The 288,358-nt window shown below is 38.7% G+C and overlaps 4 protein-coding genes, 1 long non-coding RNA gene and 2 other non-coding genes across 11 annotated transcripts; 5 read left to right on the forward strand and 2 right to left on the reverse strand.

The window, feature by feature from the left end:
• Window positions 1-8,324: 8,324 nt before the first annotated feature.
• LOC124163361 (L-threonine 3-dehydrogenase, mitochondrial-like) lies at window positions 8,325-26,120 on the forward strand. 2 transcript variants are annotated; one of them, XM_046540224.1, is made up of 7 exons: window positions 8,325-8,431; window positions 12,750-13,384; window positions 14,250-14,363; window positions 16,537-16,686; window positions 17,469-17,735; window positions 22,624-22,893; window positions 25,773-26,120. In XM_046540224.1, the coding sequence occupies exons 2-7, from the start codon at window positions 12,769-12,771 to the stop codon at window positions 25,901-25,903; spliced, it is 1,548 nt and encodes a 515-aa protein (XP_046396180.1). In that variant the 5' UTR covers window positions 8,325-8,431; window positions 12,750-12,768; the 3' UTR covers window positions 25,904-26,120. The 2 variants fall into 2 exon arrangements, with proteins under 2 accessions (XP_046396180.1, XP_046396181.1); XM_046540225.1 differs by lacking the exon at window positions 8,325-8,431 and adding an exon at window positions 9,442-9,605.
• Window positions 26,121-32,782: 6,662 nt separating this feature from the next.
• LOC124163596 (diphosphoinositol polyphosphate phosphohydrolase NUDT4B) lies at window positions 32,783-46,027 on the reverse strand. 2 transcript variants are annotated; one of them, XM_046540611.1, is made up of 4 exons: window positions 45,635-46,027; window positions 43,428-43,583; window positions 36,978-37,065; window positions 32,783-34,600 (listed from the first exon to the last, which is right to left on the reverse strand). In XM_046540611.1, the coding sequence occupies exons 1-4, from the start codon at window positions 45,731-45,733 to the stop codon at window positions 34,479-34,481; spliced, it is 465 nt and encodes a 154-aa protein (XP_046396567.1). In that variant the 5' UTR covers window positions 45,734-46,027; the 3' UTR covers window positions 32,783-34,478. The 2 variants fall into 2 exon arrangements, with proteins under 2 accessions (XP_046396567.1, XP_046396568.1); XM_046540612.1 differs by having other exon boundaries at window positions 36,978-37,062; window positions 45,635-46,023.
• Window positions 46,028-46,159: 132 nt separating this feature from the next.
• Window positions 46,160-66,815, forward strand: LOC124163595 (inositol hexakisphosphate kinase 1-like). Of its 3 annotated transcripts, none has more exons than XM_046540607.1 (7): window positions 46,160-46,336; window positions 46,771-46,928; window positions 47,157-47,410; window positions 48,282-48,538; window positions 54,145-54,320; window positions 63,138-63,716; window positions 65,197-66,815. In XM_046540607.1, the coding sequence occupies exons 2-7, from the start codon at window positions 46,896-46,898 to the stop codon at window positions 66,133-66,135; spliced, it is 2,238 nt and encodes a 745-aa protein (XP_046396563.1). In that variant the 5' UTR covers window positions 46,160-46,336; window positions 46,771-46,895; the 3' UTR covers window positions 66,136-66,815. The 3 variants fall into 3 exon arrangements, with proteins under 3 accessions (XP_046396563.1, XP_046396564.1, XP_046396565.1); XM_046540608.1 differs by having other exon boundaries at window positions 48,285-48,538; XM_046540609.1 differs by lacking the exon at window positions 46,771-46,928.
• On the reverse strand, window positions 65,524-215,909 carry LOC124163594 (coiled-coil and C2 domain-containing protein 2A). Its single transcript, XM_046540606.1, has 31 exons — window positions 215,484-215,909; window positions 215,295-215,380; window positions 214,221-214,373; window positions 212,839-213,784; window positions 209,615-209,719; window positions 208,676-208,780; window positions 118,014-118,197; window positions 115,759-116,205; window positions 114,724-114,862; window positions 113,129-113,264; window positions 111,535-111,874; window positions 105,628-107,153; window positions 103,122-103,477; window positions 102,294-102,560; window positions 100,375-100,647; window positions 99,712-99,886; window positions 96,572-96,823; window positions 95,199-95,479; window positions 93,628-93,842; window positions 92,901-93,129; window positions 91,680-91,941; window positions 89,715-89,921; window positions 88,354-88,546; window positions 87,535-87,644; window positions 86,490-86,711; window positions 85,418-85,594; window positions 84,341-84,523; window positions 84,030-84,244; window positions 81,221-81,359; window positions 79,370-79,591; window positions 65,524-65,610 (listed from the first exon to the last, which is right to left on the reverse strand). Exons 4-30 carry the CDS (start codon window positions 213,049-213,051, stop codon window positions 79,373-79,375), a joined length of 7,170 nt encoding a protein of 2,389 aa, XP_046396562.1. The 5' UTR covers window positions 213,052-213,784; window positions 214,221-214,373; window positions 215,295-215,380; window positions 215,484-215,909; the 3' UTR covers window positions 65,524-65,610; window positions 79,370-79,372.
• An 88-nt stretch (window positions 215,910-215,997) lies between these two features.
• LOC124164296 lies at window positions 215,998-234,981 on the forward strand. Its single transcript, XR_006866019.1, has 2 exons — window positions 215,998-216,141; window positions 234,183-234,981. It is a non-coding gene; the product is annotated as an uncharacterized LOC124164296 (long non-coding RNA).
• Window positions 220,745-220,816, forward strand: Trnae-cuc. Its single transcript has one exon. It is a non-coding gene; the product is annotated as a tRNA-Glu (tRNA).
• Window positions 234,982-266,520: 31,539 nt separating the features above from the next.
• Trnae-cuc lies at window positions 266,521-266,592 on the forward strand. Its single transcript has one exon. It is a non-coding gene; the product is annotated as a tRNA-Glu (tRNA).
• The last annotated feature ends 21,766 nt before the right edge of the window (window positions 266,593-288,358 follow it).

Consider the following 288,358-nt stretch of genomic DNA (forward strand, 5'->3'; position numbering starts at 1 on the left):
ACTCGTGAAAAAGGGCGGCCACTGTCGAGATTTTTTTTCCTTTTAAAATTACGAAAGAATGACTGAATGAAAAATATTTTGTTTTTTCATCGTAGCTGATTTTTCTACTTACATCCTCCAAATTCTTCTAACGATTTGCGATTTCTGATCTGTGACCGTATTCTGTATTTCGTCGGTACCGCACCGATCGGTTTCCTTTTCAAGCCCACCGACTGGACATCATTCCGTACCGACGACGGCTCTTTCAGCGATTCTGTACGGTAGTCGGTTTCAAACCAGTCGGTACGGTTCCAACTCCTTCCCAAACAGGGAAAAACCAAATATGTATATCCGAAGTTAGAAGTCATGTGACGTGTCACCACCAATGAAAGAAAGGTAGATACAAATGAAGACTTATTGGCACGCAGTTTTTTGTCGCTGTTTTAAATCTTTTTATTTGTGGAAATTATGACTTATTGCTAGATTAAGATAATCGATATTGGGTAACTTGTTAATAATGCTTATATAATGTGTGGTAGTAGTGCTCCGCCTAGAGAAGCGAAGGAAACAATATTAAAACATCGAAATATAGTTTGCATGTGATGGAGATTGCTGTTGCTGGGATGAATTTCTGAAATTATCTTTGAGATCGTATTTTATTTTTTTAAATATTGGTACCGGATTTGCTATTTATTCATGATTTGGTAATGTAGTTGTCATTAAGTAAGTTCCGTCTAAATGTTATCAACGGACGGTTATGCCATTGGCACCGTAGCAGACGAAAATCACATACCATGGGATGTGAACCTAGGATTCAAAATCAAATGTAAATGTTATATTAGAGGGACAAGTATGGAAATTGTTATTAAAATATGGATCTGGGAGTAATTAAAAGAAGTGTAATGACGAGGGAGTTAAGAAATCGTGATTGGGTGAAATATACGTAAGTCGCGCATTCCAAGTGAGATAACATTCCAGCAAACCTCATATTTATTTACAAATATCTTCTTTCATCGTCAAGGGAATCAACAGCTGGCGATAAAATGAAATAAAGTTGCCTATATCAAATGAGAGAAAGTGATAACATATTTGCAGCAAACTTCATATGTAATTATAAATATCTTTTTTTACGCCAAGAGAATCAACATCTGATTGTACAGTGAAATATAGTTGCCTGTTCGGAGTGAGAGATGTGATAACAATAAGGCAATCCACATATTTAAACAAACATATTTTATTTTTATGTCGAGAGAATCTCCAATGATGATTGATTGAAATATAGTTACCTATTCAGAGGGAGAGAAAGTCCTACCATGGTGAAAAACCTCATGTTTATAAACCAATATCTGATATATATGTCAAGTGATCAATAGTTGATGACACAGTTGAATATACTGGCCTATTCAAAGAATGAGGAATATATAATATTGCGGCAAACCTCATATAAACTCGTTGATGAGGGGAAAAACGTACAATGCGCACGGAGGAATTCATGAAACCCACTAGTCGGTGGCCGTACCGACACTTCTTCGTGTCGGTACGGCTACCGACGATCTCCCGTTTTCTTGTCGATACCGCACCGATTGGGTGCATACAAAATCGCACGACGAGTCGGTGTGACGTTCCACCCGACGAATCGGTGCCGCACCGATCGGTTTGGAGATGCAGAATACGGCCCTTGAGTGAACGACCCCATCCCAAACGATGACATGATTTTTAGGTAACTTTTGTAACTGTTGAAGAAAACATTGTTGAATTTTCAGAAACGGCATTTTTCGATGAAAATGTTATCGTATTGTATAAAAAGACTTGATGCTGAAAGCGCAATTATCGCCATCATTAATAGGACTTCAAATGTTCAATGCATCGAGCAGAAAAACTAGAAATTACGAGCTAAATCATTGCTAATGTGAGATTCCAATACCATTGATCCTGAATAAAGTCGCAATTAAACTCTAAATTTATCTTACTCAGAACAAAAAGGCAGAACTCGCACGATAGCGAGGTAGCCATGACTTTGATCACGCAATGTAATACGTTCGCCTTGAATGCGCGACAGGTTTAATCGTCTCAAGGTTAATTCTATCAGGGTCACAGCGAGACTTTGAAATGAGGCGCACGGGGAAAGCATCCATGGGATTACATCAGCCGCAAGTTCCGTACAACAGATAGTTCCCCAGCGCTGCTTAAAAGCCAATTGAACTAGGTAATCCAGGACAAATTCCTTACAAGGTCCACCCAACATCCATCTTCCCAACACAGTAATCAGGTCAAATCATATAAAATGATTCCATTTTTGCAAATCATTAGATTTCAAACGCCGCTTTTGCAAGACGCAACTTTTTTCAGATTCGAAAAAATTCCAACAGACTGTATAAGAATTAAATATAAATTGGTTGAAATGGGAAAAAGTGGAAATTTTGCAATCATAGAATAGGTACAATAACATTACTTTGTGCTATTCCACACTTTATTTTGAATAGCACGACCCGGGTTTCAGTATCTCATGCTACCATCAGGATTTCAACCAAAACTAAGTGGAAACATTGCAATGTCTAATTTTACTAATATTAAGGACTTCCACCACATCGCGCCTCACATCATACAAGATATATAATAATAAGAATGATTTGCTTTTGATTCCCTACCCGTTCCAGCCATTCGCTAGATAGCGAAAACCCTCTCTCATCAAAAGCCCTTGAGTTATAAAAACCGAAAGCTGGGCTAATATGCCGAGAAAATATCATTTGACTTGACCGGGATTCGAACGTCAGAATCGCGATAAAGTGAAAGCAATTTTTTTATTGCCAACGTTTTTCTTAAGAAGCCTGTCGAATGAAGAAAGAACTGGTACTTTCCCGGGGAACTAACTTGGTAAAGATTTCTCGGGTTCCCAGCTGGGAGAGTCAATCTAGCGTTTCGCGTTCCATGTAGATTAGTTTAGCCTCGGCATTAAGTATATTAGGAAACTACTCAAAGGCACCACAGTAACTAGAACGTAATGCCAAAGGTCTCGGGGTTGAATCTCGTCGAGGGCATGGATTTATTGTTTATCTACGGATCAATGTTCAAGGCCGAACGAAGCGATAAAGGGGTAAGTTTCTGAAATGGTGAAACGAAAATCAACGAGAGCGACTTCGAACACGTGCCTAATAACAAAATACGTTACGTTTTCCGCGAACAGAAATATTACGCAAAGTTAGACATGTAAGCTTCCCATTAGTTCGACATTTTATCATAAGTCCAAATCTTTACCTTTTTAATAGATTAAAAATCCTCAGCTGCAATTCAGATGGTCGCAAGTACTCAGGGAATTACAAAATCTCGGATTAATGTGGTGAAACAATGGGACCATGAAAACCGTAGTTCCAAAAATATTGAGAACTGTATTTCAAAAGTAAAATTCTCAAACCATTTATTTATTTTTATTTATTTAAGAAGTTGCTCACATACAGCATTTCTGCCAATTTATAGTGACGCAGTAACAAACATAAAATTTTAACATAAAAAATTTGAACAGGGAGCAGTGGCTTAAGATAGTAAAGAACAAAATAGAAGGCACGAGGAAAGGGAGGTGGAGAGGGAGGTTTATTTACTTGCTGAGGAATGGGACATGGCGAGTTTGATAAATGAGTTTAAGGGCAGAAAAAACGGGTCAATATTGTCTGGTATTGAATTGAGCAAGGAGCAAAGGCGGTGTTGGAGGGATCGCTTAACGAGGGATAGTCTAGGGATAGGCGTATGGAGTAAGGAATGTGTACGAGTGGGCCGGCAAGGCACTCTGAAATTAATGGATGAAAGCAAATCAGGACAATCAATGTGTGAATTTAGAATAGTGTGAATAAGTTTTAAGTCTGTTTTAATCCTTTGTTGGGAGAGATCAGTGATTAATAGGGAGGATAAGAGTGAGCTGGTGGACATGTCACGTAAGTGGGGAACTCTGCGTCTTACGATTCTGGCGAATGTTAAAATTCATTAATTAATGACCAAAGAGTAGTAAATGTCCATGATGAACACACAAATGGTAATTTCCACACTATTTAATTTGACCCTCAACGACCAAGCATGGTTTCAACACTTTGTGCCATCTTCAGGGAAATTCTTTCAGTTGAAAATGACACAAAGTGTTGAAATCATGGCCGGTCGTTGAGTGCTAAATTAAATAGTGTGGAAATAACCATTTGTGTTTTTACCATGGATATAGCAATATTCCACGAAATCAAGTCTGAAACGATTTTATAAGTAGTATATGTATTTTTCAATGAGCCCTGAATTTTCACAAATTCGAAAGGCCGAAATTATTTCATTCGTAATATCTGAAAACCAATTAAGATAAAAACGAGTTACTTTCAGTCGTATTTTTTAGGATGAAATGAGGGAGAAACGGAAGACTAGCAATCTTAGGAATGTAATACTATGAATAGGCTTATCGAATATCAAAGTATAGGCTTAACTTATTTAGTTAATTCGAAGAAGATATTTTCTCAGACGACGTGAATCATATCCTTTGTTTACCGTCGTACCATGGTAGACGTGATCATGAGAATAAAATAAAAGAAATAGACTGCAAAGCAGAAAGATTTAAAATGTCATTCTTCCCTCATACTATTAAGGATAGTAAGGTTGTCTCAATTAATAGGATTAATGGCGTCACTCGTTAGGATTACTCATTGCATGTTTTTTTCCATAGTTCTAACTTTTCATGTGTTTGCCATAGTAATTACTAACCAATGGCAACTTTTTTATGAATATGCATATATATTCTGCCAGTATGCGTAATATTTCTATTGACCGTGCGGTGTGCATGTGGCGATCATCCTGCATGCTGCATTTTGGTGATTGGTGCCCCCTGCCAAACACCCTAGAGGTGGCTCGTAGGGTATTATGTAGATGTAGAATATATACTGAAAGTAACAAGAACACTCCCAATATTAAATGAGATATGTATTATAAAAGCCAATCAAATAACTACAATATTGCAAAAATATCCCAGAAATATATCTACTAGTTAATACTTAGCGAGTGACGTAACCTTGTCAATATGAAAATTCAGCTCTCAGATACATGTCATCTTTCAATAAGCGTCCAATGACCATAAAAATTTACGATCCCTGGTGTCCAGAATAAAATAAAAATAATGACTTTATTCGTCGTTTTTCATTACACAAAAATCAAAATTCCCACCTCTAAATCAGTAACTGTGTAAGCACCGCTAAATCTGGCTTCATCACGTAGTCTAACACATAGTATATATGTATAGGTATCAAGGATTGCAGATTCCCCAAGATTCCAAAGTAGGAATCAGGTCAAAACATAGAGATAACGAACTTAACCTTCTTGGGTATTCTTCACCCTAGGTAATATACAGATTTGAGTGTGATTTTTAGCCCAGCTATTCGTGGAGAAAAAATTATTACAATCACCATACAAAGGAAACAGTTTTAATCTGTAAAATGTCTATGTTAAAGAAAGTGATATGCCCTACCGAATTACGGTTAGGAGATCCGGTGAGCATGCTGGACTCGCCGTTTTATTTAAGTATTCTACCGATTATGAGGTAGGCTTTCATTTAGCACCTAAGAAGTATTATGGCAGCCTCCCTTTCCTTCATGTACGTCCCTCTTAAATTCATAATAAGGCCTACTCCCTTTCATTCTACCCAAAATTCCTATTCTCTTCCTTCCTCTTCCTCGTTTACCCAACATTCTACCCTCTAGCACTGTTTTCAACATACCCTCCCCGCTCCGCATCTCATCTAAAGGCCGTTTTACACGGTACACGGAATTGCGCAGTCTGACGTACGTGTGAAGGCGCAATCAAAATTGCGTCGTGTAAAGCGGTGAATTGCTAGAACACATGCGAGAATGTGTGGATGCGAGACGGCAAAATAGCCCCTGTTCTAATTTCGTTCATGCATTCGCGCAATTCCACGCCATTTTAGAAATTAATGCAGCTCTAACCTGCGCAATTCCGTGTACCGTGTAAAACGGCCTTAAAAGTTGCCTCTCCTCACCCACCATGCCCAGCACTTCGTCGTTCTTCCTACTCTCCGTCCACTTCACCTTCTCCAATTTTTATCACATCCACATCTCGAACACCTCCAGTCTTCTCTCGTCCTCCTTCCTAAGTGTCCAAGTTTTCGCACCGTAAAGCGCTACACTCCAGATCAGACTCTTCACTAACCTTTTCTTTAAAGTCTTACACAGCGATCAGTGGCATAACTAGGAATATGCTTTGGGGGATGAGGGGGCCCGGGGTGTGGGCCCCAACCCCAGGCAACGGAGTTCCGGGAACATTTTGAAAAATGACATGCCTGGAGATACATTTGACATAATTTTGGCACTTAAAATTTAACTTAAAGCAGATGCAGTTATTATATGTCAAAATTAGACGATAGTTTTATATATTATTTTCGTCTCTCTGAGGCTTGGGGGGGATCTATCCCCCACATCTCCCCCCCCCCCATAGTTACCCCACTGATAACAATTCTTTCATAAGCTCCTCCTTTAAAATTGTTCCCCTCCCTGTTCATGAACGCTTCCTTTGGCAACTCTTCCTCATATCCCTACAGCTATATATGTTTTCCTCAATCGTGCAACCCAAGCATTGCTCGCCGTTCAAGCATTTAATAACCATACCGTTGAGAGAAATGAGAAATATAAATTTCTGTTCCGTTTTTAAGTTTTGTTATTCATTAACTGCTTACATTTTTGTAACCTTCAAAGTAAGTCAGGCGCGGATCCAGGATTTCTTTCTGGGGGGGGCACAAGCAAGGCCGTATCCAGGATTTTGCTCGGGGGGGGGGGGGCACAAGGATACCTCGTAAAATCAAAACGAACGCTATGATAATGGGACCGAATTAAAAAATCTTGCATATTTTATAAGGGTCTTGGGGGGGGGCACGTGACCCGTGTCGTCCCCCCCATAGATCCGCCTATGAAGTAAGTAATAAATAACGATCAGCGAAGGACTATTAATTCGTTCAAATTCATTTTCATTAACATTCTCAGCTAAGTGTTACATGGAATTTTGAGGGGAGCAGTAAGGAAAATACGGAGTAAAAAATGAATCTCTCAGAGAAATCTCATAAAAAATCGGTGAAATTATTCCGACTTATCTTGCAAAGAATTTTGGGGGGGTTATAAACAGCGAAATTCCTTGCTGTTACACATTTTGACTTGTCGAGAATATAGGCGAGAAAGCTTGGCCATATGTAATTAGCTGCATATTCACATATTCTGCAACAAATGTAGTGATAAATGTAATGGTATATTTATGGTTGCTATTTTACTCGCTGGAAAATCCACCGTGAATGTCGTTCACGGAATTACTTATCACCGTTTGCCACTATCATAGACATGCAGGATGTAATTAAGGCTTACAGTCAGAGTAAATAAAGCAAGCTGTCACTTCCGCCCCATATGACGCTAACGATCTTATCTTCTTCACATCGTAGAGACTTTCTGGTACCTGAAATATACGAATACAATGAAAATTACCACGAGTGAAATACCTCCGTGATGATGACCTCGGATAGTTTGGCTCATCAAACAATTGACAAGAGAGTTGGCGTAAGGCATCATTTCTGAGGACCTTATACACCAGCAAGCAACAAGTAGTCTAAACAAACACTCAATGCCCATCCTGTCATCATTCCAGCTATTTTTAGGTATTCACGTGCGACTGAGCTTCCGTGAACAGCCGGCAATCATGGATTAATTAGGTAAATAATAATAAAAACTAATTCAATTCGACGAACAAAAAGTGTATAACAGAGATAAATCAACTATCTTTTCGGAATCAAGTGGAATGATGTCCACCAGTGGCATTGCGAGGGCAGGATGTCCGGGGAGTCTGCACCCACCCCCCTCCGAAATATAGAAACAAAAATAACTTTCCTTCATAAAAGAAAACAAAGTATTGAAAAATCGCTAATTTACAAAACATTTCTTTGACAAATGAAGTTTTTATCGATTATGAAAAGTGTTAAAATTAGTTTTAAAACCCTCTACTCAATACCCTGTTTTTTTTTAATTCCCCTCCCCCCCTGTTTTTGGCCTGAACGAAATTCCTGGCTACCCCACTGATGTTCACTAATTTCACGATCCGCCAGAAACCACTGCCATTGGTTGCTATAGTACTAAGTAAATTTGACCCAAAAGTAACGATTCGGAAATTTTATGAACAAGCTAGCAGCAAAACTTAAAACATTGCACTTAACTATTTAAGTCACATCAAAAATGAATAAAAAAGAACTTGTAAACAATTAATTGCATTTAAATTCATTATCTTCTTTCTGATAGCACTGGTTGCACGTAAACAACGTTATGGCTTGATGATACCTTAGGAACCGACAATAATGTCCATAAATATTTTGTTCATCCGGATTTAAGAACTTAAAATTACCGTCAATAATCCATTCCACCAAGTAAGGGCATTTAGCGGATCAAAGGTACGTAGTAATTGCTTTATTCAATGAGATGAATTGGTATTTTTGGATTAATTACCACTGTCACATATTTAGGCAGCACTAATAATTCTAGACCTTAAATCAGCATGGATTTTATTAGCTAAAGGCCTGTTTATACGGCACATTAACCCGTGTTAAAGTATGGTGTAAACAGGCCATAAGTAACTTTAAGCATCATTGAATACTTTCATTCTTCATTCTAAGACCAAGGTAACTAAGAATAGACCCATCCGCTCATCCCTTTGGCTAATTTTTCATCAGCTCAGTTATTCATTGGATGATAACTATTACGCACACGACAGCAAGAAAGCCGGCGAAGAGACAATAGTGAAGTGAAGGGCCCTCTCGTGCTATTTAGGTGGGCCACGTGAGTCTCTAACCAACGCAGGATTTGCGGCGAGTTATTGGAACAAATCCCCACCGACAGACACTTTCATCAAGGCGGCCGAACCGGTTGACTCCCCGTGCATCGTGACGTAGTGACGCGAATAAAAAATTGAGCCCCTGAAATATAATGAGAGCAACGAAATGAGGCGCAGCACAGACGAGCCTCTAGCGAGCGCGAGTTCCCATTGGGCGAAGCTCAGAGGCGGGACCCGTAGTGGGGGAAACGCGACGTCACGACCACTCTCACATGGATCGATCGGCTGGCGGGAGGACCACAGGACTTCGTGGAAGGGGTATACTCGTGTAGGAGGGAGTTTGTGGAGCGAAGTACGAGGAAGCAGGAAGGGCTGGCACTGTGGCCAAGTGGCGCAATTGCAAGGTCGGTCTCCGGAGGGGAGAGTGGAGAAGTACATAACAATGTTGCACGATGAAGTTTAGGGGCGAAAGTTACACGGAGAGGACCTCATTGTATACTTGCATAGCCCGGTGAGCCGTGCCTGTTCTCTTAATTTTTTCGCCTCCCGAAAGGAGTGGGAAAAATGGACGTTAACGGGGGAAGGGTTGCGGTGGCTTAGGGTGTGGGGTAGTGAAGGGGTATCGGTAATCGGGATGGTGGGAGGCGGGGTAACTTCACTCCCCTCGCAGGCCAACGCTGCCGCCGTGCCGCTGTCATTCAGGTGAACCTCGCGTAAGGGGGAACATCCATCCGTGGCGCTATTTACAACTGTCGTGCTCACGTTCGGAACAGCGGATTATCACACTAATATTGGTGAGTTGCAGTGCTCCTGCACCCGTTTCTCCCTTTTTCCCCGAAAACACAGTGCTTTCATCCACACGGTTTTTTGGAAGTGAATCGATTCTTGTAAACCTCACGACTGGGATTCGTGCCAGGCCCCGAGTGACACCAGTGGTTCATATTTATCGTCGAAATCGACAGCGATGGCGTGCTTAGTGCATTGGTGAAGTCGGCTTAGAAAATAATATTTTTTCAGCCGAGGTAAAAACGAATATGTACCGACGTTAGCTGAGAGTGAATCTTAATACAAAGCCGGAGTAGAAGAGGACCTGTTGTTCCAGCAGAAATAATTTTATTAGTAAAAACGGATTACAGTTTATTTATGGCCAGTGCAACGCATTGAACTAATATGTAACGGACTAATGAGGATTTAGTTCGTGATACAGTGATGATATATTAGTATCGGTGGATTGTTTCTCGAGGCCGGATTTATTTATTGTCCAAGAAGTAGTAGAAAGGTGATGCGGTAGGACTGCGAGGATATATCTGCCTGGATTTTTCTCTTACTGCTAAGGAAAAATCTAACTAGAGCGAGAAATAGAGGAAGGACAGACAGAAAACTACTCCACGCAGGTTAGACAAACCTTGGCTTGAGAAGCTAGCTCGCTTGCCAATAAGTAAGTCTTAAATACCAAGAACTAATGGTGTGCACTAGTTATTTTCAATGCTACCAACGGTACGATGAATCAACAGAACTGTTGAATAATCCATTGTGAATGGCCTTCAGTGCCACAGGAACTGATTTTTGAAAGGCAGGCTAAAATTATGACGAATATTTTTCACCCTCGGAATATGTATTACGTCCAGAATGCCGCCTTGAAAGGAGGAGCATGAACACGGAGCAGACGGGCACAATTTGCTTATTCTTGGGTGGGGTCGCGACCAACTGTTCCTTCCCTGCCGTCAGGGTCACACTCTCCAGAGATCGTAGTCCGCCCGCACTCATCCATGGCCGGCCAGCCTTGAATCTAGAGCATTTCACTGATGGCAACGAGCCCGGGTTCGTTTTCCGACGAAGATGGACAGTCAGTGAAGGAAACTTTGAGGTAGTCAAAACTGAAGCAAAACGTCAATTTTTCCGGAAAGTTAAATTGGATGCTATGGTTCTGGTAACATGAATTAACATCACCTTATTCCGCGCATTACAGCATGTTTCTGTGGGTAACAAATATTAAGGTGCGCCAGTCCTTCACGAGTCGACGGCAGAGGAAGCCTTGAGATACTCGGTGCTTAACCAAAATATAAGTTTTTCAGGTAATTGGAATAATTGAGTAAATAGCGGTAACACGTTGATCGAGTCTCTGGCCGGTTTCTCGCGCTATCGCATTATTAGATCGGGTGTGATTTTGTGACCTGTATCCCAGCTCTTTAAACATCTTCGGATGGAATTTATGTGATATTCATTAAAGGAGTTTTCTCAAACTAGGGCTGAATTATGACGGTGGTTAAAGAATGGTCCGATAAAGCTCAGGACGAAAGGGACACGGTGGTTGCCGATATGCATTACTTATTTGGTTACAAACCCTGCGGGCATAAACATAAAAATAGGGCGATCTGTTATCACCGAAATTGGACCAACAGTCGGCCAATTTTTCCTACATCTGGGATGAAGGCTCATTAAGTCTGATGCAACCCCCATTTATTATATATAGTCCCCACCGAGCCCCTCCCTGAATCAGCGTCTGCTCGTAGTGTACGTGGACTTCAGTAGAACAGTAGCCGCTTTCATGTCTTACGGCTGTTCATGTTAGAAGAGCAGTCAACTACCATCACATTTTAAATTATGGGTTTGGGAAAAGCTTTTCCCTGGAACGAAATCTCAACGGATGGGAGAATTCATCTATAAAAAAACTCGATTCGCATCATTCCACTCGACTTGAAATATGAAGCACATCAGAACCAATACTTCCTTTCTGTATTGCCAGGCCTACCTTTTTCCGAGAGTTACCGTATTCGTTAAATTATTTTCTTTGAGTATAAATAACATAACATTCTTTCATGATATCAATTTAAACTAAGTGGCAGCTTCCCTAAATTTTTAAACAAATTTTATTTAAATATAACAAAAAGGATATAAGTATAAAACATGTAATTAAAATAAAGATATTTTTTTCAACTAAATTATTCAGAAAACTAACAAACTCCACATGCCCATTCCGAGACTTCCACTCACTAAACGTTCGTTTTTCTACCGCATTACTTCTGTGCTGAACTCACTCCCTCCACACATCGACCCCTTTGCACTTCCATTTAAATCCTTCATAAGCCTTTCCCTATCCTATCTGTCACCGAAGTAGTCTGTCACTGCAGTTTCTTGTTGTCCTTTTGTTTTTGTAAATGTAATTATTGTTTTCTACATGTTATATTGCGTCTTCGTCCTCTAATTTATGTATTATTGTTACCTGGCCACTATAAAATGGCATATGCTGTATGTGGTTATATGTATTTAAAATAAAATAAAAATAAAATAAAGTGCTGTATAATTTTCTTGAAATTTTGGTTTCATAACCTTTTCTGTGTTACAACTTGAACGACCTCGGCTTGCCTCCCTCCAGTTTTGATCCTGGATACGCCATAATTTTAGGGGGTTCTCTGCAGTGGACTATCTCCAAATGTGCCTCTTCTCCCCAGGAAAAAAATGTTGGCTTCAGCCTTTGCTCACGTAACCAGGAGATGTTAAAGGGCTTAACTCATTCGTCTTAAGTTGACACCACTCTTATTGTTGAGGTTTAACCTGCAGACGTACTTCTTTTGCCTCATGTCAGTTTGGTGTTACCGTTTTTTTCAGCCTTCCGCTTCTTCCCCTCGTGTGTGAGACCCTTTTTTCTAGTTCAGTCTGTCATGATCTGTCGATCCGTTAAGCCTTGTGGAAATATATTTAGTTTTCTTCTGCCGAAGTTGTACTTTATTTTATGTTAGCCTCAAAATGTAACTCAAGACCTCAACATTGTTGAACCCCCCGAAGTAGCCCTCCCTCCAAATGAACCTAAAGAGAAAAAGCTTTCCGGCTATGACCTTGGTGTTTTCTAGCGAAATTTAGTCAAGTTCCCATTCAATCTCCCTCACTTTTTAAAGTTGGCAACCATTATCCTGAAAAACGTGTTCTCATCTTTCCAGGGGCGAGCGGTGAGAAGTTATGACATCTACGTTCAACCGCCTGAGGCCGCTGGCAAAATGCGCGAGACACATGAAGCCATCGATCCTGAGGGAGACCTCGCGGGGGTTCGTCTCGCAGGCGGACAACGGCGGTGCACTGAGGACGTCGTGCCCGTCATCCTTCGCACCGGCACCCCCGATCCTCGCGTCCTCCAGGTGCGGATCGTCTAAGCCGCCCTGCCCGCCGCCGCCTTGCCCGCCCCCGCCGAGCCCCTCGTGCCCTCCTCCGTGCCCGCCGCCCTGCCCGCCGAGTCCGCCCAAGTGTCCACCGCCTCCGTGCCCGCCACCCTGTCCGCCGCCCAAGCCTAAATGCCCGCCACCACCATGCCCTCCGCCACCATGCCCTCCGCCGCCCAAGCCTAAATGCCCGCCACCACCATGCCCTCCGCCACCATGCCCTCCGCCACCATGCCCTCCGCCCAAGCCGAAATGTCCACCGCCCTGCCCGCCGCCCTGCCCGCCGCCCTGCCCGCCGCCATGCCCCCCGCCAAAGCCTCAGTGCCCGCCACCGAAGCCGCGATGCCCGCCACCCTGCCCGCCGCCTTGCCCGCCCAAGCAGTGCAAGACCGACGATAGCCCAAGAATCCTCATCACAGGTATGGTGCCTTCACGCGGGGCTCCATGAACGCATTTTTCACTGTTAAAGGGTGCGCTCCTTCGTCTGGAGTCTTTTTAGCTAGCAGTAGCAGGGTGTCTTGTGACCGGGAAAACCTGGAGAATCTGGAATTATGCGTGAATTTTAGTTCCAGGAATGTGCCTGAATTATTCATAAATTTTTGCTCCGATCTGGAATTTGTCTTTTATTTCAAATTCATTTCACATAAAATTTTGCCAGTTCAACACCCATTTTCTTCAGAGTATGACAAATGTCTTGAGGTGCCAAGTGAGACATTCAAAAATTAAGTGTAAAATTTCCTTAACCAAGAGTATGTATGTGTAAAAATATAATATTGTTTAAAAATATTGAAATAATGTTGGGTGTTTTAAAATTCTTATCTATTGCAGTAATCATGTAAGATTAACCCGGAATTTTGTAAAATTTCCCGGGTAAACCTGTGATTATGCACAAATTTTTCTTCTTTGATTGACTGGATACCTTGAGTAGATTTTTCTAATTGGATACCATTTTTGGTCGGATCTATACTTTTTACATATTTCTGTCTTTTACATTATAGGTTTCCAGTGATTTTAATAGCTTTTCAAAAAAATTCTGTATTGCACAAGAGGAAGAACCACAATTTCAAAACTGGCTTTTATTCAAATGTCATATTTTGGAAAGAGTAAACTTTGAGAAAAAAATTACATTAATGGATTTGCACTGTCACTCATCATTCTCTGAAAATAGTTTTCTGTTTTAACTTCTGGTTCCTATGTATAATTTATATTGGTAAGAACTATTTTTGAGCATACTTTACTAAAAATTTTGTGTTTTGATTGGAATTAATATTTGGTACATTACAGGCAGCCTCGGGCAATTAGGAGTGGAGTTAGCTCGGGTGTTACGAGAAAAGTACGGGAGAGATAATGTCATCATGTCTGATATTTTAAAACCAAGCCGGGAGGTGGCAGAAAGTGGTATGATTGACAACATTACTATGTTCTATCCTTGACAGCACTGAAAAGTCACTGAACTGTATTTTCAGGTACAGTTCTTAAATTATTACAAAATTAATTTCATAATGAAGCAGAATTTGCAATTAGATAAGAATCGGAAGACTGAACTTTCAATGCTAGCAACCTTTAAAAATATCCTTAACAAGAGCAAATTATGACACTATCCTTCTATGATCAAAGTTTTTCTAAATAATCAAGATTACAATGGTTGACCACCTTTTTTTGCGAGTGAAGCACCCTACACACTTACTAGTCTGTCTTGTATGCATTTCACCACATAAAAATGGCTTAGGAAAGATTGGTTTGAGATTTCACCAGCTAAAGTGATATAAATTACTTATTAAAAATATTCATAGTTTTACACCTCTTAGCACCATAAAGTTTTTGTTCCTTAGACGATAAAATTTTAGCACTGATGATTTTGATACCATTAATTTTAAGCTCGTGATTTTTTTTTCACTCAAATTTATTTTGCATTTCTGGAAAAATTTTGTGTTTTTGGCTCCAAACTTAAGTTTTCTTTCCTTTTAACACTAGAAATTTCAGTAGCAGACACAATACTTTAATCGAAACGTTTTCCCACCACTCAAGTTAAACTAGAGGTTGGGTTAAGTAATTAATGTTTCGACTCACATCTATCACACTGGGGTGATAGTTTTTACTTCTATTTCCACTAGCTGAACTTTAGTAACATAACAACTCCAAAAGAAATAATGCCTATATGTATTAATCCACAAATTGGTATCTTAAGTAACAGTTCTATCTCATGACGACATTGATAGCATCTTACCGCTTGAGTACATGTACAGTGATGGCAGGGGTTAGTTTTCGGTATATCATTTTGATAGTTGATGAGTTTAACGTTGTGATAATTCATTTAAAAAAAACAGGAAACTTTGCGATATCCTTCACTTATCACTCACTCACTATCTAAAAATTAAATAAAGATAAGAGAAAAAAAGTATTGAAAATGACATTTTGTTGGCTAAGTTCTAACAACATGTATGTATCTCGAAAATAGTAACTTTTCAGGAGAGCAATGTGATATTTATGTTTGATCTTTTACCCAAATTTGCAATAGTTACCAAATAAACTGGGACAGCATTCCTAAAAGTCTCGTAAGAGAACTGTGTAAAGGGTCTAATCAATAAGGTGTTTGGGGACAAAACTTGCGGTAAGCTCTCGGTTTCTTGTTTATGGTGACAAAGAGGATACAATTTTGCTTTGGGCTACAGTAACAAATTGTCCAAGGGTTTTAGGGTATGCATTAAATGAAATAATTCAGTGGAACGTCTATTATTTGCTACTGAAGGTGTTATTGACAGGATTGCTAAATTTTCATTAGACTGGCATGATGAAGAGAGGATTAAAACTTCATTTTTTTATTTTATGGGCCTACTTTGTCAGCCTGCAGTGTAAGGTATTAGGCCTCACTTATCTTTTATCTGATGTGGATATTTCAATACCTACAAACTGGCCAGTTCACTCTCCAAAAAAGAGAGGTTTTCTGAAGTGATAGACAATTATCCACTCTTAAAATTTTAAGGTGTCTGACCAGATTTTCTTTAATTTTGTAAATCAAGCACGATGCACGTAGCAGAGGACAAGATGCAAATGTAATTATAAAAGTAGTATTCTGTTGTTGAAAGTTTCACAAAGAAAGAGTGCCTACTCTAAATAATGCTAAGACATGAGCTCATTTCACTGTGCCTTCTGGAGAGAAATAGTGTGATGGGAAAATACAAATGTGAATATATACAACGCTGGATTAAATCTAAGCTTTTTGGGTTGAAAAACGAATGAGGAATTTACAAGCAAGAGCGTCATTACAGTAAAGGTGCTTTATCTGATCTAGAGCTTGTATGTTTCTAGGTCAGACAAATGAGAAAAAAATGTAAACAAGTCAATTGCCCAAATCTGCATTACCCATTAAAATTTTGTCTTTCTCACGGCCAAGGTATAAAAATATGTAAAACGATGCTTTTAGTATAATCTTTGCTAATGTAACTAAATGTACATCAAACCACACTTCTATAGATAATTTAGATAATTTATATAAATATATTTGTTAAGGTAACTAAATGTACATCAATCCACACTTCCATAGATAATGAAAATTATTTTTACTTTCCAGGACCATATGTATTTGCTGACGTTCTGGACTTTAGATGTTTGCAAGATGTAGTTGTAACAAACAGAATAGACTGGCTCATACACTTCAGTGCTCTTTTAAGTGCAATTGGTGAACAAAATGTGCCACTTGCTGTTCGAGTCAATATTGAAGGTAAGCACCTGTTTTATTGCTAGTGAAATAGGTAATCTGAATAAGATTGCAAATATCTTTAGCCTTTTACAGGGCTACCTGAAAATATATCTAATGCAACCACCATTTTGTTATTTAACTAAAATTATTGAATCAAAGTTAAGCTTCAAATATTACACTGAACCTTCACAAAGAATGCCAACAATGAATGTGTCTTCAAAGATAATTTTGAGAAACTTTTTGTTCATTAGCCAGAAGAAACTAAGAGTCATGGTCACAAAAATATGTGATTGCGTAAAATGATATAAAATCAGCAGATAAAATTTAATGGCATTTTTAAGAGGGGTAAACCCTGACATACCATAGCTTCTCATAATCAACTTCACTAAGACACTGTCACACGTTAATAGCCAATTTCTCATGGCACGATAGTTCTCAACAAAACTGGGTTTTAGAAGTTGCTATTGGAATAAATTTGGGAGAATAAATGGGAAATCAGAAAACAAATCACTTTGACATAAATAAGATGTACTAAAGCTGGCTAGCAGTTATGAATTTTTAAATAAAATATCATCCTTTCTTTACATTTCAGGCCATTGAGAATGAAAATATACATCACAAAAACTATTTTTTCAAATTGAAATAATAATAATACTGTAAACAGAAAGTTTAAAATCAAATACTTCATAGTGAAACCAATAGTGTATCCCCATAATGGCTTTAGCTGATAATATGCTACCAAGATTCGTGCATGATGTTTATCAAAATTATATTCATAGTATTATGGATAATTTAACTTCTAGGTCTACACAATGCAATGGAACTTGCTAAACAATATAAATTAAGGATAATGGTGCCAAGCACAATAGGAGCATTTGGTCCAGACTCACCAAGGGATGTTCCAACACCAAATTTCACCATTCAGCGCCCACGAACTATATACGGAGTTTCAAAGGTCCATGCGGAACTTCTGGGGGAATACTACTACCATAGATTTGGGCTGGACTTCAGGTGTGTGAGACTTCCAGGAATCATATCACCAGACCCACAAACTGGAGGTGGAACGACAGGTAAGTAATCCTATTGTATGAAGAAATAAGAAAGTCCAAACATATAGGTGCATATTCTTCCATAAATCAATCCAAGCAAACTAACTCAAGTACTAGAGAAGTCATCTTTTCTTATCTACCAGTCACTTTAATGGAGTCATCCAGGATATAGAAACTATAGTAAGAGAGAAGGGGAAACATGACTAGTGTTGCTAACAAAAAAATAGGGCTTTTCACAGCTGTCTATTTATCTGAGGAGGGAGGGCCAGCATTGTGCGAAAAATCCACAGAGGAAAAATCATTCGCCTTGACCGGGATTCGAACCCGGATCCCTCCATTTCCGGCCGAGTGCTTTAGCCAGTTAAGCTACCGAGGTGTCATTTTCCCCTGTGGAAATTTTTGGACTATACCGGACAAGGTGGTACAGGCTGCTGAGCATATTATGCAACTAGCAGTCCAAGTCATGCACACGGCACCACAGCCGGAGGGCAAAGCCCAGACTTTGAACACGAAGAGGTATTCGCTCTAGACTTGTTTAAGTATATCGGATGACTCCCGGTCAAGGCGAATGATTTTTCCTCTGTGGATTTTTCGCACAATTTGTGCATTGTGGGTGACTCCGTAAAAGTTATCACCGTGGCTAGTCCCGGCATACTTAAACGAGGGCCAACATTCCTACATGATAGTGTGCACTTTGCTATAGAGAGTGTATTTGTTGATGATATCTCATACTCATTTTTTTTTTCAATGATAGAATTTATTAGAAATCCTTTTGTTAGAAAGTTATAAATTCTACAGAAGTCACACACATACAAAATAAGCATAATAATGAATGAAGACAAATTAAAAATATACATCAAATAGCTACAGAATATTATAGCTCCATTTTCAAATTTTATGTTGATGATGAAATACATAATATGTGCATGAGGTGCGTAACATAAAAAACACCTATGCATGCACTTTTCATCAGGCAATCAATTGGTGCGACATCACAAATCCTCATCAACAGCAAAGTTATGTTTTTTTCTCACTTCTTAATTCGCATTTTATCCACTGTATTAATGTATATCATCACTTCCATAGCATGATTTACTCTACTGCAACACGATCAATGCAATGTATTATCCATAACTTTTCAACTGTATTCTCCTTGAAACTTGAATTTATTATTAGACTTCTCTCAAATATTCATTACTCATGTTATGATCGCTAAGAAATTTTCACTATAATGAGACTCAAAGCAACAAGGAACTACAAATCATAATTACAATCAAATTAATTTTACCAAATTTAAAAATGCCATTTTAAGGTCTGCTAAGAACCATAAAACCATGGATTCCCTCTCATGTAGGTTTTATATGGGTACAACTTGAAAAGTGCAAATTGTATCATAATAATACTGCATTGCCTTGAATATAGTCTATTTTTTTCCAAAATATCCATAAGAAAAGGGATGAGGCATTATGTATATTGGATTGCAGACAGCTTCTTATTGTCAACATTTGACCTATTTTGCCTACTCTGTGTTTTTCAAGCTTGGAGAGTAACTTTTCTAGGGTGATTTACAGTAATTAATAAAATTCTCAGCTTAGCTTGGGCAGTTCTTTGTGTTTGTCGGATATTAATACAAATGTTTTATCTTTATCTTTATTCATCCACGGCGAGGATTGGCCCTCGCGGATGCTGTATACAACACATTTATGAAAACATTCGATACAACAAAACATACAAAACATGTACCTTGGATTAAAACATTAGAAACACATACATTACAAAGATTACATTTAAAATAAAAGAGAAGAAAAGTCCAGCTCAAAATACTCATGAATTGAGTACAGTGGATAATTGCACAGCCACTTTTCCAGCACATTTTTCAGTCTAGTGATGCTCACTGATCTGGCTTTGCTGGGTAATTTATTAAATAATTTTACTCCCAAATTGTCAGACTGGTTGTTGGTCTTAAACAGCCTACAGTAATTAGTATTTAGGCTATTTTTAGCCCTAGTGTCATGAGAGTGGATGGTGGATCGAATGGGGTAGGTATCTAAGTTATCTTTAATGTGCATAATGCTGCGAAACACAAAGAGGCTGTAGATGGTGAGGATATGAAAGTTTTTAAAAATTGGCCTGCAGTGGTCACGGGGCCCAGCACCACTCAGAATCCTCACTGCTTTTTTTTGCAGTTTTAGAATTTCTTTGGTTTCATTTGCATGTCCCCAGAGTCGAACACCATAGGCAAGAATACTATGAAAAAAAGCAAAATAGGCTAATCTCATGTACTTTTCATTGATACAGGTTTTAAGTTTCCTCAATAAGTACAAAACCCTAGAGAGTTTTTTGCTGACTAGGAAAACATGTGAATTCCATGTCAATTTAGCGTCAATATTGAAGCCTAGAAGCCTGACAGGATCATTGTTTAGCTCAGTACTTTTAAGACAGCATGTAAGATGTTGTGTCTTACCATTGTTCAGAAAGAGATTATTGGCTGTAAACCAGAGTTGAGATTCTTCTATTGCCTTTTTTGTAAGAAGTCTGACTTGGCTAGGAGTATTGCATTTCTGCACCAGAGTGGTGTCATCTGCATATATCATGCAGTCCATAGAAAGATTGTAAGGTAGGTCATTGATTAGAATAAGGAACAAGAGAGGACCAAGGACGGACCCCTGAGGAACTCCATGTTTCACTGGAAGAAAATCAGATTGGTTTCAATTTACTTGTACCATCTGCTTTCGATCAGTGAGGTAAGAGGTCATGAATTTCAGCTCACTGTTATGAAAGCCGTAGTATTGGAGTTTTTGCAGGAGGGTAGCATGATTGACGCAGTCAAAGGCAGAGGTTAAATCACAAAGTGTGAGTGAGACACATTGCTTGTCTTCAAATGCCCTTGATAAATTTTTTACCACTGACTCAACTGCCAATTCAGTGGATTTCCCCGGGCGAAATCCAAACTGGGAAGGGGTGAAGAGATTGTGTTTCTCAAAGTGTACTAGAATTTGTGTATAGGCAATAGTTTCTATTATTTTAGCGATCACTGATATAATGGTGATGGGCCTATAGCTGTTGGGAAGAGTAGTGTCTCCTTTTTTGAAGACAGGTATGACCTTAGAATATTTTAAGGAGTCTGGGAAGTATCCAGTGGAAAAACAGGCATTAATAATAATAGATAGAGGATGAGCTATAATATGTATTATGGACTTAATCAGATCATTGGAAAGCCCATTGATGTCACGACTGGTGGAGTTTTTAAATTTTTTTACTACATTGAAAATATCCCTCGTACTAATCCATTGCCACTGAAATTTAGGAGGGGATATCAGGTGTTTATTGAGTAGTGCTAAGGCATCACACCTGTTATTTGTGATTTTTGATAATGTGGTGTCCACGGAATTGACAAAGTGATTGTTGAAGGTATCGGGATCAATTGTAATAGGAGATCTGTTTATAGAAGTGCCTTTTTCCCTATTGATCACATTCCAGGCAGCTTTGAATTTATTAGAGGCACTATTAATGAAATCCATGTTCGCATTTTGTTTCGCTTTTATTGCTGCGAAATGATACTCCTTATTCAATCTTTTATACACTTGTTTCAAATCCTCAGTGGGTAGTCGCTTGTACTCATGATAGGCATGTAGTACACTTTCCCTGCGTATTTGGACCTCGGGATTGTTTGAGTGGCCACGTGATTTAAAGAATTTTCGGACTGGGACAGCTTTTCTGGGAAAGGATTCATTAAAAAGGGAGATTAAGGTTTCAAAGAACAAAGAGAAATTTGAATGACTGTCGTTGTGAGAGAGTAAGCTAGTCCAATCCACACCACCAAGCAGGCCTTTAAAGACTTCAAGGCCGTGAATGGTGATTGGACTTATGTACCTAGTGCTGGATTCCCTAGGTGGACTATTGTTAATTGCAATCAACTGAAAGAGTATGGCCATATGGTCTGCAACAAGAGGATCGATGACAGTAAGGTTATATGCATGAACATTAAGAGTGGTTATCACATTATCAATACATGAATTGTTCCTCGTGGGTTCACTGTTTACACAATAGAGGTTGAAAGATCTCAGGAGATTAGACAGTTGCCTGCTACTCTTAGAGGAATATCTCATATCAATGTTTAAATCAGCACCAATTACAATGTTAGCATTAAACTGCATTAAATGACATAGTACCTTTTCAAGCTGTTCAAGAAACTTTTCAGGGTCGCCATTAGGTGACCGATATAGGGAGAGAACAATGAGATTGTATACACACAGAATAACAGCTGTGATTTCGAAGTGCAGTTCAATGCAGTACCTAGTAGTATCGATTACTTTAAATTGAAGGTTCTTTGATAAAAATATGCACACACCACCATGTATATGATGAGAGCGACAGAAAATTGAGGCAAGATTGAAACCGTCCACCTGATAAAGGCTACCTTCATCAACATGAAGCCAATGCTCACTGATACACAGAATATCACAATTTACTGACTTGAGAAATAGTTCTAATTTAATTATTTTATTTCGGAGACATTGTACATTCAGGACAGCAAGATTAATGAGTTCCTTACCAGAAGTATTATCCCATTGAGTCGTAAATTGAAGTTGTGTATTCCAAAATAGCACAAGGACATTCAGCAGAGCTTCAAAATGAACTGATTTTTCTGTACATCTTCAAAGATACTAAAGCTATCACTTTCATTTAAGCTTCTAATCTATAAAAAAAATTGAGTGCTCAAAATTCAGGGGGGAGATTCAATTTATCGAAATATGGTCTTCTAATACATACTGTATCTGAATAACTGAGAGTGAGTTAAGAAGAGGTCGGAATGGTACTGATTCTCTAAGCATAGTTCTCAAAATTATTTGCTGGAAAGAGCTAAATTTATTTTGGAGCTAAGCTAATATTATGATTTCATTTCCAGATTATGCAGTAGCAATATTCCATGAAGCTCTGAAAAACGGAAAATATGAATGCTATCTGAAACCTGACACCAGGATGCCAATGATGTACATTGACGACTGCATGAGAGTCTTTTTGGGAATAATGGAAGCCGAAAATTGTACACTTAAAGACATAAGGACATATAACGTTACAGCAATGTCTTTTACCCCTGAAGAACTGACAGAAGAACTCAAGAAGTATGTACCAGATTTTAAAGTGGACTACAAGCCAGATTCAAGGCAATTAATTGGTGAGTAATTATCACTAAACTACATATGTATAACTTCCAACCACAGACTTGGCTGATTCATACCAATGTTTGAGGTGAACGAGATGAGATACATACAACAAAAAGTCATAGAATCAACCCTTTCTAAACTTGTATGGAAAATTGTCGAACCACTTAATTTTCTATCTACATATTACCTGATAGCCAACTGCCAGTGGCGTACCCAGGGGGGGAGTCCATGGGGTCCGGACCCCCGCCCCCCCCTCAAATATAAAAATACAATTATTTTCCTTCAGAAAAGAAAACAAAATATTGAAAAATCATGAATTTAATAAATATTTCTTTAACAAATAAAGTTTTTTCGATTATGAAAGGTGTTAAAATTAGTTTAACACTCAAAGTTTGATAAAGACATCAAAGTCATTGCGACTGTCCACACCACAAATACTGGAAGCCAAGAACTGTTTGGTATTTCTAGGATTCAATTTAAGTAGGTTAGATATCACCGGAAAAAAAACTTTCGCTATGGAACAAACGGCAGACAAAAATTGTAAGAACTGGCAGAGAAACCAGAAAAGGCCACAGACCTTTACTAAAGAGGGCTGGGGAGCAGAGCGAGTCCTATCATAAAATTGTTGATAGCATGCTAAAAGACTTCAAAATTTGAGCACAAGCAATAATTCTTTTATTGGAACCAAATACTGTTTAAAATGGGTTCATACAGCAATTTTTAACCGTCAGTTGTGAAGAATGCAAGCAATAAACGCTTACATTTTTATCTCTCTCGATCCTTACCCCTTTTGACCGACACATTTTCCAATGCAAATGAATAAATGCCCGCTATATCTGAAGGAAGGGATGGGAAGTGAATGTGTATTATAGACTGTGCTATAAACCTCATGCAGGTCTCTGCCTCTCACGACCTAGCTGAATGAGGGATAAGGTTTGTTCTTTAGAACCTGTACTCAATCCTTCAACTTACTTTCCACAACTCAGGCACAATAAATTTGCAGTAACTAATAGTATCAGCAGAATTTTAATAAACAAATATTATGTGCTTAAATGAAAACATAAAACATGGAATGGACTGATTTGTTTTACTCTAACTCCCGGCAACCTTAAATTGCAATGCTAGGTGTAAAACTAGCAGATTTCTATCATAGAATTCAATATAGCAAAATGCCACATAGGTGCATATGACTACATTATTGTAACTGTAATAGCAAAGAATTCTCTGGATTCTAGTTTGAAAATAAGCTTCTTCCTAGGATATTATTTGAAGGATACCATCATCATTTCTTTCTTTTCGTGTATGGCCGTATTTACCTCTTTTTCTCAAAAATTAGTGCTCAAAGTTTGGTTGTATGAAAAAATTAAGAGTGTGATGCTAAATAAGGCTATAGGTAATACTTATATGCCGAGCAATGCAAATCACAAAAGCAATAGGAAATTCTTACATCAGTTAACATAAACACCAGAGATCCAATTTAAAAATCAGTTGCACTGAGATTGCACCTTGCAAATTCAAGTGATTACAAGGAAATGAGTAATGAAGTCCAATGGGATACAGGGAGGGCTGTACAACTCCCTCCCATTTGCTATGCAGAATGTAACTGACTTTCCCATCAAGGCTCTCAACAGTGTCTTTCAATTTCAATCTACTCTCTATTTAAACAAGGATGTTAGCCGTCTTCCCTAGCATTGAATTTTGCCTAAGTAAGGTGAAGCACACATCCTGACCATGTATGCTCTACCATTGCTGGTTACATTCTCTTCTGTGAATTGAAGAGAGACCTGTGACCTGCCCTGCATCAGATTAGATTAGTTACCCAAACTTGGCTCTACATACTTGTCTACAATCCCTCATGTCTCTACTTGTACCAAAATTGCACTAACCGTCTGTGTATATACATTGCAACCTGACTGAGCTCTAGTAGCAGTGAGGTATATTATTTGGAATATCAATTACCATCAACTTTTGTATAATTTACTGCAAATCTATATTACCTCAACATTTTATAAAAATATATGGGAGTCTAGAGAAAGCTAACATTGCTGACCTTGCAAAGAATAGATATGTATGTTGTCAGGGTGATACTTCATGATGATTACCTTTACTCCTTCATTTATGTAATCATCACTTTGCGGTAAATCAGGAGCTGTGTTCTCATATGACTGCTCTATAATGGCAGTGTGAGGGCTATTGTAATCTTAGGGTGAATGACGACAAATATTGCATTTATTCTGGGACCACTTCCATTTCCAATTCTGCTGAAGTGTTATGGTACAGAATACCATGGCGAATTGCAGGAATCATCCATTGGTTGTGAATGGTTTCATAATAATTAATTGTACACTAAATTATTAATAAAAAAATTCAATCACAATGGTTCAAAAACATTCAATATGACATCCTGGGTTTAATTTCAATTTTTTACTAACATAAGCATTGCCAGCATCACTTGCTGGTGCATGCCTTGAATACTAAAATATGTGGGCTTCTCTTTAAAATCAGCAGGTTTCCAGTAATGTTTTCAAATCCAATGCAAGTTAACAAGGCTTAAGAAATCTCTGAAGTTAATTGTTCCCTATTTTGTTGTTTTTACGAGGGCAATATTGCTCAATTAGTCTAACTTATGTACTTGCATTTTAATATGTAGTCCCCTCTCCCACTTTTACTTTGGTGATTTGTTTAAAATTAAGGGGATGTATTTGGACAAAATTTGGTATTGCCACTTCCCAATAAATGCAAGACCTTGAGCAAGGGTATGCATATGATGTAACTTCTTACGTGACTTCATTCTCCCTTTCTGGAGCAGCTAAAACATTTATGAATTTAAAATATACTCTTATTTCTTACGATGATTAACAAATACTTTTCATTATTTTTTATAATATAGCTGACACATGGCCAACAGCTTTTGATGACAGCTTGGCAAGAGAGACATGGGGATGGAAACACTGCTACGACATGGAGAAAATGGTTGAAGTAATGGTGGATAACATCAAGAAAAATTTTATGGACAAATGATCAAGATTAAGTTAATGTGATGCTACAGTACCCTTGTTTCTAAAAATGTCAGAATGTGATGTCGTTATCCCTTCAAAAAAGTTTGGAAGGAGATGAAGATATTTTTGAGTGAGGAAGCTATCATTTCATAATAGCTTCCCCAATCAAATATGTTGCCCTATTTTCACTCCCTATTTCTCCAAGCTAAAAGAGTAAGTATTAAAACACCTGAGGACAATTTCAGTGTTGACATTCATTGGGCAATGAAGAAATCATAAAAAATGAAAATTCATTGGTTTCGGCTAAGACAAACGTCTACAAATATACACGTAGAAAAGAGGATGTCAGACTGTCTGCTATGAATTTCCATACGGCAGAACAGACTGCAACCGGAGTCAGTAAGTAGGTGCAACTCATGATTCTAAAGCCTGTAGTACTACTTCTGGTTGTATCCGATGCATCCTATATGTCATTTTCTCCCTACTGTTTATTACGTCAAGTTATACAACTTCCGTGGTTGGACATCCTACTGGGTAGGCACACCTCTATACACACAAAGGGGGAACGTGACTGAAATAATTCTACTCTTAACTATTAATCTGCTTGGTGCAAACCTTTTTGCTAGGGTGTGCATTCACATGAAGTTTTTGGTTTACCCCTGTAGGGACTTACACAATGATCAATGTTGTCGAGTAAGCTGAACCCATGCGCAGTATTTGGAAATCATTTACAGTGGAACTTGGTTAGTACGTTTCTGAAGGGACCACGAAAAATGAACGTACTAACCAGGAAAACGTACTAACGAGGAAAGTAAATAATAGCAGTCGGGGTTATTGCAATCAGTGAAAAAGTCGTCATAATTACAATTACTATCGGTAGTTCTCATAGGATCGCCTTCCTGAACTCTATTCACATTTAAAATCAAGAAAATGAGCGCTACCATGAAAAACAATACCATGTGAATAAAAATCGCAATTTTTCATGGGCATCCCGGAGACGATTTCATGATTACGGCGTCTATCTCCCGTGATTTATCCTATATATATTTACAGAACGAGGACGAGTGAAGCTCAGACAAGCGAAGACAACTCATTTTTCTTTCTCACAGCGTACTCGGAGAATATAACAACAACCCGGAGTAAGTCAACTGGTTTTTTAAACATCATAAAAATTGGGCAAAATTATATTGACTTTCAAATTACGCCAAGAGCCGTAGACATTCGCTTCTGGAATGATACCATTTCGATTGTAAAATCGATCGATATATCGACTGATGACACGCAAGATTATTAGATTACGACGTAATTACAAGAAAATTTTATATTAAACAGTTGAAATTTACTTTCAAAATTTGTCTAATGTCGTCTGCTTTCGTTCCGAGATCAATTATTTTTAAGCTAAGCTTCGCGTGGAGATCCTGAGGATCGTCTGCTCCCGCAACAGTAGTCAAGTAAATACGCACGACGTCGAGTTTATGGAACAGTACTGCTTTAGATAATGTGGAAATTGTCTGACTCATTTCTTCATCATGATAACTCGTGCAATAGCAACAATTGCCCACTCACGAACTTTGTGCGCAGCAGTGGGCACTCCCAAGCGCTCCAAAGGCAACAGAAGGTGAGGAGCTCGGGGTGGGGAAAATTGGGGCTTCTTATTGGTTGTAGTTTTTCATAGTCAGACATTCCCGAAAAATGGCCGCATTTTATTTTTCATCACGTCACAAGAATTCAGAAATGCATTTGGATAAATTACGGTAGAAGAAAGAGATGTGGAATGAATGGAAGAATGTTAATGACTTATGATAATAAATTAAATCATGAATTCAGACGTTTGCGACCCTTAAGAAGACACTAGAGAACGAATTGCGGGTTGCGTCACGGCAAGCAATTGAGCGTACTAACCAGGAAAGCGCAATTTTTTCAAACGTACTAACCAAATTCTTTTACCTGTATTTTGTTCGGATGGTGCCGGGACCGAGGGAAATCGCCGTACTAAGGAGGAAAACGTACTAAGGAGGAACGTACTAACCAAGTTCCACTGTATTCCATTTATTGCTCTTACATATGTATACCATCATCATGCCTCCTTGTCACTTTACCTAAAAATCCTGCCATGTGACCAAGTTTCCTACTTCTCTGGGTACTATCCCTCCCGGCAACAATGGGTGGCCTGCCACCTATAAAAGGTTAACATACCCTATTGACATTGGAAAAAAGCTACACTCACAAGGAAAGGTCACGTACCTTGCACCGCCTAACTATATTCTATATTTTTCATGATATCTCATTCATAGCCCTGAGGATGATTTTAAATAAATCGAAATGTTGGCTGTAACTTGTTTTACATTGACCTAAACTCCAAGAAATATCATAAAATGTATTAAACAAGGTCAAGAATAGAAGAGGAAAAATAATAATAATACTAATTATATTTTTTATGGCATTCGGAATGGCAAACACATCTCTGAACTGGTACCGATTCCATTGAATGGGCCTTAGTTTGGCTGTAATTAATTAATTTTGTCAGTCCCAGTACTGGCACAAAAACATACAGAGTTAGAATAAAATCTGGCAGTGAAGAAAAACTAGTTTTGGGCATTTATGTCAGATTACTTATGGTTATGGCTAATCAAGATAAATTTTGAGTTGAACAGAACTGACAAATAATGTCGAGAGTTATGATGGTGTGATACTCGTTCACATGTCAGATATAGGCTATCTTAGAAATTTTTGAGTTCATTTTAATTGAATTTAAACGATATTGGTATCCTTTTAAATCACACTCGGATAAAATTACAAGAATTTTATGTTTAGAGACACCGACTTACCGCAAAAAATGGCGTACAATAAAATCAGTGGTACTTGGCTAAGTAATAACACCTGATTTTGAAATAAATAATTTTTGAAAACGGATTAAAATACAACAGAAATCAGCCTTCCAAGGGATGAAATTGGGCCGCCTCCTCATGGTTTTACCACAGAAATCTCAATAAAAACAAAAATGTAGGCACATCAATATTGCAATAGGTACTACATTAGATAATAAGTACATTAATAAGTATAAGTACATATCCTTCTTCCCGGGTTACAGTCGAAAAATGCGGAGGGTATTTTAATAAAATGTAGCAACTAGGAAAAATAAACAATATACAGTAAATTTTTTTAGATATCTTTAAGCGTTTTTTTTTTTTATTAATGAGATGAAATTGGACAATAATGACAGCATTTTTATAAGTTTACTGATACATAAGTTTTTTTAATTTCAATGTCCTCAAACTTAATAACTACGTAAAAGCCGATATATCGGAGCGCCGCACTAAAAGGGTTAATGCAAATATTTCAAATGAAAAAGACTGAAATAAGCCCAATTGAATTTCACCCTCCTTAAAACAACATTCTGGATTTTGTCTCTAATCTAGATCCCAAACAATGTGCAGGAGGGATATTTATGTATTTAAAAGGAAAGCAATGATCAGAACTGAGGTGTTCAAATAACTAAAGTTAAATAACATCCTAGAAATTAGATAAGGGTTTCCTCATGCACATAGCATACTGGGTGCTACCATAAATAAGGAATCAATGCATGTATGTTCACTAGCTGAATATCTTGACTAGTTTCATTCCACATTATACTCCCCAGCTGCTGCGATGAAAAACTGTAATGACGTTAGTTTTACCCACAAATATAGCAAAAGAGGATCCTCAAGTCAGCCTTTAAATGTGTTGTCACCGACCCACCATGGTTTTACCACAGGAATCTCAATAAAAACAAATGTAGGCATATCAGCATACAATTTCTTGAGTCAGAAGCGAATAAATACTATTCATTAATACATAGTTCTAGAATCCTAAATTCAGTATTCTACACTTCCCACTTCAGCTCTTCCTATCCTAAGTTTGTTCCTTTAGTTCTATGAAGTCCTTCATCCTTCTAATATGCCCAACATACTAAACTCTTGGTGTTCCTTGAGTTTCTTTTCGTTCAGTATGCCTCTCATGTATCACGTAGCCTTCTTTGGCATACATTGTCCCACAGTAGTGCTTAATTTCTATAATTTTTTAAGGAATGCATACCTACACACAATTTTCAAATTTACAAGCACCACACAAAGCCCCCCACCTAAATCTTTCAATTTTTTGAAAACTTGCGATGAAAGTTACAATGAGGAATCATGTTTTACCGAATATAAAAGGACGAAAGCATTTTTAAAACTTTTTTATGCACGGTACTCACAACTGAAGAGATATCGCATCAACTTTACTTCAACCATTCACTTAAAAACTGTCTTGAGTCAGACTTGAATGAGGAAAAACACTTCCCAAGAACAATGTTGCCTTCATAAACTTTCTCACTTTGCAGCACCAAAATATTGTAAACAATTTTCCTTGAGAGGAGCCAGAATGCGTCTCTGCCAGTTCCAGCCCTAATATGAAGCACCGTGGCCAGATGATATTACTTCCATCTCATTGTCAGATCTCACCAAAACATAAGCGTGGATTTAGAACTTGAGGATAATAACGTGGTTTAGGTACAAAAAATATTTTACTTAAAGGTGGATATCATTTCACCAAATAATCTCTGATTATGTAAGTATTATAACTAACTCAATCTGAAGGTAGCAAATATCAATTTCCAACAGAAATATGTATCTCGATTTACATAAAGCTAGTAATATAAGTGCTTTCAGAAATGACCTAACATGAATATAACAAGGTAAAAATGTGGCCTGATTGGGACTCAAACCTAGAACGTTTTCCTTTATGGATACATAAATGGTCTACAGGAGGCTTAGATTTACCAAGATTACAGATGGGTTTATACAACAGAAAACCACTTTGCTTGGGCCCTAGTGGTTTTTGTTTTTCTTCAGCATGTGTTTGAAGCCTTCAGAATGTAAATGCAATCTCAATTATGTAATTTCAATAAGTAGAATCCAGATTAAAAAAAAGGTAAGTCTAAAATGTCTATGTGATACCTTTTCATTAAAAAGGGTGAGCTTAGCTACCATAAAAAGAGTCCAATGATGTAATTACTGGGATACTAATGTACCATCTAGCTGTGTTTGGCAGAAGGAAAATTGTAAAGACTTGCATGAATTATGTGAGATATGGAATACAAAGACAATGAGAAACTTACGCAGAAGTTGTTATATGAAGGTTGTACCAAAAGTAAGGTTCCCATATTTTTTATGAATAGAAAACTTTGTTAATTGTTATTGATTTTCACATCGTTGAAAAGCTTACACTTTTGCCATTTTTCAACGTAGTCTCCATATTTTTCGACATACTTTTGGAGACGGTGCTTCAGCTTTTGTATCCCTAAGTTGAAGAAGTCTCATGCCAACCCGTTGAGGAAGCGAGTGACCACTGCCAGCGAGCACATATCTTCCAATAACCCAACGTTTCTGTTAAAGTTCTATCAATTGTGCTGTGGGAAGCTTCAGGAATGCGTTCAAGAAGTTCATGGACAGTGACCCTCCGATCTTTGAGCAGCTCACTGCTGATCTTCTTGACAATTGCATCCAAAACCGGCGGTCTTCCACTCTGTTCTTCATCGTGAACTTCCGTGCGACCCTCAGCAAAATCCCTGCACCATTTGTGGATGTGCTGAACACATGTGCACTCTTTACCACAAACTTCAGTCAATTGCCAATGAATCTCCATGGATGGGTAACTTCCTTGAGTGGAGAAATGGGATTACTGCTCGATCCTTACACTTGGTGGGAACGGGGATCAACACTTCCATTGTTGACGGCTGCAAAGCCAATAATGAGCAACATAGACAATCGCGGATGGGCGGACTCGAGAGTAGGGGAACCACTGTGCACGGCACAGTCGTGGGATTTAGCCTAGCACCTTCCCTCAATATTTTGTAGCTCATTGAGAACCTTACTTTGGTAAAACCCTTGTTCATGATAATCTTGTATCAGACGTGTTATTAAAACATTTTTTTCTCATTTCCCTATCATTTTCCATACAGCTGAAATTGAGACACCTATAATAGGGTAGTTTCCTTCATCAAAGAAAATGAAAGGTATTGATTGCGATTCGTTACCCACATTTAGTGTATTCATAATATACAAATTATTTGGCTTTAGAAATCCCAGTTTAGGCGAAAGGCAATGGTCAATTTTAACCGCATTTGAAAAAGGCCAGATTGGCGCCCATGCGATGCCACTCCTTGTGATGTCACAGGGACCTAGTTTCTAAATGAGTAGATAGGAGTTTTACACCGTTTGAGATTACCAATGCATGCATGAGGCAGAGAGCTCAGGGAAACATGTCTTAATAATCACCTATTAAAACTGGCTAAGGTTGGAAAGTTTTCTTCATTTGATAAGGTATTAATAATCGTTATTTAATCCAAGCGCTACCAGCCTGCAGGGTACTCAGCTACCTGCTAGCATCCTGCGTCGTATCAGCGCTCAAAGCCTCGCCCCAAGGTCACCTCACTTGCAGCAGCAGGAACCAGAACAATGTCACACGGAGTTTTCCCATCATTCATACTTAGCTGTCGCATTTTCGCGCACTTGAAAATTTTCACTTTTCATTTAATCCCAAAAAATTGATATCGTCATTTAAAAATCTAAAAGCGTGAAATACGTACTCCAGAGTAACAACCTTTCGATTTAGGCAATAAAAAAATATTAGGAAACCACCCTATTGCTAAGAATGATTAATTCTGCTGATTCATTCTAAAATAGGCAATATCTTATCAGTTCTCAATTAGGCTAAGTCGTAATTTCTATAGTTAGGAATACACTGTGATAACTTATACACTTAATTCATACTTCACAAAACTTTATGATAATTCTTCAGGAGAGAAGAAATACTTCTTCTAAGACTTTAACATGCATTTATTTTAAAAAATTACAAGCAATGTAAAGAAATCAACAGTCAATCCAAGAATTTTCATTGCTTTATTTGGAGAGAAAGCAATGATTATCATTTAATACCACATTAGTGTTTATATATAAATACATTCAGATGTTGTATATAATAATGGCCCATTTCATCTACTCCATGGTAGATTTCAAAGCTGATGAGTATCAAAGAAATACACATTTTCGTTTGTTAAGGCGTAAATCGCTTCGAAATCAATAGGCAACTTTCCCAAAACGTAATTTTGAAATAAAGAAAATATTTACTGAATATTTTGCACATAACAGCTACATTAATTTCATCCTGGTGACAACCTTGTTAATAAATTAGAAAAAGCTTCATACCAGAATGATGAAGATTCATTCATAATACAGATCTCGCAAGAAATAAACATTCACAAGTCAAACTTGCTAAGATTCACATTGGCTCAAACATATTGAACTCTAGTATCTATTTTCAATAAGAATACAACAAAAAAACAAACCGTCATGTTAAGCTTTCCACTAGAGGGAGTTCCTTTGGGCAAGAATTACCAGAAACTACTCTTAACGAGTATCTGGTACGAGTGAATTAAGAGAGCTTAATAAGTAAGAAAGTAAGTAACATGCTCCTCTTAATAAAATTGACTAAATGTCATAGTTCTTTTTCAAATGAGACCTGTCCCTGGTATGATTATAACTGCCTACTCCTGCTCAAATTCACTTCTCTACACAAATAAATTGGCCTATGAATGTTACAACTGTCATGCTGACAGTTAATATGAGCTTTAATAATTCCTGAAGCCTTAATACCTGGGAGTAAATGGCAAGACAAAAATATCTAACTTTTTAAAAGCATTAGCAACAAGGTCACCCTATCCAATCTCATTGATTCAATCAAAATTTTTCCACAACCCCCAAAACCCTTTGATTTCTGGCATGGCACTCAAGTCAATAAATTGGCTTCTTCATAAAGTCTGGATCAAGTGTCTTCACTTATATTGATTAGGTTAATGGCTTAGCATATGCCGGAGTTCATTCATTAGCATTTCAGACCTTTTAATCAGCTGAACTTGATCACTTTCAGTAAAAAAATTCACACACACGAATTACACACACACTTTTATAGTGGCACTCTCTTCTTGGGACCTAGGCAAAAAAAATTCCATAACGACAAATATAATTTTAAGTTAAGCCCAAAAACAACATTTGCATAGCAACTTGTGTACCCAGATTATACCCTAACTGAGGCATTTTTGCAAACTAACTTCTGGTTAAATATTACTAATGACACAAAGTGAACAGATCTCTTGACTAAAAGCAACAATCCTGCAACTTGCAGCACAAAATAGAGAATCAAGTCCAAACACAAACGACCCTTATAGAATCTGAGGTCAACTAATGGATTGAAATGTTGAGTTCAAATTCGAAAAAGAAATTTACAGATGACTTGGGAATTGGAAAAAGGACATTGGGAGCAGACGCCATCAACTGCCATTTCTATGTACATAATGTGATACATGATATAGTGTAGAGTAAACTGCCTTAATAGTAGATATCTACAGCATCCTTACCTGTAAAAAAAAACAAGTATTTACGCAAACAAAGCTTCAAGGCCAACAAAAAGAAAAGACTTGAGTATGGGAATAGCAGAAGTTTTTTTTTCTTTGTTGACATTGCAATCAGCATATCCACGTGAACACACACCTACATGACACACGCACTTGTGCCAACCACTCAGGTGACCTTGTCATTGTTGCAAGTGAGAATCATTGACTGGAGGTAAGATGACTCCACTGGTTTGTGCTGTTTCAGCTGTTCCAAGGCCTCCTCCACCGGAAACCACTTCCTTTTCCTCCCTAACAATCATAAAAAATAGAGTTTTAGAGCAAACTCAAAGCATGGGTTGAATTTTCATAAATTGACCAAACTCTTTCATTAGAGGAATACCTGCGTGATTACAATCAATACAAATAACTGGGTTCCCACTCTAACTAAATTATAAAATTCACGTTTTTTTCCAGGTTTTCACGGTCTAAATATCGTCAAATTCACGGTCTGTTAATAAGCCATTTTAGGCAGAAATATTGATGACGTAACAATCACCCCCCGCACGTTAACTAAAAATTTATCAACCGCGACAGGCACTGTGAATTCACACGTAGCAATGAAAGTGCTATTGCACAAGGACCAATTACAGCACTTCGAATATACGTGTGCAGATGAATGGGTGGACAGTGTCTGTATGTGGCTCGGCCTTGACACATGATTGAAATATCATTTTTTCTTTTGATCTGTCAATTGTAGTTCTTTTCCTATAAGTTTGAGAGATTTTTAAGGTTTTATGATGAAATTCACGGTTATTTCCAGGTTTTTTCACGGTAGACGAAATTCACGGTTTTAAAGTTTTCACGGTTGAGTGGGAACCCTGAATAAGTATGCTGTAAGTGCCAATAAAATTAACCCCTAATTAAAAATTGCCTAAAATCATGGCAAGGCATGGATTGTGACAGTTATCAATGTATAAATATTATGACAAGCACAAAACCTATGTGAGACATTAGGGCTGCAGTCCATTTCATTCTTCAAACGCCTAAAGGCCAGTCCGTTTCACACTTTGGAGAGCTCAGAAGGTGGGGCCCAGGAGCAAGCATAAATTGCTTGATAGCTCCAAAATGCTTGATAGCATTAAAGTTTTATAGCTCCAAACGCCCCAACATTTATGTGAAGTGTTTGGAGCAAATGCTATATATCATTTGCACTTATTTGAGAAATTGTCACAATTTCCTATGTTATAATCATTGTTACAATGGATTGGTGAGATGAAAAAAAAACTCATGGGAATTGCACATGTTGTCACTGAGAAAGATTGATTCGATTAAGTAATTCAAAGTAATGGAGAAGAAAAAATATGTATATAAATGTTCATGATGACTGGCTAGACTGGATGAAGACTTCAGTTTTTTTCAGGTAAAGGAGGAGTACAATCGTGGCTAGACAGATAATCTTTTCCAAAAATATTCATAAGCACTCACAACAACCCGAGTTGAAAGGCCTGCTGTTCCAAAATCCTGGTCCGTTTTGCAGTAGTGCTCGAAGCACTCATGCAAATACAAATGAAACAGACCAGTCCTTGGACCCATGGAGCTTCAATCCATCTGAAGCGTGAAACAGACTACGACCTAGATTAGATTGCCTCTATGCTCACTCAATGATAACCTGTACATGCATGGAAATTGCTGTCAGCTTAGCACAAAAAGTTCCTGAGTTAAAGATTGCCTATACAAAAGATGATGAGGAAATATAACGTTCGACTTAAACAATTATAATAATTGACAATGCTTTCTTTCATTTTACCTTACACATCATGAATTTCAGAACATAATTAAAATCCCAGAATTTCCAAGTTTTTCAGAAGAGTTGACGCCTACATTTATACACAACTTGTTGGGTGCATGTGCACTACCTACTCCTTCATAAATGATGTTACGACCAGAAATTTTCAAGTACATTACAGGACAAGGCTTTTTGCCACAGCACTGAAAATGGCTACATGATGAAAGGAATGTGTCAGTAATGTAATGTGATAATGTCATCAAAACAGAAGTATACGACACAGCCAAAAAAACATTGTAAATTTCTTACTCAAGAATATCCTCCACAAAAAAAACCCTCAAATTATGAAAATTAAGCCCCCCTTAGGTAGTAATTTCATGGAGGCTTACAGAGAATTCCATGTTTTTATAATGATTACTACCAAATACGTCCCACGGAATGAGTGGGTACTTGCATTTTATCTGGCAATATCACAATTATATTGATGAAAGTGAGCATTTTAAGGAAACTTTCACAAGAAGCTGGAAGAAATCAATTTCATTTTTGAGGTTTGATTAATATCCCCAGAAGGTATAGTATGTGTAGGCATTTTTTGGCCATTAAACATCTTAAGGCCTGGTCACACGATACATTAACACCTACAAGTTAATGTCTAAATGTATGAATGCATGAATGAGCAAAAAAATGTAACCACCCAACTCGTGCGAATGCATGGATGGAAAATAGAACGCATTCTAATTTGGTTCATGCATTCATACATGCTCCGTTCCGTTCCACATAAGTCTTTCATGCACACAGACATTAACTCGTACATGTTAATGTACCATGTAACCAGGCCTTAAAAAAGAGAGAAATAAGATCTAGGCTGTCGAGAATACTCAACAACATGGTATTACTCACCCATAGTCCTAGAATCCTCCCACTCTGGTAATTCATCTGATACAGCAAGAACAAACACCTCTGTTCGATGTTTCCGCTCCTTGTTCTGCTAAATGAAAAGAGGATTGCTGATAGCACATGAAAATTGCCATGATAAAAGTCACAGATGGGAGGTAACAGATAAAGTAAATTAATCATAGGTAATGATCACTTTTTGGGGTATTTAGGCTTATATTTGACTTAAAATAAATGCATGAGAAAATGGGCTCCATTACCAATGTTCTTTCTATTTCTATTTTGATGGAATTTGAATAATAAAAATACAAGAATTATTCTGCATTTTGGAATCGATGTCCATCTCAATCATCACCCCTAAAGAAAAATTGACAGCTTTAAACATTTTGCAGATAGGTTGTTTTATGCTATGTACTATTACCAAGCTGATTACTGCTCCGGAGGTATTCCCATCTTCCATGCAAGAATGTACTGTGGTTCAATAATGTTACAATCTTAAGAGCAATGCCTTTGGCAACAATGGCATTTTTTCACATTAAGATTTATGAGAAAATGGCTGAATGAGGAAGAAGTTTTTTCATCATAACTTTCTTTTCTTCCATCTATATTATTACTTCAATGAAATTCCATTTTCAGCCTGAGTGAACAACTTCATTGTAAGAATGTTTTATGAAAGCAACAAAAACTTTCCCGATCCGTATCTAGCCTGATCAATTAACATTGAATTTCATGAGACACACTTTGGTGCCTTTTGCTTTTGGAGTACTTGTCCCTGGCAACAGGATTGCATGACCAAACAGTATATTCACCCCAGATAAAGTGGCCTAGCTGTGAGCTGGTGTGTGCTCACAATTTAGGTAACCCATTCATCTTTTGATTTTTCATGTAATTTATAGGCCTAAATGCCCATATTATTTTATTAAAATTATCATTTTATATTATTTTATGCTTCAGGACTTCATACACTGCTACGAATGCAATATGTATGTTGATTCATATGAAACATAATATCATCCACCATAATAATTTTATACAGGCTAAAAACGATTTTTTGAAAGCAACAACAACGCAACCAGCAATTTGTCATGCCATAACTTTAATGCAAATCAAGACAGGCTGGCGACTGTTGACTCTTTACCCAAGTGGGTTAATAAGATATATACATAACCCTTCAGTGGGCGCGTTAAAATTTTGCTATGCGCATTGTTGTTATGACTTGTAGCCAAGTATCAGTTCTATTTTACCAATGATTTTGTATACATGATTTTTTTGCAGTAAGTCAGTGTCTCTAAACATAAAATGCTAGTAATTTTATCTGTGTGTGATTTAAAAGGATACCAATATCGTTTAAATTCAATTAAAATTAACTCAAAATTCTCTTAGATAGACTAAATCAGCCATGTCTTCTTACCACATTATCATTACTTTCGACACCATTTTTTCTGAAATGCTAGTCAAACTCTTAAACTAAAAATTTATCTTGATTAACCAAAAGTAATCTGACCGAAAACTAGTTCTTCTTCAATGCCAGATTCAATTTATGTTTTTGTGCCAGTAAAAGCACTGAGTGAAGCTTTTTTCCAATGTCCACATGGGTATGCTAACCCTCTATAGGTAGCAGGCCACCCATCATTGCTCAGGAAGGATAGTACCCAGAGAAGTGGGAAACTTGGTCACATGGCAGGATTTTTAGGTAACGTAAAAAAAGAGGCATGATGGTGGTATACATATGTAAGAGCAATGTAAGGAAGTAATGATTTCCGTACACTGTGCTCGGGATCAGCTTATGTACATCCCTCTCAAAAACATTAATCATTGTGTTTCTGTACGGGCGGAGACCAAAAACGCTGTGTGAATGCATACCCCAGCAAAAAGGTATGCAGCATGAGGAATCAGGGTTGGAGTCTTCGAGTTATGTTTTCCCTTTGAGCATGACAATAGGTGTGCATTCCCAGCAGAATGTCCAACCACAGAAGTTGTATTACTTGACGTAACAAACGGTAATGAGAAAACAATGCAAAGGACACGTCAGATACAACCAGAAGTAGTATTACAGGCTTTGGAATCATGAAATGCACCTACTTCCTTAGGTTGCAATTCGTGCAGCCAAACGGAAATGCATACCAGACAAGACAAACAGACGTTCTCTTTTATATACATAAATGTCCCAGAAACTATTCTCCATAACCTTTGTACTTAAAAAACAGCTCTGATGATGTCTACATCACAGAAAAAAATGCTGACAATAAGTTGAATATCTTTTGGTATTACCTACGACCAAAACTCCATATCCTTACTGAAGCAGTAAAAAAAGCGGTCAAAAATAACAGGATAGCATCATGAATGATACAGAAAATCAAACAATATCCAAGATGGGAAGAAGTACAAAATCTTCATAAATCAGCCACTATGATACCTTATGTGTTTCTCCAGGAATGCAATTCAAGTAATCACAGCCAATGTAGTTCAGTTATGGTAATCAAGCTACTAATCATGCTTCTCTTGTTTTGCCGTGAACACGGAGAAAGTTTATAGAAGAAGAAAGGCCTCATTCCAAATTAGTTTTGATAACTCTGTAGTACATACATATAATTTTCCAGTAATTAACCAAGATAACATTGTCTGATGTTTGGAATCACTTCTATACAGACCATTTGGCTGATGAGTTTGCAGCATGCAAAGATTGTAAAGCTAGAATCTTCATTATCAAGGATGTTTCAAGAAGTACTTCAACCCTAAGGAAGCAATTAAAAAGCTAATACCTAGCGGTATGATGTGAGACAAATGCGTTGAAGTTTCTGAACCTAAGACTAACTTAAATGAGGTGAACAGTCAGAGAAAAAGCCCCTTACAGATCGCTACCTTCTTGCATCATCACATCATCACGGCCAATAGAAAACATCGGTGATTAGAACCCTACAAAGGTGAGCCATAACAGAGAAACTATACCTACGAAAGATACTTGAATACAATGGATACCACCAAAGCATCATCCCATAAGAAGAAAAGAAAACTTATGAAGCCCTGAATAGGACTGAAAACCCTTCACCTGAAGAAACCAAGAAGCCTACGGCATTCACATTCCGTCCATATGTTGCGGGAACAAGTGAAAAGATCGCTCGGGTGCTCTCAAAACATGGTATAGTGACAAGATTTAATTGTGTAACTAAAACCACAAGCCTTCTATATAAAGCAAAGGATATATCCGTCAGAGACCCAACGTGGGGTTTACGAAGTGCACCTTTGGGAGTGCATAAATTGGGCAAAAATGCAGAGCCCTTAAGGTAAGTCTTAAATAACAACATAGAGCCACAAGAAATCAGCAACTGTGCCTCTCAGCTATAGTTGAACACACTTGAAGGGGGCCCACCCACATTTTCACTACTATGACACAAAAGTAATTTCCAAGGAGAAATGATACTATCCTCATACAATTAGGGAAGTGATAGAGATTGTGAAAGTCATGAAAACCTTCAACATGGAAGACGGATATCAACTATCTAACTCATGGAAAAGAATGCTCAAACCATCTTGGGAGGAAAAGAAAATTCTGATGGATGTGTGTACGAGATGATTGAAACCACTTCTCGGCACTTCATCGGCCTGCAATGCCGGCAAAATTGTTGCCTGGGAAGACGGACATACGTGCTGCATATCCTATTGACCTCACCGCTGAATCTTCACCACACTGCATAAGCCTACACAATAACTACATATTGGTTTTATTTTCAAGGTAGCATGTTCGTGTCCTTAGCACTCCCCTAAGGCCCGGTTACACAGTATATTCTCTTGAACAAGTTAATGTCTGTTTGTATGCACAATTTCTGTGGACATGTACAAATGCATGAACCAAATTAGAACAGGTTCTATTTTCTGTTCATGCATTCACACAAGTTGGGTGGTTACATTGTGCACTTTCGTGTTCATTCACACATTCATACATTTACACATTGACTCATATGTGTTAACGCATCTTGTAACCAGGCTTCTGGTCTCTGGTTTGACCATGAGTCATTTTCCTATGTGCTTGGCCTTCGTCTGGCAAGCAAGTGGGATTCTGATTGAGGGTAGAATGAGTGCTGCATACCTAGTCTGGAACCACCATGTGCCACACACCCTGGTGGTAGTTATCATGGTACTTTTTAGAAGAAGATATCTGCACTCTAGCTAAATTGGTCAACCCTAAGTGATAAAGTTTGGTGCCTTAATTTCATTTTATTTATTTATTGCTGCACCACTGAAAAAAAGCGCTACTTGGTTTTTACATTATTTTTTTAATTTTACAAGGGCTTTTTTGTAATCTCCGGTAGCTCAGCAAAAACACCAAACAAGCAACAGGCAAGTGTAGTGATCCGGAAATGAAAATTTCCACTTCCAAAATATGCATAAGTATGTTGTTGTATGAAGTCTCAGAATAGCCAGCTATGCCAAACTACGCCTCAGGACTTGTACCTTTTCACTTTCGAGAATGCCTAACCTTCCTTTTCCCCTTCCTCTTTGACGAAAACATCCTGGTTCCACTTCCCTATATAATGGCACGGTGGAGATGCTATTAGAATTCAGTAACTCATACTGGTCACTCGTCTCTCGTCAGTTGTCAGTCACAATGTAGCCATCAGCGGGAGTCGATGTGCGGGGCCGTATGGCCAGTGCTACCGAAGCACCTCACTATCCACCCATGCCATCACCAGCAGCTCCTCTCTTTCCCAAGATATTGGTAATATCCTAAATTTTTGCTATTCTAGGCACACAAGTTCATTATTACTTTATGTCTTTTGATTGAATTTATTGGTCGATTGGTATTTTGAATGAAAATAAACTTTGGGTTAAAAACTTTAAATATTTGTGTGAGATAATTCGATTCCAGACACCAAGGGCAAGAATCCACACACTTTAAAGTGTGCATCCCACATTGCGTGCCATACCCTTACACGAGTACTGCACCAATAGGGCAACTGCACATCCTGTGCACCACATGCTCAAGTCATTTCTGACCATAAGTTTTTGTAAGGGAAGTAGTAACCACATTAATGTGCACTGCGGAGCAACAGCCAGAAAACTTGCGAAATGGCTTCAGCATTAACATGTTGATCTCTGAGCAGATAAAAGAGAATTCTTTTAATGCACTGTGACTAGAGCATGAAACAGTGAGAAACATTACGTCCATTCCCATTCAAAACAAAAGAAGAGACATACTGACTTCTGGAAGTGCCCTGATCCATGACTGTCTGACTGTCATTTCGGCACTGATGCAGCCCAACTGCTCCTTGAGCAATTTCAATGAGACATTTTCGATCACCCACCGTGCAATAATGACCAAGTGCCATCTTTACGCTGAAATGAAGATGTGGCTAGGAGGGAAGCAATTTCAAATGGGCGATGAACTTCTGGACAAAGTCAAAAACCATTGGAATTCATTGGCAGCAGCATCCTATGAAGAAGTTATAGTATAGCTTGTCCACAGGCATGACCAATTCCTCAATCGCCGAGATGTTTATGCCGAAAGGACACCACAAGTGTGCTCAATATTCACCTATGAAATAATTTCAAATCAATCATTTCATCTTCTCATCATGACTCATCGGAGCTCGAAAAAATAGCCCTCGTAGATAAAAAATATGTATTAGAATTTATAGCACATTTTTATCAATAGGAAAAATTGTTCATAAAAAAGCCATAACATATGAGTGTGGTAGCGATGACTGGGAGTAAGAAGCTGGGGATGAAAAAATGCCCGATAATAATTTGTAGAGGTTAACTACCTATGTTTTAAATGTTTTTTACGCAGTACGTTGCATCTCCGCAAAGCAAGCATATGCATATCATTCCCATCACTCCCTGCAGAGGACATGAAGAGTTAAAGGGAACACCAGCAAAATTATAGTCACAAAATAAGTTCCACAGAGTGAAACTATAAAGTTACCTGTGTCAACCTCTGAAAATTTTCATCAAAAAGATCATAAATTACGTACATTTTTCATTACTAACGTAAAAGCACTTGATTTCACGAATGATTTTTAACACTTAGCATGCCAGCCAAAAAACACTTTGGTCATTTTCTGCATGCCAGCCGCTTTTGCTATTTTTAAAAAATCCAATACAAAATAACCACTCAACTCATGATAATTGAAAACATTATATTTCTGCATTCTTTTGCTATCTATCAGCTTCAAATGGAAATATCTATACCAAGGAATGAACAGAGACACATAGATTATGTCTAGTGATGGAATAACTCATTTAAATATTGTTGAAAAGAGTATTCCATCAATTGATGTGAAAAGACGTTTCGGAGTTGTCACACCATTCCATCAATTGGCGTGATTGGCATGCTAAGTGTTGAATGTCCAAAACCTTTCATGCGCTTCTTTTGAGAAATCTCCAGCGGAAACATCACCTGCAAATATTGTAGGCTAGCTTCCTATTCCTTGAAAAGTATGCAGTCATTAAGCTTACCTCAAAAACTCCCAAGCAACGGCCAAGCTTTCCCCGCACTCCAGCCTCTTCCAAAACTTCTCTGATTGCAGTGACACTTGGTTCTTCTTCCGGCTCAACTCCTCCACCCGGAACAATCCAATGCTCTGGCTTTCGAGAAGATGATACCAGCAATACCTGATAGTCACATGAAAAAAATTGCTCTGATGTAAAGGCCTGTTTACACGATTCATTAACACATACGAGTTAATGTCTGTTTGCATGAATGATTTTTGTGGACCGGAACGGAACATGTGCGAATGCATGAACCAAATTAGAACAGGTTCTATTTTCTGAGCATGCATTTGCACAAGTTGGGTGGTTACACGGTGCATTTTGGCGTTCATACATTTAGACATTAACCCGTACGTGTTAATGTACCATGTAAACGGGCCTTAAGAGAAGATTTCACGACTGGTAAACTTGAGGTAAATTTACATATCTCCAGTTAATTAAATCATAACAACTTTGTACCCTATTATAAGCGCTAAAAAAATGTATCATATCATGAAGAAATTGGATGCAAAATGTTTTTTCTGATGAATAGATATTTAGTCAGACATCAGGATACCACTAAAAATCCAATTCATTAGATTGTAAGAAAATTCTCCAGTTTATTGCATTTGCCACTGATTAAAAGACCATGTTGTCACAAATTATAAAACCACCGTTAACTAATTAATGAAGAAATCCACACAATCGCCGACCCAAACTACATCCTCCGGCTGTACACAAAATTTGATAGTGGCAGTTTAATAGAATATATTTAGTTAATATGACGTTCAATTCCTATGGTAATTGATAAATTTATTGTAAGCGAATATGAGCTAATTATCTTAATGAATGTACGTCCGTAATGTCAACCGTTGGTAGACAGAAGCTGAAGTCGCTTAGGAAGAAGTAATTCTAGCAATTTTACGTCCTCAGTTTATCCTGATTATCACCCGCTAGAAATTGGTGGTTAGTTGCACTCTTTTAGAGATATGTTCACTTCGTTCTATGATTGCAGAATCGGAAAAACTGTAACTTCACCACCTCCTCTGCAAAATATATAGTGTCCCTCAATGATAAGGCGATCACTTCTATTCAGGATTATATCAGGAAACTCCGCCGGTAAATAAACAGTCGGAGGGAAATATTGATGCACTGAATTATGCCTAATTGACATGATGCATTAATGGCAATTCAAGGGGTTTCGGCTTACTAAAGGCAGCCATGACAGCTTCGTCTGCACAAAAATCAACAAATCAACTTAGACCTACCAAGGGATCAACCCATATGGAAGAAACAATTAATTTCCACGAAAATCTATAAGTAAACATATGCAGGAGCGTGTTACTAATATCGTCCAGCCTCCCGAAGAGAGAGATCATTGATACGTTTCGCCATATATAATGACTGCAAATAACGCAAAACCCCTGTCTAAAGAGGTAGCTTAGATGCTGAACGTGCTGAAAAGGCAAAACTGGGTGCTAATTAGTTTAATTTTATAGTACAAATTGCGAACAAAGAGTGAAGTAACGGTGATTCATCAATTTTCAGACCAATTTCAAAAGAGGTATTATATATGTTGCCGATAGAGGAAATCTTCCACACACATTGCATAAATGATTCCAAAGAATTTCGCAACACACAAGAAAAATTATAAGTGGAAGTTGATTCTACCGAACATAACGAAAAGGGGTGGTAGTGTAATCGTCAAAGCCTATTACGCACATTATTCAACTAAGTTCGGCCATTTTTAACAGAGGCTGTCGGCAAAATACTGCCAATGAAATAAAAACAAGAGTGAAAGATATGATGACCACGATATCCTTCCAACTGGCAATAACTCATGCTCGGACTACAATGGTGTCACGTACTGAAGTTACGGGGATTACGCAAGGGGCGGTAAGGGGCATCATGACATAATTACATTCGCGAAAATTGACCCTTGCTTAATTGTAAAATTCACCCCCGATATTAAAGAAAACTATACCATTTGGCGAAAGCTTAGAAGTATTCACGTCATGAGAACCTCGCACAAGTGGAGCACAATAGCTTTCCATTTATATTTCATGAAACGAACAACCTTCTGTTAATCACAATACATCCTAAATAATCAATGCACATAAAAAATAATACTATAGAACCTAACGTTAAGTACTTGCAACATAAAATGTATTTTATTAGAAGCACTACACACTTACCTCTTTTTCAGAATCACTTCTCACACAAATGCAAGCCGCCCTTCTCCTGAAACCATCTTTGTCGTAAATCCTCGTGGAATTAGGCTTTTCTTTCACCATGGCGTTTGCAGATTACAGTCGTGAAGAATAAGGACGACACTGTCGGTCACGGGCACTAAACGTGGTTTCTCGGCCGACTAACCGTAATATCCCTCACGGTGGCGTCCGCCATAACCCATCACATTTACTCCGACTACTTCAATGAATGCCCAAGTAATGCTAATATTAGTTAATAATATTAGAAATGTTTTTAAGATACCGTTTTATAGGTCAAAATTTTCCAAGGGATGCAGTGACTTAAACTGTAGTCCCTGAGATACCGGCCGCACCATTCTGATCAACCAGACGTTACAACAGTCGTAATGTCCTCCATGTTAAACACTGTGAAGGAGGAAGTTGTCGATCAGCTGTGCGTATCCTGCGCACTGAAGGATTTTGAGAATGGCTTTGAATGACTTGGAGCAGATCTTGCGTATTTCTTGAAATCTGTGGTCATGCTCATGTTAATGTTTTTCGTGGCAAACAAATATTGTGATAAAGCTGTTGACTTTATGAAATTCAGCCAACCCACTTATTCTCCCCTGTATCTGCGTGCAATAAATATTAAAACTATATAACCACTGAAGACGGGATTGCTCTTCTGCATACCTTGGGAATGATATTGTAAGTTATTATAGCCTCTTCTCGATAAATAAATGTTACTTATCTGCTTTTTAACGGCTGGTCTATGGTTTATTGTAATTTATTGCGCGTTTATGTCAAAATTCTTGTCAACTCATGCATGGCTTAAAAAAATAAAGGATCCCTAACGTTACTCTAAAGAAAATCACTTTACGTTCAATAATTAAGTTGGGAGTATTTGTTTTATTTGGCAGTGTCTCGCCCCATGTGTGCTTTCTAGCGGGTATGATAAGCTATCTTCAAGCCACAGACGGCTTCAGCAAATCGTTCCCGAGAATTTATTTTATAACTATGTTCCTCTTAACCAATGTCCGCGTTGAGCAAATGTTTGTTTTTGACTGAGTGGGATAAGAAGTAATCTAGTTGAGTATATGGCCTCAAACAGTGCGCTTCACTACCATCCTCTTCCTTTTAAGGTCTCTCGACGACTGCTTGTGTAATATGCCCTCATATGAGACTTCATATATTTCCCGTTATAATTTCACCTTTAAGAGAATTTAAGAAAGTTCACTTGACGTTTTTTTGCGGCGGTGTTTAGCCCATGGAAGATGCTTCAGAACAAAAGCTCATTCAGGTATTTGTAGTGTGTTTTCAGAATTTGAAATATCATCTTTAAGTTTAGCATGCTGTAAAAATGTTCTCAGTTTTTTTGTACTCTCCTTAACAGCAATAAGTAATAGCATGGCTAAGGGTTCTGGTGCTGTCGTTTTTTCAACTATGTATTCTAAGCAACTAATAAAGCTTGTAAGTTAATCACAACTAGTTGTTATGGAAAAAAATAACCTTATAATTTTATTTTCAGCTGGAGCCATTTGCTCACCAAGTTGGCGGTCATTCATCCATGCTTTGTTTGGATGGTGCAACAGTGGCTAAACCTCTGGTTGTACGAGAGCAACGTTTTTATGAGACATTGCCAGCTTCTTTACGCCCATTTGTGCCTTCCTTTCTTGGGGCATTGGAGGTTCATGTGCTCCAAGGAGAGGGTGGATATGTTACCCATGCTGCCGCCCCTCCCCCCTTGTACAAGCCACATCTGGGAATCAGAACCAGGAGAAGGTAAATCATAAATATACATTCCTTTTCACTCATGCCAATCTTTGTCAAGGCCTGGTTTCACTGTACATTAACATGTACAAGTTACTTTATAAATGCATGAACACGTGAACAGAAAATAGAACCTGTTCTAATTTGGTTCATGCATTCGTAGATGTTCCATTCTATTCCACCATGAAATTCATTCATTGCAAACGTATGTTAACTCCTAGGTATTAGTGTACCTTGTAACCAGGCCTTGAAATGGTTGTGGAAGTCATGGGGGTATTAGTAACCAGAAGCAGGGACGCCGACTTACAAAAAATATTGGGATTAATTAAATGTTAAATATTTAATAAGTAGTGAGTTTTAAGTTTTGTAAGCATTTTAGAAGAGTCATATGATCAACATTAGAACACTGAGAACTCTAATCTCGATATCTGGGCACTCTGGGGAACGAATTATTGAGGGGGCTCAGCCCCATGGAGTCGGCGCCACTGATCAGAAGTCACTTATACCCCCTTCGGTTATGCTCCAAAGGCTGGATATGCTAGTCTGCAAGACTTTTTCATGGTGCACCTCTGATGTTAGGGCCTCTTTATGTGGTACATTAACGCGTACAAGTCAATGCGTGTCTGTGCAAATGATTTTGGTGGACTGGAACGGAACAAGTATAAATGCAAGAAAAATTGCACAAGTTTGGTGGTTACACAGTGCATTCACACGTTCATACATGTATACATTGACTTGTATGTATTAATGTATCATCCAACCAGGCCTATAAACTCTGGTACGGGAACTTTTTCAGGCGTCTTCATCTAATATTTAGAATAGAAATCTTTTTCAGCTCTTCTTTCAATGCACTTATTTTAACAATTCAATCACCCCTGCACAGTAGGATACGCCTCCACGATTCAGGAGACATTGAAATCGAAGGTGAAAATGAAGGCATGGTTTTTGAAGATGATGATGATGAAGACAGAGAGAACATTGCAGCCAAGTTGAAAGAAGAGGACCTAACTCAGTTGGAGGATGAGGAGTTGCAGAAGGTGGACAGGGTACCAAGGCCATCTGTTGGTCATGCCCTCAACCCATGGGTTCTGCGATGCCACCGGGAAAGCTTAAGTGGCCTCACCCCTGGCATGAGTCAAAGTATCCTTTTTTGTCTCTGACAAAATTCCTATGAAAAACCTCATGCGTATACCCTGAAGTATTTTATGTGTGCAAGTTTTCCAAAATAAATTTTTGTATCTGAGAGCTTTCATTGTAAGATAATATAGGTACATATATTAACATGCATAAATTATTGTGTCTTTTCGAAACAGCTACCCAATATTCCAATAGGGTGGTTTCCTATTATATTTTTATTGCCTAAATCGAAAGATTATTACTCCTGGAGTACGTATTTCACGCTTTTAGATTTTTAAGTGACGATATCTATTTTTCGCGATTAAATGAATAGTGAAAAATTTCAAGCGCGCGAAAACACGACGCGTAAGTAGGAATGATGGGAAAAAGTCTGTGCGACGTATTTCTGGTTCCCCTTCCCGCCTTGTGAGGTGACCTTGATCGAGGCTCTGAGCGCTGATAGGACGCAGGATGCTAGCGGGTAGCTGAGTACCTTGCTGGCAGGTAGCGCTTGGCTTAAAAAAGGTTTATTAATACCTTATCAAACGAAGAAAACTTTCCGACCTTAGCCAGTTTTAATAGGTGATTATTAAGACATGTTTCCCTGAGCTCTGTGCCTCATGCATGCATTGGTAACCTCTGACGATGTATACCTCCTATCCTCTCGTGTAGAAACTAGGTCCCTGTGACGTCACCTGGAGTGGAATCGCATGGGCGCCAATCTGGCCTTTTTCAAATGAGGATAAAATTTGACCCTTGCCATTCGTCTAAACCGGTATTTCAATGACCAAATAATTTGTGTATTATGAATACACTAAAGGTGGGTAACGAATCGCAATCAATGCCTTTCGTTTTCTTTGATGAAGGAAACTACCCTATTATTTACCGACTTACAGGTGTGTTATTCATTATTATTTACTTAATAGGTTTTGCAAAGCAGGGGTGCAGCTAGGAATTAAGGCTGGGGGAGGTTTAGGTGCTAATACCAGAGTGTGTGGGGGGTATGGAATACCCACCAGGATAAACGGTAGGTGCGAGATTAACAAATTGCTGGATTTTAAGATAAATGGTTCAAAATGGTGAGTTTTACGGCTTTCTGAGGGATAATTTATTAATCTTTACTCTATTCTATGAGCGATATCAATCCAATTAAGTAAAATGGATTAAAATAAAAAATTTCTCTGAGCTCTGGGGGGATTTTATCCCCCAAAACCCCTCCTCGCTGCAAAGTGACCCAAGGGATTTGTACAGGAATTAGATTATTGCTCCTCACTCTTAGCCTGACTTCCAAGGTTAACACGTACTCCTTTCCATTAATAGTTGCCTCAATAAATCAGAAAACTGGTTTTGAAGAATTATTTTCTATTTTAATTGACATTCAGAATATCTATTTCTTTGGATGCTCTCACTTCGAAATCAAATTTCAACTTGAGTAGATGAGGAGGGGCTGCCTGAAGATTCCATCAGGCAAGGTATGTTTCTTTAATATTAATAATGAAAAACACTTTGTTACATTCACAAAATCCACAGTTTCTATTTTATTACCGGTTTCGGTTATTACACCATTTTCAAATGCCTTGGTATAATAAGTATTTGAAAATGGTGTAATAGTCGAAACCGGTAATAAAATAGAAACTGTGAATTTTGTGGAAGTAGCAAAGTGTTTTTCATTATTAATATGGAGCCCTTCCACCACGTAAAAGCTTCAAGTCTCGATTTAACACTTTCGCTGCTAGCCATTTTGATGAAAAATATCGCTGTGAGCGGCAGTGGTTTTCTGCATAACCAAGTAGATATGTCTCTATGGATACCGTAAAAAATAATAATAAAAATCCTATGATTGTTTTAAACAAATAAAACGAAGGACGCACCGGTGCGTCTGCCGCTCACAGCATTGCCAAAGCTATGCAACCCGTGTCACATGCGTTATGCAACCCGCTACACAAATATTTTTATCTCCCTTAATTCTCATCTAACGTTCTTATTATTCGACTGATTTTGCAAGTAAATAGATGTTTTAAAAATTTGGAGTATTCGAAAGTGATAATTTTTTAAATGAAAATATAATTTTCTCGTAAAATAATTACAAACTCATAATTTACTCATGGTTTTGGGATAACTTTCAAGAATCATCCTGAAAAAAACACTAGAATGAAGAGTGCTATTTAAGTCAGCAATAAATATAAGATGTTAGAAAATATCCTAAAGCATAAAATCGTGTTTTTACGGGCAACCTGGATCGTAAGTGCTAACATATTTCCTCACTCTATTTTTGGCTCATACTCGGCACTTCTTTCTTCCTTTTCTTTTCATTTCCAAATTATGTGGTGAGTGACCATGTTTAGGGGAACTCATTGAAGGCATTACCTCAGGTTGGACATTTAGCAATGTTTATAGTATAGTTTATTAATTCATCGCGGTATTCTAACAAATGTACACGTTTCCCACTAAATCTTTGGTATAGAATGAAAGAATGAATCATTATTATCTGAATTAAGTATATTCTCAGCTTTAGGTACCAACGGCGAGTTTTTGTTTCGTAAAGATAATATGACAACAATTGATCGGTCTAATCTTTGCCTCCAAAATGTTTATTGTAATCGTCCACCATACTGGGCTTAGTTGAAACCCTTCCCCGCCTGCCCGCAAAATCGTGTCCATACTCGGAGGAAATCATCTTCACATCTCTTCATTATCAGAATGACTGTACAGTATGTTTTCTCTGTACAGCATGTTTTTGCAGACAATGGAAAAGGTTCACGCTGTCGTAAAAGTTATCCCTGTACACAGCGTGCCCCTTATTTTTTAAATTTGCCAACAATTTATGAGTGACTTTCTCTGCGTTCCATGCTCCCCCCACTTTTTTACCCTCGGTGCCACAATATATCAAGCAATCCAAATCCAAACCGCGTGGTTCAGTGATAATGTACAATTTTATTTCATATTTGTGACGTTTGTAAGGAATGACTTGTTTTAATAGTAACTGTGGATAACGTCAACTCCATAGAACCATGGATTCGTCTAGACTCACAGCCCTTTCCACGTAGTACAATTCACTCATACTTGCATAGAATGTATCATGCAAGGGTCGTATATTGTAAAATGGATCACTGGGTAAGTGTTCGCATTCAACCACATTTCTATCTTAGTGCATAGCGCGCAATATTCGCAAAAGCTATCTCGAGACATGTATATGGAAAAAACAGGGAGATAATATATTTCAGATTTTTCCAATAATATTATAATCTACTAAGAGAAATAAAACCCATCGGAAATAGAAGGTCAAAAAAGTTTCCAATTATCTTCGACTCAAGACTTATTCCAAGACGATATTCTAATTTGGAGAAGTATTATTTCGAACCACATATTCAGCATTGATATTCGTATCTGTTGCAACTCAAAAAACATCATTGGCAATGAGTCGTAAGTCGTAAGGATTCTCGCTGGGAACATTTAATTTTTGTCCTGAGGTGCCAGTAAAAGGGATATCTGTTACTTGGAGTTCATCTTTGTACCATAAATCGAAGTTATTTGAGTGCTTTCGGAACAGTTTTGATGAAGAAGCATGGGCGTTTTCTTCCTGACTCTCTTTGGACGACTCCTCTGGAATTCCTTCCTGGGATGCATTATCTTCCTTGCTGTCCATCTCCTCATCAAACTGCATAAGGATATCCATAAACTCTTAATTAGTCTTTTTCTTCAAAATTCTCTAAGGATATTCATCTCTTTTTTCATCGCGTTCCCGCTGAACCAGACGTTGATGCCACCGGCTCCTCAGCCATCTAATGTAATGGGAAAAAATCAAGATATTCAGGTAACCGGTGACACCTCCGATGATACTTCAGAGGATAGATATCTCCGAAAATCGAGCATATCAATCTATTCCGAAGGCCATGAGCACCTAGTACTTTCCTGTGGCAGCGTCGTACTTGCAATGATATTTCGGCCAGAGGGCGTGGAGGGATGAGAGTGAAAGGAATGCCTCGACGACTTTGTTTTTATAGGCCATACGAAACGATATCCGCATGAAATGAGACGAAATATTTCCCTTTTATTCACACATTATCGTGATCGTCTTGGAATTCCCGGTGTTACATTTCCGTCATACCGGCATTGAATTTCATTCTCAAGGTCAATGCTAATGGATCCTGTGTAAAATATTTTATCTTGAAATAGTGGTCGATTTCAGTTCCGTGTGTAAAGTATACGCAGAGTGGTAATTATATACCTATCTGTCAGTTTAACAAAGTACATAGCCTTTGCGATTGAACCATAATATAACGAGACACTTGTTTATAATATTGTATTTCGGGGTTTTGTGGAACAAGTGATTGAATGCTCAACAAAATTTTTCATTATATTTCAGCAAAATTCGGCAACATTACGGCATGTTTACATAATCAATAGGCTATATGGAAGAATAAAAGAAGAGTGCAATGGATTATAATTCATTATTATCGAATTTATGGTGATAATTTCTTAGAGCTAACTTTTTCCACGTTATGCACGATAAAGGGACATGTATAGAAAATTCTGGCATCGGACCTGGCTCAATCACGCGTATTACTTTTTCAAAGGATTTATTATAGCTAAACGTAATATCTTTTATGTACAAAAGAAGCAGCCATGACAATTGTCCAAACCAATGTGTTCACATATTTTTGCAATCTTCGGATATATCGACACATTTCCACATATTCGGATAAACTGAATATAAAACTTTATTTGACATAAATAATATTTAGAAGAGTTTATAAGGCATACGAGACCCATTTATCTCCAGTTCCGAGACAATTTAGCTCAGAAAAATTAAAATATCAAAAAAATTACGAAAAAATAGAAAAAAAATGAAAAAGTATTTACCTAAATAATGAAAGGTGAATCCTAGAAACGACGGCCAATACTGGATGGTACGGAATGTAATAGAGCAGCGAGAGGTAATTTGGAGCGCCCAAGACGTTCTCGGCTGATTCTATGGGCATTTGAAAACGGGTCGAAGCAGGACGCACGGGTGCGTCCTCCGCTCAGCATAATAGTTTGCGCAGGACGCACCGGTGCGTCCGCCGCAGCGAAAGTGTTAAGTATGTTTCTTTATCGCTGCATCACAAAGAAAAATGAAGGATTTGTTCATTTTGCATTTGAATCCATGCAGAGTTGGATAAAATCATAGTAACCATATTTATGCTTTAGAACAGTAATTAACCTTGCATATAGATATTTTGCAGTAGTTGGTGGTCTACCTTATGTAACCCTGAATCACAGAATCATTTTTACCAACCCTTTGCTTAAGGAGAAAGGTTTTCCTTCTTCATGATCCAAAAAAAGTACTTAAAAGCACTACTGCCTCTCATGAATCTTATGGTATGATGAACTTTAAATCAATTGTTAATCTAAATAATTATTTATTCTAGCGGTAATCAACATTTTTCCTATGCTTAGATATACATTGCCAAAAAGTCTGTATTAAAAAGCAGATTTTCACTTGCAATTTCCAGAAATCGTTGCTCAGAAAGCATTTTTTTTGGCCCTGATTCGATGGAGTACCATGATAAGAATGTAGGTGTTTCAAAATTTTAATGGAAATGACTTTGTACTTCGTTTCTAGCACCTTCCTCCTTAACTGAGATTAGATTTCATTCTGCTGGAAAATCTCACTGCAAGGTTTAAGCAGCCATGTGTGTTAGACCTCAAGATAGGAACTCGGCAATATGGAGACTCAGCATCCCCTGCCAAAGTTCGCTCTAAAATGATGAAAGTGGTTACCACAACATCAGGCAAACTTGGTCTCCGGCTTGGTGGTATGCAGGTAACATTTTTTCTCTTATTCATTTCTGTATTTTCTCTCCCCGGTATGAATTAAAGGTATAGTAACCATATTTATGCTTTAGAATAGTAGTCGACCATGTAGATATTTTGTGGTAGTTGGTGGTCTACCTTACTCAACCCTGGATCACTCAATGATTTTTTTCTGTCCCTCAGAGTGATAGCTCCAATGACAGGTTTTTTTGGGACGAAAAGAGTGATTGCTCGACCCATAATTTTCTGAAACATACGTTCATTCCCACCATACATTCATTCATTCACGAAACATACATTCATTTTTTATCGCTTTTTCCATCACTTTCTATACATATTTACAACTGTCACTCTTTTTAATGCCAAGGGTGGCATTACAATCGCAGCCTTGCATTCTGATTGGCTGAAGGATGGTACATACTAGCCTGTGGCATAGCTATGGGGTGGGGAGGGTGAGGGGATAGATCCACCCCCACCAAAGCTTCAGAAAATTTTATAGTAAATCAATTTTTTCCCTGCTGTGATGAATTCCTGCAGCATTACGTGTGAAACCAAAATTTTCAGAGCCAAAATAATGTAAAATGTATTTCCAGGCATGTCTTTTTTCATAAATTTCATTTCAATTTCATTTCCTTCCTCAACATTGAAGTACCTTCCCGCCACACCCGATCTACCTCTTTACTCCACATTCCTACACCCAGGCTATCTGTAATTAAGCGCTCACTTTTCCATTGACTTTCTTTTCTAATAAATTCCCTTCCACGTGATATTCATCCATTTGCTCTGACACTTAAAAATTTTACTCGCCTCTCTTCAACATATTTATCGAATAAATGACTAGATAGCTGGTAAATGTTTGTTGTTTCCTATTACTCTATTTAAATTTGAAATAAATAATTATTATTTAATATTTGTTGTTATAAGTGCTCTTTAAATTGGCAGTCTTGCTGTATGTGAGCGTTTTTATTAAAATAAAACAAATAAAAATAAAATAAATAAATTTTTCCCGTTGCCTGGGGGGTTGTCCTTCCAGACGCATACATCCCCCCCGAAAGCATATCCCAAGTTATGCCACTGGTGCCAGCTATGATTTCAGGTACAGAAAAATGGACGTGCCGAGTGCTGGGGAAAGGAATGGGATTTATGGCCTAAATCAAAAGATTATTACTCCTGGAGTACATATTTCATGCTTTTAGATTTTTAAATGACGATATCTATTTTTCGCGATTAAATGAAAAGTGAAAACTTTCAAGCGCGCGAAAATGCGATGGTTAAGTATGAATGCTGGGAAATCCCCATGTGACATCGTTCTGGTTCCCGCTGCCTTTAGCAGGTAGTAGAGTACCCTGCTAGCAGGTAGTGCTTGGCTTAAATAAGGATTATTAATACCTTATCAAACGAAGGAAACTTTCCGACCATAGGTAGTTTTAATAGGTGATTATTAAGACATGTTTCCCTGAGCTCTGTGCCCCATGCATGCATTGGTAACCTCAGACGATGTAAAACTCCTATGTACTCGTATAGAAACTAGGTCCCTGTGACATCACGTGGAGTGGCATCGCATGGGCGCCAATCTGGCCTTTTTCAAATGAGGATAAATTTGCCCCTTGCCATTCGTCTAAATCGGTATTTCAAAAACCAAATAATTTGTGTATTATGAATACACTAATGGTGGGTAACGAATCGCAATCAATGCCTTTCGTTTTCTTTGATGAAGGAAACTACCCTATTGTGAGAAACAGTCATTTTGCTCCGCAATCGTTGGAGTGATCACTGATTGGAAAAACAATTGTGTGCTTCCGGTTTTAGGGAAATGTTGTTATCCATCATTGTAGTGAAGGCAGTTATTTTCCTCTTTTTTAAGGTGCATGTAAGTATATTATTATGTACATTAAATTCAAGGATTATACCTGTAATTACATGCTGCTCATCTTAGGATTTCCAATTTTGAATTTCATTAGATCCCGTTGTTGCGATTGTGTACAACTTCTATTCCTTCAAGTTAGCATACTGAAGTTCTATAGATACCAGTAAATCACTTCTCTGAATTTTTGATGAAGGTGAAGCAGGGCTTCCTAAGTCATGAATCATTTTGAGGTTGACTGGTGGAATTTTTAAATTCATATTTATCTCTCTCTCAAAATAGCCATCAATGGCTATTTTGAGAGAGAGATAAATCTGATTCCCTTGAGAAAGCGACCAGCATCGGTCGGGAAACGTTGGGGCCACCCAAAATCTGACGCGGCGACATAGCCCAAAAGTTTTAATTCAACAAGAATAAATATGCATTGTATTCAAATATTAAACATGGCAGTCCACAATTTTAGACTGGTCGTGTCCTTGAAAACTGCAAGGGATAGTAGGTTTTTATTCCTCCTACCTAAAGTGCAAAATTGAACTGTACCATAAAATTTCTGTAAAGAACCCACTGCTACCAGAAAAGTGAAAACTTATAATTGGGTAAGTGGAGGTTTGAAATTCAGAGGTGATATGTGGGTTGCATTTTCTTGGGGACAGCTAAAATTTTGTGATGCAGTAAGATGTGGTTCTAATCAATTACACAAGTAAGTTTAAATGTATATGAAAATTTTAATGCAGTGTAAATTTTCAAAAATAGCCTTAACGGTGGATTCCATAAGCACATGGAAGAAATCAGAAATTTTGTATGTAGTAATGAGGAAAGAGTACTTAGCAGGTAGGCCTTTATGGAGGAAAAAAATGTCAGTTAACTAGCTTTGAGAGTAGTCTTTTGCATAATGGACATTTAATATATTTGTACCGGTTCGTTAATGAAGCTTTTGGTATGCAATGGAAATGGGTAAGTCCGTGGATCACTGTTAGGTCTTAAGGCCTGTTTACACGATACATTAACACGTACGAGTTAATGTACGTTTGTGTGAATGATTTTTGTGGACCGGAACAGAACATGTACAAATGGATGAACCAAATTAGAACAGGTTCTATTTTCTGTGCATGCATTCGCACAAGTTTGGTGGTTACACGGTGCATTTTGGCGTTCATTTTTGCGTTCATACATTTAGACATTAACCCGTACGTGTTAATGTCCCGTGTAAACAGGCCTTTAGAAATATGGAGATATTTGTGAAATAGGGAATTTACCATCTAGAGATTTACCTTGATACCAAAGCACCCACCATTTGTTTTGCATCAGATATTTTTATATATTTTTTAAATACATGTATCTAAATTAAAGCAGATGAATTACTCCAAATCAGTCATAATTATTAGCAATGTTAGCATGTGAGACTTCTAAGCAATGGATTGGGATGGTGTTCCATTTCAGATTATGTGTGTGTGTCAGACTGCAGTAAGCAATATGAATGGCAAAAGGCAGGGAATTGACCATCACTTACTTGCCCTTTTTGCCTTGGAACAGAGTAATTAGCTTCCAAAGTTGAACCATCAGTGGGGCCTGGCCAAGCCTATGGCAATCCCCCTTAGGCCGTGCTGGCAGAGATGCCTCACAGACAGTATGAGACCCAGTGACAGCAGTAGTGGATGCAGAAACAACTCGAGGGGGGGGGGGCAAAAGATATCTTGAGTTACCTTTACTTTTATCCTAATAAAAAATGATCAATTCACAGAGTTTAAGAAAATTAAAAAAAAAATTTATTACACACATACCCAAGACAATGCCATCTTATGATATAAAAAAGTTATAATTGTGGTTCTGCAATGTTTGGCAATACGGATGCCCCCCCTGTGCCCCTCATCTGTATCCGCCACCGAGTGACAGTGAAGCCTCTCCAAAGAATGGGTGAAGAGCGTGAAAATTTGGAAGCTAATAATTTGGCTCCAGGAGCTAGTGGGGGGGGGGGGAGTCCTATAATAATAATAATAATAATTTATTCTCCGCAGACCATACAAATGTAGGTATCAGATTCGTCAATATGTAAAGTACAACATAATTATTTAAATACAAAGTACAAAAACATCACAATATACATGGGTCATAAAGAAAATGATTCGATTTAACATTGTTTGTGATCATCACTTCAGAATTCATTTACAGTATAATAACATTTCATTATCAGATACTCTTTTAAGAGTTTTTAAAATACTTTTGTCGATTTTGTACTCTTCACACTGTCAGGTAGCAAGTTATAGATTTTGGTACCCATAACCATAGGATTATTTGAAGATATCTTCTTTTTGTGAAAAGTTACAGGAATATTGTATGTATTTCTTGTGCCATATGGGTGAATTTCTTCATTAGAATATCTTCATCCCCCCTTTTGGATATAAGAATACAATTACTTAGCTTCATCATAAAAGAAAGTAAAATATTGAAAAATCATGAATTTACAAAAGATTTCTTTGAGAAAAGTTTTTTTTTTCAATTATGAAAAATTAGTTTAAAACCCTCCACTTATTGTTAGTATGTACTCTGTTTTGCAAAAATTTTCCCCCTAGTTTTGGACCCCCCTTGAATGAAATTCCTGGCTACTCCACTACTTGGCTCCAAGGCCAAAAGGGCGTATGAAAATGTTCACCAGTTCATACATCATACTACACTATCACCCTGCCAAATGTGGATAGAATCTGAGGAGCACACTTCTGAATGTTCTATATTAGTCTCTGATCATATGTTAAAATGCCATTGAACAATTATACAGAAAAAGGCAAGAGAATGAGGTTATTTGTCTCATTTTATTAGGATATCACAAATGATCATCAAAAGGTGATGCTCTCATAAATTGATAAGAGTTAACAGTTATTGTGAATGGTTATACTTTTTGCTTTTTGATATATCATCATTCCCTTCGGTGATTTAAATATCCGGAAGATTAGGTCACAAAAAATTATCTTGGCTTATTTGTTCTGGAAACAGAGCAGCTATGATTGAGCTGTGTGGAAGATCCTCTGATGTATGGAACCATGTGCAAACTGTATTCTTGGATGAGGAACCTATTAGTTGGAATTTTTCACAACACATATTTTCACCCCATGATAGGTGAGTGTTAAAGATTATGTAGCCCGCACTATTAACATTTCTATTCTTTGTAACTGGGATGAAAATGGAATACGTATATATGTATTTCAAAATGAGATATTTTATCTCACTCTTTATGTAGTGCTCCTTTTTCCTTTCACAAAGCCACAATTTTCAGGTATACGATGTAGTACGCCAATATTTCACTGGCATGTGTCACTTTATTGAAACAACTAGCATGTGTCCCAGAAACTCAATACTATTTAATGCATTGAATACACTAGGAATGCACTTTATGCAATTATGTACTATAATTCAAATATCTCATTTATTAGGTACCCTCATAGTAGTTTTTCTTCTTAAACTTTTAGATAGCACTCCAAGTATTAGAGAGAACAAGTTTGCTACACAGCACAATCCCGATTATCTAGGCTAATGATGGGGAGTGACCACACGAATAATTGGAAAGCACAGATAACCCAAACTTTCATTTTAATGTCATAATTTTCATTATTTACGTAGGGCAAATAATATATTATTATTTATGCAGTTATTCTGTTATTTTAGAGTGCTTCCTGGACTCAATGAGAGCTTTCTTCACCAGTTCGCGATCTTTTTTGCGGCGATAACATGGTGGTACTCGTATTATTAATGCTCCATGTAAGGCCTGGTTTCGAAAACCACGCATCCGTGGCTTTGTGATCACAGATACAGAGAAGTGGTTTGCACGAATACTTCAAAACCACTGCTCGACGTCGGAAACTACACTGTCAGGCACCACGCCACATAGTCTTGTCTGGCACAAGTTGCCTGGGTTGCAACTGCTGTGCGACGCGTATCTGTGATCAAGGAGCACTGTCTCGCACTGCAAAGCTTGGAAAACAGGAACACGGAGCTCCCGTGAATGCAGCTAGCATGTGACCGCTTCCGTTTTACGAATGGGGTTCTAATGGAAATAATAGGCCCGGTGTATCCTAGCATTAATGCCGTAATTCCGATGATTTTGCATCTGATTTTTTTTTATAAAGATAGTGGAAAAAATTAAGCGAGAGTCAAAAATCATGCATGGATAATCTGCAACCCGGATAAACCGCAGGCGAAGAATCGGTAGTCTGCTGTACCTGTGGATATTGCCCTTCACCGGATACTTCACAATTTTAACTGTCATATTAATCCTCGTAGTCGCCTCTCCTACAAGTTGCCGAGGTGGCAACTGTTGCAGTACGTGTACCCATGATCACAGAGTGCGGTCACGTGCTGCGTAGCTTGGAAAACAGGAGCACAGTGCTTCCGCGAATGCAGCTAATGCACGATTGCTTCCATTGTACAAAGGGAATCTAATGGAAACTATAAGCCCAGTGTATTGTAGCATTAATACAGTCATTCTGGTGATTTTGCATTTGATTTTATTTTTTTTTAAAAGATAGCGGAAAATATTGAGCAAGAGTGAAAATCATGCATGGATAATCCGCAATGTGGATATACCGCTGCGGGATAATCGGTAGTCTGCAGTATTATGCTCTAGCACGGAAATAAATATGTAAAACTTAAAATTGAAAATTGGTGATTTGTCGCTCTATACATTCCTAGTATAATTCCCACCGAATGTGAAGTTAACCCAGTCAAAGGGTTCCTTGTAACAAGTGACAATGATTCTGTGAAATCTACTCGTAACTTCTGAGTACATATAGCCTTAACCACTAGTCTAGCTTTATAGTGTTCTACATTGCCATAAGTTTCTCTCCTTAATTTAAAGGCCTACTTAGTAATGATGCACAAAGGTTAAGAAAAGACTTCGCTGTTTCACAAAATAAAATATATTTGCGACTGGTTTCGATAAAGCGTATCATCATGATGATACGCTGTATCGAAACCGGTCGCAAATATATTTTATTTTGTGAAACAGCGAAGTCTTTTCTTAACCTTTGTGCATCATGAAGGAGTTTCACCATGTTATGCCAACCACCATCGCATTTACGCCTACTTAGTATATTTAATCTTTTCTTCACCTCAATTACTTGACAAAGCATCTCTTTGATGTGATCGTCAGGAGATTGCTATATTGCCTACTCTGGAATCAGAGATTTCTTAAGGTTTTTATGTCTCTTAAGCAATATCTAAGCTCCATGTTATGCTTTTGAGCACTGTTATCAAATATCCTCTTTGATAATTCCCTCTAAGGGCTAACAGTTGGCAATAGTACAACATCTACTTAAGGGATATCAGGATATAAAAATTAGTGGAGAAAATCACAACCATTCACAAATTATCAAGACCAAGTCACCGTTGATTCCATACTTTAAAAATGCACCTATTTTGAAGTACATGCGAGGATTATTTGTGATGGGAAGCATATTTTTGCAGACAATATGAGAGTACAAACTACCTAATTCATGAGTAAATTGTTAAAACAAAGATAATCAGCCAATAGTTAAGTTTATGTAGGTTGAACCCAAATGCATGCTGAAGCATAGTATGGCACCTGTGGGTGTCAACAAGTTGAAGTAGTGAAGCAGCTGCGACTCTACTAGAAAATAAAATGATTGTTTCCCCTCAATGTACACATCATATTACTACAGCAGTTAAATTAATTATTATTTCAGTTTGGGTGTGGAGAGTGTCACTGTACTAATTATGGTTGTCTCCATCATAACTCGTTTGTAGAAGAGCTACTGCCTCTCCTCTGATTGATGGGAAGCATGATTGTTGGTGGCTTGTCATCATCAAGTTATGGCATCTTCACAGATTTTTGTATAACTAAAGTGGCCTACTTTACTGAGGGATGGACCAAGGCCACTTCAAAATGCAGTCAACTTATGTACATAGCTGGTAATTCAATGAGCAAACTTGATAACCACTATACATATCTAGATGTCGAGCAAACGTATGTAACCCACTAGATACACTCAGTGGCTTTTAACTTAACCTTGAGTTATGATGTATCTATAATTAAAATGTATTCTCCCTAGAATTGACCCTTCTGTGAGATTACATTCAGGAAGTGTTGATTTGATCTCTTTTCTGTACACGTCCTTGTCTTGTTTTTCAATTTTGTAGCTTCGTCTCATGCAGTCTCTTTGGGAAAAGATGGTCACTGGGTAGAGGAAATAAAGAGCTACATATACAGTTAGGATTTAATGAAAAGCCGAAAAATAAAATCATTTTAGAGTACAGTATGTACCGAGAGTTAAAAAACTAGCATTGGTTCATGTACCACCATTTATGCCTATTTTCACCTGTACAAAAGAGGAAATAGATTTCTGTAAGGTCAGCAAATATATTTTATATAAAAGACCTATACTCCAAGATTTTCATATTTATATAAAATAACTAATTGTGACTGGAAAGATAAGATTTTGCCCATTGTTTGCACTTCCACAAAAAATAATACTAAGGCCTGACCACCTAACACAATGCCTAGTGGTACTCCAACACTTAAGGACACAAGGGGGGACCCAAAAATAACTGGACAGAAATCGCTGCACGTGTCGCTCTTTATGTTTTGGGATTTTTCTTCTAGATGGGTGGTGTTTCATCATTTCTGCATCAGTATGCAAAATGGCATGGCTTTAGACAGTTGTGAGAGCTCCTGTGACAGTTTACATTCAAAGATTTAGTACTAAACGTGTGTCGTGCTGTGGAAAAAACGTTTTAACCGTATCTGTGTAAATGGAGAGTACTTTGAAGGTGACTGGCGTTTGTAACACAAAAAAATTAAATTTGTAATTTTTAAAAATTGTATCCGGTTATTTTTGGGTCCCTCCTCACATGCTACATACGTATCACTCATATTATGGATCCTGAATGGGTTAATGAGATAATAAAAATAACTTAATGTGATGCTAAAATAATTTCTTCTTTTGCCATTAATAGGTTTATCAGGTGACAACAAGGCGTTTCCTGTGTCGTAACAAGCTCTTTGGTCGCACCCTGACTGTTGATGGCTTCCGCATGGCCTTGGTACAGTTCCTGCACAATGGGTGGTGCATTCGGTTGGACATTGTGAGACCCCTATTGGAGAGACTGGAAGCTTTAGAGGCGATCCTATCGCGCTTGGGAGCTGCTCGTTTCTACACCTGCTCCCTCCTTTGTTTGTACGAGGGCGAACTGCGAACACCATCTACCACCCCTCTCTCGCCCTCTACGCCAGCTCCGCCAATGACCCCTGGTCCATTTTCGGCTATGCCCCCTGGATTCTTCACCTCCTCCTCCAACAGATTTAACTTTCCCATCAACAACCAGTCATCCATGGAATTGAGTCACTCCCCCTCAAGCCTAAACGGCAAGCTTGCCAATGTGCTGGCCAACGGCAAGGAAAATGCCGGGGTTTGGGGAGATGTGGCCAGGTCTTCTCCCTTTGCTCATGCTGAGCAGCGAAATCATACCTTCCCCAATTCATCATCTGACGGCATGTCTCCTGCTGTGGAGACCTCTACTCCGCATAACTCTGAGGTGAGTGATATCTTTCATTTATATTTGTCAGGATTGACACCGATCAGGGAGGTCAGGGATATTAGGTTATGTTCAGGGAAAAATCCACAGAAAAAATCATTCGCCTTGACCAGGATTCGAACCCGGATCACCCAATTTCCAGTCGAGTGCTTTAGGCAGCTACCGAGGCATAATTCCTCTTTTCTTAATCTCAGGCAATCTTCTATATTATTTCTACTGTATAGATACCTTTTTCACAACTTATATGCAACCTAACTCTACAAATGAGGTACCAAAATGCACAGAATTTATCAGAGAACATGCAACGGCATATCTTACTTCCTAAATCTTGCTATTGTTTCGTAAAATTGGTTTTTAAATAATTAAAAAAAAGAAAACAAAAACCGGTAAATATTCCTGACGTTAATGGCGCATAAACTGAAACATTTGTTCATTTGCAACAATATCTCGCATTCTTGAAATAACTTTTATCAAAATGGGGCTGATTCCACATTCAAGTCTCCTGTTGATACGTAAGTATGAGTCATCAAGTGCGTTTAACAGAGGATAGTTTAATTACTTCCAATGTTGTGTTTAAAGAGGTCCTCTGACCTCAATTTGTACATGAACATTCCAATTAAATTTGTACATAAGACCCTGCCTTTTTTTCTACATTTTAAAATTAGAAACGCACCTATCCCTCTGTGGACCTGCATTAAAAAGAGCGGGGGAAGCCCACTGGGAGCTGGCACAGCACACTCGTCCTAAAATAAACTATGGACACCCCTCTCAGATGCAATTTTGCTATATTTTTAATTTCATAGAGATAGTTAAGTGATAGGATAGTATATGTTATCACATCTTATTTCTCATCCCTGCATGGATTAACTACTTCAAGGATTGTGCATTGATCAAACATGTACATATATAATTTTCATCTTTTGAAATGGGTGCTGTAACTGCTTGAACGTGAAAGATAAATTGAGGTGAATGAATTTAATATGTCAGAATATTTTATAGTTTATATTTTAAATAATTCTGCCTTATTTTTCATTTTTTAAAGGTCACATGATTTCATGATTTCTGTCAAAATAATCTTTCAGCTATTAATGCTTAAACCATGCTTAGGGTATGCAATTTTTGTAATTTACTGTTATTGATATTAATTGTATAAATTCTAAATTTGAGGTGGAATTCTGGTATTGTTGAAAAATAATTACTTTTGACATTCCTTTTGAATTATTAAAAATTTATTTGGTGAGTAATTTTGATTCCAACTTGGTTGAGTTGTTTGTCAAATGTTTATTTTGGATATCCATTAATAATTTTCATGGTCCGAATAAAATTTCGAGAGAATTCAAGGAGGGAGATTATGTTTTTTTAGACATTTTTTTGGGAAAAATCTCATGTTTTCAACGGTAAATAAAAATTCTTACCTAGTTGTTTTAAAATAAATCCTTTATTAATCTGTTTCATCACGGGTATTTCTTGAACCTTACAGGTGCATGGAGTATCTGCTTGTATAAGTTCATCTTCGAGCAATTCCAGAAGGATGGCTGCTGTCGAAGAGGCAACATCACACAGTTCAAATGAACCGGCTTCTCCCGGAATCAGAGAATCATCTGGCTCTATAAGTAAAATCACTCCACAAGCCACTGTACTCCCTTCCAGAAGTGGTTCTGCCTCGCAATGGAGTCACTTGACTGATGTAGGAACCTGTCCATCTGATGTGAAACCACATGGGTCACCAATTAGAGGCTCAAGGTCGAGTTCTCCATTTACTCCGTGTCCCCATCTGCTGCCGTCGGAAGGAACTCCTCCAGTCAAGAGTTCCACCTCCTGCGACAGCCTTAATTCTCATAAAGGTATTGTGCCTCACAATTTAGCCGCAGCAATTAGTCCCAAGTTGGAGAACCTGGAAGACGAAGCAGTTAAGGGCCAGTTGAGGAAGAGCCGGCAGAGGAGGGAGACGTTAGGACGAAGTGTCAGTGCTGACTCAGTTTCTTTCTCCCGTGTCAGATACAATGCCTTAAATAAAAACGAATGGAAAGGAGGTGATGCCTGGTTAGCCAAAAATGATAGTTATTCAGACACCAAAGTCAATGGGTACGTTACACGGGATAAAGAGGACTGGACATCTAGGTTGAAAGATGTAAGGAAAAGATCGCGAAGCTTAGAGCCACAGATGTCCCTATACCCTTCAAGCATCAATCAGAGTCCATATTTTGATGATGGTGCCGTTTCTCACTATACCTCCATCTCAGCAAATCCTTTGGTGGACGTGCGACTAATTGACTTTGCCCACTCAACCCATAAGGGACTATCAGATCCCGTCACATACGCAGGGCCTGATCAGGGCTTCCTCTTTGGCTTGCACAATCTCATCAATTTGCTAAGAGATATTGCGCATGAAGCCATGACTGCCACGGAGAGGTTTTGAGAATATTTTACTGTGTTTCTCATGTTAAAAGTTGTCCTCAAGTGAAATCATGACTTGGGTATGAATCCTTTACAGTAAGTTATGAAAATATGTATAAATATATTGGGGCCAGTTTCTACGTCTCTATAATGGTTTGTTACTATGGTGAAAATATTTAGAAACTTGTTATACAGTACTTTTTAATACTGTTATATCCTATGCCGAGGAAGTTTTTTGTCTGTATATGTTGGACTGAGTCAATATTGTTTGTTTGGAGATATTTTTTTTTAAATTTTTTGTGCTACTGAAGTAAAAACTTGCTATTGCTGCTTTTATCTCTATCAAGAGTAGTAACTTTACATTAGAAGTCTATTGGTCTTTCACAATATAATGATTTCTTATGCGTAATCTCTAACCTGCTGTGAGAAACTTATGAAAATTTCGATCTTAGTTGTTGGGACAGTGTGAGGATATTTAAAATGAATGCAATCTCTGCCACTATTATCACTCTATGTGAGAACTCTTAGCTCTTTGATTGTATTGCCTTTTTCTTTTAAAATGATTTAGTCCCAGAGTTATACAATGCTGCCGTAATATTAGTAATAAAACACATTCCATTTTTGGAAGAATTAGATTTATCAGAGGCAATAAGTAATTTATGAAGAGTTGATTCTGGCTTGGTCTGGTGGAATTCTAATGTATATTTTTCACTAACACTTTTATTCATGCGGCCAGTTTCAATACATTTAGTATCAATGCCAGGTCACTTGACAATGGTACTAAATGTATTGAAAACGGTCATAGGAGCAGAAAAGTTTGTGGGAAATCGCCGGTAATTTTTAATTTACAATAAGTAGTTAATCGCATCATCAAAGGAATACATCACTTAACCCCTGTTCATAATATTTTCCATCGTTTCCTTAACAGAGGATTTTTTTTAAGCGGAGGGCCATGTGTTCTCATGCAGTTGGTGTAGTGGATAAGAAATAAATTTCCAACATCTAAAGAATTATGATCTAACACCAGAAGTGCTTCCTTGCCTAATTATGAAAAGTGAAATTTTTAGTTTCATCCTTGGATCTGTTCATTTCTTGCTACGTATTATTTTATTATTACAATTGTGAGAAATAAATATATGGCTGAAACACTGCATGCATCATGAATGGTAACCACAGGGTTCATCTTGCTCAAGCAATTGACAGGGCAATTCATATAAAATGCAAGTTCATGTTATGTTTGCTACGTACACAAGGGCATACCCAGGATCAAAACTAGGGGGGGATGCCAGCCATGGTTGTTCAAGTTGTAGGTAAAATTTAAGCATGGAAAAGGTGAATGAAATCAACAATTTCAGGAAACTGTAACAGCTCTTTATTAGTTTTTTAAATTATTTGCTTGAAAAAATAGTATTCTCCTTAAAAACATATGTGATTTTTGCTTCTAGGAGAGGGGCAGCTGCCCCCTTCGGTCTTTGCTGGGTACGGCCACATACGTATTTTGATTCTCATTATTATCAGATTCAGTTTTATGCCCCGAATTAAAAGTGCATGTCATTTATGCTCATCTACATTCAGGGGAAATAATAATGTCCAGATCTACAAAGGACACTTGCTTGAGAATAGTGCTTTCTTCTTCTTCCAATTCCTTTGATACAGAAAATATACTGAATTCTGCTCTAGCTGCTAAAGGAGACTATTTGTCTGAGCATGCAAAAATAAAACATGCAAGATTTTTTACAATCCAATCTTGTTATTTACATGGATCAATGTCCATTTTATAATTGCTTCTGAGGTCGAAGGCAATGAACACTCATATTTTGTGTGCTAAAGTTTGTTGTTCATTCTTCCTGTAATTTCGTGCATGTTTACCACTCAAATGCATACCTCTGGAGGTGCATGTCTCTTGTATTGATGTTAAGACCATTCTGCTTCATTAATTTGTGGTCAGAAATTTTCTCAACCCTGAGTCTAACATATGGACAGCTAATTAAGTCAGCATAAGTGAAGAGTCACTCAATTTTTGGTTTAGAACTAAGACATCTCGTCACCTAACCTTCAAATATGAACTGGCAATATATGTGTACTGGCCTCACATCATCTTTTGTGATACTCTTTTGCATTCTTTGCATAAATTGAGGCACATAGCCAGGGGAGGAGGGCTTTTGGGGCTGCCAACCCCCTTAAAAAAATTTTCCCTTGTGGCTACTATCCGCCATACATCCTTTTTGGAGACCTATAGCAAAGGGGTACTTATCCTCTCTGACTTTGTCTTTGCTTTAAAGTTGTTGACATAGAGTCATAGATCCAAAATTTTCTCAAAATCGAATTGCATTAAGTACTACGTCCAGAACAAAATTTTAAAAAAATCAGGCTGATTTTGGAAAAAACATCTAGGGAGACTAAGTCATTATAGATAAAGCTTTTTCAGTAAAAACTGATGGTGACTATAAAGTTCAGAACTAATCAAACCAAATTAATTGCTTATTTAGTGAAATTTATGATTTTCCAAAGCATGTGAATGGAAGAGAAATGTGTATCTACAAGTGTAGGCAACCCGCACACCACCAAAGCATCTCGTTGAAGCAAATTTCTGCCTATGTGTCTGCATCATGCTTTTCCTGATTCTCTAGCTCCACCTTAATTTTAAATCGCTTATAAAAACCTCTAGCTGATGGGCAGGCAGCCTTTTTATGCTTTCTGACGGCATGCTATAACTAGCATCATTAAATTGAATGAAAATACGTATCAGTATCTCACACACTCAATGATACAACCCGAAGATTGGTTGGGATAAGTGGAGGTAGAGTTCTACCCAGACTTAGCTGAAGGCATGTGAATTTTCATGCATTCAGGACTTTAACAGTGAAGCTGCAATTTTATACCCCTTGAGTTTACTTATTTCGTCAATGTAAATTGCGATACCTATGCTATCCACACATCGAAGTGAAATTATGTTGGATGAGTCCAGCGATTGTATTATTATTAGGGATGGTCGGATCGGATACTTCGGATCCAAATATCCGCAGATATTGCCCTTCATCGGATACATTCAATCCAAAGTCACGGAAGACATCAGATCTGGATCCGAAATTTTAAATAATAGCTAGAGATGTGCGAATAGTATCCGCGAATACTCGAATACCTCGAATACTACAAAGTATTCGATATTCGAGGTTTCGAATAGTTATGCGAAAAGTACCGCCTCGAATACCTCGAATACTTTGAATTTCGCGTCATACACTGTCGCACGCACGTCGTTGGTAGTTGACTCGGAAAAATGTAGAGAACTGTAGTCATTTAGTGCTCGCAGCGCCGTTTTACGCAAGTTGACGAATTACATCAAATTCGTGGATTTTAGCGGAGAAAAGAGCTCGACGAGGGGAACCGAAAATGGTCGGGTGAAAAAATCCGAAAATCCCCGATTCCCCCTACCAGGAGAACCTCAGTGCCGTGGGATAGCAACCTTAGGGCATTTCCCACGATCCGCTATCCCCCTCCATTCAGCACTCGCCTCACCCACACTGACGCTTTCCTCTTCTCCGAAATCAAACAAAAGGTCCCAGCTCGCGCAGGGATCGCATTATGAAGACCCCTGCTTCGAAAAAAATATCGAGTTACGAGAACAATTAAAACGTGTTTCACGCCCTCCCCCCTTTTCTCACCCACTGACCTTTTTCTGGCTACCTGCTTCGAAGTTTCCCATTTCTGGAAGTCAACTGCTGCGTGAGTACCGTGGGATACTTACATTAGCGCATTTCCCAAGATCGGGTATCCCTCTCCATTCAGCACTAGCCCCCCCTCTGAGGCTTTCCTCTTCTTCGAAATAAAAAAAAGGTCATAGCTCGCTTAGGGATCATATTACGAAGACCTTAGCTTCGAAAAAATACCAAGTTACACGAGAACAATAGAAACGTGTTTCGGGCCATCCCTTTTCTCCCCCACTGACCTTTTTTCCCTTACCAGCTTCGAAGTTTCCCATTTCTGTGGAGGTCAACCGCTGCATGAGTCATTTATTAGCACAAAAGGTGTCTAAGAATGACTTTCGTCAATTGATGTTACACCTTTATTGAATTGAAATATTAGTAATGTGCGCGTAATTTCAAAAGGAATAAGTCCAAACACGACGTATTTCTGAGTTTATTTAAGCATTTTACGCAAAGAAATAAATGTCAAAATACGGCGGAGACTTAGCATTCTGGCGAAACTCGATATGAGCAGCAGAGCTTCTGGGAAGTTGATGCGGTATTTTTTTCCGAAAACTTATATCAAGTTACAATTTATGAGTGGTGCTATAAATCTTTACTGTAACAGTCCCAGACAAAGGGATATTTTCTCAGAATATTTGGTTTCTCCCTGACAGCAATTCCAATTCATCTTCTTATATCGTGAGAACTCCCAAAGATGGACTGAAAATAATTGAAGAAAATCTGGTGGAGAAGAGCTTGTATTTTACAAAATGCCTCAGATTGTCAGCTAGCACTTGGCAGCAGGAGTGGGGGTAAAGCGATGTTAGTTGAATTAATTATATGCCCAATTGTTTCCATAAAATTAAAATATTCATTAATCAGCTAAATTCCTGTTCCAATCATTTAAAGGAAATCAAAATTACTCCCCAAAATCTTGTGTTGCCTGCTGCATAGGCAACCGAGTCAAACATTCCAGCATTCATCATAGTATTCGAGGTATTCGAAATTCGAGGTATTCGAATATTCGAGCAATGATTTAATATTCGAATTCGATATTCGAATTCGAGAAATATGCTATTCGACCCATCTCTAATAATAGCATCAGTGAATGCAACCCATAAGGGTGGAAAGAGTTCCGATTCTCTCTTCGAATGTGCCATCGCAGGCGATTCTTGTCCTACTCATGAACCGTTTTGTTTGAAAGCTCTCGCAGAGGTTACGTAGGAGAATTTCAGCTGTGGAAAATAAAAAAGGCAAAATACGATTGGCACATAGTGTCACTCTTCCCAAGATATTGAACGATCATCGGGGAAATCTCAGCGTCAGGAATTTGAAAATGCATTTGGATCCGAAAATATCCGATCCGAAAGATCCGGCTCCGAAAATCGAGGATCCGAAAAAATCCTGGATCCGTCCATCCCTAATTATTATGTTTTCACAAAACTCTTGATTTTATACGATTTGTAAAATAGTAGGCTTACATGGACTGACTCAGCTAGAGCTGGTGTGTTAGATTCAATCCCAGGTTGTTAGGTCAATAACGATGGCATCTTTCAGAGACATTCCTTTTTCCCAACTTCTGTTCGAATTGAGCTGGAAGACTAAGCCTGAATTAAAATGATTAGATTTGGCAGAGGAAATTGGAATATTTCCAATACTTATCATTGTTACCAAACACTTGTGGAAGAGAATTTGAAAGCTTGGCTGTTACATTCTTTGATTTAGCTCACTTAGATTTATACAGTCCTCAATTTGGTCCCTCTGGGTAAAGTAAAAGGTTCATATTGAATTTATATTGTTAAGTTTGAAAATTTGTTAATGGTTAGTATGCTAAAGTTCAGCAGAATGCTCTCTATGTTGGCATGCACTTCATCTTGGGGTTAAAATAATCACCAGCTGCATGAATTGTTTTAAGAGCTTAATGCAGTACATGGGTCACCTTGTCTACCTGCTTAGCATGAATATTCATGTGGGAACTAAAAATTTCAGCCTATGAACTGACTTCTAGTCCTTTATACATAATTGTTATATAAAACTCCAGAGCCGAATTAACCCTAAGGCAAAATAAGGTTGGGGCGTCGCAGTCCAAAGGGCACCTTCTGTTAGGCAACTGGAAATGATCTGTACTGGAGGTGCCTCGAAGGGCACCGCCGTGAGAATGCTTATTATGTGGGTTCCATCTGCCTGCTGGTGCCCTCTTTGCCTCTCTTTAAATATTGTTGGTATAAAGTGTTTTAGTGGCATAAAATTTAAACTGTTTCATGTAGTTTTACTCCAAGCTGTTTTTTTTTAATTGAACTGTCTATGTTTTCCCTGCGTAAAAATTCAAGCATAAACTTATGCTGTCAGCCAAATATCTGTTTATTCCTTTTTTCTGAACCTTACCTCATGCTAGTGGCTATGCCTTATCATAAAATTCAGGGAGGGATGGGGGCTCAATGGGGAGGTGCCTATAGCGTAACTTTGGGTTAATCCGGCCCTGTAAAAATCATGTACATATTTTGTTTAAATCTGTCATGTTTGTTATTTAACAAAAAGTCAGTGCTGTCCTCATAGGCTCCTTAAATGCCCATATCTATCAATGCAAAATTTCTCTATATTTATCTTCCATGTTTGATAGGACCTGATATGACAATTGCGGAAAGAAATGGCTTCATATTTAGTGTTGTCAATGTTTTATAGCGTGTAATCCTAATTTATAGAGGTGTTGATAGTTACCAGTCATATTGTGCGTCAGCTTCATAATTAGTATCCTACTGATTCAATTGTTAGTGCAAACCATTCATCACTTGTGCACCAATGTTTTCCTTTCCATTTCAGTACTATGATGTATGCTGCACATGTCTTGTATTTTTGGTGGTGCTAGTCAAGTCAATTTGAAAACATACCAAAAAGGAAAAGGCAGCTCTAATTCCAGTGAGGAAAAATCATCTGTCTTGACCTTGACTCATACTAGGTTCCCTTGATAATATTTCCACATAATTGCCCGGGTGAATCCATTGGTGTTAACTTTTGGCTAGTATGAAGTTCCCTCTTAAAAAAAATAATACGTATTCAAGATTTCTGTTTTACAGTGAACTGGAAAGATTAGTAGATCATTTATATCAATATGACATTGAGACGTGTACAATGAGATATAAGGGACAAAAGAGAAACTGAAATAAGTAAATTATAACATAGTTACGTATTTATTTGTAAATTTCCTGCTTTGTATTCATTGTCCATTGATGTGTTAGACAGGTAGAAGCCATTTTCCTCGCAGAATTTTAGTGCCACATTGGCTTCAAGTTATTATCTTAGTTCCAGATCGATATTTTGCACTTGAAAGGAATATTCTTCTCATGCTGAATGCCCTCCATAATAGTGATACTGTTTATAGATAGATCTGTAATGGATTGAGTCGAATGCTGTTTGGTGTTACTATGCTTCCTGTTTGGTAACCATGATTGGAGTCTTCATAAAGCTCTACCAGAGTATTTCTAAATACCTTTCTAGATACGTTTTAGGGAATAATCCTCCTCCAAAGCTGCCCTATAGTGATTGTCTTAGTCCTCATTGAACTTGTAACATCTTATTTATCTCTAAAACCTTTTACCCTAAGTCTCTCAAGCCTTCATCTATATGTACTATGGCTTTACATATTTATTTGTCGATAACATTGCTACTAAGGCAGTTAAATTATAAATCACTTATCTCTGCATCCAAGTATTTTAAACGGTCATGCAAACTTGATGTCTATTGTTGGTATTCTGTCTCTGTAGACAATTTAATTGCCTTGTAGGTTGAATTTCACTTTAATGATCAAATGAAATGAAAAGATACTTCTTGCTAAACCCTATTACTGTTGCGTTAATTGTGGTTGGCAGACATTTTGGTTGGTAGTTTTACCTGCGTACTAAAATGTAAAACTGTTGATTTTAATGACTTTGAAGTTTCCTCCATACCTACTAGAATAATTTCTCAAAATCCAGCTTCTAAATGTACTTTTAATCATAGAAAAATCAACGTTAGCTTGTAAAGTATTTTGGTATCTATTTATATATTTCAAATCTGCCCAATGCAAAACTCAAGAAACCAGCCAAAGAGGTCTTTAATAAAAGTGCTATCTTGCATTTGCTGGCTGTGAAAGGGTTACATAAATGGCAATGGTTCCCTCATGAACCTTTCATGCTACATAATTTGCTTGTTAAAACTAATATCTTTTCAGAATTATGATATTGAGCGTGAAATCTTTTGGTTAATTGGTTTGAAATTCTTCTTGAGAAGTGTTTCTGAAAATTCTCTTCTGATTATAAAATGCTTGTTGTTAAACTCTGTTCATTTTATCTTAGAGGGTGAGCTGGTGTAGCTAAAGTTTGAGGTGAAAAGGGGAAGGAAAGTTTTTCGACCTGTGACTTTCCCTTTTCGAATCAGCAGACAGCAGGCGTGGCCAGGAGCTTCGAAAAATTCAGTCGCTCTCGGACCACCGCTGTGTCAACATCGTGAATCTGCTTGTGGAGCAGTGTTGCCAAAACTCATGCGTTCTCCATGTTTGTCTTAACCCTTTTACTGCCATCGGGCGGATATATCGGCCGTTGCTGGTTGAGCAAAAACTGCCAGGGGCTGATTTATTTGACTTTTTTTGTGATTGTGACTTTTTCAACGGCTGTAGTTTAAGTAAACCCCCATAAATTATCTATGGTTATGAGATATTAATGTATCTTAAGTATTGGGAAAAAATCTAGATGCATTGAATAAAATTAGGTAGCTGAAAAATTTTAAAATCTGAAATGTTGCCCGTTCCAGAAAATAGCTTTGGCAGTCTTCGCACATCCCACCCAAAATGGGCTGGCAGTGAAAGGGTTAAAGCATGCCTTTCACCAATGATCCCACATTCAGCATGGTAGCTGATAATGCCATTGGCTTCTGTGCAAGGATCATCCTCAACATCCTCTAAATGAATCATCTTCTAGGCAGTGGAATAGTCGGGAATTTTGTTTTGGTGGGGGTCCAAAACAAGGGGGGGAAATTTTTTAAATACAGGGTACTAAGTGGAGGTTTAAAAACCAATTGAAACACTTTTAATAAGCGAAAAAACTTCATTTTTCAAAGAAATCTTATGGAAATTCATGATTTTCAATTTTTTTTCCTTTTGAGAAGCAAAGTAATGGTGTTTTTATATTTGGGGGGTAGGTCCAGATCCCCCAGACCTCCCACTTCGCTACGTCACTGCTTCTAGGTATATTGTCTCAGTACCAGGTGCAAAATACCTGTGGCCACCCAAGACTCACACATTTTCAGTGACAGACTAGGGCAACTATATACATTTGGCAACACCAAGTTCGCTCCTACTCTTTCTCTCCGTACTTCTCCTCACCCCTCAGGGGGAAGCCCTCCGAGAGCATATGGCTCTCGCGAAAGCTCACCATCAAACATAAAGTGAACAGATTATAGTTTTACTTAATTTTCTGCATATGTTTCCTCATCTCATAACGAACGAAATGAGTGGGAGCAGAATGTATGCATTTTCAGCCAGTAAAATCTTTATCCTAGTAGTAAGTGATAAATGATGAATAATAAGGACCCCTCTGAATATTTGCAACAATATTTTGCATAAATAATTGTGTCAGTAAGGTTGATAACCAAGGTTATGGCTCAAGTATGGAAAATATGATACATTTGTGCTCAGCTACCTCATTATTTTGTAAAATATATGAATGCTTCACAAACAGCATTTCCTTTTTATCATGCAACCCTAACAATCACCTTGATTTACTGTTAAAATATATGACTATTGGTATTATGTAATGACTGATATCATGCTCATATTTTTGTGCTGTGTAATAGTTTTCTGTTACTAGATAATTTAGGTCTGCACCAAAAAATGTTACATTAAATCCTCTTGGCAATGAAGTTAAATTGGCTTGACTATGAAAATCATTTATCTACTTAAAGCTGTAATGAGGTTCTCTAAACCAGCCAAACTTATGGTGAAGATTATTATTTTTACTCTGAGTATGTACATGATAGCATTTCCTGAGTGATGGTGGGAAACTAAATTAATCATTGAATTAACCTGTACAGAAAGTACCTAATGTGGTATGAGGAATTTTCTGCCAGATAGGGAACACAACAGGATCTAAGTATCAGTGCTTGTAATTCAACCTAAGCTCCCTTCTCAGCCACATTACCCAGTTTTTTGTTCCTGATACTCTCAGTAAAATATGTACAACAGTGGTCTGTTGACTTCCCATGGATATCACGTCAGTTGCAGAATGAGAATAGATCTTGTGGTCTTTAATGACTCAGCTATGCTCCATTAGTATCATCGTGTATTTAAGATTTCATGCTTTCCTGGGGAATGCTTAGGATATTCTGTTAAAAAAATTACCCGTCAGTTCTGCAGTTGAAATTTCCAATGTTTCAATGATGTAGTGTGCCATCATCTTTTTGGTTAACAATGAACATGGTGACTGACTGAGTCATTGCACATGATTATGGTTTCAACCACAGACCTTGGTAGGGAGACCCAAGGACATATCCTACTTAATAGTAAGCCAATGTTCAGATAGGTGGTCATCAAATTTACATCAGAGAAGACTGGAATGGAAGTGGCAAATAACACAGGCAAATAACAAAATGGCAAATAACAAAATGGCTTCTACCATCAAAGTATATTTAAATTTTGAAGCATAATTAATAACTTTATGTTCTACCATGCGGAAAGTCTTCCAGTTGAAGAAAAAGAAATAGAATTTTCACTATGAATGTGAAAATGCATGAAGTCCTTTTCCAATTTCTCATATGGATGGAAAAATTCCATTACGAATTGTGTATATAGCTGTATTGTGTATACATGTACAAAAAAGTTGATCCTTTGGATAATAGGAAGAAAAATGTTTCCTAATTAGCATTTGCCTGGAATTTTTCTCCATGATAACATGAAGGGATAAATTAATGAAGAAAACTTATGGTTCCTGCAGAATTGGTCACTCCCTCACATCTGAACTTACTTTTTTCATAGTCTTTATAATTATTAAACAGTCATGTTGTATTTTAATACACATGCACTCTTACTCTTTTTTAACCTTGAACTCATCTTTACCCTTTCAACGTATGGAACTGTTTGATTTTGTTGGGAGAATTTGTAGCCACACGATGTTTGGAATATTCATTTTTGTCAATAAAAGAGCATGCAATACACAAATTAATATTAGCCGGAGAATACCTACAGCTCAGTATAAGAAATGTAACCACTGTGATGATAAAAATATGGATAAAATCGAAAACTCAAAACATGACTGTTTACTATCAGTCATTAAAATTCAATTATGACATGGATTCTCATGCAACGTAATTTTGAGTTTAAATGAAAAATTTATTCCCACAAACAGCTACAGATTTTCTGTTTTGAGCTCTCAAGTTGCTCTGCATATGCTTCAAGGGAATGGACTAGATTTTCATCCTAGATATTTTCTGTACCTATTAGAACAGTATATTGCTGATCTTTTATTTTCTACAAGGAAATGCTGATTGTGAATTATTTGTCATGTGCGGTACACCTAAATGGTGATCATTGTATGTTTGCTGTGTGTAAATGCTTATTTTATCTTGTCATCCCTTTTATTAAAATTTGTTGTCTTTTTATGTATTGAATCTGTGACCATGTGCTCTACTTAAATTCCTGATTCCATTAATTTACACCTTCAAAAAAGTATTATAAACTTGAGCAAATACCATTAGTTTGTGAAAGTTGGTTTTATCTGTATTAATTGATTATTGTGTGAGCATTTTGTTTGCAAATGTTTAATATTTGGCAGGTATTATCGCTGCTTGAATGGCGGAGTTAAATTTCTTATCACATTCCATTACTGTTGTTGCACCTATAAACCAAATAATCAGCAAACAAAGAAGATAGGGAATGTTTGTGATGTATTTATCCATGGTTAATAATTTGCACTTTTTCCAATTTTATAGATACACTCATTTCATAGCAATGTTTATGCCGCAATTGTGACTGGTCAATTAAAGTTATAATGAAAAATCCTCTTTGTGTAATGTGTATTCTAATTCATTAGTAAAAAATGCTTCCTAAAAAACTTAAGTATACAAACCACTCCAATGCGTTTGAATTTAATCCTTCATGTGACAGATATATTTTTCACCCTATTTAAGTAGGTGTGAAATCATAATCAGTTGCTTCCTTCAGGCATATACCTTCTATAGCTACATACTTGTACATTAGATTGTAAATGTTAGTGATTCAGGGGGGAAGGGTTTACGGGGTTCAGTGGCTCAATTCCCCCTTACTGTTAGGGTGATATGGCATTACATAGTAAGAGCACACACTCTTAAATGTTTCAATGAATGAACCCCTGAAAAATATTTTCTTGCTGAGGCCTTATCTAGTCTTATAAAATATGTAACTTTCTACAGGAGACTGATAACCAGTTAACTTATTACATATTTGCTTACAACTGATTGTGTATGGGTTGAGAGTATACTTTTGTTTTGGACACTGATGACTTTCTTTGGTATTTTACTACTTGGTTGAAATTTTTAAGTGCAGTTACATTCTTTACATGCGAATGCTCCTTCTATTATGTACCTGCTTCAAATACGCACACTCACAGGAAGTTCGTAACTATGTATTTTAAAGAAGTGGTATTCCCATGAAAAGTTAAATGGCTGAATTATGTATATGGTTTCCAGAGAGAAACTATGGCACTTAGAAACATTTGAAAATTCCCTGTGGTTAAGAACAGGTAGTATAAGATAAACATGTGATGCCCCATCAAAGTTAAATGGCTTAATTGTACAGTAAAACCTTTATACAACGAATTTGTTGGGACCCGAAAAACAATGACTTGGCTGTAGGGGGTAACATTGTATGAAGGTGATACATATGAGGATCTTCTATCAAACCATTTCGATTTGTGAACCACCTCAGCAGTTTAGAAAGGAGCAATGACTTGCTAAGCGCTCCTGTTCAAAGTGGAATACATAATAGACTGAACAAAGCAATAGACAGAGCCACGCAGATCAGAGCAATAGATGGAGCTGTGCGAAGTGGAGCTTTGGCTTCCCTAGCATGTTTCTTATGGTGAAAATCATCAGAGTTGACTGTTGCCTTCACTAAGCCAGAGCATCAAGTTTCTTGCGTACCCATTGTTTTGTACCCATCCTTCGAAGCTCGGAGCAGAACGGCTAAGATGCGGTACCCTCCGCTGTGGTTCTGCTTCCTGCTCATTATGGAAAGAATTACTTGTAAATGCAAAGTACTATGTTTTTTCTCAATAATTCGTCGTAGAGGGACACTGTATGTTTTGGGCCCAAGCTAAGACTTCGTTGTAGAGAGTTTTCATAATTGGAGAAGTTCATTCCAATTTTTTGCGTGCATTGTCCATTCGACGGGTTCAGGATTGGGCCAATGACTTCAAAATAGGAAGGTTTCCTTAAAACTTTTGCTGTATTGGGGTTTGTTGGATAGAAGTTTTACTGTATGTAGTTGCCAGAGAGGTTTTCTGGTATTTCAAAGCATTTTAAAAATCCCTGTGGTTAGAAAAAGGTAGTACAAGGTAAGACACTTACCTTTCAATCTAAATGAGATCTTCTGCTGACAAGAGAGGCGACATAGACCCAAAGGGACAACACTGATGAGCTCTCTCCTTTAATCCCAGAGTATGGGTGGAGGTAAACGGCCAAGGCAAACTCAACCCCTGGCTCATTGATGGAGTACACTCCCGTTGTCCTCAAAGCTTCCCTTGCACTTGCCATTCCATCATATGGAACATTGATTGGGAAACCACAAACCTATGAGAAAATAAATTTTATCAAAGTAATTAAGTAAAATTTCAATAAATTTTAATGAGGAGATAACACAGATCAAATGATTCATTCCTATTTTAGGTATCACATATATGTCCCCAAGGGTGGATCCAGGAGTTTCTTCTGGGGGGACACAGGGGTCAGACAGGCAAACAGTATTCTCATATTTGGGATTTAAAACAAAAACCCTTATTTCAAATATTTTAAGTTTGTAAACCTAGTGAATAAACTCAGATGTTAAAAAAATACTTGTAACACAAAACTTCTCTGCTAGCAATTACTATAGGGAATTTCAGCATCATGGTCCATTATGTACGTAGATATAGTACAATAGGGTAGTTTCCTTCATCAAAGAAAACGAAAGGAATTGATTACGATTCCTTACCCAACATTAGTGTATTCATAATATACATATAATTTGGTTTTTGAAACAACGGTTTAGACGAATGGCAATGGTCAAATTTTATCCTCATTTAAAAAAGGCCTGATTGGCGCCCATGCGATTCCACTCCACGTGACGTCACAGGGACCTAGTTTCTACACGAGAGGATAGGAGTTATACATCGTCTGAGGTTACCAATGCATGCATGAAGCACAGAGCTCAGGGAAACATGTCTCAATAATCACCTATTAAAACTGGCTAAGGTCGGAAAGTTTTCTTCGTTTGATAAGGTATTAATAAACCTTTTTTAAGCCAAGCGCTACCAGCCAGGAAGGTACTCAGCTACCCGCTAGCATCCTGCGTCCTATCAGCGCTCAGAGCCTCGATCAAGGTCACCTCACAAGGCGGGAGGGGGAACCAGAAATGCGTCGCACGGACTTTTTCCCATTATTCCTACTTACGCGTCGCGTTTTCGCGCGCTTGAAAATTTTCACTTTTCATTTAATCGCGAAAAATAGATATCGTCATTTAAAAATCTAAAAGTGAGAAATACGTACTCCAGGAGTAATAATCTTTCGATTTAGGCAATAAAAGCCTCGCCCCTAGGTCACCTCACTTGCGGCAGCGGGAACCAGAACGACATCACACAGAGTTTTCTCAGCATTCATACTTAGCCGTCGCGTTTTCGTGCTCTTGAAAATTTTCACTTTTCATATTATCGTGAAAAATAGATATCGTCATTTAAAAATCTAAAAGCGTGAAATACGTACTCCAGGAGTAATAATCTTTCGATTTAGGCAATAAAAAATAATAGGAAACCACCCTATTGACTATTATTTGGTAGTGATAGTCACGCCCCATAGTGAAAAGAATGGATCCTTCCCATGTAAATGAATGACAACTGAGAAACACACAACCGTTTAGACTAGTTAGAATGGGATATAAATTATTTTTAATTCCTAGAACTGGATCCATTTATCCATCCCATGAACTTTGGATGGGTGTGATTGAATTACTAATATCATGGGTTTTTCTCTCATGAGTCAAGTGTTTTATTAGTGTAAACTAGATTCTTGATTAACAAAATTTTGATGGTTATTTTCTCAAAAATGGAGAATCTATGTAAATTTCATGAGGCCTGAGGCCATGAAACCAAGAGCAAGTAAGAAATGAATTGTGTGGTGAACACCAAAGGACTAAAAAATATCCTAAATAGACTTTGTCAAACTCACCTTATGAGAAGACATGAGACTCTTCAATTCCCAAAGGTGGTTTTCATCCACAGAGTGATCACTTGAACCAACAATAGGATGCTCCAAACGGGGAAGTAGCTTCCTTAATAAGGATGACCCATGTCTGTTCCAAACAGTCCTTGCAATTGGAAAGACCAAAAAGTTAGGAATATGGTAAAAGGAAGCACAGTTTTTTCTTTGTGCAGAGGCTTTATTCTCCACATTACCAAAGACTTGTATTTGTTACTTGGAAAGGATTACCACAAGCATGGATGGTGGCATTGCCAGGAATTTCGTTTGGAGGGTCCAAAACCATGGTTACTGGGTAAATATAGGCTGCCAATATCGGCTAAAAAATGCAAAATGTTACATTTGGATATTGGCCCTATATTGGCAGCCAATATAGGGTCAATAGGGCAGGGGGGGGGGAGGCTGGTCCGGACCCTCCTCTGGCTACACCACTGAGCATGGACCATGAGGGAGATATATAACCAGTAGGAATTCCTAAAAGGATTCCCTGTTGGAAAGGAGTTGAGATGGCCAAATAAGGCAAGTAAAACTAGTAATGATGGCAAAAATGTCAAAATATCTTTCTCCAATCCATCTTCCACATCTGGAGAAAAATGTTATGTGAGTAATTTGGAGGAACGTTTGGCAAAATTGTGTTGAAATATTCAATTGGGAATGAAATTTTTACACTTCATTTAAAGCTGGATTGAATTTTATTTTCTTGTTCAAAATGGACAGAACACAATAAATGATGGAGCTGGTTGAAGGTCGTTGTCAAGGACTGGACCCTGTTAAGGGAGTTTCGATAATACATACATATACAAAACAGAGGAAATTATGTATGTCTGTGTGTTGAGAGAGAGAACCTTGTCAACAGACGTGATCTGCACTTAATTTCTTAACCTGATGCCATCAAAATCACAAAATATTCGAAGTCCTCATCTAAAAGAGGAATGAGTTTGGGGAAGCCTCAAAGGGGAAAATGTCGGGAGTTTGGTTTTACAGTTTAATTGACCTCCCAAATACAGAATAGTGGATGGCACCAAATGCAGGTAAACCATAGACCATCCCACGCAAGACTCCCCAAGTCTTTTGCATCCCCGTGCTTCGTCCAGCTTTCACGTCACTCCGTGCCCGCCTCAAGGACTTTTTATTGGTCAGCAATGTCTGCAGTCTTTTACCTGACCCCTGTAACTTCTCACGGAGTGAGATCCCATGAGTAAGGTGCCATGGTGTTTGAGGAGAGTCATACCTAAATGCAACTCTGCATCTGGCGATTTACATTTTTAGCTTCTGAGTTGGCTCATTTGGAGCCAACTCGGAAGCTTTCAAGAAGCTGACCGCTTCAAGAAAGCTAACAAAATGTAACTTAACATACAACATTAGAAGAAGTGTCTAAGACAAGATAATTTCTGGTGGTGAAATTAATTACAGATATAGGAGGACTTCGATAACAGAGGACTGGAAAAGTATAGGAGAAATAAAAAGAAGGATAGGAATTGCAAAAGAAGTTTTTAAGAAGAAAAGAGTGTTGTGTAACAAGGGACTGGACATAAAATTGAGGAAGAGATTGGTGAAGTGTTATGTGTGGAGTGTGTTTGTGTATGGATCTGAGACTTGGACGATGGGGAAGAGAGACAGGGACAGGATTGGGGCGTTTGAGACGTTGGTTTGGAGGAAGATGGAGGGAATATGGTGGACGGATCGAGTAAGGAATGAGCAAGTGTTGAATAGGATAGATGAGGAAAGAACATCGATGGATAAAATAAATAAAAGGAAGGGTAACTGTGTGGGAAATTTGATGAGAGGGAATGGCATTTTGAAGGTAGCCTTGGAGGGAATGGTGGAAGTAATCAGAAGAAGGGGAAGGAGAAGGTTAAAGTTGATTGATAGTTTGAAGATGGGAAAGTACAGAGACTTCAAATATACGGCTGGAGACAGGAGGGAGTGGGGTCGGTGCGGCGTTGACATGAGGGACCTACCGACAGGCAGAACACCAGATCGTGCGAAAGATCCACAGAGAAAAAATCATTCGCCTTGACCGGGATTCGAACCCGGATCCCCTGATTTCCGGTCGAGTGCTTTAGCTAGTTAAGCTATCGAGGCGTCATTATTCCCTGTGGATATTTTCGGACACTACCGGACAAGATGTTACTGGACTGCTGAGCATATGATCAAATCCTGAGCAATTGCGGGTGACACCCGTAAAAGTTATCACTGCGGCTAGTCCCGGTATACTTTAAACTAGAACACCAGATAATGATATTCCCTCTCATTCCCCTCCAGTCAACGTCTAAAATCGAAACTATTAGCAGCGGAATTTCATTTAATTTAGTTTTGTTCGTGGGAGTTCAGTTTCGTCCCGCATCAAAACTAAACTCCTTGGTTTTTTTAATTTCATGCGGAAACGAAATTAAACCTAGGCCTCGTATTTTCACTTCCCTCTGGGTAGCAACGAAAGATTTTTGTTTTGTTTCACTTGCCATCCCTGTTTTGAAGATTACCTACAGCTATGTATGTGGTGTCCTTAAGAAAACGAATTTAAGACCGAGGAAGAAGAAAAGACCATTTAGACTGGTCCTTTTGGTGTCGGACCTGCCAACAGGCAGAACACCAGATGACATAGGATGAGTTCTCAGGTTTTCCACTGGGTCCAAGATTTGATGTCTTTCACTTCAAGGCCATAATCTTCAGGGTGATCGATATATCAGAAGAAATCAACCCATAGACACAATGGGAAACCCGAGAATCATTCCTTCTATCAATTTGTGGGGAAAGTCTGTGATCCTTGGTAACTTACAGATTGTTTTTCCTCCAATGCATAACACAAGACTGCAAGTGATTCTCCAGCCTCTCTTCAAGCTGTTTTAAATACAGATCAGGGCTGTTCTCCAAGGTGTCCTCCTTGCCTTTTCGTTTGCCTCCTTTCCGTCGGTTGGCACGCAGCAAAGCAGCGGCACGAGATTCATAAGGTAAGGTTTCTGGCTGCACACTGCCGACCACTGAGGAGGGAGCCTTTAACGTCATAGAAAGTGATTTATATAGCTTTCATTGTCACAAAAGCTATGTTTCAATGCTATTCAATGGATGAACACATCTGTGGTGCAGTACCTGTATTTGTCCGTCTGCTCCAGAGTCAAATTTTGAGAACCATCGTGGGAGGTAGGAAAGAAGGCTTGAGAATAGACCACTTGAAGGAGCAGCTTGTGAGAAGGCAGGCCACCAGTCACGACGGACTTCAAAATTGAAGTTCATGTGCTGAGGTTGGTCATCTTGCTGAATATTTGCCCAAATCTATCAGCAAGGCAAAAATCATACACAAAATTATTGAAGTTACAATTTCAGAGCTCTGATAAATATATACTACCCACATGCTTTCATTAAGATCCTCATAATTGAGTGTAGCCTAGCCATTATGTTTTTCATTTCACAAGGTGACATCAGAAGTTGATGTCATAAATATTTTAAACTGGTAGGTAGCATGAGTTTATTCTTAAAATATTTGAATACCGAGATGAAATACATAATGGAGATACATTCAATACTCAATCACTCTTGCCATTTAGAAGAAAAAAATTATTTTCATTTCAAAAATACCTGGTGACCTTCACTGTTGTACCATAGTTACATTTATAATTTTCTTATTCCACACCATAGTTTCACCAGATATTTGTTTCCATAGAAAATATGTTTAAATCTATCAACTCTAACCCTTAATCTATCTAAGGAATCATTCATGGAGGCCTAGTGGGTAGAGTGTTGGGCTATAGATTGGAGAGTTCAAGGTTCAAAGCCTGGATGAACATTTCAGACACACCAAATACAAGTCCTTTAAGTGTTAGGTAGCCCCTAGGAAAGGGGCTGGCCCACAACCTTAATGTGTGACATATCACATGCCTATAGCTCAGTACGTGGTGAGCTTTACCCTCTCCATTCCAAATCAACTTTCACGTTGACTCATTGAGGAAGAGAATCAATCTTCAAAAGGAACTTTCATTAATTTCCAGCTCATGGCAGCAAAGAGGGAGCAACACTTCTAAAGTCAAGTGATTCATCTCCAGCTTGTTGATTGACATGTAACCTCATTAGAAAAAAATATGATGGCAGAACAAAGGTAAGTAAAAAAACAACAATTTACAAAGCACGGAAGATATATTTTTCTCTGTTCAAGACCGGATGTGCACTCACATTCTGATCATTTGTGAGCCACCATAGGTGCTGCAGGGGGCAGAAGGGATCTCTGACCTCAAAGCGCTGACCTCTGACTGGATCCCACACCCACCAATCAGAATCATACTCAGACTCAAAATCTTCACTCTCATCATCACCACTTGCTTGCTCCTCCCTCCAACCTTTCCTGCTGCCCTGTGATAGGAAAGTAAAATTAGAGGATGTTTTTACTGGATGGTTTGGGTCGAATGTTTCGTCAGTTAAAACCTGATAGAGTTCCTGGCATTGGTTTTCAGTTTGGTTCTTAGTCCTGATTCTTACTCAAGTGTTTCATTTGCCATTCAATAATTACCAATGGCTATTAATTAAAGCTACCAAAAATTACTAATCACCTATCTTATTAGTGACTGGATCCACAACATTACTCTTTTTTAAGTACGACATGTTCTCAAGAAAAGTTTTATAACTATGTTTTGTGTAACTTATTTCCACTCCAATTTTCTTTAGCTTCTGGTTCCCATAATGGTCAAAGCTCAAGAAATGGTAGACAAGAACCACAAAAATTATTGGATTGGAATTTTTGTACTAATTTGAGGGACCAGAGGACTAAAGAACTGAATCAATACAGTTTTTAAAAACTGGATTTTATTGTGTAGGTACATGAGTGCATTATAGTATCACAATAAATGGTAGATATTACAAGTAAGAAATTGAAGAGGCAAGCCACAGAGATATGAAAGTTTGATGATCATGCCAAAGCTGGTAAGCCAATTTCCATTCACTTACATGTGAATTTAAATTTAAGAACCAGCAACAGCATAATAAAGAAACTTCCCGATCTATGTATTCTGCTTTTGCCAACCATTTGTCAAACCATCAATAAGATTGATTGAAAAAAATGTTTGAATCACATTATTTACAGTAGAATTTGCAAAAAAATGTGAAAATGCTTGGCAGTTATAAATACTTAGTTTTTCACTCCCGTCTTTGACAAGTGCAGGCAAAAAATTTACTCGTATAATACCTATTTCACCGTCAGGCAGTGTATATTTGGCAGAACATTAAATCTGGGGAGAAAAAATTAACTTACTGATGTTCCTCTTCCATGATCAGGAGATTTTCCTCTAGTCTCAAAGCACTTTCTCTCATTGTAGCCCTTCCCGATTCCTTTGGTGAGCACAAATGCACAATTTGGTCCATCAGGAAGACCGGATCCCTGAGCTAACCATACCTCTAGGCCCAGGTGCATGAACAAGCATGTTAAGAGAATGGCGTGGTCCACACGACTTCCACATAGAAGCCTTAGCATTTGCTAGAAGACAAAGCGAAGGTTTTCTATCAGTACAAGAAATGAAGCTCACCTGCATGTACCTGTTTCAAGAAAATTAATATGTAGCCAGGGGTGCTGAGCTATAAAAAATATTGGGGGGCCCCAAGGGGGGTCTTGCCCCGGGAAATTTTATAAATACATAGTGAATTTTAAGGTTTTGAAAGCATTTGAAATGAACAACATTGGAACCCTGAAAACAAGACTCTCAATAACTGGACATTCTGGGGAAAATCGGCAAAACTGACACATTTTTTCCTCAACCCCATAACAGATTTTTGCGGGGGCTTGGGCCACTGCAGATGGAGTGGAATCGGAACCACTGTATGTAGCTGTTTATTTTAGAAACTATTTTTAATTCCATGCAAAATTCAGTGATGCAGAAAGTACTTGGTCATTATAAAGTATTTCTAAAATTATCAAGATTCACACACATAAAACTTCAATCAATCGTATGCTTTTTACAGGCAAGTAGCTAGAACTATGCTTCAAGGAGAGCTTCGGTGGCATGTGGTTTGCCTATGTAGATAATTTTTTTCCCAATTCCTATGCATTGGTAAAGCATGGATTTCATTAAATAAGCTATAAATCTCATTTGAATAATGATAAAATTTATATTCATCATCGTTTTTAAACTAAAACACCCGTAGTTATTATGGCTTGGTCTTCGTAGGCATTTGTTCCCAAAATGCAGCCTGAATTTAAATGAAATTTTAGTTTGGCTCAAATGATAGGCATGCCTCGTCCTTCAATTCCAGATTAGGTTTTTTGTTAAGAGGCAAATGAATACTCATACAGTAATACTCACTTCAGAGTTCAACCAAATATCTGTCAGCTGATGACCAGATGATAAGGGTATCATGGACACAAAGCGTGCCAGCCAATCTGCAGCAACTGCTCCGCTGCCTCTTTTGGAAGCTGTAATGCCATGAAGTAGTTGCATTCATCAAAATATACACTTGGAGTAGGTACTTCAAAGATTAATACTCATTCCAGGACTTGAGGCCAGAAACTTGTCATATTTGACAGCATATAAGAGACACCATAGAGTAAGTATATATCACCATAGAGTAAGTATATACACTTACTCTATGGAGACACCCTCATTTCAGTATGTCACGCGCAAGAAAATAAGTCCGCACGAAGACTCGGCACCCCAACAACTTCAGTTAGTTCTTTTTAAATCTTTACAATTGTATTAATTGAGGCAAGATATCAAATGAGCTTGATTGTATAAATACAACCAATCTCGTTCGATATTACGCTCTGAACACATTCTACATCGTAGAAGCAAGCAAAACAAAAGTAATGTACAATATAATAAATGAACAATAAATAACATAGCATAAAATGCAATTAGCATAAGTTAGCCCTGTTCTACTTATTAGGCATACAGATGCTCCAGATTTTAATATGCTCTATTAACGTTATACAAGAGGAAATAATCACTAATTCTTTCAGTCCTCACAAATGTATCAAGTACGCACTTCAAAATAATGCCAGCAGAAGGGGAAAGATAGGCTTAAAAATCCCAAAATTTTTGGGCAGTACTTCTCCTAAGTGAATCTCCCTAAAAGATGACACAAACAAGCCTTTCTTCAAAAGGAAGTTCAGAATTTCCACTCACTCAAAGGAAGTCCAGGAGGTGGGGCGAGAGGCCGTAAGAAACGAGTGGCACACACTGTCTTCCCCACAAGATCTGGAACCAATGCCTTTGGTGGGCAGCAGCCACGGTTTAACGTGCGAAACACTTCCATCTCCCATGCTCGCAAATGACTCTCAACATGAGGTAATTCAATGCTCTCAAGAACATGCTCATCCTGTGAAAAAAGTAAGTAAGTTATTATAATTAAAGAAGAAAATATTTAAAAGACTGATGGAGGCATATTTTTCTCAGTATATTTTTTTGTTTCAATTACAGTTGAAGGAATGTATGCACGCAATAAACATTTATCCCTCGAATGACAGATAGACCTGGGCAGAAATGTATTCATACATGAATTTTCTTATATCTTATCTGTACGAAAGATTTATTTGGAAAAGAAATGTTCATTTCATATCCACTAAAAATCACAATTTTGACATTCATATCCCCTCATCATATTATCCCACGAGCCAAATGGCCCATGATTATAAATTAATTAATAGGGTAGTTTCCTTCATCAAAGAAAACAAAATGCATTGATTGCGATTCCTTACCCACCATTAGTGTATTCGTAATATACAAATTATTTGGTTTTAGAAATCCTAGTTTAGACGAATGGCAATGGTCAATTTTAACCGCATTTGAAAAAGGCCAGATTGGCACCCATGCGATTCCACTCCACGTGACGTCACAGGGACCTAGTTTATATACGAGTAGATAGGAGTTTTATATTGTCTGAGATTACTAATGCATGCATGAGGCACAGAGCTCAGGGAAACATCTCTTAATAATCACCTATTAAAATTGGCTATGGTCGGAAAGTTTCCTTCGTTTGATAGGGGAATAATAACCCTTATTTAAGCCAAGCGCTACCTGCTAGCAGGGTACTCCGCTACCTCCTAGCATACTGCGTCGTATCAGCACTCAAAGCCTCACCCCAAGGTCACCTCACTTTGCAACAGCGGGAACCAGAAATACGTCACTCGGGCTTTTCCCATCGTTCCTACTTAGCCGTCGTGTTTTCGCGCACTTGAAAATTTTTAATTTTCGTTTAATCCTGAAAAATAGATATTGTCATTTAAAAATCTAAGAGCGTGAAATGCGTACTCCAGGAGTAATAATCTTTCGATTTAGGCAATAAAAAAATAAAAGGAAACCACCCTATTGAAATTGAATTTTATCATCAACACATTCACACACACCCCCCCTGGTTACGCCACTGCCCCTGGTGATAAGGGTCACGTTTGAACTCAGAAGGTTAGAAACAATAGTCTATCTAACCCAGCTGGAAACCTGAGAATCCTTAAAACAGAATATGCTCAAAAAATTAGGTACACACATACCTCAAAATCCATGTGAATAGCTGGCAAGGGAGGTTGAACGGTTATGAAGAGTGTGAGGTATATTACACCCGGCTGCAACCCTGGCACAGGGCTACTTACTGGCAGCATACGGGCTGATCCAGAGTATTGCCCACTTCCAAAGGCCATTTCTTCTCTGGAATAACCTAGAAGCACTGGTGGAGAGGACATTCTGAAAGTGCCTTCCATCTGAAAATAAAATAAGAGTGGAGTAAATTTGATTTTGTTTACTGTACCTAATCTCATTTTATTTACAGAGATATGCACAGCGATAAGTAATGTATTTAACCCTTTCGAGATGGTGGAGTTCTCTCCTTAGCATGACTGCTGTACTGAGCCCAAAGAGACGTTTCTTGATCCAAGAGACGAAAGCCTCCCGGGTCAAGAAACGTCCAGACACATATTTTCGTCATTGGTAGCGAAAGTGTTAAATGAATATACATAGTCAAGGGGCCAAAAAGTAGATTTAAATTGGCTTAAAAATTTATTTCCAGAATTAAATCCTCCATATGTACATAATATTCAATGCTTATAAGCATGCTATAGCATATATAATGTTATAGCAAGAGAAGTTTCTGTGCATCAAAGATCAGCTATATAAGCACACAAACAAGCCACTAAGGAGGATACTCTGCAAGATGTTGGAATGTTAATGTTCTTATTCATACAACAAAGATGAAGAAATTTCTCTCCTAATATTTGGTATAACTTGGTAGAGGAAAAGGGTGAAAATTTGGTGCAGATCCAGCGAGGCATGGGCATTGTATTAAAATATTCAAATATATTAGGACAAATGAATGTATCGGGAATGCAACATTGAGTTTTGACAATTGGTGATCTATGATTGTCTGTTAAACACTGGATATATTGTTTGATAAAATCCAAATATCAGGCACAATAAAAATATCACAGTAAAAGAATGTGATGTACTATCCCATAAATAATAGCCTCCTCATAAAATATCACAATGCACCATCTGGCATATACCCTACATATTTTAAATTACTTTATCTGATAAAGCACGCTTGATAGGAAAATGGTTTTTCCTATCAAGCGTGTAAAATTGGGTGAAAAAAAGGATGATATTTTATTGAAAGGTAATTTTTATCACCTATAATGTATCAAAATACATGATTTTATGGTGATATTTTAATTTCTCCTAAAGCGATGATAAATATTATTCCAAGCTCAGTTACCATAATTGACATTAATGATACTAAAAATTATCTATTCTAATCTCAAATTTTCAATATCCCCCAGACCTAGATGTGGAGTATGTCCACATTATCTCCCCTTCCCTTCAGGTCTCCTCCCCAATCTCCTTCATCTAGAAGGTTATGTTTGAGCCACTCAAGATTATGTCACGCAAGAACCAGGAGGGCTGAACCACTGCCTTATCAGAGTTTTAATTAACAGTTAAACTAATATACTTCACTTCTCTTAGATCAATTTTTTCTCACATGGTATTATCTCCATCACTTCAAACAATGAACTGAACCAAGGGCACTTTGCTTATGTGTGAACTACATCATTTGACAAGTTCAGCAACTGATATGTCCTTCAATGCAAAGGCAATGACTGGATACAGAAAAAAAAACTCTGTCTGATTAGAAACAAAGGTTAACCGAGGTACTTTTAATAGAAAACTAAAAAATATATTTTAGGGAGTTTTTACTTGGTAACACTGAACTTGTTTGGCAAGTTCAGCCACTTATATGCAAATGAAATACTGCTTGAACCTGCTATCAACAGAGAACCCATTAAAATGCAAAACATAAATTTGCTCCCTCATTGTAAGCCAAGTCTACCATTCTTTGTATGAGCAAAAAACTCCACGAGAGGCAAAAATCATGTCTCCTACTACCTATGTAGGTTATTTTACCGACTGAGGCAAAAAATTGGTTGTGAATCCCACAAAGAGCCTCAGAGAAAAGGAAGATTAATTACCCTGTGATTGAAGCGTAGAGTGGATAACGGAATGAGAAGTGATGCAAGGAAGTGCTTCTGAGTGGTCTGATGGATCTCTCCTGCTTCCCTGGCTCTGTTGTCCACTAAAAGGTCAACCACAGCTTCATCTTTCAACAGAATTGAAAGCTGCAAGTCCTCAATTGAATTAACGTCTCCATTGGCAGTCCACCACGCTGGGGAGTCCAATTCATTCTCTGTTGAGTCATAGGCACTTGTGAGGAATGAAGCATGCTTCTTGGTCCTGGAAAATGGTATGATTTATCAGATGTCAATAGCCTGACATTGCATTTGACTGTTTATATTAGAGGTGACTGATTGCAAAAGGAGTTAAAATAGGGGATCGGGTTGGTGTGGTGGCTAGAGTGTTGGCTTCCCACCCGGTGGACTTCGGTTCAAATCCCGGCAGTGGCAGAGAATTTTCAGACTGCCTGATCCCTGCTTGAATGTTGTGTGGAGGACATTTCAAGCACAACACTCTGTCTATCAGATGGGATGTTAAGCCGTGGTCCCCTTGGCACCTTTCGTTAAGAGCAGGCTAATGCCAACGCCGGGTTTCTCTTCACCCTTCCTTACCTACCCCTTCCCTCATGGCACAAATGACCTCAGCTGTCGGCCAGGAGTTAAAATTAAATTTTCATCAAATTATCAATTACATATATAAGCATTTTCCCTAGAAAGAGAATATAAGACAATTACCAAAAATATTTTAATATCAACAATGAGATTTTCTATAAGCCAAAGAGCATATTAATCAGCGGCATAGCCAGGGGAAGGTCGGGGGATCCAGACCCCCCGGACCTCCCCCTTATATAAAAACACACTCATAAAATATAAAAACACACTAACTTTGCTTCATAAAAGGAAACAAAATATTGAAAAATCATGAATTTACGAAAGATTTCTTTGACAAATGAGGTTTATTTGATTATGAAAGTGTTAAAATTAGTTTAAAATCCTCTACTTAGTACCCTGCTTTTCAAAAATTTTCGCCCTGATTTTGGACCCCCCCGAACGAAGTTCCTGGATACCCAACTCATATTAACCAACAAATATGCCATTCTGTAAATATTGAAATTCAATGGCACATTCAGTTTAAATCCCACACCGTTTCAGTTTGAAAAATAGATAGTTAGTGAATGACTATTTTCCTCAAGTTTCTCAGCATTTTTATTCATATTGAAGGTGTTATTTTGAAATTACTTTTCCAGCATTGACGTTTCAAGGTTCAAGGTGAGCTGAAGTTCCTCATTCCAAGTAGGATTCACTCCAAGTGCAGTGGTTGTCCTCGCTCTAGACGTCCCCAGGGCAACCTCAACAAATGGCCGAACAAGAACCTCGGCTAGACCATGCTCACTCAGAATCTGGCTTTGCTGAGGCTCCCAATACCACGGTCGAGTGGAAGATGAAGGTGAATTCCAAGGTCCCGAATCTTTCATGGAATAAAAGGAGAAAAAAATTGCTCCAGTTCAAGAAAACATTTCTCATAAGATGCAATTAGAGGTGGACCCTTGACTAATGAGTAAATGCATGAGAAAAATATTTAGGAGATTTTTTTCTTAATCCTATTGCCAGCTGTTGGGAGTCTTAGCATGTACTTTTGGCCAATATCTAAGACTTCCATTGGCATCTCAATACTTAAATAAAACCTTCACTTTGAATTTAACTCCCCTCCCTTCAAACTTACCTGCTTCCCCGAGCAAGCAAGAAAATGATTCCTTTCCCTTATGATATGCTGAGCACCAAGTTCACAAAGTTATTCCCAGAAATTATTGGTAGTGATTACTTAAAATTTAATTTAAAAAGTAATAGCATTCACACCCAATACATGCTTTTTTCATATGGAAAATGGATACCCCAAAATCAAAATACATAAAATTGACCTTCAAAGATGGGAGTAGGTAAAATCAATAAGTACACTATCACATACCCATGACTGGATCAATGTCACGCCGCACTGGAACACCGAATGCTCGTACCACATTCACTTTAACTTTCACCTCCCTGGATGATGGTCCTGGGGGATTGGGACCACCACTGCCTCCAGTTACACCAGGAGACATGGATGAGCCAAGCCAAGAACGACGAAATGGCTTCAGAGGACGTTTAGGCTTCATTCTCTCCAGCAGTGTCATTCCAAGACTCCTACAGATGTTGAAGTGTGTGTAGTTAATACAATGAATGGATCAATTCGCTCTAAACTCTGAGAACATGAAAAACCAGTGTTCTTTGATACATTCATCCATATTAAAACTCCATTCTAATGGAAAAGATAAGTATATAAGCTGTTAATAATTAACTAAGAAAAGTCCATTATGTATTAACACATTATGCACAGATGGCAAGAATTCTTGCTCTATTTTTCCAGATGATTGACGAAGATTCTCGTAATTTAAGAATGTCAACTTAAACAATTCTAAAGCACAAAGCAGGTATTTGCTAGTGTGTTTTCTATTACTATTTGTTGCTTATTATGAATGGACGTATCATAATGTTTGTTTACGTAAAATTAAATTTTAAATACATATGTATAAGCTTTTTAACCATGTTGAAACCAGAGGCAGTTCACTCTATTTTGGACATATTTTTAATCTCAACATCTCTTCTCAGGTACCTCATTCCTCTACATTTAAACACCCTGGTACGAAATCAGTATCATTGATCATCAGCAATGTAACTTGAATTTTTTGTTAAGGCTATTGAAGAGAAAAGACAATAAAGACCAAAGCAAAGAGAAAACAAGTCATCATTTTAGATATAGCATATGAAAAATGGAGGAGCTCAACTCATTTGGATATTGAGGCATGGAGGAAGATTAATTTGAATGAACAGAACACACTACAATTATCTCTCTTTCAAGGTTTTAATTAGATGGCTTACAAAAGAAAATTATATTTTGGTATGTATACCTACTGCAGGGTAGGTGAATTTTTAGATTGCCAGATCAATATGAGAGAACACTTGCATCTACATGTTCACAAAACATGCAATATAATCTGAGCCATTACATGTAAAAAGTCAATATTTGTGCTTAAAAATCTGGACATGTTTGAAATTAACTCCAGTTTTCATAATTATGAAACCAGAAATAGGCAAAGCCTTCACTATAATACAGAGAGGAAAAATAGAACTAAATTAGGTACAAGAGAAATGGGACTCCGAGCATACAATAAACTCCCGCACCATTTAAAAAATCAATGTGAGTCATTGGTATCTTTTAAAAGGAATTTGAAGGCATTCTTGCTTGAAAAGAATTATTATTCTGTTACGGAATACCTGACGGACTCCACAATCTAGTGCTTCATTTTCATGTTCTGAAAATATATTATATGTGAAAATACATACTTGTACATAACATTTCAAATATGTATATGTTTCCAATAAATTGTATGAATCTCCTTCTCCCCCTTTTTTTTGACGTGTCTTCTATCTTCTTGTAGATCCTTGGACAAATAAATTATTATTATTATTATTATTATTGAGCTACCTACAAAAACTCACCCCATGGTTGGCACTTGCTCCTCAATCACTAAGTCAGATAGCCTTTTCTGCTGTTTCCTCGCTAAATGTGATTGCTGGAGCAGTCGGAAACGAGCCTCTTGAAGAAATTTCCGACCCCATTCTCGCCTGCTTTCGTGAGGATCACAGCCTCCTGATTCGCTCACAAACCTCTCTCCGCTTCTCGGAATTCTGAGCGAGAGGGCATCAATGCCAGAAGAGTTCAAATCCTCCCTCACTGAAAAGTTGTGCGTCAGCTGAGACTGGACCCGATTTTCATATCCCTGATTCAAATGCAAGACAAAATCTGTTGAATGTTTATTTAATTAATAAACAGATAAATTTTAGATTAGATTTTTTAGATTTTTAGATTTTTTTTTTATTATTCAGATAATTTTTTTGGAGGTTTACACAATGGTGGAATACATTTGGGATTTTGGGAGGATATATTTGGAACTTTGATTGTACCTCCCAAGGTTTTAAGGGCAGTTTGCAAATTGTGCGAAAAATCCACAGAGAAAAAAATCATTCGCCTTGACCGGGATTCGAACCCGGATCCCTCGATTTCCGGCCGAGTGCTTTAGCCAGTTAAGCTACCGAGGCGTCATTCTTCCCTGTGGAAATTTGTGGACTATACCGGACAAGGTGGTATGGACTGCCGAGCATATTATGCGACGAGCAGTCCAAATCGTGCGCATGGCGCCACAGCCGGAGAGTAAAGTCCGAACTTTGAACACATGGAGGTGTTCTCTCTTGACGAATTTAAGTATACCGGGACTAGCCACGGTGATAACTTTAAGGGAGTCACCCGCAATGCACAAATTGTGCGAAAAATCCACAGAGAAAAAATCATTCGCCTTGACCGGGATTCGAACCCGGATCCCTTGATTTCCGGCCGAGTGCTTTAGCCAGTTAAGCTACCGAGGCGTCATTCTTCCCTGTGGAAATTTTGGCAGTTTGCAACCCTAATCCTACCCCCTCCATGTTATGTCTTGAAAAGTACAATCTTTATTCCCTTGAAAAGTAAAATCTTCATCTTTATTCTAGTAAGCCATGCCCTAGAGTATTCCTCAAGTACACAGCTGAGTAAGAAAGCTACTCTCAATAGCTACATTCCCAAAAATGGTATACAAAGGCTATTTTGTTTTAGTCCACAGTCAATTATATTGTATTAGAAGAACAAATTTTGAAATTTTCACCACAATGACATGCATGCACTTCTCAGTACAACTTCCTCACTCAAGATTTGAAACTGCAGACCAGAAACAGCTTTCAAGCATAGATGGTGTAGCTCACCATCAATTTCTTAATTATGAATTAAATCATGTGATAAGTGAATGACTACACAATGAATTACATTCTAGGGTTTTACTTACCTTAAAAACATCTTGAGGTATTTCCCTCTCATTCAGAGGCACGCAGCGTAAGCTACGAAACTCAGGTACACCTTTGTCTCTCAAGTGAAGAATTCGAAGTCGACGATTGACCATCCACCATTCATCACTTTCTTTCTTCAGACTTTCTTTTGTTTCCCACCTTCTCCATGGATCGGCATCAAATTTAAATTCGTCCATCAGTGGATCCAGGCGGAAGTGTTCTTTTCTGTCCAACCGACTAAGGGTCCAATCCTGAAATGGAATGAGCTATATTTAGTGAAAATTTCTACCTATAAGAGGGCAAAAAATAGCAAAAGTTCACATGCGTATGAAAATTATCAATCAATGAGGATTAACTCATAAAAAGTAGCAGATAAGAAGTGACCCTTCTCAGCAGGAGTGAATGATGTCATCAACTTCTCCATAAAAGAACTCAGGAAGTAGTCGAGATTGAAAAACTTAAAAATACGGGTCTCATTATTTTTCACCCTCTATCATAATCAGTGATAAAAATAACTGGTAGACTAACCTATTGTAGTGTATGTGAGTGATACAGCTTCAATGGAAAGTGTACTTCAAGATTCAGTGGCGCAGCGAGGGGGGGGGTTTTGGGGGATATAAACCCCCCCCCCCCAGAGCTCAGAAAAATTTTAAAGTTAATCCAATTTACATAATTGGATTGATATTACATTAGAATAGTGTAAGTATTAATAAAATTTCCCTCAGAAAGTCGTAAAACTCACCATTTTGAACCATTTATTTTAAAATTTTGCAATTTATTGATCTCACACCTACCGCTTATCCTGGTGGGTTTTCCATGCCCCCACACGCCCCGGTATTAGTTGCACCTAAACCCTCCCCAGCCTTAATTCCTAGCTGCGCCCCTGTCAAGATTGGCAACCGAGTGTTGACAAATCTTTCACTTGGTACACATACAGTCTGATTCGAAAGGCTAAGTAAAGGAATATTTATTTCAGAATAATAAAGGACTATAGATACATTGAGAAAATATGCTTTCCAAGTTTTCACTTAAATATAACTTTATACATCCTCTCTTTAAAAAGGAGTAAATAATAAACATTTTCCATGATCCAGGGACTTAACACCAATACATATTGATATTGCCAACTTAATTTTAGCATTTCGATACCTCCTCTGCAAAAACGCTCAACAATCGCCCACTGAATCAAATCTGCTCATCTAGTAGCCCAACATTACGAATCCGCTCAACTGGCAGTGCCCGGAGCAAAAACGCTCATGTCCTATTCTCCAACCTTGGAGGTGAGCGTTTATGCTACAGACACTGCCAGCTGAGCGGATTCGTATTGTTGGACTACTAGATGAGTGGATTTGAATCGGTGGGCAATTGTTGAGCGTTTTTCCAGTGGAGGTATCGATTTGGCTACAACAAAAAGGATCCTAGGTTCAACCCCAAGTGAAGTCTCTAAGCACCCTCAACAAAAGACCCTACAGAGTAAGATGGCATGCATATGTGTGCTGATCCTCCCACACAAAATGAGTGAAAGTTTTCATACCTATGCTTTACTAGTGTAGTGATACAGAAATGGAATATTTCAATTTCCAAAAATATGCATAAATGTGTTGTTTTGTGTCATCACAGAAGAGCCTGCTTTGTCCAACTGTGCCTCGTGATTTTTACCTTTCACTTCCGAGAATGCCAAAACCTTCCTCTTGCCATTCCTCTTTGTTGAAAACATCCTTGTTTCACCTTCCCTATATAATGGCATGGTGGAGATACTATTGGCACTCTCACTTACTTGACTCAGTTACTCAGTCACCAGTACACTTGCTAGGGGTCAGTCACAGTGTAGCTGTTAGTTGGAGTCAAAGCGCAGACCTTATGGCACATGCTACCAAAGCACCTCGCTATCCACCTGTGTCATCACCAGCATCTCCTCTCCTTCCCGAGACTTTGGTAATACAGTTGAGGACCTCAAATCCGGAATCCAAAAACCAGAAATCCGGAACGTTTAAAAATTCCTCTGCGTAGTGTTTTGACTTGCCACCTCATGGCACCACTCTCTGAGCCTTGTTCTGGGATGAGTAGGAAGTTAACATACGCTATGGACATATGCTAACAACCTAGGCAGGGACATGTAGGGATCCCAAATATCGAACATAAGAGCCTGAATGCAATTATTAATTAATTAATTAACTACATATAGAAGCATTTGCACAGATTTACTGTCCAACTAAGGAAGGTATCGATAGATATCACAACGTAAAATGGGGCTGTATAAAATTCTACAAGTTTTGAATTAAAAAAAAAACAAAAAAAGCCAGGCAGGAAAAATCTAGGCAGGGACACGCAGCGATCTCAAATATCGAGCATAGGAGCCTGAATGCATTTATAAATTAATTAATTAACAAAATATGGAAGCACTAGCACAGAAGAGCGGAAATCCAGAAAAACCATAAATCCAGAAACTATTTGGTCCCAAGCTTTCCGGATTTGAGGTCCTCAGTGGCGCCGACTCCATGGGGCTTGAGGGGGCCCGAGCCCCCTCAAAATTCGTTATGGATGCGAGGAAAAAATGTGTCAAGCTTGTCGATTTTCCCCGGACTGTCCAGATATCGAGATTCGAATTATCAGGGTTCTAATGTTGATCATATGACTCTTCAAAAATGCTTAAAAAACTTAAAACTCACTACTTATAAAATTTCCCGGGCCAAGATCCCCGGTTATATAATATATTTCGCCCCCCCAATATATTTCGTAAGTCGGCGTCCCTGGAGGTCCTCAACTGTATCTTAACTTTTGGCTATCCTAGACGCACAAATTCATTATTTAAAACCTTTCCTTCCAATTGATTTGCAATTGGTATTTTAAATGGGAATAAACACTGGGTAAAACTTTAAATATTTTTGTGTGATTATTCGTTTCCCGACACAAAAGGCAAGAGCCCACACTTTAAAACATGCAACCCCCGAGACTCAAGGCCCCGGGTCTGGCCCACGACAGCAGGGAATGCACTTTAAACTCGCCATCTTGACCAACCTTTTTGGGTGAAGCACTCAGTGCCTTAAATTTCTGAATGAACATAAGCATGGGTAGAACTAACCTCTTTAAGTCACGGGAATTGGCAAAAAGTCAAGGGTGATCAATAATTATATCGTACCTCAATGAGCTGGAACATTTCATCATTTGCATTTGTAGAAGCTTTTGATTTGGCATCCTCAGCCAACTGACGGAGCCTTTCCATTCCACCATTCTTTGAGCTGTTCCAGCCAGTGGCACCAGCACCTCGTTGCAGCATAACAAGCAGCTTCCTTATTGATTGCATCTCTTCCTCACTGTGATTTCAAAATTAAGAGAAGATATTTAAAAAATTGTTAACCTGGGAAAGGGCAAGCAGGGTGTTAATGACACCCCATGGTTCTTTTTTGACCCATTGCGTGAACATTGTGGTATCTACAATACTGTTAGTTCTTATATCTTCAAGTCTCATACATTTTGACGAAATACTGCCAGTATACCACAAAATTTTCATTCTGCTTTGGGATCGGTACAAGTTAAAGTGTTCTGGGGTGCCACCTACACCCCATGTGCCCTTCCACGTTCATCTTCCAAGCCATAGGACTTTTCCTAAGCTTTTCCCTTTCGTGAAAGGTAATTATTTTTTTTCTCTTTTAGCATGTCGAACATAACATTCAGCATATTTAATAAGATATTTCACGCATTGAAACCCAAAGCATTTGAGTATGTACTTGAAAATTCAAGCCTACCATGCATGATTTAAGCAAATACCAAGCTGTTGGCTGGAACCTGTTAGGAAACTTACTTTTGCCTTTCTTCTTCTGAATGACCAAGGAAATTATATCCTTTTGGTGAGAGCACCACCCCATCCTCACTCACAGCCCAGCCTAAGCGACACCAAATACCGCCGCAGAGGTGCAAGCATAGATTGGGCCGTTCCTCCTCCATGGAGTCTCGTACAGTTGGGAACGGATTGAAGTATAAACCACTCCCCACACCAGCATGAGAATAGACAGTCACTTTATCATTTCCAAACTCAAGACGCTCTGGCAAGGTGTCATCTCTCACCACCGTTTTCCTAAAAGAAAATAAAAGTAATGATGAATCTGATATTGGTTTTACCGTATACAATGAGAAAATAGGTACTTGTCTAAATTCATCATATTAATCAATTTCTTTACTGACATATAATACAATCAGCATTAAATGAGGTTACCAGGAGAACAACAATTAACCATTTTGCACCGGACGTTGGGTGGAGCAGACGGGAATTTTCAAACACAAAACACCTGAAGTCGGGTATAGCTGTCACAGATTTTTCAATGCAAATGAGTGGACGTCGGCTCTGGCCGATGTGAGGGAAGGGAAGTGACCTCTGAGGTAGCAATTGTCTGATGCTATCAGGCCCGGCCTGGGACCCGGCCTAGCGAGTCCTTAAGGGGCCAAGTCCTAATTAGGGCCATTCCCCATGCAATAAAGCCCGACTCTCCCATTCATTTTTGATCATCCTCACCGCAGGAATCCATTATGAAGTGGTTATATTGTCAATTGTTTTTTCAATGATATACCTTGTTGGATACTACAATTTTTTTATACTTTGAAATGAATTCTTCGTTTTGTTCCGTGCGTAAGCAATTTTTAAATGAAATTTTAGCGTTAAAAATTATGGACTTCTGGACTTAAAGCCTTGTTACCTTGTATTTACTAACTTTGTTGTTATTAACACTAGAAACCCGTTTAAAATTCCACTATGCTTAAAAATGTTAATAATTCTTTTAGAAGAGTAAATTACTGAAAATCAAATACACAATGTTTGGTTGAAAAAAACACTGGTAACGCAATAAGTTGACTGTGCATTTGTGCTATGATAGGGCTAGAGGGTGTAGTCCAGTGGCCGGGGTAAGGGATGTGTGCCCCATTGAGCTGTGTCCCAAATCTGAGGAACGAAAATACCAGGGTAACTCCAACCCAAAAAAGAGCTCGGTACAGAGAGGTTTAAAATATTCTCATGCTACTTATAGCATGGAAAACATTTTCCAATTGTGGGCACCAGCAGGAAACGGTTAAACACTCAGTTCCATAGCCATAGAAATTTGCTTTGGGAGAGGGAGAGAATCGCCAACTCTGTGGCTGGGGGGCTAATTTAGTGCCTGAAGTTGATAAATTAAATTCATTTCCAATCTTTGGCATTTACTTTCATGAAATCCTACATTCCTACCTCTCCTTACTAGTTAAGCTCCCGGCATACCATGTGATAATTTTAATTTGCCCAGCCTCCATACAGAAATACATTGTACACAAACAAATAAAATAATTAATAAATGTAATAATTACCCCTATATACATGAATTCAACTCTCATCTCCATCTATCGACCCAATTTTTATTCCAATACGCATACAAATAAATTAGACAACTCGGTGTATGCCACGTGATGGACCAAGATTTTGGCCCAATGTTCTATGATTCACTGATGGTCATCTATTCATAGGAATGGTATATACATAATATCTGTGAATGTTAACTTCTATTTACATCTAGGGTCATTTATATCACTTGTCTTGTTTGTGGTCATGTACCTGGCCTGATGGTAACTACATAGCAAATTCTATGATGCATGCACAACAATATAATGCTAAATGACAGACTAAGAAATTGCACATAAAATGGATGTTCATTGGCAATATCTACAATTACCCTCCCTTTTATTCAGTGATATATTTACCTTGAGGGCACTGGTAGGTGGATGAGAGCCAGAGGATACCATCCTCCTACTCCACTCCCAGCTGTGCTATGGCCTCGTAATCTCTCAAACAGTTCTATGGCCAGAGATGAAGGTGGGCCCAGTCCTCGTATGGAAAATGCATGGTCCACAATTGGTGAGAATGCCTGTGTCAAAGGAATTGGCTTGCTACGGCAAGCCTCCTCTCCATTGTAGAATATTCGTGCCTGTATTTCTGTTAACTCCACAACAAATCTCCTTTCCTTTTCCCTGCTCAGATATGGACAGATAAACAATAAAATCAATACTTTTAACAGCTAAGTTTTCAGTTAGAATAGCAGAAAATAAAGCTTTATTGGCCCTGTAAATTTTAAAGTAGATTAACGGTGTCAGCTAATTAGTAAACTAGCATTTTTAATTTGCATAAATTTAGCTATACCAGCATAAATTGAATACCGTTCACAGCATTTTTCATCAATTTAATCAAAAAATATTTAAGATAACTTATTACCAAGAGTTAGTTGCTTATAAAGGAACACTCAGTCAATCAGTCGATGATGAGAGGAGGGTATAAAAAAATCACCATAAATAGCGTACTAGCTCAAGCATGACCCCTAAAAGCAGTCGATAAGTAAATGGGACATTATAAAAATACAGAAAACATTACATCCTTAGCAAGGCAACTCAAATGCAACTCATAATGCAATAATGGGTCCATATCAAATGAAACAAAAATAGTGCCTAAAAATTTCAACTTCCTCTCTCCAGCATCACAGATTTTGAGATTCTCCAGATTTGAAGTCTCATTCCACATAAAAATCACCAACTCACTTGGGGCACGTCACTTTGGAGTCATCCTTGGCATCCTTGAGCAGCTTGAGGATCAGACGAGGCTCGCCAGGGGGCTTTCGACTTGCCTTCATCATCTCTTCCACCTCCAGCCGTATCACTCTCGAGTCGGGCTTCTCCGGAGGGAGAGGTCTCTCGACAATCCACTCATCGTCGTTTGGACCACTCCCACCCTCCCCTCCATCTCTCTCTTCCTCCTCCCCTTCCTCCTCTTCTTCCCCCTCCTCTCCCGAGGCAGAGTCCAGAGGAGGTCCCTTCTCTTCCTTTTTAACCTTCTTTCTTCCCTTCGCCTTGTCCTTCAATTGCTTCTGCCGCCTCCTCTGACGGTTCTTTTGGAACTGATCAGATTGAAATTTGATTAAATATTTACATACAGGGTGAGTATAAAGTCTTTTTATTTTTATATTTTATTTTATTCTCAAACCACCGGATACAGCTTTTATTGGCCATTTTACACCGGGGTTTTTAACAAATGTAACAAGTAAATGTATACAGACAACCATGCCCTAGACCGGGAAAACCTACCCAGGCAGGACTCGAACCTGCGACCTCTTGTTTAGCAGGCGAGAACGTTAACCCGCCGCCACTGAGGCCGGCTTGCCCTGATTATAAAAATTTATCACAGAATAACCGTTTGACATAGTAGGTAATTTAAATTTAAAAGGCTACATCAAGGACCAAGTCTTCACCACACCAGTTGCTGATGCCAAACTGAAGGCTAGGATACAAGCTGCTATAGTTACTGTCATAGGCAAATTTAAGGGGGCACATGCCCCTCCCCCCCAGACGCTTAAAAAAATATACAAGATTTTTAATACGATAATACAATTATCATGATGTTCATTTTTTTGTGTATTACGGAGTTCCAATCGTTTAATTTAATATTAATAACTTTCATAACAAAATAAAGAGAATATATGTATTGTAATTCTTGTATTTTGTCTTTTATCTCAAATATGAGAAGACCTTTCAGACCCTTGCACCTCCCCAGAAAAAAATCCTGGATCTGCCCCAGGGTACTGCGGCAGAGCACATGCCGCAAAACACCTGGCGGAATTAGAATACCACTTTGAAATTGTCTGAGCTACCAAGGGGACACACATTGAAGTTTACTAACATAAATGGTCTAAAAAAAACTAATAACACTGGCCTCTGTAACAGCATCAAATTTAAATTATTATGTCAAATGGTTAATCTGTAGTAAGTTTTTATAATCAGGGCAAGAATTTATGCTCACCCTGTATTTTAAAATTGAAATATGATTAAATATTTACAATAAAACTTGCTTATAACGAATTTCAGGGGACCATCGTTCTATTTTGCTATAAATGGGATTTCATTGTATCCATAAGAAAGGAATTGGCCCTATAAATCACAGGATTGCCACCTAATATTCCATAAATTGTCTATATTTAAGCAAGAGTTCCATAAAAATTAAATATCCTCCCATGCTTTACATTCAACAGCTATTATGGGAAGGATTTTAAGATCAACCAGGGATACTGAGTTATAAAAAATATTGGGGTGGCCCATAGTGGGGGTCTCGACCCGGGAAATTTTTAAATAGTGAGTTTAAAGTTTTTAAAAGCTTTTTAGAAGAGTCATATGATCAACATTAGAACCCTGAAAACTTGACTCTCGATAACTGGACACTCAGGGGAAAATCAACAAGCCTGACACATTTTTTCCTCACCCCCATAACAAATTTTAGAAGGGGCTTAGCCCCCCTCAGGCCTCATGGAATTGGTGCCACTGAGATCAACAGTATGAGAATGTGGTGATGGCCACACTTAAGAACAACTGATGATAAGGTAAGGAACGGTTAAGTAGCGAAGATGGTCGTAATTTCTTTATATAAGAGGAAATTATTCCCCAAGGGACCATAGAATAGTTTTTAATAGTGGGGATTTCATATCATCCGATCTCATTATATGCAGGGAAATTAATATTGGCTATACCTTGAAAATTACACCAAGTGTCGAAACCATGGTCGGTTAAGTGATAAATAAATTAGTGTGGATATTACCATTTGTGCTTTAATCATGGATATAGCATTATTCCATAAAATTAAGCCTGAAACGATTTTATATATACCACCATGTTCCCCAGGGCTGGATTTACCTAAAGTTACGCTATAGGCACCTCTCCAGTTAGCGCCCCACCTCACTTGAGCCCCCCCTCTCCCCAATTTTTATGATAAGGCATATCCACTCGCATGAGGTGACATAAGCGGCCCCTTGGACTGCGTCACCCCTAGGCATGTGCCTATTTTGCCTTACAGTAAACCTGGCCATGATGTTACCATGTTCCTTAAAGCAAGAAAAAACTCCACAGAGAAAGACCATTTTTGTTATTTTAAGTAGAAGAACAACTGGCATAAGTCCAGGAGATCTAGATTCGATTCTTAGCCATGGCAAAGAATTTTTTTGATTGGAATTTTTGCAACCGAATTTTGTCAATTGAAAATTTCCTCTCGATAAAAGCTTACCGTTTCCCTCTTGAACTCCCACTCCGATAGCATGAGCTTGTATCTTTCCATCTCCAGCTCCCACTCCGCCTGCGCCTCCTCAGTCCTCTCCTCCACCTCCCGCTCCACATCCTCCTGCCACGCCCTCCACTCGGCTGCAAGAATCTCCTCCTCATCCAGCTCCTCCTCACTCTCCGTCTTTGCCACTCTCTCAGGTGCACCCTCCAATCGCACTCCATCCCCTGCATCAGCATGCGCATTTTCGCTCATCTCTCCCTTCCCACTACCTCCACCACCACTTCTCGATGTCCTCGGAGCAGGCACAGGCCTACGTTCACTCTCTGAGTCCCCACCTTTTCCTTCTGCAGTACGGCCGCTCTCACTTTGCTCGTGAGCCAGACCTGATAGTTCCATCGCCGCCGATAGTTCTGCTAAGTAGAAGGACTTGAGTCTTTCCCTCCTCCGTTGCCGACTGCTCATCTTCAGCTGGTTAAGCTTCTTTTCATTTTGGTTTTCATCTTTTCGGTTCCTTGACGAGGTGGGCCTGTTTCTGATGCCATCGCCACCAGGAAAATCAACGACAGGCTTTTCCGAAGCACCGGAATCATCTATTTTTCCCTCTGTATTCATTCGATGATAGTCATTTCTTGGGGTATCACCCATGCCTCCAAGCTGTACCTCCTCATTTGCCATTGCACGTTTCTTTTTCTTCTTCTTTTTCTTCCGAATGCCATCAGCAAGATCACTAACTATAGAACTCCTTTCATCATCAAGGTCGCCACGCTCAACGTCAAACTCCAAACCACGAGAACCTGCCGTAACTTTGTCACCATCACCCAATTCAATAAGCCCTTTGGCTCCCCTTGCTCCCATCAACCATTTTCCCCTGACTGATGTGCCTTCTTCAATTTTCTCTTTCATCTCCATCACATTATCACCCTTTTCTTCATGTTTTCCCTCCTCAGTCATCTTTTGGCCTTGTACTTCATTTTCCACCCAGGTTTCACCCATTTGTTCACCACCCTCTGATTTGGCTACGTCCAGACTCCTCTCTCTCTTGATGAATTTCCTCTTTGGCTTTGGGGGAGGAACAGATTTTCCATCCCCAATTTCTTTAGACTTGTCCTCCTTCTTCACCTTTTTGACTGAAATGTCTGTTTTAGGCTCCTCCACGCGGTATGTTGAGCTTCCATCTTCTCCGGCCGAGACATCTGATGCATGACCAAATGGATTTCCCACTTTTTTCCTCCTCCTCTGCATGCTCTCGGCTCTTATGTAGAGACGGAAAGGAGTGGATGAGAAACCCTGTTCTTGGCGAAGGAGTTTAAGGTCCCTCCATGCAAAGAGGAGCGACTCCAATGTTTTCCTGTCAGCTTTCCCTTCCGAGTCCCGCTCATGTCTTGCTCTCTTCAACTCTTCTAACTTGTGGTGAAGGAGTTGCTTCAAGGAGCTCAAATTATGCAATGGGTCTGGGAGAGTTTTTAAACTGTGAAGTCTACTAGAAACCCCATCATTTCCCCCTTCATGATTAGCATCTGAAGTATCACCTGAAAAAAAGCCACATAATGTATGTAATCATTATTAATTTATTCCTAGCAAGTATTGACCCCCAAGGTTATGAAAATCAAGTACATATCAACATTGTGATCAAGCCGCTGGGCCAAAATTGCCATCAGAGGACAGGTTTAGCCAGTTTCAAGGGAAGGGAGCTAAAATGATTGCAAAATGTTATAAATATATTTGTCTAAATTCAACTGATTAACAATTAAATACCATCACAATGCTGAATTCTTATCTCTTCTGATTAGATAAGTTCAACACTTATGATGTTGCAAAGCCATATTATTAGTTGTAATCCAAATGAAAATTAAATTTGGTAGGAAACATCTCTCTGAAACCGATTTTTTTTACTGTTATATGTCAACTTATTTATATATTTTTCTAACTAATGAACTTTGATTGGCATTAGGATTTCTTGCCTTCACAATTCCAATAAGTAGCTCATATTTCATTACTCCACCAAAGCTATCAATAAGCCTGGACCCAGAACAGAAGTTGAGTGCATACCTATATGCAAATAAGATTGAAAAGAACAATAATTAACTATATATAAAAACATTTCTCTAGTCATCATGTTTCAATACGCTAGCCAATTGTATTAGGCCTCACCAAAAACTTTTTTTTCTGAGAATTAGAATAAGAAAATTATATCCATACCCCTCTTAATTATTCACAGGTTCAGGCTTCAGTTCTCAGCAGTAAAAAAAACTTTGTGCTTTCCCATATAAATATTTATTTTAAAAGGAGTAAACACGTTTCACTGCAATGCAGCATCATCAGGGCTCAAGAGGAGGAATCAACATAAGGCTAAGGTTTCGACTCCCACCTGAATAGGTTGCCCCTATCCAGGACATGGATGTTCATGTATGTTTAATGGCTAAATGTTATGAAAACCCTGTAGTAAATTGAATGGAAATTAAACTAAGTTATTCCACATAAAATATTTATTAGAACTAGTGATGGGTCGATTCCAAAATTTTATCGATTCCGATCCCGATTCTGACATTTCGATTCCGATTCTACCGATACCGATTCCATCGATTCTGATGCCATAGGCTCGGAGAAAAATATGACTTAATTCCAGGCAACAAGAAAACCACTTTAAAAAATATTACTCTGTGAAACAGTCAGTTGACAAAAGCATGTTTCATATCATCACTATGTAATTAAAATATAATAGCTAAATTTCAAAACAGAACATACCTGAAAAGTGGTGTAACATGATAGTATTACTTTAGAATATTGGCACTCATAATATGTCGACCATATATAAGTATCCAAACTACAAGGGAAAGCCTGAGTACAGAAATTTTCATAGTTGTAATAAATATTACATATTGCATGTATGAACCATGTACTATTTGGCCCTTTCAAATTCTCAAGCAGAAAAACTAATTATTCTACATGCTCAGCCAGCAGGTTTTGACATCTCCATGTTACAGTATTACTGCCTGCAGAAAATTGCCTTTTGCTACACACTTGCGTGATTGGGCAAGTACTTTCCTACCAAAATTGCAAGATTATGGAGACTTTGGAATTTTTATTAAAAATTATATCAACAATTTTTTTGGATCTTGAATCTTCATGGAATTCGAGTGGACGAAGCGAACGAACTATAGAACTAAACTTTAGTTTTGTAGAGCCAAAAAAATTCTATACTTCTCACGTCATTTAATCAACCTTAAAATCTCTTGCTTTTTTTAAGTTCAAGAAAGAAACTAAACGCTACAAATGAATATCATATCGGACGGATGCAGTAATAAAAAAGGCTAAAAGAGCCTTTGTGGTGTGAAAACTCCCTCTTCCGCGCGACTCACCTCGGCGAAGGTGGAAAGGGAAAAAGGGTATCGGTTGTTGCCTTCCACGGAAACAGTTCATTTTTCTCTCGCTTAAGCATGCTGACTTAATCTCTTCACTTTACTTCAATACCCGAGGCATATTTCTTATGCGTGGGATGATTCCGAAAAATATCCAATCCTTAGTATTTTCACTCGAGTGATGCGCTAAATGTTCTTGTCGATCTATACATAATCCTTTTTAACATCCTCAGTTTAGTGTTTTAAGTCAATGAAGACGATTATCCATGCTTTAAATGACGATTTTAAAGACTAATGTTTTAAAAACTTGAAAAAATCGGCCTCAGTTACTGAGCCCGAGTTGCGCGGCGTGTAGCTCAGCCTTGACGCGCGATTGAAAAATCGCTCTTATTTCCGTCGTCGCAGACTTTTTTTCCAAGATTTCTAATTAGTGTTCTTTATAAATCTCTACTTTATATTGCGGTTCAAATTTTCCGAGTTATATTTTTCATAAACGAAAGATAATATCTACTTTGTCAAATTTCACGTGAAAAACGGGTCGGCCATTTTGCGTTCAGAGCCAAAATCTTGTCATTGAAAGTATAGGAAAAGCACCAGATCAAAGGAATATTGCGTTTTTTATTCCATAAAACTCACACCAACGCAAAACCACTTGGGTAAATTCAAAATTTTTTTAAGGAAAAACGATATCTCGCGTGGCATTGAAAATTGGTCATGCTTGGGCCACTGTATCTCACTAAAGGGTCGTATTAATATAAAATGACATATAAATCTATATCTGATAATGATTTATGAGTATTTACGCTAAGTTTCAAGTCTCTATCCCCTAAAAGTCATTTTGGACTTTATCCCAGCTTTTTCCGATTTCGGACCAGTGTGCGCCGTGTAGGAAGACGATCGGCCGCCGCGGCTGGCGTAAAGGTATTCGGCGCCCACGTCGACAACTATACTGTACATATTCGGCAAGCTGAAACTACCTGGCCAAGGCATTAGAATGACTTATCGGCTTTAAAAACTGCATTATTACATGAGTTCCATGATAGCGCTTCCTGTCGGCAGATTGCTGGACCTATTAGCCTCGAAAGCTCTGTAACCTTAACTACTCGACTCGACATTCGTAATGCTACTCGAAACGCTCGAGTCGAGTACCAAATACTCGATCGATTTGAATTTTCGAGTACTAGCACATCCCTAGAAGATGTGTTTTGTCATTACGATTGCGTGGCGCGAAAATTCAAATGACTGTTGGAAACGTGGTCGTATATTTTGTTGTTTGAAGTACTACTGGAATCGGAATCGATTTTTCACCATGGCAAGTACTCGTTTTCGATTCCGGTTCTTGGCCAAGAATCGAGGAATCGAAGAATCGAGGAATCGAACCGACCCATCACTAATTAGAACACTACCATGGTTTCGACGCTCCGCGTCATCCTCAAGATGCGGAGCCTCGAAACCATGGAAATGTTTTAATAAATATTTTATGTGGAAAAACATAGTTTAATTTTCATTCATTATGAATTAAATTCCATAAAGTAGCACCTCAAACCATCAACTTCCCCGGATGTAAAGACCAAGTAGCACTGTTTTTGGTGGTGTAAATAAATAAGTAAATAAATAAATAAATAAATAAGTTTGAGTCCTGATGATGCTGCAGTGCAGTGAAACATGTTGACTCCTTTTTAAATAAATATTCATGAGGAAAAGTGAAAGGTATTTTTACTTCATGTCCTACAATGGATTACCACAATGAATCAGCCTCTATAATCCATTTCACTTCAGTTCTTGCCAAGGGTGTACCCAGGATCAAAACTAGAGGGCAAGCAGTGGTTGTTCAAGTTGTAACTCAGAAAAAGTTAAGGAAACTGGAATTTCAAGAAAATTATGACAGCGCTTTATTAGTTTTAAAAATGTTCGCTCCAAAAATATTATTTTTATTGGATGTTTTATTCTAATATGGCTTTTCTTGGTTTGTTCAAAGAAGAAAATTTGTTCAAAACTTTCTTTATGAACTACATTTAATTTTGCTTCTAGAGAGGGGGGGGCAGGGTTCTGCTCTCTCCTAACGCATCAGCATCAGTCTCTATCAGGGGTGCAGCTAGGAATTAAGGCTAGGGGGGGTTTCAGGTGCAAATAATACTGGGGTGCTTGGGCTATTGCATACCTGCCAGGGTTAGCGGGAGGTGCGGAGGCCTTCCGCCAGAAAAAATGAAGATAAATGGTTCAAAATGGTAATTTTTACGGCCTTCTGAGGGATATTTTATTCATCCTCACACTATTCTATAAGCAATACTAATCCAATTAAGTAAAATAGATTTAACTTAAAAATTTCTGTGAGCTCTGGGGGGGGGGGGGTTTATCCCCCAAAACCCCCCCCACCTCGCTGCGCCACTGGTCTCTATAATTCATTTCACTTCAGTTCTCGCCAAGGGCGTACCCAGGATCAAAACTAAAGCTGGCTAAAACAAAGCTAAAAGCTGGGTACGCCCATGGTTCTTGCAGCCATTGATGAGAAAAATCCTCAGTTTTAACCAAGGCCATTGGGAAAGCTCACCACCATTAGACTGCACTTGCTGCTGCAAGCTCGTGAGTTGACCTGTCAGCTTTCTCTTCTCATCCCTCAGGTTTTCCACCTTCTCGGCAAGCAATTTGGCCTTCCCTGCAGTCCGCCTTGACTCCCACTCAGCCCAGAGAGACCGGAGCCTGTGAGCCAGGACATGCTCCTTGGAGAACAATGGATGATGTGCAAACTCAACTGAAAGGATTTCCACCTCAAGCAGGCAACCCCTCCGCCTCTTGCTTCTCGTCAGCGTTCCACGGCCAAGTTCAATCTCCTGACTGATCACTTCATAGAGGTCGTCTTCAAAGCCTTTGCCAAACACTCCCACCATTGCCTGAAACCAAAAACAATGGTTATAAACAATCATCGTTAATGAACTGCAATATGGGGTTACATTAACGATTGTTTCATAAGATGAAAAAATTTCATTGCCAAAAATATTGCTTTCATTTACTTGGAAATACATATTATAGGTTTGGGCAGTATGTATCCTGAATGTGTGATATTCACCCATCTGTGACTTAGTCTGTGGTGAGTTCTAGATGTGATAATTTCACATGAACATGAATGCACTGAATAAACTGCACATGAGAAATTAATTTTAAGGGCTATGATTCTGCACATAATAATTTAAACACATAGAAAATGTTTAACATTTTAAAGAACTCTACAGTGGAAAATTCATACATTCAGTCTCAAGTGAGCCATTGCTTAGCATATAGTAAAATTAAACCTTCAATCAGTTCTCATGTTCCCAAAAGGATGAATTCATTCCCCAGACCCTCCAATAAATCAGACAATTAATATAAAAACTATTGCATTTGAACCCTTGAATCCTGATTAGTGGCCAATACAGGAAAATTATTAAAGTTCATGAGAGACATAAATAGGGTGGTTTCCTATTTTTTTAAATTGCCTAAATTGAAAGATTATTACTCCTGGAGTATGCATTTCACGCTATTAGATTTTTGAATGACGACATTCATTTTTCGCTATTAAATTAAATGAAAATTGAAAATTTTCAAGCGCGCGAAAATGCGACGGCTAAGTATGAATGTTGGGAAAAGCCTGTGTGACGTCATTCTGGTTCCTGCTGCCGCAAAGTGAGGTGACCTTGGGGTGAGGATGTGTGTGCCGCTGAGATGCAGGCTGCTAGCAGGTAGCAGAGTACCCTGCTAGCAGGTAGAGCTTGATTCAATTAAGGATTATTAATACCTTATCAAACGAAGGAAACTTTCCAACCATAGGCAGTTTTAATAGGTGATAATTAAGACATGTTTCCCTGAGCTCTGTTTCTCATGCATGCATTGGTAATCTCAGATGGTGTAAAACTCCTATGTACTCGTATAGAAACTAGGTCCCTGTGACGTCATGTGGAGTGGCATCTCATGGGTGCCAATCTGGCCTTTTTCAAATGCAGTTAAAAATTGATCATTCCCATTCGTCTAAACTGGGATTTCTAAAACCAAATAATTTGTGTATTATGAATACACTAATGGTGGGTAACGAATGGCAATCAATGCCTTCCGTTTTCTTTGATGAAGGAAACTACCTTATTGATGAACTGGTGAGCATATAAATTGCATACCGGTCTATACTCAATCTGTAGTCCAGGAGGAAGATCCCACGATGAAGACGAGAGAGGAATGTGAGGAGGTCTGAGAGCATGTGAACGAATAGGATTCGGCAAAGCCAGCAACTCACCATCTTCTCCAAACCAATGCCTGCAAAAATCATGCAATTTTGTAATGTGTAGATATTTATCTGTTACAGTGCTAACTTGCAACAAGCAGTTCTCAACAGTACTTCAAATGGAAATAAATCAGTCCCACCTCTCAAATTTCAATGACACAGAACCAGGTTTTGATTTTGCTACAGCCATTATTTAAGTCTCTAAACTTACATCCATCCAACCAACACAAAAGTATTCTCAATCAATGAGTAAATTATTTTTAGCAGGCACATCACACACTAGTAAAAAAATTAGAAAAAAATGCTCAGCCCATTTCAGATACTTTCCTTAAAAAAAATAACAAAAATATGGAAGAGTGATGTTCTAGTAAGTAGTGTGATTCAATACTGATTGATAAGTCCTAGGTTCAAATTCTGGGTTAGGTCATCAGACACCCCCAATCAAAAATCCTTGAAGTGCGAGGTGGACAAGGGAAAGGATATGAGCCCTATCCTGAATATGTAATGTTTACACACCTGTCACATAGTCTGTGGTGAGTTCTACCTTCACGTACCCAAACAAACTTTTAGGTTGAACCACCCATTCGTTGGGTTGAGTTAGTGATTGAACAAAAACATAAGTTCCATTTCAAAAGTTAATAAGGAGTCATTCAAATACTACGCAGAATAATTTTTACCATTTTTAAATCCCTCTATCCTCAATAAAAGAAAAAAATATGATATTTGACCCACACTCTCTCTAATGGAATAAGGCAATTAGATATGCACATATTCTCTTTCTTAAATGCTTCTGCAGTATCTTCCCTACAGTTTTGGGTCCTTACATATTCAAAACCTGAATTAAAAATAGAATAACAATGCAGTACAGAGACAGACACCAGCTCCAGTCAAGGTACAGTGCTTGGGGGTAAGATAACAAGTTTTTAGCAATGAAATATGACCATAGCAAAGGGGTGGGGCTTTTGATGATGTACTGGATTAATCCTCCATCAATGCAAGGCTGAATACAAGAGTAATGCTGGTGTAAGTGCCGCTAAAAAAAATTGGGGGGCATAAAAAAAAATCTTTCTACATACTGGAAGAGAGGGATTGATTACTTTTGAAGGAACAGGCATCCATCTATAACCCATTATATTTAATAAAAAAGGACCTAAAATTTTGTTCAACCCCAAAAAATACAAATCTTACGTTAGTTTTTTTCAGATGTCCCAGCACTCCTACATCGGGCATTGTCAGGAATTCCTAATTAATCCTCCACAAACAATGCCTCCTCTAATAATTAAATAGACTTTAATTTAAATATACTATTTTGTATGACACAAGCTGACCATGAGCCACCGCCAAGGAAAACTCTTATTTAATGGGCATCTCTCGATCTAGGCCCTCTACTCAACTACATACATATATACATATGCCTATATACTATATATGTATACATATGCCTATATACTATATATGTATACATATGCCTATATATACAACTATACATACCTTTTTCCTTCAGATAATATCCTGTTCTCAAGCCGAGCACAATTGATGCTGGACATGAGTGGCTTTGAAGGAAGAAGTTCCTCTTCTCCTAAAAAACTATTCTTATCAAATCCTGGTGGAAACCTATCCTCAATGGGTGCTAGGAAAAAGGAAGTCATTTTAATTAACATTGAGATCAAGAATTCCATTTCACAATCCAGAGAATATGGTCAAGGTCTTGCTGAAATTTCTCATTCAAAAAGTGATTAATTTAACTTTTCTATTTATCATACTCAACTCTCCACTAAATATTAAGCCAGTGAAGAACTCTTGTACTACAGCCAACCCAGTTATGAATTTTGGTTGAATAGATAGACACAGCATAAGTAAAAATTGTAATCCCTGCCTCCCATAGATTTTTCACTCTTTCATTTGAATTGCAAAAATACAGTTTCTTCAGCTATATTTGACTACTTTACCATATTACTAGCCAAATTTCATAATAGGTCCTTCATCTGCACGTAAAAATGCAGTCATTTTGTGACCTAACATGATAAATAAAATCCACCTTGATTCAAGTTTTCCTTGAAGTGTATGACCGATGATTTGTTTAAAAGTTTTTACCAAGACAGTCATTTCAACACGAATGAGGAATCTAGATGCTCACTTTTATGGTTCAATGAGTTAATTTTAATTCTATTTTTGCGACAGCAAATATATTAACACCTGACATTAGTGAAAGCATAACTTCCCATAAAAATGTAAAATTAATGAGCCTTTCACTCGTACTGATGATTTTCTCAAAACAGTTGGCACTTTTTTTCAAATACAAAATTAAATAATGACAGCAATCATTGTAAAAGTTAGGGCAAAAAATTGGCCACGTCATTCAGAATATTTAAATAATAATAATAAAAAGTAAACTGATGATATTAATTCGCAATAAAATAAATTTTCATATGAAATTAAATCCACTGATAATATATTGTTATTTATATTTCAGAATTATATGTAATATGAATCAGATAAAAAAGCATACATTTGGAGTCAACTAACCTCTACGCGAGGAAGGGTAAAAATATGCCTCTTTCTCCCAAAGAATGGCTTCCTTGAGTGACCAGATTACATCCCCAGAGGATGACATCTCCCATCCAATTGGCTGTGGATCTGAAGGAGTTCCAAGACCCAGCTGCTCCATGGTCAGCAACTTGCTACCCGAGCCTTTCCTCGATGATCCCTTTCCACTGGAGACCCTCTCCTCTTCATCAGATTGTCTTTTACTTGTCATTGATCTCCCACTTGCAGGTCTCCTTTGGACCTTTGACCTGCTACTTGCCACATCCACTTCTTCATCTCCTTCCATTCTATTCTGATCTCCATCCTCATCACCGTCCAAGATGGTATCACTTTCCTCATCCGCTGTGTCATCCCCGGTGGCGATCCCAATAACACTCTTCTTGGGAGAGATGCTATATGTACCTCCACCACCCGCTCCCTCGCTGCCTAAAGGAGTCGTAAGGTATCATAAAGAATAATGAGTATTAAATTTAAAACTATTACTAAAAATTAAAAACTGGACTAACCTATCTGTATTAACACGTTGCGTAGCGGGGTATTTAAATTCCTAGGAACGCCGAGATTGGAAATATGTGCCTATTAGGGCGTAATGCCTTTGGTTTAAACATGGTTAAAAAGCTAATGTTTAGAATATAACTTTACCCAATCACACGTTATGATGCATCAATTCATTATGAATAACGAACAACATCTGAAAACATACTAATGAATACGTATTGTACGCTTTAAAATTGTTTAGGTTGACGTGCCTAAATGACGAGAAATTTCGTCATCCGTCCGGAACGTTCGGGAAAAAAATGATGAGAATTCTCGCCATCCGTTCGCAACATGTTATTACAGATAGGTTGGTCCAGTTTTTTGGTTCTCATCCACTCTCAAATCAGAGCTTAAGATAGTAAGAATCAGTACCCAGGATAATTTGTTCACAACCTAAAATGAAAACTTTACCAGGGCATAATTTGCATTGCATACTTCAAATAGGATGATTTTATGGATCCAATCCAGTGGTATAGCTAGGAATTTTGTTCAGGGGGGGGGGGGGGCAAAACCAGGGGGGAAAATATTTTAAAAACAGGGTACTAAGTAGAGGGTTTTAAACTAATTTTAACACTTTTCATAATCGAAAAAAATTCATTTGTTAAAGAAATATTTTCTAAATTCATGATCTTTCAATATTTTGTTTTCTTTTATGAAGGAAAATAATTGTGTTTTTATATTTCGGGTGGGTCCAACCCCTTCCCTTGGCTACGCCACTGGTCCAATCACTTGTAAGATAACATGATGTGCCTCTACAGAGTCATAAAACTCTAATAAGAATCATTAATAACTTATAAAAATCATACAAAACTGAGGGTGCAAAATGAAACAATTGAAAAAGAAGTGGAACAAATAACTGATACCTATTAATGGTCGTGCACTTGAAGTTCGAAAGAATTTTCACTGCCTATCTTCTAGGATGTTTTTACCCCTGTGGAATGTTTTTATATACTTTAAGGAAAAGCAAGTAGAGGAAGATAATTTTCATAGTTATAATCTTTTTACTACATGGCAATGAAGAATTCTATTTGAAAAAGGGTATTCTCCGTAATACTCTTCTCTGATTGAAAAACAAATAAATACATTTGTTATCACACCACCCTGCTTCATGCGCATGGCCTCAGAAAAGCAAACAGCAATAGCTAAAATCGGATTCGTCCAAGAGTACGGTGTGGCATCACTCCATTTGCTGGAAAACTTTTTTGAGTCATAATACATACATATGCTATTTATTAAACTGATAGCGATTAAATAATTCCTGGAGCATAGGTCATGTCATATACGTAATGCAAAAAGTTGTTTGCCAACTTTTCGGTTTATTTTAAAACCTTCATCGGGGCTTAGGGTTTGCACGTATTTGTTTTTTGATAAACAAATAACTCCAATTAAAAAAAAAAGTGAAATACTAACTTGTTATTGAAGTTATTTGTTTATCAATTAACAAATATGTGCAAAAATAAGCCCTGATGATGGTTTTCAAATAAACCGAAACATTGGCAAACAACTTTTTGAATTATATGACATGATCTACACTCCAGGAATTATTTAATCATTAATTAAATGGAGTCAAGATCAGAGAAAAAAGAAAATTGAATTAAACTAATAGTATTTTCAATAATTGATTATACCGTCATATTGTTAATAATATGACGGTATAATCAATCGTAATATAATTGTTATAGCCGTCCATCACTCACCTGAACTTTTATCGGAGTTTTCTTTTATAATATGTTCGGCACTTGTTGAAGGCCTTTCAAGACTGAACTCTCTCGCTTTAACTTCAGGCTTCACCTCAGCGTGACTGTCTCTCCTGGTGAAAAAATCTTGAATTCTGTCCATAGGACCACGCTCACTGGCAACTTGGTCAACAGAACTTTCATCCTGCAAAAAAATGAAATAAACAGTAGGTTTGGATAAAAATTATGCCTAGCAGAAGGAATTTGACACACCACCTCATCTGTATGTCAGGTTATTAACGATCTTGATGACTTCTGAGCGATGGTGAACTCTAACAAAAAAAAAATAATATACTACTGATGCTCCCAAAAACTGTAAGACTAGCTGTAAGTAAATTTGACGTGAAATTAACGCAAAAGTCTGAGGGAACATCGAGACTCATTATCTGATATGCCACTGCGATGATTACGCTAATCGTCAAAATCTTAATCAACTATATAGCTTTAATTTACCGGACTTAGACTTCCAAAAGGCAAACCGTGTCGGAAAAAAATCTTTCGGAGGTATGCGGGTTGTCTAAACTCGATTTTTTTGTCACTTGGCACATATCGTAAAACCATAGATTTCCTGGCATGAACTTCAAATTCCATTGGCATGTGCGGACAGTTAAATCCATTGTTTGCTACCACTAGGGGCGCAGCTAGGAATTAAATCTAGGGGGGGTTTTAGGCGCAACTAATACTTACGGGTGTGGGGGTATTGCATACCCACCAGGGTAAGCAGGAGTTGCGGGTGCCCTCCTTCAGAAAAATTTGAAGAATAATGGTTCAAAATGGCGAGTTTTACGGGTTTCTGAGGGGTATTTGATAAATCCTAGCAATGCTGTAAGTATAATACTGATCCAAATAAGTAAAATGGATTAAGCTTAAAAATTTCTTAGCTCTGGGGGGTTTATCCCCAAAACCCCCTCCCCTCGCTACGCCACTGGCTATGGCCGTAGATAAAATGGATTTGTCTCCATAGTTTTTTTCCGTGATTCGCATGAATTTTCGAAACATTATAAACTTTCAGGGAGGCATTGGCTCGCATCATCTGATTTTGAAAAAATACTTACAATCAGAGACCTTGATATCAACCAACAATTTTTCCGCAAAGGGCAAATTTGATCGCGAAAAAAGTTATTTCCGGCCCACCTTAATGCTCATTAGTTCTTTTTCCGTAGTGGACTACGGCGTCGCGCAGAGGAGTTGGAGATAAGGAATGAAACTTTCCATTAAAATCGAAAATCGAGTTTTAATATTCAAAGATCAAGGAAATCGAGATCGAGCCATGATCTTCGATTTTCGATCAAAACTCGATTTTTCAGCTTCGATCTTGACTATTTCGTCGGATCTCAGCAGCGTCAGTGGCGAAGCGATGGGGGGATTGGGGGATAAGAACCCCCCCCCAGAGCTCAGAGAAATTATTAAGTTTAATCCATTTCACTTAATTGGATTGATATTACTAATAGAATAGTGTGAGGATTAATAAAATATCCCTCAGAAAGACGTAAAACTCACCACTTTGAACCTTTTATCTTAAAATTCCGCAATTTATTAATCTCGCACATACCGCTTATCCTGGTGGGTATTCCATACCCCCCACACACCCTGATATTAGTTGTACCTAAACCCCCCCCCAGCCTTAATTCCTAGCTGCGCCCCTGAGCGGCGTCATTATCGGCCAATCATAATGTCATCCGTTCCACGTGAAAGACGTTTCTATAAGGCCAACAAAATTGGGAAGGTGAGCCCTAAATCATCAAGAAAGCATCAAAATCAGTTGATCTTTCTTAAAACTTTTAGTGGAGCCGAATGGTTCCAAGCGGTGATCCCAAAATTTTTATGTGCGTGGATTTTCTAATTTTTACTACTAATCAATCATGTATTCTGAGTAGAATTTTTTTCCCACCACTCAAATGTATATTTCCACTATTCAAATGTAAATTTTTTCGATTGAATAATAAATCACGTCTTTGAGAGAACTGTATTTAAAAAAAGGGCCGTTTATTTTTTCCATTAATCGATCTTTGATTCAAATCTCCAATTTTATTGAAAATTGGAGCTTTTCTCTAAGATTAAAAATCGATCGTTCGAAAAATAGATTTCGATCGAAAATTTTCAATCAGGAGTAGGTACCACTAAATGAAAGAATTACAACAAAGGCTTTCTTATGAAACATACTCTGATTAATCGATATTTTATCTCAAATTTCGATTTAAGTTGAAAAGTCGAGCTTCTCATTTCAATCAAAAATCGATATCTTGAACAATCGATTTTGATCGACAATTTTCCATCACAAGTGGAGACTACTAAATGCGGTAATTGTAACGAAGGCGTGCCCTCTGAGACGGAAAAAAGAGCATCGGGCGTGGAAAGACGATGGCATCCCCTTCGGAATAATCCAGTGACGATTCTTTTTCGCACCGGTGGGATTTTTCGAAGGCAGCAGATGCTCTTTTAAACTCATCACCGGTGCCATTTAAGGAAAAAACTTATATATATATATATAAAGAATCCAGGGATTCGGTGGCGACTGGCTTTGAGGAAGAGAGGAGGGGCTTTTAATGTGGGAGTCGGAAGGAAGCACCCGGCCAAGTCGTTTCGCGCGGTGCCCATGCGTTCCTTAGCATCTGCTCGTCCTCCTCCCGAGGAGATAAAACCGCGTGTGCCCAAGGAGGTGGCACGAAGGGCGGCTGGCTAGATGGCAAGGGACTCCGGCTGTGTATCGTAGCGCAACGCAGAATGTGCCCGGGGCTGCCATGGCTTGGTTGAAAATTCGTAGCTTTTCGAACAATATTTTGAAGGGTTATCGATAATAGGGTAGTTTCCTTCATCAAAGAAAACGAAAGGCATTGATTGCGAGTCGTTACCCACCATTAGTGTATTCATAATATACAAATTATTTGGTTTTAGAAATCCCAGTTTAGACGAATATTAATGGTAAATTCTAACCTCATTTGAAAAAGGCCAGATTGGCGCCCATGCGATGCCATTCCACGTGACGTCACAGGGACCTAGATACTATACGAGTAGTCGGTAGTTTTACATCTTCTGAGATCACCAATGCATGCATGTGGCACAGAGATCAGGGAAATATTTCTTAATAATCACCTATAAAAATTGCCTATGGTCGAAAAGTTTCCTTCGTTTGATAGGGTATTAATAATCCTTATTTAAGCCAAGCGCTACCTGCTAGGAGGGTACTCTGCTACCTTTTAGCAGCCTGCATCGTATCGCACTATGGTGGCCTTACACGGCGGTAGCCGGAACCAGAATGACGCCACACGGGCTTTTCCCACCATTCATACTTAGCCGTCGCGTTTTCGCGCGCTTTAAAATTTTCACTTTTCATTTAATCGCGAAACGATATTTAAAAATCGAAAAGCGTGAAATACGTACTCCAGAAGTTAATCTTTCGATTAAGGCAATTAAAAAAATAGGAAACCACCCTATTCTCGATGGAATAATAAAAGCATTATTTGTAACCAGTGGCGCAGCGAGGGGGGTTTTGGGGGATAAACCCCCCCCCCAGAGCTCATAGAAATTTTTAAGTTAAATCTATTTTACTTAATTGGATTAATATTTCTTTTAGAATAGTGTGAGGATTAATAAAATATCCCCCAGAAGGCCGTAAAAATCACCATTTTGGACCGTTTATCTTAATTTTTTCCGGCGGACGGCCTCCGCACCTCCCTCTTACCCTGGCGGGTATGCTATACCCCAAGCCCCCACTATTAGTTGCGCCTGAAACCCCCCTAGCCTTAATTCCTGGCTGCGCCCCTGTTTGTAACAACAATAATCTTAAAAACACAAATAACGTTAGAGGGAGCGTGGTAGCCTAATGGGTAGAACGCTTGGTTGATAGTAGAATGCTAGAACGATCGAGGTATTCCGGGTTCAAACCCCAGCTGAAGGAAGCCTTCGGAAACCTCCAAACAAAATCTTAGAAGTGAGAGGTGGCCCAGAGATGGTCCAGTTGGCCCAACACTAATTAAGTTTGGGGATCGTGGTACCCTAGTGGGTAGAACGCTTGACTGCTAATCGAGGGATTCCAGGTTCGAATGCCGGGTGAAGATTTCAGGAGGAGGCCCAGGGAAGGAAATAGCCTCCAAACTCCGAACGCCTGAAATTCACACGCCTGTGACTTGGTTCGATGTGAGCTCTTCCCTCACATATCCTTACCAACCTTCGGGTTGAATCACTGAGTGAAGTGAGTTAAATAACGTTAAATAAAATATTGGATTGATTTTTCGATCATTTCGTAGTACCTTTATTTAACAGGACACACTTAGCTTCTGGGGGAGCCTGATGATAACTTAAAAAGTCGAAATTCGCAAGTAAGTTTCTCGTGGAACACAAAATTTTCACTTTAATCTCTAAAATTATTTTCACTGGGCCTTGAAGTAAATAAATATTTTCAGCCAAACCCATGTCTGAAGATTAATTTTTTTTCCAAACTCCATACGAAGTTTTCATTAACAACTAAATAACTGCGTATGAGTGTTATAATTCAGAAAAGGATGAGCCCATTATGAGCCTCCGAGAATGCTTCCCTGAAACGGCCACGATAAGAACTTCCGCTCATCTCCTCTCCACATCTCCCTCAATCCTGGCCCAAAGGTGCAGCATACGCAGATTCAACCTCCCGAAAGCCTTCTGGACTTCCCACACCTTGTCCTCCCCAACCCCGCAATGCCAAATGTTCGGCACACGCGGCAAAGGTGCTACAACAGTCCTTCTGAGCGAAACAAAAAGAACTTATGGTGGTCGGAGGGGTAGGGGAGGACGTAGGCCAATTAAGCCTGAATCACACGATCACTTTTTCCAACCCTCACAATGATAGCTCCAGTGAAAGGTTTTCAGGGATCAAAAGAGTGATCGCTCTTTTAGGTAGATATGAAGTTATAGAAATATTTCTGGTGCATACAGGCAGAAAATCTTGATTTTTTTGTGAAAAAAGTTTTTTGTTACCTAGTTCGATACCCAAGAAAAAACAGTTTTCATGGTAACTGGCAGTGGGGTAGCTAGAAATTTCGTTCGGGGGGTAGGAGGTACAAAATCAGGGGGAAAATTTTTGAAAAACAGGGTAAGTACTAAGTATATGGTTTCAAAATAATTTTAACACTTGTCATAATCAAAAAACTTCAACTGTCAAAGAAATATTTTGTAGATTCATGATATTTCAATATTTTGTTTTCCATTCTGAAGGAAAATAATTGTGTTTTTATATTTTGATGGGTGGGGGGGGGGTCCGCACCCCCATAACGGACTACTCCCCTTGGCTACGCTACTGGTAGCTGCAAAGTACATCCAAAAAATATTTTCGTTGCCTTAGCTCAGTAACTAAGGAGTTACGACCCCTTGTTTATAAGAAGTTTCGACCCCATGTTTATGTAACAAAAAATGCCAAAAATTGTCTTTTCTACCACCTCCTAAAGTACTCCAGATTTCTCCTGAAACGCCCTGTACTATTAAAAAAATCAACGCGATAGGCTTGCTTATTCTTGGTAGATATTTTAGCTCACTGTTTTAGCAATACTTATTGGTAGAAAGAAATAACTGAATCATTTGGCGCGCCGTACCGCAGGCGAATTAAAGCTTTGCGGGTAAACAATGTTCACTACAACCAGCCAGTTAACAATATAAAAATTTTGGAACGCATTTGTTTGTGCTGTGGAAGTTGTGCGTTGTTTGTGTTAGCAGAAAATATATTAATATTGAGAAGAACACTGATTAAAACACCAAAGGATGAAGTTAGCCATGAAAAAGTATTTGACTTAGCCGGGATACGAACCCGGATCTCCCGATTGCTGGATGATATTTTCATGGCGAACTTCATCCTTTGGTGTATTTAACTTTGCACCCGTGCGCGTGACTGCGTACAAAGTCACTTGTTCCTGCAGTACTGTTTGAAACATTTTTCATATAACTATTAATAGCAGAATATTTTTTTTGCAAATTTCTAATATTTTACCGACTTTCATTTAAATATTTTTCAAATTATTATTGGTTGCAATTAGCAAATTTTATAATTTTGTAAATATTTTGGCTATCTTTTTTTAATTGGACATAATTTATTAAAGAATTCACTTTTTTATTTATTAAACGATTCACCTAGGAACAATGCAAACGTAACAAATGATTTTTTTAAACGTATTTACAGTAGTCAAACTTAGGCTTGCTTATTCTTAATAGACTTCCAGAGTCTGCAACTCTTGGAGACCCCGTCACGCTATTTCCCACCCACCGACCCGACCTCTACAGTGTGGGTGGGGACACGAGGAGTTTGCTCCTTTCCGTGAACCTCTCCACCCATCACAGAGATGCGCCCGCTCAGATAGTCCCATTCATTAAACAGGGAGAGGCTCCCATGCCTCATTCACCTCCACCTCCTCACCCACGCCTTGGCTCGTGTGTGTAGTGGAAGGATTGTTTCGTTAACGGCTCCGTGAGCAAGTGACCGCCCCCTTCGGAGTGCTTCCTCCCTTAAAATATTCATTCACCTCCCTTTGCCCCCGATGACGACAGGAATCATCTTTTTTCTCCTGCGTCTTTTAATATCTTCTGCTTGGTCTCATTTGGGGCGTCTAGGGTCAGCGGATCTCATGGGTGAAGGGTCTTCTTGCGCCTCCGTCGCGTCGGTCAGGTATGAACGTTTTCTGTACGGTGGCATCCGTGTTCCGCACATTTTATGGACGTCAGAATGGGCCGAAAAAATGCCCACTAATCTGTACATCAGGGTATATATTCCGAAAATGACCAGTTGTTGTTTGGTTGTTCGTTTTGCGAGAAGAATTTTAAGTAAGAGAAACGGGCTACTTTTCCTCGTGAGACCTTATTTAGAGCTTGCTGCCGCTATAATGATAACAATACGTCTTTATTGGTCCAGATTGGGACTAGGAAGTCACATCTTCTTTGTAACCTCTCGCCATACATAAAATATATTTACAGAGAAATACATTATCGAGTTACCAATTGAAATTAAATGATGTCAAATTAGTACAAAAGAGACACTGACGTATGCTTTATAAAATGCAATATGATCTAACAATTTACATTTACCAAGTGAATAAAGATATGAACAAACGTGGGAAAAACCAGAATATATTGACGTTCGTTCTTATTGGAAGAAACGTCCACATAATAAGGGGTAGTGAAAACTTACGAAAAATTACAGAGAAAGAGCTAATGTAAATATGGATGTATAAAAATACAAGGCAATTTCACTCAGTACCTATGGTATATATGGGATGCTTATGGGATAGGCTTAATCAGCGAGCTGGAGCGCGAGCAGCTTGATTTTGTCAGTTACATCCAATCAGTCAGCTTAAATTTGTAGCAACAAACTTAAATTTTTAGTTAAAAAAAGATGCTATAGTTTTCATTAAAAAAGCAATAGTACCAATAATCTGTTATTCACACCGATGAAAAAATCAATGAAATGCAAGTATGAATAAATATGCAATTTATTTTTCATAATCCACTTCCTGATTTAATACAGACATGGTTAAAATTTTGGGTTGCCAATATGGCTTGATTTTTATTCATTCATGTTGTCTAGCCATTGACCGCATCGTCCTATCAGTTTTCATTAATATAAATGCACCTTATTCTTATAATCATTGTATATGATTCGTATTTACATTTAATGTATATTCATGTGTACATGTATTTTATTCGTTTTATTTATCTTTAAGTGTAAACTAATTATGTTTTTTATGCTCATTTTAATTGGGATTCACCCGCGAATTAATTTAAATAATTAAAAAATTCAATCGTTGGATCAAATGGCAAGGCATACAATGGGGCTGACCTTCTTATTGAACGTTCACATTTGAATCAGGGCACTCTTTGCTGGGCGGATGTGTCGTGGAGAGGGTAGCCGCTCATCTAACTAAGATCTCCTCGGCTCGTGCCGCAGGGTTAATCATTTTAATTCGCCTTCCGCCGTTCACGGTTGGAGGTTCGAGCGAGGTGAAACGGAAGGTAGAAAGGGGGAGGAAGGGCGGGGTGGGATTCCCGTGTTTATACCTCCCTAGCTGACCCGGCGAACTTCGTACCGCCTAATAATCAATGAAAATTTAAATTAAACCATCTATAAATAAATTGCGGGCGTACAGATTTTTATAATTTTTAACTTATTATAATAAAAAAAAAATAAAAAAATAAGTATTACAATGTCTTGTTAGAAAGACCTTTTCTTTATTCAATCTACATAGGGTAGACTGAGGCACTCATATGAGGATTTTTACAGTGAAATTTTTAATTTTCCTTTTTTAATTTAGGAAATTTTAGACTTTTTGGTCTTTTAAAGCCGTAAATAAACTCAAAATGTATTTATTTGTTGCCCTATTTGTGTTTTTAGCAGTAGAAAAATATTTTTAGGTCCAAGTCTATTACGTAAACTTGCCCCGTTCTTGGAGCAAGCTTAAGCAACGCTAGACCGATACTTGACTGACGCTCGGTCTATTGAGAATAGCCTCAAGGGAACAGAATTAATGTGTCTTGACTTGCGGCGCGCTAGTTATAACTCAGTTTGGAAAAGTGCACAGCGTAAATGTGCCCACGTGTACAACTTATTCGACTTCATTCTCTTGAGTGAAGAACCTTCTGGTATCCAACAGTTTTTGTGTTTTTTTTAAATCAGGGGCAAAAAAAAAATAAAGCGGAGGGTTCACCAACACGTGAACGTGCCACATAAATTTAACCATGAGATAAACATCGGTTTTCTAAAGATACCAAGCCGTTTGCTCAGACTAATCGGGCGACTTCATCAAATCTTGCTCTGGATTAGATATATTACATCTTTGGGGGTCCAAGATAAGCATTAAGTAGATTTAAATAGGGGGATATTTCACATTTAAAAGTAATGCATAATAAAAAAGGAAGTACAATAGAAATCGTAAGTTGATAGGAAGCACTACGTTAACTCGCTGCCAGTAAAAATCTTGAACGCCAAAAGTTTTTCTCATTTCAATGGGGCGGGAAATAGATCGTAACGATTCTTTCCATTGCTACAACGACTTACGACGCTTCAAAAGAAAACAGATGTTCTGGAAATCAAAAGCATTCTAACTAAGAAAAATCAAATTTCCTTCATTTTTTTAGCAAGCTAATCATTTAATCAGAATTGGCTTCCCCAATAGAGAAAATCGTCGGAAAAACAAGCTCCTGTCCCCATATTAGCTCTCGTTCATAGGCTAATTTGTCACGGATTCTCTTCCCAAACTTTCTCTTTAACTATGATAAGGAGGAGACGCAAGGAGCACCTTGGTTAATAGTGTTTTAGAAATATCTATTGGCAGAAAGAGGTTCATTTGGCGCACCACCGGCGAGTTAAAGCTTTATGGGTAAACAGTGTTCACTACAAACAGCCAGTTAAAAATATAAAAATTTTGGACCGCATTTGTTTGTGTTGTGGGAGTTGTATGTTGTTTGTGTTAGCAAAAAATTAAACATTAATATCGAGAACATATTTCTAATACTTTGTCATTTTGACCATTTTTAATTAAATATTTTTCAAATTCTTGTTCATTCCAATAGAAAATTTTATCATTTTGTAAATATTTTTAGTTATTTTTTCTTTAATTGGACATAATTTATTTAACAATTCACTGAGTTCACTTATTAAAAAATTCACCTCAGCACAATGCAAAGGTCAAAAATGATTTTTTAAAGGTGTTTACAGTAGTCAACTTGACTAGTTTTAACACTAATTCGAACCTTTGCACACTGAACTGGTGACGACACACCTTGACTGAATATTCACAATCTAATTGTAATCCTAAACAAATATATTTATTTATAAACAAAAGATATGCAAGACGTAGGTATTTACATTAGTCAACTTGACTAGTTTCAACACTAATTCGAACCTTTGCACACTGAACTGTTAACGACACACCTTGACTGAATATTCACAATGTAAGTGTAATCTATGCATGCGAAGCATGTAGGCATGCAAAAGCTGGGAAGCTAAATCTATTTGCATAATTTAAGCGAAGTCGGTGTAGTGGTTTTCGTTTTGTGGTGTTGGTACCGTAGATCCCGGCGGCCATCTTGCCAGTTTCAGGCAGTTTTTCGCAAATATCTTTCTTATTTCATCTTGAACTTATACTTTCCCGGACATATTTAGATTTGTCACAAAATTTTGCTTCTAATGAATGCCATCTCAACAATGTCTTGTTACAAACAACTTCGCAAGCTCGATAAAACCGCATTTCTCCATAAGACCCCATGTTAAATTATCCTAATTTTACCTGCAAATATCTCAAAACGGCACGTGGGAATCTCTGTTTCTTAGTATGATTGAAAGTGCGTCTTTCAAAGAATGTGTGACCAAAGTTTCATCAAATTCTTGTTACTTTTACGGAGGCGCACCTTAATACAAATAGAAGAGGGAAGGGCATAGGAAAAGAAGTTAATCCCAATAGGTAAAATAATATTCACGGTCGAGCCCGGAGCGATCCACCGGAACACATCGGAGGTTGAGCGAGGAAAGCGGAAGACTTTGTGGCCCAGGAGGAGCTCTTGGAAAGGAAAGAAAGAGAGAGGAGAGGAAAGTCATTTATCAAACAGACTGTCAGGATTTCAATGGGCGGGAATAAGTGAGCAAAAGGAGAGCCGCCCCCGCCCTTTCACGGGAGTCGCAACTGTCAACACACCTCGTCAGTCGGGGAGTAAGGGTGGGCCAAGACCTCCCCACCACGATCCCGTTCTCCCGAAGGTAAGGGATATTTTGCGGAGGCCGCGAAGCAACAACGGGTGGCCTCGCTGCGGAATTAGCCGACCACTTCCGTGGAAGGCGGGCCAGGGTTTACCTGTGCGTTAGACACACGTGCTGGCCCGCCAATTTCGACTAGACCCCTCCTTCCTCTCCCCCCCCCTGCTAAGAGTGCTACGCTACATTGTGTCATTTTGTGTGCAGGGCTGTTTTGATGCCCTCCTTGCACATGGTCCAAGTCACATTTTATGTCTCACCTCTCGCTGCGGTGGGTAGGAGGCTGAGTGGAATGGAAGGAGGGAAACGTAGACGTCTAGGTGCTGAAAGATGAGTCGTAACAGATGTCTGGAATATCCCCAAAATTTCCCCAGGATTTAAACTTTAGTCCGGCGTCCGGGAGGAATTAAAAAAAATATTTTTAACACTACTTCTTTTTAAAGCAGTCGAAACATTCAATAAAATTTATATTCCGCGCATAATTACGTAATAAAACACAACCCAACCCAAACCCAAACCCAACCCAACCCAACCCAAAATTATATTGAACAAATTTTTGCTTGTATGTCAGGCGTGGTCTTAATGAAAAAGTAATTTAAACACACAAAAACAATTAGTAGGTATCAGCTGAAAATAAGCACAAAAAATCCATGATGAAAGAACACAAATTGTACCTAATTTCCACACTTTTTAATTCCAAAACTCAACAACCGACCATGGTTTCAACAAATTGTATCATTTTCTAGGTATGTGTCGACACATACCTAGGTCGGTGTTGGGTTTTGGAATTAAAAAGCGTGGAAATTACCATTTGTGTTCTTTCATCATGGATATATCGAACTTACACCAAATCAACCCAGAAACGATTATATAAGCACAACGAAAATCAAGATATTAGTATGCAGCAGAAGAGAAGAAGTACAGACTAGCATTAATTTAGGGAAACAAAAGCTGGTAGAGGAAGACGAATTCTGTTTCTTGGGAAGTAAGATAACTAGTGATGGGAAAAGCAAGAAATAAATTATCAGCAGAATAGCCAAACAGAATTGTTGACCAGTGCTGATGATGATTTTAACAAACACTTTTGCATTTATTTCTACTTTTTTATTTTAAGTCCCCACGTCCCACAATTTAGCCTTACATTTTAGAATGTTGTGTCCCGCATTTTTCTAAAAGCAGATGCTATTTCTATCTAGGCAGCAAGCAAGGTTTCCACCGATGGAGGACCGCCAATTCTGAGTAGTAAACCCCAAATGCTGAGTGCAACCCCACATTGTGTCAGTTTGTGTCCTATGCTGTAATAATACCTTCCTCGCACATGGTCCAAGATACACTTAATGCCTCACTTCACTGTGTCTTTGGTGAGTGGGAGGGAAGAATATAAGCAGGGACACGAAGACGTCAAAGCTGACAGATGTATCCTAGTCATTCATCGAAAGGGAAAAAAGCGTGGCAATGGGCCATACAAGTATGCATTTTCTAAGTAGCGTTACCAGACGTCCGGAAAGTCTAGAGGAAAACACAATTCTAAAATAAAAAAAACACGAAGAAATCTACACGCCAAAACTGAAATGTGTCATAAACCCTACACAACTATAATATCAAGGTACTGGAATGTACTCCTGGAAGATATAAAATTATGGCAATCTGTGACTAGTTTCAAAAGAAAATCATTCAACCAATGGCGTCGATGCTATGGGGAAGTTGGGGGACGAGTCCCCCCAATATTTGATACGTAGGATTTGTCCCCTACATAATTTAATGAGGTTATAATGATTGAGCGTAATTATATTTTTAAGTACTCCTTAGGGCGCTATTTTGCACGGAAACGGTGATTCGTAAAATCATGCATTGCTTTTCTCTCGATGGGGTATAAAATTGGGTTAAAATTAGGTATAAAATAGGGTAAAAAAATGTTATAAAATCACAATTCCTATGATTCATTTCTTTAATTTTTTCATGGGAAGGGCCCCTTTACCCTCTTTCTATTGGGTTCATACTTCCCAGACCTCCCGGAAGCCCGTCTCCTTAAAGTTTTACTGCAACCGACGCCGATGCATTCAACTACTTATTTTTAAAAATTGAAGTCTTCCTAAGCATATTTCATAAGCAGAAGGTTTATTAAATTTGGTATTTGTTTCGTTTTGTGTTATTAAAATGATATTTGATGTGTTAAAAAGTTAAAAAGTGTAAATGTGGAATTTCTGTAAATAGTAAACATACATGGTGATCACCATTGGTGAGTCACCATCTATTCACTAGAGACTCACCATTGGTGAGTCTTTAGTGAATAGTATTACGTATCACGTTTCAGTCACATTTTATTTTATACTTTATGAAATTTACCCATATTTTTCAAATTCCATTCTGCTCCAGATCAACATTATTTCTTGTATACGATAGTATACTATAATGGAGTAAGTGCTTCAAATGCTCTATAGTGTGGTCGGTAGATAGATTAATCGCTAAATATTCTCGTGATTTCGGAGATCGAGATTTCGTGATTTTTGCAGGTCCCCTGAACCCCTAAATAATCGTACCTGTCAACGTAGTATAGAAGGGAAAACTGCAAAATCAGAGTTCAAAATGACACCATAGATGAAAAAGCCTGAAAGTACTTCCACACCGAATTATTGAGCCGGATTTCGAAGAAAAGCGAAAACATCGATAAAAACTTAACCGTGCAAAAGAAAAAGGACCCATTCGATAAAGTAAAAAAATGAAGAAGATCCCGATGAAAAAAGAGGCGATAAAAAAACGATCGCCTTCACCCAAAAGGCTGAGAATGGGCCGTAAGACCGAGAAGCACAAAAAATGACAGAGCTTATTATTTACCCTGAAGCGTCTTGAAGAAGGGGAACGTCTTGGAGAGAATCGATAAAGTACTATGAAAGTGGTGCAATGATAGAATAAGTACTATGATAACTCTTTGCAGTGGTCGGTTGAAAGATTAAACACTAAATATTCTCGTGATATAGGAGAAGAGGAGCAGGCCCCCTGAATCCCTTATGATAATATGTACTGGTAAGCATCTGCCTTCGTAGTATTGACGGAAAGGTGTAAAATCAGAGGTCAAAATGACACAAGAAAGATGAAACAGTCTGCATGTACTTCCACACCGAATTATTGAGCCGGAGTTTCGAGGAAAAGCGAAAACATCGACAAAAACTAAACTTCGCAAAAGGAAAAGGAACCGATCGAGAATGTAAAAAAAGAACAAGATCCAGAAGAAAAAGTTGAGGCAATAAAAAACGATCGGTTTCACCCAAATGGCTAAGGATGGGCCGTAGCACCAAGAGGCCTAAAAAATGACAGAGCTCATCCTTTACCCCAAAGCGTGTTGGAGGAGTAACATCTTGGAGAGAATAGAATAAGTACTAGTACAGCGTAAGTACTATGATAGCTCTTTACTGTGGTCGGTTGGTAAATCATACGCTAAATATTCTCATGATTTTGGAGATGGAGGCAGTCCCCCTTCACCCTCTCATGTACGTAACAATCGATAGACGGAAAACTGTAAAATCAGATATAAAAATGACACACGAAATGAGAAAAGTCTGCAAGTACTTTGAAGCCGGATTTATGCGCTGAAATATTGGAAGAAAAGCGAAAACATCGACAAAAACTCAACTTCGCAAAAGTAAAACGACCCGATCGAGAAAGTAAAAAATTATACTATCCGAAAGAAAAAAATGAGGCGATAAAAAACCCAAATGGCTGAGGATGGTTCGTAGGACCAAAAGGCACAAAAAATGACAGAGCATATCCTTTATCCCGAAACGTTTTTGAGGAGGAACGTCTTGGAGAGAATATAATAAGTACTAAGATAGTAGTTCTATGATAGATTGAGTACTATGATTCTGTGGTCGGTTGATAGATTAAACGGTAAATATTATCGTTATTTAGGTGATGGGGCGGGCATCCTGCACCTCATCATATAAGAACTTGCCAATGTATTATAGACGGAAAACTATAAAATCAGAGATGAAAATGACACACGAAAAGAAAAAAAGTCTGCCAGTACTTTGAAGCCGAATTTATGCGCTGAAATAGTCGAAGAAAAGCGTAAACATCGACAAAAACTCAACTTCGCAAAAAGAAAAGGAACCGATCGAGAAAGTAAAAAAATAATAAGATCCAAAAGAAAAAATGAGGCGATAAAAAAACCCAAATGGCTGAGGATGGTTCGTGGGACCAAGAGGCACAAAAAATGACGGAGCCCTGAAGCGACTGAGGAACGTCTTGGAGGGAATACAAAAAAAAGGGACCGGCAGGGAGGGAAGGATGAAAGTGAGTGGGGAAGGGTTTAAAGAAGTGGGGGAGGGTAAGTTGTATCCTTTCCCTCTCAATTATCCCCACTCCTATCTCCTTAGAAGCCTGGGCGGATGGAGCCGAGCTGAACACAGCCGCACATGCCGGCCGGTCACACCGGGTCAGCACAGCTGAAGACGCTCTCCCACCTGACCGGCCCAAGGAGGGACCAACTCCTTCCCCTTGTTAAGACCACGAACACAGCCCAACCCACATGTCCCCAGCCTTCAATCCTTTGAGGGAGGTGGAAGAAGACCTTTTTTTTTAACCCCTAAGTCTTTTTAGAGGTCCCCGTAGGCATTCCTCATTTAGCTCATGGGGCCGATGGGGATGTTCGGGGATAAAGCTGAGAACAGTTGAAGGGCATCTGCGTGGCTTTTTGCACGAAATGACATGCTCCGTGGCCCTAAAGAGGAGACGGGTGCTAAGGTGAAATAAATATAGCCTGACTTATCAACGGCATTCTATTATAACCGACCCAGTCTTCAATTAACATTTATATGTTTTTTTTATTCCCATACGACCGAATACAGCACGTAATAGAAATTTCACATAGACATTTCAAATGGGTGTTCAACAATTTTAACAATTACACAAGCACGAACAGCTATGCCCTGGATAGGGACAACCAACCCAGGCGGGACTCGAGCCCACGATCTCGTGTTTGGCATGCAAGAACTTTATCCCGCCGCCACCCAGGCCGGCGAGGCATTCACGAGGTTAACTGTTTGAAATCTAGGTCATCAATGTTTTTCTTTGTAAAAACCAAAGTAGACTTCATTTTACCAAATGCAACGCACTGCATAACATTATTAAGTGGAATGGTTTTTGGATTCTTTATCATGTATAAAGGCTTCAACGAACTAGTTTGCAAGGAGGATTCTGGAGGAGTTACTTGAACTAGAATTACTCGTTTAGATCTTAATTAATAATCTGGAAATTTTCAAGGCATACAAAGTAGATCATTTTCAACATTTGCTTTAATATCAAATTTGAAAATTGGGCGCGAGAGGCCGAATTTTTGATAGCATTTTTAAATCTGCGGAAAATATTTTTTCGATTCTTTGTATTTGCAAAAATCATAAAATAGAAATATTTTATTGAAGATACTCCTTTATTTTCCTAACATGGGTATGGATGCAAATTAGAATTTAATATTTCCCCTTATCTTGTGCGTTTGTTTAAAAAAAATTCTTTAATATCCGTTCTATTACTCAATATAACATGTTCACAGATTAAAAACATTGTAATGGATCGGGAAAGTCCTAATCTTTACATCCTGAATGCTTCAAGATAATGACTTTAGTTTATAACGAGTAATTCGTTGCGAAAAAGACAAAGTACGATCGGTGGAAAGTGAGCGATGAGTCCTTTTGAGATCTGGTCTCTTTTGAATAGGCCACTCTTATTCTCAAGCTTCTATATAATTCTCACCATCAGTAGGTGCTTTTTTCATCAAAATACTCGGGCAATTCATCACCTCACGTCACTTTTGGACCCTAAAGAAGGATGGTTCCTGTGTCGTTTGCTTGGGCATGACGTTGGCCACACTTTTTCCATTTTCATCAGACGCGCCAAGAAGGTAGTCAAGGGGGTCGTATTTAAAATGAAAACGATCGTCAGAAGATGAGGATGAACGCAGATTTGTAACGCCTCCCAACTCAGTAACGCCATGTATCCAATATGGTTAAATCTATGGCTATGGCTAAAATTTATGCCTATGACTACAAATGACTAAACAAGGATAAATTTTATTTTTTCCTTATTTTCTAAAATAAAATTATTTTCCAGTTGAATAATTACCTGTTAAATAATGCTAGTATATCATTGGCCAAAAACTCATCTATGCAGTTAAAAAAATTATAATACACCACACTCAACAATTCACATCTGATGCTTCAAACATTTCAAAAATTATGAGCTAATTGTCTTATTTATCGATTCGTAGTTGTAGTAATTCAAACATTGTAATATTTTTTGGAATTGACGTGCCAATAATTTTTGAAGTCTGCCCTCAAGGAGGTTGCCCCTTTACCATAAATTCCGTGGTAATATTTTAGTTCTAAATGAAGTCACCACTTGTAAGAAGCGAATCATGCACATATGCGTGTGAGAAGGTTGATTCAACAAAGAAACGAAGTTAATATTCATTTTTTCAAAAATTTCAATGTTTCAATTCATCCCCAATTCATCACAATATTTTAAATGACTGAACACGTTTTCTTGAGCTAAAGGACGCAATTAAAGAATCGTTCGCAAAAAACATAAAAAAAACGGCAAATATTAAATTCGAATCTGCATTCAAACCCACGTTCGGAAATAAAGAAACATTTTACATGTAAAAAATTTCGATCTATGATTTTTGCAAATAATAAGAATCAGAAGAAGATTTTCCGTAGATTTAAAATGAGATCGAAAAATCGGCCCCTCTCAATATTTTTCATTAACAACGTGAATGATGACGGATAATGAAATAAGTGATTCATTGAAAAACCTGTAAACATATGTTTGAAATGCAATAAAATCTGGGATAATTAAGATAACGGATAAGCAATATAATAATCAAATTTTTGGCTCAAAATGAAGCTAGTTTACTGGTGATTGGCTACGAATGAGATACCTGTCTTAATCCTGTACACTAGTTAGGCAACTAGAGCATCTTGGTTCATTACCTTTTTGTTCATATTACACATGGTGCTTGATAGATCAATTGGTAAAATTTTTGTCAGTTGCTCAAAATTCATACCTACCCAGCACAGAAATTAATATATATGTATAAAAAACAGTTTTCCAATGTTTTAGCTTAATCCATTGGGGAAAGTATTATTTTTTCTCCTTGACGAATGCCACATTAGCCAGGGAAACTCTCGAAAAAAGATTTTTTCAGGGAAACTCTCATTTAAATTTCGTTAAAAATCATTACAACAGCTGAATAACTAGGCTAATATTATAGTCCCAAGAATATACTTAATATGGCCATATCCTCGAAGAATTTCTGCCAGGGGGCTATTCAAGGGGTATCATTTATGCCCTAGAGCGCAGGGGATGACCCACAACCCTGACACATGGCAGAAAAGGGATACTACCGTCCCTTTTCACATATCTCAAGACGCCCACTCGGGATATTGGACGAGAGATGTCACGATAACTTTTCTCCCCTCATTTTCATTTTACTCCCCCGCGGGATGAAATATAAGGAAGAAGAAGCATCCGACTAAAAAAAAAACTTCACGAGGAAAAAAATGAAGCGAGCGGACGGGAAGAAGGTGGTTCCAATTAAGATGCAAAATGGAATGGAAGGATGATTGTTTTTCTGGACTATGGCCGCCATCGATGTGGAAGGAGGAGGAAGGCTGGGTTTGTTTGTGGGAGGCACCTGCCTGAGATGTTGCGTGCCGGAGCGCCCGCTATTTTATTCATCTGAGGACCTTTCCGCGTTTTTTTCACCCCCTTCATCCCGGTCGAAAGGGAAGTTGGAGAGAGGTTGGAGTTAAAGATCACGATGTCTTTGGTAGCCGACATCGATTACTCGGTCTTTTGTAGTCGTTATGTTTAGCAGCGCGGCACCTGTACGAGCATGTGTTGTCGTCCATCGCGGGAAACGTTCTACTCTCCCCCGGGCGAAGAACTTATATCTTCCCCTCCATATTTCCCACAAATTTTGTAAGACACACATCTGCGTTCCATTATTACGAGATGATAATGAAGAGGGCTCTCAATTGTCGAGGTATTTAATGGGTTAAATTATATAATAAATTGACACAATAATCCATTATTTTATTGCTATAAAATGTATATATTTAAGGGGAGTAGTTAAGGATCGTATTAAAGACTTTAGGGGCTATCACTAGGGTTGAAATAGATGAAGAATGTGAGCGGCCGATAAAGATTCTGCGCTCCAGCGGGCGAACGGGGACCTTCCACTTTCGGCTCAGTATTTCCCACAAATTTTGTAAGAAACGTATCTGCGTACCATTTTTACGAGATGATAATGAAAAGTCGAGGTTTTTAATTGATTAAATTCTGTTATAAATTGACTCGATAATCCATTATTTTCATCATCATCATTGGTCAACAATCCTAGGATTAGTTTGACGCAGCTCTCCACTCTATTCTCCTATCAGCTAATCTTTTCACACCTACGTATTTCTTCTCTTCCACATCTCTCTTTACTTGTTCCATATATTTTGTTCGAGGTCTTCCTTTTCCATTCTTGACTTCCACTTGTCCCTCGACGATTGTCTTCATCAGGCCATCATGTCTCAAGATGTGGCCTATAAGGTTGTTCCGTCTTCTTATTGAGGTTTTCATGAGGCTTCTCTTCTCTCCTACTCTTCTTAGGACTTCCTCGTTACTAACTCGGTCGATCCATTTGATTTTCATCATTCTTCTGTAGCACCACATTTCAAAGGCCTCTATCCTTGCTTTCTCCGCTGCGGTCATTGTCCATGCCTCACTTCCGTATAAGAGCATACTCCAGATGTAGGCTCTTATCCATTATTTTATTGGAATAAAATGTAGTTATTTAAACGGAGTAGTTGAGTATCGGATAATAGATTTTAGGGGCCATAACTAGGATGCCATGCCATTGGATGAATAAAGAAAGAATGTGAGCAGACAGTTTTCGGTGTCCATGAGCTTGTGCGACTCATAATTGCCAGTGACTACTTGGTTCCTTCAAGGATCCAGTTACTATCATTGTGGGCCGTATTTGCATTACTTAAAGGCTGGTAAAATATTGCGATTACTCGAAAGTTTGCTTAAATAACACAAATTTAAGCCACAGATAAGCCGAATGCATGATTTCAAAATTATATTCAGATAATTTGTACGTGAAGCTCTAAATTAAGTATTTCAGAATATTCATTGACTCCAACCACTTTGAAAATGCGATCCAATAAATCAATTTTTCAGGTAATTGGGACTTTATGGACCGGAACCATTAAAATATCGGTCTCGTACCCCTCGTTGATGGGCGGCATACTAAGTAATTAGGGGGAGACGACCAATGAAGTCATCTGCGCTATTTAGAATGGTGTAGATAAGGGTTCAGCCCGGTTGGGTAGTAAGTTGCCGAAGTCTTCAATAGAAGTCGGATGGAAAAATTTCCTTCATGCAAAACAATGTTTTTTTGGCGAAGTTAATTATAAAAACGCTAATTTTAGGAATATGTCGAAATCATCGATATTCGACCGGGTTCACGGTACAAAGTACGTACAAAGGTACGGAGTGGGTACAAAAATGCATTGAAACACAGGCAATTGGTAATTCTGAAATTTAAGTGGTTGCCAGTGCACACAAAACCACGCCATTTCATTTAGCTTCATTTGACTCATTTGTGCATTACTAAAGCATTTTGAAAATTAAAATGGCCAGAAATTGCTCTGGAGACAAGAACGCCGCTTAAGATAATCTAATGATAGAAAATCCTGTGGAGGCTTTATTTTTTTAAACATTTTACTACGGTAAACCTGCAAACTAATGGACTTAGACCAAATCCGGAGTTATAGCGTCTTACCGGGACCTCAGTCTGCTCACTGATCGCACCTTTTCACTAAAAAAATTGATCAAAAGAAAATATCAAAACATAGATCCAGATTTTCAGAAATATACCATGTTATGGAAAAGTGGTGCTTCCCCTTAACATGAGCAGACCAAATGGCTAATCATCCTATGCAATCACTGAGTGTTTCAACACGACGTTTAGCTCACCTCGAACAAAGTTAAAGGCGCGTGAAATTCATACATTCGGGGTAAAAGTGCCAGTACCTTTCCTTGAGTCACATCGCCCTTCCAAGCATTTTGATGGATATGCAAAAGCTTCACTCGGGATTTAAAGTTAGAACCCCCATATCAGCAGCCAACACGCTATACTCACCACACTACCTGATGTAAATCGATTGGATTATTACGTTAGTAAGTGTGTGAATACAGTGGTAAAAATCTAACTGCTATTACATCGTTTTCTAGCTCAGAAATCCATAGTGAGGTCGGTAGCTTGGCACTCACTTCAATCAGAGCTTTTCTGTACTTATGACGCCATAACGTGATGGACGCACATTTGAGTGATCTCTGGCATGTAAAGGCCTGGTTACATGATACATTAACATGTACAAGTTAATGTTTGATTGCATGAATAATTTTGGTGGACCGTAAAGGAACACGAATGCATGGAGCAAATTAAAACTGGTTCCACTTTCTATGCATGCGTTCGCACAATTTAGGTGATTACAAGCAAGGTGCACTTTCGTGTTCATTCACGCGTTCATACATTTTGACATTAACTCGTACGTGTTATTGTATCCTGGAACCAGGCCCTAAATGCCATATGGAGTAGCACCCCTACACCTTTTATTGCGGCATAATAGATATGTTAAAGAGAGTGTTTTTTTACTATCCTTGGGGGACTGATGCATTATTCGACATCAACTAGTCGGCAAAATCTGTAATCGCAGGAAAGTATCTCGCCCTGCGGTAGGGCCCTTAACAGACCAGAGGAAAAAGATCTTATTTCCTGAAACACCAGAAAAAAAGGTCCCAGCGGGACCATTAAAAAGGTGAATAGACCAATTGAGCGGGCAAAAGCGAAGGTATTTATCACAATAAAACGGGTTATCGCGATATCTTGTGGGAGCTGCGGGCGCACATACTGCCTTGAGCGCGATTAATTGGCAGTCACCGTCCCGAGTATGTTACCTGCCTGCCTACCTGCTGGCTTTCCCTCTAGAGGGAATGCAAATTAGGCCTTAGAAGGCCGAAGAGTAGTAGGTACCCGAACCATGGTTGAGACCCCGGCGTGTTATTTTCCGCCACTGACCTAGGGGCAAAAAGTGCACCGAAAAGATATTGGCGTGCTGCGCAGAGAAAAGAAAGTTAAGGGAGCGTACAACTTCCTCTCGATCGGGAGAATTTAGCCCCTTTTTTCGCGGGAAACAGATCACTAAAATTCTAATATTTGAGGCCCAATAATGGCGTGAAGATATGCAAGGGCGGATCCAGGATTTTCTTCCGTGGGGGGGGGGGGGGAAGGGGGGGGGAGGGGGGGGGGGGGGAGTCACCAGGGTCTGACCAGCAAACGGAATTTTCATATTTGGGATTCAAAGCTACATGCAACAATTACCTACTCTACGACGTGTACTCTTAATTTTAACATAAAAGTTATTAATATGTACATATTTCTAACTTTTATATTAAAATATAAAATATATTAATATTTGTTTTAAAAATCTCGTCTGTTTTTTAAGCATCTGGGGAGTACCTGCGAGAAGACTTTAAAATGGCCAACGTTTCCTATGCTATGCCGGAGACCTCATCAGGGCTAATTACCGTGTCGCCTATATTGAACATCAATTTATACGTGGTGGGTGCTGGGAGAGAATTTTCTGAACGTCTTTCTTTCTAGAAATGAGTGTAAGGCATGTTTCACTAATCTTCTGTCCGTTGTCTCTATTGAGATTAGCGAAACGTGACTTTTAGTCATTTATAGGAAGAAAGTAGCCCAGAAAATTCTCTGTCAGCACCTACCACGCATAAATTGATGCTCAATATAGGCGACACTGCCATTAGCCCAGGTCTCTAGCATAGGGGAGGAAACGTAGGCCATTTTAAAGTCTTGACGCGGGTTACCCCAATAGTCATTAATGCTCACGAACATGGAACGCGAAAGTCTTACAATTAGTAATTAATAAAATTATGTTCCAAATCGTGAAAGCTAAGGGAAAAAGGTAAATTTGTAATCTACTCTTAAAGCCGTTTTACACGGGGCACGGAATTGCGCAGGTTAGAACTGCATTCATTTCTAAAGGCCGTTTTACACGGTACACGGAATTGCGCAGGTTAGAGCTGCATTAATTTCTAAAATGGCGTGGAATTGCGCGAATGCATGAACGAAATTAGAACAGGGGCTATTTTGCCGTCTCGCATCCACGCATTCTCGCATGTGTTCTAGCAATTCACCGCTTTACACGACGCAATTTTGATTGCGCCTTCACACGTACGTCAGACTGCGCAATTCCGTGTACCGTGTAAAACGGCCTTAAAATGGCGTGGAATTTCGCGAATGCATGAACGAAATTAGAAACAGGGGCTACTTAGCTATCTCACGTCCACGCATTCTCCGTTCTGTGTGTGTGTTCTGGCAATTCACCGCTTTACACGACTCAAATTTGACGGCGCCTACGTACATACGTCAGATTGTGCAAGCAAGTGCACCGAGTAAAACGGCCTTTAGAATTTCAGAAGACGATTTAATGCCTGTAATATTTTTTCGTAATGTCAATTAAACTAATAGATAATGGAACAAAAATGAAATTTTTATCTCAAACAGTCTTCTATGTTACATTGCAACATCCATGGGTGCATATTTACGGAATGTATCGGATGATTAGGAAAGCCGCTTAATTGAAGCAACGTGTACCGGTCCTGATTTGTCCAAACTTGAATTATGAAGAGGGAATATGAGAAGAATGATTTAAAACACTTCAATAGTTGAGAACTAACTGTGAAGCAACAATAGTAGCTCTTCCGTTTACAAACTGAAACATTTTATTTTTGTTTTAATTGCCATAAAAAGGCGGTGAAATCTCAGCAAATACATCTCTCACGCAACTTAAATCGTGAAAGAATCGAAGACCCTAAAAAAAGTTTTATTTTAAATTCAATTTAATATTTTGAAAGCATTAAATCAATGCAAATAGAGTTAAAAAAATTCAAAATTTTAGCTGGATATGAAACCTATTTTCTGGTAAATTGCTTGGGCTTAGATGGTCATGAATGCATCTTAATCATTATGCATTGCACGTAAATTGATTTCTTACAGTACAAAAAATCCAAAATATCCACCCCCCCCCCCTCCGTAGACTGATTTTCAATAAAGATTTAGAGCTTTCCCGGGGAATAGACTTCGGCCATCGAAACGTCGGCAGTTATGCAGTTCCTTACGAGGTGGCGATCCCGAGAACATTTCACGAAGACTGATTTTCAATGTTTCCGCCCGTTATAAGCATTTAAAATGAGGAAATATAATTATTTCACTTGCCGAGTGCTATATTATTTCTTCTCTGCTCATTTGGCAAACAAACCTCAACTCTGGCGCGCACTTACTACCTCCGGGCATATGCCTCTCGAAGCAAGGAGGCATAGGGTCATCTGGGTGGCCGATAACGCATGAGGAACGGGAAGGAACTCATCTTATCCCCCACTCCGAAACCCACACACAAGTACCGACGCAGTCAGACACAGGGGAATCACCTTTCCCGAAAAGACGCAGGCTGCCCATACTCGCGAGGGTCCCGCTGGTGTGAGGTCAATATGTTCACCCCTCCCTTGGGTCTATTCCTCCTCAAGGCCCACCCGTCTCACAACGCCGGTGTTGTGCTCGGCGCTGAGTCAAGGTGTCCGCCTCCTTCGCTTTTTTTCGGGAATGGGGTTGCATTCTTGGAAGGGTGATGGCTATTGGAGTCTAGGGAGCTGCTTCGGCCACCGCTTGCGCTGATGCCCAGGTGCTTGGGCCCAGTGTGAGAACTCCGCGTCTTCAAAAGGTGTTCTCCAACTCACCTCACTCCCCCGATACGTCCACTGGTTATCCTTTTCTCGGAATAAGGGTTAGGCAACGATAATGGGTAGAGGAATTCCCTTTCTGGTTGCCGCTTCTGCGTAGAACCACGAACTTCTCCGCAGTCCCTTGGAAACCTTCTTGGCTTGCGTCTCAGGAGATCTGCTCTTCATTCATCACAACAATGAGGCCGACTCGCATTCTTAAAGGGCCTTATACTACTTTTTCCAGCAGGCCTTCAGAGAGAGGGAGAGAGAAACCCCCTTTTTTCGGAAAAGATATTTTTCCCGAGTGTCCTTTTGGGAGCGTGGTTTTTCCCCAGTAAGTTGATCTCTTCTTCGTTCATGTGTCACGCCGCGTGGGAGATGGGAACTTTCCGCATTCCTTCTCTGTTTTTCTCGGCACCTCCCTTTAACGGGTGCCGTCCGTGCCGGATAATCCCGACCGCGGATAAGCGGAGTCGTGGGTGGACTGGAAAGTTCGTCGGGAGGACCAACCATCCCACCTTTCTTTTCCTTTGACCGCTCCGCAACAGTTTGTGTGTGTATCTGTTTTGTCTCCCTCAAGGTATCCGAAACTCGCCGCATTTTCTCACGTCGTGAATTCGTTGCGAGGGCATGAGAATGGGGTTCATCCCGCCTACGTGCACTACCGAAATAAAGGAAGCGAACGGGAGCTGGATGTTTACCTGTGCAAGATGGACGCCGTGCGTGTATACTCGACGTTCCGACCAAGGGAACTACAGTAAATGTAGGCCTCATTCCTTCCCATAGAAGGTTTACAAGACGTAAATTTTGGTTAAAAGCCCCGCTTACAGCTTGTTTCTCCGATTCAAAGTCCGTGAATTTTTTTTGGAAAATGCATATTCTTAGCTTTTCACCAAAGAGAATTTAGTGCAAATATTGTAGTGATTAATTGAAGTTAATTCGTTAAAAATAAACTGTTTGTAAGTAGCTTTAAGGTATGTACTTACACTGTTTAAAGATGTTCATGGTATCACCACACTAGATTTATGTAAAATTTAGTAAAAGCATAATGTATTATTATTTGATTGCAACCTTAAACAAGTTCTCCTTCAAGGCTATCTAAATTAGATCTAAGGTTTCCGCGGCGTTTCTCCTGGTGAGTCTCGGCTTTCGGGCGTTCCTCCGCGTTGAGTTGTCCATAGGTGACGACAGTTTCTCCAGCCATCCTGCTGGCGTCTTCAGGGCAGAAGTGGTGACCTGAAGACGCTATCAGGATGGCTGGAGAAAATGTCGTCACCAATGGACAACTCAACGCGGAGGAACGCCCGAAAGCCGAGACTCACAAGGCTACCTAAAATTACTCTACATTTAAAATAGAAATTTTATTTGTTTTATGGAGTAATAAACTGATTATTAGTATTATTATTTATTTATTTAGCCACTGCGGTCGCTTTTTAATCGGTTTTCAAAAATGTCCGTGGGGCAGCGATGATTGCAACGCGATCCACTTTTTTCGAATAATTTGCAGTAAAGTACATGCAACTGAAAGAAATAGCCTAGAAATGTCATAAATGATAGATCACAACATTAAGAATAAACATTTTGGTTAACAGCCCCGATTTTAGCTTACTTCTCCGTGAAATCCTGATCGCTTTCCCCGACAGCGACGCAAGTGGCGACTTTGGTAATCCCATTTAAACGCGCGGTGGTTGACAACGCATCTGGGGGCCATGTTGAGGATACTCTATTGTAGTAATATTGTATCGGCGACACACGAACGTATTTTTTTGCAGCGTTCGGTGTGCATTGGCGCCACACAATAAAAATTAGGTCCCGTGGACTAAGAAGTTCAAAACTGAAGAGATATCGAGTATAGATCCAAGTATTTAGTATTTCTGTGGGATACGGCGTCGACGCCGCGCCGTAGAATAGTTTTCGATGTCAACTGTGCCCACATTAAGCTTCTAAAAATAGAGAAATCATGAGAGCTCACTGAATTTCGATTTCAAGTAAAATACGAGAAGAACGATTAAAAAACACTTCACTAGTTGAGAACTATATAATTGTTCAGTAATAATAGTAGCTCTTCCGTTTAAAACCTGAAATCCTTTTAGTGCTCTCGATTTCTAATCGATTTACTTACTTTTAATATTTCATTACCAGAAAATAGCGGTAAAATCTCAGTAACAGATCTCTCTCGTTACTTAGACCATGGAAGTATTGAAGAGCAAGACATTACGAAACTATCCAATGCATTTTTTGAAAGTATTTAATCAAACAATAAAATAACTAGCAAATAGACTTAAAAAAATTCAAAAAATTTTGGCTAGAAATGAATACTATTTTCTGGTAATACGTTAGCTCTTAGATGATCATGAATAGCTCGTAAATTGATTTCTGACAGTAAAAAAATAGGCCTCAGAGAGTGATTTTAAATGTTCCATCTGATTATGAGCATATAAGATGCGCAAAGTGTAATTCTTTCCCTTGCCGAATGCTATATTAACCAATCGTAATTCGCATTTAAGCCTTTTTCAAACCATGTCATTAGGCGATATAAAAAATAATAATGTTACACTCTCAAGAATAATTTTAACATGGCCTTACCACCACCCACATACCCGTCTGAATTGAAAGTGGGATTGGTGGATGGTTTTAATTCAACGAAATTAGTATCTTGGTCATCGAGTTTTATCTATATTATGATGGTCACTTTCGATGATTATTTCAAGTAGAGGTTATTCATTTTCGATTACCTTCGGTCGTTGGGGGGCTTCCCGCGACCGTATGCTGACGAAAATTTACCACAATCAGAGATCCTCTACAGTATAAAACGATTGAATGGCCAGCCACTATCTATATACACATTGTAACACCCACTTCTGACCACTGACGAAGTGATTCATACAAATATTTAGGTTGAACGAGATAAGATACTAACATAAGACGTAAAATCGATCCCCTCCAAAATCGTCCTAAACTCCAGGTAATATTGTCGAAACACTAAATTTTCTATCTATTACGGTCTTGCAAACTGCCTCCATGCCTCTACTTTATGGGGGCCTTTTTAGGGTAAAAAACCGATGGTAATGAGGAATCTGAAAATCGCGAAGAAGATCGTTAACAAGTCATTGAAGCAGTCCACATCTTGGAACAGTCAGAAAGCCTGGAAACCAAGAACTATTTGGTGTTTTTAGGATTCAATTTAAGCAGGTTAGATATCACCGAAAATAAGGATTATTAAGGAGCAAACGGCTGACAAAAATGACAAGAACTGCAAGTGCCACCAGAAAAGGCCGCAGGCAAAAGCAATTTAGTGCAAGTTTATTGGTGTTTCAGTATTTGCATTCAATCAATTTGCGCCGCTGGGGTCCAAATTTAAGTCGAAAAAGAGAAAAAACATGGGTTACCCAAATAGTCATTAATGTTGACGAACATGGAACGTGAAAGTCTCAGTAATTTATGAACTTATGTTCCCAAGCGTGAAAGCTAAGAGAAATATGAAAATTTGTAATCTACTCTAAGAATTTCAGAAGACGATTTAATGTCTGCAGTATTTTTTATAATATCTACTAGATAATGAAACAGAAATTGAATTTTCCAAGACAAAGAGGGAAACATGGTTAATGGGGAGATTTAGTGAGCAAACGCAAGTTGCAGTATCAACCGCTGAATGGAAAGCACCGATTGTTGCCCATGGATTAAATTTAGTCGTTGCAATGGGACGGCTACGTTAAGAAATCGAAGAAGCTTAGAAATTCCAATAAAAAAAAGAAAGCGAACTTAGACACTTAAGACGAAGCTTGTTGATTCAATGATTTAGGGACGTCTCCTGAATTTTGCTCGCTCGTAAATAAACCGTCCAGAACGATGTGCCCACTCAAGGCAGCGATCAGAAGAAACCGAAAAAGGCAATTATTGCAGGGATCAGAAAAAAATAACTTCTTAAGGTCGAGCCGTATCCTTTTTTATGACGGTACCTAAGACTGCATTACCTACTGTCTGTAAAAAGAAGCAAGACAACCGAGTTTGAGGAGCTCCAGCGTCTAAACGAATCAATCAATTTCAATGAAACAAAAAGAATACGAAAGAGAATTCATTTCTACGTTTGATTACATACATTAACATCTTCGGCTCCATATTATTTCCCATACCTAATTTTTTATCAAAAAAAGTACCCGTTTTTTGCGCGTAAAATCAAGTTGCCCAACTTTGAGCGCTTGGTATTCCCGTAGTTTTCGTTCCAGTAACTTGCAATTTTGATATAAGAAATCCAGAACTATTATTGTAAATTTGCAGAAAACAAATTTTTAAAGCACTAAAACTGATAATTTGTTGTAAACAACGCAAAACTCTGCTAAATTCGAAACCAATGGGTCAATTGAAAATCGATTAGTACTGTTTTCCGACCTAGAATGAATAAGTAATGCAGGTACATTCACGTTAAATGTCATCAGTATATTTAATATCGTTTGATGTTATTTTTTTGAGTTCTGCTTGTCGCTTTTTCTCTGCCTAGCGAGGCAGGCTCAGTAGATTCCTTTGCCTTTCCCTTAGCACCGCCCTCATAGCCTTTTCAACCGCTCGGAGACCGTCCGAAACTCAATAAGCCGGTAAAATGAAGAGAGGCACCCTGCGATATCGCGGACACATTTCCCGACAGATGCGGAACGAGGCACGTGCCCCGTCCGACACCTATTCCGGAAGAAAGTGAATCGCTGATAGGACTACGGACCGCATTCAATTAAACCGCGAAGCAGTTGCACCTTTCATATGGGGGTCGGGGAAGGTGAAGCCATAAATTTTCAGCGACTCATCAACGACGACTCCCAAAGGGTCCTGACGTATTTCTCCGGTGCACCGTGCACATCTGGAGGAAGGGATGGGGGGTCTCTTTTTTATTTCGTGTCGAGAATCTTTGACGAAAGAAGATAAGGTATGGAAGAGAAAAAAATTTCTCGTGACGAGAAGATTTCAGTGCATGAGATAACAGAGGCCACTTAAGCTGTGCCTAATTTGGGACGACAGAACTCCCGTCTTCATTGAGATTGGCAATTGTTTTGCCGCGACAGGTATCCAGGAGATGTTCTAATTTTAATTCAACTTAAAACTGTACATATATTACGAAAATTCCATGTAATCAGTTTTTTGGACCACGAAACTTACAGTTGCAGTAGGAAGTAGTTCAAATTAAACCAATTCAAGAGAGGTTACGTGAAGTTCTTCGTATTATGAAAGAAATAAATGCCTTTTTCTACAAATTATTGTAATTTAACATCATCGAACTATCATAAAGTGAAAGAGTCTTGCGAGTTGAAACGCGCTCAACGCATTAAAATTATCAGTGAAAAAGATAATCTATTATTTCTTTTTAAAGGAGGTAACTCGGTTAATTAATCGACAGGCATAGATAAATATTTTCCATTCCGATAAATGAAATACGTTGGGTATTACTATGTGATAGTTTTCACCTATGTCAGCCATCAAAGATGAAATGAATAGTAAAATTAACCAACACAAAACTATTAATTGTGAAAATTGTACTTGATCAGTGAAAAAATCACCAAATTTTGCTCAGCAAGAAAATTGACTGAAATAAATATCAGACTAACTTACAAGTTGTTAGTGTTATTTCGATTCAATAATAACAAAGCCAAATAAACTTATCTCAAAATCATTTTCCACTTGGGCTTCCATAAAATAAATTTTTAATGCATCAAAAAATGGGTAAAAATAACAACGTAAAACGAATTCCAAATCGAATAAATGATAAACTTGAACACAAAAGTTATTGAAGTTTCTCAGTAAGTGAAGGATAGGACTAACAAGAAAAAAGGGGGATTTACATGCCACAGTGAAGTAACAGTCAATAAATAATTTAAACTACATTTCACTCATTGTCAGTTAAAAAAAATATTCCAGCCGACACAGGATCAAAAATGGATTTCGATTTAGATAGCCAAACTAACAGGAGTTTAAATCGTCGCTCTCTGAGCCAGCTAGGGTGCGAGTGACTGTCTTTCACAGACGGACAAGCTCTCCCTGCTAGAAAATTCAGAGAAATACCTTTAAAAGTTTCCAAGAATTCAAAAATAATCCAGAATTTCTTTAGATCCCCTAAAAAATATTTAAACACTTTTTGAAGGCATTAATGGAGATGCTTACTGAATTACTAAGCATTTTGTGTAGAATTCCAAAGAATTTCCATGATCTTTCGGTTCAAAACTCTTCGCCATAATTTTATAGCTTCGAAAATTCCAAAGAGATAATTCTCAGACTTCTCATTAGTCAATCCAACGAGCTATCAACAATGCCGCAAATCGCTTTGGATTTCCCTTCCACATCCATTCAACCAACAATATAGACGACAAGATGCTCTTCAAAAAAGAATGCTCGATAATCAAGAGGAAAACGTAAGCTTCGTCAAAAGTTTATGAAAAGCAGCTGAAGCGCCTCGAACTCGTTACGAATGCGGAGGAAACACATGCACCCGACAATAATAACACCCGTGTTTTCCCTGAGATACCCTTATCAAATCGCATCGCGATACCGACCGGTGCCATCCGGACCCCTGGTGGGATGGGGCAAAGGTGAGCAAATACGAAGAGACACATGGAGAGGAGCAGGAAGCACCTTTGGCGCGCGGGCCAACCTGCGCTTTTTCGGACAGGTGTATTTCTTTTTTCTCCGCGGAGATGGGCGAGGCGGCTGGGGCCATGGGGAGACCCTTGGCATGGACGCACCCGGGACACCTTCTTTTGTTTTCGTATGCTTCATGCAAGAGGACAGCATAGAGGAGTCCCAGTTCTATCCCCACGAATATTACAAAAAAGCAAGGAGGTTGTAAATACACTGGAGGGTTTCGTATTATTTTTGTTTCATTGAAATTGATTGATTCGTTTAGACGCTGGAGCTCCTCAAACTCGGTTGTCTTCCTTTTTTTTTTACAGACAGTAGGTAATGCAATCTTAGGTACCGTCATATAAAAGGATACGGCTCGACCTTAAGATTCTATTTTTTCGGATCCCTTCGGTAATTGCCTTTTTCGGTTTCTTCTGATCGCTGCCTTCAGTGGGCACATCGTTCTGGATGGTTTATTTACGAGCGAGCCAATTCAAGAGACGTCCCTAAATCATTGAATCAACAAGCTTCGTCTTGAGTATCCACGTTCGCTTTCTTCTTTTTAAATGGAATTTCTAAGCTTCTTCGATTTCTTGCCTTTGTCGTCCGATTGCAACGACTAAAATTAATATATGGGCAACAATCGGTTCTTTCCATTCAGCGACTAATACTGCAACTGGTTTCGAGCTTTGAGCGCAGTTTGGCAGGAATGGGGGTGCTTGGGTAGGATAGCCACGCCTACTTTGACCAAAACATTGATAATAATCCCATAAGAGTCGATGCTCACTATTTGGTGAAATATTCGGTCATGATCGTTTTTAAGTTAAAATAAACTATCGAAAACGAACACAGTAAACCTTTGTTCTATCACTATGGGAAGGCTTCATGAAAATATGCCTCGAATATCTTTTCCCAAGGAAAAATTATTGTCAATCACCACGGTTCGGCTGTGCAACTAGATTAGCCAAAAATAAAATTTTACAAGTGTAAAATATCCATTCCCCTGCACTTCTAATGGTAATTAATAAGATTTCTGCCAATGGAAATCTTATGATAGCGGACCGGTCGCAAGAATAGTACGAAAGTATGTTCACGACGATATCTTATCACCACGATATGACTATATGGACAGTTTAATGTACACAGAAGTATGACGAACGATTGGAAAACCCCGACGACAATCAAAAAGTAATTTTTGCATTATCATTTTATAAATCAGACCCGATATAAGGGATAGAATACTTGATCATGTGCGTACACTGTTTGAGACTAAGTCCGAAAATTGTCAAACCAAGATGGCGGAATTCTGACCACGCTTAAAACTCGAATATAGCGCCTCCAGTATATTTACAACCTTCTAACAAAAAAGGGATCATCAATTCGCCCTTTAATTGTGTTGTCACCAAGGAGGCTGTGAATATCTGGAGGCGCTATTTCCGGGTTTTTGGCGTGGTCAAAGTTCCGCCATCTTGGTTTGACAATTTTTGGACTCGGTCTCCGACTGATATTTTGAGGTGGCTAAGTTTTGTTCTGAAAATGTGTTACATCAAGTGAAAAATGCTACCATAATCACTACTATTTCGGGGATCGGGTTGGTGTGGTGGCTTCCCACCCGGCGGGCTCGGGTTCAAATCCCGGCAGTGGCAGAGAATTTTCAGAGACTGCCCGATCCCTGCTTGAATGTTGTGTGGAGGACATTTCAAGCGTAACACTCCGTCCGTCGGATGGGACGTTAAGCCGTGGTCCCCTAGGCGCCTTTCGTTAAGAGCAGGCTAACGCCGACGCCGGATTTCTCTCCACCCTTCCTTCCACACCCTTCTTCCCTCATGGCGCAAATGACCTAAGCTGTAGGTCGCCTCCTCCAAATACCATACCATACCACTACTATTTCGCCGGTGATTGTGAACAAATTTTTCCCATCATTCGCGATACTTCTATTAATGCATAAACTCTAAGTATGTCAGCCGCTTTATTGGTGGAGATATCGTTGAAAATATACTTTATTACTGTAATTTTTAGATTTCCGTTGGCTATAATAAATTAAATACCAGTATAAGTGCAGGTAAATGACTAGTTTACTCTTGTAAAAGATGTTTCAGTCATAACTTCGCGAAGCCTACCAATGAAGTAAGAAAAAAAGATTTACATTGTGTGTTCCATAGGTTATTTTAATTTATTAACGAGTTATGACCAAAAATTTCACCAGATAGTAAGCATTGACCCTTATGGGATTGTCAATGTTTTGGTCAAAGTGGGCGTGGCTTGTCCTACCCAAGCACCCCAATTCCGGTCACACTTCGCTTCACGCTCAAAACCAGTGGTGCCCCCTCCAGTATATTTACAACCTCCTTAGTTGTCACCCACCGCGTATTTAAAAGTGTTTGCAAAAGTCGCTACTCGCGTCATTGACGGAAAAATTGATCCGAGTTTCACGGCGAAATAAAGTATCATTTGTTGTAATAACCGAAACGTATGTAGAAACCGAAACATACATATGATGATGCCATCTATAAATTTCATTACTTTTCATTGCTATTCCTCGCAATTACAAACATTACACAGAAAAATATTGGATAAAAGTGGATCGCATTACACTCATCACCGCGCTGCGAACATTTTTGAATGCTGATTAGAATGAGACTGAAGTGGCAACATAAATCAGCCTACTATGGGATGGAATTGGGCTTCCTATATGCAGTCCCCTTGCATAAAGCCAAGAGGACTGCTTAGGGGATGCCCAATTCCATTCCATCGAATTTTCATCGGTTCTCAAAAATGTACACGGTGCTGTGATGAGTGCAATGCGTTCCAATTTAGTCCAATATTTTGCGGTATACATTTTGCAATAGCGAGGAATATCATTGAAGATTATACATTTGATGGATCACATAATCATGTACAGTAAAACTCGTCATAACGAATTTCAGGGGAGCATTGTTCCATATCGTATTAACGGGATTTCGTTATATCCATAAGAAAGCATTTTGCCCTAAACATTACAGGATTGCCGGCTTAAATTCCTGAAATCATTTTTATTTATGAAACATAGTGACGCCAAGGAAAAATTAGCAGTGACGGAACGCACTTCCCTTAACTTTTTTATGAGAGAAATATTACTGTGTTCTTTTATTACAAGTTATTATTTACATCATTACAAAATTTATTTGTTTTGGTTACGAAGTTATGTGAAGTAACGCAGAAATCAGTCGATTTAATTGTTTTCTATGGGTTTTGTGCGCGCTATTTTGTAATACGCCGCTACGCTTGCTACATGGATCTCAGGGCCGGATTGTCATTTAGGCTAATTAGGCTTCAACCTAGGGGCTTTCTTCATCCTTTGTTTTTCAGAAAGAATATCTTTTTCTGCGCCCCTCCATACCCTTCCTAGTACACCTTTCATTCTCGCAAGGCTATCTTGCATTAACGCCGCAGAAACACAGAAGTGCATTAACGCCGCACACAACTGTTTTAGCGTCCTGTAACGTGATGGGCTGTCTTTATCCCCGACCGCACCCGAGGCTGGAAGCTTTCCGTTGATGCAGCTGCGAGAGTGTAAAGGGACTGATAACGAGGACTGGTGGATGCGGGGCCCGCTTCCATGCCATCTCCGAAGACAGCCGACAGGCAGGCTGGTGTGCACGGCTGGAACGTAGCGAAGCGCGGGAGTCGAAATGCAAGGCAGGGGTCCCAACGGCTGAATTTTGTGGAGATAAGATACAAGGTACCGCCCATGGTTACCTAGGCCAAAGTCAAAATAAAAATGGGGGGGGGATCATCCGTGCTTCGACCACATTTCTGAGGGTGGGCTAATTTGGAGGGGGTACAGAACTTAAACTAAAAAATTTCGGGTGGGGTATGAGCCCAATGACCCCCCCTCGCTATGCCCTTAATAGTAAGCCATTCATTTAAGCAGTTCAACAGTTAAGGAGATCGCACAGTAAAATTAATTAAATGCCACTTCCGAGAAAACTTCAATTTCTTATTGTGCTCCACGGAAACTTTACCAATCATTGATTCCTATTTGAAGTGCCAAAGTGCACTTCATGATTTGATTTGAAGCAGAAAATTGTTTTCCAATGAGGTAGAAGAATAGATGTAGGGGTAAAACAACTTCGGAAATATATTCTATCAATTATTCTCATTCAACAACGAAGAGATTAATAAATAGTATCCTAAATGTACCAATACGAAAATGATGAAATAATGTTGTCTAGCTTTTGACTCAGCAGATGTATCGATCGTCATTTAAATGGATATACTGCGAGTAACTTTGGAATTGAATACTTAAAATTGAGGGCCTTCTGGTTCCCATCAACTTTAAATGGCGTAACACGACCAAGTATTGTCATTAGTTGAGAAAATCTCAAATTTCTCTTGAAATTAACGAAGTGGTAGGAAGATATTTTAGTTTTTAGGTACCTAAAACATAAAAAGAATCGTTAGTCCTCAAAAATCTATTCCACAATTAAAATCCGAGGATCAAACGTGATGCAGTGGAATTTTTCCACATTGAAATGAAAATTTGCAATTTTTCACGATTATAAAATTCATTCCGACATAAGTTTCGATGTTACTACATTATCTTCAAGGTACACATTGGTTCAATATGCGTAGTGCATTCATTTTATACATTTTTTAAGTGGAATAGAGGAACTCTCTCCTTACTTTCCCCCACTCCTGTTAAAAATTATATAATTTGAATGCACTACACAACATATTTTACCTTGAAGATGATGTAAGTATTATCGAAATATAGGAATAAATTTTATAATCGTGGAAAATTGCAGGTGTTTATTACAATATTGCACGATTGATGGAATGCTTGTGCTGCAATTAACGCAATATTTCCTTAACTGGCCCGGCACATAATAATTCCAGTTCGGCCTACTTAAGTCGCTACGACCCGGGATTTGAAATTAAAATAGATCGGTAAAGGAGGGAGAGAATGCGAGCAATTGTTCCTTCAATTGCGCGACACTCGAAGCGGAGGGGGTCATGCATCAACGACGTTATTTACATTCGAAGCGATTCCACGGAGTCGCTTATTTCGGCACCGAGTTCTTTAAGTCTCTCCTCCCGTGGAGATAACTCTTCGGCCGAGCACATTCATCTCCCAATACGTCAAACACGGAACGCTCTTGACTCATGAGGCTCGACAATTTAAAATGCGGCCAGAGCGCACTGCTCCGCATATTTATTGCCTCCCCCTTCCCTGTTGGTCCAATGAAATCACTCTCTCTCTCTCTCCCTCCCGCTTTCAACGCTGAGGATACATACGCTGCCTTGCATTAAACACGACCGCCTACTTATTTTCGGACGCGACGCAATATTTGCGGCACCTCGATGGAATTCCTCGATCTGGTAAACATGTTTATTTACTGATCCAAAGAATGATTTAGTCCGTCTATATCACAAGGCTTAATTTTCGCGGGAGAAAAAAAGAAAAAGACTAGAAGTAACTAGCTGGTTGCAGGGTGTACGGAAAAAATTAACCTCATTGAAAATAGGTAACATGAAAACAGCTCCATACATTCATTTTTAATATTATACAAAATTGCAGGTGACAAAAGCTCCCTAAAATTTACTCTATGTTAGTGGCGTAACTAGGCATAAGCTCTGGCGGGGGATGAGGGAGCCTGGGAGGGCGACCCGACTGGCAACAAGGTGTCCGGAAATTTTTTGAAAAATGACATACCTGGAAATACATTACATATCATTTTGTCACTTAAAATCTAACTGGAAGCACATGCAGTTATTACATGTCAAAACTAGACAATATTTTGAAATATTTTTTATATTTTTCTGAGTCTTTGGAGGGGGATCTAACCCCCTCCTCTCCCCCATAGTTACGCCACTGCTATATGTCTATTATTATTGCGGATGAATCAGCGTGAAATTCGGTCAATTTTGAATAAGCGCGAAATTTACGGAGTACACAGTCCCATAGTCATTTGTTTCATCGCTTTTCTTCTTTGCAATATTATAATATAGACGGCGACAACTATTTCAGAAACTATCCAGATATCGTGGTGCATACCCCCAACGAAGCGGGGTGGCGGCCGTTTCGGCTTGATTGCCGTCTTACCCTGCAAAAAACGACACTTGATGTCTTTAGTGCTATTTCCAACTCAGGTAATGCTGCTCCTGAGGTAGGCGAATAAATACAAAGATATGAAAGTAGAAGCAAGGAAACCTTGCACGCAGAGTGTATTTATTAGCGTCGCGCAGCCTCATTAAAACGGAAGGGAGAGGGGTTGAGGAGAAGTTACATACTTCGTAATCGAAACGAGACGTGCCAGTTAATCATCATTACTGGTAAAATCCTAAGATTGGTTTCAAGCTACTCTCCTCTCAATGCTCCTATCAGCTAATCTTTACATAGCTACGTATTTCTTCCCTTTCACATCTTTCTTTACCTGATCCATATAATTTTTTCGATGTTTTTTTATTTTCCGTTCCTGCCATCCACTTGCCCCTCGACGATTATCTTCATCAGGCCATCATGCCTCAAGATATGGCCTATAAGTTTGTTATGTCTTCTTATTAAGGTTTTCTTGATGCTTCTCTTCTCCCTTACTATTCTTAGGCCTTCCTCATTACTAACTCGGTCGATCCATTTGATCCTCCTCATTCTTCTGTTGCATCACATATCAAAAGCCTCTACCCTTGATTTGCTAATTACAACGGTGTCAAAATTAATCTCTTTCGGGCAACCGTTGCTTATAAAATATTGTGTCATAAAAAATATAATAAAAATTGTTGCGATGGCGAGAGACGTATGAAACTTAAGATTAATTAAAAAAGATCCTTACTCCGTGACATATATAAATTTGGCGAGGTCAGTAATGCGCGTGAAACGTTGGACAATGTTTAAAGTTGAGGTTTAACTTAAAAGGCTAAAAAAACGGTTCTTTTTTAGTTAATGCACTAACATATACATTTACCAAGTAAGATTTAAAAAATAAACCTAATCAATCAACGCGCAGTGTAACAAGGAAAGTAATGACACCAATGCTATGATAATTGTTTTAATAGTATGTTTTTTTATATGCGTATCTTTATACTTTTGGTACGGACAGTAAGAATAACTCTGAGAGTGGAGGGTCGAATGGCGTAGCCAGGGGGGAGGGTCCGGACCCCCCCAGAAATAAAAAAACACAATAATTTTCCTTCGTAAAAGAAAAAAAATATTGAAAAATTATGAATTAAAAAAATATTTCTTTAACAAACGAAGTTTTTCGATTTTGTAAAGTTTTAAATTAGTTTAAAACCCATTAGTTAGTACCTACCCTGTTTTTAACAAAATTTTCCCCCTGGTTTTGGACCCCCCACCCAGAACGAAATTCCTGGCTGCACCACTGGGAATATTCCTGGGTTTCGCGGCTAAAAAAAAGACGAGAGGTGAAGAAGAGTTGAGCGTTAAGAATAGGGCGTGGTGCGCAGTGGGGGCGTCTGGAATGAAGATAAGAAAAGGGGTGGCCGCAAGAAGACTTAGAAGGGGGGGCGATGTTTCTTCTTGTGCCGCGCACGTGCGCCGTCACGCGCAGTTGGAGATGTCACGGGCCGCGTGTGGCAGTGTGGGAAGGCTGGAGGAGGGGAGGGGGGAAAACGGTTGTCCCTCACGCGGTCCATTAGATGCTGCACCCGCGGGAAAGTCGAGGGGATTGCTTCAAAGGATCGAATTGGTACGGTGGATGCAGTAGCATTCTAGGCCTCGAAGCAAAATGCCCTTCATATATTCTTTCTGTGATGGTTGGTCATTATTAATTTATAGGGCTTCAATTTTTCCCGGCGAACAGAGGCAGTAAATTCTTCTCGGGATTTCATCATGATTCGGTGATGGCCGATGATGATTCGGCCGTGATGATTTACATAAAACAGGTTATAAAGGATGTGAAAGAGAAGAAATACGTCGAAATAAAAAGTTTAGCGGGTAGGAGAGAGGAATGGAGAACAGCTTCAAACCAATCTTAGCATTGTTGACTAATGATGATGATGATGATGAGGTAAACATAGATACTAGTGCATAAAATTAAAAGTACCGGTTTTTCAAGCCTTTCTAAGTGAACCTCACTTTAAACATCAGCCAACGTTAAACGCAATAGACTAGCCATTAACAACAGCGTCATAATTAAACTCTATCGGGCGGCCGTTGCTTAGAAAATATTGTTTCATAAAAAATACAATAAAAATTGTTGTAATTGCGACAAGGTGCAGTTGGAGATGTCACGGGCCACGTGTCGCTCTTTGGGAAGGCTGGAGGAGGGAAGTGGGGGATAACGGCTGTCCCTCACGTGGTCCATTAGATGCTGCACCCGCGGGAAGGTGGTGAGGATTAATTCAAAGGAGTGATTTGGTGCGGTGGAAGCAGTAACATTCTAGGCCTCAAAGCAAAATGCGCTTTGTATTTCATATCTGTGATGTATATTTATGTGATGATTGGTCATTATTAATTTTAGGACTTCACTTTTTCCCGGCGAACAGTGGCAGTGAATTCTTCTCGGGATTTTCTCATGATTCGGTGATGGCCGATGATGATTCGGCCCTGATGAAGATGGAAAAGGATTTTATCGAAACGTCGGCAGCGGTAGAGATTAAGGAGATTACCCGGATGAAATCGCGAGAAGAATTTACTGCCCTTCTTATTACTATTTTCTATTTTTCCCTTTTGCCATCTGGCAAAGATTCTTCACAGAGAATGGACCAGATACAATTTAACTATGCTTCTTCCGGTTATTCTTTGAAAAGCAACCATCCGACAATATGAGAGATAATTCTTCGTTAAAACTTTCGCGGGTGCTCGTCATGTTGAATTAAGACTTTTGGGCTATGTCGCCGCGTCAGATTTTGGGTGGCCCCAACGTTTCCCGACCGATGCTGGTCGCTTTCTCAAGAGATTCCCTTCGGTCGGGATGCGTTGGGGCCACCCAAAATCTGACGCGGCGACATAGCCCAAATGTCTTAATTCAACAATATGAGAGATGTCCAGGATGACTGATTTCTGTATTTTCCTTAGTATGCTTTCCAGGTTTAGTTTTTTAAATTGATGTAGCACTTCACAAGGTGTGATTCCTGTTGTTGATATTGCTATTGAGCATACATCCACTGACTGCATTTTGACCACATGACTTTGAAAAAAAAATCCACATGAAAACGTAATCAATACAAAGGGTTAGATCTTTACGGTGGTATATTATGAGGGCACATATGTTTCTGAGATATTATGAATACTATTACAACATCCTCACCACCGAGGGTTGAAGAATATTAACAGCAGCGTAGCAAAGTTTTTGATTAGGAATGTCATAAACTCGATGCAAAAGAACAATAAAAAATTAAGACATTTTGGAAAGAAACAAGCGTTTTTACGCAAAGCCCAAATGAGATAGACCCATATTCCATTAAACTCCAACGACAACATCCCCTTCTACTAATCCACACTGGAACCGCGAGAAAAAGGTTTACACTTCGCGAATCATAAGCGCCATCATCAGAATCGACCTGATAGGTCATGAGAATTAGACAAAAATATTAACCCATTTCTTGCGATCGGTATAAGTACAAATTCATTGTGAATATATTCAAATAAACAGAAAAGTAACGGAAGAACGCGCTTTTTGAGCTTTTTAAAAACGATTTTCCAATAAATGTGGCAAAAAATCTTAGATTTAAGCAGTGACGTCATTGCAAATTAGCAGTGTCGGAACTCACTTTCCTTAAGTTTCTTTAGAAGTGAAATATTACTCTGTGTTTTTATTACAAGTCATTATTTACATTTTCTTACTATTTTTTATTCATCATCATCATCACTGGTCAACAATCCTAGGATTGGTTTGACGCAGCTCTCCACTCAGTTCTCCTATCAGCTAATCTTTTCACACCTACGTATTTCTTCTCTTTCACATCTCTCTTTACTTGTTCCATATATTTTGTTCGGGGTCTTCCTTTTCCATTCTTGCCTTCCACTTGTCCTTCGACGATTGTCTTCATCAGGCCATCATGTCTCAAGATGTGGCCTATAAGGATGTTCCGTCTTCTTATTAAGGTTTTCATGAGGCTTCTCTTCTCTCCTACCATTATTAGGACTTCCTCGTTACTAACTCGGTATTTTTTATTACAAATGTATAAATAAGAAATTTTGAGACAAAAAATTCATAAAAGTTATTACACATTATTTATTATACAATTATTTGACTATTATGTCTTTTGTTAACCAGTGCCGGCGTTTCAGCGCGTTCCTTCACCATGACACCACTGCATTTAAGGTAATAACAACTGGAGGTTTTTCTTTCTCTTGATCTTAGTTTAAAAATTGATTAGTGTCTTGGAGTGTAGATCTTTAAGGATGAAATAAAAATATTTGGCCAATGTTTCGGTATACTTACACACCTTCATCAGGGCTTTTTGCATAGACAAATCCAAATCATTGAAAAAGAGGCTGATGAAAGAAATATAAACCGAAACGTTGGCAAAAAAATTGGCATTTAATCTTTAAGGACCCGAGATACTAATCAACAATAATAATAGTAGGTGGAGTGCAATAAATAACGCACATTTTGAAATTTACACAAATTTTCATCCTCAAATCGAACTGATTTCTTGATGCAGCCTCCGTCGTAAAGGTGGACGGTAGGAAGATGAAAGCCACGACGACGGAGATGGTACTAGCGTGAGTGTGTTGGCCAAATGTGGATGATCATGGTGGCATAAATTACGGCTGGTGACAGAAGCAGGCATGCGAGTGCGAAGAAAGGACAAGGACCGGATCTAAGGGGAGGGGCCAAGGGAATAAGTAAAAAAAACGAAGATTAAAGGGACAACTAACTCGATGAATACTCAGCCCTCATCGCAATGAATTATAGCACCCCTATATTTATCCCGTGAGAGGTGTTGGCCGAATGTACGGAGTAGGCGTTTCCTGGCCAGACAGTCTCAGGCTCAAAATCAAATTTTGCCACCGTAAGCGTCTCCTCTGGCGATTAAGCAATAAATAGTATAAACCTCCTTCTAAATAATTAATTGGCGACAGATGCTCACAGATTTTTATCATCTCAATCTGCAGCACAATCTTTAGCAAACTTGATCATTTCAACGATGAGCACGTTAACTCCCACGAACGAACGAATTACACAAAAGCAAAATTAATATTTTTTGAACATCTAATATAGCAGTACCAGCTGTTTTAAGGCCCATTACGACAATTCCTTCAAAATTTGTACTACTAGGAGAGTAGTGTCAGTTTAACTGGAAAAATAAATGACAGGGCCTTTTTCTTTTATATTTTGAGGGCTTTTTTTAACAAGTTGATTAAAATATATTAATTCGAAATTAATTCTTTGAAATTCAATGCTATAAGATGGTATGTATACGGCAGAATACATTTTTTGTAATTGGGGAATTATATTTTGTCCCTCAAAATATACGTAAAGGTTTTTGGCGTACACTGTACAACTAAATATATTAAGGCTTGAGATTCACTAATTAATTAATGAATAAATATACCTACCCAACCAAGTATACTGGCAAGAAAAAAAATCAGACAAAAAAATCCCGAGAAGAAATGCAAACCATGCTAAAAAAAATAAATTCTATAAAAAACCCAGAAATTGTGAAATTTTCGTTTTCCCGCGAAAGGATTGCCCATACTTATAAATAGATTTTATTAAAGTACGCATACGTCTCCTTCTTTATCTCTTTAGCATTAAATTTTATGGAAATAAAATTCCCAATCGAAATGAACAGGAGGTAGACAAACGTTTTCGTCATAATTATTCAATCTAGGCCCATTAACCAGAGAACCTTGAATCAAAAACACGCAACGCCAAGTTTTATTCTAGACGATCTGGAAGCATGGGAGCAAAAATTAGAGAAGCACATGAATCATCGTATTTACTCAATTTATCCTTCTATTCGAAGTTAATTCCAGAAGGGAAAGTTATCTAAAGAAATGGAAATCGAATCTCATTATTTGGCTGTACCGGTAAACCAAGTTCACCACGATCAGATAGTTTACAATACTGACAATAATTTTTGTGCGCATCTGTTTGTTTTGTATTATAATATATTTTTTACGATAGCAGAAATTTATGTATTAGATTGAAAACGTTAATTATTTTATATTGATTATAGAAAGGTGGAAATTGAAGTTTTATTTTTATCCTTACATTTGCTAAGTTCAGAGAACATGTTGTTTTGCTTATGTACAAAGTGAGCCGCTTCCTTGAGATCTAAAATTCCTTGGAGTTCCGATGTGTACATGGATCATTTTGTGCATACAGTCATCACCACCGCTTCACGAAATCCGACCGAGGGGGCGTGTGGGGCAACAGATCGCTGCTCCCAGCGGGGAGGATGAGTAATAAAGCACGACGACACACCGAATGTCCGACGGAGGCCGTGTATCTATTTGCCCACCGCCCGTGATGAAGAGCGCATTCCAACGAAAAAAAAACAGGATAATTAATTCGGTCAATTTGGGGACGGCACGATTAACGGCCACCAGCTTGTAGGGCATTCTCATCGCATAGGAATTGGGGCCCACCACTAGGACCACGGGGAGAATTCTCACAACAGCAAAAATCTGTATTCTGGATAATTTCGGCATTGGCTTTCCGCGACCCAATTTACCCCACCATCTTATATGAGCGATTTTAATTTCTACTGGTGAATTGTATTGATGAATTGTTATGATGTAGAAAACCACTCCCTCATCGTCATCAGGGCTGAGACTGACTGATAACTTAGCTCATATGGCGATGAGGGTGTTTCTCATGGAAAATTTGGCTTTAAAGAGAAGATTTTACCAAGCCTATTGAGGAGGCTTACGGGGTAGTGTATGCATTAAGACGGCCTCATTTACAGAGGACCCATACCTTAGCTGAACTCCTATGAAAAATTTCGCTTCGCTGTAATTGCGGAATTAATTTTATTTAATGTTTTGATACCCATACCACCGAATACAGCACATTTTGACCAATTTACATCGGGGCGTTCATCATGCTTTTACAATTACACGTGTAGGAAAAACCATGTCCCGTACAGAGGCAACCTACCCACACGGGACTCGAACCCGCGACCTTATGTTTGGCAGGCTTTATCCCGTCGCCACTGAAGCCGGCTGGGATCCCTGAAATATCAGCGTAATTAGGAATTTCGGGCAAACCGATTGCTTTAAAGATTGTAATAAGTGAGATGGCAACGGGTTCATCTCACCCACTCACTTCCCTTCGCTCTACGATGCTCTTATTTTTTTCTCCATCCCCTTCCGGTGCGATGACGATACCCCTGCCTCACCCCATCCCCGTGATTTATTCGGCGGAAGAAAGATGCCCATCTCCAGCTGGCTAAAATCGCCAAAATTTCATCACGGATTCCCCACCGCTGAGGCGTCCCACGGCTTACTGACACGTGCGCTACTCAAGGACACCTCCACGAATTGAATATCAAGCGTCAAAAATTTTACGCAACCCGGGCCAAATGCACCGGCTGTAGCATCACCACCATTAGTTACCCTACCAGATGATGGGTATATTTATAAGGGCCATTACGAAAAGGCAATGCCTTAAATTTAGCGTGGAGGTTTTCGGGGTTACTACCGCGTAGATTCATCTCTGCAGACGACAGTTTCGCCGGCATTGCAGCAGGCTTCTTCAGGTCAATGAAGTGGAGATCCGTGGTATCGCATGTCTCTTATACACCCCGTCGGAGGCCAGTGTCTAAAGGCCTGGTTACACGGTGCATTAACCCGTACGGGTTAATGTCTAAATGTATGAACGCGAGAATGAACGGAAAAATTCACCGTGTAACCACCCCAAAATGTACAAATGCATGAACGCGTGAACGGAAAATAGAACCTGTTCTAATTTCGTTCATGCATTCGCACAAGTTGATAACAGAGCCACCTGGTGGGAAACGACACATATAGTTGTCATCTGCAGGGCTATTCCACGGCCGTCTTGGCTATTCAGTAACTCTTTACGCGTATTTGTTCATTTGTACTGTATCGTAAGTGCTTGAATCCTACCACAAACTCACCATTTGCATCTACACTAATATTCGCGTAGATTATCCCTGTATGTATGCCGGACATACCAAGTTTATGCCTATGGTATCTTATTGGTTGTATTATGCCGGAACAAAACAATCGATGAGGTTGTCACAGAGTTTTCAACGCGACATTTGTGAAATACAACGGCTATCATACGACTTATAGAACACATTTAAACATAATTTATATCTTACGAATTAACGACAATTCTACCTTTTATACGTCCGAGGTGGGAATGCGCTGGCTCACCACAAAAATACGACTCACATTACGCAAGTTCATAAATCGACAAGACCTCTAAACCAGCATCTTTTCCATCAACAGCAAATATCTTCTTAACTTTATAACCGTCCCGGACAAAAGTAGAACAAGGTATTAAAAATATCTACTCTCATACATCATCTACACTCAGTGAAACAGATGACAGAAAAATGTCAAGTAAACATGGCTTAAAAACAAGATGCGTCTACAAATTTTCAGCCTAAGTATTAACTTTGATAACGGTTTGAAATAAATAGAGTACTATTGAGATATAGCATTAAGCGAGCGATAACGATAAATATTAAATATAAATAAATATTACTGGCACGAAATGAAATAACTTCGGCAACTACAATGAAAACCACTGTTTACACGGCAGCGCAAATATATTACCAGTATGTGAAGTTTCCTGGTCCTACATGAAACAACGAAAAGGGAATTATTTTCTGGTAGGTATCGTCTGCTTCCTACCTAATGATACTGTTTTCACATTTAAATTTTGCGCACTGTAAAGGGAATAAACAAAAACTAAACGCCTCGCGTTACGAGAAAATGTGTGAAAACTTGTGCGAACGCATGTACCGTGTAACCGCTCATTCATGCTCCTCGTTCACGCAAACGTCCATGAATTCAGACATGCAAACAGACACGCATTCATACATTAACCCGTACGGGTTAATGCACCGTGTAACCAGGCCTTAAGACCCGTCTCTAAAGGCCGTTTTATACGGGGCACTGAATTGCGCAGGTTAAAGCTGCATTAATTTCTAAAATGGCGTGGAATTGCGCGAATGCATGAACGAAATTAGAACAGGGGCTATTTTGCCGTCTCGCATCCACGCATTCTCGCATGTGTTCTAGCAATTCACCGCTTTACACGACGCAATTTTGACTGCGCCTTCGCACGTACGTCAGATTGCGCAATTCCGAGTACCGTGTAAAACGGCCTTTATACACCCGATTGGGTGTATAGCAGACGGGCGATACCACGGATCTCCACTTAAATTGACCTGAAGAAGCCTGCTGCAATGCCGGCGAAACTGTCGTCTGCAAAGATGAATCTATGCGGTAGTAACCCCGAAAACCTCCACGCTGAATCCTCACCACACCGCGAAAGCCTACACAAGGATTTCAATGCCTTAACTTCTTCACTCATGGGTCATCATTTCATTTTTTAGATACTAATTGGGTTCTATCAGTCTCCTCGAGCACTTTTTTCGGGCACAACTATTTAAAACGTAAGTTGGTGGGACTGCATTATGATTTCCGTTAAACAATCCTAAGATAAGTTTGACGCCGCTCTCCAATCAGGTCCCTTGTAAACTTATCTTTTAACATTAACTTTTCACACGTTGGAACTGCACAGCGTGAAACATAATTACACGGTTTGTGGACAAAAGTCTTTTACTAATACTATTTTTATTACTATTTAAAGTGAAATTAGAACGAGCTTTTAGTCTACAAATATTGTAGTGGGACACCACCAAGTAAAAGAAGAAGTGTATTTTGTGGAACACAATTGCTTCGTTTAGCCTGCAATAAAAACTTTGAATTGACTGATCCGGGTTTCAAATTGATATGTAAAATTTTCTAACCATATTTTAAGGTTTTGAAAATAGTCTGAAAATGTTTACAATTTGAGAAGTGCTATTCAAAAATCGGATTTGCTTCAAAATGTATGCGCCACGAGGTGATAAAATCAGTTTTATCAAATTTTTGAAAAAAAATTATGACATTTAAACATCGGCTAAAATAACAACATTACATCTCTGATTATTTCAACCAAGGTGGGGATCAGGTGAAACTAAGCACATTAAAAATAATTAAGGGTCGGTATAAATTATAAAACTTGATGATTAATATATTTCAAAATCAATGTTGCAAATAAATTGAAACCAATGCGGTGTCTTCGCTGAATACGAAAATACTGAATTATAACAGAGGACGAGGACTTCTCCACATAAGGAGGTTTTTCAGGATGAGTAAATAAAGTGCTGACAGTTAGGCTTTGAATTCCATACAGGCTACTGTATAAGCATTTAAAATATAAAAGATTTTTTGACGGGATAGTGTAAAGGCATTTAAAAGATAAAGTATTTATTTAACCAAAATGACTGAGACTATACCACAACATCCAGGCTATATAATTTTTTTTTACATAGATGCATATTGAATGATTCTTTAGGCACAAATGCTCGGAATATCAATTGTAGTAGCCAGTCTAAAGGTTTTTCAAACACATGTTACATTAGTGTCATTCCGAGTCAACTGAACAGAAAAAATTAACGTTTTCCGCCCTGCTCTCACAGTTTCCTTTCATACTTGGTTACCCATATAAGTTATGAAAAATATAAATTTTTAGAGCTTTCACAACTACCAGTATGAAAGGTACAGTGCACCAAAGATGGTAAAGTTTGTGAAATTTGAACGTGACTATGGCTAAACGACTATAAGTTATATGCAATATGGATATACCATTGAAACAAAAATTTATTACAGGGTATTGCCACGTAAAAAAAACTGTAATGCACCGTGGCCTACAACTGAGTGGTCCATCAAATGGAATGACCCATTAGAGACGGACGTGCGAATATAACTGTCATTTTTAGAAGTAAACATTGAATGACGAATTTAAACGTCTCTCGAATTAAAATTGTTGGCACCACGTCTTTCACATGCAAAAACCCATCACAATTGAAGAATAGAGCACACTCTACGATAATCCAACAAAAACATCTCTGTATAATCCAATAAAAATATCTCTGTATCTCTAATATGAGGTTCTAACCTAAGCCGCATATGGAGAGGGTTCCTGGCCCAATCTAATGACCAACGGCTATCGCCTTCCGTGAGAATTCAAATCGGGTCAACAATGAGATAACGAAACCTATATAAGATCGGGACGAGAACGGTTTCCCTCCCCTTCTCTTGAAAACGCTCCCAGTAGGAGGAGCGAAACGTTGAGCAGATAATGTTACCTAAGCAGCATTTCCCGAAAGCAACCACCAACATTTAATTTATCTCTATCGGTCAATGTATGGAATGAATAAATTACACACTTCGTAAATAAATCTACGCAACAATGGCTTAGACCTAATGACAGACGCACTACACAGTGTCAACTTAAAGAGCGAGCCAAATACCTGAGCCAAGGCCTGCTCAACGAGCGCGATCCAAGAAATAATCAAGGAATGCACGCGAAGGACCAACACAGAAATAAATTAATGGAACCTTTCCAAGGACAATTTTAGTCTAGGGCTAATATACCCTTGGCCAATTGCGTTAGGTATTAAGGAGTCATCAACTACGTTCTAATTCATGGCCCTCTTTGTTTAGACCCCTTCCCTTGAGTTTTTTTGTGCCAACATTAACGCGATAAATTTAATACCCCATTTATTAACTTAGTGGCGCAAACACTTGAGACATTACACGCTTCGGTGAAAAACAGGTAAGCAACTAAGTTAATGTTCGAGTAGATTAAATTAAACCGGTATTTGCGGCGCATTTGCATTTAAAACGCGTCATTAACTCCCTTAGCGCTCACAATTCAACACTTACTATTCCTTTAAATTGGGTCATCGATTTAGTCTTCGATCAACTAACTGGCCGCTAGAAAAGTGGCCTGATGCAGTGACTGGCAATGCACCTGACCAGCACTCGGGTAAAAGCTAATATAAAAAACACGGTGGACGGAAAATAATTTCATTCTATAATATTAAAACATCTGCAATAATTTGAAATTTTATCCTATAACTGGTGAATCCTATAGCTAACTCATCAAATGCGCCCTTTTTTAATGATAAATATGAACACTAAAGTAAGTCGATAGTTTATCTGAACTGACAATGTTGACTTCATACTTAGCATGAGTGGCTAATTATATGAGACATTTCATTTGATTACCGTACATATACGGTATTATATTTATCAATACTTAATCACACCATCATCAGCAATTTTCTATTGGATAGGATATTTTTCTCTCCCTTAAGAAGCTGATTTCAATTCTAAATATCAGGAAATACGTTAATTAATGATACATTAATTCCAGTGGTACTCACGGTTTTCTTCAACCCAGAAAACAAGGTAGTTTTAAAAGTATTCATATCTCAAAAATGATAGAACTGCATTTTATTTTCGGAATATGATAGTGCTCTCTCTACGAATGACTGTAATTAACGCATTATATTTTATAAAAGAAAACTATGAAAGGCAAAATTACCGTAATACTATTAATAACCATTTCCACAAAATTATCACCGATGTTAATGATTGCTATGAATCCAAACATTACTTTTCTGTCTAAATTATCAGGAATTCGATCTTCTATAATATATCCAAGTTTATATCGAGGTTCAATACTTTTTTGGTTCATAATCACACCATAATCAGCAATTTTCTGTTGGATAGGATATTTTTCTCTCCCTTGAGAGGCTGATTTCATTTCTAAATATCAGGTAATATATTCAGCTATAATACATAAATTCCGGTGGTACTCATGATTTTCGTAGCAGCAGGTTCGTTCGTAATGAATATCAATCTAAATTCATGTATTAGTTAAATCATTAAAACGGTATCATATAACTAGCCTATAAATAGCGCTTAATTAATAAACTGCGCCCATAAATAGGAGAGGTTGGAGGGAAAGTAGCATAAAAACCGCATTGTTACAAAACCTAACCTTTTCACCCATGCAGGGGTGCCGACTTACAAAAAATATTGGGGGGGCCCAAACCGGGGACCTTGCCCCGGTAAATTTTATAAGTAGTGAATTTTAAGTTTTTTAAGCATTTATAACAGTCATATGATTAACATTAGAACCCTGATCACTCGAATCTCGATATCCGGATACTCCGGGGAAAATTGACTTGCCTGACACATTTTTTCCTCACATCTGTAACGAATTTTTGGGGGGGCTCGGGCCCCCTCAGGCACCATGGAGTCGGCGCCACTGCACCCATGGCATCCCAAGCACCAGATAATATACATCGTATATCTAAATAAAGTTGATACATCCAAAGCACGTTATTACATGATGGTTATTTTGACAACGTGAAATAGATATCCTAATCGTAACGTCCACGACGCGTGAAAATAATGTTGCATAGATATCCAAGTTCTAATACCCGTGATATTAAAAATTTGTTATTGCAAACAGTATCCATAGGTAGCATGTTATGTGTAGAATTGAAGAGCACAAATGTTTGGTTTGTATGTCTGGGGATTACCAAAAACCATAATAAATTCACCCATTATCTACTTATTAGATGTTGTGAAGATATCTATGAGATTAGGCTTCTTGGATATTTTACATTTAATTATGCCACTAGTTTTTTACCTAACGCGACCCGGGTTTCGATGAGTAATCATCATCTTCAGGCGTAAATTATGATGTATTTATCTTATTAATGTTACCTCACGGAGACTCTCAACAGTGTCAAGTTACCGAACGGAGATTTCCAACTGCTCTCAAGAGTCTAAATATACTCCAGAGAGCAGTTGGAAATTAAAAAAAATATTGAAAGTCAGGACAGCAATCTGATAAACGAATATCTTAACCCACCCTTTTCCCCTATTCTGGCGTCCGTCTTAAAATTCATCTCTTCCTCCGTTAGGTAACCAGGTAACAAAAATAAGATAAATACATAATTATTTACGCCAGAAATCGCAACCCAGGTCGCGTTATGCAAAAAAAACTAGTGCTATAAGTAAAAGTGAAATATCCAAGTAACCTAATAATGGAATACAACACAGTGAAGAATGAGTTAGTGAATTTTATCTAAGAGACGGTCTAATATGGACCTCCATGTCCACTTTTGGACATCCCTACAGCGCCGTTTGGCGGGTCCTTGGGATGTTTGACAGATATCCATACAACTTAAATTGTATTAACATAGATATCGCACGGATGTCATAATATGTTAACGCCGTCAATGTTGTCTGGATGTTGCAGGCATATTGATTGCTACTATATGTCAAATATACAATATTTCCATTTCAATCATTAGAACCGAACAGGTGATGGATTGAATGAGCAATGACCAGACGTTCCATTTCATAGCTCCGTGGGCCCGAACCCTTTCCAATCCGATGATGAGAACCCCTCCCTCCCCCCGCCCGTGACACACAAATTCAAAACCCTAACTACGAAGAGGGATCCACCGAGCATGGAGATCGGTACCCTTGACTTCCCAAGGCCTCACACTCCAATCGAATTAAAAAACCTCGTCGCATCCAACCCTTCCTCGAGAAATCACTAATCGGAGCGGTCAGAACGCGCTTTAAGTCACGACTTATCCAGGTGGAGACGAGCGCGCTCTGGCAGAGAAAGAGTAATAGGTTGAGAGGAAGTAGAAGTATTAAAATTTGGAACCCTGAGATAAATGCCTATCGTATGAGTATCATTTCTGCCTCAGAAAAGGATGAGTCAAAGGCTCGTCTCACTTAGGAATACGTAAGACCTTGAAAATCGCGATTCCGCATAATTTTCATTATGTTGGAGAGCTGCGTCAAACCAATCCTAGGATTGTTGACCAGTGATGATGATGATGAGAGTGCGAAAATGCCACAGAGGAAAAATCATTAGCCTTCACACATTAGATGCACTTCCGAGTACCTCCGTAAAAATAATGTGATTGCTAATATGCAGTTATTTCCACGAATGATATCTATAAGGAAGGCTCCTCAGTTCAGTCCTAAGGACAGTAGGGTTGAGACCACAAACACTCCCTCGTGGCACTGTATATCGGGTAGCATAAATCACCATGTATTCAGCAGGAAAATAAACTAGGTACTCAAAAATATGTTGCTTAGTAGCATAATTGGTCGAGCACCTGGCACAAATACGGGGGATCCAGGTTCGAATTCCGATCAATTAAGATCAATTCTCCCCTGTGTAATTTTTACTCTCCACGTACACTCGCGGGTGACTCCGTGAAATTACTCTACTACCTAGCCAGCGGGTTTTTCGCTGAAAATTTTTCATTATGATTAGAATCAACATCATTGAAAGAGAGGCACCACCTCCGATGAGCAATTTGCATGGATTACCTGTTCACATTTGATTCCCCACTCATAACGCAAATATTTGGTCGGTAAGGTGCTCAGGAAGAATACACAATGTGTTCAAAAGTCAAATCGCTCTAAGAAATGAATTTCACAAGTTCGTTATCTTTAGTGGGAAACTCACGGGAGTATGCATTGGAAGGGAATGGGCAGACGAAAGGCAAAGAAGCAATGAAAGAGAAAATACACAAAAGTTAAATAATTTACTAAAAGAGAAACAAATAAACGTACTCGCATATTCACTGAATAATTGATTTACTTTTATGCCATCCTTCAACCTAACCCCTTTCTTAACCAAATCCCTTTTTCACCCCCTGAAGAGTAAAGCCACGGGGAATTCATTAAGTTCAATTCACGACAAGAGCATTCGTTATATGAGAGTCTAAATTGATGCCAAAAATTACGTATTCACACTGAATGAGAGGTATATGAGTGTTGGGGAATGAATAACAAGAATGAATAATATACTGACAAGCACAAGAAAATAAAAACACCACCTCTTCAGAAAATATTAGCGAGAAATATAATCCAAGATACTCAGCAAAGGCTAGGTGTTGTGACAAATATGTAAGCGGTTATAAACCTAAATTGGCGGTTCAAAATTTGAGAATTCCACCCGAATGAGAATGTTCATTATTTAAGGGTACAAACTGGTGCTAAAAATACGCATTTATACGGAGAGAGATATGGATATTGGAGTACGAATACTAGGAATGAATAATAAAGAATGAATAATAAAGAGACAAACACAAGAAAATAAATACGCCACCTCTTTAGCAAATATTAGCGATGATTATAATCCAAGATACTCAAGCAACGGATAGATTCTGGGACAAATATACAAGCGGCTTTAAACCTAAATTTGTGGTTCAAAATTTGAGCATTTCAACAGGGTGAGAATGTTCATTATTTTAGGGTACAAACTGGTGCTAAAAATGCGAATGTATTCGGAGAGATCTGGATTTTGAAGTATGAATAACTGACAGACAGACACAAGAAAATAACTACGCCACCTCTACAGCAAATAGTAGCAAGAAATATAATCTAAGATTCTCAGCAACGGTTAAGTGCTCAGACAAATATGTAAGCGGTTTTAAACCTAAATTGGAGGTTCAAAATTTGAGCATTTCACCAGAATGAGAATGTTCATTATTTGAAGGTCCAAATTGGTGCGAAAAATTACACATTTATATACGGTGATATGGAGGCATGAAAGATAATAATGGATGATAAACTGACAGACGTAAGTACATCAATCCATTTGAAAATATTATCGAGAATTAAAGTTTGAGCATTCCTCGAGTGAGAATGTTCACCATTTGCGAGACAAATTGGTGCTAAAAATTGCGCATTTATAAGGAGAGATATGCATGTATGAATAATAAACCGACAGACTTAAGAAAATAAACACACCACCTCATTAGTAAATATTAGCGAGAATTACAATCTAAGATACTCAGGCAACGGTTAGGTGCTGGGACAAATATACAAGCGGTTATAAACCTAAATTGGTGGTTAAAATTTTGAGAGACCCGCCCGAGGGAGGGGTAAAGAGGCAAGTACGTTGGGAGAAGGCACGGTAAGAATGGGCAGCACGGCGATTCGCGAGAGCGACAAAGCAGAGAAGATACGCTTTCTGGGGCGGTTGAGGAGCAATTACGCGTAATTAAGCGGCGAGTGGATAGAGGCAGGTGCAAGGGGGGAGGGTGGAGGGTGGGCGCCGCGAGGCGAGACTGCCGCCGCCGCGGCGTGAAACGTAAATAACCGGACGGAACAATAAGCACGTGCGAGCGCGCGCGAAGGGGCCACTTGGCTCATCTCAATGGGAGTGTTGCGGTTTTCCCTGGGGAGGTCTCTCTCCATCCCCAGGTGGGCCCTTCTCTACCTCCTTCCAGCCCAACCCCCTACCCCACTCTCTCGAGGAAACTCTTTGTCGAAGCAGTAACGAAACTCATGGGTTTTCGAAATTCATTCTTTCATTATATCACAATCAAGAGTGGAGACATTTTAAATGTACTGCTACCGAAGTATTATGAAGGTAAAATGGAGAGAATTAACCATGAAAATGCTCTTCCTCTCCTTAATTTTCCTTACTTTCTATAAAAAATTCCATAAGGGTAACAATATGCCAAGGAGAACATGCCAACAAATGCTAAGGAGAAGACGACCTAACTTGGGTCCTAGAATTCAATCAAATGTGCGATGAGCTACCTTACGTACTAAACGTACTGATGACCAGAGAGATACATAAAATAATAATAAAAGTCGTATTTTTATGGCAGAATTGCGTTTTAGAGTGACTGAAAATGAATCGAATAGGCTTAGAATGAATAGAACAAATTCGTGCTCATCAAACTCAGCAACAGCGAGCACGACACAATGAATTTGAGCCATTCCGCAGACGTAGTACTCCTGGAACGAGCAGCATTCTACGATCTACGATCATAAATTCGATCATCTACGATCCGGTAGTAGATTATTGTGCCCACGAATGGAGGAAATGTAAATCACTTATATATTATATTAGGGCGTCAAGATACAGTGGTGAATCCAGTGGATTATGTTGAGATGGTGGAAAAGTAAAACTGCCACAATTGATGCCACCACCAGATCCATTACGCTCATTAGTTTCTGGGATGGAGAATGATTCTAAACACTTCTTCGCCAACATTCACAAATATAAGATTTTTTCACATTAATTTGTTTAGCGCAACGCATATTTTGCAGGAAAGCAATTGATTTTTGTATACATAGGTAGATAAAGGTGATACAAAGTTCACTGGGTCATGTAGTTAGAAATATTTGAGCGTAGTAATATTCATACAAAATATCAGCCATGAATGTGGTAACACACAGCCACGGGATTTGAGGGCTTTAAAACTACTTTAGGATAAAAACACATTTAAACACTCCTGTTTCTTAGAAATAAGGACATTGCTCCTCAGACACTGGTCAAAATGTTAAATTTTGGGCACATTTTGGACATGCCCATCATATTTCTTATTCCTGGTACTCCTACTAATTGGTTAGGTAAACGTGAGAAATCACTGCGGTTCTAGGAAAAATCTTCATGGTTTAAAAATAAAAAAAATGACAGTCAACTCTCCATTTTGGGGAAAGAGAATAGGGGTGTGTGAGACCACCGGATGGCTGCCTTAGGGTTGCAGCCGGATACGCAAGGGGGAGTTAAGTAGAGGGGGTAGTAGGTATGGGGTGGTGGAGACAATGGAAATAGACAAGGCGTCCTGGTGGTCGGTGAGAGAAAAGGAGGGGGAGGACACGAGGGTACAGGCAGAGTCCTCACAACTGCTGCGAAACAAATGATTCGAGACCGTTTCAACGAATGTTAAAATTTGAGGTATCACCACAGAAATAAAGCACAAAGGAAATATTTTGAAATTAAAAAGGACCTAAGGATTTATTTTAGATTATTCCCTTCGTAAAACAGGCTCCCTCAAATGCTAATAACATTAATAGAAGTACACCTGTGACCATAAGGAATAATTGGATTGAGATTAAAAAAATACACATAATTACATTATTATTTAAGGTATCACCACAGAAATAAAGTTCAAAGGAAATGTTTTGAAATTAAAAAGGACCTAAGGATTTATTTTAGATTATTCCCTTCGTAAAACAGGCTCCCTCAAATGCTAATGACATTAATCGAAGTACACCTGTTACCATAAGGAATAATTGAATTGAGCTTGAAAAAATACACATAAATACATTATTATTTAAGATTTTAAGGTATCACTTATCACCACAAAATAAAGCTCAAAGGAAATGTCTTGAAATTACGAAGGACTTAATTTATTTAAGATTGAATTCCCATCGTAAAACGCTGTTCCCTTAAATGCTAATGACATTAATCGAAGTACACCTGTGTCCATAGAAAATAATTGGATTGAACTCAAGAAAAATACAAATTTATATTATTTATTATTGGAAACTCCTTTTTAAATAAAAGCTGGTAGCACTTCTCCACTTCTTATATATTAATCCGTACGACGCGTTTTGGCTCACAGAACCACCCTCTGGTACAATACTTTTAATTTTAACTTTAATTTTAATTTAATTGAAAATACCTTTAATTTTTAATATTTAGGAATAGTTGAAATATCGGTCTCGGTAGCGGCGGAGTGCAGTCCTCGCCTACTAAACCAATGGTCGCGGGTTCGAGTGCCACCCGGGTAGGTAGCCCCTATTCAGAGCATGGATGTTCGTTCACGCATAATTGTTAGGAAAATAGGATAATAAATTGAAAAAAAATATATATCTGTTAATGCAGATAACGTGGGTTGTTGCTAGTGGTTACTGAGTAACTCTTACATTCTAAGCGTAAATCTGTATCAGCCCGCAAAATATTATTAGGGACTTTAAAGTTAAATAGCATATCAAATAATTTTCATGCGTTTTTCTTCCATTAAGAAGCTATTATTCGTAAGACTCGCACTATGAAAGTGAAAACCATGATCCAATTTTTTTATTTTATTACCATTCATACTTTCCGACGTCTAGACATATATTTCATCCCCACTGACCGTCCTATGGAAGCAAGAGCGATAGGTCAGCATCTGTCACGCATTCTTTTCCTGTAGGCAAGATAGCCATGAACGCCTTTTGATAAGTCCCACCGGCATGGCAAGGGGGCCTGGCACATGTTCAGGGCAAGGGTTTGACGGCTGGAAGGAGATAAGGTGTGGTGAATCGCAGGAAGTATAGGGGTCAATAAGAATAAGGACCAGGGTAAGCTCCTAAGGAGGTGGACGTGATGGGCAAAGGAGAAAGTGGTTTGGGGACCGGTGCAGGGTGAGAAATATATACTTTCGTGAGGGTCAAAGCGGCCGGTGATCTGGCACAGGTGTGTCGGTGGCCCGGGGCTGATCGGACCCCCAAACCCTCGGATCCCTGCTCACACCACAACCCTTACCCAATTTCACGCCAAAGGGTAAGGACAGCGAATCGACCGGTGAAGAGGATAAGGGTTTATATGAAGAGGGTCAAGGTGCTGCATTCCCTCGCTGCACACGGGAGCACATTGATCAACAACCACTTTTAAAAGCGTGCAGGTGAGCGGTTTTTGTCAGGGTACAATATTTTAACAGGGATGTAAGGGGACTGCATAGAGGAGGGCCAATGCCATCCCTTAGAAGGCTGATTTCTGATGACACTTCGGTTGCATTTTAATCGTTTTTCAAAAAGGTCCGCGGTGCGGTCATGAGTGCAATGTGATCCAATTTCTTTCCAATATTTTGCAGTATAATGCTTGTCATTGCGAGGAATGACATTAAAAAGTTATGAATTTGGTAGATCACATCGTCATGTGCATAAATTCTGGTTAATACCTTATTTCCATGTGAAACTCGGATCAATTTGTACGTCAGCGACGCGAGTGGCGACTTTTGTTAACCCATTTAAAGGCGCGGATGGTGATAAAAAATTTTAGAGATCGACTTGAGGATCCTCTTGTGTAATTTTTAATATTCGAGAGCGTGTCGGTGGACAAGGGCTGATCATACACCTTAGCTCTCGGATCTCTGCTCACACCACAACCCTAACCAAATTCACGCAAAAGGGTACGGACAGCGAATCGACCGCTAAAAAAGGATAAGGGTTAATATGAAGAGGGTCAAGGTGCTGCATTCCCTCGCTGAACACGGGAGCACATTGGTCAACAACCACTTTTAAAAGCGTGCAGGTGAGTGGTTTTTGTCAGGAAACAATATTTCAATAGGGATACAAGAGGACTGCATGGAGGAGGCCCTATTCCATCTAATTGAAGGCTGCTTTCTGTTGCCACTTCGGTCGCGTTTTTATCGTTTTTCAAAAAAGGCCGCGGTGCGGCCATGAGTGCAATGCGATCCACTTTTTTTTCCAATATTTTGCAGTATAATGCTTGTCATTGCGAGAAATGGCATTAAAAATAGGGATGGTCGGATCGGATATCTCGGATCCAAATATCCGCGGATATTACCCTTCATCGGATACAAACTCGCGGAAGACATCGGATCTGGATCCGAAATTTTAAATAATAGCTTCAGTGAATGCAACGCTCCATAAGGGTGGAAAGAGTTCCGATTCTATCTTCGAATGCGCCGTCGCATGCGATTCTTGTCCTACTCATGAAGCGTTTTATTTGAAAGCTCTCGCAGAGGTTACATAGCAGAATTTTAGCCGAGGAAAATAAAAAAGGCAAAATACGACTGGCACATAGTGTGACTCTTCCCAAGAGATTGAACACTCATCGGGGGAATCTCAGCGTCTGGAATTTGAAAATGCATTTGGATCCGAAAATATCCGATCCGAAAGATACGGAAATCAAGGATCCGATCCGAATCCGGATCCGAAAAAAATCCTGGATCCGTCCATCCCTAATTAAAAAGTTATGAATTTGATAGATCACAACATCATGTGCATAAATTCCAGTTAATACCCCTAGTTATACCTATTTCCACGTGAATTTCGGATCAATTTGTCCGTCAGCGACATGAGTGGCGACTTCTGTAAACCCATTTAAAGGCGCGGTGGGTGACAACACATTTTAGAGGCCGACTTGAGGATCCTCTTGTGTAATTTGTAATATTCGAGAGCGTGTCGGTGGCGAGGGGCTGATCATACACCTTAGCTCTCGGATCCCTGCTCACACCACAGCTCTTACTCAATTTCACGCCAAAGGGCTCGGACAGCTCGGAGCGAATCGACCGCTGAAGAGGGTAAGGGCTCATATAAAGGGGGTCAAGGTGCTGGATTCCCTCGCTGCCCACGGGAGCACATTGATCTACAACCTCTTTTAAAAGCGTACAGGTGCGCGGTTTTGTCAGGGTATAATATATTTTTATTATAAGAAGGATGATTTAATGATGATTTTATTTTGTAAGATAAGAAGGTAATTATTATAAGAAGGATGGCTTACCAAGGAGTGAAACAACAAACCTTGACATTTCCAAAATTGAGCCTGAAAACAAATTATACGGTTTCTTGGTTGATAATGGCAAGTTTATCCATGCTAGAAAAAGAGGAATTATGAAAAATCTTCAAGGTGACATAGGTAAATTATTGCAACCAACATCGAAAATGAAATCTATTGAAGATAAATTCCCATAATTGGTATTCTCCAATTACCCTTGAATGGTCGCTTTGTTTCTCAATTTATCTGAGAACAATTTCTAAAACATTTATCTGAGCTATCGCCTAAGAATCTCCCTGTTCACTACGCGCAATTAATTTATAACTGCAGGAAAGAAGCATTTAAATAGGACCGATATTAGGTAAATTCACTTTCATTTCCATATTCTCGCATATTCTCCACTAAAACAATGAATTCGTTTAGCATTAAATCACTCTCAAACGACTCGTACCACCAGCTCTTTTTGGTAGCGTTCAATCCTCTTAAGTTCTTATTTATGGCACCATAAAGCACGTACATGTTTATCAAATAGACCAACATTTATTTCAACGGCACAGTTCCAACAACTAATTTAACCCCAAGGAACCAAAGAAGGTGTCTGTGACTATTTAAACTGCTTTTCGGATTGCTGTTCAATCACACCTGGAAAATACTTCTTGCCCGGTTTGTTAAATGAGAAAATTTCATCCGCGATATTAATCATTTCCATTATATTGAGCCTGGAAAAAGACGCACAAAAATGTATTTATAAAATCATTAAGATACGCAGCATAACGCATATTTAACATGTACAAAACTGATTTGTTTTTCTTTTCGTTTTTGGACGCAACAATTCGATGACCCTTTGTCTTCCCCTGTGGATTTTTCCAACTATTTTTCCTTCCATTATGTAACTTCTGCCTCCTGATATTGCCAATTCATCGTGTTCTTCTTAGGCGTACTACGATCCATAGTATCTTTTCCTTCCCTATTTATCCACTCCTCACTTCTCACCCTATCCGTCCATTTTATCTTCCGATTCTTCCTCCAGCACCAAGTCTCAAAGGTATCTATTATTTTCTGATCACTTTTTACGATAGTCCAATCTTCTGAACCATAAAGTGCCAGAGCCCACAACGCCCTGGTGATCGGCAAGCACATAGGAGCTGAAAAAATCAGCAGACTTACTAATTCGCCAAATAAAAACTGCTACAACTTATTCCTTCTCCTGGAGTCGCGAATTCCTCGACCGCGGCAAATACGGTACACCCCGGCAGAGAGAACAGTAGCCCTCGCACGCCAGTTTGGCACTCTTGAGGATGGTCCAATGAAAATAGTTTCCCCACGGGGGAAAAGTTTACTTTCGCACCACCGGCGAGTGCGGCACGCGGCTCACAGATGGTCCGCGGCCTGCCGCACCCCCTTATTCAGCGTGGGTGGGGTGATTCTCTGCCAACCAACCTCACACAACGCCTGCTTAAGCCGCAACGGCTGGCTGTTGGGGGAGGACCTTTTCGTTCAGGGGTGGGGATGAGATGCAGGGGAGGCTGCACTAAAAAAAGGAATGTTTGCAGTTGGGCGAAGACGGAATAAGACATTGTTGAAGAGGACTGGCTGAGGGGTGTTTCAATAGGCCCACGTAGGCTGGGGAGGTCCCGACGAGGCTGCGATAGTAAAAACAAAGATAAATATACTTATATTCCTTCTACATATCTATAGAATAGAAATTTCACGGAAGAATTACCTTGAAATACCGTAAAATACCGAGAAATACATGAAAATACGAATTTTTGGAAAAAAATCCTTGTTAGTTCAAGAATAAATTAGAGGTGGAATGCTACCTACCGTAAATAGTTGTCACTGTATCAAATCGCAGGCTCCATCCTGGTAGGCATCGATATCCTATTGGTATATAGTATCGTATATTTAATTTAAATTGTTTATTTTCGTCAAATCAAGAAGTTTTCCATTGATGTACAGAGGTCGTGATATATGAAGGCTATCAACCACCCTCCAGAATCGTCTTCCAGCAATGCCGTTGAAAATGTTTCTGGGGGCCCAATCTCTTGGGATATAATTCCCATAGACGATGATCACCTAGCTCAAAAATTAAAATCTTTAACTATTTTAACTTTATTAAAATATTTCACTTATTTTCTCGGGGACAGACTCTGAAAGGAGGTAGGCTCGCGAACCTGCGATTCAAAACCAATTCTTTTTTGGGATTGGGAAAAAATTGGGATAATGTGAATAATTCAATCCATATATTTTTAAGTGAACATTTCCAAGATATTTCAGTCGACTGTAACGCCATTTTCTTGATACCAACGTGATTTGGCCTCAACAACAGCATTTATTGCTAATTACTTAATTGACGAGCCAAATGTTAATTTTTATCATGATTCTTAAGGTATAAAGCACATTTTTAGTCGAGGCAACAAACACATTTTATCAACATTTTTCGCATGCTTAGATTAGAATCGACACAGGAACCTATATGATTCTGCCGATTTTTAAATGCGATTTCCAGAAAATATCGTAAGTAAAGACCATTTTCGTGGCAGTCAATTCATCACGTATCATTAAAAGAGATAAACTTTTCATGAACATTAAATGCACCTCGTTTCTCGGATCAACCCCCTTAAAGCATCGTTCTTCGGGGGTAGAAGGCAACCAGGACCAGCCCGCCAGTATGCAGACGCGTTCTCGTCACGGCTATTTTCGAGGTGAGGACCATGTGCGCGTTTTTCTGGAGACTGGGGGGGGGGGGGGTGATGGTTTTTGGTGGGGTGGAGGGGTCGGAGAGATGTGGGAAGTGGTGGGCGGGTGGAGATTGAGGGCCTGCCGGCTGAGGCTGCTTCTCGAAACGCCTACCGTTCACAAAAATTCACTCATTCGCTCGGCACAATGGTGGGCTGGGAACACATTCCGGCAGAGAAAACAGGGGGACGGGAAAAATCCATTAGGAGTACCTAAAGACCGTATAAAATTCAGTTGACTACAAAAAAATCAGCCAAATTATATAAAAAATGAAACAGTTAATGCTTTCGCTGTCCATACATGACTTGCAAATGTTTTTGGGGTTACCCGGGTCGTGATATTCAAATATAGCCGATATTTCTTCTCACTTGCAGGAGGCCTCTTCATGGCTGATGGATTTCGACATGTTGCGCAACAACTTATGGCTTCATTACGGGTGTAATGGGAAGGTAGTCGATGTGTAATATTCTGGACTGTTCTATTTTATATCTTGATATAACTGTATTATTGGGAGCTGAATTATTCACGGTTTTCCCTAGGTCTTTGGTGACACTAAGAATAAGGGTTACCCCGATCCAAAATTTGCTTCATGAAATCTGGAGCGAGAAAATATTGAACGTAACCGATAAAACTTGCATGCTGATCGTACGGAAGGAGGATAATGCCAATGAAAACATCTACGCACTAGAATTCTGATGTGTGAAAATAATGAATCAACATTTGTTTAAATGTATAATGAAAGCCTCAAGAAAATGAATGCATCTAAGTCGTAGTATTAATAGATTCAAAAGCTATGCCATTTCGAAGTTGCGACCATATGATTCTAGAAAGCTATCATACAAGTGTTCTTGTGCTTGACACAAACTTAAGTGAAACGACGTGTATACTCAGTTATACACAATTAATCAATATATCTCGAAATAATCCACGAAACTTTTAGGGCTCAAATGGTTTCAACAAATCTGCATCATTATAAAGGAATTCTAGAATGGAGGAAATATTACGTTCGCAAAGTAAAACATAGAATTTTGTAATGGACCTAAAATTTACAGAAAAACTTAACCACGAAATTGTATCCACTACCGTTCATTAAATTGGATTAAACTTCTGCATACTCTCACGCGCTCGATGACCAAACAATTTTAGCCTACAGTTTGCTGGATTGAGCAGCTATTAAGAATTCAACATTGATTTGGCACAACAGTGCAGAGACATCGGTGACGAGGGGAGAATGCGCTTCTTAGGACACTAAAAGCAAGAAAATTGATTCCTTTGGTTAATTTAGCTTGAAAAAGAGAAAGAAGGCTAAAATATTTGTCAAAAAATAACAACAAAAATAAACTAGGCTAGAGATAAAAAGAAAAGAGTTACTCTGAAAGAAAACATGTAAGTTTTCATGGATGAGCTTTTCAAAAAGATAAAATCTTTTTATAATTAAATTAAATTATAAGCTAAAAATGTATTGCTAAAACATACACTACTAGCTCTTAGCTCAATGGACCTACAGGTCTAAGTGCCCAGGGAGCTGATCCCCCACCGCATCAACGAATCTATCTACACTACTAGCTCACGAAGATTTTTCGAAGATTTCCTAATGACCACAAATGCGTGTATCCGATAAAAAATGCGTGTATCTATTCTTAGCAGGACAGAAAATAAAAAATGCAAATTGCTGGTTATCTTTAACGCCTTAAACCTACAAACCACCGTCACAGTAAATGATGAATTGTAACAATGAATGGTAGCTAAAAGGCATTATTTATAAATATGAATACATATAAAATTTACATACGACGTTATCCAAGCTTGACACCATCAAAATAACAAAAGAAATCAGAAAATACTTAATACTTATACCAATGATTTGTCAACGTGGTTCACTAAGGTAATTTCTTGGTATCATCGGAGCTTTACTTCCGAATTCAGCTGATAGTTGCCGGTGAAGGAGCCTACCCCGAATTCCGACAAGTTATTATGGGGGTGATTTTTTTATAAGTAACACCACACTTGAATGAAGCAAATCAGGGATGTTTCCGTCACTCTCATCACCCCCTATTCCGGATCTGATCCACGTCCCTACCTCACATCCGCCCCACGGTGATAAAGTGAGGGAAGGGGGGGGAGAGAACCCCCGTGAGCTTAGAACGCGGGGGAAGTTAGTGTGCGTGGAGTGTACTGATGATGCGGGCGGAGCGGGGACGCCGGATGTCCCGCTCCGCATCTTCGGAAATAGTTCCGGCCGCGGGAGGAAGCTCTTTCGTGTGTTCAGGAGTGGGGGAGGTCACGGGGGGTGGGAGTCGGAATCAGGGGTGGCGCGACGCGCCGCAGTGATCCATCACGTTCTCGCAGCCTCCATCCGGCCCGCGACCCCTAATGGAAATAACCCAAGTTAATCATGGTAATTATTTCGGTTAGACCAATGAAATTTGATCAATACGTGCATCTGATTATTCCAGAGACTTGCTGTACGTCTACAGTTTCACATTCGTTTTCTCGAAACGTTCACATAATATTTCTCATGTCATTCTTTTCATATGCCGCATAATATATTTGGTTTCTCAAAGTACCTATCGTTAAACAATGTTTTCGCATTTTCTTCAATGGGTTTTGAATAAAGTTCAGTCATATGGACATAATTGTGGAATTTTTCTAGACTTCAATGATGATCGACGTAGTTTGCTGGATGATCAAGCTCAGTATCGTTTAATCATTGAAGATAAAACACTTCAACATTATTAGCATGTAAGATGGTACACATTGAGTTTTTTATCGGCATTTGAATAATTTTGAATCAAATTTCTGAACATTTCATACCCTTATGGTCACTATACTAGGTCACCTATGACACAACTATACCCTTTACACACCCGCTTGAAGGATTCAAGCGCATAAGTACTCGTTGAAAAAAAAACAATTGAAATTTTCCACGACTATAAAATTTTATCCCGACCTACGTTTCGATGCTACCATATCATCTTCAAGGTAACAATTGGTTCAAAATGGTGTGTAGTGCGGCCTGCCTCCTCAGATGACACTCAGTCGCCTCCACTATTCATGGACTGCTTCCCGAAACAAAACTCCCGCATTACACAAGATAGGAAGACTGCCACGTAGATGTTTTAATGTCTCTGTAGAAAAATTTTGTTAATCCATAAAACCCTGCATTTCCCGTGCCTCTTCCCTTACGCTCCTTGCGCACTACACTTTTTCGCCCGTGAGGGAAAAAAAACCTTTATCTATTAGTCCACGGAAGAAGTTTGTGAGGCCTTTCACGATTTTTAGCAGCATTGCAGCCGTCCAGTGCCACTGGGGACACACGGCTATCGTATCGTCCATCTGCTTAAAGATCCATGTAAGCAAATGCACAATTCACTAGTCACACTAGACGGTTTCAGTCAGGCGGGAGCTGTTTCCAGTACAATTGATAATAATCCTTTAGTTCGGTTAAAATCGTACAGTATAAAAACAAACTGGCTGCAAACCAGGGTTGATTGATTTAAATCACTTTAATTTAAATCATGATTTAAATCATAATGTGATCTATATGTTTGATTTTTAAAGAGTCAAGAAAAGGAAGCTGTAAGTGCATAATTTTGATTTTTATTTCTTAATTAATACAATGAATAGACAGTTATCAGCACAATGGTGGCTCTTAATTGGAAATGATACTGTACGAATGCATTTAACATGAGAATTTAAAAAATGGCTCTGGTTAGAATACTAGAGTATCCGTTGAAAAAAATTGTTTTCTGATTTAACTTCTAAGCGTAGGCACCATACAAAGTTGCAATTACAGAATTTTTCTAAACTTCATATGCTTTAGAACCGCATAATATTCCACATTTGATACTTCCAATGGCAATGTTATATTATGCTGGTGTAATTTTTAATTTGATACCATTGGCATTTCCATAGTTCTCTCCCCTGATTGACTAAATGTTGTATTAAGTTTAGAGTATGTTGCCTCTTATTGTTTCTGCAAACGATCATTCTCCAATATGCTGCCCAAATAGTTAGTTTTGCAAATAACTGAATTTTTGATGAACGGAGAATCATAAAAATCTCATTTAAATCAATAAAATCCGATTTAAATCAATAAAATCTGATTTAAATCAAAAAAATCAACAAAAATGATTTTTTTGTAAAAAATCATGATTTTTATCAACCCTGCTGCAAACCCGTACGGTTTTTTCCCGCACGGATGAAAACGTGTAAAATGTAAGGAGTTTTACTGACCCCCACCACCTCTTTATTCGTTTTTTCCAAGCATCGTCTTCCCTTATCCTACACTCCCCTCTATTCCATTCACTTTCTTCTCCAGATTGTTATATTTCCTCCCCCTCCCATCTCTCCCCCACTACAGTTTAAAAAAAAGTGTAAATTGAATGCAAAACACACCATTTTGTACCTTGAATAATGTAGTGACATCGTAACCTTGACCGTAATAAGTTTATAATCGTGGAAAATTAAGTTTCTTTCAATACGGAAAAATTCCGCTCCATCACACTAAGTTCTTCTAATTTTAACCCAAGTTTTCCTCACATGATATGTACCTCAAAATAAAGGTACCCCGTGTCAAAATCTTTCCTATTACAAAAAAAAATCGGATGAAGAAGGTGAACAGGATTTCAGCCAATCGAAACAGAAAAATTCATGCATAATTCCAGGTTTTCCTGGGAATTACGTCACAATTTCAGGTTAATTTTACGTGATTACTGCGATAAAAAAAAGAGTTTTAAAACACCCAAAATTATATCTATTCTTCTAGATATATTTTTATTTATGCTTCATTTTACGTTCCTCATTTAAAGATTTACACTTAATGATAGAAATTTCGGTGTTTTTGAATCTTGTTAGAGTCAAGAGTGCTAGAATTTCAATCCTGTTGTCTTGTCTAGCATTCTACATGTCGATAAGGCTGTAAAAATTCTCCTAAGCTACTGCACTAAAATTACGACAAACACATTTCAAGCCAGAAAATGGGCGTTGAACGTGCAAAAATTCCATGTGCGAGGAAGAAAGTCACAATGCCCTGGTGCATTTTGGTGATGGCTCACCCCCTGCCAAACACCTCTGTAGGTGACTTGCAGGGTGATATTTAGATGTAGATAGATTTAGAGTTAATGTTCTTTAAAAAATCAACGGTCAAAAGTTTCCATCTTCCTTCCACCTTATAAAATCTTCCGAGCCTGAATGCGTATCACTTCAGTTAATTAATTTTTTAGTGCTGGAAAAGTAAGAAAAAATAAGAAAATGACGAGGGTTACATTGTATTCGGGTGGTGAAAGACAACGTTTGAGGCCACGTGCGAAGAAAACCTCAAGCCGCCACCCGTGATGAGAAATCTGGCAGCACCCGACACCACCTTCTTAATTATCGCATACGGAAGGAGGTGGCGTCGCTAAGGTCAAGGAGCTTCGTTCCATGACGACCCGAGACAAAGGGCCCGGGTGGCTCTGATGCGAGGAAACGCGATTCACTCCAGCGGATTTCCAACAGCTGGAAATGAAAGAATCGCACTTTCCAGAACATTCCGCTCAATGATTACGCGGGAACAAACTCCACATGAGGAACGCAACGCAGAAAAGTGGCAGCGTAATGAGAGCTTTTAAAGTTTGAGAAAGGGTATTTCCGTATGATTCCAGCACGAAACTCAGCCCGACCCCCTTATTTTCCTTTAAAATTTAGGATGTTTATTAACCATCGTACACAGTGGCGTAGCCGGGAATTTTGGTCGGGGTGGGGTCCAAAACCAGGGGGGAAAATTTTTGAAAAACAGGGTACTATGTAGACGGTTTTTAAACTTATATTTAATACTTTTCATAACTGAAAAAACTTCAGTTTTCAAAGAAATCTTTTGTAAATTCATGATTTTTCAATATTTGGTTTTCTTTTGTGATGCAAAGTAAGTGTGTTTTTATATTACGGAGGGAGGGGGTCCGGACCCTCCCGCGAACCCCCCTCCCTCCCTATGCCACTGATCGTACATAATGGAAAACTAACAATCTATAAATAATTTCTACAATTTTATTCGGGTTCTCAACGCGTACGTTGGATTTTGTAAACAACAGTTTTGCTGACATTGCAGTCGCAGGTATCAACGTCGCGAGTATCTTCAAACCTACATTTCCAATTTGTAGAGTTAAAAAGGAATTGATTATTGTGTGATTTTATGTTAAAATGCGGCTTCGATATTGAAGTTATAGTTATAGACGTCTATCCATAGGGTGACACGCTTGATTTTAAAAACTAATTCTCAACTATGCAGCTCTATAACTCTCTTGGTCATCGTAAGTCGTGAACTTGCAACTTTTTTTTGGGAGAGATATTGTAGAACAGCATAGTGAAAACATATACTTAGATATCGTACTGTTTCCTCACTTTAACCTCAGAAAATCTACAACACGTGTTTCAACTGGCTAGCACTGATCATCAGGTACAGCTGTAACTGAAAATAAGTAGACACTTCGATATCTTTGTGTACATTTTCACTATGTTGTTCTACGATATCTCTCCCGAAAAAGTTGACTCTTGGTATTTGACGTAAAACTTGAAAATTCAGTATTTTTTATTATTTGAAATGGTCACTAAATATACAATTGAAAGTAATCGGAGAGGATTGGGCTGAAATTTTTAACTCTTGCGTTGAATTGACGTGGAATAACCCGAGCAGAATTTTCAATGGATTGAACTTTTTCCAGAGGATGCAATAATTTTTTCGGGTACTCAAACGAGTTGTTGGCTCAATTTCCGAAATTGCCGTTACTCACTCTCTTACTCTCTTCAATGGTGAAAGGAGACTTTGACAAGTGAATGGATTTGACAGGGAAGTTTTTTTTCGGAAAAAATAAAATTGAAAAACGCTATCGTCTCCGCAAGCGCATGAGACGTATTATGCGATCTCGAACTCTGCATTTCATTCCCGATTCCACGCACTGTAGCCGACGATTCCTCCAGTATATCGCATGTCACTCTGAGGCTATAAGGGTCCCTTGAAATGTGCTAACGTTTTTCCCCGATGGAAAGGAACTTAATGTATGGGTACGACAAGTCTTGAGCACCAGCTTTGGTTTTCACGCGGGAACCACCTTTTCCCAGTCGTATCCCCGTGTTGAGGCAATGAAAGCAGCGATCGAACTGCTACGCATCGCTAACTGCATACATCCAAGGGGCATTCAAAGCTGCCCTTCTTTCGGCCTTGTCCGCTTTACCTATACAGGACGAAATCTTACTCTTACTAGTTCAGCACACACGTTTTCATCATGAAAGTTTCAGGGTGTATCTGAAATACTTGAGGAGGTGGTAAGGGATACAATTTTAAGTACTTTTTATCCATAAACATGGGGTCGCAACTCCTTAGTTACAACGCAAACATTTTTTGGAAGCATTTAGCAGTTACCATGAAAATGGTATTTACTGGGTAATCAGCATTTTCGATCTGTATTTTAATGCTCCATATTTTTAAGGGAACACAATAATTAAGGTTGGATGAAAATTTGCGATCATAATTGTCTGAAACAATTAATCTTTGATCTTAATTAACCGAGAGCTTTGAGCGAGTATCAAAAAATAAGATTGCGCAATCTCACCCATTTTCAGATTATACCCTTATGTTATTTATCTCTTTAAAAAACCAATCTCGAGGATTTTCCGCGTCGATACATGACTGTTTGACAAATGTGGAATCATCACTACACTACAGTCAATAAAACAGTGAAAAAATGGAACTTTGAGGGTGATCGAGCTCCAAAGCAGGCAAAGACAGTGAAATAGGGCGTTCGGGTCATGGAAACGATATTTTGGGATGCTTGCGGAAAAAATTACATGGATCACTTGGAAAAGGAAAAAAACGATAATTAGAGATGCATTGCTATTGGACCGGTTGATGGTAGACACCAAGAAAAGCATCCTCATACGGGACAGAAAAACTTCCTCCATCAACAAAACAATGCACGGTTGCACGCCTGTGCAGTGGCCAAAATTAAAAAGTTAAAGATCCAATGATTACGAAACTATGAATATTGCTTATTTTCCAACTTGAAAAAAAAATGGTTTGGTGGACAAAGGTTTACCTCTAAGGAAGAGGTCATCACCTAAAACAATACCCATTTAGATGATATTACGAAATTCTACTTATTGGACGGCCTGAAATGCTTATAACAATGCTTACAAAAATTTATAGAGCTGAAAGGAGATTATGTTGAAAAATAAGAAAAATTGACCCAGTATAATTTGTTTTACCTAATACCTTTTCCTAAAGACTACTTGAATGACCCTCGTATTATAATCCTCTTAATTCAATGCCAAAAGTATAATTAGTTAGATTACTTACTGCTATAGTTTCATAGGATAAAATGAAATGTCAACATACTTTAAAAAAACATAACTACTGGGGCCCAATAAATGTGCTTAGCCCTTCAATTACTCCATTAGCCTTCCCATTGCCATTGAAAGAAAACATTGTCGAGCCTAATAGTCATAAAAATTACATCTCAAGTCCGCCACGAAAATTGTTGTCGCTCTGAGTGAATTAAAATCGGGTTTAATTATAGCCACTCGCGGCGCTACCAATCATCGATTTCCACTTTTCACGTGGAAAAATACGGATGAGATACGTAATTGAGCCAATAAATAATATAAACACATTTAGCGCATGCGGAACGATTGCCAACTAAAAAATACCACTTTCATTACGATTACTGGCAAAATTCACACTGAACAAGACCCCGCTGCCTAGTGGCGCCTCCGAATAGAATGCGCGCGAAACGGCAACAGATATAACGCCTATGCTAACTGCTATGCTCTTGGACCTTCTTTAATGGAGTCCTCTCAATAATAACTAGGAATGAGTAGATTCTCGACTCCACCGTTTCTCGGGCACGAAATAGGAATCGAGAATCGATCGCCTAAAGTCGATTCCAATTTCATCGATTTCAGGAAGATAAATATTTTGAAAATAGACTATATGCTTGGGGCATAAAGGTCACCGCACCCTAAACCATTTTGCACTGTAATGTATTAAATTAACAATTTATCTATGGAACAAGTAAAGTGATTATTATTTCATAAAAACTGAGGATGAATTACTACAACACTAATTCGATTTTTATGATAAATATACTTTATGGGTCATTTAATTGTCTTTGTTATTTTATTCTATTCAAATCTTAAATTTTAATGAAAGCAATACTACTGGCATATCAATATCCCTCTTGTTAGAATGAATAAAGAATCGATGGATTCGGAATCGGAAATCGAGGAGAAAAAATCGGAATCGAAAAAAAGTGGAATCGACTCCTCCCTACTAATGACGATCATCATGCCACCTCATTGAGCCGGACCCATTCGGCGCGTGCACCGGGCTGTCCTTGGCCACGGGGTACAGTTCCAGCTGCTCCCGGCCCAGTTCCACCATCGCTTCGGACTTCCTTGAAGGAGCCGCGCTCAAGGAATCAAGTGGAACCCATCGTCCCCTCCCACAGCCGGACGCACGGTGGTCTCCAGCGGGGGCGCAGTCAGCGAGGGAGGAAGAAATAATAAAAAGAAGAACGGGCAGCGGAGCAACAAAGGAAATCAAGGTTGAATTAAAAACTCAATGGATGCGCGACCTTGCAGCCGCGGAAGCCTCCTGCTCTCTCCACGTCTTATGAGCCCACGAAAACCATCGGCCGGTATCGCCGTGATTGCTCAATTAAGGACGTGGGAGGGGAGGAAGGGTGGAATTAAAAAACCAGTGCTCCGGAATTCATGGGCCGCGGATACGAATGATATCAATGGGTACGGTGAAAAAAAAAATTTCGACCACGCGATTGAGCATGCTCACCGTGAGTGGCGTCAAATGAAAGAAACTAAGGTGAACGACAATGGTTGCGATAATTAGGGCCAGAGACTGCCGACAGCTGAGGGCATCTGCTTCACTGAGGATGACAGGTGGGTAGTTTGCCGTGGCCGGGCTTATTCGTAAATGGAAGTCGTTAGACCAGACCGGAAAAAATATTTTAAAACTTAAAACAAAGTCTTACTGACCGGAAAAAGTATTTACCCCTAGATTTAATGAAAAATTCTGAATCGCGCAGGCTATCGGAAAATTCAGATATTACGCGAAGAAACTGATTATACTCCAAAACAGTGGCGTAATTAGTAATAATCTTTCGGGGGGGGGGTGTGACCCTCCCCCCAGGTAACGGGGGGTGCGGAACATTTAAAAAAAAATGACATGCCTGGAAATATATTTTACATCATTTCGGCACTTAACATTAAACTTTAAGCAGATGTAGTTATTATACGTCAAGAAACAATGGTTTTAAATAATTTTTTTATTTCTCTACGGCTTTGGGGGGGACCTATCCCCCACACCCCTCGTAATTACGCCACTGTTCCAAAGGACAAATATAATGAACTTTCCCTGGATTTCAATTCTTGAACCGGCGAGGATAGGAGATGCATTTCACCAAGAGGTAAAGTTTTAGAAGGATTAACAGAAGATTGGTACAGGCGGTATTTAAAGAAAATGAAAAAATAAAATAAATTGAAAGCGTGCCCAAGCTGTCATGGGCGAGGGATACGAATGGCATGAATGGAAACGAAAAAAAAACTCTTTCGGACACGAATGAACATAAGTACTCACCGTGAGGAGCATAGATGAGATAAATTAAGGGAAAGACAATGCGATAATTAGGGACGGAGATTGCCGACAGCTGAAGGCATCTGCTTCACTGACGACAGGTGGGTTTATTCACATGGCAGTGACGCAACGAAAACGTGGGGAAGGGCGCGGGAGGAGGGTGGGTCACCTCAGGCCTATCTTTTAGCATAGGCCCACAACTTTTTCTTGTACTTACTGTTAGTGGAATTTAAACGATATAAGTTACCCCAAGAAAATACCTAGGAACAAACATAGACAATATGTGAACCAGCTTCGTGCTGATTCAAGAGATAATTCCATCTGGTTTCGTTGGATAGTCTGTTACAAAAATTGAGTTTCTTAGATCACTTGCATGGCTGAGATTGTTTAAAATATTGACATCAATCCAGTAAAAACTTCACTTAAAGGAAAGAGATGCTCGTGTACCCATTTTTAAAGACGTTTTAAGGTTATGAAATTAGTTTTTAAAAAATCTGAAGACAATAGTAAATATCTTCGACCGGAAAGGAACTTGGGTCTGCAAGTATAGACGTTCGTAAATACCGCAAACTTAAAACTGTTTGAAAACTTAAGAGGAAAGTGTCAAAGTTAACATTTTATTCAAGGTACGCCCTGAGCAAAAAGATACTTGATTATTACTATCAAACTTATTTCTGCCCACCGTAACCATATGGATAAGCCCTACCATTCTAAGCATGTGAGGCTCTTGAAGAAAACCCGCACTCCTTTTTACAATCGAAATGCCACAAATATGTTGTTGACGCTAGCAATAAGTTTGAATTTTTAGTTTATTTTTGAAGTCTGTCGAAATAAGCCCACGAAAAGAAAAGGGGGGGGGGGTCGGATATTCAATAAGGACGCCTACTCTACGTAAATTTCATGCAAGTACGAGGGCCATTTCTTTCAATCTGCGATAGCTCAGCAAAAACGCCATATAAGCGATAGGCTGGCACTGCGCGGATATGGCAACCGCGCGTACTCTGCCCCACACGCTAAAATCATTTCTGACCGTAAGTTGTTAGTTTAAGGTTAGTGACAATCTCATTAGGTACATTGCCTCAATTGATTTTCCCGCCAAGTGTGCGCTGCGGAGCGACAGCCAGAAAACTCGTCGAATGGTTTCAGCATTGACTTGTCTTGACCTTTATGCCGATAAAGGAGAACTTTAATGCAGCTGCTCAGTGTGAAACATTATACCCATTCCCATTCAAAACAAAAGAAGAGACATGCTGACTTCTGGAAGTGTTCTGATCCATGACAACGCCCGTCATCTTAGCGCTGAACTACTCCTTGAGCAATTTCATTGGGGAATTTTCGATCAGCCGCCGTATAATGCCGACCTAGTGCCGTGTGATTTCCATCTTTTTGCTGACATAAAGACGTGGATAGGAGGGAAACGTTTTCAGGACAAAGGCAAAATTCATTTGAAGACTTTGGCGGCAACATCCTGTGAAGAAGGTATAGTACCTAAAGCTTGTTCACAGGCACGACCAATACCGACACAATCGCCGTGGCGATTATGTCGAAAGGACACCACATGTGTGCTCAATATTTACCGAAGAAATCACTTTTAATCAATCATTTCGTCTTCTGTTCATGCCCCCTCGGAGCTTGAAAAAACGACTCTCGTATTATAAATGTAAGAATAAAGAAATGGCATTATATATATTATTTTAACTTTCCTTCATCCTTCCAGAATATGCTGGCCCTAAAGATTCATCATTTCTATCAAGGTCACCCGTAGAAATTGCACTTTGAATTTGAATTGAATTAGATCCTGACCTCGTTACCATCTAGTGGAGCTATATGGGTACGGGTCATTTCTAAAGAAACAAGTTAATGTGTCACCAAAATATTTCACTGGATTATTAAAGCCGACCGTTGGAGCTGCGAACTTTAATTTCTTCGCAATCGCATGCAGAATGTTTTTTGGGCGGAGATGGGTTTATTTACCCCCTCAACTGCCTCCCCTCCCAGTATTTTGGAAGGAAAACAAAGAAATGCTCCAAAGAATAAAAGAAAAATGGGTTATGTGGAGCATTGGTCTCCAATGTAGGTGGGTTACTAATTTCATAAGACACATAAATTAGAAACATAATAAAGGAAATAAATCAAGGAAAAGCCCCCTGACGAAGGAGAAAGGCACTTGGACAAGTCACAAGAAGAATCAGAGAGAAGTAACAAAACTAGTATATGATAGTGAGAAATGCACGGCTGCAGGATACCTATCCCAGGATTGTGTACTACCTAAAGTATATACATGAACTAAGAATTTTACAATAAAAATTTGAATATTTTTCTTTGTTAGTAAAATGAAAAATTGCAATACATCCAATGACTCGAAGTGAGCGGGACGCGTTTCGTAGTAACAAAACCATTTTCAAGTCGCCATAACGATACGAGTCGTACTCAAATTAATTCAGAGGAAATATTGAAATTTTTCATTTTACTAATATGAATGGGCATTTCCATGAAAATGTCAACTTTTTCTAACAAAATTAAAATTTAGGCTGGAAATATTTTATCTTGATAAATCAGCAGCTAATTGATTGAATTTTATGAAATCAATATTTGAAATATTATTCAGAGCCTTGTTAAAAGTTTTCAATTTATACTTCGATACACAGAGTTTTGAAGATGTTTGAAATCATTACACATAGGAGGATGACCTGGAAGTGATTCCGTCACATGTTGTTCATGGGCATATTCAGAATGTTTTCCGATAGTTAATTTTGTTTCTATATATGAAAATCACCTTCATAAATATTTTTTGATCATGCATAGTTAGAAGTTTTACAATTTTTTTTGTATTTTACAATTTCATCGAAATATCCGCATGCATGCAATGTCCTATCATTTTCCGGGGGAGGGCCCATTCATGAGACCCAGCCGAGGGCCTCCATTCACCCCAGGCCGCCCCTGATTGGCTTCAGCTACTATGGGTTAAAATATTATGACAGGATTTTTCTTCACCCTGCATTACCGATGATCCCGATTGATTTCTTATCACCACGGATCATCTCTTATCTTCAAGATTACCATCCATGCACGAACGAGTAAAAAAAAAGCTGCACTCCAGGAGTGCCGGCAGAAGTAAAAACTTGAAATAACGTAAGCATTTTTGAATGTAAGGAATAATTCCTAATGAAGTGTCTTATTAAATAAGCTACTCAAATTGAACGTATTAAAAGAAATTGAGTTATATTGTACTAACCTTCACTATTCTTGTATCGAGTACACTCTCATGCACGAGTATGGACTGGTGACGTTTGTATCCCTCCACAAGTACTGTGAATATAGCGAGTATACTGTGTATATACAGAATATACACAATTATACCTATATGAAGTAGCGGTGACGGTGACTGTGACGCGAGTCCGATGTCTTTTACCCATCTATAAAAGTGCTCAACGCAACATAAGAAGCATTCACTTTTACCCACCCACAACAGTATATATACAGAATATACAATTGCACATATATTTAGTAACGGTGATGGTGTCGGTGATGCGAGTCCAATGGTTTGTACCCCTCCACAAGTACTGTATATATAGCGAGTATACTGTGTATATACAGAATATACACAATTATACATATCGATGGCTAAGTTCTAACAACACGTACCTCAAAAATAGCAACTTTTGAGGAGAGCAAAAAAAAACGATTATTTTTTTCTAATTGCACGCTAAAATTAAAAACCAAAAATTCATGAAACTGAAAAAGAAGCATACATGCCAACAAAGAGCTGTTTTTTGCTTGAATTTTATTTTTTAATGTTATTAAACTTTGCTTAAGATACCTGTGTCAAACCGGCCAAATTTTGAGATACATGTTGTTAGAACTTAGCCATCGAATTATGTAGTGACTGTGACGGTGACGCGAGTCCAATGTCTGTTACCCATCTATAAAAGTGCTCTGCGCGACATAAGAAGTTTTCACTTCAAAATAAACTCAAGCCAAGGGAAGTCGAGTCATCGAGTCAAAATGAGATAGCGGGACCTTGAACGGTGATGCACCGCCAGCAGCAACCCTCCGAAAGAATTGTCATTCCTGAAACGCGGATGTCCGCCCCACTACACTCTGTGCAGCCACCCCCGCATAGCCAGACGAATGCCTCCTCGCTACAAACAACCCTCCCCCGACAATGCAACCCCCTGCTCTCTCCACGAATACCTCTGTGCCGCTCGCGACGTCTTGAGTGTCCCGTTTGTCTTCAGGCTAAAAAGAGGCCGTGACGGAGGGTAGAGCGTGCTTCCTCCAGAACAATCCTCTTCCTTCCTCACTCATTACAAAGGTCGTAGAACCCAAAAGTAGACGAAGCCAGAAAAAGCACCGATTCCGTTTATAACTAGGAATGAATACATACGCGTAGTTAATGGAAAATACGCTTAAAAAAAAAATAAAATAAAATGATTGAAAAACACGCTTTTTTCAAAAACAGGATAAAATGCATTGGAAAATAAAAAATGAGCTTCAAATACAAGTGTTTATTGCATGGATGGCAAACGAAACTAAACGAACCCAAAAGTAGACGAAGCTAGAAAAAGCACCGATTCCGTTTATAACTAGGAATGAATACATACGCGTAGTTAAAGGAAAATAAATATAAAATGATTGAAAAGACGCTTTTTTCAAAAACAGGATAAAATGCATTGGAAAATAAAAAATGAGCTTCAAATACAAGTGTTTATTGCAGGGATGGCAAACGCAACTAAACGAAAGTCGAAACCAGTAAACTTTCAATAGCTTCGTTCTCGGGAGCGAAATGAAGAAATGAAATGGATTTAAACCCGGGGAGCTAAACTCAGGGTCGAAACGAAATCGGAGTCAAAACTACTGCGGGTCGAAACTAAACTAAAGCTCTGGGACGAAACGAAACGCAGATAATGTTTCGCGCCGGAGGGATCACGTGCTTCACCTTCGAACACTTCAGTTTCGACCCACACACTGAGTACGAAGTATGGTTGATTGTAGTAGAGGTTCGGCCTACCAGCATTAGATGCTAGGGGCACTCATATTTTTACCACTAGCAGGAGAACAGTGAACGCAAACTGGCCATTCGATTTTCAAGATCGATGTTTTAACCTCTCTATACGTATGTCAAACGTACTGGGTCGAAACTATTCCCTCGATTCACACAACTTCTGGGATCGAAACTTAACGATGAGAAGCGGAGTTTTCAGTTATTCAGTTTCGTTCCCGGGAGTAAAGTTTCGTCCTGGATCGAAACTTAACTCCTTGGTGATTTTAATTTCGTGCGGGAACGAAACTAAACCTAGGCCTCGTATTTTCGTTTCCCTCCGAAACGAGACATTTTTGTTTCGCTTCACTTGCAATCCCTGGTAAATTGTCGAAAAAGGTGGCTCATACTGATTCTAAATACCGAGGAATAGAAAAAATTTTGTCATCTCGATCATTGTTATCTCGCTCTGATCTGTGTTGAAAAAGTTGAAGCCGATTCCATAATTAGAAATGGGTTAAAAATCAATTACAAGGTTCCATTGACCAAACGGACAAATCGAGTTAAGATAAAGCGTGTAAATATATTTCGAGAGGATCGAAATAAGAAATAAATATCCATCACGAAATAACCAATCTGGCCGGGGAGATTAAATTAATTATATAGTTAATAAATTAATTTTAAAAATTAGATATAAAATATTTTACGCATCACTCCGGCCTATTCCCGTTATATTATTGGAGTTACCTCAATGATCGTGCTTTAGACATATTACTCTCTATTCTGTCACTTTGTTCTCTTTCTACCCCTTCCACCTTATATAATACCTTCACCAATATCCTGATTCTCGATACTTAGAAAATTTTCAGTTAAAATCGAGGTTCTGTCAGAGGATAAAGCAATGGGAACCTTAAAGATAAATTTGAAAAATGTCTCGTATATCTTGTTCATTGGTGCTTCAACCAAAAGGTTGGTTTCGATAGCAGAGGGTAGATATCACCCCGAACTTCACGTGGAAATTGCAATTCAGGTAAAGGGGGAGTTTCTTTGCCTGGACCACATCGCACCGTGAGAAGTATTGGGGCTAGGGAGAGTCCAAAGGCTTCCCCTGAATCCGACTCTGGGACTTTTTGACTGGCAGTCAAAAGCTTTAGTAGCCCAGTAAGATCTCCTTAAGCCAGATAAAGAATTGTGTTCATACAGAAAATAAAAAATCAACAGGATTTTTCCTCAACGTTTGACTAAAGTTAAACGAAGATATCGTATTGCTCACAGTTTTTTGACAGAGTACTACACGTGTTTCAATTGAAACGACAAATCATACAATCATCCTCATGCACTTATAGAAACTTAGTTGTTTTTTTCCTTTCTTTATGTTGTTCCACGACATCTGTCATAAGAAAGTTGACTTTCTTTCAACGTTTGACCATAATTCTCATCAGGGAACGTCCATAATCGTTTGTTCTCACTCCTCCATGAAAAAAAACTTCACACTGACTAAGTCAACACCCCATTTTCCTTCTTAAAAACTTTCCCAGCTATATCCCAATCTCCTTACCCTCCACCCCATACACCAGCTCCCCCCATTTCACTCTCTTAATACCTTTACCTCCCCTTTTCACTTTTTCAATGCACGACTATGCTACTAGAAGATAGCACTGAGCTCACGAAGCATTGTTCGGATTTTGTACTCATTTCACACAAGAGCGGATTATTAACACTGTTTGTTTTATCATGACGGAAATATAACTTCCACAATAAAATGCTAAAAACTATTTCCTACGATCGCTTGGATTTTTTTAGTCAAACCATCTATTCTTCAACGCAGGTAAAGGGGATGCTTGAAATGAATGTTACTCCAACTACAGCAACAGAATCAACTTCTACTTTCCTTAAAGCTTCAGGGCAACAGTCTTTGCGTTACCATTCAAATAAAATATATTTCCACAAAGGACTCCAGACTATTTCCTACGCTCGCTTGGATTTTTTAAGGCAAAGCATCCATCCTTCATCGCAGGTAATGAGGGATATTTGACATGAATGCTACTCCAACTCCGGCAATGGACTGAATTAATACTTTCCTTAACGCTTCAGGACAACAGTCTTTGGACTATCATGTAAGCAAAATATATCAAAATAAGGACGCCAGGAACTATTTCCAATCCTCGCTTGATTTTTAAGGCAAAGCATCCATCCACGAATATTACAAAAGAGGAACCTCAAGTTGACCTATAAATGTGTTGTCGCCCACAGCGCATTTAAATAGATTTACGAAAGTTGCCACTCGTGTCGCTGACGGACAAATTGATCCGATTTTCACGGGAAAATAAGGTATAATTAGGGGTGTTAACCGAAATTTATACACATTTTGACGTGATCTATAAAATGCATCACTTTTCAATGTTATTCCTCGCATTGACAAACATTTTACTGCAAAATATTGGAAAAAAGTGGATCGCATTACACTCACCACCGCGGTGTGAACATTTTTTAATGCTGATCAAAATGAGACCGAAGCAGCAACATAAATCAGCCTACTATAGAATGTAATTGGGTCTTCTTTATGCAGTCCCCCTGTCTTTATGCAAGGGGACTGCTTAAAGGAAGCCAAATCATCGCCGTGCCCAGCGAGGGGCAGCCCACCCTAGAAGCAAAAATCGCAAATGTCTTTAACGAAAATAATATTTTTTCAAGCAAATAATTTTAAAAACTAATTAAGAGCTGTTGCAGTTTCCTTAAAATGTTGATTTTATTCACCTTTTCCATACTTAAATCTTACCTGCAACTTGAACAACCATGGCTTGCTCCCCCCTAGTTTTGATCCTGGGTACGCCCTTGGGCCAAATTCCATCCCATAGGAGGTTGATTTCTGAAGCCACTTCGGTCGCATTTTAATAGGTTTTCAAAAACGTCCGCGGCGCTGTTATAAGTGCAATGCGATCCACTCTTTCCCAATATTTTGCAGTATAATGCTATTCCTCGCAATGACAAACACTATGCTGCAAAATATTGAAAAAAAATTGGATCACCGCGCCGCGAATATGTTTGAAAACCAATTAAAATACGACCAAAGTGGCCATAGGCGGATCTAGGGGGGCGAGGCACGGGGGCACGTGCCCCCCAAATCCCTTAAAAAAGACGCAAGATTTTTAATACAGCCCCATTATCATTGTGTTTGTTTTGTATTTCGAGGTATCCTTGTGCCCCCCAGAACATCCTGGAACGGCCTTGCTAGTGCCCCCCCAGAAAGAAATCCTGGATCCGCCCCTGGAAGTGGCAACAGAAATTACCCTTCTATGGGATAGAATTAGGCCTCCTCTATGCAGTCCCCTTGCATCCATCCTTCAACGCAGGTAATGAGGGATGCTTGGGATGAATGCTACTCCAACTCCGGAATCAATTTCTACTTCCCGTAACGCTTTAGGACAGCTCACATATTCCCATCCCTTCCGCCAGTAAACCAGCGGATGGAGAGACGACGAGGCATATTACGGGAGGTCTGCGTCGCAGGTGTGAGTGTAAGGGGGGGAAACGCTTCGCGCCCCTGAAGACAGGACTAAAATAAAAGAAGACACCGATCTGTTTGAACGTGTGGGGCCACGCGGAGGGCTTTATTAGTGGGAGCGGTGGAGGCTTTAAGTGTTTCGGCGATTCTTACGAGGAGAAGTGCTCCCGTCGCCGACGAAGGGGACGGGTCTTGCCTTAATTTCTTCATTCTTTCTGTACGCATAGAAGACGCCACCACATAGATTCCACCTCAAAATAGCATTCAAATAATAAGGCTTCACTTGGTGGGGCCACATTCTGGGATAACAGTAAACCCATTCCGTAATTTTCACAGAAAATATATTTAATGATACATTTCAAAATTTTTAATACAAATTTTCCTGAAAAATCAACATATGCAAATAAATTCATACTTTGTGAAACATTAATGAGTTTACTTTCACTTCCTTTTCGACTGCTGACTCAATTGAGACAATAATTGCCAAGTAATTTAATAAATAGGAGGGAGAGGAATTGAGCGGGGACTGGTGTCACACCAATTTTAGGCTTGCTAATCTACGGTGACAACGATTTGACCATATGATATTAATAACTTAACTCTTATCCTGCAACACAAACATATCAAAAAGTTGAGGAAGTTATCACATATATTTCAATTCCATTGAAAAAATTATTATTGGTAAAAAAATTATTTTTCAATTATTTCGAACCATTCTCACTTTCAAGGTTTATATTTGAAAACTTTTGGGTCCCTCAACATCTTTCTTAACAGGGCGGTATCACAAGGCGTCCTGGCTGGCTTTCTTATTCACACAATCATTAACGCACAGTTCGAACAACTAAAGATACTGCCACAAAATTTTCAACATATATTCCATGTGTCATTTATTGGCGCCCTAAGAAAGGACTTTTGCAAGAAAAAATTTTTCCGATAATTTTCACCCCTTTTACGTAAAATGCTTGGCACTCATAAAAATAGCATTTAATTCTACACAGACTTTCATCTCTTGCAATTTTGAAATATTTCCACTCGAAAAATTGAGTGGGAATTTAAATAACTTGGCGGGGATATGATTGCTATATTCAACTATTTTATTCATTTTTTCCAAACGCTTCGTTTTCTACTGATTATTGTATTTTTATACGCAATTTCATTCTTTTTTGGTCCGTTTCAACAACTGAAATAAAAGGAGCAAACAAGAGTAAACTTGTATCTTGGTAAACTTGGTAACTTCTTCCAACTTCCCATGCAAGGCTTTAATAAATATCTTGTACGAAATGCACCACGACGTGGTGGAAGTTTTTTATACTAGTTAAATGAAACACTGCAATACTTTCACAGGATTCATTCGAACACGTCGCGTTTCTTTGTTATATTACTTGGTAGTGTTGTACTAAAAGACGAAACGCGTCGCGTTTGATTAAATCGTGTGGAAATGTAGTAAATTTTAATTCAACTCAAATTAGCTTTAATAAATGTTAAACCACTCGTAGACCTTAAGTAACAATTGAAAGTCAACGGGCACCTTCTCTAGCCCTACGATACGATGGAGAGCTAGCCTCACGGATATTACGAAAGAGGATCCTCAAGTCGGCCTCTAAATGTGTTGCCACCCATCGCGCATTTAAATGGGTTCACAAAATCGCGGGCCACTCGCGTCGCTGACGGACAAAGTGATCCGAGTTTCACGGAGAAATAAGGTAAATAATGGGTTTCAACCGAAATTCTTATACAAGATGATGAGATTTATCAAATTCAAATTTATTTTATTTTTCAAAGGACTAACGTAAAGAAATTCTCGTACCTCAACAGGACGATTACGGAAAGGAATAGACTCCCTGCAGAACTGTTTAAGCCCTACCCAAACAACGTAAGGATTTTCAAGAAGAGGTGTAAAGGATTGGTATTGAAAAATTAATATCATTGCATTTTAAATATTCACTATCTAGTTTCATTTTGGTGATGTATTTTTCCTTTAGAATATTTTTGTTTTTATTTTGTATAAACTGTTACCACCTGGCAAATAATAAACTTGTAACTTGTACAATATAACAATGATAATTCATAACTCTTCATTGCTAATACTCGCAATCAATACCAATTTACTCCAAAATATAGGAAAAAAGTAGATCGCATTGCACTCATCACCGCGGATAATTTTGAAAGCCGATTAAAATGCGACCGAAGTGGCAACAGGAATTTACCTTCCATGGGATGGAATTGAGCATTCTCTATTCAGTCCATTGCATCCCCCCTAAAATATCATACCCTGAAAAAAACCTGTACGCTTTTAAAAGCGGCATGTTCAGGCATAGTGGCTATGTCTTCCCATTTCTTCCTTCCCCCACTCCACCCAACACAAGGAGAAGAAGGGAGGGGTAGGCTCACGCTTCGCGAACCGAATCCTCCCTTCTATTCTTCGACTGCTTGAATCTTCTCGCGCAAGTCGAACGTTGAGCAGATGTGGAGGTGAGGCTGATGTTAGCGGCACGCGCCCATCCCCCACTTCCTTCCTTACTTCCGTACGTAATAACTACTCCTACCCGATAATGAACGCATCTTCAAGAATAAAATGTTTTGATAATGAATATCTGTCAGGCTCAATCTGGTGGAATTCTAATACAGGGTGTTTCAGGGTATATCTGTGATACTTCAGGAGGTGGTAGGGGAGACAATTTTAAGCATTTTTTTCTCCTCTAAAAATTGAGTCGCAACTCTTACTGAGCTATGACAACACAAGCACTTTTTGTATGCAATTTGCACTTACCATGACAACGGTTTTTCTTGGGTATCCAGCCTTTTCGACATTTAATTTAATACTCTAGATTTTTACGGACATTAAAGAAGGGAAGAAAATGAGTGATTCTAATTGTCTGAAACAATTAATCTTTGAGCTTAATGAAACGAGAGCTTTGAGCGATTATCAACAATACGATAGCGCATTCTCACCCATTTGGAGATTTTCCAAACAATAGTTAACTTGTAAATATTCATACATTTTGCCATGAAAGAGTGAGGCTGTAAAAATTAGCTATGCATACACTTTGCCAATAGATGCAAAAAGACCACATTTAATATATATTCACGTATCCAATTACAATGATTATCATATCATCTGTGCAGTAATTCGATGGTTTTAATCAACAAACATGTAAAGTGCAATTTACAACACCAAAAGATTACGGCAAGTATCTGTGGATTCGTCGCGTACAGAATTTTTCATAGATGCTTTAAATCAAGAAAACCATAATAGCCATTTAATAAAACATGTTGAATCTTTCGATTAAATTGGATAATGATAGGAAAACAATAATAATATATGCTTCAAAATGATAAAAAATGAGACCAATTGAATTGACCGCAGAAATGGAATCGCTAAATGGAAGAACGATTTTAGAAAAGTCGAAAGATGCAAAACGGAGTTGGGCCAACTACTTTGGCGAGTCATTCGATAAAGAAATAATAAAATGAATAAACAAATACAGGAAACAAATGGAAATATCAATGTAACTTTTGCATCTGTGACTGTGTTAGAGATGGCAATCGAATTACTGTGAGTAATGCAACACAAATGCCCGATCGGACGAAAAACTGCAGGCATTGTTAAAGCAACGGTTACAGTTGGAATGCATTGGCTTTGAATGCACGTAAAAAATGAGAATTATTCCATGGAACTAAAGAAAGATGATGTACTGAGCCTGCATCTAAAATAATATCGGAAACTATATCCATTATACGGTTATTATTCCGTTAAGTCTGTATGCAAAGTTTATGGAAAGAAAAATACAATTTTAAATAAAACATTTGAATATAAATATTAATGGGAGATTTAATAGTTTTTTTATTTTATTTTAAATGTCTAACACAAAGCCATATATTTATAATAAGCCATCAATCATGGGTCTGTGACAATTTGGAGGATAAATAGAAAAATAAATATGATTCAAGGCACTTATTTTTAGAAAGCATTCTAAGAACTTTAAATGCGCATAAAACTCTAATTATCATTCGCAAAACGGTGTCGGGGCATAAAATTCAAGCTGAATATAGATCCATACGTAAATTATCTTCTAAATCTGAGACCATACGGGGGCAAACGTTTCTTGAATTGAAGAGGAATGACCCATAAGCTACTCATATCTCTGAAAGCACTCAAATAGAATGAATGGTTGGAAAAGATACTTTTTGACGAGGAAAAACTAAATTCACAGCATGAGAGGGAGGGACGATGGGTTGTCAAACATCACGGGAGAGTTTAAATATTCATTTGCTCGCTTCTCGTGTAGTCAGCTGGTCGCATATTCTTTCCGAGAGGTCATAGAGGGTTCGGTGGCGGCAAGTCCAAACAAAAGGTGAAGAGAACACATTCACGGAAAGGAGATGAACGAGAGGAAACGCCTCCTCCGAAAATTTAAATTTTTTCGGAGAAAATAGACCGACTAAGACGGAGGCACGTGCCCATGGCTGGAAGAGAGGGGTCGGCGGAGGAGAAAAGAGAGCACATTTCACCCAACCCACTCCACACGCCCCTGAAAGTAAAACCTTCCAGACCACGAAAATATTCTACGGACCCCCGCACACTTGCTCCGCCCCCCTCCTTCTCCACCCCCGGGGGGCGGAAAGAAAGAAAAGCATCTGCCTCCGCGAAGAACGGCGGCGGTAGCCATGCGATCATCAGCAGCCATCCGCCAAGGAGGATGCGCCGCGCTCCACACCCGTCTTATGTTTTCACACTGTTCCGAGCAGCAGGCACCCACCCCAATTGGCCCAACCTGCTCCACGTGAACACGACCGACTATAAGCCGGGGATGTCAGGGGTCCTCATGACTTTGGGAAACAATAGACATTTTATCTTCTTTTTATTTTAAAGGTTGCTCGTGAATTTGTATGATAAATTAGAAATTAACTATCATTTCATTAGCAAATGAAATAAGATATTACGAATACCACTGGTTGAGATAAAATCAATCTCTAAGCTCTAATCCCAAAACTCTTTACAATCTTCTCAGCCATTTGCACTCATAATTACTTCGTATATATTTATGGAGGCTTAGACAGGGAATGGCTTGTGACTTTTTGAATTTTAGAACGAACCCAACGTGACGGCAAATTTATTTGGTGTCTGCTGACACCAAATAAATTTGTCACGTTGATTAAAAATTAAAATTCCTTGTCCAAATCTTCACAAAGATACACAATAACTATTTGAAAATGACCTCTGCATAAGGGAACCCTTAAAAATGCATGTTTTCAAAATAACTAATTCGCAATCCGAAAACTGACAGAGAAATTGAAGCCTAATCCATTATTCGAGGTATGTGCATGGGGAGGCTCGCAAAAAAGAATTCGTTGACGGATATTTGCGACGTCATTTCAGTCATCTCTCTATCAGGGACAGAATGCCCACAACAACGATGAAAGATATGACGCACTGAAAAATGATGATATTTGTCGCAGGGGAATGATTTTATACTTTTAAAAGTTATAAAAAATAACTAAATTGACTATATTGCTGCAAATTAATTTAGCAATATCAATCTTAGAACTTATTCTGATTATTATTGAAAAGAAATACGATAATACTGAATTTTGACAAAGATATCTTCCAATGATGTTTATATAATGGATTCAGCCGAATGATGGAGCCTTAGGGAAAATAATAGTTAGTATACCTTTTTTTAATGAAATAATAAAGTAGGTCGTCTTTATTAAAAATAAACTGAGATGCTCTGTGATTCTGGATTAAGAATTTCCTGAGTGAATATTGGTTTCTTGAACTATGAATCACAGAATAATTTTTCCCGTCCCTCAAAATGATAGGTCCAACGATAGGTTTTCAGGGACCAAAACAGTGATCCATCGACCCATCATTTTATGAATCACACAGTTATTCCCACCGGCCTTATTCAATAGCATTTTCCATCACTTTCCGTAATGACAAAGGCCATTCAATTAAAAGCTGAAAAGGGACGTACCGAGTGATTGAAAAAAAAATTGGATAGGATTTCCATCCCTCGAACCATCACGGAAAATGATTGCTTGGAACGGTCACTTTTCCGCCATCATTGGAGCGATCGCTAGAACTATCCCTCGAAAGGGATGAAAAAAATGATCGTTTGATTCAGGCTAGGGAAAATGTTTAAAAAAATCAAATACTAAGGATGGAGGATTTAAATAAGCTCTTATAAAAAAATTTTTTTTAAAAACCAGCCTTTATATTTAGATTACAGGGGATGAGCAACGTTTATATATGACACAAAGCAAAAAAACTCAGTGACCCCGAAAAACCAAAAGTGACGTATTAAAAAAGTCACTATATTTATTAAATTTTCAGTGAATGGTAAGCCCCCTATGTTTCAAAATGCCACCCCTATGCTTTTAAATGCCTACTATGTGGATATGCCTAAAGTGGATAACTTTTACTGTGGTCGCAAAACACGAAAATCGACCATTTGGAACTTCTTAGATCAAAAACATGTTTTGGGGGGCTATAGGTTGACTGGGGGGTGGTTAAAGGGGGGGGTTGGAGAGAAAAAGTTATATTTTCATGTATTGTCATCGGAAATGAAGAATTGTGCAAAATTTCAGCGTTTTTGCTTCACAGGAAGTGAGTCAAATTTGAGTTACAAGATTTGTACCAGACAAACAGACAGGTTGGTGAGTTGATATAAAGGCTGGAAAAAAGTCAATTCTACTGCTCTGTGTTTGCAGGATTAAGTGAATATTAGATTCAATGGGTTTTAAGAGAAAGTAAACGGAGGATAGGGAAAGTGAAGCGCATAAGGATAGATAGGGTACCCACCCTATTCTTCCACCTCCTCCCCTTATCCGTCGCGCGTGGCAGCGTGTGCAACTTATCCCCCGCCCCTATCGCCGTCCCCCACCTGCCCCCTCTCTTCTCGCCCCACCCCCGAAAACCTAGTCCGCACCCCTAAATACGCACACCCATCTGCCGACGTCTGCTCGCTCGCTAACCGCCACGCCGCTGCCCTGCGCCTCGCCACAGCTGCCCCTCCCCACGCATTGAGCGACAAGCTTTTTTGATCCACGCGGACGAATTCGGGGACTCGTACATAGGGAACGAGGGAGTGTAGGGAGATAGTATAAAACGGAAAGAAAGAATGATATGGAAAGGGAAAAAAGTGTGTCTTTAAGTTCGAAAATGATGCACCCTTGAGGAAGTCACGGAAAATAGGCGAATGAATGATTCACTTCATTGACTTGATATTTTCCTATCTATTCTCGGTGCAAACGTAAATTTTAATGCACACAAATATTGAACATAGACACAAACGAAATATTGTTAAAGATGTGCTTCCGATGATGCAAATATTACGATTTCCGTTAAATTATGGAATTTAAATGAAAATAAAAGCAAGTATAACTTATAAAAAAAAATATATAATTAGGAAGTAGGTTAGAAACGAATTAAGAATAAACTCAAGAAAGGGGAGGGGGGGCGCAAAAGCTATTTTGAGCCACCTATACGTTTATCGTATGAAAAATAATCAAGTTACATGCACAATTTAACATAGTTTTATTTAAATTAATTATACGTATACACATGTCAATGCTATCTTATGATATAAAAAAGTTACAATTGTGGTTCTGTAATATTTGGCAATTCAGGCAATCCCGCTATGGGGGGTACGCACCCTCTGAGCCCCCCATATGCCTTTGAAGCAGGTATTGATTAAAAATGAACCAAAGTGAAAATTTTGATTTCTTACAAACAGCTAACGCATGAATAAAATGGGCGTAGATGTCAGTCACAAAGTTGGAACAAATGTTTTCTAAAAATAAAAATGTGCAATCATCGCACCATTATTTATGCAAATTTCCTCTTTAAAAAATCAAGTCATTTTCAGCCAATCCATAGGTTACTCATTACAGTGAGAACTTTGGGAACTGATAAGAGTGACAATGTGGATCGTCTAAAAATATCTAACTAAGAACCATCCTCCATCTTTATAATGAGGCCAACGTTTAAGATGAAAGCAAATCTATATCAATTTTACCACCTTCAAAAGTTTATTAAAACTTTGGATCCTTTCTTGTACCCTACTTATTTTTATCCACCCTATTCCAAATATATTACCGAAAGTATTACCTTAGTCATCTTTGTGTGTCATTTTGCTCTTCTAAATGTGTGAAGTTCACATGCCTGTGGCCTAATCCAGGGTGGGCTCTACTCTCAAAAACCAAACCAACCTTAAGGTGGAATCACTGAGTGAGTGAGATATCCTAAATTCTCACCTTAAGCCTACATTTACCTTCTACCCCGAACTCAACATTGATGTATTTTTTTTACTTTCTGACTCCTCCTATTCCTCAGAGATGTTTCTTGATTTAAATTTAAAAATTTTGGAAAATACCATTGATCATCATGAAAATCCTATGATACCTTAAGAATTTCATTGCAATAAGTTGATAAGTGTAAAAGTCACCTGCTCTGACAAAGCCTGTTGAAATGCTGTACTAATCAAGGAAATTACAAGCTGAATCGACAGTAAACCTAAGGGAATTGATAATTCGTTTAAATGAAGTCAACCACTGATTTGAAAAACGATTTCAGACAAATTAGTTCACTGGGAATTTAACTGATGCCAACAACTTTCAAGCTCATCCATGTACTTGAAAGAAATTTCATGTATGCTACCTTAACTATCCAAAAAATTCCCAAAATAGGAAAAAGAAAGCCACGCCTCAGTGGCTTTACACCTATATACCCCAAAGATGACTGCTAAGTCAATTGAATCCCAGGTAGGAAGATATTTATCATGTCCACCATTAATTGGCATGCAAATTTTTTTATCTGTGAACATTTTCACTAGATCAAATTAGTAGCTCAATTGAATAATTTTAACCATCAAACTGAAATTATATGAGGAGAATGTGGGATCTCTTGGCTGACAGGGGAAAATTAAAGTAAGTTTAGCATATTTTTATTCTTCCCTCCTTGTCTAAAATGCAATTAACAAATTTCCAAAAATTTGGAATAAAAATAAATTTAAAATCGGAGAAACCTAAAGTCTGCCAATATCTTTGTGAAAGTAAATGCACTCTAAATGGCAATTTTTAGGAGTCTGCAACCATTCTTTATGGACCATTTGGTCGATTAGCATGGCCGTCTGGGATTAAAGAACAGAATCTTAATGAGATATTTAGTAAATAAATAATAATTAATGCAGCAGATGTACCACACTCCTAATGGGAATTAAAATACCCCTTGTGCAGAATGGTATGGAACCAAGATGTGAAAGGAATCATATCTAATGAAAAAAATAAAGTAGATCATTTGGAAAATGTGAAATATGAAATGAGCATTTACTTACCAAAGAGGCCCTTTGTTCCACCAGTCCTCTCTTTTTCTTCCTTTTGACAACGTTTGACTTCAAAAGAGACAATTCAAAGGCTTCTCCCATATTGTCACTTCCATCCTGCTGACAAGAATTTGTTATGATTGAATGAATTAATGTATGCATCAGAATAAAATAAAAAGGAATAGCAGCTTAATGAACCAAGTGAAAATAAAAATCAATCAACTCAGTCAATCAATCAACATCAAGAAATGAAACACTTATTCATTAATAATGAGAATATTTAATGTAAAATCAACTCATCCATCCCAGTAGGGAGTAACTATGATCTCTGACTATACTTACTTCCCACTTATATATATATCTCAACGATAAAAAGATTCAAACTCATTTCTACCTGCCTAAGAGTATCCATTGCTTTCTGCTACTTTAAGATTATGTTTATTACCATTATCGGCCAATAATCAAACCTCCATTGCCATAATGGATCTATAGTATATAGATTTCATTGCTGGGAGGGGAGACTATGCCAGTTGCACTAGTACTTTCCGACATGTGATATGACATGAAGAATCTGAGCTTTTCCCAGTGAATAGCATGGATGAAAGCTTCTCGGGTTTCCAACCGGGTCAGGGTCTGCATGGTGTAGGCCGACGTTTCGTTGGGAGACTTTCCCAACATCATCAGCCCTGAGGATGTTGGGAAAGTCTCCCAACGAAACGTCGGCCTACACCATGAAGACCCTGACCCGGTTGGAAACCTGAGAAGCTTTCATCCATGTGATATGTATATCATATCACCTGTCTGGAAGTATTTGTGCAGCTGGCAAATTACTATAGATCCATTACAGGTCCATTGGCTTAAAATGGACGACAAATGTGCAGGGAGATAAAAAGTTTAAAACCCACTAAGGTTTGAAATATTTAACTCTTAATGATTCAAAACGTTACTTACATGCTTGGGAGTTTCAATGTTGACACTGAGTTTCTTCTTTCTCTTCTTTTTCTTTGTAGGCTCCCGCTGAATGGTAATTGTGCCCATATTTGATTTATCTCCACTCTAGACACAAAATGAATCACCCAAGCAATACATGTAATTTTTATTTTGTATTACCATGAAGTATCTTTCACATAATATAAAAATGGACAAGACTTTTTAATTTTAGTAAGTTTCATTCGTATCTTCATAATTTTAGACAGTAAAATGTTTTTAACAGAAGGAAGCTAAGGATATTAACACATCCACAAACATTTTCATGAATTTAACTTTAATGTCAATGGTTTCAATAATTGAACAACAAAATTTCTAACTCAGAAGCATATAGGTACTCTATTTACCAAATTCACTGTACTTAACTACGAGACCTCATGGATGCATACCACCTAAAATTGCAATAAAGAAATTCCTTTCCACATTGTATGAGATACGAAAATTTTGATATCTTTGCCTTTGATTGCTTTAAACTAAGTAGGTATGGAAAATGAGGAAAAAAAGGCTGTGAGAGTTATGGTCAGCATAAAAATGAGAGCAGCTATATCTATCAAATTATTTGATACATCAACTGCCCATGATTAAAAAAAGAGATTTCGTAAGTTTCCACACTATTTTCACTAGTTGCCTACAAGTGCCTTACAAGTAGCACTTTCAAATGAAAGACAAAAAAAATGGTAACAACCATGTCACCAAGGATTAGAGAGCCTCTCTCCAAATCACCTTTTTCAATTTACGTCACCCTTTTTGTAAATTCATAGTTATTTAGTTGCATTAAACATCAATAAGTGCATTACTACTTTACATCGGAACATTAACAAAATGAGCCTTCTATGACATCAGTAGATGATACATTATGTTAAATTTTAAAGTTAACAGGTTATGATTATGTTAAGAGGTGGAAATTACTGAGGAATTACCAACAGGAAACATCACTCTAAAATATAGATATTGGTTGAAATAATTTGGGATTACCTACAATATTTCAGATTGATCTGCATGACCACGGAACTGAATAACCAGAGTAGAGCATAGAACTCCATTTCTTATATGAGGTATTAATATTTCATTTCTGCCATACATACAATCACCAATTGTATTCACTCATTTTGACACATTGATATGAAATACGTCAAACACTAACCATTTTATTTGGCACTTCTTCACCGCTTTCTCGAAGTGTACAGTATTTCCTCAGTGCATTAGATGAAATAGGACATAAAAGAAGTGTAACTGTCCAAAGTACTGCATGGTACAAGTAAATTTGTATGCAGTCAGGTGCACGGGTGCAAAGTTATTTAGATCAATGAAATTCGACATGAAAAAATCATTCGGCTAAGCCAGAATTTGAACCACCCTCAAATGCACTAATCCAGTCTGAGGTTCACCTTGGAAGAGGATGGCTTGACGGTTTAACTGGTAGCATACCCACGGCAATCAGCAGATCTGGGTTTGAATACCAGTTAGGCCAAATGACTTTTTCATGGCCAATTCCATCATTGGTGTATATAGGTATATATATTTGTCTTATAAATGAGCAATCCTGATCATATTTTGATTCACGAGATAACAGTATGGGAGGTCATTTGTCACATTTTACATTTTCAATGCAGTTAAAAAGAGTATATAACCTAATGAACAACCAGTTTAATCTAACTGAACCAGGGTCGCAACAAGGGATTAAGGCTAGGGTGGTTTTAGTCACAACCAATAGGAACTGGAAGGTCTGGGGGACATGGAATACCTGCCAGGGTAAGCGGGAGGTGCGGGGAAAAGAAAATTTTTAAAATGAATGGTTCAAAATGATGATTATTACAGCTGTGTGAATATTTTGATGTTTTGTTTGTCAGTCATCGGTCCCCCTAATATTAGTTACAAATTTTTTCACATTGAAATATTTTTATTATAAAAAATTCACTGAGCTCTGGGGAAGGGGGGTTTATTCCCCAAACCCCCCTCCCTTGCAGTGCCACTGAACTGAACTACTTGTCTCCTTCTCTCCCACACAATGACCCAATAAGATATAAAGGTTCTGAGAGAAACTACAATGCCATTCACCAAAAAATGAATGAATCAAATCAAGTCATGCATCAAACTACCACCAGCTTCCAGTTCATACCCACATGTGCTCCTTTTTTCCAGCTGACGGAAAAATACTGAAGTCAGAGATATGGACATCCCTTACAACACTCTTTCTCATATTAATTTACTGTAGTATGATAAAAGGTGAAAGTGATCATTTTAACATCAGTCATAACAAATAACTGTATGAAAAATTATGCGTCCATGGATACTATGAAAGGTTGGAAAAATAAAATTAAAAATAGCAACGCGTAATCTGTCACAAACACCAATTATTATTCCTCTAATGACACTACCCATACACTGAAAGTTTCAACTAACCAGTCCAAAAATTCATGAATCTATGTTAACATAATAGAATTAAAGATATTAAATATTAATATTAGTGTCCACATCTTCAGACTTAGCTAGGTAATAATGTGAGCGTAAAGGCCACAGCTAAACAACATGATTGATCATTAATTGATTCCTAAAAAAATAATAAATCATCCGCTTCTTGTGATAAAAAATTTCCCAGGATATTAAAATCATTGATGAACTTTTTTCTTAAAAAGGGTCATTCACAGTAATATTTTCTACCATACGATGTGCACAACAAACTATTGAGGGCTAGTTCAGAGTCGCAAGAACACAGGCTGGAGAGCCACCATATTGTACGATTATAGAGAAGGGAGTCTCATTCTAGATTATACTTGGGTTCACAAAAAAATTACAACACCCCTAATTACTCAACATGGTAACACCTCTCAAGTTAGTAATTTGCTACCTAAAAACTTATTCTGTTCAATACTTAATAACAACATGTAAAGTTAGTGGCTATGTACCTACCGTATAATACTGACTATAAGAAATTAACTGAGTTATAGATGGTGGAGAAAGGAAAGATTAAAAGAATGAATTTAAAAAACTGCAAAAGGTGAAAATATAATTTAACAATAAAAAACATAGATTATACAAAATCACTTGTTAGACCAATACTACAAGACAAATAAATTAAGTGACTAGTTTAACCGTGAGTCCAACTAAAAACAGTGCAGCTATATAGTTTAGTGATCAATTTACAAGATTCTAAAGTGAAAGATAAAAAGTAGGCTGAATGTCCTTACTTCCATCGCATTTAACCACAAAGCACTGATACGAGTGGACTCCTCAGGGAATGCTGGTAATGGAGGGAGCCTGCTATTTCCTCTCCCGCGAATTGGCGAGGGTGACCATGAAATTGCTTGCTTCTGGGTGATAGGAGTAGACATACTGGATCTTACTGCCAATGATGCACTTTCATCTTCTGATTCCTCATTACCTCTTCCAATGGTTTCCATCACTTTCACTGTAGTAGTAGCCTTTTAATAATTTGAATGAAAGCTTAACAAAGGATCACAATTGAGTCAATATGCGAAAAACAACTACAATAATAAGGAAAGCCGCAGATAACACATGTTATTCACTGAATAATCATGTGGCACTTAATACTCTGGTGGTTGAAAGTGCTCCATTGCAAAGCAAAAACATGGTGCATTGTGCATCACCATAAAAAAACATCTAAGTAGTAACTTCAATTATATAATCTAACCCCCAAAAGGATATGAATACTTGATGAAGTAAAATACACTCATTGAAAAGAATCCTTACTTTAAGGATCTATCAACAAACTGGTGCAATCACAGAATAACAAGCAAAAGTGCCAAGTGCTTTCAAAAGAGTGATGACTAAGTAAATTACAAAGCTTTCTGGTCTTCTTGGAAGTCGTTCATGATGGCTTTGTCTCACTTTCCCCTCTTCCTGACTTGCAGGTCTCCTAGATTCCAAAAATCCTGTTCCGTACGCAGTTTCTGCAAAGGGGATTTCTTTATGTTCATCACTTTTCATAATCACATCACGACCACTTTCAGTAATTTTCCCTTTCTTCTTCATTGTTCTTTTCTTCTTTTTGGGCTTCCCTTTATAGTTAACATCGTCAGTTGTTGTCATCTCCGACACAACATAACCAGCATTATCGAATGCGAACCTTTCCGTGTTGTGGAGGCTTGGGATACTTGAAACATCTTCATCATCCTAGAAAAGAGAGAAGAATTAAGTGAACTACCATTAATTTACGGTACGGATTTTGAAAATGGAGAGGAAATGTGTCAGTATGAGGTTCAACCAACTTTAACAATACAAATGCACAAAGTAATAGAAGAATATATACTGGATGATACACGCCAAAACAAGTAAAACTGTACAACTAAAACCTACAACAACTACGTCTGATTAGGGAGATAACATCAAATAATAAAATGGCTTATCCATTAAAGCCAGCCAAAAGGAAGTAATACTGGATGAGAAAGGGCATTGTTAAAAGGATCCCAAATCCTTCGAAAGTACTCTAGTAAGTTATAGAGAAATCGCTAATATTAAGCTTAAAAGGGTCAATGAAGACGTCATAAGTTTGAACCAAATCTACGTATCATAGATGTATACTGGTTGTATATATAAAAACATCAATTACCCATGCCGATTGCTTCTCTCTTGCACTAAATTTTTCTTCAACGCTACTACTCCATGGAGGTTTTTTGGTGGCATAATTCTCAGTTTCACGCTCGTTTTCGTCTTCTTCACTTTGTCCAAATAAAAGTTTTCTTGAGGCCATGGCCGATTACGCCTAATTAGAAGGGTAAGGTGTAAATCAAGCATATGATATTTATCACGAAATTCTAACCTTCAAACTTAAGTAAACATGGACAAGAGTTTATTTAAGTTGAACAATTTTGCCATCGCCACACAGTCTTACCATGAATCAAACATTAACTTCAGTTGTTACTACAATCAAGAGAGGCACTTAAATATGGAATACATTGATGATGATGATAATAATAATATTCAAGCAATGCCAAAATATGTACAAATTCAGTCACACAACCTTGCTCAAACTTTGTTTGTTTACCCCCGAGGAAACATCTGAAGGTGCCCTAGCGCCACATTTTCCGCGCTTTCAAAAGTTGGAAACTATCTAAGATTTCCTTGTAAGGTGAAATACTTTCACATTAATAGGATCATTAGATTATAAAACTTGGTGAAAATTTTAATATGATAATTTAAAAGATAAATCCTATATATATTTTTATCAAAGCCCTGCAAAAAAATACAGAGCACAATAAACGTGTCCTCCAAGTGTTTGGGTTCATCGAGGCTTTTATAAGAATGTCATAGAGAAATTAAATATAAATGTGAGATGGAAGTAATTTTTCATGGCTAAGATAATGATATTGATATACTTTAGAAAAGATTGAACACAGTAACAGAGATCAGTACACTGTCGAAACAAGACCGGAACATGACACTCTCGACGAAAATAACCACCAAGCTTCAATACTAAAGGTAGAAAGGATGCAGGCACTTCGTCTTGAGGAGTATGACACAGAATTATTGGGATTAAATTTCTTAAATTCCATTGGTAGGCTTTACCAAGAAGACCTAGGTCTAGCTAGAAGTCGAGTGAATTAATATAGTACTCAATGCTATGCTACTACAACTGTATTTTATCTCTTAGTACACGACAGTTTTGATAAAAATCTACAATTACCTTCATGAAAAGGCCACCTATTTTTCGCACTTATAATTTCAGTAGATATTTTTGATGAAGACATACCATTCATGTCCAGCACGGAGCTTCAATAAAAAACATATCCCATGCAAATTAAAACTCTGATAAAGTGTAAAACTTCAAAACCTACAATTTTTACCGTAAGCTAAATTATCAGAATGTACTTACCAGCCCAATGTATCCTTCTCATGGCGCACCATCACTTATTCAGGCTGCTGCATGATGACCACAAATTGAGCCCATTCACAGAAACGCTGTTTGAAATCGGCATACATTTATGATAATAACATGACATTACGTGAAACCAAGGCACATATGTTTAGACAGAGACTAAGGCAAGACAAGGATCAGACATCACGGAGGTCTCGCTAATCGGTGCAAGTGATGCCCTTCCCTTGTGAGAATAATGAAAAAAGGTATTGATAATATATGCGAAGAAAGCCCGAGCGCTTTCATAACATTTGTTGGGAATTAAAACCTGTTTCACAATTTTTATAACCACCTTCAGTACAGAAATTTTTGTAACCATTTCCGTTTCAATCACTGCTTGGATGTTAACGGATTGAGATGAAAGTGGATTCTCAGCGATGCTAGTTGAAGCTGTTCGGTGTATTGCGCTCATGATTACGCAATTATTTTCATGTTTTACTCCTTCCTATTTCCGTCCACAACGGTGGTGAACGGAGGTTGGGAGTATTCACCAGTATTGTAGTTTTTATAGTATCTTGAAGAAAATGTGAAGAAATGAAGCGACATCTCCTCTGCCCGTAGTCCTTAATACAGCGAAGATAAATCGGAGAAAACCTAGTCGGCACTAAAACGTCAGGTGGGCCTTAATATCTTCAATTCTTTATTTGAATTTTTGTTCCTTGTCACTTGCTGCCATGGTACTGTTGCTGTTTTTGGGATTACTATTGAGTACTGCTTCTTTTTTCGGTTTTGGATACATGTTATTTGAATTACGAATTGGGTATCCTATTGAATCTGAGTTCTCTACATTAATGCAAATCATTGTCCCTGCCTGGGCCTGTGGCTCAACCATGTAAGTTGGCGCCTAGGCTTCTACGACGATCGAAATATACAGGATAAGTTTTTTTGCGTTGCTTTTTACTTTCGTGTAATTTGGGTTGACTTGTGTTGTTTGGTGCTGACAAGTTTCGCTAGCGTTGAAACTTTCCTCCGTCAGGTCGATCTACCGTCAGCTCATATCTGAAAAGATTGTGAAATCCGGGATGAATGGGTGCGAGTTATCTGTACGTAAGCGAGAGGTCTCATTCGTTGTCGTATCCGGTTCTTCAGGTACCTTATACACTATGAGATAAGAGATTTGTTAAGCGCTAAGTTTCAGATCTAAGGATTATCTTCAAGGGCTTACCCAGGGTCAAAACAAGGGGGGGGGGGGTCAAGCCATGGTTGTTCAAGTTGTAGGTAAGATTTAAGCATGGAAAAGGTGAATGAAATCAACATTTCAAGGAAACTGTTACAGCTCTTTATTAGTTTTTAAAATAATTTGCTTGGAAAAATAATATTTTCCTGAAAGATATTTGCGATTTTTGCTTCTAGGGGAGGGAGGAGGAGGTAGCTGCCCCCTCCTTCCCATCGCTGGGTTCGCCCATGATTAACTTGCTTGATCTCAAGCTTGAAGGAGTAATGAAATCCCTCAGAATACCATTTCTCATGCATATTTTGTTATCCTAACGGGTGCAGCTTTCTCACTGAAGTATGTCATTCAATTAATCAATATATTTTCATTGCAAAGAATTTTTTCGCTTCCTTTTCAATAGAAAATTCAAAGAGTCCAAATTCCGCATTTTATCCTAAGCATTTTGGAAATTTGATGAATGTTTATTCTCTTCTATTTGTATTGGAACATAATTTTATCTCAAACCTTTTCTTCTTCCTTTCTGAGAATAATATTTCTTATGTGAATTTATGTTCTTCAATCATTGCTTATTATTGGGTGAGTTAGTTGAGTTGATTTATTTGGGTGGAGAGAAAGGTCCTTCTGAGGAGTAATCGTCTGACACAAAATTTCCCAGTCTAAATCATACTCTTTAATGGTCGAGGGAACATTTTTTAATTGTATCAGCACATTTAAAAGTGCTGCTTATACCTTAAACAGTTTTTTTAAAGAAATTCTCCGACACATCGGCGACAGAAATTTGCAGTCTAATGAGGAAAACCCATGCAAATCATAATAGAGTACAGTATGAAAAATGCTTAAGAGAGTATTTGTAAATATACCTATCATGACCATTGTCAATGATCAACATTCCTTAAGGCCGTTTTACACGGTACACGGAATTGCGCAGGTTAGAGCTGCATTAATTTCTAAAATGGCGTGGAATTGCGCGAATGCATGAACGAAATTAGAACAGGGGCTATTTTGCCGTCTCGCACCCACGCATTCTCGCATGTGTTCTAGCAATTCACCGCTTTACACGACGCAATTTTGATTGCGCCTTCACACGTACGCCAGACTGCGCAATTCCGTGTACCGTGTAAAACGGCCTTTAGATTGGTTTGACGTGGCTCTCCACCCAACTCTCTTATCAGTTAATGTTTTCACACCTGCGTATTTCTTCTCTTTCACATTCTTCTTTACCTGTCCCATGTATTCAATTCGAGGTCTTCCTTTCCCGTTCTTGCCATCTACTTGTCCCTCGATGATTGTCTTCATCAGGCCATCATGAAACAAACCAATACAATATGTATTTGAAATAAGAAAAAAATCTAAAGACCAATTAGGAAGGGTGTGCAAATGCCCCTCGCGTGATGATAGAATGCCCTATGCGTAGGATCACTGATTGAAAATTGGAATCACTGTTGTAGGGTGAGAATGGGAATCATTGTTGTGTTGTGTTGTTGCTTATACCTGACCGAGTTTTTTTTTTCTGTCCCACCGACGACGAAATTTGCAGCCCTATAAGAAAAATCCATGTAAATCGTAATATGTTTTGGCCGTTTTACGCAGGGCATGTCATTGCGCAGGTAAGCACAGAAAAGATTTTTGAAATTGTGAGAATGCGAGCTCAAAAATAGAGCAGGGCCTATTTTACCATATCGCATCCATGCATGCTCGCATGCGTTTCAGTAATTCACCGCTTTACACGACGCAATTTTGACTGCGCCTTCGCACGTACTTCAGATTGCGCAACGACGTACCTCGTGTGAAACAGCTTTTACAGTATGAAAATGCGTGAGGGAATATTTTTATAAATATCCATACCATATTTTCTTTAAATTAGAAAAGAAATCAAAAGAGCAATTACGAGAGGTGTCCGACTGTCCCTCACGTGACGATAGATTGCCCTATGCGTAGGATCACTGATTGAGTGTGGGAATCACAGTATAAGGGTGTCAGAGGGTCGGCGACGAAATACGTCGTATCTATGTCACACTTGCTCATTTAAGTCTTCCTTCAATTATTTTAAGGGGGCTGTGTAGGGATTGTGGCCGGAGAGGACTCGGTTGAGCAAGGAAGGGGTCTCGCTGTATTCAGAGGGTGGTGTGATGGAGTCTGTAGGACATTTTCGAGGGGGAGGGGAGGGGGGCGCTGCTGTTTGTCAGATAGGTAAGTGAAGAGCGCGAGGCGTCCCCTTGTCGGCGGTTCATCTGGCCGCTTGTCGGGCCGTGGGACCGGATGACCGTCGATAGGGGCTGATTGGCTACATCCCGTGTGTCTCCCCACCCCCTCCCTTGCCCTCTACTACGTACCCCTTCCTTCTCTTGCCCCCCCCCCCCAGTGTAGCCTTTGCATATCTCCTTTCATCCGCTTTCGCGGTCTTACTTCCTATATTGCCCTTACTCCGACAGACTCGAGCGTGTTTCTACCTTTTTCCGCGGCTGCGAATTTTTTTCTTCCGCTAAGGGTCCAGCCGTAGGCAGATTAAGGGGGTCACGTGCCTCCCCACCAGACGCTTAAAAAATAGACAAAATTTTAAATATGGTTATCATTAAGCTCTTTTTGTTTAGTGTATTGCGGAGCCTCGATCATTTAAGTCTTGAACCCAGGTCAACAAGACAGATTTGCCGGTCATTGGTCATTCGCTAATCAGCGCGTGAAAAAGAGGATCGCTCTCGTGGGAAGGGTCTCGAAAACTATCATTATATATGCAACATGTTAATATTTTCATTTTTATAACTTTCCTATAAAATAAAGAGAAAAATTCGTACAGTAATTGTTGTACGTTGTTTTTAAATCTCAAATATGATAAGAGCGTTTGCCTGACCGTTTGGAGATGAAATAGTGGAATTATCAAACGGAATTTCTCCAAATTATTTCAAATTTGGCATATTGTGGTACACTTTTCTGAAATGAGAAACACCAATTTTCAGAGGTTTGCAACAAATGAAAAAATAGGTGCTAGACGAGAAATTTGAGAAAATTTGTGAAATTTGAGCGTGTCCATTTGTTTAGAAATGACTATGAATTTATCTGTATAAAATGTACAGAAATTTTATTTGCACTATTTAAAATAAAATAAATTGATATGAAACGTGGCCTGTTGAATGAATTCTCAAACCAGAGACCATTAAATTTCAACTTCGGCATTGAATATGTAAGAGTACGGAATTTCTGGCCTATTTGATTTTGAAGAAAAACTATATCTTAGTTAGCTCCAGTGTCTTTGAGTTTACATCGGCAGTTTGAACCAGAATTTCCTCAATTCGTAACTATCAGGGCTATTAAGGCTATATTGTGGTTCTTATAATCCGAGACCAAAACTCCTTGTATAAATGACCGTTAAAATAGTTATAGTAGAGTACCCTCACACTCTTCTGCCAGGCATCGAAACAACAGATAATCTTATTTTTTCAATTGCATAAGGATCAATAGGTAAATCGTAGATACACCGTGCTTATGGTCTTAAAATAAGACTTAATGGTCACAGAAAATTTCCTCGTAGGGAGGTTTGAGAGAATCAAGGTTAATTAAAGTTTGGAAGGAAGTCTTAATACTGTTCATCGAATGCTGCTCAACGATGTAATAGATCAATCGAGGCCCTTATAATGTGTGTGGCCTACTATTCCGAACGAAGCTGGCTTTGAATTTGCCGCCTCCCCTCATTTCGGCGTTAATGTGGTGATTATGTCATAAATAAGCACAGTCGGTGAGTGGGTAATGCCTTACAGTTCCGTTAAACATTTACTCGTTTTACATGTGATCCTGACGCACCTGTGGATGAACAATTAAACAGCGTATACGAGTGTCCATGAACGAAAACTGCGAACGCTCAAACAGGAAGTTCATCTTGGGTATGACAGGCAGGAGAATGTAACGCAGAACTTGAAAATAAATGAGAGCTAATCCATGGTTACTTCGAACGTTTGTCAGTAACACTGCAATAAATATAAAATTAAATTATGTATATTGGCTAAATATCTTAGCAATTTAAATTTTATAAATTTGTCTCAATTACTCAACATCCCGTATTGTCTAGTGGTTAGGATACCCGGCTCTCACCCGGGAGGCCCGGGTTCGATTCCCGGTACGGGAAATTTTTTGTCTCTCTGCTTTTTTTAGCCTTTTACTTTTTTTCACCGAGGTAGAACTTTTACAATTGTGTATCTTAGCTTCAAGGGATATCTTCTTTATGTTTCCTTGATATTTGTTGTTCATTTCCCTCATATACCATATTTTACTGTTGAGGAAGGACACGTATCAAATTCTAACAATAAAATATTGCCGTGGCCACTCGTCTTAGCAGGCGGGGACAGTGTATTGAAGATTTGGTTAGAATAATGAAAAAAACTAACACACTCCGTAATTAGTCGAATATACTTTAAAAAAATATGTAATATGAACGTTTATCCATAATTTCCACGTGTTATCTGTTTTTAACTTAATTTTTTGTATCAGAAATATTTATCTTAATTATGTTGCTTTTCTTAAGAATTCCATACCTGTTATGCAAGGATCCCAGAACGATTCAACCTCAACATTTTAAACACCGAAGACCCAAATTTTGATGTCCGGATCCCCCAAAACATAAAAACAAATTTACTTTACACCTTAAAAGAAAACAAAATATTAAAAAATCATGAATTTACAAAATATATCTTTAAAAAATAGAGTTATTTCGATTATGAAAATGTTTATGTTTAAATTAGTTTAAAAGCCTCTACTTGGTACCCTGTTTTTAAAAAATTCGCCCTGGTTTTTGACCCCCCCCCCCCGAACAAATTCCTGGCTACCCCGCTGGTTATGTCTGTATCAACGACCCTTAGTTGTGACTGGTGGGTCTACTTTAAAAGAGAGCGGAAGGAGCCCTCCGTTTAGGGAGTTTGCTCTACTTCATACGTTAAGGGAAGCGCTCGCTTTCGAGGGATAGGAGGTTGAGTTTGAGGAAATAAGCGGTCCAAAGTGTCGCTTGCGAGAGAGGAGGAAATTGACGGTGACAACCATATTAAGGGTACTTGACATATTTCACGCCTCATAGAAACACCGGAGTAAACCTAGGGATTTCTTTCTTCGCTGAGAATCACTCCTTCCTATTGTGAATGAAATACATATAATTCCTTCATTCATGCTCCCAAACTCTTACATTCATGATGAGGTATTTTAGTGTCAAACGTGTGGCCTTCAAAGTGATTTCTCTTGATCCGTTGTCACAATGCTCTCAATTCAAATCATTTGTTGAAATAAAATGAACGATACATCCGCTGCGTTGGCTGACATGATTAAATTGATTTTAATTAACGAAATTATTCTAAATTATAAGCATGATGTGGCCTATAAGGATCTAATCCAAAACATCGCTACTGGAATGTGTTTTAATCGAGTGTTATATTAATTGAATTACTGGAGTTTTCTGTACATAATTTTCTACTTGCCATTGCATCACTTTATAAAAATTCTGACGCATACATTTTTGTATGCCTTTTAATGTGCTTCTAGCTTCCTAAAATTAAATCTGTCTATTCTTGTACTTCAATATTATAAATAAATAATCCCATTTAGAATAATTATCAGGTGCTAAACGACAATTGTAAACAGCGATTGGGTAACAATCACCCAATTTTCACCTAAAATAATCCCTACCTAAGTTACCATCCTGCAAGACCATCCTGTTACCTCTCTGGTTCCTTTAATTCTACGATGGTAACTTAGGTAGGGATTATTTTCGGTGAAAATTGGGTGATTGCTACCCAATCGCTGTTTACAATAGTCGATCGCTCGAGCGATCACTAAGAGGGACGGAACGGATGATCGTGTGATTCAGGCTCAACCTAACTTTGCTTTAAACCTTAGCTACACCGTCCGTGTCGTTAGTTTCGGGTATTTTAGGGTACTGATTTGTGAATGAAAAACTTTGCTGTTTCTACTATTTAGAACTTTATTTTCCTGACTAGTTTCGATACACTGTATCATATTCATAGGACTAGCAGTACAAGTAGCGTCGTTGTGGGTTATATACCAAAAAGGGGAAGAGTGGAAGGGGTGGGTAGGGGAAAGGGGTAGAGTAGTGGAAGTTTTCCCCCTTCCCACCCCTCCACTCTTCCCCTTTTTGTTATGTAACCCACAACGACGCTACTTGTACTGCTTGTCCTATGAATATGATACGGTGTATCGAAACTAGTCAGGAAAATAAAGTTCCAAATTGTAGAAACAGCAAAGTTTTTCATTCACAAATCAGTTAGATGGATTTCTACACCGTGAAGGCATCTACTATTCAGTATTTTAGGGTATTTTAACGCATTTGGATTACTTCTAATAATTAAAAGAACTTTAAATATATAAAATATATATCGATCGCTAAGTTCTAACAACACGTATCTCAAATGTAGCAGCTTTTCAGGAGAGCAGAAAAACGATTAGCTAGCGTCCGTGAGGTTAGCGCCAGTGCACGCTTGCGGCTTTTTTGCCGCACTTTAATATTTTTGGTTTTCCTAAATATACATAAAATATTAGAGTATTTTAACGCATTTGGAAATTACTAATATTTAAAAGCACTTTAAATATACAAAATATATATATCGATGGCTAAGTTCTAGCAACACGTATCTCAAAAATAGAAACTTTTCAGGAGAGCAGAAAAACGATTATTTTTTTACTTGTGCCCTGAAAATTAAAAACCAAAAGTTTATAAAACTGAAAAAGAAGCATTCATTTGAAAACAAAGAGTTGTTTTTTGCATGTATTTCATTTTTTTAATGTTATTATACTTCGTTTAAGATACCTATCTCAAAACGGCCGAATTTGAGACACGTGTTGTTAAAACTTAGCCATTAATATGTACCTACTTTGAATAATTTTTCTTCTGGAATTGCAGACGATAATGTTCTTGACCGAGGAAAAAGTACAAATATAGAATACCAAGTGTGCCACCAGTGATCTAAGCGCAGTAAATGCGCTATTTCGAATTTTCGAAAAATGTGGCAAAATCCCCGCTTAGCTTGTAATTTAGGATTATAAAAGAAGCATGCCTAATGTGGGAGTAGCATTTTCTATCAGTTTTACGAGTAGTTGGAGTCGAGTACTTGGTTAGAATCTCGCTGACTGGGCGGAACTTCCTTTACGGCTTTAGATCATGTTACCAACATTTTCGTTGAAAATTTTATCTGGTTCTTTTTGTAAAGTGGGCGTTTAATTTCTTTATTATTAGCGGTTCATAACTCATGTTAACGATTAAATTGGCGACACGCGCTACCATTGTAGAATTGCCTTCTTACGGCTATATAAGGTCATCTGTGTAGCCAAATCTTGGCAACCTAAGAACCGAAATAAGCGTCCCGGATTCGTGACGCTAGAGATGACATATTTTGAGATATTCAAGTTCTTTGAGATGTTCAAAGGATGGTAACTTTATAAAGGTTCAGTTCTGATTTGAGATAGTGTGATCATTATTCATCATAAGGATGCCGCTTTAATATGTATATATAACTTTAAGAGAAATCGGCGATGGTCACCTGACACGATTTTGCACTATCTGCATGATTTGGGGTGAAATTGCCCAGGTCACAGTAAGGCAATCATTTTTGAAAGCCTCACACCCCGCTCATCAGAGTTTTTATTTGGTTGGTAATGAGATTCCGCCCGATGCTTGAGAAATTGAGAATGGATATCTTTAAGAGCGACGCGGAGGACATCATATCAAAACCCCACTACATGTCTAGGTACGACAGAAGCGATAAATTTAGGGAGAAATTTTGACGACCGGATAAGTATGGGATTTGTTTTTTCCCTTGCACAACCAAATACTTAAATAAATAATACGCAACTTCCTTAGAGCATTTCCTTTTAAGTGCAAACGGCTGCTGGCCTAAGTCTTAACTCCCCCGACATGCGCCTATTTGAGGTGGTTTCAGATGTTGAGGCCGCCAACAATTATGCTTCTTATCGCTTGGGGCAGAGAGCAGCAGTTCTTCAGCAGTGAGTGAAGGTGGAGATCATGGGACAGCGACAGTAATTGTACTGAAGGTATGGGAAAATTTACTATATGTGATGTAATACTGCGATGTGGAAGACTACCTTACACCCCCCGCCATACGCCTATTTGAAGCAGCTTGCGGGGTAGTATATAGATGTTATTTCGACCAGACGATATTTCCCCATTTTTGTTGCCATTTTGTCGTTCCATGTGCTGGCTATACTTTATATGTAGCTCTTCAGCGAGTCAACGGCCGTTCGCTGATTTTTGAAAGCCCCATACGCTGCTCATCAGAGGTTTTATTTGGTTGGCAATGAAATTCGCCCGATACCACTGCACAAAAATTTGCGGCCCAACGATATTCCCCTATTTTTTGCCATATTGTCATTCCTCGTGTTGGCTATACTTCATTCGGAGCTCTTCAGCGAGTCAACGGCCGTTCCCTGATTTGGCGACACGCCCATCTTGGCGGACTAACGTCCGTCGATACCTGGCGGCCCTTCCCCGTCATCAGCAGGCAAGTGCCGTATTTGAGTCCCGCGCACCGCCACCAACCTTATAGGAAAGAGACAGGACGTGGGGGTCCGCGGGTCTCTTTGGAGATAACCATCTGCCGACGGCTGGGGCTTACCTCACCGGGGCCGCCTTGGTTTCCTCTCCCGTCCGCCACCTCCTCTCCACTACCGACGATACCCGAAAAAAATCGGTGATTTATCAGCACAACCTTTCCCACCTCTTCCTTCATTTGTGCTCGTCGGCTCGGGAAGGCGTCAGGAATGGTTACGCATAGAAATGCGTGGACGGCTAAGGATGAAAGAGGTGTTCACGTTTGTCTCCTTCTTTGCGTTAGGCATCGAAATAATCTTCCTTTCTTTATCGCTGTCAAAATTGGCAAAATCTCAGCGTCGCGGTCGGTTAAGTTGACCCGGAGCGATTGGTAGACACACCAGTGTAATAATTTCACAATTTGATTTGAAAAATAATTAGCGTCGACCGGTTATTACGTATAAAGTGACCTCTTAACTTTGATAGATGGGCTTAGGCTCAAATTCTATGCAACTAACTTTTTCACAAAATAGAAGATGGACTTTATTTAATTGAAATTTTTAATGTGAATTATGTTTTTAAACATAAAAAAATGTATTTACCGGGTGAGGCTGTTACATCGAAAATTGTACTAATAACCCCGATATATGGAGCCCTATCTAACCTCGATGGAGTAGTGTTACTTGTCGGGGTCCTTCGTGCAGCTCCCACGCTAACCTTGGGATACTCTCCTTCTCTCCATCTCAGAAACTTGTAGTTCCTTCTAGGCATCGTATGAAGATTGTTAACCCCTTTTGTTCTAACGCTGTGATGAACAGGTGCAACATTTGAGAAGATCTACTTGCATTTACCTCATCGAAGGATTGAGGTTAGAGCAAAGTTGTTAAACGCAGGATGAGATTTTGGGAAATTGGTCCTACGAGTGTCTAGAGTTGTTCTCGGTTGAGGTAACAGTGGAGGAAAGGGTTTTTTTTTACTGTTATATGGATGGGATAATGGATATTTTATTTATTTGTTTCCAACTTCCCCGTAAACAGTTCGTAGAGGCCTTTATAACGGAGGATTAACAGAGCAGGGCTCAAGCATCCATGCCATGGCGGTGAATTCTTCTCGGGTTTCCATCCGGGTGAGCTCCATCTCCATCGCTGCCGACGTTTCGATAGAATCCTTTTCTATCGTCATCAGGGCCGAATGGCCGAATGAAACGTCGGCAGCGATGGAGATGGAGCTCACCCGGATGGAAACCCGAGAAGAATTCACCGCCATCATACGCCGGGAAAAAGTGAAATCTTACATCCATGCCATGGATAGGGACCAAATACTCAGGCGGGATTCGAACCCGCGACCTACGGTTTGGCAGGCGAGGACTTCACCCCACCGCCACCGAGGCTGACAAATTGTTATTATAACCATTTGTCAGACCAACTTAATGGTGGATGGCAATGGATTTGTCGGAAATGTTTACAGGAAACATAATATCAGATACGCTAGATACACTAATTTTGCATGTTCCACAAAGTTTTTAATGGTCGTACCTAGGTTTGGGCTCGGTACACTGCCATAGTTATGACACAGTGAATACTGTCGAAACCTGGTTTGGGCAATTAAAAAATTTGTGGAGCATACAATATTATTATATCCGTGATTACATTTCATTTCTCAGAGCTGCTTTTCCCTCTGTGCTTATAAATTTCTGTTCGCCGTCAGAGGGTTTTCCAATTTTTAAGAGGGCCTAGGATGATTGACTTGGTGTGGGAAGCCTTAAAGTGGTCGTTCGATGCTGTAGATATTCCAGTTGATTTTATGTTCCATAAAGTGGAACTATTCTGGAAATTTACATTTTTTCAATTTAGTTAATGTCTATCAATTTCTCTCTATTCATTACAATTTATAAGAGTTGCATACTCCGCTGTTGATATCTAATATATTCGCCGTCTGAAGTTTTTTTTCCAGTTTTTAAGCTGATTACTCGTTGTAAATAATTTTGCTGTCAATCGTTCCAGCTTCTTTTGTCGGTAGGGCCTATGATGATTGATTGGGTGTGGGAAGCTTTAAAGCGGTCGTTCGATGTGTCCTCTATTTCCCTCGACCCTCTTTGTCTCAGTCCGCCTCCCTCGGCCGTTTCATGCCGTCTGGGCACGTCTCTTATTCAACTCGACAGCTTCCCCTTTTCACACTCCAAAGACGGCCGCGCGCGGTCGCGGTTCGTTTGAAATACGGGGTAGCGCGCCCTAGAAGAGAAGTAATAATTTTCTCCCTCTTACGTCTTTGTTTGCCCGAGTCATGATGGAGAATTCTATTCGTACGCCATCTTTATCGACGGTTGTCACACTTTTTTAAGGCTTACTCAACTGGTCATCGATGGTTAAATCGTGTGTGCCAAGAAAAGGGGTTCGATCGAACTATACTGGGAATCGAGGGATATGCTTCGCTCTCCTCAATTTTGTTTCGATCGTCATTTCAGTAATGGAAAATAATTGAAATTTCTGCTCTAAGTATTCATGTTCATTCTTTGTTCTAGAAAGTGGAGCTATTCTGGCAAAAATTCTCACGGAGCATATTTTTACTCTTAGGATTTGGAAAAATTACAGTCAAAATCGACGATATTAATAGGTAATTGTTCGATTCAACAACGGTACTGAATCGAGTTATACTACTTTGCTTTTGTATTTTTCTATTTACAGTATGTTTTGAGTTATGGGAAATGAATGCAGTTGAACCTTAAGCCTTTACCGGACGCTATTTCTTTAATTTCCATGTTTTATGAAGTGCAGCTATTCTTGCGACCGGTAGACATTTCATTGGAGGATTCTATTCAATTCTTGATTTTATGGTATGCTATCAATTGGAGGATTTAGAATTCTTTTGAGCATTTTATTTGATTTTCAGAAAAATTCACCTGATTCAAATCATTATATAATTATCAAGATTTGTACGTAAAATGTTATTCATCAGTCAAGAACCATGAACATGTTTCACGATGTTGTGTTCAAACAAATTAGTTACTTAGTCAAATTATCTTTATACGTTTGATAATATTTTGCGCTTTTCCACCAAAATTTCCAATTAATTTTGTAGATATAGGTAAGATATTGTCACGAAATGACCATTTTACGTGAGATCATCTTCCTACGTGGTATGATATACCGCCGAAGGTTCATTGATTACTCATTCACATGCTTTCGTTGCACTAGATTCTCTCGCTGGGACAGCTCTCAGAATAAACAATGGAAGCTTCACTAATTATGAAAAGGAAAATGAATTCGTATATTTTATTGTGCGTATGTATCAAGTTACAGCAAGAATTTGAGTCAATAAGGAGAATATTGAAGGTAAGTATTTTTTATGGAATTTTTTTCAGCTTCGATCCCATATATTCTCGTGACATGCACTAACAGAGGAAAACAAATGCTACCTTTCATTCATAAGTTAGCCAAAAATGCATGTGCGAAGGCTTAACTTTTTTCGAATTCTTCCCTATGTCTCGTTGTCGCGATGAGCCTCCTTCATTTAGGCGAGATGACTGCCTTCGTTGGTTAAGGGAACATTATGGCGCCTTGATTTGCGAATCTGGTCACGCCTTTTGGACGCCCGAACGAATTCCAGTGCTTCGTACACCAATGGCGGGCCACAAAAATGACGTTCCCTGGAATGGGCGTGAAGTTTTCGAAATTGTCTTAGACTGGTGCCAAGAAATCTTGCGAGTTTTTCTTCCCTATTTTTATATATTCTTTTGTGGATACGCTGAGTTTTCTAGTTGCGAAACGCCTAGAGGCTCCAACATTAATGACTCCCCCATCGTATCTGGGGACAATGCTAATCAGTTATTCTTTCGCTTTCGTCTTCAGTCAAGAATGAAAACCAATATATTACCTAAGAAAATTAACAGACAATGGAGAGCGAATAAAGAATTCGTAATTGGTGTCAAATGGAGCAACGATCACCTTGGAACATGACGGTAGTGCGATTAAACGAGCCTTTTCTCGAACTTACTAGTTTACGAGTGAAGAGTTCTCGGGATCGCCACCGGGTCAGGAACTCCATATATGCCGACGTTTCGATGTCCGACTGGGTCATCGTCCTCAGGGCTGTGAATGATGCTGGCATCAGGGCTGTGAATGTGCTGGCTTCACAGCCCTGAGGACGATGACCGAGTCGGACATCGAAACGTCGCTTCGGCAGATATGTAGTTCCTGACCCGGTGGCGGTCCCGAGAACTCTTCACTCAGTCCATTCGCCGGGAAAGCACAAAATCTTTCTTACTAGTTTACGTCGCACTTGGTCTTTAAGTTTTAACAGCGATAACTTAGTCTCAGTTAGCAATTTTTTCCAAGCTCATGATGCGCTGAAAGAATGTTGAATTTATTTCCTAAACACCCATCAGCGATGAAAGCCAATGATAGTATTTGAACTTGCCTTATAGTTAGCAACAAATTATAAACTTTACCCGTGATAATGTTTGCGTTGAAGTAAATTTCTAGTCATGATTGTATTTGCAGAATTTACCATCTGAATGATGAAAGTTTGATGAATGCTATGCGTTGAACAATAACTTTGTGATGGCATAGGAATTAGTTTCAGCTTAATCCTTATTCTTCAAAACCTCCTTGTGATCAAATTCTAGAGTAATTAAGATCCTTATTTTTTGGGTTTACCCGTGTCACAAATTAAAATTCCAACAGTTTAGTCCCCGCCGCTGGAGACTTCATCATAATGACTTCATAGTAATTGACTTACCTTTCCGGTGAATCTAAATTCAGCCTACCAAAATTCACCGTAAGAAGTAGAGCTGCATAGATACTAGTACATTTCGCCAACAGAGGTCACTGTTTAATTTTTTTTAGATTTTTTAACGAATTTTTCTTATTTACTGTTTCCAATGTTTTCAAGTAATAAGCAAGTTCGGTTTTGTGACGTCTTTTCATGCGGGTGATGGTATAGTTAATTTCAGAATTTTTCTCATAAATCTAAACATTCTTGCACAGTTAAAAATTTTTTGCATCACACCTTACTTATGTCTTATAATATCTTGAAGTAGTGCATTATCCCTCCGTTAGCATTCCCGGAAGCAATAGTATTCTTCAACTCTATTTTAAGGTAGAATAATTATGATTAAACATGTTAAGCATTCCGCTAAATTCAGCCATCGGTTAATCTTTCATTACTAACTTTATTCGTGTTTTCATCTTCCATCACCTACTACATATCGATACCTCCATTGAACAAACTCAACCATCGCCCACGAATCAAATCCGCTTATCTAGGAGCTCGGCAATACGAATTTTCTCAGTTAGCAGTAGCTAGAGCATAAACGCTCTCCTCCAATTCTCCTCATTTCAGGAATGCCCTCTAGGCTTCAGCTAATCTAGTGGCTACATCCTTCTTAATTCGTCGGGTACCAGGGTATCAGAACTTCTTAACCCCAAGTTTATGGTTTCCTATTTGAACTTTGGTCTCAACCTTTTCTATTATACTGCATACCAATATCTTCGTTTTCGTCTCATTTATTTCCTCCATTTATCTAGCCATTGTTGCTTCAAAATTTTTAAATTATTTTCTCCAGATCCTTATATGTCTCTGCTTTGACTGATATATCATCAGCAAATCGCAGATAACTAAGCTTTTCACCGCGGTTTTTCACTGCTGGCTTTCTCTCTTTGAACACATGGTAGAACGCGGTAGACAGTCTCTATAGTTCTCAGTCATTAAACAACACTTAATTATAGTCATTTTTCGTAATCAAGAAATAAAAAATTGGTTGTATGACGTAATTCAGACAATAATAACTGATGGATGTATGTGCATGGATATAACTGGATAGATGTCCTTACTGTCGCACTGGATTTGATAATTAAGGAGATGCATGCATGATTGTTGCACCTGGAGATGCAACCATACTACCCGTGTCGTATTTTTTAAATGTATGAATTGTACCCTTCAAAGTTTATTCTTTTATTTTTCCATCAGACAATTATAGCAATTTTTGGAAAATATAATCGTCAATAGAAAGCATCCTTTCTATCTACCATCTGAAGAAAACGCGCTGGATGTCAATTCTGAATGAAATAAAAGATTCCACAGTTATGGTCGCTGTCGATTTATCCTTCAACTTGTGGTAAATTTTAGTAAAAGACTCACTTAAATCAGAATATATGTATACCTATATCTACATACGGTATTTCCGCATTGGTTTCGATCTATCGAATTTCCCGTTTTCAATGTCGATGTTTTATGTGTCTACTGAAGTCTCAGCAATGCCTAAATGCCCAAAAGCCTATAATCCCACCCTAATTGAAGTTGAGAAATTGCTCATCTTGCCATCCTAGAATGCGACCTGCGAAAATACTCTTCGTTTAAATTCATTGGAAACCATGTGAAACTGAAACATTTTTCTCCGGACATGTAATTTGGAATGAACTTTTTTTAAATTTCGAAGTTCAATAAATAAAAAAAAACTCTTTGTCCCCGCTTTGGAATAAACAGAGACATTTCGAAAAACAAGGGATGGAAAAACATGGGAATATTCGCAAAACCAAGTTGCGAATATTCCCATGCTAAATACATGGCAGGCGGCCATTTTGAGAGTTATAGCACCGACTTCAATTGATCCCTTGCGCGGTTTAAGCATTCCATTTTTTTTAGTGACGGGATGGATTAAATACATCGTCATGAAATGCTCCCGTGTGGAAGGATGAGAACCGTGGTAACCTTAGTTTGTCCTCGCAAATTTCCGTAAATATTTTTGGTACATTTGATCGAATCCGTGGAAAAAGGATGCTGTTTCGTAATATGGGCATCTGTCCCTTACCGAGGGCGTACTTCATTAAGATAGTATGAGGGCCACGCGGTGCACAGCTGTGAGCATTGGCGCAGTGCGTAAGCCGCCCCCTTCCTCTCAGAAGAGGTGCTCGTGCCAAATGCCACTCATTGAACCAATCAGCTCCATCCTTATTCATCAACACGTCACCCTCGAGCTGCCCGACAGCTTGTCGGCAGATTGCGTCCGCAGCAGCGTACCCACCCCTTCTTTTCCATCTCTGCTTTTTCCGTCATTCTGCCTCTTCCGTTAGAGCTCGTGGACTTCCCTCAATGGATGTAGTTTCCTTCATCAAAGAAAACGAAATGCATTGATTGCTATTCGTTAGGGTTTTCATGATATACAAATTATTTGGTTTTAGAAATTCCTGTTTAAACGAATGTTAATGGTCAATTTGAACCCCATTTGAAAAAGGCCAGATTGACGCCCCTGTGATGACACTCCACGTGGCGTCACAGGGGCCTAGATTGTATACGAGTGGTCAGGAGTTTTACATCATTTGAGATTGCCAATGCATGCATGTGGCACAGAGCTCAGGGAAAATTTCTTAATAATCACTTAATAAAATTACCTATGGTCGGAAAGTTTCCTTCGTTTGATAGGTTATTATTAATCCTTATTTAAGCCAAGCGCTAACTTCTAGCAGGGTACTCTGCAACCTGCCTGCAACCTGCGTCTTAGCGGTGCTCATAGCCTCGCACCAAGGTATCCTCACGCAACGGCACCCGGAACCATAATGACGTCACATGGGATTTTCCCAGCATTCATACTTAGCCGTCGCGTTTTCGCGCGCTTGAAAATGTTCACTTTTCATTTAATCGCAAGAAATAGATATCGTCATTTAAAAATCTAAAATCGTGAAATACGTACGCCAGGAGTAATAATCTTTCGACTTAGGCAATTTAAAAAAAGGAAACCACCCTATTACGGGACTGCGGGTCAAGACAGGGAATGGTTTGAGCCGCGAGTCGTGCGGAACGTGATGCTCAATATATGTACAAAAAAAATGAAGTGTGCTCGGCATAAAACTTGAGAAAAGTATCGAAGCTCATTGTCGAAGATTTTTTGCGGCGTTTATCAAATGATATCAGCATTTTATTTCGGAAACTCACCGCTACCGTTGGCTTTTGTTGACAACGGACAACGTTGCAGTCAGCGTCATCAGATCGAAGGTGATGAAACACCTCTCACACGTCGGCCGCGCTGAAGGCGCGTTTCCAAATGTACCGGTGAGCCAAAAACTCTCCCCAAGCACCCAGTTTACAAAATATAAAACTTAATCAATCAAACATGTGTTTACGTTGTCGGTTTTAAAATGTCGTTTGTGTGAAGAGGTAACCTAAAATTAATAAGTTTAACAAAATACAGGTATAGGGGTTCGGAATTGTAGTATTATGCATTAATGGGAATAGCGAGGACAAAATTTACAACTTTTCCGAGATGAAGGATATTTATTTGTGTATATTTTCCCGCAAAACTCTAATTAGTACACTTATTTAAAGAGATGTCGAGGACGAAAGATTGAATGAGATGGTGAGGTCAAAGGTTTAATAATAATAATAGGCTCGTTTTGGCAGACCCCTAATTTTATGGCCGCAGCCCCAAGGGTTCCGGGATTCATATTCCGGGTGAAGTCTTCTGACAATTTGACAAAAGTAATAAATCCTGGTACTGCGTTGTGCGTTAGAGAATGGTGCCATCTCCCCCTAACCTGAATATTTTAAAATTCACAAGCTCTACCCTCACCTATCCAAACCAACCTCCGGGTTGAAACATTGAGTGATTGAGTGGGGGGTAATATCTTTCAAAAGAGTTAATTACAAAAAAAGAAAATAAATAGACATGAAACGCATGTGTGAAGCCTAAAAGCATTTTTTATGTATCTGGTGAAATATAAACTTTCGTAGTGTAAGCTCGTGAATTGTTTATAATAAATTTAGGTATGTAATATTTAAATATATTTATAATACGATAATAATTTTATTTCATTGTGTAAAATACGTTAAACATACAAATGATTGCATATACACAACTTAAATTTCATAACAGTCAAATTTTTATGCTTACGTGAATCAAAATAAACAATTGTAATCGTATTAATAATGATACTAAATTTTTCTCTTTTCCCAGGCATTACTGCGGGAATTCTCCTTTATCTGAATGGCGGCTGAATGTAGGAATTTATGACACCAGAGGGAATAATTCTGTGAAATCTTCGCAAGAGAAGAAATGGTAAATGGCATTTTGGATGTGATGAAGAAACATTTTATTCGGGAAAATGTTATGATACCGCTGACAAAAATATTTTTTTTACCCTCTTAAGTGATAAGTTTTCAGTGGGTTTTTCGTAGGGTTTATTTGTCCAGACATTGTGAATCTTTTGCTGTTGTGATATTCTTTTATAGAACACCGTGGTAAGCGTTAAAATATTTTATGAAAAAGGACTTACCTAGCAAGGATTATCGTTTTTACATTTTTAGATCCGTCTTTTCCGCAGTATCATGGCTTTTTATCTTAACTTCAGCACAGAACAAGGACGAGTCATAACTGTTTTTTGGTAATATATTAGCATTATCCTTCATAATTTTATCACTTTCTCCTCAAATCACCTCCGTTGAGTATCAATGGGCCAATCCACTAGTTGAATTATAAATGATTAATTATCATTATTATATGTGCGGAGAAAGCTGATCAAGACCGAAGGCCAAGCCGAGTTTCATTTAAAGGGCATAAACACTTGGTATGGCCGGAAAGGATATTTTCCTGGGGATATCGGGTCGGGCAAAACAAAATTCGGAATATTAAGCATCGGTGGAAGTTGAATTCAAATATTAGTAACCATCAGTATGATTTTGTAAACTGTTACGCTGTACCTATTGTAAGTGAAAGTAAGTGCAAAGAAACGTAATACAACACAATTAACGAACAATTACTTTTCGATTGGTAAATTTATTTCCTTTCGCCATCGTATTTACTCAATGGTGAACAGCTTCTTCTCGTTTCACTATTGAATCTATAATTTTTTAAGTTTTTCAATTCTTCCTCAAGGAATTGAAGAAGGAATTTAATCTGTCAAGACTGTAGGCCTAGCTGAAAGGGATTTTCCTCTTCTTTTTCCATGTACAACCCCTGAGTTAGAATAAAATTGACTGGCGAGAAATGGAAGGGTAGTGTTGTTGCTTCTTCACCATTGCCGAAAGGTTATCACGGTGGTGCTCAAAAAAACACACATCATTTCGTGACGCCATGCTACCGCTTGGGGTCCACTGTTAAGATGTCATTGTGATGTCATCGCATGCTGAGATTGGCTCATCGTATGGCTCGCGCACCTGAATCGGGTGTCACCTCTTTGTCCCTGGGCGCCATCTATGAAATGACCGTCCCACTCCCTTCCCTGTCTTTGTCGTGGGTGGGGGTGACTTATGATGGCCGACTGGATCGATTGTCAGTTTCGCTGGCCTCTCGCTAGATGGTGGTGCCGGTATATCTCTCGTTTCGCTTCACTATTTAGGCTAACTTGTGTCATATATGGCTGTCAACTCGTGTGTGTCAAGTCAGAACATTTGATCTGAGGTAGCTAGCTTGTGAAGGGAGAAATGGAGGGCCACAGTATAACAATCTTAATACTGTATCACACGGTCATTTTTTCCACCCCTTTTGAGGGACAGCTACAGCGTTTGGCCAATGATTGCGAAAAAATGACCGTTTCACGCATTTAATTTCCGAGATGGCTCCAGGGATGGAAATCTCATCCCTTTTTCCGACACCCGGCACGTCCCTTTTTCCGTCGCTGAAACCATCGCTGGTGCTGTCTTTCAGCCATTCAAACCCTCGGCCTCTAGCGGCGATGTCAACGCCACGCTTGGCTCTTAATTGGATGACACTTGTAAATACGAAAAGTGACGGAATAAGCGATGTAAAAAGGGACAATCGGAATGACCGCGTGATTCAGAAAATGATGGGTCAAGCGATCACTCTTTTGGTCCCAGACAACGTATCATTGGAGCTATCACAGTGAGGGACGGAAAAATGATCTTGCGATTCAACCTTAAGCTATGTGTTGCAAGCTGAGGCAGCTTCTTCGTTCCTTCATCAATTTCACGCACATGATTGTCTGTTTTTCAGTTTTCCGAAGAACTACCATGGTTAGTGAAGTTAGTAACCATTAGTTGGATGAGAGGTATTTAATGTCTCTCGGCACACCAGAAAACAATGTAGCAATAACCGATTATAAAATATGCATGATAGATGCAGAATAAGTGCAGAATGCGGTTATAATCACCCTTCTCTCTGTAGCCAGACAAAATTCCGAGGGAGTGTGATTAATAGGGGTACACTAAAAATGCAGTATTTTCCAGATGTTTTGGAAAAATATTGTCCCGAGTCCCAATATTTGTCCGTCTTTCATTTTTCCGAAGAAGTACTACTGTCGAACCATCGGTTTGATGAGAGGTATTTAATGTCTCCAGATATCCCGGAACATAATGTATCAATTAGTCATTGTAACCACGCAGGATAGCAATTATAATCACCGCTCTCTCGGGGAGTTTCATCAGGAGGTGGCACACATACGATGCCGTCTCTTCCAGATATTTCGGGAAGGTTAGAATCCATTGTCCCGAGTCCCAATCTTTGTATCCTCACTTAAAATTGTTCCGTTTTTCATCAATTATGGTTGCCTAGAAGAGAAGAAATATATAATTGTGATAAGATTTTCTGATAGGAAAATTGAGTGGGGTGCTGCGTCTAACCACTCTTAGGATTGTTGACCATTGATGATGATTGCCTAGAAAAAATACAAATTCCGTTACGGTAGTTGATGATCCATTGCATGTCAAGACTTGGATATATCACTCAGTTCATGGAACTGCTCGTGGTTTTTCTCTGTCACCCTCGCAGTATCGTGAGCTCTGTTCCACAGAATTCCTTCACTTAAACTTCACTTCTTATTCCTCGGAATTGCCCCACTCGGCAGCTGCACGTCCTTAATGCTGGATTTTATACCATTTTCTTCTGGCATCCGTTTTGACGAGCGCCACGCCATGGTGGGCAATCTGTGTCATCCTCGGATAACTTTGATTGACCCTTATCTTCGGATTCCTTCGTTTGTATGTGATTACAACGGTTTTCATCGTGTATATCGATATTTAAAGTAGTTATTCATAAAAAATGTGTGTTGAATATTGTGGAATCGTTATAACGAGACTCTTTGCCAATCCTTATTCAGAGAGCTTTATTTATCAGAGGATTATAAAATTTATTTAAAACAATAGGTACACCAGCATATCGATGTGTAAGTTCTAACAACACTTATCTCAAAATTTGTCCGGTCAGAGTTAATGCTGTTAATACTGCGAATAAAATATAAAATTCAAGCAAAAAACAACAACTTGTTTGCAAATGTATGCTTCTTTTTCAGTTTTATATATTTTTGGTTTTTAATTTAAATTAAAATTATATGCAATTAAAAAATAAATCGTTTTTCTTGCTCTCCTGAAAAGTTACTATTTTTGAGATACGTGTTGTTAGAACTTTGTCATCGATATGGTGTTTAATACGGACTCTAGTGGTCTCCATAGTTGGCTATTCACACCGACAGACGGAAAAACTACAACACAATCCATTGAATTTATTTGACATTGAAAATGAGAGAAAACTTCAAGGGAAAATGTTCCCCTAAAGGCACCTTCTTATATTGAAGTACTCCATTCTTGGCACATGCGGGTACTTATTTCCTTCTCCAAGGTAAAGCGGAAAAAAACTCATTGAATGACCAGCACATATTTTTCTAACGAAACACACTTGCCTCTTTGCATGACTGGACCTGTCGTCTTCTTTTGACCGTCGGACTTTGCCCAAGATTTTACTCTCGTGCCCCATATCTTCTCATGCGTTTGAAATATCAAGGCATTATACTCATCTTGTCCTAGACTGTACCTAACTTTTGTAGCTGTTAAACCCATTCAGGCGTGATGTATTGGAAGTTCGACTTGGTGAACTGAAAGGTAGTTACACTTTTTCTCAACATTTTAAGGCCTGCTACGCGGTTCGGCTCTCAGGATCATCTTCTAGTACAATCTTCTTGTGGTCTGGTGCCAGATGCTGGCTCGGTGAGGCAAAGCGAGTAGCACGCGCTAAAATATTGTGGATAAGTGCCACTGCCTTTTATTTCAATAAGTCGAACTACCGACATATCACACCTGAGTCGGTTGAACAACTGCAGAAGTTAGGTACAGCTTAGGACATGAATAAAATAATTGTGCAAAAGTGCAACTACGTTTAATTTCAATTTGTAGTTTGAAAATATTTCGCAATGGAACAGTTTGGATGATTCATTCTGCCAAATATGTTGGTGTGGGAGCCAATTAATAGAATGGGTTTTGATCGATACTACTGTGAGCAGGACTTCGAAATGAAATTCTTTTCGTGCCGTTGGGGGAGTTGAAAGAATGTAGTGAAGAGGGGAGTGTCTTAAATTGAAAATCGGGCCACAGTGGGGGATATTGCGCGAGGGAGAAACCCTCCCCTCCAGTGAAATGCCATTTTGGCACGTGAGCATATTAAACATTCCAGGGGTATATTGGCTGCTCGCTAGAACCCTTCTCACATTTCTGGCGTCAGTGCGTATTGAGGAATACAGAACGCTGCGAAGTGAGGGCTACTACCTTAGAAGCTTAAGGCCGTATTACACGGGGCACGGAATTGCGCAGGTTAGAACTGCATTAATTTCTAAAGGCCGTTTTACACGGGGCACGGAATTGCGCAGGTTAGAGGTACATTAATTTCTAAAATGGCGTGGAATTGCGCGAATGCATGAACGAAATTAGAACATGGGCTATTTTGCCGTCTCGCATCCACGCATTCTCGCATGTTTTCTAGCAATTCACCGCTTTACACGACGCAATTTTGATTGCGCATTCGCACGTACGTCAGAATGCGCAATTCCGTGTACCGTGTAAAACGGCCTTAAAATGGCGTGGAATTGCGCGAATGCATGAACGGAATTAGAACGGGCTATTTTGCCATCTCACGTCCACGCATTGTCGCATGTGTTCTAGCAATTCACCGTTTTACACGACGCAATTTAGACTGCGCCTTTGTACAGATAGGATTCAGATTGTGCAAGTACGTGCCTCGTGTAAAACGGCCTTTAGAGAGTGTACTTCAGAATGCACAATTGTCAAATATACACAATGATATATTCAATGATACTAAGATATCTACTGGCCACTTAATTTTATTTCACAACTCTATTACAGTGGGCAGTACGATATCTTTGTGTATAATTTTATATGCTATTCCACGATATCTCTCTGGAAAAAGTTGACTTCATTAAAATACAAAAAAATTGTGAGGGTCCGTTTTAATTAAAACGAAGAGAAAATATTCCACAGGAATAATCATTTACCTTGGCCTGAACTCGAACCATTGCCTGATTCGCGTCGAGCATTCGAATCTCTGAGTAAATGTATACAAAATTAATTTTCGGATTCTTCACAAGGGACCTAATTTGATGAGCAAAATCCGAGATCACGTGATTGCCCTGATTCGCTCACGAAGACTACAGATATATAAATTCATGTGGATCATGTCGATTGGAAATTTTATCAGCTTTAAATTCACTGCTAACGAAGAACAGGTATCAGGATCTTAATAAAGTAACTTTTTTAATTCCCCGTAATAGCCCTGAAGTTTTGGTTTCAATGTTACCCTTACCTTATTTTTATTACGCAGGTACATTAGCTGCCTTGTGCACATTTACTTTGATATTCGAACCACTTAAGCTGTTTCAATCGATTTTGTATTTCGCTTGAACAGCTAATAAAGGCTTATTTAATGTTTGCCGTTTTAGCGTGGTGTGATGGCGTGAATTGTTGGATTGATGCATAAATTAACCAGAAGTGATGCATTTAAATTAACGTAATTTTTGTACAGTTGCAAGGAAATATTTAAGAGCTAACAGAGAGACTGTCTGAACTGTGAATAGGCTAGGAATCTTTTTCTCTGCGAATTCTCGGTCGATCACTCTGTTAACATTCGGGATTCCTTGTTCGAGGCCTAACCAACATTGATTCTCAATGAAATGTTTACTCTTTAAAAATTCTCGTCAGCGGTTTTCTATTCGTCGATGCTTCCTTTTTTGATGCATTTATCTTCTTGTTTGTCGTCTGACCTCTTTCATCACGTTGCATACCGCGGTATTTAAATATATAGGAACGACGTACAGGAGTTGAGATTGAAAATATGTGCCAATTTGAGCGAACTGCCTTAAAAAATATGGTTAAAAATCTAACGTTTAAAATATAACTTTACCTTATGAAACATAACGATACGTCCATTCATAATAAGTAACGAGCAAAAACTGAAAACGTACACTCAAAAATCTATACCGATGGCTAAGTTCTAGCAACACGTATCTCAAATTCAGCCGGTTTGTGACTGGTATCTTAAACAAAGTGTGATGACATTAAAAAATAAAATACAAGCAAATAACAACTCTTCATTTGCAAATGAATGCTTCTTTCTCAGTTTTATGAACTTTTGGTTTTTTATTTCAGTGCGCAAGTAAAAGAAGTTATTAGTTTTTTTGCTCTCCTGAAAAGTTGCTATTTTTGAGATACGTGTTGTTAGAACTTAGCCATCGATATTATGCTTTAAAATTCTTTAAGTAGATGCACCTAAATGAGGAGACCCTATGCCATCCGTCCGGAACGCTCGGGAAAAAATGACGAGAATTCTCGTCATCCGAACGTCACGTATCAAATAGTATGTAGCGCCTCACTAAAACGTGCATAATTGATGCATTATTGTATTCCAGATGGATACCATCATTTCATATTGCCTTCGGTCCAAATGATGAGAGATTGCCTATGGGACGCGTAATCCGGCTAGGGTAGAATCAGTGACTCATAGTCTTGTTGGGGGGGTACTTTATGAGAGCCCGCCCATAATCATTGCATGACCCTGGGTTTCTCAAGAAAACGGGAGTTGCCAATTTGGAGAACCGCAGCTGCGCGTGTGATGATCGTCAGGGATTTCCCGTGGGATGCATTCCTGGAAAACATTCTGTAAAGTAGGGAAATATTCACCGAGTGCTCGCATCCTCTAACACGCCGTTATCGTTGGTTTGAGATGGCAACCATTATGCCTACCTCTTCGTTGACCTACGTCGACCTCGTATCTCCATCTTTTGCTTTCCTGCTTGAAATCAATTTCAGATTGACAGTATTTTAAATCTAAATTTATGAATGATATCCTTATATTTCATAAAAAGAACCATTTCCCGGCGTAATTCGATGGAAATATTTGATATTTAACATAATGAAAGCACTATGCCTAACTATTTGTATACCTATCTCCATCCTGTACTTTCCTGCTTGAAATCAATTTCAGATTGAGAGTATTTTTAATCTAAATTTATAAATGATAGCCGTATGTATTATCAAAAGCTACAGTTTCCGGCGTAATTCGATGGAAATATTTGATATTTAACATAATGAAAGCACTTATCTATTCCCACACGTCTTTATTTCAACTGACCCAGGTTTTGGCACATAATGCCATTTTCAAGGTGTATTTTTTCTTCCACTATTTTAGCTCCTCTTGAAAATGGCCGATATCTAGGTCGGTTGAAATAAAGTAGTGTGGAAATAGACAAGTGGTTTCATTATGTCCTCATATTTTACCTGACGATTTCGTAAAATCCACGAAATTGGAGTATTACTCGATACATAGCGATGTCTTCAAGATAAGATTTACTTACACCTATTGGTTGGATGGGGCGTTCAAAATTGATACACAGGGCTATATTTTTTGTCTACAACTTTACCTCCTAAGAGAAATTTTTTAAGTGCAGTTTTAATCCTTCTTGGTTCTTAATACATTTTAGCTTCTATACTAATTTCATCTGATTTAATCATGCCCACATGCTTGTACCTTAATAGCCTGTATTAAATCAAGAAGAAAGCGTGGTAACCTAGTTGGTGTGCAGAGAATGAAGGGGGGCCCTTTTAGGGATACAAATACCCCAGGGCCGGGACCCAATAATTCCATTGATACGCCCGGTACGCTTGTTGGTAGAACACTTGGCTGCTCTCGTGAGTTCCCGGGCTCAAATCCTCAGTAAAGCCCTGGAAAATCCCCAAACAAAATCTGAGAACTGCGAGTTGGCCGAGGTTACCCCGAGCTTACATAGTCCCGGGGAAGGGAGCTGACCCTCTGTCCTCAAAGTGTGAATTTCTCTCGACTTTAGCTATGTCGGAGTGAGCTCTACCCTCACCAATCCAAACCAGCCTTCGGGGCTGAGTCACTGAGTGAGCGATTTAATTGATGAACAAATCTGTTGCTTATTTATTGGTGTAATGTACTCTAGATTTTAAATATTTATTGGTAGGCAGTTGCGAATCCAGGGAGGTGCTAGTGGAGTTTAAATACCTATTGGGTATCCCATTAACACTAGATAAAATGGTAATTTTGTTCGGATCCCACTACTGCTAGGAGGCTATCCCCCCCCTGGGCCCCTCACCTACCCCCTAACCCCCTTTGTCCCTTTCCGGCGTTGTTGGTTGGTACTTAAATATGCTGCATGTTGCGAAGAGTAGTTAAGTTTTCAGTGCAGTTAAAAACATTGTCAGTTATTCTAGCCTTATGAATATTCATGGTTATTTTTTTAAACAATCATCATGTATTAAAAATGATTATAAGGAGTTCGTAAACCAAACGTTTCAATGATTTTGTATTTCTCTGTATTAGTGTTTCATTGCAATACCACTTTAACCATAAATGAATGAATATAATGAATATGACCTTTTACTTAAATACCAATCTCGAGAAATAATATCTTATATCAGCAACTTAGCTATAACATTTATACCGCTTTTTTACGGAATAGCTCGTAACCCAATCACTACACAAAAAAATTTAAGATATTTATAAATGTGGCGTTGTATTTTCATTCATCAATAAAAGTTTTCGTGATCAGATTTCCTATAAAACCTGGATGGCACGAATTAATTCAGCTGTAATAAATGAATATTAAGCAAAATGTGACTATTAATGGTGTATGGTTTGTCTCCTACCATTTTGCGTATCAATTATTTTTTTAGTTAGCGAATGCCAAGCTGTTACTTATTACCATGCAAGATTTAAACTTTATTTAACTCAAATACGGAGGTTAGTTGAAAAATCAATGAATTCCATGAGTCCTAGAAGAAGCCTAGAAGAAACTAAAGGTCCGAGAACGTAAGATCTTGGTCAGCAGAGCTTGCAAAACAATGGGAGCACTCTTTGTAGAACAACGGCAGGGATTGCTGGCTGGAGATTTCGTAAGGTGCTATGATTCCTTTATTGTCATAATTCTGCATATTGTCTGGTGGTTAATTTATGCTTGTTCTTCCAAATCGGCCTCACACGAGTCTTTCATTATCCCATTATGTTTTCAACATCCCGTTTTCGTGTTGGAAAATAAAATGTGTTCAGTTTCATTTGAAATCCTTTTGCAGTTTTAATTTTTTAGGGACATGAAAACGAATACATAGCTATTTGTGCAATATTTTATTGACACTACTAATTGGTCATTTTTGAGGCATAATTTGCGCTTTATTTTGTCAACCATTTGCGGAAATGTTTGACATCATGTTCATTATTGACTATGAATTCTAATTTTTCTGCTATTCAGGAAATGGACCTTGCGCTGCTAATTTGAGGTATCCTGATTTATTTTCTCGCTTGTTTGTTTAGCTTATATATCTACAAGTTTTATTCTTTCGTACGCATAATTGAGGCTGGTGTAGCCGTAGCTCGGCGTAAAAGTGATTACTGAGATGGTGCGTTTTAGAGGGGATTACGAGCGTGAATGGTATCAGAAATCGGATCGATCATTAGATTCCGGGTTATAATAAGAAGCCAAAAAAAAGTAACAATTTTGGTCTCTTTTACATATTTTCAATGCTGTGTCACGAATTTTTTTAAACAAGCCTCAAATTTTGATTCCCACTTTTCATAGCTTTTTTTTCTAGGGAAATTGCTATTTTTTTATAAAATTTTATCCAGTTTTTAAGAGCCAGAATAGCGTAAAAATGTATTTATGGGGATGTATGTAGTTATATATTTATGGACTGCCCTGAAGCAGAAATACAAAAAATACTCCAAAACTTTCGGGTGAAAAATACATCTTGACTGCACTACCATTGGCAAATGTCTTTGGTGAGAGAGTTCATGTTTGTGTATTCTTTTGTTTTTTGTTTTAGTTTGCGTATTGATTTACTTCCATGCATACCTTCTGTCCAATCCCTTAATTGTCCTACTAATGAGTACAATCTTGAGAAATTTGTGTATTCGAAGTGAAAGTAAATATTTTGCTCTTGTATGGACGAGGCAAGAAAGAAATAGCCAGTAGAGTAGCCCAGGCAAAGAGGGCTTTCTAAAAAAAAAGAATTTTAAACTGAGAGTACAAGCATAGAAGTAAGGAAACAATTCATCAGATCCATATGGAGCATGTTTCTCTATGGAAGCGAGGCTTGAATGTTGACAGAAGATGAGAAATTAAGAGTGGACGTATTCGAAATGTGATGCTACCGAGGAATCATGAAGATAAAATGGATCGCCCGTGTAAGTAAAGAGGAAGTGCTAAGAAGAGTGGGAGAAAAGAGAAGTCTTATAAAAACCTTAAGCAGAAGATGGGGCAAGTTAATTGGCCATCATGAAGCATGATGGCCTGATGAAAGCAATCGTACAAATACAGGTGGAGGGGATGTAGGGCAAGGGATGGCCCTGAATGAGTTACGGAGAACAGGTTATAATGGATATAAAAGAGAAGTAATACGTCGCTATGAAAAGGCTAGCGGATAGGAGAGAGGAATCGAGAGTTGCGTCAAACCAATCTTAGGATTATTGCCTTATGATGATGATGATTTATAATTACTGATTTTATTTGTATTTTGTATAACCTTTGCTTTTCAATTAAATTCGCTGGAGCAAATATGGTAGTGCGAAAGTTTTTCTCTCTTCTCACCACCTCATTCCTTTATTCATTCTCCCTTGGCCTACTTCCTCAGCTCTCGAGGTCGAAGCAGTAGACAGAGTGACGATGACGGAAAACTGAGATAGTCGCACCGGATTGCCTTCCATCTGCCCCCGCCTTCTCTTCTGCACTTATGGCGATACGCGTTTTCCCGTGCTTTATGATAACCATTGAAGTGATCCATTGAAGTGATAATCAGTGGCGTAACTAGAAATATGCTTTGGGGGGTTTAAGGGGGTTAGTGGGGGCTACCTCCCCAGGAAACGGGGAGTTGAGGAAATATTTTGAATAATAACGTGCCTGAAAATGCATTTTACATCATTTTGGCGCTTAAAATGTAACTTTAAGCAGATGCAGTTATTATGTATGAAATCCAGACAAAATTTTCAAATAATTACTTGATTCCTCTGAGGCTTTGAGTGGGGCTGCATCCCCTCATCCCCCATAGTTATGCCACTGGTGATAACCAGTGATCATTTCTATGGAACATTGGTAATCGTAAGCAATGTGGATAATGAAGGTGTTAATCAGGTTGTCAACGTTGGCACACGTCTAGGTTTTAATAGTTGAAACAATTTAATCATTGGGTTAGTTGTTTTTATTTCATTATCAATTAAGAAGGCGAACGAAAGAAAGGGAACAACGTTGGAACACATCTAGTTTTTTTTTAATGATGGAATCTCCGGGATTCGAAAAAGTTCTCCCAATGGCCATAGACGTATCGATTAAATAGATGTGATACATATGTACTTTGGACTACTTTCAGGATTATAATACGCTAATAGGGAGGTCAGAAGGCATGAAAATTCTCACGAAAAATACCTACCAATTTCAATTATTCACCTACAGCCTTCTTACCACATCTAATTGCTCCAATACCACCGCACAAGGCCGTCACCAGAAAAAATTTCGGGGGGGGGGGGGGCTATTTGATCAGGGTATGCAGGTGGGTATCAAATGGAGGGGGTGGACTTAAGACCATATAATTGGGGGTTGTAACACCATGTTCGTTAATGCCACCACTCTTTTATTTTTATTCTAGTCTTGCATTTAGATTCAACAAAGTATATAGGTGTGAATATATATCATGTATGTTTTTACTTCTAGTCGGTATAATTGGTCAGCAAAACTAAAATTGGTTTATGGTAGCTCTCCATTCAATTCTCATAAAGGTCGACAGATCAAGCACACGTGTATTATCCTTACATCCTTTATAAATGGTCATAATTATATCTTTTCGTTGCCTTTCTTTGATAGTTTAAAGTATACCGGTCAAGGCGGATGATTTTTTCTCTGTGGATCTTTCGCCTTTCTTTGATTTTTTTTCCCATTCAGTTGCCCTTCGATGACTGCCTTTATCATTGACCATCATGCCGTTTCAACAGGATATTCAGGAGCCTGTTTGTATCTTTTTATTTAAATCATATTCATCATGGCGGATGTACTATAGTAGTTGTATAGCATAACGATTTGTTGCGTTTTATGTAATTTGTCGTTTTTTTTTGCGTTTCCTGTTCATATTTTCTTTCACTTTCTTCTCTCTCAACCCGCGTTTTAAACCATCCGAGACACCTTGCCGCACTATTCATCCGTTCTTGCGATTGATCGAGTATCAGCAGGTAGTCCACGCAGTGGACGGTGAGGAGTATGGCTAACTCACCCACCTGAATATTATATCAGCACTAAAAATACGATCGTCATGTCTAATAATAACTATAAGAACGTCGTTTGACCCTCGATGGGGAGGCGTTATCAGCCGTGGGTCCCGCATTGGAAACTGATTATATGCGCATCGCGGGACGTGCTCCATTCCTCAATGTATGCGGACAGCAATATTATATGTGCGCGATGAATTTTTCATTCTCGTCCCGTGCCCCTCACCGCGATGCCCGTCTGGAGTCGCCAGTGAAATCTCTCTCCTCCCCACCACCAACCACCTCTGCCTCAAGTACGTGCGTAGATGTACTTCCTTAACACCTCGCTGAAGTTTGCCACTTTTTCTTAGCCGACCATACGTCTTCGCGTCGCTGAATAGGTTTGACTACCGTAAACCGGTACAATTTTGTCGCTTTTATCTTTTTCATCAACTTTCTTGTAAATTAAGGTACGAAAATGCTTTAAAGCTGTCATAAACCAGCATTAGCCTTGTTCTTTACTTTCAAAATGTATGAAAAAAATAAACCTCAAGTAAACGTTTATACGGCAAAACATTAGAAACATAGTTGGTAAGGATGCCATGGAACTGGAACAACTTCACCTACTGAATTATAACCAGTGGAAATCTCAATAAAGCAATGGAAAAAAATGATGTTTAACTTTGAAAACTCATTACTGTGACAAAAGGTACATAGAGATACAAAAAATATTGGAAGTGGAATGTTTAATACTCACTGACTTCAATGTTAAAAGAAAACTTTGACATTTTCGTCAGAAAAGGTAAAGGTCCCACCGATGAGGGTTTCGTTGTAAGGAGAGTCAATTATATAGCCTGTGTGATGAAAACTTGAGCGCCTCTCTTGGTTAGTTCGGTGACTTAATAGGGCGTCAAACATAATACTTTTCAAAACCTGGCAAAGTTTTCCCGCTTGGCAAAGTTATCGCGGTTTACGGTAGGTTGTAACTGCAACCGCATTCAATTAACTCTGAAAAATTAAGGGAAAGTGGGTTTTTCATTTAGTGAGAATGATGATGCGGATGATGGAAAAAACAAGAAAAGATAAGATTAGGAATTACACGATAAAGGAGATGGAAGTGGTCGTTGAGATCTCAAGAAAGGGGGAAGGATGCAACAGTTCGGTCATATTTTAAGAAGGGATGAGGATTAGCCATGTGGGGAACAAATCTGCAAATTTCATAATAGAAGGGAAGAGAACGAGGGGAAGACCAAAGAGAAGATGGAGGAACTGTGCCGAGAATTATTTGATGGAGAAGGGTTTGTCTGTTTGCCAGGATCGAGAGATTTGGAGGCGACTAGTTAGGAACAGCGACCCCAACGGGAAGGGAGGGAAGAAGAATTATTTTTCAAATTTATTTATTTTATTTTTTATTGTATTCTCAAACCACCGAATATAGCTCATACTTATTGGCCATTTTACATCGGGGTACTCAACAAATTTAACAAGGAAAACCTACCCAGGCGGGACTAGAACCCACGACCTATTGTTTGGCAGGCGAGGACGTTACCCCACCACCACCGAGGCCGGCAAATCCGATAAATGCCGTATAACATCATCATTGACCAAAATTTTTGCAAGAAATTCTTTTCAGACAAGTACAGCGTTGCCTCTCACCATTAAAATCGTTTGGTGAGCCTAATAAGTGAAGAAAAAGTACATATGTATTTGTCGAGTTTAACAGCAATTAACTAGAAAAATATTGGACCTAAAAGTTGAGAAATTTTGTACAAATTGAGCTTGTCTGTACACAAATGAAGCCTTCTACCATCTACCTTTTCATCTTTTATGCATATAGATTCGTCAAAAACTGCTACAGGCATACAGACAGCTATGCCCAGACGTTAAACGAATTAGGCTGGGGGCCTCTAGAGACTCGGAGGCTGCGCGCTAGGCTTAGATTGCTGGAACAATTGAGAATGGATATATTTAAGAGCGACACGGAGAACATAATATTAGAGCGTCACTATATTTCCAGGTCCGATAGAAGCGATAAATTAAGGGAGATGTTTTGCCTAACGGATAGAAATGGGGATTCGTTTTTCCCCCGAACCATAATGGACTTTCATAAATTCTTGTCCTAACTTCGTTAGAGCACTTCATTTTTATGTGTAAACGGCTGGTGTCCTAACACTCCCTGCCACACGCCTTTTAGGCGGCTTGCGGGGTATTATGTAGGTGTAGATTGAGTCCTCGGAGTAAATCTGGATGAATACTAACTTCCTCGCTTCGTCTTTTTTATTTAACGTTAAAAACATTTTCCCTCTTATCCTCCCTTGTACTGATTCTACGCTGTACGTCTTCTTTCTTCCTGTTGTTTCTTCAATCCTTTCCTTCATTCTCCCCCTCACCCCCTAAGCTCACGTACCCCACCCTCTTCCAACCGCCCACCCCCACCCACCTTTGGAAAGGAGTCACGCCTCGCGCGCGTGATGCGACAAGTTGGCGCCAGCGTGTTTCTTAAAGGTGTCGGCGGCGGGAGGGGCGGGTCCCTTAGCCCCTCCTCACTCCCCCTCTTTTTCTCCCCACCCCATCTTTTCGGAGCGTCATGTGAGATGAGAAGTTGAGGTCAGGTTATGGGTAAGAAGAGGTGGGAGGCTCGTCTGGGATTGGAGGTTGAGGGGAGGCGGTTTGCAATGAGAGCCTCCGCCCATTTCTTATGTCACCTCACTCGGTGTTGTATGTACTTCCAATCGCCCGCAAATATTTTTATTCTCAGCACTTACGTAACGCCTCAGCTTCCACCTGTTCTTTTCCTGACAGACCGATTTATTAGTAAACGTCTTAATTCGGTCCATTGTAAAATATAAACGCCAACAGTAATTTCCACTCCTTTATGCATAACCTCAGTACCGAATGTTTCGACACTCTTTGTCATTTTCGAGGCGTGAATAAGGCGTTAAATACATTTTGGGGGAATAATACGACGTGAAGTTCTTCCCAAATGTCGAAAGGTGGTTACTAAATGTCAAGCAATGATAATCTGTTGTTAATGAACTATGAAAACTATTCGAGAATCCAGGCAAGTAAGAGGACAGCTATCCGCCTTATGAGGAAGTTGAGCTCTAGAAATACCAACCTATTACTTTAGGAAACCACGTCGGCAAATCGTTGGCATTGTTGGCATTTAGCTTTCATATCTTCGTCAGTAATATATTTTATGATATAATATTTCTTGGAGTTTAGGTCATTTTCAACTCCAAGAAATATTATATCATATATTAAACAAGGTCAAGAAAAGGAAAAAAAATAATAATATATTTGATGCATTCAAAATTATGCATTTTTTTCAATGCGTTCAAAATGACAGTATCATTAGTAATGAAGTACTATATTAAATTTGAAATTACCATTGGTGTTTATATTTTATCATGTATAAATCGCATTTCCACCACCTGAAGCCTGAAACAATCCCATGCGTCATAATTCGGATGTCTTAAATGTAATTCTCTATGGTTACAAGAAATGCGCCCTGATTCAATGTTCATTACTAGCAGAAGAGTTGATATCATTGGGAGCAGTGGCGCAGGGAAGGTGGGCTGTGGGGGATAAACCCCCCCCCAAGAACTCAGAAAAATTTTAAACTTTAAATGAATTAAATTGAATTACATCGTGACTTCGTGAATTACTAGAACACGAACTTCTTCAATGCAATTGAACTGTTTAAGCTCACAATATTTTATACCATGTATCAGAATCTGATTTGTGCAATATAATCAGGACACCTTTTGACTGATTCGCCACAACTTTACGCATATTTTTGTAGCTAATTAATTGGCTGATAAAATTGGACAAAATCGACATAGCTACATTATAACGAGATTGGAAAACTTAGAAATGTTTGCATTGTAAGCATAGATACATTGGATCAGTGGCGCAGCGAGGGGGAGTTTGGGGGGATAAACCCCCCCCCCCCCCAGAGCTCAGAGAAATTTTAAAGTTTAATCCATTTTATTTAAATGGATAAATATTATTTAAATAGTGTTAGGGTTATTAAAATATCCCTCAGGAAGCCGTAAAACTCACCATTATGAACCATTTATCGTAAAAAGTTTTTGGGGGAGGGAACCCGCACCTCCCGTATTCGATAACCCCCACTATTAGTTGCTCCTAAAACCCCTCCTAGCCTTAATTCCTAGCTGCGTGCCTGAGTGGGAGTAATCAAAATTATTACTTAGGACTTAGAAAATCGGCGAATAAAAGAAAATTGGAGCCCATTGGACTAGTTCAGCAATTGTCTTTTACTGTGGATTGTGATAGAGTTTGAAAAATAAGGAGGCCCTTATTTTTTCGTTTTTCTATCCGACGGCCACATCTCGAGCTATTAGCGACGCGAAATTGAAGATGATTTGATGGCGTCAGGAACTTATGCAGAGTCTATTACCGCTTTTCCCTTGCTCTCATTAACATCATTTATCGGTCTCGCCTGGTTCGTTGTTGTACACACTCACGTGACCGCGATTTCTTTCCTAAGTGATAAGTTCCCCGCGAACGAGTAGAGTAAATGAACCAGAACTTTAATGACTTCCCTAAAGCCCGGTATATAGGAAAAATAGCATTGAATTATCCATATGGAGCAATTAACGTGAGATTCTCGTATCCATACATTAATGGCGGTGTTCATGGAAAAACAACGCGGAATTTGGTGACATTAGCGCGATAATTAGCGAGGGGTTTGGTCGATTTTGTATTAACGATCACATTAGCGAGGGGATTTTGAACTCTCATTGTTGAATTTTTAATATAGTTATTTTTTTGTTTTCTATGTGGCTTGAATACTTGTGTATTTGATAGTTGCTTATTTGTACTATTGCTATTGTTTGAATAGTGGTAAAAATATAATGATGATATAAGAGATCGGAAATCAAGTGCACAGAAGTCGATTAGGAATAGGAATAATTTCATAGTATATTTAGAATAATTTTAACGAAATTCATTGTAGTGGTCAAGCATTAAATGGATGTCTGTGAAGTTTTTATGGCTTACTTGCACAAGAATTCATGCAATTACTGAAAGGTTTTTCTAAAATGAATTTATGAGAGTCTGTCCCTTCGCTGTGTCGATTCTTATGGCCATATCTGTTTAAATTCTTGAAAAAATATCATTCAAAGTTGAGCTACCGTTTTCCGAGTTTCAACTACAGTACCTTTTTTCATACTAACAATAAGATGAACAAATAATTGGTATTAGTGATAAGTGGAACTGTGATTTTCCAGTCACTTCAATACCTGTGACTGCTACTCATCAGTAAAGGTGATTCTTAACTGTGATTGCGATCACCGAGGAGAATCACTCTTAAAAGTCAGCGGTATTTGTGGCGCTGCTATTCCTGCTGCTTTGTCCAATTCCAAGGAATGAGGTCTCCTCAAAAGGAATGAATAAACTTATAGAATATTGTGAAATTAGGCAAAATATTTTTTTTGAGGGAATATTTCTGATTCTGAGTTTATATGACGATAATTAGGTAAATTTGATATGCTAAAGGAATTGATATGGGGCAATCATTAAAATCCCGTCGGCATTTTTTAAACATATTTTATAATCTAACCATCATGATTCAAACCATTTGCTGTATATTTCGTACAAAATGTCTTATTCATCATAAAATGTGAATAAGACATCTTTATTTTACTGTTGGTAGCATCATGGTAGCTGCCGAAGCTATTCCGTATTCATAGTCGCAGTGATTTCGAGTATTTAGTGATTTAGACACCGGCAGTAATCGGCTACTTCTCTTCAATCACAGGTAGCGATATATCGCACATCACTTGGTAGCAGCCTGTGCTATCTTCACGGAATCCAGTGATCCAATCACAGTTATTTCGAATATTGAATCACCGACAGTGACTGCTACTTTTCAGTGACGGTGATTCAATCAGAGTTAGCGATTTATCGCTCATCACTAATTGCTATAAAAGGATGATATGTTTTTCATGATATTGAGGCAACTTAGAAGCAAAGTTCCTCGTATTTACAATTTATTTCATTATAGCCGAACGAGTATTTACCGAGATACAACACTTCAAATTCGGGTATTTCGACCTTTTGAAACGAGAACAGGCGCTTCCTTGGTCATTCTGATTTTCATAGGCTCATTTTTCCTCTCCGTTCCTTCACTTCAATGCATTTCACCTCTTATATTCTACGAATCTGGAAGACGCAAGCTTTCTCAAGCGCTGTACTGCCGCAATTTGAGTGAATGCCTGAACTGAGCTCACGAATGAATTGCTGGAGAGGTAATAGAACTTCTCTAATTTTATTCTGTGAGCCATTATATTTATAATTCATCGTGAAAATGCTTAATAAAACATCCCAATGATAACAAAGAAGCGTAAGGAAGTTGAGGAGGGTAATTTTTGTGGAATCGATTTTTAGAACAATTGCACTCATTACAATTTATGTACCTGTTATTCATCACAAAAGATCAAATTTTCGGTGTTTTATGCCGTCTATATGTCTTCGTATTGATAAATGAAGAAGTAAATGTGTTATTCAATGTTTTGGTAAATAAAATCTTCGGATATCGTTATCATTGTCGGCTAGTGTGTTGGATTTTTTAACCGATTATTCTATTTATTGAGGTTTTTGAGGTCATTGTTTCCTTTTGGCTCAACGTTTGAGGCCCTGAAAACTGAAAAACGTTGTTCATTGAATTAAGTTGAAAGAAAATATGACTGGAATTGTTCCTGTGATTCACCGTCACTTTTAACTACCCAAATACGTTTGATTACGAAAATATGAATACAAGTTTCTTTGTTACATATTTTCCGAGTTTTAATTCGTGAAGCATCAAAGTTGTTAGCTCATCAAAGCTTTTAGGAACCTAAAAAGACAAGTGTCTCCGTTCCATGTTGGGTACGAGTTTTTGCCGTAATTGTACGGGTGAATAGGTGAATTTGGAATATGTTTTCCGCTAATACAGAACTTATTCACAAATATATTGATAACATTGCGATTCCCGGAAATGGTATATGTTTGAAGAGGTGAGTGAATGATCGTGAGTTTGCTGTTTTGAATTAGTTTCCGGAAAACTACTCTACGAATATACATACATACTACAATATACTACTAATCAGAAAATTGTGTTTTTAGTTTTTGATTAAAAGGGTTGTTACAAGATATCTAATCTCATTTCTCTCATTTTTCGGAAAAAATGAATTCTTGAATTTATGTAATAATAATAATCAGGGTTAAAGAAGTATCATCCATACGGTGAACTACTTTTTCTTCTCACCAGATACCTTTCCCGGTGAGCCGATACTGATTATTCTCGTCCATCAACACTCTCAGCTTTCCAAACCTGTCGCTGAGTCATTAGAAGGGTTGTACTTACCGCATACCGCAGCGCCAAAGGGATATCGGTCATTGAATACTGGCTCCGAAACGAAAAAAAAGTAGTCCATCTCTTCTTGTTTGTGTTTATGGCTTTAAAACTCACTCGTCACGGAGTTGAAGTGGGTATGAGATTTTTTCCACCCTCTTTTTCTTGATGCTGATGCAGGTTTTATTTTTAATGGTCTCAGTCAATTAAGCCTCCCGTCAATCCGATTGGAGATAAATATTCTTTTCCGATAGTGTGATGACCGCCCATTTCTATACAAAATTTAATTTTTTTTCCCCCGACTATTTTTATTTAGCTTTGAGACTCGGTGCCGTACTCGCCTTAACCTAAATAAAGATCAGAAGCTCTCTCACTCACTCACTCACACTCTGTCGATCGCTTACAGCCAAATAAGGGTTCAAAATGTCCGAGGTGCCGCTACACGTCTTAAATTGGTGCGAGGATAACTGAACTGAAAAGGTACCAGTTCTCGCGACGTCGGTCGGCGGGCGATTTGGGTAACATTTCTTATTAAGGAGACAAAAGGGCAGGCTGACCAACAAAGGGCATGCTGAAGGAGTGACTTCTGGTACCTTTCGTATCTGTCTATCGGCTCGAGCTAAATTAAAAGGCCGGGGATCGACAGTTTAAAGCAACTCCACAGGGGATGGTAGGTAGTCATTGAGCTTTTGACGTACAACTTGCTCTATGGGCTTGTGAGTGGTTATTTAAAGCGCACTCGTTTTTACGATTTGATGCTTTCCTAGCGATTTATATGAGTAAATATTGCAATAAATACCTACTTGTAATTTTCTACGATTGTAAACTTTATTACTGCCTAGGTTTCAATTTTACTACATCATCTTCTAGGTGTAGTAACCTTTTAGTAACAATGAAAAATAGGTAGTAATAAATTTTATAATCGTGGGAAATTGCAATTATTTATTTCAATATGGAAAAACTCCACTACGTCCCACTTCAATTTTAGAATTTTATGTGCGGGTATACTTCTCCCGGGATTCCCACCGCGTTAAAAACTCTGCCGACGTTTCGTGCTCCGACTCAGGTCTCATGTTCAGGGCTGCTGAATGTAGTTTTATTGAATAAATGAATGAAACTAACCTAAATGAAATTTCCCGGGTGAGCCCCCAGGTTCAGAATAATCACGATGATAGTCAGGATTTAGTGTTCTGAGTGTGGGTGGGAGTGACCTTTACGTTGTGTTGCGGAGAGATAAAAAAAAGCCTTCAACAGCCGCATAAACCATGGTCCTTGCTGGATCTTTCTGACTCCGGGCTGGTATGCAAATTATTTAATGAATATATTTTTCTATACACTCTAATTCTTGGTGTTTGATTCGACTCTGGCACCATTCTCATTTTCCTAATGTGTCGTAACCCTTGCCCCCCGTTCCCTGAATGAACGAATTTTAACACGCCTGAGGCTTACTCCGGTGAGATTTCTATTTTAACTCACCCAAATCAACCTTAAGGATGACATATTGAGTGGGTGAATGCAGTGGTGGATCTATGGGTATATTCCCCCCCTTGGGTATCCAATTCACACTAGATAGAATGGTAATTTTTTTTCCGACCCCCACTACTGTTGGAGTTTCAACCCCCACTTAGCCCTCCTTTTTCCTATCCTGGATCCGCCACTGGATGAATGTGTTTTGAATTCAGCTACGGTAGTAACTTGCATTTTACTCCAAACGTGGTTCGGTGAGATGTAGTTTTGTTTTTGTAATTATTGGTGTGCAACACCTTGCACCTCACACTGGAACAAAACGGGTCTTTTACTAAAAGACACATTCTTACATTTTTAGAGAATACGTTGTCAACGAAAAGACTGGCATAGGCGTATGAACATTTATCTATGCTCTTTTAAAGCAAATTACAAAACATATGGCGTATTGAACCTATTATTTATCGACGGCAGAAAGAATACAATTTAACAAGAGCATATTATAAAATGAGATATGCATCATTTCGCGATGAGCTATTTTCGCATGATTGATGTGTAGCACCTTGTATTAGTCTTTTGCAAAATGGCACTTGCATTATAGTTTATTATATAAGTTATGTCATATTTTTTCAACGAAAAGACTAGCATAGACGCGTTAACGTAAAAATCTTTATTTTGTAAATGTGAATTGCAAAAAATATATTGCGTATTGAGCCCATTGTTTTTAAGTACAATTTTGCAAGAGCATATTATGAAATGACACATATCGATGGCTAAGTTCTAACAACACGTATCTCAAAATTTGGCCGGTTTTGACACAGGTATCTTAAGAAAAGTGTAATAGCATTAAAAAAATAGAATTCAAGCAAAATACAACTATTTGTTGGCAAGTGTATCCTTCTTTTTCAGTTTTATGAATTTTTGGTTTTTGATTTTAGCGTACAATAGGGTGGTTTCCTATTATTTTTTTAATGCCTAAATCGAAAGATTATTACTCCTGGAGTACGAATGTCACACTAATAGATTTTCAAATGACGATATCTATTTTTCGCGATTAAACGAAAAGTGAAAAATTTCAAGCTCGCGAAAACGCGACGGATAAGTAGGAATGAAGGGAAAAAGTCCGTGTGACGTATTTCTGGTTCCAGCTATCGGCGTGTGAGGTGACCTTGGGGCGAGGCTTGAGCGCTGATACGACGCAGGCTGCTAGCAGGTATCTGAGTACCCTGCTAGCTGGTAGCGCTCGGCTTAAATAAGGATTATTATTCCCCTATCAAACGAAGGAAACTTTCCGAACTTAGGTATTTTTAATGTGTGATTATTAAGAGATGTTTCCCTGAGCTCTGTGCCTCATGCATGCATTAGTAATCTCAGACGATGTAAAACTCCCATCTACTCGTATAGAAACTAGGTCCCTGTGACGTCATGTGGAGCGGAACCGCATTGGCGCCAATCTGGACTTTTTCAAATGAGGTTAAAATTGACCGTTGCCATTCGTCTGAACTGGGATTTCTAAAACCAAATAATTTGTATATTATGAATACATACACTAATGGTGGGTAAGGAATCGCAATCATTGCATTTCGTTTTCTTTGATGAAGGAAACTACCCTATTAGAAAAAATTAATCGTTTTCTTTGCTCCATTTAAAAGTTGCAATTTTTCAGATACGTGTCGTTATGACTTAGCCATCTATATGTTATTTTGCGATGGACCCTCATTCAGAGGGTCTAATAGCCCTATACGCATTCCTCGCCGTAAAATTAAATGGCGAGCTTCCCCACCGACGAGCCCCGCCCTCTCCTCCGAGGGGGATGGTGTAGTGCGGGGGCTATTTACACGTACACAGTCGCAGTGCATCCGCTGCTACCTGGGCGTGGATCGAGTATCGCTCGCTCGCAAAGCGGGTGATAAACGCTCGCTTGCCGGCTCCGTCGCGGCCGTTCTCTTACCGCGAAAGGGCTGATCCCCCGGCTCGGATGTTGACTCCTCCCTCGCGGTTTTCCTTTTGTCAAAAATAAAAAAAAGGGTTGGCTTCGGGAGGGGAGGATTTCATGACGCTCAAGACTGCAACAAAAGGCAGGTGCGCTGCTGTCATGGCTACGCCCATGCTCCCTCTATCCCTCCCTCTCTCTTTCTCCATCCTTCCTTCTCCCTCGTTCATGCCTCCTATCCATTTATTGATTACGGAGTGCGTGGGTCACGTGCGTGTGAATGTCTCGGTCCCTTCTTGAGACGCTCTCTTGTTTGCCTGACTATCCCGCCCACGCTGACGTCGTGGCCGTGTGTCACGGACAATGCCTCCCTTGGCATCTAAATTATGCATCGTATGAGAAGGTGTTCCTCAACGCAATAGGACGAAAAACAAAATGAGGGAATGGAAATGAAATCGACTCCCTCGTCCTCGTATGAGCTCCGGGTGTGACATAAGGGGCTTGTTATTTTAACTTTTCTGTAATTTCTGCTTAACTTCCTCGGTCCTGCGGCGTATGGCATGCAAAACATCGATGGTTGAATTTTTTTTACCGATTGTCTAAGTGAAATGCCTTTGTTTGAACTAGTTAAGTGCGTTCTGACAAATGAAGGTATCATGCAGAAGTATGATTCACAGAAATCGCTAATGTTGTGTGTTCACATTTAATTAACAAGAAAACATGAATTTCACATAAGAAATAACGGTAATTATGTCCAGAGACTGAGGAATTTATATTGTATGTAATTCTTATGCGTTATGAGAGAAAGTGTGTGTGCTAAGAAAAGTTATCCATGTGTAAATTACTGTAAATTCACAATCGAATGCAATTGTCAAGAAAACAAATCGCTCAATTAAACGAAATAAATGTATTTTTTATGTATGTTAGCACCAGTCATGTTCTAAATAGTGTATGATAGTAGTCCCAAAACCTTTCCACAAAGGGGTACCTACCTATATATTCCACAATTATTACAGTTTTTTTAATTTTTCTCGATGTAATGTATTGAATATGAGTGGAATAAAATTATATTAGTAATTTAAATTTCGAAGTGCTGTGATTTTTATACTCACCAGTAAAAAAACTAGGTAAGTAACAGAATCAAAATAATGTAACCCTAGGGCATTCTAATGGGAATCTTGGAAAGTTAGGGAAAGTAATTGAATGTCAGAATCAATATAGAAAATCTTAAAAAATATTTCCATTAAAAATGATGTATTGATTTTCCTCTTCTCTGATGTACGTCGTGTTATTTTGAAAAATTTGAACATCCTATTCCCAACATATGATCTAGAAGGTGTTCCATGGCAATAAAAATTCAATTTTTTTGTCATGATTAACCGTAACTTAATCGAAAACAAGTTATACAATCCTATTTTCTTGAATTAAGGCAAGCCATTGGTACACGTGTAAAAATATTTAATATACTGAATTCTTTTAGAAATAAATATTTCATCATAATCAGAGGAATTCCTTGGTTATAAAAGTCATTTAAGGTTCTAACGAGCTACTTGGTGTAATTTTTTTGCCAGTCCGTATTTGATGATGATGTGTAAACTCTGTGACTTGGACTTGGACTACTAAATTAGCTGCCAAACGGGAAAAGGATGTTAAAATTCGTGTGAAAGGGAAGAATGTAAGGTAATTAATGGAGGGAAAGACTAGCAAACAAATTACGGGTAGAATGAAAGGGAGCAGACCTTATCGGGAATTAGATAGGAAACTCCAATATGGGAGGGGTGACAGGCCAAAATAATTCTCAAAATACTCCACCTGAACTACCTTAGCCGTGATATGAATGATATAGGCAGATACATTGTGGAAATCCATTTTAGGATGCGAAGTATTTATACTTTTCTCTTTTTACGTAAATCTTCATTCAAAGGAGTGAACATGTTTCTCTGCTTTGCATCATATATAGTACTGATGATGCTGCATTGGAGTGAAACATCTTGATTCCTTTAAGTAAAGATTTATGTGGAAAAGTGCAATGTGTCATTACTTCATATTCTACCGTAACAGGTAAATGGCAATGATGGTATTCGGCTTGTCAAAGAGAAATTTCTCTCATCATATGATGGAGGGGATGTCCTACCTTGTCCCCATCCATAGTTTGAAACAAAGGTTTATGTAGAAAATTGCTAAAAAAATTAAAAGTTTTTTTTCAAATATTTTAATGGAAATCTGTTAATCAAAGTATTTATCTCATTTTACTGTGGAGGGGATGTCTATATAACGTCACCCTTCCTCCCCCACTAGCTTCCTCGACTCATGGGAGGCTTGGAAACAAATAGGATGACTGCGTAACGAGAATTTCCGCACACTGCACCCGGCGTGCACCGCCGCGCCGCTGCCGAAATAGGCCGAGAATGGGAAGGGGTGTGGGGAGTCCACTTAATTGAGGAACTCCAATCTCTCTCTCCTCCCCCACCCTCTTTATTTTCGCCGGCGTCACTATGGCGACGTCGCCGTCGTCGAGATCAAAAGGGCTTTTTGGAGTGGCCAGCTGTTGCCCGTCCACCAGCTGAGGAGACAGTACTAGAGTGAGTTAAACTGGACGAAGGACGACGACCAAAGAGCATGGCCGCAGTAACCTTTTTTTCCTTTCTTTTTTTATCAGTCCTCCAACTGTCTCTCACACTCGTTAACTTCCCGCGAAAATTTCATGATTCAGTAAGTGTTTGGGATTCGCGCCCAAGTTCATATTTATTTAAGAAGCACTGTATTTTATTCAATTCCAATGTTACAGTGGAAGTTGGTGCTTTCCATCTAATGTCATCACCAGAATATGACGTTAACCGTCGTAACCGTGGTCGTGATTTATTAAAAAATTCTGATGAAAAACAAAGTATAAGTTATTCATTCAAGATTGAATGTGGAATTTTTTTATTTAACTTAAAACATGATCATTTTCTTGTACTTTTAGCGTGCAGACATATTTTGAGACACGATGGCCTGATGAAGACAATCGTCGAGGGACTAGTAGATGGCAAGAACAGAAATGGAAGATTAGAACAAAATTTATGGTTCAGGTAAAGGAGAATGTGAAAAAGAAGAAATGCATAGGTGTGAAAAGATGAGCTGATAGGAGATCTGCGTCAAACCAATCTTAGGATTGTGTGACTTGTGATGATGATGGTGATAATAGATATGTTGTCGGACTTATTTTGCCTATCGGAATTAATGGGCTGCTATTTGCAAAGAAGCATGTTCAAAATGTCATCATAAATATATTATTTAACTCTTGTTTTTTTTGCCTATAAAATAATTTATCTTCTTACATTATTTCTCGCTAAATTTTGACTGCTTCTTATGTGACAAGCACCAGGATTTGGGTCTTGAAATTTTCTCAAATTTTAGTTGGCCACCGTTCAGAGCCGCGAAAATTTTTTGTGTACATAAAATGACCGTGGTTCTGTGGGGTTTCCATTTTGTATTCCAATGATGATTATTTCCCAAATTTGGTCGAAACTTGTGTAAGGATGCATTTTTATTGGATTTACGATTCGTACTTATCAAATTTGCGTGGAATGATCCCTATTACTAATAGAAATTAGTTACGTGAAACGACCTCTATACCAGGAATTATTTATCTTGGTGACACTTAGAGGAGGTTTCATGAATATGATTGCTTTTTTCTAAGCAAATAAGCATGTTCTTAATACCATTATAAATATCTTACATAACTCTTGTTTGTTTACTTTACAGTTATTTTGTATGGCAAAGTTTAATTTAGTTTTCAAAATTTTATTTATCCGTCCAAAGATTCGACTGATGTTGGAGAATGAATTTTTGTAAAGTACTCATCTATTTACTCGATTATTCTCGCAATGTTATATGATGACATCAGGCAGTTTATTCAGTGATTGCGAGCCGCTGATCCTCGATCACGGTTGTAAATCCTTTTGGAGTTACTTAAGAAAATAAGTACCTTTAAGTGCAGTGTGTCCTCGTGAAATGTGATGAAGATGGTATTTAACGCTTTGTGATGTATGTACCCAACTTCTAATTCGCGTTAGAATAGTTTTAATGATTAGGAATACATGCATAAAAATGTATAATATAGCGTTTGTAGAGTAAGCCGGTACATAAAATGAAATCATGACGATGTAAAGTGGTGATAGGACTTGTTTTGAATGCCAAACGAAAATGGGTATATTCTAAAAATCATAAAGTTTTATTCTATCGCGAAAACTATCCTTTAATTAAAAATATAAGTGATATTTTGCGGTAAAATAATCGTTACGAAAGATTTCTTTAATATGGGCAAAGTTTTTATCTGACTGAGAAAGCCACTGGGCATTACATTGATACTATGTGGAAAAAAATATTGGAAATACTATTGTCAGTTTTATCAATGGCTTTTATTTTTTTCCTCAAAAATTATAAATATTCTCCTGTTTAGCGAGAGTAATAGTGACAAAATCAACGGTTTCAAGGTTTATTTGGTGAAATATCTCCCATTTTTTTCCATCGAGGTTAATTCCTACAATATTAATTTGGCAAGAGAATTTTTTAACTTTAAGCATATCCATTTTTTAATTTTTTCAGCGTAAAGAGATAAGCTGTCAAAGTTAAGTAGGCAATGGGTATAAGCAAAAAAGCATCTTCCAAATACCATCGAAAAAGTCCTATTTTTTCACTAAATATTGAGTACCCACCTCTCGAGCGAATTTCCAATGGAGTTGACAGGACCTGACATTGGCAAGAGTGTTTGAGCTCTTTACGTGATCTCCCTCTTACAACGCGTCAAGTGCAACTCTTTTCTTGACAAGCGCCAAGATTCGGGTCACGGGAAGGTTTTTTTCTCTCTCTCTCTCGAGCAAGGAAGGATTGAGATCCACCCACCCGCCACCCTGTGGGAGACTGGAGCGAAATTGAATTGAAGTCGCTCAAGTGGCCCATAAATCCTTGGAACGAGAAAGACGTTTAGAGCGTGGGAAAATTTGTCTTCGGATTGAACTCACCCGAAATTTCAACATTCAGAGGTTAGAATTAGCTCAGTAAAGACTTTTTGAAATGGTAATACATGTCTAGAATAGATAAATACTACTATTTGGAGTGTTGATTCTTGTTACTACGAATGAAGTCAGTAGTGTAGAACTACATATGGAGCATGGCACTCTATGGAAGCGAGGCTTGGACGTTGACCGCAGCAGAGATATCAGGAGTGGAAGCATTCGAAATGTGGTGCTTCCGAAGAATTATGAAGATAAAATGGATCGACCGTGTAAGTAATGAAGAAGTGCTAAGATGAGTGGGAGAAAAGAGAAATCTTGTAATAAACCTCAAGCAGAATACGGCACTTAGTTGGCCACATTATGAGACATGATGGCCTGATTAAAATAATCGTAGAAGGATAGGTAAAAGGGAAGAAGGGCAAGGGAAGACCTCGAATGAATAACACGGTAAAAGTTATGAAGGATGTAAAAGATAAGAAATACATCACTATGAAAAGGTTAGCGGATAGGAGAGAGGAATGGGGAGCTGCGTCAAACCAATCTTAGCATTGTTGACTTAGGATCAGTGGCGTAACTATGGGGGGATGAGAGGATAGATCCCCCCCCCCCCCCCCGAGAGCCTCGGAGAAATTTAAAAAATATTTAAAACTATTGTTTAGTTTTGACTTTTAATCACAGCATCTGCTTAAAGTTAAATTTTTAGTGTCAAAATGTACCAAAATGTTTTTCCAGGCGTGTCATTTTTAAAAAATTTTCAAAAAGTTGCTTGGGTTGCCACCCCTGGCCATCCCATCCCCCCCAAAGCCTATTCCTAGTTACGCCACTGCTTAGGATGATGACTAATGATGACTGTAGAACGAAGCGGTAAAAAGCAGCATCATACGAATTTTTGGCACCTAGTGGTGATAATAATTTATATCCAAAGAAGACATTGCAAATGCTCTCCCAGTTCCATCAATTGCTGTCAAGACTTGACCGACGAGCAGTCGTGGATCGCGTTAATGTTCGGTCTTTCATAGGATATATAGGCCGTGGTATTTTATTAACTCATCAGTGTCTGTTTTGTTAAAAAATCATGCTCCTAGCTAAAATCTTATACAGTGAAACGCATGTCAGCTAACTTTTCTATGCCTTCCAGCCTCATCCAGGTAAAGGCTGCGTGACGCTCTCTGTTCTTACTTGGCAGTTGTTGACATATCATGCCACTTTTATTCATAACCCAATTTAATTTATAAAATTCTTATTTCTTGATAATCTCTATCGTAACAGGCTCAACTTTGTGGAGGTTCATTCTGATGATGACGCCGCTGCGTCGAAACTACTAGTACCACATAAATAAATTGGTGGATTTATGCATAGTTTGTTCGCTTTATTCTTATTTCTTATCAGTGAAAATCTCGTAACATACGTAGTATGTCCGATCGTTGCTTGGCTGCTGTGCGGAAGTCTGTCCAATCCAGTGCTTAGTCCGTCTGATTGGACCTTCACTACGTATACTGTCGTTTCTCTCCTCCTAAATCCAATTAAAGACGTAAGTCAAATGATATCTGGACTTGCGTGGGAAAAAGTGACTGCGGAATTCAACTTTAGTTTGCGCCGTTTAAGTTTTTCATGCATTTTTTCATGCCAGAGTCAGTCTAGTACACTCTCGCTGGTCCCATAAAAATAACATGGATGATTGGCTGTAACAGTTCATGGATCGCCCGTCAAGGATACACGCAGCGGGTGCAGACGACCGATGACTTCTTCTGGACAGTCTGGGCATTGGGAGAGAAACGAAAGGGACATGGGACGAAATTGAGACCTTTTAAGGTCCTCTGTCAGTCTCTCGCCGTCTCCCTCCACAATATTTCACCTCGTGAAGGGCAGAGAAAAAAAATGAAGGCCGATATTCGTTCCGATATGTGGGAGGAGCGTGAGATGACGATAAGGTCCATTTCGAACTGGGGTCATAAAGGCTTCGATGCGTCTGAAGGGGTCCCGCCTTTGTCCCACGGCCTTTTTCTCTTGTATTCCGATTCACATATGTATTTCTGATCATTCGTTCACATGCATACATATGTATGTGAATGTGAAAGCAGAATATAATCCAGTTAAGGGCGAGGGAGGAAGGGAGGGACGCATGTGTTGGAAAATGGGATCGGAAGGAAAGATTGCCTATTTCATTCGCGTTTCTTGGGAAAACGGGCTAAGCGTAGGAAATTTTGTAAGATTTTTTTTTGTATTAGCCGATAAAAATAATTCGGAATATTCAAAACTCTTCGAGCAAATAAGGTAGAATCTGTCATGAACAGGGTTTTAACAGGTCAAGAAAAATGTCAGGGAATCGTATTTGTGGCGTGGAAGCTGTTTCACTAATTTGCCAATTTTTTTGGTAATTTTTCTACCAAATATATTATATCTATTGCTCCTTTTTCAATTTAAACATCGTTAAAGGTCGTTTCCATTAATCTGCCAATTTTTAATAGTAAATTTTCTAATAAAGGCCGTTATTTTCGTAATGACTTGTTGTACACGAAGTCACTCGCGGTGAATCTGATTGAAGATGAATTTCATTTAGCTACTGCGATGCGGTACCCATTTGTACATCAGGTCTGCCTGCAGCGAATGATGTGTTGCAAGCTCTGCTTCATTCAGAGCGTATATTCCACGAATTCGAATTGAATCAATGTTTTCGACGCGCGCAACTTTTTGATCATTTAAATTCATGAGTTTTTAAAAGATATAAAAAAAACCATTTCCACTCGGTAAATCCAAAATCATGACTCGAACTCAAAGTTCAGCAACGTTTTCGTGCCTGCAGGACTAACTTAATTTTAATTGCCTGTGCTTAAAGGGACACAAACGCCAATATTTTTCATAGGTATTTATGTAGAATTGTATACTTAATATTTAAATGTAAATTCTACGCATTTTTTCCAGAAGCATTACTTAAAGTAAAATTATGAGATAATTATTATATAGCTAAATTATTTCGGGGGAATGTAAATGAAATCGAGGGCTTAACGCGGCCTGCGGGGTTGTGGACCCCTGATCTGATACATTACCACCTTGTTATCCTTGTCATCCTTACAGGGTAAAATCAGCAAATCCGGAAGGCGGCGACACAACCAAATCCTCTTCCTCCGAAGCATTTAATTTCCCCCCCAAACCTTTTCCCAGCTCCGCATAGGGTAGTCATCCCCATTGACGGCGCACATCCCTTCGACTCCACCCTCTTCCTCTTCCGCTCAGATGGCCAGCCAAGCCTACACCCATACTCACTACAAGCCTGTCTGCAACTTCCCTCTGAGACAGCCGGTACCATTATTTAGGTCCTTACTAGTAGGCATGCTACTAGTAAGGACCTCAATATACTAGATGCAAGTAGGCATCATTTTCAAGTCAATTTGAAAATACTATGCCTACTCTTATATCTGAGACTCATCGACTGACGGAAAAAATACTCTTTCCGTAGTATAATTTCTGGAAAATGCATAAGAAAAGAAGTATTTTTATGCAGGCTCTTATAGCACATGACAAAGAAAATTAAAACTATTGGATGCTGCCAGAATATATTTGTTATTTTGGCAAATGACTGATATGATGTTCGTTAAACCGTCTGAGTATTGATAAAAATAGAATGTAGGTAATTCGTCTTCGTGCTAATTTTTCAGTTATTTAGAAAAGAATGCTCTATTTTAAGTCCAATTATGTTAGTTATGTGAAAATAGCGTTGTGTTTTTTATTTTATGATTTTTATTTTTAACCTTCACGGCTGGAGTCTCTTTTGACAAAACCTTTTTTTAAATAAAATACGCGAAATATATCTACCAAAGTCGCGAAACTAACTCCTAAAGCTTTAATAAAAGAATTATCGACTTTTAACATGTCCGAGTATAGAATTCTGTACCTTAGAGCTTGTTTTGTGTTCAGTAACGTGTGAAATAGAGCCATAATGCAACGAAAATGCGCTCCATCGTGAGTATTAAATATATGGTATATCTTCCATAATTGGTATGGTATAACTACTTACTACTTTGATATTTACCAGCTCCATAATGTAATCACAAACAATCCGGTATTGTCTAGTGGTTAGGATACCCGGCTCTCACCCGGGAGGCCCGGGTTCGATTCCCGGTACCGGAAAGTTTTTTGCCAGCCTCGATGGCTGCGTCCTCGCCTGCTAATCCAGGGGTCCAGTATTGATGCATGTGCGTGTCCATCAATTTAATTGTGAGAAAAGACTGAATAGTCCTAAATGTTGTTGATAAATAAAGACGAATGTAGACAATAAAGACGAATTTATTATTATTTTCGCTATAAAAGTAGTGAACTGGACTTCGGCCCGTTCTTCATTATTATTGAGAGTGATTGATAGAACTTGTCATGCATAATTAGAATGGGAATTTATTTTTCTTTAAAACAAAATGAAAATGCATTAGCTGCGATTTATCTTTTAGATGTGCATTGCTAATCGAACGAATGAAAATAATGTATCACCCACCCTTATTCACGACTTTGGTTATGTCTACAACATTGCACGGAGTATGATCATGCAATGCAGCCAAGCCATGTCATTTTTTTAATTAAAGCGTACGTTTATAAATAATTTTGTGGAAATTTAAGCTCTAATTTAATGCGATTTATGTTTACTCTCTTCATAATAAATAAATATATTGAAGACCACTCTTTTGTCGGCATGAGTTTAAATTAATAAATTTTGTTCGCTCAATTTGCTAAAACATTTCCTGAGCGATATTTTCTTGAATCAATGGAAACGGAGATATCATAGGATATTTCATGATGGCATCACGTAAGCAGAAAGATGCCCATGGGCAACAGTTTGCTCAACTCAAATTAAATTAATGGCCATTGACCAATCATATTTTCTCTCATCTCTGCGATCCACCACAGTTTGTGTCAGTACTTTCTTATCCTCTTGGTAAAAAATTGTTTGCCATGGTGACTTAAAGAACCTGGCTGAGTTCATGTCATGTGATATCTTCGAGGAGGTACTGTTTTTAGCATTCTAAGTTTTTATAAGGAAAACCCTTCACTTGCTGCAGTCCTTGATGGGAATGATCAGCGATGGGAAGGCATGAACATATATCTACTAATGATACGAATTATACTTTCGAAGTTGAAATTATGTAATTAATAAGTTATTACATTTCAAAGCCCTGTATATAACAAGTAACTTTTTCCTCAGTTACGCACTCGGGTGCAAATTTATGTACACCAAGGATTAAATCCGCCTTGCATACCTGACCGGCAAACGGGAGATCTGGGTTCGAATACCGGCAAAGTCAAATGAATTTTTAATAAAAGAGATAGCCTCCGGCGTAATTAAGGGGAATCTTTGATAATTAACAAAATGAAAGCACTTGACTATTTCCACAATTCTTTATTTCAACTGACCCTGGTTATCATCCAAAGACATGCACCTTGAAAATGGCAAAATGTGGCGAAACCTTGGTAGGCTGGAAGATAGAAGTGTGGAAATAGACGAGTACTTCCATTTTGTTGAATGATGTTTTCGTGGTGAATTTTATCCTTGGTGTATATAATGAATAAATTATTTCAATATCGAATTGTTCAAAACTTGTTATATTACCTGCTACCATATCACCGTGGCGAGGTTGACGCCTGAAGCCGGAAAACCGATTTTATTCCATGCCATCCAACCCTCCTCCCTTCTGTAAGTTTTCTGTTCAGTCTGCCACCCTTGCAGCAAGGGAGTGAATGAACTTACCATTCCTCTTCCATCCCTTCGACCGCGGCTTCTTGCTTCCTCCCCCACCGCACCCAACATCACTCTTCATCAACGTCCGAAAGCGTTTGCTTGCTTGATTCATCCCCTGTTCCTCCCTTCCTGTCTAAGTACCCCACGTTGCACCCTCGCGCGCATGCTCACATGATGCAACCTAATAGTCTGGGTTAGTGTTTGGTTGCATGCTACTTGATGTAAGATCTACCCCGCTAGGAAAATCTGTAGAGTTTCTTGAACAATATTTCTATCGAACTCCATAGGTGGTTCAGTATGGCTTTTTAATATTCTGGGGTAGAATTAGGTTGCATGCTACTTGATGTAAGGTCTACCCAGCGAGGAAACTCAGTGGAGTTTCTTGAACGATAATTCTACCGAACTCCCTAGGTAGTTCAGGATGGTTTCCTATATTATTAAAGATACTTATTTACTAATAAACTATTCTACCGATTATGTTAGATTTCCATGGAACATTAGAGAAGCATTTTGGCAGCCTCCCTTCCCTCCATGCAATTCCCACTTCAATTAACAATAACGCCTACTCCCTTTCATTCTATCTAAAAATACTATCCTCCTTCTTCCTCTCCCTCGTTTACCTAATATTCTACCCTCTAACACCGTTTTCAACATCCCCTCTCCGCTAACTACTCCCTCCATCCATACCTTCTGTCTTCTCCGCATCTCATCTAGAAGCTGCCTCTCACCCACTATGTCCAGTACTTCGTACTTCCTCCTCCTCTCCGTCCATTTCACCTTCTCCATTTTTATCCACAACCATATCTCGAATGCCTCCAGTCTTCTCCCGTACTCCTTCCTATGCGCCCATGTTTCCGCACCGTAAAGCGCTAAACTTCAGATGAGACCTCAAGTTAATGAAATGAAAAAAATTATATTCCACCAATTTATTTTAAGGTATGACTTGTTTTGACGCAGCGGGGATACATCATAACCGATGACGACGCCGCTGCATCTAAACTAATCATGTCTTCAAATAAATTGGTGGAGTGCAAAAAAGTTTTTCATTTCATTGACGTTAAAATGATCTTCCACAAAGTTGAGCCTAATACGGTAGAGATAATTTGGATCAGACTCTTCTCTAGCCTTTTATTTAAACTCTCATATAACGTTTTTTTTCACATTTAACGTTCCGTTTTCTTCTAATGTGCTGCCCAAATGGTTGAATTGCTCCACCTGCTCAAGTTTTTGCTCACCTACTTTTATCTTGAGATATGAAGTGAAACACTTTGCACTTTCCACGTAAAAATGTTTTAAACTACAGTCGGCATGTTTCGCTCTTGATAATGCTGCAGTGCAGCGAAACATGTCGGCTGTAATTTAATAAATTTTTATTGGAAAGTGCAAAGTGTTTCACTTCATATCTCATAATGGATCTCCACAAAGTATCTGCCTCATCCATTCTATTTACCTTGAGTCTCAGATTCCTAGCTCGCAATGCTTTGTAGATAAAAAACGCCCGTTCAATAGATTTTCATAGCCTTTGAAGAAATACCGCGGCGGTGATGCCTTGTCGGTGTGATCCCAGAAATGGTGCGAGGATGTGCTCACGAGGGGAAAGCGAGCGATTGCACGCATGCGCGTAGTATTTACCTATGTTAATGAGAGTTGGAGGGCACGCGACAATGTGGCGCCAAGGCGGTGCGAAGCCTACGCCGGCGCCTCGTTTCTCCTCTGCCCTAAGACGGTCCGATGCGGTGGGCTGGTAATGTGTGCCCTCTGTAAACATGGTATCCGTTAAGTCTCCAAATTGGTAATCGTCCATAAGAATTAGGGCGATTGCGTCTTTATCTCAAACTCTCGCTCGCAAAAAATGAAAAAATCATCGCACGCAAAAGTGGATGTTGGCGAAATTGCCCTAATATTATACCATGGTATGGTATTTGGAAGAGGCGACCGGCAGCTGAGGTCATTTGCGCCATGAGGGAAGGGTATGGAAGGAAGGGTGGAGAGAAGCCCGTCGTCGGCATTAGCCTGATCTTAACGAAAGGCGCCAAGGGGACCACGGCTTAACGTCCCATCCGACGGACCGAGTGTTGCGCTTGAAATGTCCTCAACGCAACATTCAAGCAGGGATCGTGCAGTCTCTGAAAATTCTCTGCCACTGCCGGGATTTGAACCCGAGCCCGCCGGGTGGGAAGCCAACACTCTAGCCACCAAGCCAATCCTATCCCCATTAATATTATGTTCAAGGGTATTGCCTAAGCGGTTAATTTTATTTTAGCATAATCTATGGTAGGCCCGTGCTGGACCCATTCTTAGGTCGGTGGACGGCCACGGTCAAAGGGCACCGGCACTATGCAGTCTGAGGACTACCGGGATATGGATATAGATATGGTATATGGATGTAATAGTAAATATGGTATGGTAGTAAATAATAAATATGATCTGGAGATATGGATGTAATAAAAAATAGATATTGAAATTTTAATCCTTACCCTCTTGAGGTTGAATTTAATCTTACCAGATTGAATTATAATAATTTTAATTATTGTTTTATTTACTCAAGATGGTTTTAATTATGCTGATAAAAGGGAAATAATTGAGACTAAGTTAACTGCTCGATGTTGGTATTCTGACTGAAAAATTTGTCAGTTTCGGAACAGGAGGGCGCCAAAGATTTCTAGGCTGGAGGGCGCACCGGGATACTTCCCGTTGTCCCGGCGGCCCAGCACGGGCCTGTCTCTGGTTGTATAGTTAAAAACATAAACTGAATTCCTTTCTTGTCGTTTGAATCGTTTGAAATATTCGTTCGCTGATGGAGCAGGAAGTGTGTTTATAAATTAACTTAACTATTAAATTATTTTTGGAAATAAAAAAAGTCACGCGGAGCCATGTATGGCGAATATGAGGGTATTGTGACATTTTTATCTTTGGCCAAAAATTCACGAACAAGCAATGAAGTGCGAGCCAAGAATCGCCGAGCTCATAAAAACACGTTTAACCTTATCGGCTACCGCACATAAAGTGAAAGATCAATTCAGCTGAAACTTTTAACATACTTAAGGGGCATGCATACATCAAAATAAATAATTGACGGACTCTCCAAACTCAGAGAAATTTATATTTTAGTTCCCGTTATTCCCTGATCACACCTCACAGTGAGATTTCGCTGGACCTCCCAGAGGCGAAAGGTCAATGATACTTACAATGATACTTGATACTTAATGATACTTAATCAATGATACTTGATCAATGATACTTAATGATACTTGTTAGTTTATTAAGTGGGAAGAAAACTCAGTCTCTGACCAAAGGGTCCAAATCCCGGGTGAAGCTTTTGAAGTCTGGAACTAAAATCGACGAAGGGCGAAATGACTGTGGGAGAGGAAGTAGCTTCCCTACTCTGAATGTGTCAAAATTCTCTCTCAAGGCCTAGTTTTGGGCGAGCTTTACTCTTAACCCCAATCCAAACTAACGTCTATGTTGAAACCCTGAATGACTGGAAGAGACTTGGCAAACGGATACCGATACCTCCACTGCACAAACGCTTAACAATAGCCCACCGAATCATTTAGTGGCCCAACAATACTAATCCGCCCAGGTGGAGTAGCTGGAGCATAAACGCTCACCTCCAGTTCTCCAAGTTTCGGAGGTGAGCATTTGTGCTCCGGCTATTTCCAGCTGAGCGAATTCGTATTGTTGGGCTCTTAAATGAGCGGACTTGATTCGATGGGCGATTGTTGACTGATTGTGCAGTGGAAGTATTGATACAATGGTCCATTAAATGGTACGGTGAGGTTATACGGCTACTATTTACACCATCAAGACACTATCTTTCAAAGCGAAATTCATACTCGGTTTACTAAATTAGGAAATACAATTCATTACTTTCAATGAAGATGAGGAGAGAGGATGTTGGTTTGTTCGAAATTAAGAGACTCCGACACCGTTTCATAGAATAGCGAAAATGTTGCCAATGAATGTACTTTTCCCAGAAGAAGGTTTCTATACCATTCAATGTTTAGTAACTAACCCTGATGGGCCCCTAATGCCCTTTCCCTGGTGGTCCCTGAGTTAAGCATTGGTTTTAGTGCAGCGGTTTTATTTGTTTTCAGAAAGGGCAGTGAGGATGAAATTCGCTGTGACTATAACATAAACGTGGCTGCATGCGTCGGTTTTAAGTTGGTAATTGTTAGCTTTCAATAATTTAAAAAATTGTCCATCCATTCTCTAGCGCTCTTATTAGAAAAAAATCGCTTTAAATAAAGTAATCTGGAAAAAGTGTGAATGAAAATGTAATTAAATTGTTCGATGATGGAAAAAAATGTGACCGAAAAATGGGAAATACATCAGTCCGCCGCGCCAGTAACAATTCACGGCTAACTATATTATGGTAGGAGTTAAGGGGGCAGGTGAAGTCTAATCCCCCCAACTTAAATGGTAATTTGTCAAAAAAGTACGAAACCTGTAGATTCAAGTGGAATGAAAACAAAAACATAAAAATTTTAAATAAATTATTTTCATAAATATTATTTAAAATGCTATTTTAGGAGGCTAATTTAAAAAAAATTTCCAAAAACACTTTGGGGCAGTGGAATAGCCTCCGTTTCACTGGGAGGTTTTCCGTAGCCCCAAAATCCCCGACAGGATTGCAGTCTCCCCCCACCATAAAACTCTAAAACTTCGCCCATGAACTTAATGCTACAGTCGACGGCTGCTTGGTTAATGATTCACTGAAGGAGGATATGAAACTTTTTCCTTGCGATTTTGTATTCGACATGTGAGAGGACTCAGCAGAGTCGTATGTTAATTTGATTTCGTATTCCTCATGGAAATTGTTGGGAACATGACTAAAGAAATAGCTTATTGTACTCTCAGTTGACGTCTTTATCTCATTTTGGTTCACTGATTTTATTTCAATGCGACGCCCGTGAATATTGGGAGCGTTTTGGTCGGGATTGCGTGGAGGGGATGTCTGAGATTTTGCATTAGTAGGGGAGGACATGTTCCCTGGGGTTTACTCTCTGATCTACAAATCGAATTAGTCGAGCTCTGGCGAACTCACTTGATGCCTACGTCCCCAATATTTCAGCTGAGCCCCGTAGGTGATGGAACAGCTCAAGCGATTCGCCATTGTTGGATTTTCATGGTCGCTGTCCGTGACCATAAACATCGCTTAGAATTCGTAAATAATATCAATGCCAAGGAGTTCGCGAAATGAATCCTAATCGTTTGTCTTGTAAACTTTCGAGTTTCTCTATTTATAATAAGGTATTCCACTTCTCGCTTTTTTATTTATGCACTAAAAGTATATTTACCTGTTTCGGTAAATGGAATTAGTTACCTAATGTGATATTGTGATTAGGGAAAAAAAACAATTTGCCACTTTGACTCAAAATAGTTAAAGACACGTATAGCATGTACATGGTTGATATTTTTTCGCAGCTGAATGCAAGGAGAAAGTCATCACCAGAAGGAAATGGTTATGGTGCTTCAATTACGTCTCGAGGAAATATATGTAGAAAGTACACGTTTTGCCGCTACTCGGCACGACCTTCCTTGTGTGGTGGTGATGTGGTATGAAAAAAGAGAACTTATTCACAAATTTTATCCGCTTGCACCTATCACATACGCCGTCATTATTTTCTTAAAATTTTGGTTTCATGAACCTTTACTCTGCTAAAATGTTACAGCTTCAAATACCACGGCTTAGCCCCTTAGTTTCATCATCAACATCATTAGCAAGCAATCCTAAGATTGATTTGACGCAGCTCTACATTCCTCGCTCCTATCTACGAACCATTTCATAGCGACGTATTTATTCTCTATTACATTCTTTATAACCTCTCATTCGGGGCCATCCCTTGCCCTTCTTCCCTTATACCTATCCTTCTACGATTATTTTCATCAGGCCATCATGTCTCATAATGTGGCCAACTAAGTGCCGTGCTCTGCTTGAGGTTTTTTAGAAGAGTTCTCTTTTCTCCCACTCATCTTAGCACTTCTTCATTGCTTACACGGTCGATCTATTTTATCTTCATCATTATTCGACAGCACCACATTTCGAATGCTTCCACTCTTGATTTCTCATCTGCAGTCAACGTCCAAGCCTCGGTTCCATAGAGAAACATGCTCCATATGTTGTTCTACACTACTGACTTAATTCGAAGGAACAAGAATCAATATTCCCATTATATTAGTTGTACCAATCTTTTCTAGACATATATTACCATTTCAAAGAGTCTATACTGAGCTCATCCTAACCTATCAAAGTTGAAATTTCGGGCAAGTTCAATCCGAAAACAATTTTTCCTACGCCCTATACGTCCACTCTCGACTTCTCTGCTTATGCCAACGTTCAAGCCTCGCTTCCATAGAGGAACATTCGTATTTTAATAAACGTCCAAAATGTGTAAAATAGTTCATTAGTGTCGTGCAAAATGTGTAAAGTATTAAAGTCTTTCTTCCGTAGTCAAGACGACCCCGCTTGAAAGTTCAGAAAAGATCCCTGGGTTTCGTAGGCGTTACTCTGTATGAATAAAGAAGTTGCCATTCCCCATCGCGGCAGTGGACGCAAAGTTCTGTTTTCCTCCCGTCCCTTTTAGAAAGCGTTAACCGTATTAACACCCATCGCTCTATCCCTGTCGCATCATCCCATCCTTGCTCGCACCCCTCCCCCCTCCCTGAACATTTATGGGCCATCGAGACTCATGGGAACGGAGCGAGGGAGGATCGCTGCACTTAGAGCCGTGGGAGCGGGTCTGGAGGGGATGGTCTATTCATTAGTCGGATTGCTTGGACGGAGGATTGAAAAAGTGATGGGGTGGGCTCTAGATTGGATGGTTGAGGGACGGGTGGTGCTTTACGGGGATAAATAGAGGACTTGGCTGCAGTGGTGGGAGACAGGGAAGCGTTTTGTCGGCTAAACCGTTTGATTACGGGCGAATGTAATGCATCCGATGACGCAGACGGGAAAAAAGGACAACGTTTTGAAACGGGAATTAAAACTGGAAATAAAGGAGTAAAACTTTGTCAGATTCACTATTATATTAATGTGGGCACGACGCGGGTTTAGTGACGTAGTCTGACGTAGACGTAACATCTTCAGGTACCTAGTTGACCTGAAGTTATTTTTCACCTGAAGATCTAACTACGTTACGAAACCCGGGTCGTGCCCATATCAATATAATAGTGAACCAGACAAAGTTTGACTCTTTTACTTCCAATATGGAGAGGTTTCACAAAGTCAAGCTTGAAGTTCTCAGTTATACTTTGGAATTAATATTGTGCTATGCATTTTTAAAAATAATAATAAACATTAATTATCATGGACTCATTGGTTCTTTGGGTGTTGATAAATGTACAATAGGCCGGCCCTTATTTTTCAGATTTGCGAAAAGTTATGTTTTCCTGGTCTCAAAATGATCCAAATGATGTTCCTATTCACGTGTTTAAATTTGGTTACTTTAAAATAACGGCAACCCGTGCCCCAAGGGCCCTAAGTACCACGGACCCTCAATTGAGTTTTTTGGGGCAGAAAAAGCACTATTTCTATGTAAAACGTAAAAGTAAAGGACTATAGGGCCGATTTTCTGTTTGATTTAACCTATCTCTAAGCGTTTAGGAGATTTCGCCCGTCGTAATGCAATCTCCCACCTAGGGCGCCACCCCGCACCACGGCATCGCTGAGGTATGTCCCGCACCACTTACTAGAGACTTCCCCTCAACCCCCTCCCCTCCCTCGGCAAAGACTTTGCTCCTGCAGCTCGATTCTGTAAATGTGATATGGCCGTCACAAGCGGATTTCGTCAATGTATTCACGGCTTTGACGCCGGAGCGATTCTGAAACTTTTTAGTGACGTCACTCTCACAGCCGCGTCCGTGAAAGTATTCACGCCCAAGAGGGCCCGTGGTAGCTTCGTCGCGGCAATGCGCTCTAATTTTTCATTATGAATTTACGCTGTGATTGATAAATAATAGCACATTATTAATTAATTACGATGGTGGCTATTTCATATTGTCACTTCCCATAAGTAATATGTATTAAAAACAAATAAAAGAAATGCGTAAAGTTAAATTTACATTCGCGTCGTATTTAAATTGATTGGCCTTCATTGCGATTGAAGTTGGTGGGAAGTTAAACCTTGCGCTGAGGGTTTGACAATTATCTTATATTTGTGCATCTTCTAGAATGTACAAGTAAAATACTCACAACTTAATGTTCATAATAATTTGGAGTAGAACCAACGGTAAAAGTATTGTGCGGTATTGAATGTTAACAGATTTATTTAATATTTGTTTCGTAAGTTCAAGCCTTCGATTTGTTTTTATCAACGAGAATGGAGGCTCTTTACATACCTCCGCTACTGTTGCATGAGCACCAATGTCGACGGAGGCAATAGATGCACATACTTCGGCGGCAGATACGCGATATCAACAATCCCTTCGAGACGTGAGATTGGCGATGGATCACTGAGTTCACACCACGATTAATTCGTAGACGTTTAGATGGCTTGCCGGGGCATACTTTAGTACGTTAAGATAAACATTGATCATCTATTCCATGCATTATTGCTGCCGTTCATTAACACGACCAACATGATTCGTTTTTTTGTTGACATTATAGAAATACTAAGACATGTAAACATCTCGTCCTCTAGCAGAAACTGTTGATAATCTACTCGTATTCGCGCCAGAAACATTTTCATCAGTATAAATCGTGAATAGTGGCATGTGCTTGCATAATCAGACATATGTATACGCACCACAGCGCATTTAAAATTATGTACTGAAATGATGAGAACAGCTCAAACACATACGAGAGTGAACCATTATTAAATAATAAAATAACACTTGTTCTCATTCCGCGTAAGCATTAGCTCCATATCATGAGGAAATTAGAGCTAATTGTGCAATTACGAGCCCGCTACGTGATAACTGACTTTGATACGCAGCACTTGACAACATATAAAAGAGGTAATATACAGTTTATAGCTATTAACTAATTAAGCAACCGTAACTTATCATTAATAGGTACTTTTAAAAGAAAAGACCTCACTCAAAATTGAGTAAAGAAGTATTATTTACTTTGGGAGTGAATATTCCACGGCATTGTATATGTTTCTCTATGGTAACTGAAGTTGCAGTTGGCCGCTGAAGTAGGTTTGTGTCGGAGATTCTGATTCGTTCCTCGCATCCGCACAGCTACCAACATAAGAAACTGAAGTGATCGTTCGCAATCCGTCAAACATCTCACGACACAGGCTTACAGGATCGCTTGAACGTCTTTCACGGTGAGAGGCGTGAGAACTCCACTGTGGTTCGAACCACGCGAAGCACAGGTATGACATTTACAGAATCGAGCTGCTGATGTCAAGATCTAGCCTCTGAAGAAATGTGCTTACCTTAGAAAGAATTTAATTGCCATAACAATACTTCCAATCCAAGAGATCAATTTATTTTCACTCTGTCCATGAATTTCGGTACATTAACCAAAATAAAATAGATTTTCATCGTATTTATAATTATTCACTGACATCCTACATTTGGAAATGAAAGTGCCTTTCCGCACGTAAACATTTGTATTGCGATGAAAAGTCACTCTTAGTAATAAATTTTGAAAGCTCTCTTCCTTCAACGTGACTGCCCAAAAATCTTGAATTAGTTTCACTCCTCTCGCTGCACAATCATTTCCCACTTGATGACCCCGAATAATTTGCAAATCGTTCTTGTATGTTCATCCCATTCTCGTACGTTCACATCAAAGAATGCAATGCATATTTACAATACATTAAATAGCTTTCTCGAATTAGTGGTGACAAAATTTGGTATAGATACCTTAGTCATGTCTTTACGTTTATATAATGCCTTCTTCGGTGGATCATATTTTCCTACACAAGACCACATACGGCGTATCACGTTTTTTTTCACACCTAGAAATGGATCTGTCAAAGAAGGACAGGCCTACCAACTCCTAACTCATGTACCACAAGTAGTTTGAAAACCTCTTTTGTGCTACTTTCGCTATGTCTAGGTTAACACTTTCGTTATTAACAAGTCTTTGTAGGAAGTACGGGTCTCTGATGGGAGCTAATGCAACAAAAGAAGCGGAGAACCACATCTTTTCATTTCTTCTTAAATATATTGAAATCTATTCCACCAATAACTGCATTTCATTCTCCTCTTTATTTGCGTAAGAACTTTATTTCTTCAGCCCAAGCACATTTATCCGAGAGATTAACTGCACTTTCCTCCTCGCGCGTCAAAAATTCAATGGTACCGCTCCTTGTAATGTCAAGCAAATCATCAAGTTTTGTTACGAAAGATTCTCTTCTCTTCATATCCACCGTAGTTCGCGTTCTCTTTATGCCGTTGCACGTTCATCCATTCTTTGCGTCATTTTTCTAACTTTTCAATCGCCTTATTTTCCGTAAAAACAGGAATTCTAGTTTTATACTATGGATGAGACGCATTTCTCACGGTTTTTCTCGCACTAAGTCTTACAAATTTCGAACCCATTAGGAGATAGAGAAAACACATAGTACTTCTCTCACTGTCGGTAAATTTGAGCCGAGTATATCTTCACTTTCTGTTCCAACCAGTTCAATGCCTGGATTTAGTCTTGATTACATGCCTTTCCTTGTTGGTCTATTCTTAAAATGAACGTCACGTTCATGATAAAGTATTTAATTCACCACTTTTCTCCTTATATCCTAAAAAACTTAGCTCTTCCTATCCTTTGCACACTATACACAAGAACTATCTCTATCTATCCACAGTGATCTACATCCGTGAACTTACTACCTCATTTCTTCTCCTTGAATATTTCTATCTACTGTTGGAGCCCTGGAAGCCCTGCTCAATCCCTTCATTCCTTTATTATTCATAGACATATTTCTATCACACGCTTATAATATTTTGTACATAAAAAGCACTTTGGAACAAAGCCTGCTGGAATGGTTCGCGGCCGTTTGGCGGCAAAAAATCAAGGTTTAAGGGGTCGGTACCCAATACATAGGACGGCGTTGAAGGGTTAAAATTGACATTATAGGCTTTAACAACATTAATCATGACACAAGAGGAACATCCTATTCAATACTGTACCACTAGCATGTAAATCTTGTCATCAAGAGCAAAGTCTTTGCCGAGGGAGGGGAGGGGGTTGAGGGGAAGTCTCTAGTAAGTGGTGCGGGACATACCTCAGCGGTGCCGCGGTGCGGGGTGGCGCCCTAGGGGGGAGATTGCATTACGACGGGCGATATCTCCTAAACGCTTAGAGATAGGTTAAAACAAACAGAAAATCGGCCCTGAAGACCTTTACTTTTACGTTTTACATAGAAATAGTGCTTTTTCGGCCCCAAAAAACTCAATTGAGGGTCCTTAGTACTTAGGGCCCTTGGGGCACGGGTTGCCATTATTTTAAAGTAACCAAATTTAAACACGTGAATATGAACATCATTTTGAGACCAGGAAAACCTCACTTTTCGCAATTCTGAAAAATAAGGGCCGGCCTAATGTACAACCAAAATAATACTTTTACATAATCAACAAATTCATGAAGCATCATGAAAAAGTTACAACTAAAAATCCTGATTAAGGTGTACACATAGAGTGAATAGATGATTCAACAATGCATAGAGTGCATACAACAGTGAAAAAGATGCAAAAATCAATTTCTCTATACATTTCAGAATCTTTGAAGACATAAAACACACCTATACTCAAACGGTTTAGCCGACAAAACGCTTCCCGGCTCCCAATTCTGCAGCCAAGTCCGCTGTTTAACCACATAAAGCCACCACCACCCGTGCTGAAATGAAAAGGGAACTTCATTTTTGGTTGGTTTGTTTGGTATTTGGAGGAGGCGACCGACAGCTAAGGTCATGGCACTCATGGCACAAGTTGACTAGGTCAATTTGTGCCATGAGTGAAGGGTATGGAAGGAAGGGTGGAGAGAAACCCGGCGTCGGCATTAGCCTGCTCTTAATGAAAGGCGCCAAGGGAACCACGGCTTAACGTCCCATCCGACGGACAGAGTGTTGCGCTCGAAATGTCTTCCACATATCATACAAGCAGGGATCGGGAAGTCTCTGAAAATTCTCTGCCACCACCGGGATTTGAACCCAAGCTCGCCGGGTGGGAAGCCAATACTCTAGTCACCGTACCAACCCGTTATCCCGTAATTGATATTTGTGTATTTTTTATTGCTGTATTCTTATTCACCCTAATTATTTTTGTGGGACATTGAAGATGAATGATAAGATTTGACTGGTAGGTGTTATAACACCAGGCGTAAAACGTATGTGAGAGTAATAAAATATTAATTGCGAGGTATGAGGGATTAAAGCTATATGAGTTGGAAATAACAATTAAATTCCTTTCCTGACTTGGATTTCATGCATTGTAGGTAGTAATAGAAGGCAATTTAGTGGTTTCGACTTCTTTACGATTTTGTACTAGTATTTACGTCCTTGCATCATTAACTTTAAAAATTCCGTTGTATTTTTTGTAGCTTTTACCTCGCCCTCCACAATTTCTTTAACGTTTTGCTAACTTGGATTTTCTGTTCGCAGCGTGGCATATAAATTGCATTCTATGCATTGATTCTTCTCCTCTCATTTATGACTTTGCCCTTGCCCGTAGAGTACCTTCTTCCTGACCTTTTTCCCAATGACCCGAGTCGTGAATGAATTTTTGATCGACCAATTATCTTCTACATTCCTCCACGTCTCGACGGTCGTGATATCTGAAGAGTTTCATCGGGTTCCTTTTACAAATGGAACGTTTCTTGGCACGAATTGCTTGCTACCGTCTTCTCCGTAGTACAGTTTATTTTTTACGGCTTCACTTGACGGAACCACGAAATTGGGAATGAAAACTCACGCAGTATACATTCCACACTAATACTTTATTCTCAAGTACTTTATTCTTAACTGTATCATGTATGTCCATATTGATTTCCTACGTCATCATCAAGGTATTGGTACTTTCATGACGTCATGGCAAAATTAGCAGTACCGGAACGCACTCTCCTTAAATTTTTTTAGAAGTGAAGTATTACTCTGTGTGTTTTTTATTACAATTTATTATTTAAATTTAAGACGGTATTTACTACAGAGTTGCAGCTGTAATCTGAAGGAAAAATTGTAATTATAACCGAGCTTACTCGGAATTAAAATTCTTATTACCATTATTAAGGAGATAGAAATTCGTCGAAAGAAGATTAAAAAGTTTACAAAGGTAGTGGGAGATTCCAGTCCCTCAACAACTTTTTTTTTCATATTTTTTGCATGCTCATTTGATATTCACAAAAGGTAAAAAATCATATCTGATCACATCTTAATTTTCCCTTTGCATTGATAATACGATGAAACGAATTACCTAAATTGGTGAAGTGCGGCCAATTTTGACCATTTCTAATAAATCTCTATGTACGTGCTCCCAGGGAAGAATTGCTCTCCCCGAGGTTAAATTCCTTACCTTCGAAACTGGATGTGCTATCATCATAAACAATAATGGCTGGTCAGCACCTACACCTATGAAATGGCCCATTGTGTTGCTCAAGCTATGAGATGAATCAAACAGCAATGTTATTTAGTTTTAGCAAAGGATGAGCTGAAGAGTGTAAACAATCTTTGTGCCCTCAAAACACTGTCACGTCCACAAGGTAGCCTCATGGCGTGATTGTTCACGGGAAGGACCCCAAATTGAAGGTCCTTTCTTCGTTTCCGGTCTCGATGATTTTTTTACCATGGCAACATTTAAATGCTTTACATCCTTTTGTGAGCGTTGGTGAAAATCAGTTCATCTATGCATTGCATTGAAAGACAAATAATAAATTCAAGTAGAGCTGCCTTCTACTTCTCCATATCTTACTAGGTGTACTAATTTAACTTCAACTAACTGGAGAATGCCTAAGGATATCTAATATAAGTACCTATACGATTAAAGAATGAAATAGGTTTGGTACTTTTTTCACAAACTTTATTTAAGTTGATCGGTTTTGTCGCAAAAGCGACATCTTCAGGTACAGAGTTTTTTTAGTTTGGTTGTTATTTTGTTGTTTATTTTTCTGCCTTTGCGACGAAACCGGTCTACTTTGATAAATTCTGTAAAAACGTACCATACCTCTTCAATTCTTTATAATGGATTTTCACAAAGTAAATCCTGAAACCATCGAGTTTACCTATATGATTGTTATTGATATCAACATCTATATACTACCGTGCAAGCCGTCTCAATATGCGTTTGACGGGGGTTTTAAAACACAAGCCATTGACAAATAAAATGGATTTGCTCAAACGAAGTTAAGCTTAGAATATATTAAGGTCTTTAACTGTTCGGGAGAAAATTCTATTACCTATCCGTTCGGTAAAATATCCCAATTAATTTATCGTTGCTGTAGAACCTGGAAATATAGTGAAATTCTAAAATGATATCCTCCGTATCGCTTTTAAAGATACCTATTTATTTCACAGACAAACGAAAACAGCAATGTCCGGGCTTTCAATCGGGGTTGATAACATTTAACAATCAAGCGTTCACAAACATCAATGCCCTGGATAAGGGTAACTTACCATAGCGGAAACCGAACCCGCGACCTTTGGTTTGTCATGCGAGGACACTACCCCGCCGCCACCGAGGCGGGAAAATTGATATTTGCGATGGATATCTGCCGAAAAATTAATGAACAGCTCATATTTCTTATCATCATTCAAGCCATACATTTTTCACCTCTATACAGCGGGCACCTCGTTAAGCTGCCTCTTTTTTTCAACCCCTTGGGTGGCTCCTTAACACAGGTTCATCTGTATTAATTCTGATCCCGCTTTCTCTCCACTCTCATCTCTAACCGTACCTGTGCAATGTATTTCCCGCCTTCTCCTCATCTCCATTTCGTACAACCCTCAGCTCCTCCCATGCCTCGTTAAGGAGAGCACCCCGTCTCATTAAGGAGCTCAATCAATTCGTCTATTTATGTGGCCACGTGAAAGAAAGATGGCGCTCGGTGTTCTTGACCCTCTTACCCATTCCCTCTAGAATTTCTACATGTTTTGCTCGACGTACGCCGCTCTAACCGGCTGCTGGCACGGACGCAGCTAGGAATTAAGGTTAGGGGGGGGGGGGGGTTTAGACGCAATTAATACTGAAGGTCTAGGGGGTATGGTATACCCGCCTGGTTATGCGGGAGGTGGAGGCCCCTCCCATCGATAGATTTTAAGATAAATGGTGAGTTTTAAGGCTTTATTAGGGATAATATTAATACTTACACTAATCAACAAGCAATATTAATCCAAGTAAATCAAGTAAAATGGATTAAACTTAAAAATTTCTCTGAGCTCTTGGGAGCGGGTTTATCCCCTTAAACCCTTCCTCGCTTTGCCGCTGGCTACAGAAACCTTTTGCTGTGTTGTCGGCTTTTTTTGGTGCGGTTTGTGCCTGTAATTTGAGAGTGTCGAGTTCGTTAATCTGCTTTTTGGCCGTAAAAATGAGTATTATTAAGCATTAGAATTTTAAATATTCAATTATGTCGAAGTTAGGTATTCACCCTGTCTTTTTGTAAAAAATATGCGAAAAACATTTGTGTTTTTTATTTAAGCTGATGTTGCTTTCGTTTTGTTACAGATAAGTATTTGATAAGCACGGAAAGAACTTTTGTGAGGACTTTTCTAGTTAAATTAACTAACCCAATTGAGTTCTCACCAGCAAATTACCTTCAAAGATATAATGCTACATTTTTTAACGATTCTGAGTGAGAAAATAGGTAGAAGTGATCCGTTTATTGGCAAAGAAAATGATAAATATTTGGTTTCACCTTTTCAAAATTTTCAGTATTTTATTCATGTTTCGTGGCACGCCTATATAAAACTTTGGTTTACGTATGTATTTGCTCATATCTTCATCTATCCTTAGTTGACTTCATCCTTCAGGCCGACGTTTATTTTAATTTTAAAATTTTAAACTATTTTTCCCCTTTCTCATAGCTAATTATCTCCTGTGCATTTTTCTCGTAGCCATCTGTTACTTCCGAGTGCAACTGTTCAGTGATATGATATAGTGCCAGTGTTATGTCTCATCGGTTGTTCTAGCACTCCCAAGTTATTGTCGGCAAAGGTTTTTAAAAACTATTTTGGACAAGATCGAAAAAAATCTGTAATTGTTACTGTTTACAACATATGCTAAGGGGAAAAACTATTTTCAATGTAGTTATTTGAGCTAGGGAAATAAGCGAATACCATGTCTCAATTCCTGATTTCTGGGGGATTAGGATATTTTAGGGAATATTGGAAATCATTCGTCTTTGGGATAGTAAAGAATTGTATTAGGTACCTACTCGCTGTGCTGGCGGCTTTTCCGTACTTTTTTATCTGGAGTTTGAGATTTTCAAGAGAATCACTCTACCCAATTTATTACAAGCATACTTATTTATATACAAGGATGCATAAAAATACAGTCTTTGTAATTTTCACTGTATGTTTTAATGGAAATACGCCTTTTTTAATGGCGTACTCAAGAATGATGCCTCAGCGTCGAAACCCGTCGAACAATTAAAACATATATATCTCTGTGAAAATTACAAAGGTTGTTTTTATTCCTTCAGCATTAATTTTCACAAAGTGAAAGCCGAATAAATCGATTAAAATATATATGAATAACGTTATGCATTGGCATCGGGTTAAAAGCGAGGAGGAAGATGGAAGGTGATGGAACTTGTGTCATAAAGGAGTCGTGCTTACTATGTGTGTGTGTTTGTATGTGAGAGTATGCTTGTTCCGTTTAGACTAGGAATAAGGACACTCGCGACCGCGTCGCCTTGCACCGCGACTTATTTGGCGCGCTTCCCCGCTTCGAGTCCATTGCTCGTTTTGCTCTTCGTCGAAACAAAAAAGCATCGGCGGCGGAAGAGGAGTCGATTGTAGACGGGGTGGGCGGGTTGTCGTGGACACGGGCGCCACGCCTGTAACAGAGAGTTCCGTTGCACGAGACACGGTGGAGAGGGCAGATTCTAGTCAGCGTACTCGCTTCTCGTTCGAAACTTCAATCCTGCACGCAGCCTTCGTACGCCTTGTGGTGGTGACATGAATGATTGGGGATCGGATTGGTGTGGTGGCTAGAGTGCTGGCTTCCCACCCTGTGATCCGGGTTCAAATCTCTGTGGTGCCACATTATTTTCTATGACTGCCCGATCCCTGCTGGAATGTTGTGTGAAGGACATTTCAAGCGCAACTCTCCGTTGGATGGGACATAAAGCCGTGGTCCCATTGGCGCCTTTCGTAAAGAGTAGTATCGGCGTGAAACCGTCGCCAACATATGTAGGTAGCAGACCTATTTTTTCTTCGATAATAAATTGCAAATTAAATGGCAATTGAGAGTTTGACATGGTCAAATTCTGTGAATTGTTTTGTAAATGGAGAAAAACGAAATCGCGAAACAATTATGATATGTGAATGGCATAATATGAGCTGTGAAACCATGAGAAATGAATGAATTAACTGATATAATGAATAGTTAGAATGACCTCTTACGCATCATCGGAAAGCGAGTGTCAGGAGAAATTTCGAGCAAGGGACTCAGGGAACGAACTCGTTCCATCTTGCGATTTTGTGGCGTCTTCCCGTGGACTGATCCATCCAGTTTTTCCTACTAATAGAGTTGTCATCGGTAGGGTATGCCTAATTCAACTGATGTCAGTGGATAACTAAGGTGGTACCAAGAAACAGTCTCTGGCGCTTTTGCACTCGACGTAATTCGCATGGGCATTGGGTTTGTATGATGGCTTCCCACCCCTTGGGCTCGAGTTCAAATCCTGGCGGTAACTATCCGATCCCTGCTTGAATTTTTGTGGAGGACATTTCAAGCGCAACACTCCGTCCGTTGGTTAAGCCGTGGTCCCCTTGGTGCCCTTCGTTAAGAGCAGGCTAATGCCGACGCCAGGTTTCTCTCCACCTTTCCTTCCATACCTTTCGCTCATGGCATAAGTGACTCCAAATTCCCTCCACAGCATTTACGGAGAGGTCGGTCTCCTGGACCAATGTGCACCTCTCGTATTTTTTACTGGCAAAAAATATCCATTAATTTGTCTCAATCGCAGTGGTATCAATAAATATACTCAATAATTTAAACTTATTCGCAAATCATCTGTATCAAGAAAGATCGGATAGTTTTTTTTATTCATTGAAGCTCCAAACCCTGTGGCTTCATGGAAAAAAGTATTCATTGTACCATTTTACTTCGCTGTACTGTAACAAGGTCGTTAATTGAGGTTTCATAGGCCAGAGACATTCCGTGTTTGAGTAAAATGTCAAAATATATTCATTAGCAATTGCTTGCTTCTAATGTAGCATTTTACCAAAGTAGGATATGAGTGGTCAAGCCCTGTCCGTGGGTACGTGCTGGTCTGTGAAATTACATTCGTTAAGTAATTGTCATGATCATATTACAGAGAAAAAAACTTAAAGTAGGAGGCTTCAAAAAGTATGAGCTTCAGCATTTAATCCTTCGTTTATAAAATCAGGAATATGGAAATAAGATAAACATGAAGTGGTTTTGGGTTGTAAAAATTAAGAAGAATGGAAGATTTCTATTACCGGTGTTAATTCTGATCATTCATTTTGTTAAGCAATATTCTTCCAACGCTAAATCTGTTGAAATGTTCCTTAAATAAAAAAAAACTGAGAGTTACCGCTGAAGCTAAAATTTAGAAATCGTAAAAGTAATTGGGAAGGGCTCAAGTATTTCCCCGGGTATAACATTACAGTCATCTATCCCCAGGTATAAGATGAAAAATTACATTTTACAATGTATTTGATGAATATAGAAATAAAAATGGTGTGATGTCCGGTTGATGAGTTTGGAGGGTATAGCTGGTATATAGGCGGGGGTCGAGGGGGTTGGAGGTTATAGCTGTACAGGCGGGGGTTGAGGTGAGCTTTACATGCAGGGACCGAGCGGTATCACCAGTTATACGTCCGTGGTCGTGGTCCTGGGCTTTGCGTCACCGTTGGCGTCTGGAAGGCGGTGGCCGTGCGACAGACATCCTACGTGACCGTCGCCCCCGAGCATGACTGCCTCCGCGAGGGCAAGGGTTGGTTCGAGGGGAGGCGATGTGAATACTGTGTGACCCAAGTCTGTGCCTGTCTTCTTCACGGGATGTTTTCTTACCAGTCGGAGCTTCACCTCTTTCGTTTCCTGTTTGCTCGTTCACTCAGCGCCGAACAGTCGTCCGAAATCGGAAAATAAACGAACAACAGTCCAAAATGGCTTTAGTGAGATAGACTTGAATTTATTAGCGATGAATGATACTTCGTTACTTCCACTATTTATATATAAGTAAAAAATATGTAAAAATTGAAGTAAGAAATATATATATATATAAACATAAAAGTAACAAATATATGAATGACAAAATAATTCTTGGAGTATAGGTCAAATGCATATGATGCATAAAAGTTGTTATCCAACGATTCAGTTTATTTAAAACTATCATCAGTGCTTAGCTTTGCCTATATTTATTAAACAATTTGACCTATACTCCAAAAATTATTTTATCATTAGCTAAATGAGGTCAAGATAAGAAGAAAAAAATTAATTATGGAACAAATATATAAATTATGGAAGTAACGAAGTGCCCTTCATTGCTATTGTGGAGCCCTTCCACCACGTACAAGCTTCAAGTTTCGATAGCGTAAATATTCTTAAAGGAGAGAGGGAAATGTAATTGCCTCGCATACGACTTTACCGCATATAGCGATATTAGTTAAACTATCGGTGTGAAACCACCGCCAACATATGTAGGTGGCAGACCTATTTTTTCCTCGATAATAAAATGCAAGTAATATGGAAATTGAAAGTTTGACATGATCAAATTCTATGATTTTTTTGTATATTGCGAAAAACAAAGTTATGAAACAGATTTTGGATACTAAACGAATTATGCGACTATGAGTAACGAATGAATTAACTAATATAATGAAAAATTAGAATGACTTAATACGCCCCATTGGAAAACGTCACCTTCCTAACAGCGAGGCTCAGAAATGATTACGAGCAAGGGACTAAAGGGACGAACCCGTTACATCTTGCAATTTTATGGCGTCTTCCTGTGGACTGATCCACCCAGTTTTGCCTGCTAATGGAGTTGTCATCGGTAGGGAATACCTAATTCAACTGATGTCCATGGACAAGTAT

Source organism: Ischnura elegans, chromosome 8, assembly GCF_921293095.1.
Source record: "Ischnura elegans chromosome 8, ioIscEleg1.1, whole genome shotgun sequence".
Taxonomy (NCBI): domain Eukaryota; kingdom Metazoa; phylum Arthropoda; class Insecta; order Odonata; family Coenagrionidae; genus Ischnura; species Ischnura elegans.

Excerpts from the sequence above, each read along its gene's own strand:
- LOC124163361 (XM_046540224.1), top strand. The coding sequence starts at position 12,769 with ATGACATCTACGTTCAACCGCCTGAGGCCGCTGGCAAAATGCGCGAGA. Across the intron at positions 14,364-16,536 it reads CCGGGAGGTGGCAGAAAGTG|GACCATATGTATTTGCTGAC; the intron begins GTATGATTGACA and ends TTTACTTTCCAG. Across the intron at positions 16,687-17,468 it reads TGTTCGAGTCAATATTGAAG|GTCTACACAATGCAATGGAA; the intron begins GTAAGCACCTGT and ends TTTAACTTCTAG.
- LOC124163596 (XM_046540611.1), bottom strand. The coding sequence starts at position 45,733 with ATGGTGAAAGAAAAGCCTAATTCCACGAGGATTTACGACAAAGATGGT. Across the intron at positions 37,066-43,427 it reads GTTGCTTGGGAGTTTTTGAG|CAGAACAAGGAGCGGAAACA; the intron begins GTAAGCTTAATG and ends CTTTTCATTTAG. Across the intron at positions 34,601-36,977 it reads GGAGGATTCTAGGACTATGG|GGAGGAAAAGGAAGTGGTTT; the intron begins GTGAGTAATACC and ends TATGATTGTTAG.
- LOC124163595 (XM_046540607.1), top strand. The coding sequence starts at position 46,896 with ATGGAAGATGCTTCAGAACAAAAGCTCATTCAG. Across the intron at positions 47,411-48,281 it reads GGAATCAGAACCAGGAGAAG|TAGGATACGCCTCCACGATT; the intron begins GTAAATCATAAA and ends ACCCCTGCACAG. Across the intron at positions 48,539-54,144 it reads CACCCCTGGCATGAGTCAAA|ATTTCATTCTGCTGGAAAAT; the intron begins GTATCCTTTTTT and ends AACTGAGATTAG.
- LOC124163594 (XM_046540606.1), bottom strand. The coding sequence starts at position 213,051 with ATGGAAACCATTGGAAGAGGTAATGAGGAATCAGAAGATGAAAGTGCA. Across the intron at positions 208,781-209,614 it reads ACATTGAAACTCCCAAGCAT|GATGGAAGTGACAATATGGG; the intron begins GTAAGTAACGTT and ends TCTTGTCAGCAG. Across the intron at positions 114,863-115,758 it reads TTACCCTTCCTCGCGTAGAG|CACCCATTGAGGATAGGTTT; the intron begins GTTAGTTGACTC and ends CCTTTTTCCTAG.